We start from the raw sequence: 288,358 nt of genomic DNA, 5'->3' as shown, positions 1-288,358 counted from the left end.
TTTCCCTTTTGAATAGCCTGATACAGCATTCTTAGCTTTAGCCCAGGTGAATACAGCACATTCTTCCTAATGTCTTAACAGACAAAAATATTTCCTTTTCAGATTCTTGGAGAGCAAAGGTCTATGCTTCTGAAAACTCAGAGGATGAAATAGGTCAGTTTATGGGGAGATTTTCACTTTCAGGCAGAAAGTCAGGGGGGAGGGTGGGAGGGTTTGGGAGTGAATACACATGGAAGAATTTAAAAACTTTATAAGTGTAGAAAATTATTATCTGGTTGTGTGCTTGTACTTTGCCTAGCAGAGCAGAGTTCTGCCATGTGACTGGAGCCTTAAAATGAATTTAACTAAATATAATGAACATAGGGAGGACAGAGCCAGGAGTATCACAGATCCTGTAGTCTCCGGCTTGACAGATGAAGGTGGACCCTATGTAGGCATAGTGATGCAAAATCACAATATGCTTCATAGTTCACACTTAAAATTCTCCTGCTTTCTCCCTGCACAGAGTTACAGGCAGAGTAGTTGGGCAGAGCAGGATGATGGGGTTGGGAGGAAAAGATGAAGCTGTGCACGTGCAGGTAGGGGAAGCAGGAAGGGGAGATTGGTAGGATACAGAGCGGAGAGGGAGTGGGGGTAGTAGAATCCACTTTGGAAAAAAAGTTAGAGTCCTAGCTGCAAAACTGAACTGAGACCTGCACACACAAAGAGCTGAACTTGTTCATTATCATATTGAACCCTTAGCCACAGTTTCAGGTGGTTTCATGCTGCGCAAGGGTAGTCTGGTGTGTGAATATCCTCACCTACATGGTCTGGCTCAGCATCATCAGCCACTTCTGAACAGATGCAACTTTAAAAAAAGATGTATTTTAACTTCAGCAAATTTGTGTTACCACATCTGAAACAAACAGCTGCATTTATTAATTATTGGTGTATGTTCACTGTTTTGTTTTCAATTTTTGCAGATTTCACATATCTTATTATAGGAGTTACTCTGGGAGCCTTTCTAGCAATTGGTTTTATAGCAGTCATAATTTGCATGATCAAAAAACAAATGCTTGACAATGTCTTTGGAGGTAAGAGAAAATACTCCCAATTTCTTATCCAGAGATTTAGATCTCCTTGTGTTTCATGCTATTTACAGTAAATGCTTGTCTCTTAAAGGATAGTTTTGCAAACAGACTCCCCACGTACCCTGTGAGGATTCAAATGATGGCGTAATGCTACTTCCTGAAAGACAAACAGCTGATGCTTTCTTTATTGGCACCACATTCCCTAAGGGGAAATTGCTTCCTTGAAGCAAACTACCCTTGAAGTTGTTTCTCATTACACTCTGGATATGTACTACCAAAAAAAAAACAAACAAAAAAACAACAACAACAAAAACACCCAAAAACCACCACAAAATCTCAAAATAGCCAAAACATTAACAAAAATAGTTTTGAGAAAGTTGTTGTGAGATATTCCAGCTGGAAGAATAGAGAAGGGCATTAGGAAGGTTGCATGACACTACTAATATTAAAGATTTTTGCCTTGGAAAGGATGGCTGGACCTTTACCTCCTCCAGCAACTCTACCTATATTCTCCTGGCTGCGTTCTCATGGCATGTGAACAGGCCTCTAACCACTTTTTTCCTGGTTTCTTAACTAACTGCATTTTCCTGTTCTCTCTTTAGAGTCAGATGGCAAAATGGAGAGAAGGTAAGAATCATTGTTCCCAGGGCTTTCTGAAGGGCAGCATGATATGCAAACTTTAACGATTAATCCCTCTTTCTTTACACCTGATTCTTCCCTACAACTGTGATTTGAATGATAATGTAATGTACATTTAGGTCTCTAGAGGACCGTGACACCAAGTACATGTAATGGAGCTGCATGGAAAAGGAAATTCCACATAACAGGGGTCTGACATTTAGGAACTAGGAAAGAAATCCCAGCAGACTGAGATTCATTTTCAAAAGAAAAACTTCAAAAGATTTTGATTCTGCCCTTATATTTTGCACTATATTTAATAGCAAGCTCAAAAAAAAAAAAAAAAAAAAAAAAAAAAGCCTTAGATGAAAGCCAAAGGTCTCATTTCAGAGGTGCTGAAGCTGGATTCTCTTTGACATTGGTAGAATTTTTCCATGTTTTCTCTGCAACAGAGCTTTTACTATACTATATATTTTACTATACTGTATATTTTCACAAGCCCTTTAGATTTCCAGAAAAAAAAATAAAGAGATGAAAAAAAAAAGCCAGAAAGATATAAACCATGGCAAATGGCTTCATCAAAAGTTTCCCAGTCACTGTGACTGGGCCTCAGTTCCAAAAACTCCCTTCACCCAAAGGTCTTTCAAATCAAGGTCATGTGGTGACCATTCCCACTGGAAGGGATGTATTTTTACCCTTCACTTTCTTTCCAGCTACCCAGCACCAGTAAGGCCATTTTAGGTTTTGAGCACCTTATGGGCTCACAGGCACAAGAGATAGTGTCAGACTGCTTAGGGGATGGCTGCTCCTCATCTGAGGTCATTCAATAGGGTGGAGATGTAGAGTGGGGGTAGACAATGTTTTGTTTCTCCCTAAGACATTTTATGTGAGTAAAAAAAAAAAGGGGCATTACATGAATTAATCAGCATTCTCATGAACTGAAGGCAACAGCTGTTCTCAATGACCTAAAAAAAGCCTTTTGGCCTCTCTCAGAGAGGTGGATAGAAATGCTAATAGGCACGTCCTCATCAGTCATTCCTCACAGAGGCAACACAACATATGCAAACACTCAGTTTAACATCAAGGCAAGGACACTCTTGCAGAAAGCATTGTAATGTTTTGCCTAACAGAGAAAGGCCCCAGCACGAAGCATCTGTTTGCCCAAGGAGACGCCTCCATGGTCTAACACAGCTAACCGTCACAAAGCCCGTTTCCTTTCTCATCACACACCTTCAGTCTCTTCTCTTACACATGCTTATACACGCCTTCTGTGTATCAGCCTAAAATAAATTAGGACTGTTGTAGAACCAAAAGACAGAGCATAGAGCACCCAGTAAGTTGTTTCTGGTGTGTTAAGGACAGTATAGACACAGCAACAAATGGGGAGGGAGAAAGAAAACAGAAATGTCAGAGACCAGACTCAGGAGAATGAGAGGAAGGGGACAAAGACAAGGAGAGACACGAAAGGCAGTAGATTTACTGCCTGGATCAAATACAGATGGCACTATCTGTGAGGTTCCCAGTTGCATGTTAAACTTGGGGTCTTAAGGCTGGAAGTGTGACACAGTACACAGCCTTAGAAATACTGACACCAACTAGTGAGAAAAGCTGTTATTCCACAATATATGGGGGCAAAACTATGTATCCTAAAGATGACTTTTTCCCGTGCAGTGGAAAACAACTAGAAATCCACCATCTCTTCTTAGTCCATTGTACTTTTCAACGCTACTGTGGCATTGAGTAGTTTATTAACAAATCTTTGTTCTAGTTCACTTCAAGGCATCTATGTACTACTACCTCTTAGTGGATTTTTAAGCGATTCTATAACACAGATGCTAATCTGAGGAAACAATATAGTCTTTCACTGGTCTGAAGGAAACCATCGGTTTGTTGTATAAAATAGCTAATATATAATGTGATCCTCAGTAACTAACAAATGTATAATTCATTCTTGTTTACCTGCTATAAGGATGGAGTAGTATGATTGATACAACAATACAACAATGCTGCAATGCAAACACATAAATTAGACTCTAAAGAATTTAGAGAGATTATTTATATAATTTATTAATTATATAAATAATTATTTATATAATAATTTAGAGAGATTATTTATATAATCTCTGTAGAGAGATTATATATGAGAAAGTTAACAATATTACCTATAAAAATCAGATATCCTTATAATAGCATCAATTTTTAGAAAGGAAGTCTATATGATGGTTTGTTTTATAAACAAATATAAGCTATTCCACATCTCATACGATGCAATCCCAACCTATTTGTTCTTTGCACTATCATTTTTAAATCCAAGCAATCATTTTTAAATCCAAGCAATCTACTCACAGAAATCAAAGGGAAATACAGTATACAAGAGACAATGTCCTATTTCATCTTTCCTCCTTTCATCTTTAGAGGAAGGCCTTTCCATAGGACTCTCATCCATGTTGGCATTTCTTCTTTGTAGGACCAGACTTGAAACAGAGAACGGTGGGAAATGACATGTTTCAGTTTCCAACATTCATCATGTAAATGGTTGAGGTTGCTTGTATATCTCTGGAAGATGTATGGGAGGTAGAAGTTCTTAACAACAAAAACAAACAAGCAAGCAAAAGTAACCCTCCAACAAAAACATCACAATCCCTCCAACCTGAAATCATTGATTTCCTGAAAACAGCATTGAAACATTACCTTATAAGTACTCATCATGATTAAGTGCTACAGTGTTACAAATACTAAGGAGTTTCCTCAAGAATATCCAAGCTATATGTTCATTTTTATCTGATTTATTTTTCCCCATAGGTCAAAGGGATAGCTACCCATTTATTCAGGTCAGTGGAGAGATGTGATAATTAGATCTAACCTAATTTTCACTACTTGCTTCACTACCCTGGAGATTCTAATTCATGGCATTTTTAGGACAGTGGCTCATCCCGGAAAACCTTTTGATAAAGCAAAGTCCTCATTCAGAAATTACTTAGTCCTAGATTTATTCCAATCAATCATAAAACCATCCTGAATCCCTCAGCTATACAGGCAACCTGAATCCCTCAATGATAATCATGATATCGCCCCTTTAGGACTGGAAAGGAAAGCTGGCATATCATCCACAATCAATTTAATTTTCTACTTCACCACTGATGATTATTAGTGTTTGTTCAGGGAAAAACAAAACAAACTCCACCACCTTAATCCACCTGATAGAGCACTTGCTGAATTCATAATAAGCCAAAGTTTGTTTTAAATTTCACACTATTATTCCCACAAGTGTCTCAAGTCATTCAATTTCTCCCTCTAACTGGGATATACTCTGAGTGGGAGTTTCACAGCCACATACCAGTTGAAAGCCTCCATTTATGCTGAAGCCCCCATTAGCTGAAACCAAGCCTAACCAACACATTGCAAGATCATGTTTTCCACTGAAATAAACATTCTTATACGTCCCCCTTGATGCTTTCCCAAATCCTTAAAACAGAAGTGTTTCTAGACCCAAATGGTATTGTCAGCTCACTGTGAAATAATTAACGTTCACCACTTTATCCAGGTATATAACATTGTGATTTAAACAATCAGTTCATAATGGGATGCCCTTAAACTCAATGAGATATTTACTAACACTTGAGAAGACAGAGAGCCTTGAGGCAAGCTGCTGTCAGCTAACAAAATAGTAATTTAGATGTCAACTGACTATTATTTAATGTCCTTTTTTTTTTTTTTTTTTTTTTTTAATTAATAGCTCATGTCAGTTTCAAATGCCATCTTGGTGTAAGCTTGGTAAATTATAATGCCTAAAATTTCATGCAAGTTTAATGTATTAATAAAAATGTCTGGGCACATTTAATGCTGGCAATATTTTGAGTTAACTACAGTGTATGGCAGCCAGATTTATTTTGACAGAAGGAGACAAAGAAAGAGGCATACAGAGACAAGGAGAAGGATGGAGAGGCAGAGAATGTATACTAAAATGGAAAAGACATGCATTTTAAGCTTGCTGTAGTAGCAAAAACTAATCTGTTGCCTCAATACGTCCTGGGGAACAACACATACCAAAACTCCTCATGCGGTTCTCTGGGTTCTGCAGGCCTCCATGGAAGTCACTCTGCATAAGATCAGGTTTTAAGTGCAATGCACAAGCCATACTGATATGTGAGAGGACAGAAGGAGCTTGGGAGCTGCACAGGCCCAGTGCCAAGTATAGTGCTGATTTTCTTTTGCTATCTGAAGTGATATCTAGATGTTCTCTTGAGTTTTACCACTGGATTTCTTCCAAGTGACTGACTTTTCTTTCCTTTCCTGGACTTGTTTTGTGAAATACAAGGTAATCTTGTGAGTCAGAGCATTCTTTAAACAAATGGCAGAGGGCTTGGAACTAAACTAGGTAGATCTCTTAGGCTCTTTTTGAATGAAAACAACTCAGCTGAGTGTTATAGCCCTTGCATTATTCTCAGCTAGAGGAACTCTCCCAGTGGGTTGTAGCAGGCCATGCCTATTGACAGGGAAAGCCCTCTTCTCTCTTAATCCTGACTATAGAATATCTGCACTCAGGCATGAGCAATGCACCTTTCTCAACATGTCAGATTTTTTGTAACCAAGAGTCATGCAGTGAGCAAGTTTTGGATGGTAACATACTTAAAGACAATAATTAAAACCAGCTCCATGAAAGGAAATTCTCCTTTCTTCCCACATCTTCATGAAACAGGATGTTCCTTTTCCAACAACAAATTTAATAATGGCACATGACAGTATATTGCCCATGAGCATGAGGGTTAACCACAGTTCCCATGGAAATCCAGGATGCTGGTGTGCAGCGCTCAACCACTTGCATATCCAGCCCAAAGGTGTTTCTCTAGGAGACAATGTATAGAACATCACATTTAATTTTAGCCAGCTCAGTTTCAGTTCAGTGAGTGGAGCCTACAGTGACGGGCCTGCCATCCTTCACTGGACATTCCTGCTTAACAAGAGAAAGACAACTGAAGAGTGCAGTAAGTGTTTCAAACAAACTGTGTGTGACTCTCCAGGCTTCCAGCAATCTGCAAAGGGTCTTCAGCTGAGGTGACTCTTGAAACCCCTGTGAAATGATAACCTTTGAGGCTGATAAGTCATGGCTCATTGCTTCCATTTAAACTCCCCCTCTGAAACTAAGGAGAAACAGTCATCTCATCTTGAAAGCCTCTGGTCTCCACAGTGTCTATCTCTAAAAATATTGCTATGGATTAGCAGGAGATGAAACCATCCACTTGGAAAATATAAATATCAGAGATGGATGGCATGACAAAAACTAGGTTTGGACAATTAAGTGCAAGTGTGAATATTGAGGTGCAGTTTCTTACAGAAAATGTATAGGTTGCAGAACCATCACCACCTATACGTTTGAGTCAAGAACCTTTTTCCTATCATTTTGTCATGTTTGCACCTATACCCAGCTGCACAGACAGGCAGAAATGGTGAAAATAACAAGAGCTGATCTAACCATTTCAGAGCTTTCAAGCAGGCTGAGAGTCTGAACAAAAATCCTCCTGTTAGGAGCAGAGAGCAGTTCTTAGTTTTCTTTTGATCTAAATAGTCTAGATTGGCCTATAATGCTGTGAACTGTGGAATGCATCATCTGCCAGACAGGAAGCCAATCAAGTAGACATGAGTCATACCACAGATACTATTAGCTGCAAATCAAAGATTCGCTAATCACTGGAGTCTGAGCTCACAGTCTTAACTGGAGACCATGCTCTGATGTTAGGGTACAGAAAGCCTCTGTGAGAGAGCCACAAGGAGGAGACCTTTGGAAAATGGCATCAAAGATCACAAATCAAAATTGTTAGGTAAATACACATTTAAGAGAAGAGACCTTGCCCTTGTCCAAATGTGTCATTGAAAGAGCAGTGCTCAAGGAAAAAGGATTAAGACCTAGAACAGAGGCTACACAAGATGCCGGGTGCTGAAATGCATCGCAGTAACTCAGATACTGCATCAGCTATTCACATGTAACACTATACATTCGCTCCGCAGCCAAGGAGGGATACTGTCTCGGTCGCTCTACTATCCATTGAAATTGTATCTGCTTAAGATGCAAACACATACCACTGCTGTACTATAGGCAAGTTCACAGGAAAAAGTACATGAAATAGCAAGATGCTAAAAATATATCCGCAAAGCAACTCTCTTTTATACAGTTACTAATCAGAGTAACTACAACGTCTTCTCCAGAGAAGATTTTTATAAAAAGAGAAGATGAAACAGGGATGGGCATTGGTTGTTTTAAGCCACACTACAGCAACTTTAGTGAATTTTAATTACTTTTCAGTGAAGTAATTTTCTCCTGCGGAAATATGTCAGCTTGGAGGTAGACATTTTCTTTGCACTGCTCGGACATTGGGAGGACATTTCCCAGTAGTGAGGTATTTTATTTTCAGCTTAGAAATACCTGGTGCAAGGCCAGCTCATTCACAGCACTTCGTTCAAGCTGTGGCCTTCATGATAAGACTCCCATTAAGAAGTTATTACAGGATTTGTTCAGACATCTTTGTAGATGTTACCAGTCATTGCTGTGGTTCCTCTCTACAGGAGGTGAGACCACTTCAAAGTAGCTTTCTCATGTATGTTTGTAAACATCTTGTAACAGTAGTGAGGCATCAGAGGGAAAAGAATTAGTCATAACCTTCATCCACCCCTGTTCTCTCTGAATTGTCAGTAGTCCAGGCAGGCCTAAGTTCCCTAGAGTCCCTGAGGTGCCTGCATCTATCATTATTTTCCTAAAACAAGCCTCTCTTTTCCTCTGCCAGAAATATTCCTCTTAAACTCTGATACCTAGTGTGTTTTTCTGGAGAAAATCAGTCATTCAGTAGAATCTTTGACACCTCTGGGGTCACCAGTTCGAATATTTTCTCTCGGCATCCCTCAGCTATGTATACCCTGAAGTGTTGTTTCCCTTACCACTCATTTTTTCCTCCAGAAGCCTTTCATTTTCCCACCTAATACATTCTCCAAAGAACCCAATCATCAGGTCAATACATAGTTTTCATATATAATTAGAGGTTTACAAATAAGGAAAAACAAAGCCAGCAAAGACACAAAAAGCGATTTCAGCAAAAATGTCTGTCTCAACTTTCTTGTAAATATATATTTCCAGAAACAAACTGTAAATACCTGTTCTGTGTTAAGGCAATGGTCACCAATAAACAGGAAAATAAATTGGCTTTTCTACCTGATTCTGTCACTGTCTTGTCTAGCAGGACTTGTTCTTCTGAACAACCTTGGGTAAGTTACTTTGGCTCAGGTTACCCTTTCCATAAAATGAAATTAATCTTTATTATCGCACACTTCAAAAGCAAGGACACTGAGCTTTACACTGTGCTGAGAACACCAGGCTTTAAAAAGCAGTGCTAAGCCAATCTATAGGTACTCTTCAGGCCCTCAATTCCTTTCATCACCATTTTTGAATGGCAGGACTACTTCATATACAGACACATACACGGAGAGGCAGTGTTATATATACACATACATATAGCTGAGACTGTTCGGGTGAGATTAATTCATTAAGCCCCTTTCCAGGATACTGCACTGATGCCAGCTACGAGCCTGATGAGCAGAGCCACAGTTCTGGCTATTTTTTGCTCCTTCCTGGCCACTTTCCACATTCTCTGGGAGAGCATCTGCCCCACGACGCTTGTGCTCTCATCAGATCTGGGGGCTGCATTTGCAGTTGACCTTTTCACAGCTGCCAAATGGGGAGGAATCCTTATTCCTTTCTCCTCCTCTGCACAACTGTTTGAGGCTAGTCTTGAATAGCTCTAAGTCATTTGATTGTAAGAGTTGGTCCCAAACCTGCTGAGTCAGGAGAATGTTTTCCTGGTAATATTCAGACACCTGTCGGAGGCAATTCCTTCCACAGCCATCGTGGTCTCTGCTGTCAAACTCGCTGGTGCCACTGACTCCAGCAATAACTGAGTAACTCTGCCTTTCCCTGGAGCTGCTGCAAATCTGCATAAAAGTTCAGAAGTGTTTCTGGAAAACTAATCTCTTGGCTGCTGCCAAGACGCACCTGGGGTAACTCAGACCCCGGACACCACACGGCAAAGGGCTCCTGCTCCCAGGGAGAGCCCATCCACCACCCAGACGGAGCAGCTTTGTGCTGACTAGGGCCAGGCAGAGAGGTGCCAGCATGGGATTAGACAGCACTGAAAGCTGCTGTCATAGCTTAGACAGAGATTTAAAAACATACCGAAACAAGGCCTCCTGAAGCTGGAGGCTCAGCATGCCAGAGGTCTCAACCAGAAAGGAACAGCATGAATCAGAGCTCCTGCATATTCTGACTCACAGAAGGCACTGTATCCCATTGATTTTCTGGAAAAGTTCACACTGAACATCAAAAGAGGACTCTCTAATTTCAGATGGACTCCTACAAACCCTTTCTTAGTGACTTATGAGAAAATAATATTATTTAAAAGTCCTTTTTAAAGATCATGTATATAGTGTGTCAGGTCACTTTATTTCCCTGACCTCTTCATCTCCAAGAGTTCTGCCCTGAAGAACCAGTGCCAGGTATCACCAAAGCTAAGTCTGTCTTTCTTCTGATTGCTGCTTATAACCACCCACCTTCCTTCTCCATGTGCACTTTTGTACTGGGTCTGGCTCGGTACCAAAACTTTACAGCCTGGTGTCAGAGAGCTGAAGGAAGTGAGGAAGTATCACAAAATGTAATGCTGACCTCTGCCTTGCATGCTGAAAATGCCTGTGGATCCGTGGACTATTTCTGAGGGGTTCACAGAAGTTTAAGGGCCTAAAAAATTTTTATACGGGTTTAAATTGGGCTTAGGTACACTTCACAGAGGCCCACAGCTTCAACTGAAAATTTGTATGGGCTTGTAATTAGTAAGGACAGGAAACCACTAGCTGAAAAGTAACTAGGTCATTTTTGGTGCATTGAAAACAACATCTGACACACTCCCAAATTTGATTTACGACACAGGCATTGCAGTGCTTGTACTGACAAGAGAGGTGGAGGAGCAGGGTGGGAGCTGGGAACAGCTACACTTCAGGTGGCAATGCTGCTTTTCAAGTCTTTGTGAACTGGTTTCTTTAAGTGAGCTTCCACTGCTCCCTGGAGGAGGGGAAAGTATGAGCTGTTCCCAAAGGATGGTCCCACTTCCAAAGTCAGTCCTGCTCTGCTCCCCAGTCACTCCCAGCATGGCTACATGCTCTGGTCAGGCAGCCACATATTGCCTTTCAGGGAACAGGCCTGGCCAAAAACATGCATGACATAACAAAAAATATTTTCAGAGAGATCAGGCTGTTCAAGGACATCCAGCACAAGGGAAGTGATGGAATTGTATAGCCAAGGTGCTGGAGAAGGCTGGACTATCCTTCTGTGCAGCAGCTGGCATTGTCAATTGTGGGAAGGCAGCCTGAGAGCATCCCCAAGAAAGCCATTCTCTTTAAGTGACTTACCAGTTATACTGGGCTACATGGAGAGGAGCATCAGCCTCTCAAGCAGTCTATTCTCTGCTCCTTTTGTACGTGGAGAATTAGCTACTTAGGGTGAGGCAGGCAGTCTCTTAGGAATGGTGCTGAAAGACATGGCCTGTCCCAGCAGCTCCCTGCCGCTTTCTCTCCCAAACACAGGCAGGGGAGGGGATCAGGTGAGCATCCCCAAACCTAATTGATTGCTGATTCACTCCAGTTAGCTCAGATCACTTTGCACTGGCCTCATTCTACATTAATCTGTTATTGATCTGTTGTCATAGCCAGAACAAGAGGGGGAAATTGTTAGTTTTTTTTTTTAGTTTTTTTTTTTGTTGTTTTTTTGTTTTAAATTTGTTTAAAAGACAGTTCCAGACAGGCAGAAATTTGTGTCACTTAGTTCACATACTTAAACCTGTGAGTTTCTTTTTGTGTGTGTGAAGAAATGTTGACAAGTTCAAAAGTACTGCACACATTGGGTGTTTTGATTTTATTTTCAATTCCCTCTTCTCTCTGGAAAGAGCTGATACGAACTGTTAGGAGCAAGCTGAAAAAAAAAAAAAAAAAAAAAAAAAAAAAAAAAAACTGCTGCTGGACCCAAAAGAGCAGTGTCACTACATGTAATTACTTTGTCTGTGAAGTTCCAGCCTAGTGGAGGCAAAAGAGGGCTGAGACAGCCACCAGAAGCCTCTGATATGGCCGGTGGGCTCCTCTCCTTGTGCCCCAGCAGACCCCTTCTCCGGACACCCTGGAAGCTCCCCCAGGGCTGGCCGAAGTAGGGAGCAAGGAGGGACTTCAGCCACGGAAGCACCACAGGACAGTGTTGATGCACCCCACCCCAAACTGGAGAAATAAACAAGGAAAGAAAGAGCAAAGTGGGAAAACCACAGATTTTCCTCTGATTTTAGCCTATATATGCCCACCATATGCTCTCCAGTGGACTTTATGCCCAGTTCAAGCTAGAAAGATACAAATCAGCTCTTAACTATTTCTTATGGACATGAACTGTTAATGCAGTGAATTTTATGTTAGCAGAAAATTTCAACACAGCTTTCCAAAAAACACGTGCAAAAAAGTTTCTCTCAGAGAAGGAAGAGGACTGAGACAAATTACAAGAAACCTGTCCCTGGCTGACAAATCTCTTGTGAGGTCTTTCTTTAGCGAAGTCATCAGAAAATGCTTAAGTGGTATTGAAGGTGGGGGACCTGAATGCCATTTCCCAGTTGAGTCATGAGATCCAAGAATATAAATAGCTGAGGGCTGCAAGGCAAGATGACATCTAATTTCCAAGCACTGACGCTAGATGGAGTAAAGCTGAATAACAGATTAAGAGCAGTGAAGGAAAGAGAAAAGAGGAAAAGTTCCTGCGTTTCACCAGCTCTTAATGTGTTGATGCTTTGCATTATTATTTTGATTAATGCACTGAAAGTCACCATTAATATCTCTTTCTCTATACTTTGCAGGTCAAATATGGGATCCAGTCAGAACAGGTACATTGCTGGGTACACGTGGGCCTGGGGGATCCCCATCCACCTTGTTCCTATCCCCATCCACCTTGTTCCACCCTACATGGCCTATGGCAAGTCTTTTAGCTGCCCCATCTTCCTGTATCCCAGTTGTGACAGTGTGACTATGCTGCAATGCACTTGCCCTGCACAAGCAGCTCCTCCAAGCAGTAAGCTCTTAGAGCTGCAGCCACTATTGGGGTCCAAGAGCTGCTCCACATGTGAGAAGGGGGTCCCAGGAAGAAGCCCAAATAGTGATGACCCAGAGCTTGTAACACAGTGAGGAATTCTCTTAGCAGGACACTGCCCTACAGCGCATTGCTGCCTGCTAGGGGAATCCCAACGGGCAGCAAAGGGGACATCTGGAAGTTACCACCACAGCCCAAATCATACATTCATCCTGTTTGCTCACTGAGGAAAAATGGGTACCTCCAAAGAGACAAGCATCTAGGAAAGAAAAACTAAACAAGAGGAACTTCATGAATGTAACTACAGCCCCTCCAAAAATAATTTTATAGGAATCCTGTAATTTTTATCTGTGTAGCAGCCAGCTCAGCTTTTACAACAATACTATGGATCTATTTAGATAAAAGCAATGCCAAAAAAAATATTGTTAACCTGTGATTTTTTCTTTTATTTTCAGAGATGACATCAATGTACTAGGAAAACCAAGTACAAATAATCAATAATCCTTTTGCAGTTGACAGTTACATGGTCTGAGGCTCAATAGAAGTCTCTTGTGGATGAGCAGGAATCTCACCAGTATCAATTCCTTTCTTTGCTCTTTAATTGAAAGACTGATTGATTGATTGATTACAGGAAGAGCTTGTAATGCATGTTAACTTCCACCACCTGTACCAAAATGCCTGCAGTCCCTAACAGCATGCACGCATGAAGGAAACGCATGAGGAAAATAAAAAGATGAACTCTGCTTATAAATAGATCTTGTTCAGTTGGTGATAAATATATGATTGATTTCTAAAATCAATTAAATACAGAGTATTCAAAAAGCTAGCAATACATTTCAGCAGCAGAATTCATAGTCACACCCACATTTCAGGTTAGGTAAATAATGGTTGAAGTAACTTAAAAATTATTCATTTGAGTTTGAAGCCAACAAGGCTTCTCAAGTTTTTCAGGAAAAGTATGTTTTGTGTTAATGTGAAAACATTTCATTCACTAAAGGTAAATCTTTTTTAGCTTTAGGATCAATACCTTTTCTTTAACTTTAGGTGGTAATGTTAATTTCAGCCATTTTAAATGAATTGTGGTAGGTTATGAACTAATGTTTTCCACGTTTTATTTTTAGAACACTGAAATGAAAACAGTGTTGCATATCCAAAACAAAAAAGTTTCTGGACACCTGAAATGAAATATGCATTTCAGCTTTCTACAAACAAGCCATTTCCAAAATCCACTCAAGCCTGTTTTTTCAGTGTTAAAGAATGCACTAAGTTCAATCAGAGTCTGTGAATAATTTCAGTCTCCTATCCCTCCATTCTTGTTCTAGTCTTGAATATTCTGTTGCATTTGTAGTCATCAAAAATGCTTTGCCTAGTTCCAGTTACAAGCTTCTTACAGTGCAAGTGACAAGAAGAAAAATTAGAGCTTTGTCTAAGAATGTTTTTTAAAGAAATTAAATAATTATAAATGGTTTAAACCCAAATTATTTTGTAAAAACATCCCAAATTTTGCAAAATCTGTGAGTGTTGTCTCAGTTAAGAAAATAATGCTCTGGTTTCTATTCTGCTTGTTGTAAAACAAGAATGCTTTACTATAACAGATATTGTCTTTGCAAAGTGCAAAAAGCAGGCAGATATTTGTATTTCAAACCAGTCTTTACTTTCAGCTTGTAAAGGCAGGCAGCAGATGTCAGCTGTGGGGGCTCTGCAGACACTTGGCTGGCAGTGACTCTGCGCTGGGCATCCTCTCCTCTCAGGAAACCCAGCAGGAATCAAAGGCTTGGGAGACTCAGATAGATGGCACTCGTGACATTAAGTAATGTGCTGGGATTTCACTGGCATAGCTGTTACATCACAGCATTACAGGATGACTCCAAACAAGATGTTACTTGATTTTATTGCAGCTTACAAATAATTACTAACCAGACCACAAAATAAATAAAGTGGATCTTGCAAAACTTTTATCCAAGGCCTAAGTCTGTAGACATATGGATTTGTTAAACTCTCATCTAACATCCATTCCTGAAGCCAGTCTCTGATAGCTTTTAAGCCAGATAAACTTTTAAGCCAGTTTCTGCTCTCAGCCATGCCAGTCTCTGATCAGAATAAATGAAATTCTTTCCAGTTTGTCAGTGCTGTAATACAGCAGAAGCTATTCAACTTGAAAAAAAGAAAAAAAAAGAAGAAAAAAAAAAAAAAGAAAAAGAAAAAGGAAAAAGAAAGAAAAAGAAAAAAAGAAAAAGATAAAAAAGAAGAAGAAGAAGAAGAAGAAGAAAAAGTAAAAAATAAATAAAGGAAAAAATGAAGACAAAAAGAGAAAGAAAAAGAAAGGCAAATATTAGACTCAAATCCCGAGTCCAACCTGGAAAGTCTGTGTCTTATTAACAAATGTGACTTGAAAGATTCCTGGATACCAGTGTCCCCCTTCCATTAATCAACTTTCAGACTGAGAACAGCTACAATTAGCCCCACATTTTAAAGTTAGAGCTGATGCCCTGAGTCAGAGGCTGTCACACTGTCAGAGCAGAAATACCAGAATTATATTTTTATGAAGAATAAGCTACTGTGCTAAATTCTAACTGTAACTGAAAGGATTTGAATATAATTTTGTTCTGACCTTAGCAAAGCAGGTAATTTCCCAAATGTACAAAGGAAACCTAGTTATTTATTTGGATTGTAATTTTTCTGCACATTTTGAACAACAAAATGTAAGGCTTATTTCAGAGAAAAGTGATATATTGGAATAATTTCCCAGATTCCCTAGGTGTCTGTTACCCAGTTCTGTAACACTCCAGTTCATTAGTGGCATTTGCGAACAGATAAACTAAAGCAGTAACATGATACTTGCAACTAATTGTGTATATGTACATGTGTAAGTGAATAAACCATCTTGTAAGGTATCTGTTAATTGATTTGCTTCCTTTAGTACCATTTTAATTAAGACTTGGAACAGAAGAGAGCATGTGGTCAGGGAGGGAAGCTATTACCTTCCCTTATTTGTGTGGATAAATGTTTCTTTTGCATCATTTCAGTACACTACAGGAAATAAAGATGAAAATAAACAAAACAAAACAGCAACAAAAAAGAGTAAGTTGCAAGCAGTAGGGGAGAAAGGCCTGGAGAATTATGATTAATAATCTTGATCAGGCAAAGGCCCTGGATATTAAGAGTTCCTAAAACCTTTTGGGGTGTACTTGGCTCCCTGGGTACAGGAAAAGGATAGGCAGCACAGAGACAGAAAGCTGGAGCAAGGGGTCCCACTGTATTGTCCGCAGCCATCAGTGCCCCATAAAGCTCCAGCTGCCAGGTGGGCTCTGCACGGACAGATCATGCTGCCATGACCGTTTTGCCACCCCACTTTGCCACCCCTGTCTTTGGAAATAATCAGTGAAGGAAAACTAGAGAAAAGGAGAGCATTTTGGAGGCATCCAGTCAAAAGGCAAAAGACACTGTTAGCTCCGTTAATGCTTGATCAAGGGTACAGCCCAGGCATTGCACGACCAGCATCCATGGGATCTCTGCTCTTGCCTGTTTGTCCAGCATGGGCTCCTCCTGCCCCTGCTGAGCACCCTGAGCTCTCCCAGAGCTCACTGGCACCTCCTGAATGGGTGACAGCAGGAAGGTCTTCAGGGGCAGGGTTTGGACACACGTGCCAATTATGTCATGCTGGGCCTGTGGTCTCCTCAAGGCAGATGCACAGCAGCATAATGATGCTTTTGAATTAAGTTATTCAGAAGAAGAGATGGTCGCAGACACATGAAGTGAGCTAAGTACATACACAGCATGCATTTCTAGAGAGGCAGCCATGCAGCACTGGCTTTAGTTACAATGCATGTGCCACAGCAAGAGGGATCACCTAGGGCAAGTCCTGCTGTCAGCTGCATCAGTGCAAATGGGGACGAACTGCAGGAGTCACACAGTTTGGTGCAGCTCGCTCACATGGTAATAAATCAGGCCACACTCCACTAAGATCTGTGGAGCTGCATGAGTGGAAAAGACGTGCCTGTGGGAGGAGTCCTGACATAAATCTGCTCTGGGAAATGTAAGAGAAGAGCCTGATTCAGTCCTCCCAAACTGAAGGGAAGGCAAATTTCATAATAGTCAAAAGCTGCTTGATCTCTCTCATTCCTGTAAGTGAAAAATCAGATCATTTTAACTGAGTATTATTTTTCCTGTTTGTTTTAACTACTCCTAATCAAATACAAAAGAATAAGATAATTTTAAATGCCTTGACTAACCAAAAAATAAAAGGGGGGGGGGGGGGGGAGAAGCAAAGGAAAACACCTACCTAACAAACTTGATTAAAAAAAGAGTGTTTATATCCACATACAAAGAGAAATAGAAATGAAATGTGAATTAAAGAAAAGGCAAAGAAGAATAATACTCTACAATGGCATAGACCAGGTCTGAAATACCAAGTGTCTGTTAAAACAGAAGAAAAAAAAGGACTTATAGAGGCTCCAGAGATTTGAAAATCACACTTGATACACATAAGGAATATTAGGACAGCCAACCTAAAAGTTTGTCTTCTCCAACAGACTATTTGCCACGGTGGCTAGTAGCAAATGTCTGATGATGTATTTTCCTTCCATAGACAAAAGTAGTGGATTCTGTAGATACTGAATATTTATATACTAAAAAAAAACACAGTGCCCTCCCTGTCACTACATCAATAAATTTGCATGGTCCCTATTCCCAGAGTATGAAAGCAATTCCCATACTCCTAAGAAGAAATGATCACACTTCATAGACAGGGGAAATGAGACATGGAGGAGCCAAAGTGCTGTGCCAAAGGCCAATGCAGCCTCAGCAGAACAGAGCATACAGACAACTTTTTCCAAGTCCAACGTGGGTGACCTAATTATTATTACGAGACCATCATTCTTCTTTCCTGCTGCCTCCAACAAAAATGCTGCTTTTGGAATGGTAATGTGTTAAGTATTTCACCTTATTGAATATATATGGTCTGGATTCTCATATTTCAGGCTTTAGGCCCTGGAAGTTCCCTGTGCTTTCACTCACAACTCTATCAATTACTGACAGCAAAGTCAGTGACATTGCACTGGGATTGAACACTGTGTGGAACAAAAACAAGCCCAAATGCTTCACAGGAAAACTGAAGCAGTGCACAGGACCTGTCTTCTGCATTCGGTTAAAAAAATAGGAAAAATACGGTCCCTCCTATAAGCCTTGCAGTGCTCCTTGGAGGCCAGCGATGTTTCATTTGCATCCCTCACGCTGCTGCTAACGGCACTGTCCTCAGGCAGGGAATCCTTAAGGCGTTTCAATTTATAGATCAGATTCCACTCATTGCTAACAGAAATCTTTCTGAGTCAATAGGCAATTAAAATAATTACCTTTAATCATATTCTTCAATTACTCCACAGTACCAAGGGAAGACTCGCAGGACTGGGACCAGATGCAAAGATATTCTGTTGTGATTAAAACTGGCTGAGATGTGCCAATGGCTATAAAACACTGACTATTCACCCCTTTGGGGGACCCCCTCTGTATGTTTTAAGCTGCCTCGCATTTAAAGTCATTAGAGCAGCACATGGGAATGAAGAGAAACCTGGGGAGAGTGCACAAGGGCTCCTGCAGGGACCCCTCCAAAAGAGGCGCCACCTTGAAATGAATATAAAACACAAAACAGCTACTAAGAAGAAAAGGCTGCTGCATATTCACAGGACAAGCAGTTCTACCAGCAACGGGCAAAGCAATTGTGAAGGCCGGGCAGGCTGGCTGGTGAGTCCTTCCCCCATACACCAGCCATCTCCAGCAGCTTGCTGCCTCTGCGACCTCACTGTCCTCACCCAGGCGTCTTTGTGGGAGAGACTGCTGGTGTCTGTCCTGGGGCTAGGGGCAGGTCGGCACAACAATCAAGGGACTTGGCCAGGGGATGCCAGGAGAACTGGATTTTTTAATTTAATTAATTAATTAATTAATTTAATTTTTTGATAAGCAAACTGATGACAGAAAGGAGAAATAAATAGAAAAGAGACCAGACTGATGCTGGGAAGGGGGAAAAAGTGATTGCACAGGAACAGACAGGATATGTGAACTTACAATCACCTCAAGACAATGCTTTAACAGATTCAGGAACAACAGAGTACATTTTTTAACTCAAAGTTTTGCACTGGCTGATACTTGAGACACTAGGTCTTCAAAGCATGTGGCTGTGGCAACCCCCATTTTAACTTGAAATACACCTTGCTTTTGAGGCTGTAGAGAGTAGTTGGAAGCTCTGATCACTGCTGCATCATACGTGCTCAGAAACCAGGAGATCAATTGTAATAATAGTAATAATAAAAGAAAAACAACAAACAAAAGAAAACACTAAACTTCAAAAATGTCAAGATTATTTTGGGCCTGCTTATGAACTTTTGAATTCTCAGGGTTACAAACACAAGCTCCGTAAGCAGCAGGCCCATACCTGCTTGCTACCAGAGAGGCAGTCCCTTCCCAGTGACACACTCCAAGCCTAAGTAGTTGCTGTCTTACAAAGGGCAAAATCCTACCCCTGCTTCTCCTCTCAAAATTACCCCAAGATGTGGTGAAAGAAAAGCCCAGTACATATAGCTGGGAATTAGAAGTGTACAGTAGATGAAATGTATACATTTGCGTTTAAATATAAATGTTACCTGTATGTCCATTTACAAGGCAGTCCCAACAGTAACGGATTTGCCCAGCCCCATTCTCTTTCCCCCAACCCTGTTGAGATCTCTCTTAAACTTACCCAACAAGATCACTGCCTCAGTCCCACATCCACCACACAGAAATGATTCCCACAGTCAGTTTCTCTGAATACTATCATCCATATATGAAAGCAGCATATTAATAAATAATTTATATCTAACTTGTAATTTGTAACACTTTCCAAATAATGTTTATGAGTCAAAAATTGAACTCTAGTTCCTGGTAAATACCATGATCTACACATGCAAGAAGGTGAAAATGGAAGCCCACTTGATATAATGCTGACAAAACAAATAAACCCTTAATTCAGTTCTAGCACCTACCAGGCTTTTCAAGCAGGATGATAAAAGAAGGCAACATTGTACATAGACTTCAAACATTAAGATCAACATTTGACACCCTTGCCCTATGCTGTTCATGAATGGGACTGAAAGACTGTCAGATCACAGATGCTCATTAACTTTGGAGAAAGGCTTTAAATCCAGGTCTAGATGAGGAATATAACTTTTTGCACTAAATAAATAAATAAATAAATAAATAAATAAATGTTTATAGGATCATAAATAAACCTGTGTGTGCCTCCCCCTGCTGGGATGAGCAGCACTTTTTTCCTACTGAAAAAAATGCTTGTGAAGAAGTGACTTGATGACGTCAGTATCCAAAGGTCTGACCGGACAGGCCAACCCAGGCCAGGCTGAGAGCCTGCAGCTCAGTGCACCAGTGCACATCCCACCTTGGCTCCTCTCTGCTCAGTGTTGGAGCCTGAGACACAACAGCTCCATGGCCCAGCAACATGCACGAAAACTGAGCAGTCTCAGAGCAGTGGTGAAGCCTTCTGCCATAGGAGTAGATTCATACAGTGCAGCCACCAGCAGTCCCTTTTGTTGAAGGGTTCAGACATGCTTCACTTTCAGATCTTGTCACAGCTACAGCTGGTTTCAACTTTTCAACTCTCTGTTGAGAGCAAGATGACTGGACCTTCTGTGTGAGCCATAAATGACTTCCCACCATGACTATGGAAAAATAAAAACCTCATCTCATGGCCTTGATTATTCGTGAAGTAAAAAAAAAGGTCATTGGCCTGGAGGAATGTGGCTTTTCAGGCATCTTTCATGGGGAGGTGATGCTATGGATCTGGAAAAGGGAGGAACTGGCTGCTGCTGCTGCTGCTGCATGGTTTGTCCCCAGCGGGACCAAGGAAACCACCTATGGGTCAGGGTGAAGCCAGAACCGGTACCAGGCTCAGACCAAGCAACAGCTGCTAGTTCTCTGCTCCCAAGCCTTCCTACTGACTAATTTATTATCTCCTCCTGCGTAATTTGTCATAATCTCTGACTCGTCAGGCCAATTAATCATGCTTCAGAAAAAATGAGATTTCTCACAAGGAGATTATCTGTCTCTGACAAACAAGGGATAATTCAATTAGCTTCCTTTTCTAAACATTTATTAACTGGTTTTGGTAAATTAGTCCTTTTTGTAATTTAACTATAATTTAGGAAGATTTAATATGTCATTAGGCACACCAAATTCTGTGTTAATATAACATTATGGCTGAGATTTTAATTGCCCCAGAGTCAGGAACTGTATACATAAATGGCCTGATTCCCACATGGAAGCAGCTGATAGGAAGTACACAGGGCTCTACAGATATTCTCCTTAAAATCCCTTCTTCCGTGAGTTGAGCACATGCTTAAGGACTCTGGAGAACAGGATGTTTTCTCTGGCTAGAGAGAAAAGTGGGTAAAAACTCAGCCAGAAAGAGAAATATTTGCATATTTGTTTGCAAAGCTTCCACATACTACAGAATTTCACATTATACGTGGATTTACCTCCCCTCACAGTTCATATTTCCCCTAGTGCAGTTCCCTAGGAAAATCCTAGTATCTAGCCATGGTAGCTGATAGTGGCCTGTCAGCTGAGAATGTGTTTTCCATTTCAGTTTGGAGGAAAACCTAAAAAGGGGTTATGCTGGTGAGTCCTTTTGGACACTGCCAGTTGATATTAATGTCATGGCATTAAGGACGTTGATGCCACTTCATATTGAAGGTAAAAACCGGCCTCTTTCATAGAATCACAGAATATCCCAAGTTGGCAGGGACCCACAGGAATCATCGAGTCCAACTCCTGGCTCCACTCTTGCTGGGGGAAATCATTAGCAAATGAAAGCAATTGAGTTGCATGGATGTTAAGAAGCAGATCCAGTGTTAAAGCAATGATAATTACTTTATCGCAGTGGGGTCATACAGACTTATACATACTCATACAGCAGGGACATCCAAACTTAAAGTGAAGAGTCAGCTGAGGCTGATGCATCCCTACACATTGCTGGCTGCAGCCTGACTCTAGCATGGGTAGGGAGCATCATAACTGGGCACAGGAACAGCTGAACTCAGGGTATTTCCCCGTATGCCCACTGGTAATCTGGTCATGGCAGATCCTTCCAGACTTCATGTTTGAAAGCAAGGACCCACTATGAAATGCTGGGATTTGTAGAGTCTGTTCTTTCAGAGAATTATGGAGCTCCAGCCAAGGCAGCCTCCTCCCACCAACTTTTGACTAGATTGGCCAGGTCCTAGCAAAACATTCCTGTAACTTCCATGAAGTCAAGCAGGGAGAAAAAAGCTCTTCTTAGTCCTCTCTACAGAGTGGATCTTGTGTCTAAGATGACACAAAACCCTGTTTGAAGCTTTTTAAATGGCTGACGTGTTCTCTAGATCACTCTTTAGAGATTACACAACACCCAAGAATAGATATAGCTTTATTTAGCTAAAACATCAATGAAGCACATAAGCAAATATTTTGGGAACCAAAGCTACTGGTTCTGCTGCCATGCATACACTTGACATACCCATCTCCCAGCACACACAGTAGGAAAATGGCCACAATTTAAGACAAGGCAGTTCAGCCCGTCAGGCTGGCCTATCCAATGCATGCCAATTCTGTGGTAAACCACATATAAGAAGAGTTTTTTTATCGCAGGCAGCTGCCTTTTTGACTCCCCAGCTGGATGACTGGTACTCATTTACAACCGAGGTGACCAAGAAAAGCCTCGGAGCAGCATGATCTGATTCTCTACCTGTCTGGAAAACACTCATCGCTAGCATAAGGGAACGTACACCTCTGGCAAAGAGCCAGACGTTATAACCACTCTGCCATCACAGCCTCATTTAGGGAAAATAAAATCTTTCCTTAATTTTATTTTATGGTTAGGATACTCCAGGAGTTATTAGATGTCATGCTGTTCACTAGTTTAAAGCCATAAATTTGTATTTGAAATAAATTGTGTAAAACCGAGGCTTTTTCATGAGTTATTTCAAGTGGTAATAGGAGGCATGATTCTGCACTCAGCTATACCAACAAAAACTGGGAGCAACTTGATGGAATTTCTGCAGGAAAGAGTAGTGCAGACAGAAGGAGAGCACAGTCCATGTGTTTTTTAATTTAAAGAATTCCTATATTTAACTACAACCCCAAACTCAATAATTATTACCACTAAGGGATCTATTAGGCAAGGATTGCTCTGGAGAAAGCCCAGCTGACCTCAGTGGGAATTTTGCCTGAATAAACTTCCCATTGGAGTGTGCAATACTACTCATACGCTCACACTCACGAGCATTAGCAGAACCCAGACCTGTATCTGAAAAGGATTTCATTAACTCTCACAGGTGTCATTAGCAGCAGCAGTGAAGCTTTAAAACTCTTGAGACAGATTCCCTCTGTCCCTTTTTGGCCTGTGCAGTGTCCGTTAACACTCTGCAAGCAGCTGGAGGAATGCAGGGCCCTGGCCTGCAGGGTGCATTAAGCCCTCTTAATTTGTTTCCTCGTCAATGCCATTGTGGGGCACAGAGAAGAAGGGTGGAAAGGTAAATGCAATGGGAAAAGTGTTCACAGCACATGTGGAGCTGTGCTGGTGTGAGATGAGCAGAAGGAAATGTTCGGCTTTACAGAGGTTCATGCAGAGCAATGCTGACAAGTTTGGACATCACATTTACAATCTGTCAGACTGCCAGACTTGGCACTATCTCAGGACAAAGTACAGTATCTGGGAAGAATCAAACTAGAAAACTATTCTGCAGGAACACAGAAAGGAGTGAGTAAACTCTCTTACAGTGGGGAAAAACAAAAACAAAAACAAACAAACAAAAAAACACTTGGAGAAGACCTTCACAGTCTCTACGGCTACAAACAATGCATGCTATCGGAAGGATACTGGGCAGAACATCAATTTATTTCTGATAAAATTGGATCTCAACTTGAGGTTTTTAATAGTTTTCAGTCAAGATAGCCAAGATGCTCACAACAAAAATGGATTGCAGAAACTTACGGAGTACTGCAGTCCATGGAACATGGAACCAAGATTTTTTAATGCAGGGGAACAACATGGACAAAATGCAAAAAGTGTTTGCAACTGGTCTAAGAACTGAAAGTTGGACATTTTTTCTGGAGTGGGGAGGAAGGGAGTTGACCAACCAAGTCCCTGATAAGAGAGCAGTTCTCCATCAGCATGTAAGACACACAGACACATAGTCAGAGAGACTAACGAAAGACCCAGAAATAAACTCTGGCAAAACGTCTGGAATCTGCCAAGCAAAGGAAGTCACCCAGACTTGACTGAAGCTTACAGAGTGCAGACTGCTCTGATACAGCAACCATGACAGTACAGTAAAAACACCGTAAGTAAAGAAATCAACATGGCCCGTCCATGGAGCCCTGAGTCCAAAACATGAGTATGTGACTCAGCACACAAGCCATAACCATGCTCAAAGCTTAAAAAGATGCAAGAGCCATAACTGTTTTTGAGTTTGCAAGCAGTCTGGCAGTTCAGTAATGGCAACACCAACACCGCTACCTCTGCGGAAGTCTGGACAGCACGGCTACAAACTGCAATTTGGCTGCCAGCTGTGGGATTCTTACTAATTTTGACTCTGATGCACAAGTCAATATGCCAGAAATGGTTGTATTTGCACTACAATAACAATAAAATAAGTCAAAGGCGAGGCCCCAGTAAAGAACCATATGAATTAGATGTATGGACAGTTAACAAGCTGGAGAAACGATGAATTTCTGAGGCTTGGTGAAGAAGGAAGATCTTGTTGGTGATCTTAACGTGGCAAGTGTGATCAAGACAGAACATTCACTAGAAAAGAAGTAATCGAAACAACTAAGGAAGACTTTATCTGAGCAGAGCTGAAAGAAGATGATTGCTTCAAGGCACAGGCCCCCAGGAAAGCTACTTCCAGTTTCTCTGGGAACACAGGGCAGAAGGACCAGCCCAGTTGCTGAACATCTGTCTGGTTGCTACAAAGGGGAAAACACACACACACCTCCTGGAAAGCCAGAAAGCCCCTGACAACACATGCTGGTATAACAGAAATCACAGTATGGCTCAGGGTATTATCATTTTTATGTTTAAATTTTAAATGTGCTTTTGCATATTTTATTAATCCACAGAATGTGCAGCATTTAAAAATGGAAATATCATAGCTAGAAAGAACTACAGATGTTAGTAATTAGTGGCACATTACTCACATTTCATCGTAAAACATATGGGTATTATTTTAATTATAATGACTAATAGAACATATGCCTTTTATATATAATGTTTTCAGTGACTCAGTGCTTTAAGTATGGTTTTAATTTCATTTACTTTCCTAAGCTCAATGTTGGAGAAGGAAAAGTATAGTTGTTACATGCTAACTGATCAAAAAAAACAACAAACCAGAGAAAGTCTCTGTGTATTATTGGAAACCTGTGTTTTGATGGCACGCGTTTGCAACTGGTAAGTGGAATGTTATGATCTCCAGCTTCACTAAAATTATTTCTTCTTAATGATAATATTTCCTTACCCTGGGGCTATACCACATACAATTATGGATCAATTTGGAGCTTTCATTGTGTGCCATGACTTTTAAAATATAGTATCCCACTTCCCTTTTTTTCCCCCCACAATCTCTTTCTTTAGAGCAATGTTCAAATATACTCCTTTTTGAAAATTACTTGCACATGCCATGGCCCGTATTGTGGTTATTTAGTGGTGGTCATTTTACAGTCCGGCTAGCTTTTCTTTTCACTCAAATTGTTGGCTGCCTTTGCATGGACAGTCAGAGAGGAGTCTATATTAAAATAAAATAAAATAAAATAAAATAAAATAAAATAAAATAAAATAAAATAAAATAAAATATAAGACGTCAAGAGCAGAATTACTGGCAGACATCCAACAGCTACTAATAACCTACATGTGCCACAGAATTTAGGTACTTTCACCCACATTTCCTCTTTAATATTTGAGGTTCCCTAGGTTCAGATACAGACTTCCATAATAGATTGGCATGATATCTGTTGTGAAACCTGGCGAAGGAGCCAAGTCCTGCCTGTTTCCATTTGTGTCTGAATGACCATGCAGGCACACACACGCTTCTGAGCCCCTCCATTAGCTCCGTGAAGTCAACCCCAAGCGCAGGACGCCCAGCTTACCCCCTCCAGCAATAACCCTCCCAGCTGGAAGGCCTTTGCTCAATGTCTGTTGCAGAAAACAAACATTCCGATAAAATTGCTGCTCCAAGTAAAAGCATTGATTTTGAAATATAATCCCACAGACCCTTCAAATGCTACAGAGAGGTATTGACTGTGCTTACCAAGTAATCCTTCCTCTGACCAAGGAAATATTAATTTGGAGAGCCTGAAGTGCTTCACCTGAAGGTGATAAGTTGAACTTGACAGCACAAGTTTCACCCTCTGACACCCTCCCGCTTCCATTTTCTCCTGCCAGATCCCCAAAATAAAAAGTGGATGAAGTACTGTCAGGGGCCATCTTCTCAAGGATATAGCAAAGCACTGTGGTGGCAAATCAGTAGGTGGCACCCATCTGTCTCAGCTGCTGTCCCAAAACTCCCAAAGCATCAGGAGAAGCCCCCATCCTGCTGCAACCCCTAACAGGCAGCAGAGATGCGAAGCTGTGGATAACTGGCCTAACAGGGTAAGCTGGCTCGTGTCAGCTCTGCTGCTGCTCTCAGCACTGCTGTTGTAACCTTTCCTGGCAATTTCCCAAAGTTTTTCATTTCTGAACTTTTTGTGATTTCACATTTTAAGGTTCACAGCCTCATAGTGCCTCTGACACTGCACTCAGCCGTTGCTTATGGTACTTTCCATCAGCAATCTCCATCATAACCCTCAGGTCCTACTATTAATAACTTTTGACAGACTTTAACCATCAGAGCAAAAATGTTCTATGCATGGGCTCTCTACCAGGAGCTGTTTTCTTTTTTCCTTTTTTTTAGAAATGAACTGAGCAAATATTAGTCATCTGTTTGAAAAACGGGGAGCTTTGCCAACATCTGACTTTAAATCAGGACAATAAACTGCTAATCTTCATAGGTGGAAAAAAAATCATTTGTGAAATCATAGGTGGAAAAAGTCATTTCCAGGGAACAATCTTGAGTTCAGAGCTTTCTTAACCAAGTTGTAGAGAATCATTCATATAGGTTTTCTGTCATTTAGAAAGTGCAGAGGAAAGCCCCTTTTTGTACTTGCTCAGAGGAATTTCGCGGATGCTCACTTGTAATTCTGCCCACGTTCCTGCTGCCCTGCACAGACTATTGTTCCACGTAGCCATGGAGCCCGCAAACCAGGCAGGACACAGCCAAAAGGGAGCTGGCTGTTGCTTCACCTCATCAAAATCACTACATCAGCTGGGTCAGGATCTCCCCTCTTTCACCAAACAGAGCAGATAATTTGGTGCCTATCTAAGGCCCACTGCTTAGGCAGTTGTCCTCTCCCTGCTTCAGGGGGTATGTGAGAAACTTTTGCCTCCCGCTTTGTCATATATGGAGAAGAATGCAGAGAAAAAAAAAAAGAAAAGAAAAAAAGGATATTTTAAGACAGCAGATATACAAGCTAGTTTAGTGATACGGCAGCTCTGCATCTTATCCTTGTGGCCCCAACACTGCTAAGAAAAATGTCTATGTTTGGTTAAGCGATGTATCTAAGCATAAGGTATGCACGGTATGCAAGATGTGGCTTCTCTCATATTCTCTGCAAAGAATCATTTAACAAATAGCACCTGAACTTCTGTACTTTGAAAAAGAACATATAAAACAATTATTTTGCTGCTTATTTTTACCTTTAAGGGAAAGAGGGTGAAGAACACACAACATTCAGCAACTGACAACTATGTGAAGAAGATGCCTTTAACGTGCTACAGGATCAACTTTTGTTTCTCTTAAAGGCAGGGAGTATACATCCCTGTCTACAACATGCAAGAGATTATATCTTAAAATAGTCAATACTTGAAGGACTTGAAAGTCAATTATTTTGTTTATTCAAATCTGTGCCAAAAATTCATCAGAGAGATCATCCTAGAAACACAAGTGAGGTAACTATTTGAGCAGTTCATAGACCTGCTGGATATTTGGATGGATATTTGTTCATTATTTCTCTGCTCAGTGGGAAACATAACAACTTGTCTCATCCATAACACCTCCTGATGCTCAGAGGTCCATGTTCGACCACTACTCAACCCTGGATAGCATGCAAAATTTGACTGGAGCTTGTGGCTTGAACTATCTCTGGTAAAACTCTTTACTGGGAGATTTCTTTAAGAAACAGTAGGTTTTTACTTCTGTTTAAAAATGTAGAGAATCAGTTCTAAAGTTAGCGGCTGCCAAAGTGTAGCAACACCATTCCTGAAAACAGAGCAAAAGGAGAGCACATCTTCCAGGGACATTCCTGAGGTTAGGGAAAGATTCCCTGCTTTTCTGACAACAAGCTCTGTGCTGTGGGTACGCGTGTGGGTACTTTGTTTCCAGCCTGGAATGTTTTTAAAAATGCAAAACAGAAAGATGCAGGATTTATTATCCAAACTTAATAAAAGCAGAAACACAAGTAAGTCTTGGGGAACATGGTAGAGAATGAAGATAAGAGAGCAAGATGCTATCTGTGTATAGGACAAAGTAGGTCAGAAGCTTTGTTATTCCTTGGAATATGAAGAGCTTAAATAACTTTTCTATGGCGTGTTCAAGGATTTAGTATTTCTACTATGGGATAAAAAAATACAGAGAGCAGAAAACAATAACAAATAAAAAAAAGGCTAGGAGAGTTCCTCAGATCTCATTTAGTCCAACATCCTTCTGAAAAGCTGGTTGGCTATCCTTAAACAACTTATGACAGATATTTGTGCAATCTATACCTAAAATCTCCCATAAGGAGGGCCCCTAAGCTCCCTATTCCAGCCCTTGATTAACCTTGTGGTTAGAAAGCATTTTCTGTTATTTTGCTTTCTGCAATTTAGATCTGTAGTTTCTCATTCTACTGTCAGTGGACATGGCTAGTTGTTTATTCCCTCTTTTGCAAGAGCCCTAGAATACTTGAAGATTTATTACACCTCCTAATTCTCAGCTATCCCAGCTTTGCAGTGTTTCCTCACAGGCCATGTTTGCTAGAGCTGTGACCTTCCTTGACAAGCTCTCCAGTTGGTGCATATGTATTTTTCCAGTTTGTAGTTGTTTTCCAGCTGTGACCTTCAGGTCTTTCCAAGGTGAGTTAGCAATATCTGAAGTGCCAACAGTAGTTTGGTTCCAAAGTAGTAGGGGGAGTAATAACTAATGAATAGGGGAAAAAAAAAAAAAAAAAAAAAGAGAGAAAGAAGTAATATCAATTAGAAGCAATACCTGAGAAGTTTTGGTTCATATCACAACTATTCTTCACTTTAATTCCCCTTCTTCCAAATCCTGCATTCCACAACCATTCATTTCCCTGCTGGACACTACCTCCATCTTCCTCCTCAATGCATGGTAGGGTATGGCCAGACCAGAAACACCAGGCACAGGCAAGGGGAGCATTTCTTGTGATAGTTCTGGCCTGAGCAGAAGTAGGCAGGTGAAGAAATTCATGTGGAGGCCTTTGTTCTTAAGACCCACCCAGGATAAATTTACTAATTTGGGAAATATGTTGCACAGAAGTTTGAAAGTTTAAGACAGTAAATCCAAACATAACCAGACAAATGCTAGACACGTGCATTGAACCTTCTGTTATGAGCTTGCTGTTTTTGTCAGTGTGACTTTTCATACGAGGCCACGTAGCACCAGTTGACAGCAGCAGCTGTTTGAGAATCCCTGTGTGGGTTCAGTGACTCTTTCGTGATCTGTTTCACCTCAGGAAGCTTTCCCTCCGCAATGCTTTATTCCTGTCAGTGCCACCCTGAGCAGGGAGGAGGGGTACGCTGGCAAACTTTGTCTTGCTTGATGTTAGCACAACATCTTACCAAGAAAGCAAGTGCTGTAAATCATATGAAGCTGGAAAAGTCCCTTGGGAACACAGCATTATTTGCTTACCCTGCTCATACTACTCTTCTCTAAGCATTTGCTAACAACCACAGCCAGAAAGAGGGCACTGAGCTGGAAGGATCACTGCGCTGTCCCAGGAGAGCAATTCTGACACTCTTCCATATGACAAAGAGGTCACAGGATGTCTCTTAGAGTGACAATCCAGAGAAAAGTTATGAACACAAAGCTTGAAATACGCAGCCAGCACAGGCCATGCAGAAAGCACACCCCAGATCCCACGAGGCAGGAGACCTCACAGATAAGCCACGTCGCTGCAGGCTTCAGGGGGTTGTGCTGCCCCAGGCTCAGTCACAACACTTCCTGGGGAGGCAGATCAGCAGAAATGGGCCAGCACAGTGCAGTGACAGGGCAGCTCTGACTGGCCATGCAGTGCTGGAGTCTGTACCCTCTCAAAGCCAGGCAGGCTGGGATGAGCAGGCTCCCAGCAAGCAGCTCAGGGCAAAGCAGTCAGGAATGTTTTAGCTGGGACATGCGCCTAATGAGAATATGGAGCCAGAACATATTACTGTACTGAAAAGGCTTTGAAATCCATCTTAGCGTGACATTTGCTCACCTACTGCCAGAAATAAGGACAGCTAAAAGCTACATTTTAATATATTTGGAGAACAGAGCTGGAAATGTAATAGACTTTTTAACGAGCCTTAAATGACGCTCTTATCTACAGTTATATGAAGCAGAGGCTGTGCCTTTGTGCATGATGATGCACAGTAAGACACAATAAGACTTAATCAGATTTCAACATCTTGCACACATCTAAGGAAGCAGAAAATACAGAGGATGTCTCACACGACAGAGGCTCTTAATACTTGCGAAACATCCCAAAGTCTCATGTCTGGGGGGATTAGTAGTGCCCTGCAAATTGAAATGGCCAAACTTGAAGCAAGAGCTAAGAAAAACATAACAAATCCCCTTTCCTCTTGTGCAGTCCCAAACATAATCATAAAAGTAGTAACAAAAGGAAGTTCCCTGAAGACTAAACAATGTGCTCTCATTTGAAGAAAGAAAATGGAAAAAAAATGCTTAAAAAAGACACAGGAGCTCTTACAGTAGTACCTGTCCTGTTGATGAAGAGCTGGAGCCACAAAACTGTATTTCCCATACTCCAGTCCACAAAGTAGCTAGGGGAAAATACAGGAGTAGAATTTTTAATCCCAAAACATGTTATTCAGCAGCTCTGGACTGTTACAATTCAAAGCTAATTTTGCCCATTAAAGGGATGGGAAAGTCTGGATACAGATCCAAACTCCTTCCATGCTTGGCAACACCGAATCAGTCTGGATTTTATCCATCTCTAATCACTGAACATTCATTTCTAATTAAGATTCCATGGGCCATAGGAGCTACCTGCTGCTGGATCCTTAGCAGACCTTGCTGTAATTGTCTCTCTCCACTGTAAGGTTCAGGCAGGCAGGCAGCATCCTTGCAGAAGGCGTGGGAGGGTTAGAGGCTGCAGCTGCCCCAATCAGTCCAGGTACAGAGGAGAAGTCCAGAGAGACAGAGGTTATCACTAGCGAACTTCATCCATCACTCAACAGAAGCACAACTCCCCGTAACAATCGTGTATGGAAGCCAGCAGTCAGCCCACCCCAGTCCACCTGCACAGACATTTCTCCCAGTGCTACAGCACAGCTGAAACAACCCCGAGTCGTGGCAGATGTTACTACAACCCTGCATGTGCTGAGGTACACACACACAGCTGGTCTGGCCCCCTGAGGCGTGTGATTCCTCGAACACAGCCCCAGGGAGCAGGGGCTCCGGGCTCTGCAGGAAAAGGCAGCTGAGCTGTGTCAGCTGCACCGAAGTGCTGAGCAGGCACTTTCCAGCTCCGAGCAGACCCGTTCTGACAGGAAACCAGGACACGTAGGTACTGCCAAAGCTGAGGAAGCCATATCCTGCAGGGCAGAGGCTCAGCTCTCCTGTGTCAGCACACGTCCAGTGGAGCGAGGGGAGGTGCATGGGCTGACAGCCCTGTGGGTGAGAGAGAGAAAGGGAATTGTACTGCACGCTCATGGGCCTCTGGGATTTCTGGTGCGAGGACTAACTGTGACCCTACCAGGTGGGAGGCATGGACAAGCTGGAAGAAACATTCTAAAAAAGCAGGAGCATCTCAGCTGTTACAAATGGGCTGAAGGGGTGAAAGGTTTTAAGAGTGAAAGAATGCAAAACAAATAATTGCAACCTTTCATCCAGGTTGCCAAAGTATTTTCAGTCCCACCAGCAGCCCTCCCCAATGCAGGCCAAATGAGTTTACAGATCACCCAGCTGCAGCCCAGGAGTTGGGACCCATTTGCATAAAATCATCCAAGAAGATGAGGCCCAACAGTTTGTGTTTCTCCACTGCTCACTAGCCTGACTAGTGCTGTCTGGCCCATGAGTATATCCCAAAACACTGGTAAAGATAGGTTACATGCTGCATTGCCTAGCAAATGCGGCTGGAGATCCAGCTTAGTGGCAAGAGACAGGCCCAAGCACAGGACCTCATGGGTCCTGTTCCTAGCTGTGCAATGGAAAGCTCTCCCTTGGTAAAGAACACACAAGGTCAGCATCACCTGAGCTCATTTATATCATGACAAGTACAAAAGAATTTCAGCCCAAACCACTTCTAAAACTCCTTTCTGAAATTTAAAAGAAACATTCCTGTAAGAATAAAGAACACGTCTCACGCTCTTACGTTACCAAAGGTATTTCAGTGGGGGAGAAACCACCTAAATGATTCTATGCAAAACAGAAAACCCACAACACAGGGAAATGTCAGAAGTACAGAGATCATGAGCTACAGAACAGAAACAAAATGTGGCAGTAAGCTGGCAGGCACACAAGGCTAGAGAAGCCCAGGTGCGCCTCTGACATCTTCTATCTATTTTCTGTCATGGGCAAATACCTCTCAGGAAGCCTTCTCCCCAGCTGATTGATCCAGCTCTGCCCCAGAGCTCGTTAGGGTTCCTGATGCAATTGAAGGAACTGTTTGTGCCACCAGTAACCAGAGTGGTTGCAAAGACACAAATATTGATACCGATTCTCATAGTGCACAGTTAAGCTATCCAGGGCCCAGGCACTCACATGAGAGCTTACTAAGTCCTTACTGATGGCTTTACATTGGTATTTTGTATGCACCCTTAAAAGATTAGCAGACTGAAGGAATCTATGCGAGACATGGCATGCAGCAAATGATTTGGAAAAGAGTAGGCAAAATCAGTCATCCCTGCTTCACCTTTCAATCAGCAGCCCCAGGATTTCCTGAGCTAGAGCTTCAATCAGGACCATCAAATTAAATAATTGCTGGTGCACTTTTTTTAATGTGTGTGTGAATTTGTCTGCTTCTTTATGAATTAGCTTCTCTCTTTGATAGGATGTTCCTTGCCTGAGTTAAAGGAGTAGATTTGAATCTACAGATCTTAATTAGCTCCCCAGGCAGTACATCTTTTAACAACTCTATCTGTTTCCTCAGATCTGCTGATCTGTGCATAACGCAGACCTGGCATTCTCTTGTGAGGACTGTTTGCTGAACAGACACAAAAGTCTGTCCCTGAAGTAAAGGAATTGCCCAATGGTCCGAACAAGCCATGCAGCCATCAAGTCATGTTCCTGCACCTTCTGCTTCCTTCCATGTCTATTAAAGGCAGGGCTCAGCCTCAAAAGGATCAGATGAAGCACATGCTAATTTTTCTGTGATGCATAAAAGCATACATGTATTATCCTGCCTCAGGGATTACTAGGAGAGGGGTGGAGTAGCTATATAGGTACTAATTGCACTATCCATGAAAGCAGGAATGCCAATGTGTTTGTATCATCCACACTTCACACAACATGAATACTGAAATCAGGCATAATCCATCATACCTGCTGGTAGAAGGATTAAGTCCCTGTCTCTGGAGATTTGTGGGTTTTAAAATGATAAATATCATCAAAAGGAGCTAAGGGGAAGGGCAGGGGTAGACTGCTGAGTACCATGTTCCCCAAAAGGCCTTATGCCATGGAGATTGAATGCAGAAGCCATCACAAGATGAAAGTGCTGGATTAAGATAATTAATGAAATGGTCCATCTTATGAGTCTGAACTCTGCCTTTAATAGACATGGAAGGGATGCAGCACTGCAGTATCTCATCTTCTGCCTTCTCAAGGGGCAGATTCTGGACAGACCTTCACAACAAAACCAGTTCGGTTAACTCCCGCCCTCTGATACCAGACAAGGTGGTGACCAGTAACCTTCAGCAAACACTGTTCTCACTGCTTTTAGATTTTTACCAGCCTAAGGCATTCCCAAAGCCTCATCCACTGTGACTGCCATCCTCAGTGAAGTTCAGCCTGGGTTATCAGACTGCACGCAGAAGAGGCTGAGGCAGGGACACATCACTTTCCACCACCACTACTGCCACATTGCCTGGCACAGAGACACCAAGCAACTGGAGAGGATGATGGCAGTAGCAGTGTAAAAGAGCCCAGTGGTGTATTTGGTCAGTGCCCTTGGAGAAATTCACAAAGGGGTTAGGGCAAAGTAAGAAGGGTATCCTTGGAGTGACGCACCTTAAGCTGGTCTATCAGCTTATCAGCCTATTCAGGACTTTTTATGGCAGAGGGTGAATGTCCGTGGTTGGTAGTTGTACTGCTACAGCAGAGAGCAAAACCCTGCCCCCACCAGAGCGCTCTGCGATGTCCCAGCACAGGCACCCACGCAGCCTAAGGCATCTATTCCCGTGCCTGCCCAAGGACCACACCTGCCTGCCAGCCCTCCTCACCCCCAGGCTGCCACCAGCAGAGCCCACAGAAAGGGAGACGGCTGTTATCTGGAATTGCCTGGAAATGCTGCTCCTGCTCCAGCTGAAGAGTGGGCTGTGGGCAGTGGGTGTGAGGACCTGCAAAATGTCAAACACTTCCAGGAAAGCAGAGAGGATAGCACAGCCTGCCCAGCCCTGATACCCTGCCCAGCTGCTGGGCTCTCCTGCTGGAAAGGCTTTCTGTGCTTGGAAAGGGGAGATCGCTTTGCCTCTGCTCAGATCCCTGTCTTTTGGGCAGGGTGTGTGTGCGCAGGGCGGCTGCAGTGATGGCAGATGGAGCAGCCCCCAGCCCTGCCTAGCCCTAGTGCCTCTAGGAGAAAAGAAAGGGGAAGAAGGCGAGAAAAAGAGGAGGGGAGTCGAAGCGGGGGCAGGACGGTGGGAAGCGCAGAGAAATGGGGAGGGAAAGGAGAAAGCGGAAAAAAAGGAGGAGAAAGGGGAGGAGATGAAAGGCGAGGGGAGAAGGGAGGACGGGGCGGGGAGGAGGCAGTCGGCTCGGCACGGAGGGACGGGACCGGACCGGACGGGACGGGACGGGACGGCCCCGGCGCCCCGCGGGCCATGCGGCTGCTGGCCGCGGCTCTGGCCGCCCTGCTGGCCTCGGCCCCGGCCCCAGGTAAGAGGCAGCGGGGGCTCGGTGGTGGGGAGCCGGGAGAGGGGGGCTCGGCGGGCAGGAGCCTGGGCACGGGGATGTGTGCGGCGGGGGGGGGGGGACCGGCCGCCGGCAGCCCCAGCCCCGCCGCCCCCGTTCGGGGGTCCCCATCCCGCTGTGCCTCCCCCGGGGCCGTGGGTGCGGGAGGAAACCCCGCTGCCCACGCAGGAGCCGCTGGAAGTGTTCCCTCGGGAGTTTCAGTCCCAAAGGTGCCTGGATGTCCTAGGCAGCCGGTGGGCATGGGGCCCCCAGGTCGCTTGGTGCTAAGAGCAGCCCCTGCTCCTGCCTGCTTCTCTTCCAAAAAGAAGAGCGCGTCGGGCAGCGCTGGGCTGTGTCCCGCAGCTGCAGCAGAGGACGAGCCCGGCTCCGAACTTCGAGGCGCGGTGAGGGTTGGGAGTGTGGGGAAACCCGGCTGGTTAGAAGGTAACGGGAGTTGGATTTGCACCTCTGCCTCAGCAGGGCAGGAGGTGGCAGAGGTTTGGTGTAAGTTCATCTTCAGTCACTGCAGGAGCTTTCTAAGAGAAGGAGCCTCTGACTTGTGAAAGTTGCAGACGTCCGTTCAACCAAAAGCAGCTGGTTGCTTTTGGTGATCTTCCTAGCCAGATGGTAATTATTTTCATTTAAACAAAGAGCTTCGCTTCTTTCTGGCTCATCTGCTCTTCTTACTTCTTAATTGAAGAGAAATCAAAATAAAGCAGGCTTTGACAGTAACATGGTTTCACAAAACAAACTACAATGCAGATAGAAGCCACCCTGTCTGCTTCTGGTCCCACAAATCCAAGATGAGATGGCAGCTACTGAGATGGCAACCACTGAGATGGCAACTGCTCTTGGCATGCCTCTTCAGTCCCTTGGCTATCAGCAAGGGCTGGGGAAAAACTTCTCCCAGCCCTGAAAGGTGGCTTGTAGACGCTATCCCTCAGCCTCCATGGAAGCAGGGAGAGGGACCTGTAAATAATGCTAAACCCAGATGCTTGCAGCAGTTACAGGAGCAACCCTACTGGTGTGGGATCTCCACCACAGCAGCTGGGACTCTTCACAAGACCACAGCCCCGCTCGAACTGCCCCCCAGACAAAAGGACCCAGCAGTAACTGTTGGTCTTTTCCTGCGGCTCCAGCACAGAGAGTGGGGCCAGCCCTGGCATTGGCAGGTTTCTGGCTGCTGAAACTAGTTCCTTACTCCTGACAGTGCCATAAAAGTGTTTTGGTATGTAATATGGCAGACAAAAGGTCCAAACCTAGCTAATACTTGGGATTGAACTTGTGTGTGTAGGCACAAGTGGGATATTTTGGGGTTAGGATTTTTCAAATCGGGGTGTAGTTTTAGCACTACCCGACAGCCTGGTGAGACATGCAGGTGGAAGGGACCAAAGACACAAGGAGCTAAGACCGAGGATGGGGGCAACTAAATCAGCTGGTTGCAGATGGGAAAGAGAGCTGTGTTTGATGATTAAGCACACTCCAAAGGAATCCTCAAGCCTTTGACTCACTCTCCTCCCTTTTTCTATAAATAGTTTCCCTTTTCAAGCAGAAGCAAGACTAAACTCTTGTGGTGAGCTCCACCTGAGCAGCAACATCGTGCTATACTGGGAAGCCAGGAAAAGAAAACAAGTGATTCTTCACTTGGAGCAGCAATCTGAAGCCTAGAAACTCAGTGCTGTGCTGGCACATAAGCCAGATCTCAAGTTGTGGAGGAGTCTCCTGTCTTGGCACAGAGCCCACTACAAGGATAAACCTCATGTTGGGGCTGGTCCAGCGGCCGCTAGAGACAAGGGAAACATTTCCACTAGCGCCTGGAGGCCCTCACTGAGGCTCGTCCTTCCCACGTGGGAGATAGATGACCTCTCCTCCAGCCATCCACCACTGCTCCTGTTGCAGTGGCAGTGGGAGGATAAAGTTAAACGGACACCATTTTCCTGTTTCACATAAAGCATCACCTCAACCTGGCCAACATAAGAGGAGGTGAGGTCACAGTCACCAGAAAATGTCCAGAGCTCTTCCCTCTGATGCACCTGTAAAGCTGCCCCAGTGAGAGCTGCAGAAGATAAGACACATTTCCACTGCTCAGACAAACCTTCAGGCGACTGGCCCTCTGAAGTAAATGAGCTTTCCTACACAAAGGATGCAAAATTTGATATTTCCTTACAAAAAGGCACATCCCCCAAGGAAAAGCAGAAGCCCTAGGTATAAAATACCGATTTTTGTGTGAGCGTAAGCAGCTAGAAGGGAACCAGAGACTCCACATACAATGCCTCTTTATCTTCTCGCAGAGGCTTCCATCAGCACCATATCTGAATTCCTCAGTATTTTCTCTGGGGTCCTTTTTGGCAATGTGTTCTGCCTAGTTTCGAATTAAGCAATGATTCTTTTGCTTTTTATTTTGGGATAGTATTCCACAATTAATCCTAGCCAGCTTTTTCAAACAAGAAGTTCACATGTCAGGAAAATGACATAATTGTTTTTCTTTACAGCTTTTCATGATATGTTCATAATTTCAGTAGAGAAAGCTCATGCTTTTCATTTACCCAAAACACATTTTTATTATCAATTCCTTAAAAGTTTTATAGCATAAATAATTATGAAAACTCCCAAAAGTGCTGAAATTCCTAAATTTATTTCTTATTTTCTGAGCCTTCAAAATTTTAATCTCCATTTGACAGCAGAGGCAGCCACTTTGTCTTCACATCTGCCTGTAAAGCGCTGAGGCCCTGTAACTCCAGCATGTAGTAAATGAAGTTTCATGCCTGGAAATCTTTGATGGTATTCAGACTTAATTTTAAATTTAAACATCCTGTTCTACTTGTGTGCTATCTATGATCCAAAATAATCTCTTGCTTTGGCACTCACATGAAGTGCACACTCACACAAACATAATGCACACACAAACATAATGCACAGATAATTATATCAATAACCTAGACCATTCTTAACCTTGTTTTCATAAATAAATCTTTGCATCACACTCCTTTTTTTCCTTCACAAAGTGTCTACTTGTACAAAATGTCTACTTCATGGTGTCTACTTGGAAAAAAGCATACCAATCAGTAAAGCTTTCTATTAAAATAACACAAAATAATTATACTACTTATTTTCAGAGGGTTCTTCTCTCAAACAACTGCAATGTAACTTTTTCAATTCAGTGGGATTTACTTAAAGTAAGGTGATACATTTCATCACTCCATTTCACAGCTTCACTGAGACCACAGAAGCAGCATCCCTGCCTTCAGTACTCCTTCAGAAATAGATGGAAATACTTTACTTGCTTATTTTGAGATAAATATATGTTTGTGTTTCAGGAGCTGATGTCAGACAAGGGTCTGCCAAAATGCTCATCCCTTTTGTTAAAATGTTCCTAGCTGATGTGCTAGAAAAGTGTCCAGAAATGAAAAAAATCCTTCTCCCAGAGTTGTAGTTCTCATTAGTTTTCGAGTACAGTATAATCACATAACAGGAAGCTCAATATTCACGTTTTAGAGGACATTTCATGCTTTGCGCAGCGTTTTGCAGGGAGTGCTTTCTCACTGTTAAAATATGCTTCTCTCAGTGGATGCCATCAGACCAGTAGATTACACACCACAAGTAACTTAGGAAACACGTTGCCACAATATACCAAAAAATAGATCAGGTCAAAAATAGATCAGTCTGTGATATGACTACCAAGGACATAATATACGTTGGGAAGGAAATAAAATGGGTGTTGATTCCCATGCCTCAGAAAATCTGTTAAACATAAATCATCAAGGTCAGGAAAGAGAAATCTTGCACTAACGAACAGCTATGGACTTCTTTCAACCTTCACCAATACTGACTATTGTTAGAAATAAAGCAGAGAGACAACTAGTCTAAACTAGGTTCATGATGAAGGACAGGAAAAAAAAAAGAGTCAGAAATGAATGGAAAAATGAAATAACCATTTGCCCCAATATAACCGCATATCACACTTTGTCATGCAAGTAATGTCATGTTAAACTGAATTTGTAGTCAGAAGGAGTAATCTGACAGATTTAATCCAGATGATCATTTGATTATGTCAAGGAGAATACTACTTAAAACAGAGGACACAAGGAACTGTAAATTGAGGAGTTACTCATATCTGAGGAGTTACAGGCATGTAGGGAGGTTAGCAGTCCTTTAGTGACTCATCTAGGGAACAGCAGCATGTCAGGTTTGCAAAAATTATGTCCAAAAGAAAGAAACAGAAGCATACACATTGAAATTATGTGACTATCAAGTCAGCACAAGATTGTGGTAGCATGTGGAAAAACTGAGGACCAAGTAACAAAAGTGGAGCAGAACTTAGTAAAGCTAAGTCATGCACTTGGGGATTAGTAAGAATTTCTTTAATGAACTAGGAACTGAACCACAAATGGCAAAGGAGGGAAAACACTCAAGTGTATCTAAATATAAACTGATACATAATCCCATATGAAAGTATGATGAAAAAGGACAATGGAATTCTGGGTACACAAAGTATTTCTACTCAAACCTGAAATGTACATTGACTATTTCACAGGACATTGGAGAGCTGCTTTTCAGAGCCTGTCTATATAATTCCAGGCACCCATAATAATAATAACAGCAACATTACATTCAAAACCAAAATTTAAGGAGGAACCAATGCACAGAAGGGTTACTAAGGTGAATAGGGAAGTGGAAATACTACTTTACCAGAGGAGACTAACAAAGCTTGGATTCTTTAGCTCAGCAAAGTGCTGATTTGAGAGGCCAGATAATTGCTTTCTACATGGAGTCAGGGTAAAAAGGTACTTAAAGGGTAAAGTTGGCACAGGAGCAAATGGGCACAAACTGGTTATTGAAAAAAGTTAGCTTGGAAATTGTAAGAAGGATGCGAGTCACGGGAAGATGCAAGTCAGCTGGTCATGGAACAGCTTTCCAAAAGATATTCCGGGCTCTTACTCCAAGGCAGTTCTAGACAAGGCTTGTTCAGGGTGATGAAAGATTATGTGATGTTGGGCCTGTGACAACAAAGTGTCTACCTCAGCCCTATCTTATTTATTAGAGAACACAAGAATACTGGAGCAGATTGACTGAATGCCATCCTTAACTTTCACAGAGAGACGGAATATGTGAGGTTCTAGAAGCTCATTGAGTTGCTGCACATGGAACCCACGCTGGTGGTTTACCTGCTGTGGATTTGTACGCTGGGACAGATTATGGTGCTGTTGTGCTGGCAGGGAGGATTCTCACCATCTTTTCTTTCCTTTGCAGATATTTGTGAGGCTTTAAATGTGACAGTCTCTCCAGGTCCGACAGTGCGATACTCCGAGGGAGATAATGCTACACTTTACTGCCACATTTCGCAAAAGAGAAAGACAGACAATTTGCTGGCTGTACGGTGGGTCTTTGCTGTATCACCTACCCAGGAGTATCTGATGATCAAAATGACTAAGTTTGGATCTGTCCAGTATTATGGAAATTATACTCATCATTTCCACAAGCAAAGACTTCGTCTTCTTAAGGAGAAACATGGAACTCTGTACAAATTTCTTATCCTAAGCCTCCAGCAAACAGACCAAGGACACTATATATGCAAAGTGCAGGAAATTGGCAAACACAGGAATAAGTGGACAGCATGGTCAAATGGCACAGCAGCGACTGAAATTAGAGGTGAGAAATCACTGATTTCAGTTCTATCATTTTTCTTGTCCTATGATCTTTCTGTCAAGTTCATCCATAAGACATCTGAAGTTAGGTTATTTTTTTGTGTGTTATCTGTGGATATGAGAAGAAAATCTAATACCCTGCTCCTTTACTTACACATTACAATTTAAACATTATTCAGCCCATAATAAAATGTAAACAAGCGAGATTAGTGTATTTGTAGAAGATGGTCTATTTCCTTTGCCTTTCACCAGAATAGCAGCAATTAAGGTTCTGTTACAGTCAGCTATGGGTCTCTACAACTTTGCCCGTGGGAATAAAGAAATGTCATTATTATTTAAAGACAAAGAGACAGAAACAGAGAGAAATTAACTTATTTTCTAAAGAATATGCAGTGGGTCAGCCAGAAATAGAAGATATTTTAGATCTATGTTTTGCCTCCCTCTTGGTATTTTCATTGCTTTTAATTCTAGTCCAGAAGCAGTTTACAAGTCGCATTTCTAGTATCACTCCTGCACTTTTGTATTTGTAGCCAGAAAGCAGAGCTAGAAAAGCAGCGACCAACCTGGCTTCAGATAAACAAATGACCAGCAACAAGTGAGGGTTTTGAACTGTAGATCTCGACTGGAAAACAGGCCTTCTCTTTGGGTTGGCTCAGCTCAAACGCCACCACACCCACGTGTGGTGAAACTGGATTTAGAGAACAGACTCCTCTGAAGAGCTGGCTGAGCTCAGCAGTTGTGCTGTTAGGGCTAGCTGACAAACAAGCCCCCTGCATGTGGTTTTACATACAGAAAAGTTGATTTCCCACAGAGCCAGCTCTGAAGATAATGCCAAAAATCAAGGGGGACTGCCTGGTCCATAGGTCTGGAAATTCAAGAGGTTTGTCTAGCAATCACAGAAAACATTGTAAGAGGAAATTGTACTTCATGAAGTTTCTGCCATTGTTGTTGATGCTAAATTTACTGTTGTTTTTAGATTGCAAAGGTTATTCCCCTAGCTGAGAAATCCCAGTTCACATTTATCTAATTTTTGTTTTGGGGAAAATGCCCGTAGCTCTTTTCTAAAACCAATTTTGCACTAAGGGGACTCCACTGACTACAAGCTTTTTCAAGATAGATTCAAACACGTTTATGTAGACTTAATTCAAAGCACATTCCCTCAGTGCCAACTTCATTAGTATCATTCAGGTTTCTGTATCACTTTTGGATTATACACACACCAGGGGACAAATGTAACAGTAAAAAATAATCTTTGAGTGCATGATCTCCTCTGGAAAGCTCTCAGGTGTCACTACATGAGCAAAGGTGGAAAAACAATATAATGAGATAAACAGCAGTATCACTTTGACCAGCAATGTTTAAATCTGCCTTGAGAAATTATGGCATTAATATAATACAATTAGCTGATTATTACTAGCAATGATGAAAGATGTTAACAATCCAAAGCTGAAACTCTGGTTGTTTTGGTAGCAAAGGCCATGGGTCAATGTTAAACAACCATAAGAAAATCTTTGTTCTTACTGGTAGTGCAAAATCTGTCCCTCTCCGAAGGCAAGCTCTAAGCTCAAAGCTGGTAACTGTTGTTCTTGCTCTGTCCCATGCCGAGTGACCTTCCACATCTCAGTCAATGATGGGAGCCCCTCAACATGCCACAGGAGGAGGTGGCCAGCACTAAGGTTATTGTGGAAAGAGGACACATTAGGATAAAGGACACAAAATTCATTAGCGTCACAGTTCAAAGAACAGTTGTGTGTTTGGTTTTTGTTGTTGCTTTCACTCTGTTGTTTTTAAATGGGGAGGAGTAAAATTACCAGGGCCCAACATCCCCTGAACTCAGCCATCTTGCATCTCTGGAGATCATTAAATCTTACAAGCACTGACCCCATGTTGGGTGGCTGGAGCCAAGGCACAGTGGTTAGTCTCACAACCACACAGGGATCTGTGCTGAAATGAAACTTTATGGTATGCGTGATTTAGCCCTGCAGACTTCAGGCATTAGCTTGCTTCACGCTCAGCAGTTATTCTTCCCTGCTGTTCCTGCTCTTGGCTAGGAACTGGGACTCCTTCTCCTCTCCCTCTCTCTTCCTCCTTCACCCCTCCAGATTTGGCTAAAAGGAACTGGGAGGAAGGAGGCCTGATCACCCAAACTGCCTCAGCCACCTCTGGGAAGGGGCAAAGCTGGCAAATGATGCAGGGGACAGAAGCTAGGGCTTGAGTCTCAACCTACAAAAACATGGTGGTTCAAATGCTGTGCTGGAGGGGAAGAGGAGGAGAGGCTGAGTGTAACAATGAGGAGGCTTCCACTGGTGGTTGGAAGGGATGGGCAGGGCTGAAGCTTGCAGACCTACAGGTAGGGTGAGGAGGTCAGCACACAATCCCAGAGTCTTAGTCTGCACCTTCATCCCCATCCCAGGCTGTCCTTCACATCAGAGAGCTTAAAACACTGCTTCAAACCTGCTTCAAACACTGACATCCTCTCTTCATGTTTTCCAATGCTTTAGAGAAAAAATGATTAGGATTACTCGAAAGAGGAGAGCTAGAGAGAACCAGGTCTGGTGCAGAGAGACAGTGAAGGAGAAGAGTATTGTTTCAGCTGAGGGAACTATGCTGCCCCGTTGCCTAAGATCATCCGCAGCAGACCAGTAGCTATTTTCAAGAGTGGCACATTGAAGGATAACAACTAGTGCATTTCTTTCACAAAGAACTCGCAAAATAAACCAGAACATAAACGCAAGAAGTACAGAACAAGTACTTCAGGAAAATTAAGGGGAAAAAAAAGGAAGAAGAAAAAAGAGATGAAATCGCATGTAGGATCATTTTTAGGATTTTCCTGTGATAGTGTAATTTCATAAGTCAAGTCAGTAGTTTAAAGTGTTTTCACATTCAGTGAATGATAGAATTTCCTAAATGCCTGTCCTGAAACATATGGATTTATCTGGAGTGTTTGTTTGTTAGAGGAACAACATATTGCAGATAAATGGAAACAGAAGAAAAAGCAATATAAAATATTGATGGACCACCTGTCAAAACTCTTCTCACAAATGTCACTCTGCGTGTTGCATTATTGCACAGGCTATTGATAACTATAATACAGAAGTGTCTCCTTGCTCTTCCTAGCCAAAATCTGGGGTTCAGATTAATTTAGTTATTGCAAAGGAGAAAAATGGGAACTTATCAGTCTGTTCCTTAAGTGCTAAATTAGCTCTTATTTTTCTGATTTTTAGTATTATTTATAAATACATGATCAGGGTGAGGATTTGCAGCTCATGAATTCATCCTTCTCAAACTGTCTGGCCATCTGTATTGCTTTTCTCTGCTTCCAGTGTAACCCAAAGCAGAGCAGGAAACTTGAGATAAGGAAGGAGGGCAGGCCACCTGTAGAGTACACACACTGACAACACTCCATGGGGATCTCAGGCTGACACCCCCAGAAGGAATATCTATTCTAATTCCAAACCTAGGTTAAAAGATCGTGGAATCACAGAACCATGGAACGGCTTGTGTTGGAAGGGACCTTAAAGATCATCTGGTTCTAAACCCTCTGCCAAGGGCAGGGACTAAGATACAAAGAGACAATTGAAAAGTAACAGATCTTTAAATGTCATAGCCACTGTTTTACTGCTAAAAGCCCCTTTACTGGAAACTGACTGCCGTAGATAGCATCAGATAAAACACTGTGATTGGACCAGCCTTGCTACACATGGGAGGGTAGGCAAGGATTTTCAGAGTGGTGATTAAGTCCCCAGTTTCCCCAGTGGTAACACTTGGGCTTTTCAAGGAAGTTTTCTTTCAGACACATTTTGTATTTTATATTATGATCAGTTACACTTTTTATTGCAAAGGGATTTGGTTTTATTGCAGTTAGATCCTGGAAAAAAGAAAAGGAGCAATACAAATTGCCTGAAGTGCATGGATAAACCGTACTGTTTGTGCTTTATCAAATGAGGTAGCAGTGCTCAAACACATCACAGTTGCTGTCTTTTCTAACATTTTGTTCCAGTTAATGTGTCTGCAATTATGCAAATTCAAAACGATATCTTTATGCTAAAGCACCAGATAAATTTCTTACAAACTTGCACATCAGGTGGATGCAGAAATAGGAATTATTTTTGATAACACAGGAAGAGGAGGTCACTGCCTAAGACAGAAAATTGCAGGGGAAATTCAGAAGGAAGAGTCATTCTGCTCAGCAGCTGGAAGAGTCATTCTGCACCTTCAAAATCTAACTTGCACGGCAAGCAGAAAAAAAACAGAGGCAGTTCAATACATAGCCTTTGTCAGCCACAAAGCATAGTTCTATTTCAAGCAAAAGAACTTGATAGATTAAACCTGGGTCTGTAGTATCTAACACTATTAACTTTTGTTCATATTTTGTTATTTGCTAGCAAGTTTGCTAGTGGGAATTTGTGTAGTCCATAAAGAGATTGCAAATGCATTTTTTTGCAACACCATTTTTTACAGATAGACATATTGGAGTTGTGGAAAAACAACAACAACAACAACAGAGTTATAGGCTATAGTTCCTTAATGTTTAATAATGGCAGTTAAAAGATTAGCTATACATCTGGTTTCTCCTCTAGGGGCTGAATAAATTTTTCAGAAACACAGCCTCATCTGATGGGGTTGGAGGGTCCTGCAATTGTTAATTCACTTGTCAACTACAGAAACTTTGTAGTCTTTTAGAAAGCCCAGTTGAAATTTGAAATGCTGCAGTTTGCCCCTTTAGGTGTAATGAATACAAGACAGCAAACAGAATTCACAGGAAGGATATTGTTAAATCCATGTCCTCACATTGTCAAGAAGTGTCTCCCACTCCAGCCATGCAACATATTTACTCCAAGCTAAGGTGGATCTTTTTTTCCTTCCTGTGTTTTCTCATGAAAAGTATATGTTCTTTTCCTGTGTTTGTCTGGTCAGTATTAGCCTAAAACTAAACTAATCATCTTCATTATAGTACTGAATACACCAGAAAACAGTTTGAGGAAAAAAAAGACATCATAAAGATGGTTCTCCCACTGCCTTCCTATCAGAAAACTCAAAAAAGTGAGTAGTCTTCTACAAACAATATGCAGCACGTCCAAACCATCACTGAACAGCTGGGTAACCCCTCCATCCCAGGTACTGCACATGGCTTAGGAAGAGCAGTACATGTTCTAAATGGTTTATGATCCAAGAGAAGAGACTATATGTAGGAGGACAAATAGAGAAAATTAGACAGTCCAACTGAAATCCTAGTGGCATGGACAACAAGTAGAGGTGATCACAACAACGTCTCATTGAGAAGTTTGTGTATCAGAGTTTCCTACAGAAAAGATTCTGAGTTCCATTAAATATTAGTAGCCTGTGCTGTTTCTTAACAGTAAAAATGTTACAAGATAAGGGATTGCAAGATTTCCCCCCCCAGAAAAATAAAAAAAGCCCTTTTTCAGGGAATGTATTCTAAAATATTTGCCAAAAATCTACTCGTGTGATCCTTTCACCCAACAAATCAGTAGACCTGTGAAAAAAAAATGTTCAGGATAAGCTTCCCATCACAACTAAACAGCAGATTTCATTATTCCTGAAAGTATTTCCATATCCACTGAGTTAGCCCCACACATCACATTCCTACAGAACAGGTCTTATTTAATTTCCTTTCTAGTGAGATATTTTTCTGTAATGATTTACACACGAACCTCTCTTGGAGGCAACCTGGAGGACATCACCAGACTCCTTTTCCACTGTAATGATAGCTAGCGTAAGAAATCATGGATTAACATAAGTGAGATCATCTAATCTGATGTCATCAAAATATGTCAGCATGCTTAAACAATCTGGCTGGGAGAGCAGAGAGGGTTTTGAACAGTGGGTGATCCAGCAGTCAGAGCATTTGGATTCTAGTACCAGGTTGTACAGTTGTTATGACACAGCCAGATGAGATTTAATGGAAGACATTTTTAGTAATATTTTATAACTTTAGTAACATTTTATAACTGAAGTGTTTTGTTGAAAGATAACTGTCCTGTGAGATCAAGTAAGACCTTGATGCACCAATGTGTAAGGCAGAACTACATTTACTCCAAGTGATCCCAACACATTCTGCTGTGTATTTTCAATTCTTGTTATGTCCTCTTTGTGTTTTTTTTTTTTTTCAGTGATTTCATCAAAAATTTCTGATGATCCCACTTTCAAGAAAAAACATGAAGCTTGGAAGTTTTTTGAAGGTAAGACACATCTAACTGCTACTGGTTGCATACAAGATGTTAGTTTGGCCAAACTCTACAGTACAACTCAAGTGCCCCCCAACAAGCCCAGTTTTGCACATTCCTGTACAAACCCAGGCCTTGCATCCCACTGACTACAAGGGGTGCTGGCAAAAAGAGAACGGAAGGCTTCAGCTCCACTTTCTTATCTGTTATGGTCAATGGGAAAGTGGCCTATACTTGGCTGATCACGCAACGCAAATGTAAACCCTCATCCAGGAGGGTGCTGAGCATGTCCAAAGAGGTACCAAGCACTGTGCACTCCCACTGGCCTTAGGAACTGCTCACAAACCATGCTCTGCACTGTGAGAGCAGCTTAAAGCTCCCTGGAGTTTCAAGGCAAGCAGTACTTTCTGTGTGTATTAGGGCACATCTGTTCCAAGAGACTGAAATCCAGAAGCTGCACTCAGCTGGGATTCCCTCCTCCTCCTCCCACCCCAACCCAGGACACCAGGGGAGCACCAGCACGACATTTGCAGCCGCTGTGCTGCACTGCCTGACAGGCGACACTGCTCGCTCAATTCTGTGGTGAGCCTTGCTGCTCAAACAACAATTTACAAACTATATTGTTGTACTGTGTATGGGGAGATGTTGTAAATGAAGCACAGAACTGTAGGTCAGGGGTCTGGTTCCAGCAATGCTATTTTCTACAAGAACACTTGACCTCTGAGGCTCTGTTTCCTCTCTGTAAAGTGGGAAAGAAGCCAATATACATCCCTAAGGACATTTCAGTACATTAATGGGTAGAGCATCCTTCAAGTGCCCTTTTTAGAGTTCTAGTAAAAGCAGAAATAAGTCATCAAAGACTTCTCTTACTGAACAAAATACTCTGTCTTGATCTGCTGTGGTAGAAGTGCTGGCCCCTCCAGTGGGAACGTGTTATGGGACCTGACTGGAAGCCGTAAGGGGAGACTGAGGCTGTAGTTTGAAGCATAAAGAAAATGTATGGATAAAAATTTCAAGCCAATGCTGCCACCAAAAAAAACCAAACCAAACCAAACCAAAACAAACCAAAACAAACAAACAAACAAACAAAAACAAAAACAAAAAACAAAAACAAACAAACAAAAAAAACCACACCACTAAACAGCAATCACAGACTTCCTTCCTTCTTCCTCAGCCACTCAGCACTCCCCCATCTCTCCCTACTGCCACTTTTAAAAATTGTTTTCATTACTATATTTTTAAACCAGTACAGCTGTTTGAACTGGGAAATAATCCAACTGAAGTTCTTCTGGTTTTGTTAGCCACACCAAAAACACACACAAACAACCCCCCCCACCACCACCACTACAACAACAACCAAAGAAACCAAACCAGCCTTCTCCTCCCTCCCAGAAGCAAGCCCTCATAAATACACCTATTAGTGCTTACAGAGACTTCACCCAAATTTTAAACTGAGCAGGATGCTGTACGAAAATTTCAAGAATGTTAATTATTTCTGAACTGTTACCTAATTCTTTAGGGTCACGCTCTATTTAGGTCTTGTTGAAATAACATTTTTCTATCTTGTAAGCATGAAATGTGCAGCAGCAACATTGAGCATCACCTGTGCTTGCTTTTCAGATCTGTACGTGTACGCAGTGTTTGTGTGCTCAATAGGAATCATCAGTGTCCTCCTCTTTACACTTGTCATTCTCTGTCAGTCACTTCTGAACAAGAGGAGATCCACAGGTGAGTGAAATGTCATTCTTGCTGGCTGCAAGATCCTTACAAAAGGGGGGTGGGGGGGGAGGAAGGACAATGGAGAAAATGCAGGAAATAAAAATATTTCCTTGCTTTTATTTTAAATTAATTTAAAAAAGATAGGAAAGACTGCTTTATTTCCACCAGAAAAAAATTGATTTTTCTTCCACAGAGTAACTAGAACAAAGGCCTTTTGCTCCCCTTGAATAGCTATTTCACTTTAAATTTGCACTGTACTTTTTCATAACCCTTCAACTTTTCTTAAACATAAATTGGAGGTTGTCAGGACTCTCTCAGTGCAGGCTCTGCTTTCATTTCAGTTTTAAAATGGTATTTTTTGGATACCTCACACTGTGAGAATTAAAATACCAGCATGTTTACCATGCTAGAGGAGAGCGTAAGGACCATCTCTGAACAGAAGCTTTGAAAAAGAGTTTGCTTAGTGATTTGTCCTGCGAATGACAGGAGAGAATCGTGACTTGTTGCCACTTCAGCACTACACACATATCACAAAGGAATGCATGACTCAGATACACAGGGAAGAAGACACGTAAGCCAAAACATAGATGTGTTCAGAAGTCCTTGCCTGACCACAACAGTATTTCAAGCTGTGGCTCTGTTTTCCCGGTAGTGCCCTCAGTAGAGTAACTCCAGGTCTATCTGAACCCAAGAACTGCGCTTGCCAAGAGGAAGAAATAGGATCAATGTTATTCTTCCTACACTGGTAAGTGATGACAAATGCTTAGTGCCAAGGGAGTACCCACACTTAAGTGTGTTGGTCATGGTGAGTCACCCTGAAGCCACAAGCACTAGACACACTGATTTATCCTGTTCTTTTCTCTAGCAGACATTGGGCTAGATTTTGCTTCTGTTTGTATTTATTTACAGTAGCACAAGTGAATGACCGGCTTAGGGAAAAGCTCTTTCCACATCAAGCCAACACAAGTTAATTATAAAAATAATATAGAATAAGCATATACAACGGATAAAAAATAATTTCTTCTGAGCTAAACCCTTTCTTCACTACTCTAATATCTGAAAAATTGCAGTCTTAAACATTTTTTTATTTAGATACACTACCCAGTAAACACTGGCAGCATTAAACTTACGTTTTCAATTGAAATATAGCAGAATAAATCTTAATAGACAGGCACTCGGTATTCAACAGGTTATATCTATCTACAGGCTTTTCACCTAGGGCCACCTGGTCAGAGCATTCTCCCAAAGCAACATTAATCAGCTGAGCATTCAGTTTAGAGGCAGGGAATTAAAACAGCAGTGTTCTCACATTCAGACTGGCACTTCTCCTCCACAAGTGTTATCTTACCTTCTTTCCATCCGTGGTACTCTGTACCACCATCCTGGGCTGGAGTAGGCAGATCCTAGGGTTCAGATGAAAGGAGCCTTCAGCAAAATCCTGAAGCCTGTCATTGAGGAAGGGAGCAGGGCACAGCACAGCAATCTCCAAGAGCTTCACCCTGAGCCTTCAGGCCAGCTCCAGGCACAGCCTCCTTCCACCTTTGGTGTGGTGATTGCCACACCATGTTCCTCAGAGGCCCTCCAAGAGAAGCCTGACTCTGCTCTTCCACTCAGGGAACAGGGTTGTCAGGGGCCCAAGACAACCAAAAGCATCTCCATACCTTACCTGCTGGGTAAATCTCCATCAGGAAAATTGCCATTTGCAGTCACCCCACCCATCATGGGAACAAACCTGAAGCAAAGCATGGGGACACCAACAGCTCTGTCCACTCTCCCATCATCCCCTCTCCAGCTTCCTCCCGCTTCCTCAGCCTGAACACCTTAAGTATTTAAGTCCAAAACATAGCCCATGAGGAGCTGTTCAGCTTCCTTGGAATGGAAAATTTAGTTAAGATCAAATGTGAAAGGTTTCCTGCACAGAGGGGCATAATTTTGTAAGTACACCATTGTCTGGTTTTCAAAGCCTTTTAAATAATGGAGAAAATTAAGATGCAGGGGGTTACCTATGTTACATGACACTTCACACCATGACCCGGGGCTGCTCCCTCTTTTCTTTTAGAGAAATAAAGCAGCTGTAGGTTGACTAGAAGAGCCAAAGCCTCTCCTCCTGCCTGCATCTCTCCATGTGGGACAGCTTGGGCAGAGCCAAGCCACAGAAGTGCATCTTAATAACCCTAGCTCCTGAAAGGCTGCAGGAGGGAAGCTGCCCTTGCTCAGGTCTACTGGTTCAAAGCAGTACGAAGTGGGAGAATTTACACAACTCACACACGCACAGTTAGAGATGGCACTGGCCGGACTGGACCTCCATTCTGATCCCAGGAGGCAGCCCCTGAATGCCTGAGGCTTCCGGCTAGCCTACATTAGGAACAGCAGAGGCTCCTGTGGCTGCATGGTTTATTTCAGGCTTCTGGAAATAAACAGAGGCACCACAAGGGATATAAAAGTCCTCAAAGAAAGATTACTGGCCTGCTGTGCTTTTCCTTAGCAAGATGTCTCTTGTCTGGGTTGACCAGGGCTGACCACTGGAATGTGAGCTGCCCAGCACTTCCACAGCAGATTTTTGCTGTTTGATACATTTCCCTCTCCCTGTCTTTGAACCCGACTACGTCTTAGTTCACAAAATATGGTGATCATTAGTAGCTCTCCCAGTGTGACAACCTGGCTCCTCCACAATCCCAGGAGCTTAGGGTCTACCTGCAGTGTCCAATTGTAATCCATAAACTGTACCAGTGTGAAGCCACATTTTCTTTCTTTCTTTTCTTTAACAGTGAAGCATTACCTGGTGAAATGCCCCCAGAACAGGTAGGAGATCACAATTCTCTTTACTATAACCCAACTCGCCAGTTCTGTTTTGGTTTTGCTGTGTATGCTGAAGATGATAAGTAATGTTTTCCAAAGTGCCTGCATAAAGAGTCCCAAGTCCATGAATCATGGATGTGCTTGAAAGCCAACATCTGCCGTGGCTGACAGGGGAGATCCACCTGTGCTGTCTTGCTGTAGGTCCTGCTTCAGTGAAAAGCCTTTCCATGAGGCTCAGAATTGCTTTCTGGAGAATCCTGTTGGGTTTCCCAACACCTCACCAGATGGTAATGACATAAGCCATCCAGTTTCATAAAGCACACAATGTTACCCAGTAATTCCTGCATAAAGAACCGGGAGTGGGGCTCAGAACCATATTTTCTCGGCCCACAGTCTAATCCTAGCTGAAGACTCCGAGTGATGGGAAAAACTCTACTTCTGCTGCAGTCATTAATCACTGTCTCTTTAAATAACACTGACTATTAACAGTTTTTGATTGTGTGGTAGTATAAAACTGATTTCCAGTGTATGAGCTTCTTGAGATATAAACTGTGCTGGAATTCAGTAAAAGACAGATGACAAAAGTATTTTACAAACAAAGATTAAAGAGGGATGCCTCATAACGCAAAAGAACATCTGTTTCCCAGTTTTCCGTGACATAAAACATGTTTCTGGCCTTGTAGTTTAAATCCAGTATCGCTTGGTATCACAGATACTATTTCTCATAGTATCTTTTTAGCACCAATTCAGTGCCAAGTATAGCATGTCCTAGATCCTAAACTAGTGTAATTTTTGGTGCATTCTCAAGGGATAATCACTGTATTCATTCTAACCCACACTCGGATGTAAGTGAAGTCAAAATAAAGTAACAGAGAGTTCAGGCAAGGTCAGTACAAACTGAAACTTTCATGTTATCCTTGAAAGATCTTTGTTTTGTGACCCTGACCAACCATTGCACCACACCAAAAATTTAGAGACAGCTCAGCAGTTTTCATTTTTCCCTGAATGTTTTTTTCTTTTTCCTCCTTTATTAGCTACTAGGACAAACTTAGAACTAAGGGGAAAAAAAAAAAAAAAAAAAAAAAAAAAGTGGGGGAGGAAATCAAAGGAAATCAAGATTGTTAGAGAACACAAAGATAAGAGAAAAATGAGACTGATTGAAAAGATGACAGTCAAAACTGGTGAAAAAATGGAACATGGCAGTCAGATAAAAAGACTCATTATACTATACAGAATCTGCCTGTCTGGGCAAACCTGATATCGTAGTGATACCACTGAAAATGCTAAACCTGGAAGCTGAATAGCAGGGAGGAAACAAGCCAACATGATTTCTTCACTTTAAAATGGAATCTTAGGAAGTGAAAGAAGTGCATGACTCTATATGGATAAAAAATGTGGCTTAATGTATTTTAGTCCGACAAGGTATGCTAGTGAAAACCCTGATCCTACAAATACATGTCAGAAGTGCACTGACTTCAGGGCTTTAAAATAAGTACCTATAAATGTGTTACCAGTATTATGCTTTCTGCTATGTTTATCAATTAGTACCTTTTATTTTCTACCCTCTACTCAAAACATAAACCATTAATTCCTTTGAACTCGTTAGGACTATCTCTATACTTGCAGTTAAGCAGAATTGATATTAAACATGTTATGATCCACGTCTGATGCAAAACATTTGTTTCCATTCTTGTGCTTCAAGGCATCACAAAATCTGAATGGCAAGTAAACCTTGTATTCTGGCTTATCCAGATGTGCTACTGCTAATAGGTAAACCCACTGAAAGGAAGGAGATGCAGCTGCACAAGCTGGCACCGGGCACGGGTGACTTCTAGCTGAATGCCAGCAGTGCACCAGCAGTGCTATGGTCACACAATGACAGAATTTAGAAGCTTGGAGATGGTTTGAAGTGTTAGGGGATATGAGAAGTATGTGATGACTTCATCCACCTACACTGCAAAACCTGAGAAACCCCATCAGCGTTGCCAGATCAAACTAGAATCTAAAAAGCTTGACCAGATCTCGTTTGAGCACGTCACACAAGGGCTGCATTTCAAACTACCTTCCTTTACCTGCCCATTCCTTTAGAAGTATTTGTTAGCTCATCTTGGAACTTAATTCAAAATGTTCATGCCCCAAACCCAGTGTCTAAATGCCCATTAGGTCAATGTGATGAACAAATTTGCATGAGATTCTTGCCAGTCAAAATGGCTCAGCCTTGCTCAGCTCCAGCTCCCTCAGTGGTATTTCAAACTGAGAGCAGAATCAAGTTTCCAAATTACATTAATAGTCTGGTGTCTGGGAACCGCCAGCACTCCCACTGCAGTAATACCTAAGCATCTTAAAATATTTCATGTCTTGACATCATAATGATGTTTTTACTTAATTGGAAACTGAAGCACAGATTGCTAAGTGATTTGCCCCGGGTCTCACAAAACGGCCTTAGTAGAAAAGAAAATGCCTGAATAGAACAACGTGAAACAAACATTTGGGTTTTGGTTCACTGCTTGACCAACAACAAATAAAGGGGGAAATGAGTTAACCAAAACCCGTTTCTAAAAATAAATAACTAAATAAAAAGTACAGCCATTATGGGTTTTCCAAACCACTTAATTTTCTTTTCTGGGGTTTTCTTTCCTTTAAATATCTTCCTTTTTATTATCTGCCATATTATTAAATCGTTTTGTCAGTTTTCAGATCCAGAAACCCACAGGAGATGTAGCTTTGAAAACAGGACTTTTTTTTTTTTTTTTCCTTTTTTTTTTTTTTTTTTCTTCTTTTTCCTGTCATTTATTTGTTTGTTTTGGCTTGAACACTCCAGTCCTTCAGTGACTGTGCTTCTGGAGAAAAATAATTTGGGTGAAAAAAGAACTCACTTCGCAAAGCTGTCTGTCCCCATGCCTTGGTCCCACACCACCATTCTAACAGTGTAGGAACAAGTTCTGCCAGACCAAACCAGAACCAGGCATCCAGCCCACCCCAGGCACCTTCTTACACAGATCCCCGTTTGGAAAATACCAGCACAGCTCCCAAGCCACTCGCAGTTTTGACACCCCACCCCACAGACCCTTGACAAGAGGGAATAGCTGACCTAGACAACCACAGGAAGAGTCCCACATCATTGACTCTGGTAAGGATAGTAATGCCCACATTGTAGCACTTTGCCCACTCTTGGGACAGTATGCTCCTGAAAGAGCAGCCACTACCTCCAGGGAAAATTGCCCTGGTTGTCAGATGCCTTCCACAGGCTTCCTTTTCCCCAAACTCCTGTCTTTTTCTCGCTCTCTCAAAACTCATCAGATCCTTCAAGAAAGGCACAACGTGACACTGTTAGAACAGAAGCCAGGAGGCTGGAGGAGGAGCTGCAGATAAAAAAGTAACTTTCTTCCTCAACCCAGAACAAGACAGGCTCACAAAGAGACAGTGTTTCAGAGCCAAGGAGTCATTTCTGAGCCTCCTTGTTTGGTTTGAGGAGCTCAGTTGCAGAGACAGCAAGTACAGTTATTTTATCTCCCAGAATCAGTTAACCCTGTATAGGCCTGGCCCTTAAAAGAAAAGCATAAGCCACAAATACAATGTTCTGTAGCTTCACTTTTTCAGTGGCAAAGCAGGAGTAACTAATGCAATGAACTAACACTAAGCCTTTACACATATTGCACCTAAAATAACAATATCAGAACAACAGTATCTTTAAGCTACACGCGTCTTAATGACCAAGAATATAAAAAAAATAAAATAATAATAATAAAAAAAAATCACCTCCCTCCCTTATTCTCTGTCCTTTGCAGTTTGCTCTGTTTGAGTGATGGAGCTGGGCAGGACAGTTTCATTTCCTGCTGGTTTTAAACAATTTAACATTTTGATTTTAATATAGAAACAAATGGTTGTTGTGGGAGAGTTTCACAATCGTGCAGGCACACTTTAAAATCACTTTAATGCAACCCTCAGTTTACATAATTGATGTGATTTATTTATAAATCATGAAAATATTTTACCTCTTAAACACTTTTTTAGAAGTTTGGCAGCAAACCTATGTCTTCAGCTGAATACAAGGAACAAAATTTAGCATAATCAGCAAACCAGAGTTTTTTTTAATCTACTCAAGTGTAAATCCAGAGTGATTTCACCAATGCTAGTGGCATTCATTTGGATTTACAGCTGTGTAAAATGATAATGGCTCCTATTTTGTTACTCTTGTGCAGGCAATAGCTGAGACATCTTAACTTTCATTGAGACTTCAGCCCAATTTGAATATTTAATTCTATTAATAAAAAGAGAGTGTTTCTTTATACAAGAGAACCTAGAGAGGAACAGCATCTTGGGACAAATGATTTAAAATTCAGAGAATTCAATGCCACCAGTGTTACTATCACAGAGCCCCCAGCTGGGTCCCACTGCGTGGTGCAGCTCCTAGGCCAATCCCCACAGCCACCCTGTGCCCTTTCCAAGGCTAGCCCACATCAGGTGCACCCAACAACAACTACTACTTGCCACCCCCCACCCTCCATCATTTAACTGACCCCTATATGCTCTCCTCCCACCCCAGCTGTAAGGTAAGATTCCTTTTGCCACCAGCTAAGCCAATACATTTTAATTTCACGTTAGTTGCAAGCGAGGAGCACCTGCGCAGTCAGTTGACACACGGCAACAAGATCAAGTCTCTGCAGCCTGGCTGCATATCTGAGCCTCTAAACATTCAGAGCAGGTTATATTGCCTCAGACTTGGGACATGCTAAGGATAAAACAAGATGAAACAAAGCATAACAAAACAGCTGCTACAGGATGATGAGCTGTAATAGTCCAGACACAGAAGCCCTCTTTTAGGACCCTGTTTATAATACAACTGTTGTACTCTTCCCTCACATCTACCAGTACTTTCTCAGCACAGACGTACTGGAGCATGCAAATTGCCGAAGTTAAGAAACTGCAGCACATATTATACACACTGAACCTCTTGTAAAAAGCTGCCTTTTTCAGACATAGCTTTGTGAGCCATCTGAAGGACCAGCTACCTCAAGGCATGCTGCACACTCTCCTGTCCTGCTGACCACTCAGACAGGCATAGCCCCTAAGATTTTGCTTTGCCATGGGCTGCCTGTGTGATCTTATTCCAGCCCACCCATGGCCCTGGCCCTAGCCAACAAAAGGGTACAAGCACAGCCTGGGGACAGCAGCAGGATCATGCGTGTTTTTAAGGAATAGCTGCAATGAACTGAGTCTTGTGTAAACCGGGCTTTAAGGGCACCTTGCTTTTTCTATGCCAGGAGAGATCAGGCTCCTGAGTTTCTCAGCCAGGCTGTGTGGTTGAAGAAATGCAGGACCCAGAGCATTTTCAGCCCCCTGTAAGAGGTTTTTTAGCATAGCCCCAGGTCAAAATCCAAGTTGTTGGGCAGGGGCTTTCTCCAGTGGAAGGTAATATGTTTGCTTGCATGAACTCATTGGGACAAGGCATCTTTCCCTGCATTGCCTTCACCTGTCCCTCACACACGGGTCTCTGCGTTGCAGCTCTGGGGAGACCGTAACCAGCGTGACAAGCATGTCCCCTCTGCAGCCCAAGAAGATAAAGAAGAAGAAAGAGAAAGCGGAGCAGCCACCTGCCATCCCAGCAAAAGGTATGAAAAAAGAGAGGCAGAGGTATTTCAAACCCCAGGCACAGCCATGGAGGGAGAGCAGTGTGTGGGATGTCAGACCTCGGCACTCTGCACCCACCCTGCTTATGAGCAACCCGTCTGTGGGGAAAGACGTGGCCAGTGCCTGCTGCTGGGACCAGGCCCGCAACCCCACGGCCCTAAGTATGGAAGGGTCATCACCGAGTCTAAGCCAGGGGGCTCAGCTCCCTCTAACAGAGGGGAGAGCGGGACCTCCGCAGCAACATTCACACTCAAAATGAAGATCAGAGTTAGGCGAGATGAACTCTAACTTTGGTGAGGGAAGCCAGCACATTGCTCTCTTAAAAAGGGGGGGGCCCACTTGACAGATCAAGCAAGATGAGCAGATAAGGATCAACCTTTTGGCGATCTCATCTTCAAAGAGGGTTTGGGGTTGCCTCTGGGGTCAGTCACACAAAGTCTCGGGTGTGCTTTCTGAGCACTGCCACCAGTGCTGACCCACCGACAGAGGGGAAGGAAAGGAGACGAAAGTTTTCTGTGCATTAGATCACAAGTGACCAGTCCTCAAGAGGTGTCCTTGCTCTCTGGCTTCACCACACAAACAGCATGATTTATATATCAGATTCTTTAAGCTTATGATTTTTTCTGATTCATAAACCCTGTGCTTCATTGTAAAGCAAGTTATTTGAATACAGTTAATCTTTTATAAAAGTGTATCTACATGTATTTATTTACTCCTAATCTGCTATAAATCTGTAGTTTATAAATTGCTCATGCATATGCTAAAAATGACAGTGAATTATAATAACATGAAATGACCCCTTAATATTTATTTCCACAGCTCCAATAGCCAATAATTTTCCTAAGCCCAAGCTCTTGAAACCTCAAAGAAAATTGATCCTGGTAAGTAATTTTCTATGACATTTTCTCCATATTCTCCTCTCTCAATATAATTGCCATAATGTTGCCAGAACTCCAGGTTCAGAAGCTATAAATTGGCATAAAAATTACATGTGTTTTTTTTTGTTTGGTTGTTTTTTTTTTTGTTTGTTTTTGCTGTTGTTCTTTTTTATATACTTATATATATAAAGTAATACTTCTTAAAGTGATAAATTGTCTTGACCCTTTTCTTTTGGAGCATTAGGTTACAGTGGATTATGTTTTCCAGCTTTCTTGCAGTCATTGTGTCTACAAATTTAGCCTGCTCTTAAATAAAACCTGCTATTGATTCTCACATGCTGCTGGGAGCTGGTGCTTTGGAAATACATCCGTTACTGGCAAAATCACAACCACACCGCCACACTGCCTGTCAGACATTTCAAGTCAAAAACATGGCCCTGATTCTGCCCCACAGTGGTGTAAGTCAGCAATAGCTGAAGTTGCAGGAATGAATATATGCATAGAGCTTGTGTGAAAGAAAAGAAAAATTCAGATGCAGTTTCTGTTGGATATGAGTTTCTGTTAAAAAAAAAAAAAAAAAAAAAAAAAACACCAAACCTGCAGGTATTTGCCAGACAGATCAGATAGATGGGCAGATGTTTCTCTGCTTTAGTAACAAAGCAGTACCTGGCCAAGACATCTGGGGTAACAGAGACAGTTCTATACCAACTAACATCAGCTGCCCTATAACAAGGCTGGCTTGCAGGACTCCCTGTGCAGTCAATAGGCAGAGGTGAGTCAGAGCAGGAGCCTGATGAGATTCTCCGCATTGCCTTTTGGGGGGATCCTTTCTCCCTTTGCTGGCAGTGCAGAGCCCAGGGTGACTGACTCCCTAACCTGAGTGAAGGCAGCTGTCTAAAGTTAGGTGGTGTGAATAACACAAATGCCTCCGTGATGTCTTCACTTTCAGATGAGAACTGGAATTGGGAACCTTCCCACCAATTGTTGGCAAATGTTGTCTGCTGTTTTAACATGGTCAGGGTACAGCCCAGGGTACCTGGGCACAGCGCCAGGTCACTCCAGCTCAGCTTAAATCTCGTGTGATGCTGCTTCTTGGGCACACTGTTCAACCTCTCCTCCCTGGTAACACAGGGGTTGTGCCTTGGCCAGCCTCCATTTGTACCGGTAAAGTATCAGTAAAGGAAGAGGTAGAGCTTTAAAAGCCCATGAAAAACAAACAAACAAACAAACAAACAAAAAAAAAAAACACCTGTGTTAGCCACTGTGTCCCAGCACATGAATATGCCAGAGATCTGCTGACCTTCAGCCCTCCTAGGAAAAGCTCTCATTGCTTAAAGTACTCAGACTCTGCCTGCAGGTCAATAAAGCACATCAACACACTGAACTTGAGGTAAATCTGTTTCCAGATGCTTTTTCTTTCTGGAATAAATCCAAGGATGGGGGCCACAGATAGCTATTTACTCTTCCCTTCCCACCATGGGACCCCAGACAAGGTTCAAGCTCTTTGGAGGAGAGTAGCAATAAACCCTTCTCAAACCCTGAAATTTGCTTTGTTTTCCCTAGCATGACTGAACACCCGTGTGCTGCCAGCAGACTCAGTGTTAGTGCCTTGCTGTCAGAGTCAAGCCTGGCAGCTGCTTCCATATGTGACTCTTTTCCCTTTTACATGTTACCTCCGAGTGCACATGAAAAGACATCACAGCCTGCAGAAAACACACAATCTATGGATTAGAGTTAGCTTTAGCTGAAAAATAATCCAACAAATATTGTCCAAGGGATTTTCAAGACCCAAACTCACCTAGTGGTACTTAAAAGGCAGAAAACTAAACCCAAGGCAGTCCATAAGCCACATTCAGAAGCTGAGCAGGACACTCCCCAGACCTGTTTCCCATTTGTGTTCCTCTTGCCTCTCCCCACAATGCATTTGTTTAAACCCTCATGTTTTAGTATTCTCAGGAAAAAAAAAAATCTTTTCTCTTTTTATATTTTCTTTTAGTGAGAAACCTAAACTAACTGAAGTAAAAAAAAAGTTTCAACAAAGCTATGAAATGGTAACAATTACAGAATTCAAATTCATCAAAATGGAACATTTTGTTGATTTCAGCACACGTCTCCTCATTTTCTTAATTCACAAAAAATTCTCAGATTTAAAATTTTCAATCTGCTTTGGGGCAAGAAAAAATGTTATCGCCACCCTGCCATATTTCTGCAGGGTAAGCGATTTTTTCCTTTCAGCTGCAATTATTTCAGAGTTGCTGTCTGCACTAGGTCTTTTTCACAGATGGCACATAGTTGCTAGGTAATAGCCCTTGGAAAGCCAGACTCAAATTGCTGAGTATCTGGACTTCTTCTGCAGCTTCCCATTGCAATCCAAAGAAGACACCACACTAGGAGAATATTCTAGAAAACCTAAGAAAACAAGCTTGAGTATAAGGGAACATTACAAAATAATTCCAGTGTTTTGGGAAAATTTTTGTAATAACCTAAATACCAGCAAAATTATTTCCAGAGGACATGTGCTTCTGGTTTCTTGAAAGATGTTTATAATAAGCTAGAGAATTTCTTTTGTTGTTAACATGCTAGAGTGGATTGCAGTATAATTTTACAAGAATACAATAACCTGGGTAAAATATGGACATAATCTCAATGAAAATTAAAAAAAAGACAAAGCCTAATATCATGTTCAATTGCACAGCCTTGAGTAAAGTCTTTTAAAAACTCCGCTTCTGTCATATTGCTTTTGCTTTAGCCAGAACAAGAATTCTATGCTCCCCTTGTTGCAAAAATATTCCCCATCAGTGTCATTCTCTATTAGCATCAATGAGAAATGTGTACAGATCAAAGGAAATAGAGATGCTGAAATGCAAAAAGGGATGGTTTTTATAGCATGTAAGAAGCACAGAGAGTCATTAGGAAGACGAAAATTCTAGGGGCCCACAAATCTCTCTCTCTAAGGGCTGTTCCACTACAGCCTTAAGTACTTAGCCCTTTGAGTTGGTAGAGAGAAATCTTATACATCCTCAAACGAATTTTCTGGTAAGTCTGTCATCGCCTCATAGAGATTAGTTGTCATAGTCCAAGAGTTTCAGGTGCAGAACATCTAAATGAAAAGGTTTCAGTGTCTTCATGAAGGTTTGCATCACCAAACCTTTAGAATATCTTGTGTGGAGCTAACAGAAACAATCTGATTTCAAGTTAGACCAAATTCTGCAATCTTTATGTACGCAAAATTGTTGTTGACTTCATCATCGTCGTATTAAACTTTAAGGGAAAGACTACCTGCACAGATAAGGCAGGATACAGGGAATCTTCTTGATTCTGCCACTGAATTATGCAGCCTCTGCCAAGTCAGATAATCATCCCACTTCAAAATCAGATAAATGCATCCCATGTTATAGATGATCCCCTTGGGTCTAGTTCTTTGAATGTGTTGTAAACACAAAGCACACAGTACGTAGGATTTGCCTTCTGCAGCTCCTGCACTGATGAATCTCCTTACCAGAGCGTATCTGGCTTCTCCTGTTACCCAGCACAGAATACGTGTTGGTCCAGTGTGACTTCTGGAGCAGAGGTTTTCCAGAGACCATATTGGAGCTATTTCTGAGAAGCATCCCACAGCTCCTGCGGCACAGACAGCATTGTTTGTCTCAGCATGGATTGGGTCACTGGAGGCCTGGTGCTAAACGATTGCTGAGATTTTCTTTTGATGATGATTATTTAAAAGCTACTTCAGAAACAGGAAGGGCTTATGGTTACCTAAGATTGAGGGAAATTTCTGGAAGTCATTCTGGTGACAGCTTAGAGATCTGGATTCCCAGCTTTTACAGATGTATCAGAAATGGAACACTCCATTTTTTTCTTTTTTTTTTTCTCTCTCTCTTCCCTGCCCACCCCAGCTTTGAAAAATCCCATCCTTATTTATCATTATAGGCTAAGTGCTGACAACCTGCTGAGTGCCAGCCAGTGCATGTCAGGACAGTCCCTGCACTGGAAGCACTTACTCAGCAGAAAAGTGTGTGAAAGCCTGGAATCTGCAAGCATTCAACCAAAGCACAGCTGTCCTGCTTCTGCTGTGTCTGTGAGGCAGAAGGGTGTTGTTTTGAGCAGGAACTTGACAGGTGTTAGACACTTGTGGAACTGAGAAAGATATGATTTGGTCTCTTCTGCGTGTATTCAGCAAAATTAAGCTTATCTCGCATTTAGCTCATTGTTCTACAGCACTGTATTCTCCTGAATTAAGCAATAGTGAAGGGTGCTCCTAGAGCTGCCCAGAAGCTGAAGTTTCCTTCGTCTGAAAAATCATTTTGACTTTTAGATTTCAGGAGTACAAATAAGCAACCAGACCCACTGTGTATCAGAACCAGTGACTTTCTCATCTTACAGTTAAGTACTACATCATTCAAGCCAGTCTTATACCTAAGCTAGCTAAGGTAATAGCTTCACCAAGCTAGCTAAGAAAATGTTGGCTAGTCAGCTTTTTGTATGACTAGTAGAATTTCTAAATAGTCTTAACATGCAGGTACCACTGGCCCTTTCCTTAAGAAAAACGAAGAAAGTGAAATACTGTTCAGTAATCTCATATATTTCAGATCTGAGAACAATCAGGTCTCCTTTTCGCCTGCATGATTTTAAATTAAAAGCTATGCCACCCTCTGTTAGAAGAGTTGTTTTCTCCACAACATGTAACAATCTGTGATTTAAGTTCTCAATTTCTCAAGGCATTATTGATCTCCACAGACTTCAAGCAACATTTTACATATGATATACAAATAAGAATTTAACTTTTTTTTTCTTGACTCCCTGCAATTCTTGAATATTTTCATCCAGTCCACATAATTCTTTTCTCTGTCAGATAAATAATCCTTTTTTATCAGTCTTTCACTAGGATGTGAGAAGTCCGTAGGAACATTTCTTCATGAATATCATTTACACATGCACATTGAAACTCAGAATACAACATATTCAAACCATCTGAGTTATGCCTGCTTTCACATTCAGATCCTGCATTGCTATCTTCAGCCCCAAGAAGGAACAGTTTGTGTAAATATAGAAAAGCTCTTGCTTGAATTGTGCCAAGAATTGTGTGTTTACGAAGTCCCACAGCAGATGATTTTTGTGCAATAACACCTTTGGATTAAAAAATGTGTCTCACTAGAAAACTAAAGTCCTTGAACCTTTCTGAAGGATAAAGAGAAATAATCCTGATTTTCAGCAATGTTGGTTTGGTTCAGAATCTAGGAGTAATTCTGCAGCTGTAAAAGGAATAAAGCATTAGCAAAGGGACTATTCTGCAAAAGCTGTTAAAACAGGCTGGACAAACTTCTGCCAGGTACATTTAATTTTGTTAATGAAGAAAGATGGACTGACTAACTCCATATAAACACTACCAGGCCTATATTTATGGGATTCTGTTTCTTTAAAATAAAATGATTCAGTGGGATTTCGTGAATCACCTTTGTCTTTGTCCCCAGTGTTGTTACTGTAACTTCTGTGGAATTTAAAAGCAAAATTTAGATGCAGTGCTGAAAGAGGGCTCACAAATTGACACAGACATTGTTTCCAGTGATGAAGCCTCTCCTAGGGATTAAAAACTAGATATCTTAGTGGAAAGAAACTATCCTTCTTTTTAACTGATAGTGCCACCAAAAATCATACTTCCTACTCGACGATTTTCCAATGTCATATTTCTCAGCCTTGGCACAGAGAGCACAATGGCTCTCTTGATATTCCAGAGCTCTTACTAGCCAGCAGTTGCATTTCTGAGGAATAATTCATCTTGCAGATCTAGCTTCAGTTTTTCGCCAAAGTCTGCAGAAGTCATTTTGAAGTCCCTCTCTTCCAAAGCTAGCCCCTGTTCCTTAGGCAGCACACAGTTCTCTCCCATCAGGTTATTCACACAGAGAGTAGCAACAGTCTGCCCCCAGGTCCAAGCCCACCCTGTTGGCCTACAGAGTTCTGCCTGGGCATGGTCTGATTCTGTGTGCTCAGGTGCTCCTGAGCTGTGCCATCAGGACAGTATCAGTGCTTTTCCTGGGGAGCTCATACAGAGCATGAATACAAAGCACAATGTCTCTCAAATATGAAACAGAAAAGGACAAAACTCTGATTTTGGATTATGTAAAAGAAAGGGAGATGAAAAATGGTAGTTGCAGCAAGTTGTTGCTAAGAGAGACCTACATCGTGTCACTGCAGTGGGCTGTGGAGTAACCTGGAGAAATGCACAATTGCTGGAGACTGCATCAAACAAAGCTCTCCACCGCCTCTTGGCTCCATAACTTTCCAGTTTGCATTTCTTTCAGCGTGCGCCCAACAGCAGTGGCTAGCCCATAGGTGACAATTTCCCCTGTACTGGCACTCAGAGCAGCAAACATGCATAATTGGCAAGGTTTGACCTAATCCATTCACTCACAAGCACGGGACCTGGCAGTGAGGGTAGGGTTTCATTTTTAATGTTTGTGCAGAAATTCTGAGTTACCTAATTGTTAAACTCTTGACTGGAACTTTCTTGAAATATGCCTGTTAAACCCCCAAAACTTAAAGGTGACAAGTCAATTTGGTCTATAAGCATAATTTTCTTACTCTCATCCCTACTTAAAGTCATTCTGCATCATATCCCAAACAGCTCCATCACATGCAATCATATAGACACTGAATTCCAAGGCAAATGTCTGCAGCAGTAGTCAATTAAATGTTTAAGACTGAAGCGAACAGGCAAGCGAGCCCTTGTCTGCTTAATTTTGATGGTAAGCTAGAATCAGGGGATTATTATTTTTTTAAATTAGAAACTCACATTCATTTTGTCATTTTCACAATAACTGTTGAGGTCATGGAAGAGCAAGACTACAGCAATCCATGAGTGAAAGTTGGCAGCAGTTGTTTTTCCAGACAAGTTAAAATTATGAGGTTATTATTTGCTTGTTTTATCTATAGCTATTTACAAATTTGGATAAAAGTGGTTTTAGTTAAAACTTAAAAACTTTCAGTCTGACAGTTCTCACTGTAAACATCCTTGATGCTGCCAAGAAACAACCCAGCTAAGCCAAGGAAAAGCAAAATTGACACTCCTGGTAATTATTACATAAAAATCAGAGTAATTTTCATTAAAATCCCAACCCTTCCAGGTCTTTTCTAACACATTTATATACTGGACAAACCCAGTACAAACAAAACTGAGTATAAACACACTTGAGTTTCTTTTAGATAGACTTTGCAGATTGTTTTTTGAGAAAATGTTCCTATAACTGAATTATTTCACATAGTTGCCCAAGGGAAGCCCTGTGACTGGAATAAACTAAAATTAAACTGGAAGAGATCTGGAAGAGGAATCATTTTGCATTTGCCAGAAGATACACTGGAAAATGATGACTCTTCCTAATTTATATTTCTTCAAAGGGTATGATCCCAAGACAAGAAGAAAACAGATGCACAAGATAAAAGTCTACATCTAGAAATGTCACTTTGGAAAAGAACTCTATTTGAAGAAGTCATTTCAATATAATTTAAGAACAAGGATGTAATTTTTCAGGAAAGGACACAGTAGCCATAGAAATCCCAATGACCCCCTAGGTGAAGAACCAGGATGGAAAGAAAGAGGCGAACAGCCAGTCATTTGCTGTCTCTTCCTCTTCCGTCCTAGTATCAGTCCCCCCTCTAAGATCAGTTATTAAAGTCACCCTGTTGTTCTAAAAAGGAGGTGGTGGCAGGATTCCAGGCTGAGATTGCCAAAATGGTATCCAATCCAAATGAGAGATGAAATCATAGAATTAGTTTTCTTTCCCTGCCTGTTGAAAAAAAAAAATGTTTTGGACAAACAAACCATCAAAATTAAATTAAACATATGGTTGATAAATGAAGTACAGAAAAGCGCATGAAAAAACAACCCTGGCTACCATACGTACTTTATAGTAGTGTTGGCTTCCATGCACTGTTATTACACATCCTTCGCTGAAAACTGTATACCCTTCACAATTTTGAACCTCCTGTGTGTTTCCTCATATTTTCAATCAAATTATTACATACTAGAAATATGCATAAGGGAAATTATTCTACACATTTTATGGTGTGCTGTTGCTTGTAGCAGTAATTGAAGTACCTTTTCCACTTATGAAAGTACTAATTTTATTTGGTTTTATTGCTTTTCTAGATGCAATTATTTATTTAGTGTGTTTTGGTTTTATTAAATTATGTTTACTATAGGAACATCATAAAAATGTATGAAAACAACACATCAGCCACTACTGCCCAATGACCTGTTTTGGGGAATCTAGTGTTATTTTTCATATCCAAACATAAATAGAATAAAGTAAGAATAAAGAGATAATCTACACTGGAAAACAATGCAATTTTGAGTTAACACAATAAAACACCTGGCCAATATGATTTCATAAATCTTAGTTCTAAAATTTACATGAGCTGGGCATTGAGGTGGCTATTTTAGGACGTGACATTTTCTAAATGGAAACATAATATGAAATGCAATTAAACAGCAAAGAGGAAAGCCTATACAGATTTAGCATGCCCTGAACAACTGATTTCTACAGAACAATGAAAATAGTTCTACTTCAAAAGGTGTACTAGGTCAGTCCTAGGAAGTGTGGAGTTTTACTCTGGCAGTGATCAATAGCTTGTTTGGAAAGTTTTATCAAATATGTTTTTAAGATGATTTTTGTGTGTATCATATTGTGGTGTTCAGGGCCTGAGCTGACTTCCACTAAAGTCAGCAGTAAAACTCCTATTGCCTTCAAATAGAGGCTAGATCTGCTATCCCACACTGAGAATAAAATCTTCAGTATTTTCTGGTTTTATTGCAATGTCCAGCATCAACTTAGCTTCTACATTTAGCTAGCATACTTCCTACTGGAAAGATAGGCAGATACAGCTTTGAAGTCTTAAAAGGAATCTTTAACATATCAAAACAGGCAAAAACAAATGCCTAGACACATTCAGGCTATAAAGAAGAGAGATGTAAAAAAATAGTTAATCAGAGCAGCTGTCAGATTTTCTCTCTTTTTTTTTTTTTTCTTTTTTTAAACACAAAGCCAGGATAGTATGGATGTCTTTCTAAATGTGTTTTAGTTCACTCCCAATACGTGGACAAAGAAATGTGACTTTCTTTCTGTGTTATATGTGAGATCAGGTTGCAGTCTACAGGAAGTCCTTTTACATCATAACAGCAGAGAAATCCACAAAAACAGGAAGTTTTGTGTGGTTAACAGTGGAGCATTTAGTAGTGAATGAGGACCAGAAGCTGAGAGCAAATAGGACTACCCATGCAAGGTGGGGAAGACAATGTGAAGAATTCAATGCACATAGTCCTGCAAACACAGAGCCCTGCAGATGGTCTTTACTCACATGTACAATCAGCTGACTTCAGTGATACTCCTTGCAGCAGCAGCTGCACAAAGTATTTCAGGATCAGATCTACAGAGAAGAAATAAGATTAAATTCATGCTGGAAAACTGTAAGCTGATCCACCCAGAGGGAAACAATCTGAAATGTAGAGTGAGCAACCGTCAAGGCAAAATGAAAGGATTCCAGAAAAGTGCAAAAGACAGGAAGCAGGGGAGCATGGGGACGGATTTCAGAGGATATTAGATGTTTATCTTTTTAGCCAGAAGACAATACAATAATTATTCAAGCACATTTCAAGGAAACAGGAATCATTTATGTTAAACCAGGAAGGAATAAATAGTGGTAAATAAAACTTAAGGAAAGTTGCCATTGGAAAATACTTTTTTTTTTTTTTTTTCATTATAATGCTTAAATACTGTATGGAAACCTTGGTTTATGAACTTTGAGTCAGTTTTCAATTTACAATTGGCAAAACCTTTCTTGGTCTTAGAAATGCAAGCTTTTCTATAAGGTAGAATTTTGTGACTGCAACAAACTGCATGGCTGATTTTTTTTAATATATATATTTTTAAATAATCCGTTTTAGCCTTAAACCTGAGGACAACAGAGCCACAGCAGTTTACAAAAGTGGAGAAATCCCACTGGAATGACAGTAACAACTCAACCCATTTTTGCCACCTTATGCAGAACATTAACACACTTTTTAGTTCTGTTAAGAAATAATGAGAGGTGCTGTGATTGTCAGTGATTAAAGATGTAACTGGGAAGCAAATCTGGCACATATATTTTAAACTGTGGAATTTGTGAATAGCTAAAATTAAATTGGGAAATTTAGGATTGAAGAGGCCAAGCATTGCTAATACACATCTTTCAAATGTGCACTATTTGAACTGTCAAATTAAAGCAATCGATGTTCAAGAAACAAAGAGAAATTGGACGTGAAGCTAAAAATCCTATCTTATTTCCTTAAAAAAATGTTTTCTTTTTAAAAATTATATTTATTTCATCATATTTGAACTAACTTTGGTGCAGAGTAAGTTTATTATGAGCAGAGTAGAACTAGCATGTGTGAGAGAAGAAACACACCCCATTCTATAGAATATTTGAAGTGACTTTTACATTCAACGATAATGACATTATAACTGTAATTTGTTGTTTGTTTCCTAGCCAAAAATTGCAGAGGAGAATTTAACATACGCTGAACTTGAACTTATGAAGCCAATTCAGGAAGCCAAAGGCATTCCCAGTACGACAGTCTACGCACAGATACTGTTTGAGGAGAACAAGCTGTAACAGTTCATGCCTGTATAAATGTCCTTTGTCTGTGTTCTATTTAATTCTTGCTGTGCTGTTTATTTATAAAGATCATACAAATGTCCATATTTTTTTATTGCCGTTCACGTGCTTCTATAATTCTATGAGACTTTTATACAAAATGTAGTTGAAAGTAATCATAGAAAAAGCAGCTGGTCTACAAGTGACACCCAGAGACACCCCACCCCTGTAGTGTTTGCCCTTCCTCTCCCCCATTTAAAAGGGGACTAAGTTCCACCTGGGGCATTTTCAATGCTGATCATTATTCCTTCTTTGAAAATGCAACAAGTCCAGCTGCATGGACATCTGAGCAAGCCTCAGAAGTACTAGTGGCAGAATCCATGCACATTAGCCTGTTTCTCAAGATAAGGACCATTCACCAGAAAATTCATCAAATTGCTGCTGTTTCAAAAAATAATAATTCAGTAAAGCTGACATTTTTTATTTTATTTTATTTTATTTTGCAGTAAAAGGAAAGCCAGAATTACTTTTTCTGCCTTCCATCCCTGCAAAATAGTTATCAAAAGGTTAGGTTTCTATATTTTCTTTCTAAATGACATTGCATTTAACAACTTATATTACCTTCAGTAAAGGCTTTCTTCAGTGCTTAAAATCAAACACTTCAAAATAGTCCAAAGGAAACATTCCTAGTTAAACCATATCAATTTGGGGAAGAATATTTATAGCTTGGGAACATTTTCCAGGATTTGATTTTTTTTTTTTTTTTAGTTCTGGTTGGGGATAGGAAAAACTTGATAGCAAGAGACTTCCACAGAACCAGGACACTGTTTTTGGCCTTGCTCTAGACTGATGCTCCTGACCCTGCAAAAGATTCCTCCTGTAGACTACCTTAGTGAGATGCTGTGATGTGAAGTGACATGGAGGAAAAATCACAGAGCATCTCCTTCGGTATGGAGCAGACTCCGTAACGCCCTGCTCATTTATCTTGGATTTGTTTCTTTGGAAAGGCCTGGGCTCAGGGGATAGGGAACTGAGTCTACTGTGAGAGCACAAGATACTCTTCTTCCTCTCGCTTCCCCTCTTGTTAACTGAGAAGGGATTTTTCCTATGATACACATTCATGAAAATGGGATGTTCTCTGGCATCCCAGGCACGTCAGCCATGAAGGATAGCTGAACTGGTGTTTTCAAGCTCCTAAATTTGCAGTGCCCAATTTCCACTCAAGGTCAGGGATTGGACGCCCAATGCCTTTCAGCCCTTGGGAAGCTTTAGCCCTTGAGTAAACCAGAGTTAATGGGGACAGAAAAGCATGGGCTCTAGCTCACCATCAGGCCCTCAAGATCTGATGTTCAGTATGTGCCAAGCCCCTTGACAGGCCACAGATTCAGCAGCATAAGTGTAGATTTTGGAATAGCACTTGCAGCCCTTTCGTTTTGAAAATCTTAATCAAGGTGATCCAAGTAGCTTCCTCCTTCACAGGTCAAGATATTTAGTGATTCAGCAACTTCATGCCAGGGCTCTGAGCGCAGATAGGGACCCTTACAATAGCTCCCATGATGCTACTCCCAATTAGCACGTGAGAGCAGAGGGCAGCAGTAGCAATGCAGGAAGGGGGACACATGACAAAGGGACAGAGCACACCCCTGCCTTTTGGAGGGTTCCCCCAGAGTAAGCAAATCTCCATAAACTGCTTTTTAACTTTTCTTGAATGGAGGTGCAGATTACGTGGCATATATAAACAGTTACCTTGCAGTCAGGGTGGGTAGATATAAAATGTAGTCATTTGCTTCCATGCTAGTTAAAAACCTCTTTTATAAAAGAAGAATTTAAGAAAGGCTTGGCAGGCTGGCCATTATGAACAGTACTAATTCCATCCCTAGCTCCTCATTAAAGCAGTTCTTTCCAAACTAAAGCCAGCTATTATCAATAGGTTTGTTGCTAGTACTTACTTGCATTTTTAATATTTGGGTTTGTTTCACCTTCTCATTACCCCAGGAATTTAATCACCCAACAAAATGGCATAATATCTTTCTTTATTCTCTGATGAGCTCTCACTGGCAAGAGGAATCAACTCATGGACCAAAAAATCGGTGCTAAAAAGTCATCAAACATTCAGGGACCAGACAGAGTTTGACTGAATATTCAGAGAGAACAGCATCTGTTAGGTAGACAGCTGTAAGGAAGAACTTAGAAAGGTATAGAGCTTGTTAGGAATTCCTTTGGAATTAAAAATACAACCCTAACACCTGAATAATTTGATCACTTAGTTGTAAAAACTTTTTAAAGTTTGGTAATATGAACATTGCTTTTACATACAACTGGCCATTATGCCCATTGTTCAGAAAAGTCCTCTACTGTACGTTCATAGCCAGTACTTTCATGAATACAATTCTTTGTGTATTAATATTTTATATATTCTTGTTTATGCTTCATATCTAATTCCCCATAATAATAGTTAATTGAGCTAAATAAATTACCTTTTTTTCTGAGATAAGTTCTCTCAGTCTTTGTAGGATTTATTGCTTGCTAGAGAATGATACAAAGATAGGTTTTCATCTCATACTTGACACTTAGACAATCCAAGGAGATGGGAATTGACTTTTTCATTCTGCTGAAAATCCCAATATTTTTAAAAGGTTTCCATTTGTGACTCACTTCAGATGACAACAGAATCCTGAAAGGCAACAGACCATCCGAGTGAAAGGAGGGTCATATTGTTGGAGAAAGTAAAACATCATCTTCTCCCTTGAAATTAATTGTGCACCTTTAAGTTTAAAAGCAACTTACTTGAAAGAATATGGAGAAGAAAGTTTCACCAAGTGTAACGTGCTTTAATGTGAGAAATATAGAATGAGTTGGGTTTAACTCTTTTTAGCAGGAAACACAAGGCAGAATTCACTCTGGCCTACCTCCCTCTGGCTATAGCAGAACAGCAGCAGAGCTGAATGTGGTCCACCATTCTTTTATGACAGGAGCTGCCATGAAGACTCTTAATACCATATTTAGTAACAATTGGAGTCTGCTGAGTCACAATTTTGGTTATTCCTTCTGTTGTCATTGGTAAAACATGGCCCAGTGCTGAAATTTTAACAAATACAGCTCTATTAGCTTCGCACAGACTTAGTGTCAGATTGTTAAACGTTAATGTACTGCATCCTATAGCTTTAAACAGAATTAGAGATGTTTACAGCTTTGGTTAAATGCACCTTGTTCCTCCACATTAAATTTTATTGCCAGAATCCTCCATCAGCAAATAGGAGTAAATCATATTAGTGTCGCAAGCTGTGTAGGGGTTGATTCTGCAGCCCAGGGAAGGGGTGTTTTATCACTCTTTATTACAACTTTCTAATCGGCAGGTGTGGCTGGAATATTATTATAATTACAACCAAATTATTTGGTTTAGAATAACTGTAACTTAATTGTGGGGTTCTTTTCATTAAGAAGTTCAATAAACTTGTGTCCTTAGCTAGGGTTTGGCCAAGTTCTGCTGGCATAGAAGAACTCAGCGGGATTACATCTTATTTGTTATTTGATATGCAGATCAAATTCTGTTTTGTTGGTTGGTTGGTTGGTTTTTGTGTGTGTGTGTTTGGTTTTTAGGACTTCTCCAAAACACCTCTGGTGAGCAATACCAGGATGCAAAGATCTTTTGGGGCTTCAGTCTAACTTGCCAGGGTGAAAACATAAGATATCCTAAATTCTAGCAGATAGCAATTGTTCTTTGGAGTTTCTTGCACATCTGAAATATTCTTATTTGGTACACTTTGCTCAACACTTAGTATGTCTCCATTTTATTTACCTTGGCTGTGAGGTAAAGCAGATAGAAAAACTGCATGTCAGTTGAAGAACTGAAGACACCAAGTTTGTGTTATTTCTCTCAGAAAAAAATAAAATAAAAATAAATTAAAACAAACAAAACAAAACAAAACAAAACAGTGAAGCACTTGTTCTCAAGGTTGGACCAACTCAGCCTGACTTAACTTGACTCAGTGTGGTAGAGGCTGCTCTAACCTGTTATCTGAAACTTATAGTGATAGGGTTCCATATTCTCTTCATGAACTGTTTCCACAGCCCTAATCATTCAAAATGTTTCCTAGTATATAAGCTATATCTTCTTGCCTTTTCTCCAATAGACACACAGAATTTCTCCCTTTCCTTTTACAAGCCTTCTTCATATTTAAAGACTGCTAAGTCTAGTGTAAGGAAGGTTGAAAAAATAATTCTCTCAACCTCAATTCTGTCAGGCTTTCTTCATATAAAGAGCAAATGACTCCTGACATTACTTTTCTGGGAAAGAATAACCAAATTATTCCAGAGGAAATGCTTATTAACACACCATGCCTGGAAATGGGTAGGTCAGGTTCTGAGCTTGCTTCCAGATCCCATTCAGAGCACAGGCCACAAAGGAAAAAGGCTGCTGAAACACCCACACAAAACATGCCATAGCTTCTCTCTTTGGCATAACAACCCCTCTCTCCGGCTACCTCAGCCCCTTTCAGTAAATTTGGCAGCTATTGCATACTCCACTATCTCTGCTAAGAGGCTAAATTTTGAAGCCATGTGCTCTGACTGAATAACAATAGGTACGCCAAAAGCCTGCCGCCATTTTATGTTAACTATGGTGATCCTCACCAGCATTGCAGGGAAGTCTGCAAAATCCTCAGAGGCTTTTCAGTCTTTGACTGCCCCAGTCAGAAACGAAGCCCTTTAAAGCCTCCAGCTGGTATCTGCTTGGGTTTTCATTTCAGTGGCTTGCAGCTAGTCACTGCAGTCACATTTCTCCCTGCTGCGCAGAGCCTGGGGCTCTCCTGCACCTACCACCAGGGAAGTTGGAGGTCGTGTGCATGCTCAGCTGGGTTCCGGGCCTGGATAGAAAAAAACCCTGGGGAAAGGCACTTCTCACCTTCCTGCACGTTCGCTCTGTGTGGCCCTCTTGAACACAAGCTGTTGAGTTCAACTCAAACTTTCCTTCTTGGATTTTGTTTGACTTGTTAAGACAAGTAAAAATCCAGCAGTAATATTTCACAATAAGGAAGTGAATGAGAACATGACAGCACATCATGGCTCTGTACATTGAGAACCCCACATGAGAAGACAACCTTTGGGGGCTTTTGCTTTCCTCTGAATGGCATTTGGGCACAGTTGACAGCAGATACAGTACATAGCTCCAGCTTTTTCCTTGAGAAATTAAACATTGATACTTTTGGATTATCCTCAGGAAAAATAAGGCCCCCAGGAAAATCTCTGACTGCTAACAGTTTTCTCTTGACACTGGAGGGAAGCACAGCACAAGAACCAGGACACCACAGGGAAAAAAAAAAAAAAAAAAAAAAAAAGGCAGGAATGGGCAACACTTATCAATTTCAAACATAGTAACTGTGGCCATGTGTCTTCCCCCTACCATAAAAGCAGACAAGGAGCCAGGAGCTGGTGAATACTGCTCAGAGGTACTACACCACTTCCTCCACCACCAGTTCTGCTCTCTGTGTGTAGGAACTAGAAGGGAAATTGCACAGCACTGTCTGTGAAGAGGTTTTTCAGGCAGTCAGTTAAGCAGCTTTACAATCCTCATTCCACTGTACTAGTCCCATGGTAGAGATGCGAATGGAGAATCCTAGCCTAAGTACTCAGAGCAGAGAGGATCAACAAAGTTGCTAGCCACCTGTTATTATTCTATAAGGCACCTCTATGCCTTAAATAGTCCTGCCTTGCAATGGCACTCTGCTGTCTCTGGAACATGTGCCCTTCAAATCCCCCAGGGAAAAACATAGCTACACACGTTTCTACCTCTGCTTCCTCCTTGCTTGCTCTCAAAGAACAGAGAATAGAAGAGCTGTGTCGTGCCAGGAAACTAACTGAAAAGCCAAAATGAGTAAATCACTGTGCACATGACAACAGCAAATGGCAAAGGCCACTTCTATGTATCACTATAAAAAATAACATTAATTGGGATGCTTTGCAATTTCCTGTACAACCCATAATTAGGTTAGATAAGAAACTAGCAGTGTCTAAGTGCTATAAATGTCTAAATTAAGTTATTTTGAAAGTGCCCAGCACTTTGACATTTGAGAGTTCGGAGTAATTGGGGTATTGAAATAAAATTGCTTCTGTTATTTAAAAGGTCATTATCTTCTTCGAGTAGATATATGAGGACTATTTTCCACTCTACTGAGCCGTTCTATTTGGTACAATTAGACCTGCTTGAGCAGATTTCTAGTGGGCCTCCTCCCACTTATCATAGTCCCAGCATTGCCACAGGGAAGGGCCTGTAAATATACAGCCCAAACACATAGTACATATTCAGCTCATAATCAGACTCTGAAGAGTCAAAAACTGCCGAGCCTCTAACCCACCATGAAAACCACATGATGGTAAATCCCTTAAGGCAGCAATCGAGTCCTTATACAACCAAAGTCAACAAAAAATAGGTTACAGGCAGAGGACAGCTTGCTAGGTAGACAAAGCCTTTGGAGCGAATAAGGATTTCACCTTCCAACCAAATTAATTTTTAGGCCGGCAGCAGCTCTAGTTATTTCAACAACACTACTGGAATCCCTTGTTTAAAACGTGCATGGTCCCACTGTTGCAATAGATTGCACTTTTGCTTGCTTACCAGATCTGGTGCTCTGCAACTGTGATATCCAAAGATGACACCGTAAATGAGTACACTTTGTATTTTATTTTGGTTAGTCCCATAGTGCAAGTAAATTAAGTGTGTGTGTCTCTGTCTCAACACAGACACTGGCAGAGATTTAACCTATTACTATTTTTCCATTGGAGACCTCCACAGCCAGGAGACCACAGGGAATGGACTGAACACACAAGTGTCTACAAAGCACTCTGACTGTTCATTCCAGCAGTTTAATCCCTGTGCTCACCCCCATCCCACAAAAACTGGAATGGCTAGGGAAGCATAATTCCTCCATGTTCCACCTGCCCAGGGAACAGATGTAGGAGGAAGAAAAACAGTCCTTAAAGCCTCCTTTCTGAACTGAACAAGGAGACAATTTCTGACCTGAAACAGGGTTAACTTCCCACGTGCCTGTTGCATTCACCCAGAGATGGCTGTGTAAGTGCTCACAATTTGCTCAGTATTCATTGCAGCAAATACTACTGATGGTTGCCAAGATCCTGATATACTCCTGAAGCCTACTTGGTTCTGGATAACAGGTTCCCATAAGACATTAGCATATTGCTGCTAATGATTTTAGCTCGTAAGGCTCTCAGATACTTCCCTTGTGACAGCAATATGAGATCCTGAGTAAGATGATCTGCTTACCAATTCCCCCTTGTAACAAGCTTTGAGATCCATGCACGAAGAGGACCTGGAAGCACTAGCACATGGTGACAGTCATGGGGAAATTTCTGTTGTACTTACAGATTGGTTTGCATAGATTTTTCAAAAAAGGTTTGAGCAAATTCTTTTTATATGAGCATACAAAGGCCTTGAAGTGCACAGGCAGCTCTGCAAATATTGCTTCACTAGTATTTATTAGTCAATAGAAAGCAACAGAAATCAGACAGTATTTAATGCTCACTGTAGCATTTATAAGACTTCTGTTGCCAAACAAGGAAGCTGCACGGTCTGTGCAATAACCAAAGAAGTGTGATTAAGGCATTTTAGGGTTTATTGTCCCCAATTAAACTGTTTTTTAAAGTCACATAAAAGTTGTGCTGTTCCATATTTCTCTTCTTGGCTTCCCTATGGGGCAGAGTTAAAACTCTGCCTTAATTAATGCCTTAATTCTGCACTTCTTATCCTAATGGGATTGGATTTCTTTCAAGGGTAATTCTCACCCTGAACTACTTACCCCCTGCAAAAGCTGCTTCTGAGATAATTACAACACACTGGTGATGCTTGCAGTGTGCCACTTATGGTAGTGATGGAGTTATGCTGAAAGCATTTGCTGTGAAATTGCTCTACCTGCTAAATTTTCAAGCATATTCTAGATCTGCCACCCCTATATCCCATGCAGCCATTAGAATCAGTATCATATCATAAGACAGAAAGCTGGCCTTGTCCGTGTGTGAGTGAAAGCTATCTCCACATGCAGAGCTGAGAGACTTTCATGTACGTTCATCATTTACCAAATACACAGGAGCCCAGCATAAATATAAAAGAAGGTATTTGCAGAAGAATAGGTTTCAGACAATTTTTCAACAGTACATTAGAAATTTTGAAGTATTACTTCATGTCATATGCCTGCAGGAAAATGATCAGGTGGCATTGTACCACTGCCACATAGACACTGGTTACATCAAACCTAGGAAATGACTGTGGTATGTGTGCCTCAGCTCTGCCAAGCAGGGAGCGGTGCTTTTGGTACCCACAGCAGGCATTTCTTGCCATGACTTATGACTGGAAAAAGTCCTCTGGAGATAGAGGAAAACCAAAGAATTTATCAATACATTGGAAGACACCAACAGCCTCATGAGATGATGGCCGAGAGCCTATACTCCAAAATTCAGAGTTTTTTCATCAGACTAAATTTCTGAAGAGTGCAGCAGCAGAGCAGAACTTGCCCAGGTGCTACACAGACGTAAGTCTCAAAGATACTACTTTTTAAAGGACTTGTTGCTAAACAACCTTAACTCATATAGACTTTCATTCTTGACCTGCTGACTGACATTCACATGCACATTCTGGATTTGTTCTGCAATCCAAAACAACTAACACACCTCGTTCTTCTCTCGGAGGGACAAGAGAACTGATGTAAAGCACAACGAGATAAGCCTGTAAAATCCATGCACAGTTAACCCACGGTTTCAAGTGGTCTCTTCTCATACCTGACAAAGCCAGACTGGTGTCCAGAGCACCGGAACCATTAATGCTGCTATCCAGGCAGCAAAGCAGATGCCAATGCCAGCTCTAAAAAAGTGAATATCAACTATTGGCAAAGAGGCTGCATGAAACTGCTAAAGGAGCAGACAATTAGCCAGCTATCAAGATGCCTACTAGGTAAAATGAAAGCATGGTTAGTGAGCCTTTTCCATGGCTCTTAATCACCTTGATGATGGTTCAGCAAAGCTGTATTCATAGTTGACAGGAGTACATATCCTACTATGTAGCCAAATCACAGCTTATTTTAAGTAATGTGGAGAGAAGAAAGAGGAAAGAAGGAGTGTATTTAATTTTGTTGAATTCTATGGCAACTGACCTTACCCCAGTCCTCAGGAAAGACGGGCACAACCAACCTTTGCAACATAGGATTATTTTAATTGCAAAAACATTGGTGTGCTTTGGCCTAGTTTCAGGGTCTGTTTCGCCAAGCACAGAAAGGATGGTATTTGAATCATCAAGTCAGGTACTGGGAAGTTAGGAAAGATAACCAGCCAGGTCATCGGTGTAGACATAATGCAGCCTTCCTTGTATGCCTGCATCATGAGCTAACCTCTAATTACTACATTTTCCACAGGCAATTACCTCACTCTTGATGGAGGTTAGACAGAGCATAGGGGGTGGGGGGGCTGTCTCAGCACTCTGTGAGGAAAGCAGCTGTTTGCCATAGGAAGTCTTGCTCATTCAGCAACATAATTTGAAGACAAGATGTGAACAAAGCAGTACCCTACAGGAAGAAGAAAGTTGTTATAGTTAGAGGAGACTAGTAAAAAACTCATCTTTTTTTATTCCAGATTCCTCCTAATAATGCTGGCAAGTTTCTAAGCACCAAGATTCTGGCATACAGCAGCTCATCATATTCTTCAGACTCTGGCTGATCCTGCACAGCACACACAGGGGTTCAGTCCTGCATTGCCAAGCACTCCCAGTGCAATGGAAATCATGGAACTCATGTGGCTCTGGCTGTTCAGGGGTTGCATTTGGTGCTATGAACATAAGTGCCTTCATGCATTCAGTGTCCTCCATGTTCATCCAGGTTCTGCCTCACCTAGTCTGTGGTGTTCAAGAAGCCACTCTGCCTAAACACCTTCTCAGGAGTTCCCTTTGTAAAGTAAGGTGGGAGGAGAGGGGCAGTTATCACCAATATAGCTCCTTCAAATTCTCAAAAAATGAGAAGGACCTTGATTTTTCACACTTTCGTCATTTCAGCTAGGGATAAAAATGGCATTTACATGCATTAGATTTTGGACTCAACCTTCTTATACTACAAATACCCACTTCTATTATGCAGAGTCATTATGAAGGTAAATCCTGTTGTATGTTGCATATTCCAGATGGCATCATGACAGGAAAGAAGGCAGGAGCAGAAGTGAAAGAAATAATACATTGAACAGCTGTGTCAGATCACTGTGGGGAAAAAAAAACAGTAAGTCAGATTAGGAAACTAAAGACTATGCTTTAACATGTTTACAGCTGAGGTGGATGAAGGCACCACTGTCAACGTGGCATCTAGGAGTTCTTACCTTCACTTTGCAAAAAAACAGTTTTTCTAAAGGCATGCATACATTTTTTCAGGGAATGAGGAATAGCAGGAACAGAGATACTAACATACTTGTGTGTTGGTAAGAACAAAGATTCTGCTATGAACACAGTGAACATAAGTTTGAAGCCTCAGAGTGTTTAGACCTCATAGTATTAAAATTTGTGTATGTTCATTTTATTAAGCTACATTGCTCTTTCACAGAAATATAGACTATTTTATTTGATAGCAATTATTTGTGAAACACAAAGAATTATGCAAAATCCAGCATTTAAAATAACATTTAAAATACAGAAGTTTTCCTAGGACAAACAGTGTGAATTCTCATTGGCTATGTGTATGTCTGTCAATGTCTTTCCTACACCTTTGGAGACCAGTCGTTGATTTCAATCAGAGCTGACTGCATGGTCTTTCCAACAATTCCATTGAGATCCAGTCCCCAGTAATCATCTTCTGACTTCAACTCTTTCATGCTCTGATGGGCACTTTTCTCTCCATCCAAAAGGTTGAAAACATGAGTCCGGACTATTTCTTCCTACCCATCCACAGACCAACAGCAGATTCTTCCCCAGTCATCACCAACCAGGAGCTTGGAGGAATTTCTTGAGAAAGAGAGAAAAAATATGTAAGAACAAGAAGCAAATAGGATCAAGACTTTCTTCTGTACATGCAGTAATTAGGAGGATGCAACATTCAGGGGAGCAGATTAATCTCTAACGTTAGATTTGAAGAACAATGGTATAGACTATACAAAAGACTGAACTTAGAAACAGATCCAAAACTTCCTGTATTTCAAGGGGTTAGTTGCAGATCATCTTGCCAAATCTTGCCAAAGCTTTTGCCCTCCTCTGATCCTGGAAATCTGTGAATGTTAATTAAATTTGTTGGCCAGCTTCAGAATTCAGGCTTGTCAGCACATAATCTAATGGCTTCAGCCATTGAAATCTCTGCTGCACACAGTGTCATCAACACTGATGAAACTAACTGCCCCCCTCTCTCCACCCTCCCAAAAAACTTTTCCACTTTCCATGCATGTAAGTATCACAGAGTGCTCTAAATCTCAGCACAGACAGTATAGGAATCATTTTAGCAACTATCAAAATGCCAGCACTTCTAGAGAGAAAGACAGCAGCTGTTTTACAGTACATTGCAACATCATGGGGTAGAAGATAGCAACAAATATTACAGCTAGATGACACTGCAGGAGGGGGAATTGAGTAAACTAAAATACTGCTGGCTGTGCAAACTGAGTTGAGTTCAACAACAAAGCTGCCCCGTAGCCAAAAACTTCCAGTTTATATTTCATTAAGGACATAGCATCTCCAGAAACTCCTAGGACAGTCTTTTTTCTATGATGCAGAGACAGTGCAGCAACTATTGATCTGTACAACTATTCCACCTGAAAGTTGCTATTTCTTCTGACCACTGAGTATCCCAATACCCTTCACTTAATACCATCAGCCAGGCCAGCTCCCAGCACGACTGCATTTGACCGAGGTTAAAACAAACAAACACACACACGTGCGCACACAAAACACACAAACAAACAAAAAACAGTAGAAATACAAACTTTAAAATAACCCAAGGATTTAGGACAGATCAGTGGAGACACTGAGGCTCATGCGGTGCCCTCTGCCGGGCATATGCTACAATGCGAAGGACAGGACCGTACCTGGACATGGCAAGTGCTGTCACTGCTGGGCTGTTCTTGCTTGGTTTTCCAGTCAAGGCAAGGCTGGGATTCAGTTCCCGACAGAGAACAAGATGTTTTCCACACTTGTTACCTGTTGTGTGGTTTAAAAATAAATATTTAGAAAGTGTCTGGGGGGCAGCATGGAAGGGATTGTTATTATTTACGGTCAGCAAGTTGTTAAGTTGAAAACAAATATATTTAATCTCAGCCTGTGCTGTTGCAAAATAGGCCCATCCCAATTTAATTTGTGGCTATGATAGTTACATGTGCTGACGTGCGGCTGTATCAATTGTGTGCTAAATTGGATTTGTGTATTATTGCTTTCTAAATTGCATGCCTAGTTCAGCAAAATTGTTCATCAGTTTTCACTGGCTCTGTGCTTAATAAGATGCCCCACAATACCTTGCTGCCAGGATATAATACAGCCCATAATTGCCTAGTAAAAAGAAATTACATAAAGCCCTGGTATTATCAACTTATCTAAATCTGCTCATAACAGAACCAATAATTAAATGCTGAGAATATTTCACATACACACATACATACACACTCACACACCTAACAAAATAATTCAACCATAGTTACTTTGGTCTTCTTAATGACTTGTGTTTTGTATTAGTTTTATTTTCTTTAACATGTAGAATGACGTGGGAATATTTGGCCATTTAAAGTAACTATCTGAATACTTTGAGGGAGCATGTCACTGCTCTGATCATACTTCTCAACTCTTTACTAAAGAACATTGTTGCTGTATGCATCTGAGAACATGCTTCCTTACACTTGTATGAGAACAGGTGTGGCTGTACACATCAACAGATGTCAATGCTCGTCTTCTTTCATGATCCTCTCTTAAAAAGGCACAAACAGGAATATTCTGCTCTGTTCCCATGGACAGCTTTTAAGTCATTGTTTGGAATACTGTTTAAGAAGATCTGATTTTTTAAAAATAGCCAAGGTCTCAGTTTGCTTGAAGACAATTGCTATGCAATTGTACCTGAGTAAAACAGATGTGGAAGTATCTGCCACAGGAAGTTAAGGACTAAATTCTAGGAAATTCTTAAAATGAATTAGATGCTTCTAGATGTAAAAAGAATCTGCAAAGTGACTACTGAATGCTACAAATATTCTGGAAGGAATGTTAAGTCTCGTGTTTTGACTTGCAGCAATCTCTGGTTAGAGACCACAATGAAACCAAATACACAGCTACCAAGCCAGACTGCCTCACATCTGGCATCTCTGGTGTTCTTGCTCCTTCCCTAGGAGCATCTGGCTCTAGCTACTCTCAGAAACATGACAAAAGGTAGGATGGGCATCTGGTTTGGCATTTCCAATATGACTTTGTACATATAAATATTTTCACATAGCAATCTAAGTAATGTAGATGCCAAGTTGCCAAGTTCCATGAAGAGCACTACTGAAGATCTCAGTGGTAATGCCCAATTACTGTATAATATCTTTTTATGCAGATGTTACATCTACAACTCTATCTTTATGCAAATTGTGTGCCTAAAATTGAAGCAATAGAGAATGCCTAATGAGGATCACAGCAAATAAGTGGTGTAAATTATACATACTAACAACACAATTCCTTTCTTTTTTAAAGTGTGCTGTTAACAGAAGCAAGCTGCGCTATTAGAACATGCCTTTAAAGCTCCCTGGCAGGTTTCAGCTCCTGCATTTGTTAGAACAGAGTAGTGAGCTTGAGTTGTTTTTAATACCAGTCAGCACTGTAGCCCCATCGTCTTGTTAATCCTGGCTGCTCTGCAAGAACTCCAGGGCATTAGCTTCAGTTTGGCTTAGCCTTGAAAATATAGCACTGTGCAATAAGGCCTGCTGTTGGACTCCCACAAGTCTGGAGGATCTCTGACCTCGTTCAAGATAGCAAACGGAACAAACTTCCCTGTTTCATCCCAGGATAGAATGTGGCACTGCCCACTCTGACATCCCAGGACACTTTAGTACAGGCCATCAGTAGATGTGCTACGGGAATGGGCTTTCTGGAGTTCACTAGTTTCAAATGCAGAAGGGTGGTTATAGTATCACAGAATGGTTTGGATTGGAAGGGACCTTAAAAATCATCTAATTCCAACCCACCTGCCATGGGCAAGGACACCTTCAGACCAGATTGCTCAAAGCCCCTATCAAGCTGTCAAGCTTGACAGAACCTATAAGGAACCTTCCAGCTTCATCCAGACAGGATTTACCCAAAAGACTGGTGGCTGAGCACTGTTCTGTCTCCCTAAGACAGGACAGTGGCTACCCACTACTGCTGCTGGTTACAGTACCACCATACTGGTTCCCAAACCATCTCCCATTCACACCACGGTGCTCCCACATCCTTTTCCTCCTCACAACAGGACTATGTCTGCAACAGTCCCAGTCCAGTTCACAGTCCACCCTGGGGTCATACCTGTGCTGTTCGCCTCTTCCATGGTGCCTCTCTGTGAGCTCAGTCCATCGGCTTGGCCTGGGCTGTCAGTGTATTCAGTCTTCCACAGCTGTGCCAGTGAGGGAAAAAGGAGAATAACATGGATTATAACACAATGACATGAGATGTGGATGTCTGCTTCCCAGCAAGGGCTGAAAATTGGATTTCGATCATCAGAGGAGGGCTTGGCAGTGTTCACTCTCCCTCTGCCACTATGCTGCAGGGTGTCACACTGGAGAAGTGTATGCATGTAGCTGGCAAGGTTGCAGGTCTGATGTGCTAGCCAGGATCCCAATTACCCAGGGAGCTCTCCCACCAGACAGAAGGTAGAACCAGCAGCAAACTCTTGCTCTTGAGAAGGTATGATTTAATGAACTAAGCTGTGAACCAACTCTCAGAAGCTATGGATCCTGCAGAGTTCTGCGGTATTGATCTATGCAAAAGTGAACCTAAGTGATTCCCTCACCACCACCACCTCAGTGTCTCCATTTATAAAACAAAGGCAATGCACACCAAATTCTTTAAGCAATACACTGCCATCCACTAACAAGTGCAGCAGAAGACCCAGGTACTAGTTTTTCCCCCAAGGAACTGTTTCTCCCAGAAACTCCCATCAAACATATTTCTGATGGGCAATATATTTTTTCTTTTCAAAAACACATCAGAATGAAAAGTATATTTTCAAAAGTCCTCCTGAACGACAGATGTTCCTCATTCAGAAGGATATAAGCTAATAGGAAGCAAACCTTTTACTCCAGTCTTCAGCTTTTGCTCCACGCATGTGCTTTTAGCATCTCTGCCCCACCATTCAGGATGCAAAATTCTGCCTCTGGTCAACACTAAATTAGGATGTGTCTTTTCTCTCCCCTGTCCACCTACCCTCACCACTCCATCTGTGCTTCCTGTGATGATGACGCTGCGTGTGTCCCAGTCCATTATTTCAGCAAAGCAGCAACAAGTAATACGGCTTTCGGGGCTGCAGTTGGTGTTAATGCTTACAAGAGGCTGGCCATTGACTGTCCACAAGCATAGGTAGGATCCAGCACAAGAGGCAATATCACCCTGTAACAAAGCAAGAGGCAATGTTTCAAGATCCTATGCTCATCCTCCTCACAGGAGGGCAGAGATAATGCATGTAGAAGGAGCCAAATTAGCAGTAAACTTTTGGTTCAAACTGAGGAGGCATTCATGCACTCTGCAGAAAGCATTTACTAAATTGCACTAGAAAAACAGTGACCATAAAATAAAAGAAATTGATGATATTTTGAATGACACTTCCCATTGCAAAATAATACAGGGCTATAAAGATCTGCAGAACATCATGCCTTCATGTCCACCTGCCCCCTCCTGTAGTCTGGCTGGTTCTACATCATTTAATTACTTAACATATTTTGTTCTACAGGTCCCAGCACCTCTTCACACCTCCTTGTAAACAGGCAAGCCTCAACACTTGTTTTTCAGTTCTGTCCTAGTTGTGTTCTGCCAAAACTACTTTGATTCCAGCTGGTGAAAAAGAATTTGGAGACAGGTTAGATACAGTCAGCCTTCTGCTTTGTCAAAAAATGGGTAAAGAAACATCTTGATTCACATGAACCAGAAATGCAGTCTTGACATCCACTTCCTGTAACTGAGCAGGGGGAGACCAAGGAGGTTCTCAATATTGTTCTGCAGTCCTGGGCACCCACTACAGAGAGGCAGCTTGCAGACAGACCAGGTCACAACGTGTTAGGCTGCACCCTGAGGTAACAGTCTGTTAGCTTTGGGTTAGGCAGTCAAAAGAATCCTCCTTCTTGCCCACCAAACCTACCCATTTTTTAAGCATGGCAAAGGAATCAAAGAAACACAGAAAAAAAGGCAAACACTGAAAAGAGGACAGAAGGCTGACTGCTATGCTCTGCCCTTACCTTTTAGTCAGTGCATAGCCCAGCAGAGCAGACTGAACCTCAGCTACTGCCAGGGACAGGGACAGGGACTGTGCAGTCAGTGCCTGACACAAGTTCTGGGCCAGGACTAGTGCTTCTAAATGTTACTGATCTACAGATAAACATTCTCTTAAATACGGACATGGAGTTTACCTCCTTAACTGTGAAACCTTTGGTGATTTCACAATCCTCCTCTGCCCCTCACAGGGAGCTTAATGTCATCGCATTTTTAGACTGTTTTGCATTCGACCAATGACCAGCTCAGCATTCAATGAGCGGCACTTCCAATGCAGAAAACATCCTTTGCAACTGAATCTCTCCTACTTCTTCAGTGCAGGTGGATAGTCTTACCAGGGACTGCATATAAGGAGCAAATACACAGGTATCTTCGGGGCAAGGAACAAACAGAATCAAAAGCTGATGCTGCAGTCTTAAATAATCTTATCACAAGTGCCCTTTGATCAAGATACTAACTGAAATTTCACCCAAACTTTTCACCCTTGATGCATACTAAGAGCCAGTTAAACAGAACAGCATCAGCCAAGTCATCTGATTCTGGTGAAGGCCAGTGTGCCCTTAAATTAGCAGTGCGCATCTGTTTTAAATCAGCTAACACTGTATGTCACCCCTGATTTGGGGAAAGGGCTCTTCACATTGGAGGGCAGGATTCTGAAGATAAAACAGAAGATTTGGTTTGAAACGTTGAAACAGAGTTGCCAATAATTAAAGAGATTAAATGTCAGCTACCTCATCTGCATGTCTGTTTATTTGGTAATTATCTACAGCGTTTTTCAGGTCTAGACAAGAGATTTAAAACTGAAATCACAAGTTACAGCATGCTTTACAATCCTGCTTAGCTTTTAAACTCTTTGGGAAAGCCTTTTTTTTTTTTTTTTTGGTGCCTAAGTGATACAAACACCATGAAGTTTGGATCTATAATTGGAGATTCCAGATGCTAAAGCAAATATAAAACCAATCATGTCACAAACAGGTGTAAAGGACTCTTACTTCACAGAAAAGTGATTCAGAAATGTGTTTCCTTCAAATCTTTGCTTTAAAACATTCTGAATTTTCCAAGAAAAAAACTCATTACCAAAATGTCACTTTGTATCAAACAAAATATTTAATTTAGCACAATGGAAGCATTGTTTCTATCTTCATGTTATAATAAATATCAAATTATGAAATAAACATACTTTAAGGTTTCTTTCTTTTAAATGAACCTTTATGCAGACAATTGTCCAATCAGTTTAACTATTTTAATTTTTGGACAGTTTAGGAGAGGTGCTCCCAGCTGAAATGGCTACCTGTCCTGGTTTCAGTTAGGACAGTTATTTTCCCTCCTAGTAGCTGGTAGGGTGCTATGTTTTGGATTAGGATGAGAAGAGTGCTGATAACATGCTGATGTTTTAATTGCTGCAGAGCACTGCTTATACTAAGCCAAGGACTTTTCAGCTTCTCACTCTGTCCTGCCAGCGGGCAGGCTGGGGGTGCAGCAGGAGTTGGGAGGGGACAGACCCAGGACAGCTGACCCAAACTGGCCAAAGGGGTATTCCATACCATCTGACGTCATGCTGAACAATATATAGGGGTGACTAGCCGGGGTGGGGGGGCCGGCTGCTCGGGGTTGGGCTGGGCATCGGTCAGCGGGTGGTGAGCAATTGCATTGTGCATCACTTGTTTGTACATATTATTATTATTATCATTATTATTTTCTATCTTAATAAACTGTCTTTATCTCAACTCACAGGCTTCACTTTCCCGTTTCTCTCCCCCATCCCAGAGAGGGAGGGGGGAGGGTGAGCGAACGGCTGTGTGGTGTTTAGCTGCCAGCCGGGTTAAACCACAACACTACCATTAATGGTAGGTTGGTTAAGACGAAGAGGACTCTATGCTTTTTAGATATGAAGCCCATGTTATCCTACCCACTCATTTCAGAATGCTTGGCACTATTTCAACTGCCTTCTCAAGGGGCCACCAGGTTTTGTGAGGTGGCCAGCTGAAGCTACTGGCCACATATTACTACTAACCAGGAACCCTGGTGCTGGGTACCAAGCTGGCACTCAGACTACTTAATTCCTGCCCTCAATCACTAGTCATTAGACTGCATGGTTAGTGAAGCTCTAATATGAGAGGGCTATTTTGGCACAGACTAACTATAGAACACCTACTTGGTTTCTCACTGCTATGAATTCAGTTTTGCCTCTCTTGGTAAAAACTCCAGTACTGGCTGTACTCACAAATTGTCTGAGCAGCTGGAACCTTGCTGTGGTATATTAGCATAGAAAATACAAATATACAAGTAACATTCTTGGGAGGTAGAAGGTTGGAAAAAAATAATATCCAGAGCGCTTACAGTTAAATCCAATAGAAAATATTTTCCTATCAGCATGCATGCAATTGCAGCCAGGCCCAGACCACGACAGGATTATTTCCACTGCTGGTAAACGAAAACACAACCACTGTTATCAAGAGCACACCCCTCAGCTGACTGTAGGAGGGAAAGCAAAAACAAAACAAAAACAAACAAACACATAAAAACAAACACACAAACACTATCACTGCAAGGGTGTAAGAAAGTTGTCAGCTGAGATGGGAGACTGAGGTCCAGCACTCCTCAGCTGACACGGGTCTGCTGCATGAATGTCAGGAGAAATTAATGGGATAATGAAAGCAATAAGATTATGGGTTAGCCAGATCCAAGAGCTACTAAGGTAATACTTCATGTTCTGCAAACTAAAAGAGTTTTAATCCTGCTATCCACCTAAGATGCTTCTGTTTAGCTACTCAGTCTAAAACGTTGCTTTTAGTGCTCCCCTCTTATCATTAAGAACACTATTAGCAATCTCTATAGAAAGAAAAAAAATCAATGTATCAGACTCAGGATGTTTTTATGTTGTGAAGAGCACCCATTAAATTATCATGAAATGTTCATGGATGCATCAGAAGAAAGATGATAAATGAAGATCTTACTGTTGAATTGTTGATGGCAACAGAACAGAGACTTGCCCCATGGGCAGGAAGCTGGGTTATGTACGTCAGCTGGTTCAGGTCCCAAATGATGCAGGTTCTGTCATCAGATCCACTCACGATTATGCTGTAGGTCACAGACGCAGCAAGGCAGGTCACTGCCTGAGAGTGCCCATACAGAGCCTGGTGGGGAAAAAAGCGACAAAACACTACAGTGTGTGGCTGATTTACTAGGGACCTGCAGTTCTACGGACATTTACTTAGCAAGAGTAAGCAACCAAGTCACACTTTGGAGAGCCAAAAAACATATGAAGTAGAAATCCCAAAGATCCTTATAGAACCACCCTTTTCCTCAACTTGTAGTTGAGGAAAGTTGAGTATCCAAGAGATTACATGACTTGCCCCAAGTTGCATGGTAAGTCAGGTAAAACAACTCAACTCTAGCCCTTGGCATATGTTTCAGATTCTACCACACAGTGGTTTGTATGCAAAACATCAATAAATTCAGTCAAGGCAGTCTTAAGCAAGTAAAATTTGGACTTGAGATTATTTCCCCAAAAATTTAAATCATTTTGAAATAAAACTTAAGATATATTTCAGTGACCTTCCCAGACTTTTCTTTCAATTTTTCTGAACAAGTACTAACATTTTTCTATTTTTAAATAAGAATAAAAACAGCATTTGTTTTTATTTTTGCTTTAAAAAGCTATATATGAATTCTTCTCTCATTCATCATTATCCAACATCCTTCCTCTGTTTTCTAGGTTCCAGAGATATACAGAATATCCAGTTTAATTTAGTTTTAATCAGTTTCATTTAAAAAGACTATATTTTAGGCAATTTAACATCACAGAAGTCATGAACAGGAATATACTGATGACAACTGTGTAATGTAGCATTCTCAAGTGACAGCAGCATACATTTCTGCTGCATAACCACCAATGACATTAAAGCCTGTAGGGCAACAGAGAAAGAGTCCTTCACAGATTTCCTGAAAAGCCTTTCAGGGCTCAATTATTAACTGCCTTACTGTGAAAAATCTGATCCACCAGTTTAATGTTGGTTTTAACAGTAAATGCATATTCCCTGCTGGCTTCCTCTACATGACTTAATTAACACATTTTCAGGGTTTGTCTCAGTTCAGAGGCAGAGTCACAGAGCAGGATAGCCACATGTCCTGAATGATTTTTGTGAACGCATCTCATACTCTTTTCCAGTCTGTGAATATCATACTGAACTCTTTTAGCTAACATGTGCTGCCACTCGTCAAGGTTATTAGGACAACAGTATTCAAACATGAATCTACTGGAGAAGAAGCTGAGCTGCAGCTATGACCTACTGAAGGTGACCTGCAACTGCAAGGGATGAATTCCAGCTTGCAGTGTATTCCATTGAAGAGAATCATCAGCTAAAAATACTGGCACAAAATGGCATCTCCATCAGCAGTCCTCAGAGGTCGGAAGCACTCCCAGCTCAGCAGTAGCTTACAACTGGCTGTAGAAGTCTTTTTACAAAGGGCTGGATGTAACCTAATGCCTGTGCTCAAGAACTGCTCAAGACCTCTGCAGAACGGGCTGTAACAAGGCGGGTTCAAGAGCTCCAAATTCCTTCTCATTCCTCTGAAGAAGGAAAGGAAAGGAAATGTACCCACTGTGACAACATTCGTACTGCCGAGACAAGCTAAGCTCCTACATAAATTTTATTCAACTCCCTTTTACTTTTTTAACTCAGAAAGACTTGGTGGTAAGTACTTTAAATGCAAGCTGAGTGTGGAAGAGAAGGATAGATGAGAGCTCAGTTAAAATTTCAGCTTTGATCTACCAGTATTTCGATATGTATTAATGCAAAAACAGTCAGGTGCAAGTGCTGGTAGCTCTCTAGTGTCTTCTTGTTATTCCTCATGAAGTTTGTGAAGGTTTTCCCTTAATGGAGAAAAGAATTGTGAGGCCTGTCTCCACAGTAAATTCACAAATCAACAACAACAACAACAAAAAAAAAATCCAAAAAAAAAAAGCTAATCAGCTTCACTGCAGGAATGCTCAGTCCACAAAAATTGAACCAAGATCTGGCCATCCAATGCATCCACTGCAACTGGCTGACACAGGCACAGATACTTCACAGCTATGCTCAGTACCTCCCTGACAGGTTGGCCCCGCACACACAGCACAGCTTGCCCATGCTTCTCCCAGCCTGGTGTTTCATTCAGCCCAGAAATTCTGGGGGGCGAATTGCATGGGTTGCTGTGTTCATGAACACTGAGGGAACTGGTAAATTGCACAGATCAATACTGAGGCTATTATGCTCAGTCTTTAGTGTTTCACAAAACTGGGGAAGCAGTCCCTGCTTGAGATGGAAAAGTGACTTTTTATGCTGAAATATAGTTTCTGCACTTTACTACATTCCATACCAGAATGTGTCAGTCCCATGAGACAGCTGATAAGTGAATAGCATCCACTTTATAGCACATCAGCTTTACTTAAGCAAAGTTAATTCTCTCAGGAAAGATGATACAATTTTTGTTGTTGTTCAGAAAAAACAAAACAAAACAAAACAAAAAAAAACACCAACAACAAAACAGTCACCATGAAACAGTGAATTACATGAACGCAGCATGTAATTCACTGGAAGACATTTAGAACCATAGTTCAAATTTACATCTAATGCCAACTCATCAAAAAAACAAAGGTCTCTGCAAGCAAAGAGAAGGAAAAAAAATACAGCATTTGTCACTGTATGACCTAATGCCGCTTTATGGACCTTGGGTAATATCAGATTAATCACAGCGGAACACATCAGCAAAGCTGATTTTATATTGTTAAAGAGAAAGGTATGATACTGAAGATGAAAGAGCTTCTTCAATTAGCTGCCTGAAACTCGAACAGATCACCAGACTGGTATCATTTTAATGGTTATGAAGATTACTGCTTATATTTTCTCTGCTGTTATTTCTTCCATTTCTGTGTCCACCTCTTGGCTTGGAATACTAAGCAGAGGGATTAAAAGGTCATCACTCAAGATTTTATCTCCTAGTTTTGGCTTCTCAAGAAAAAAACATAGAACTCAGAAGAGAAGCTTCTCTAAACAGTTTTCCTCCTAATTTCAACACCCAAAAAGTTCAGATAAGTGAAGGTCTAGGAACTTCTCTGGCCTCCCAGCAGACACAGATGTTTTCACATTATTTAAATGACAAATAAAGTATTTTTTGCTTCAGGTATGGAAAGCACTGAAATATCTCCTGAATATCTCCAGAGCATATGAATAGAACAAGACTCTAGAAAAGAACTTGCAGACCTCCTTGCTGATCAATGAACCCATTATTAGTTTGCCTAAGAGTAGCAGAGAGTTTTCTGTCTCTTGAATTCTTAGGGAAGAGAAGTCAGATGCTGCCTTTCAGATATGATAGTACTCCATATTTTCTTATAAAGCTGGGAACTCACTCTTCACTTTTGCAAATGAAATAGCATTTATACAGCTGCTGGGTGACACCAGATGAACTCCAAATCAACAAACACTAAAGGACTGTGGACAAGAAGGTCACAAACTGTATCATTGTAGGGATCTTTCCCTACCTCGTGGAGTGATAGACAAACCTTTTAAATTCTCTATTCCATTTGAGGGAGAAGTATGAAGGGCTTTGCCTAGTCAAGCCTTCATCTCCATCAGCTAAGTTGACAGGGTGTTTTGGAGATCCTGCCCACTGCTCTAGCAGCCGAAAAAGAACTAGGACCATCTCCAGCTAATATTGGCTTTTGAAAATAATCCAAAGGTTGGCTACAAGGGAGGACATGCCTTATTGTCACTGTTTCTTCTATCATTGTAAACTTAGGAAATGCTACCAAGGAAAAAAATCAATCAAACAAACAAACCATAACACATAAGGTATGGGTATAAGGCATATAATCAGCTCCTGAACTGACAAGTTTTCACATTATACCTTTTTTTTTCCTTATCACCTTCTTCTGCCTTTTTGATTCACTGTAGCATGTTTTCTCTTCCAATTTTCTGACAGAAAGAAACTTGCCTTTTGCTTTTTATTAAATTTCTGTACCAAGAGTCACAGTACTCACCTGTCTCAAGTTCAGATGTTTCACTTTGTCCTTGACCAAAGAAAGTTCCCAGACACACACAACCGAGCTTGTTCCAGATGTGATTATGGTAGTTGCTGAAGGACACACAGCGCAGAGGCATTTACCCCAGTCTGCCATGCACTCAAACGTAGTCATGTTCTGTATGAGAAAGCAGCTTTCAGCCAAAAACTCATCTGGTGATACTATGCATTTATTAATACCAAATGGCAGATTTAATTTTCAGAACTGAGCCTCTTTTAACCCAGGAAAGAAAAGCTCATCTTATCCCAAGTCTCTATGTTGACAGCACAGTTTTATAATGTATATACGCTCACTGTGGCTGCATGCAGCTGTGCCAGACTCTGGAGACCAAACAGGAAGGCTGGATAAAGGTCATTGTCTTAGGACAACAGAGTTCCAGCCCCACTTGTGCTACAGACTTCCTACATAGCTTCAGGCAAGTTCATTCTGCCACCATATAGCAACAGTATGCAAGCATTCAATGTAGATTAATAACAAAGCTCAGGTTATGACTGCCACCACTAACAAAGTAGTGCCAGGCTCAGCTACACCTTCATCATACTTGGATTGAATAGCCAAAGCACTAAATTCCATTCTGGCCAACTGCTCTGCTAGCAGTACCAAGCTGGCCTAAACCAACTCTACACTGCTGCAATTATAGTACAAACATCCTCCCACTCACAGTCTGCCTTAGCTCTCTCACACCCAATGGGAATGACAGCACAGTGGTAATGATTCTGATGAACCTGGATGCCAGAGTTACAAAATCATACCATGGACAAAACAAACCTTTACTACTTCAATGAAGGCAACAATATATTTCAAGTGTATCTTCAATATATTTTCAACAGAGGCACTGTTGTCCCAAAAGAGATTCAAGCTGAACCCTTAACTACTTCTTAGAGCAACTGTATATTCACTGCAAGAGGCTCAGTGACACCCTGACTTTTGAGCAATGCCAGAATATTTTATGGTACCTTGATCTTTGGAGGAAAAAAATAAGAACAACCACCACCATTCTGTAACTTCCTTTCTTCTGAGTCAACCAGAAGAGATTAAGAAAAAAGTTTATACCTATGGCAGCACTATAAGTTACTGAGCACCAATTTTAATTTGCTATAATGAAAATCAATGGAAAAAAACTCAGTGATTTTACAGAAATCAGAAAGTAAAAATAAATCTCGTGTTTTTTGCATGTCCAGTGGCTGTGGATATGTCTGTAAAAACATAATGATATGGTTTATACTAGCTCTGATACCCAAGCTAGTATTTTGTTGAATGACTAATTCTGCTATTTTGATACCCAAGCTAAATTGGATGTCTTTGCACATCATAACGTTGTCCCAAACACATGCAATATCAGTGTGTTTGTGGTAGAGAAGAACTGAATCTGTCCAGTGCCCTAGCCAGCAGTGTGGTGGCACAGACCCTTGATTTTTAACAGCAAAGAAGTAAGAGTATCAGCTTTCTAGAATAGGAGACGTTATTATGTTGAATGAATGCACTGGGCTAAGCTTGGGAGCCAGAGGGGAATTGACAGATGGTCCTATCTTAATTCCAGCAGAAAGTTCTGCACAATGAAATTTCCAATTGTGAGCCAGAAGACCTTGTATTGTCCTTACAACCTATAAAATGGCATTTCTCCTTCATTGTGACAGACAACAAAGTCACCTGAAGGAAAACTCAAGATCATTTAGACGGAAAAAGTCATATTTTTCAGCAGTGAAATAATTTTGTACTCTAATGGAATATCTGATTTGAGAATCCTCAAAAAGCTTGACTGCAAAAAGTCATGCAGAGCACTCTCCAAAATCAGCTCCCCTACAGCCTCTCAACTGGGTCCCTGAACAAGACATACCACAACATAATATCCATTTCTGAAATGCTTAGACTTTTTCTATTTACCTTTTCAGACCCATAGTTGCCAAAGCAGCAAGTGAAGTCTTCAAATCCCCAGCAGAATGTTTTGTTCCAAAGAGGAGGAATCAAAACTTTGTTTTTTTCAACAGCCAGAATGCCCTTCTCAGTATGAACAATGTGTCCAATAGCTCCCTTGGGATAATCTGACAAGACAGAGAACACATTTAATTCTGTTGTTTTTAGAACACTAACGTTAACTTACAGCCTTACATGGCTTTGTGGTGGGGCTGGCATGCCCCACAACTGGGCTCAATGTGCTGGGACCAAGTCCACAGACAGAAATCCGCTCTGCCACTGAGATTCCAAGACAATGGTGGAAACTCCCTTCTCGAACAGACCAACATAGGTCCATGCAGAGGTGGAGATTGGCTCCAAAGAAAGGGACAGCAGTGTCATTAAGCTCCTTTTCACTGGCAGATGGCCTTATGCCATGAACTATACGATGCAGGTTATGTCACCCACAGCCTCTGTAGTACAGCTACAGGAGTCTGCTGGCCACACAAAAATGTGCAATGTAAATACCATTATCATGGGATGAGAAGAAGTACATACACTAAAATTTTCAAGGCTTGTTAGAGTTAAGAAAAATAGACTACAAAAAAGATGAAGAAAAATAAGTAGATTGGAAGACCAAGAGGTGCAGAAAGAAAGAATTTACTTGGCTAATGAAAATAAAAAGAGAATGAAAAGAGCAAGCTTTATGCTTTAACTTGATACATCCAGAATGTAGAAGACAGAAAAGATTTAGGTGTCGTAAATAAATCTGTTCTGAACTCTACAAAAGAAGTTTCAAGATTTCTCTTGAATGTCTGAGTATTTTCAATGCCCCCTCACAACACACGCATATGCAAATAACAATTGTCTGAAGGGATCTTGGTGGTACCAGCTCATGTCAACTCACACAAAGCTGTGTGACTATATTTATTCTCTTAAAAGTCCAGTTTCACCCCCATCCAAGAATCCTACACTTAGTAGCTCAGAAAATGGAGCACAGCCCCTGCTGCACCTTTTACTGTAACTGGTGAGAGCTTCAGGTTTTGCAGACTGCTGATGAACGGAGGAAGAATTCCACTTGACTGAAAAGACAGCATTGCTTCTCTTCCTGATGAACTTTTACCCTGGGCATTCCTGGATGGATGTGGCTTAGTGAAGAGCTAGAACAACAAAGGAATGGCATTGAAAAACACGTCTCTATCAGCCAGATCATGCAGGAGACACATTTAAAACATTAATCATAGACTCCAGAACCATCAAACACAAACCTCTTCATTAAAATGAGTCCATCTTATCATTACACTTTCCATCAGACTACATCCCTTACAGGGATTGGAAGCTACTCCCAGAGATTCAGGAGAAGAGAGAAAACCATAGGTGAGAATTTGAGCTGCCTTCATTTGCCTGTATGCAGCTCCAGACTAGTGGTTACTCATGAAGATACTGAAGGAGCAGAACCCAGATTTGATACCACAGCTGTATGGTATATGACTAGAACAGCATAATTAGAGAAGTGGAGTCACACCATCTGGAGAACTCTACGGCCCATCTTTTAACAGATTTAAATCAGAGACTGTCTGTGATTTAAGTTTCTTCTCTTGATTTCCCATTGAAATAATACAAGACCAAAATAATTTATGCTCTCTGTTTTTCCTTATACTCTCATAATCAAGTGATACCTGCTTTGGTATCTGTCCAAAGTTGCTGATAAAACCCAGGATGGTGCTCTTAATCAGAGGATCTTTGATGTTGTTGAGGTCCATCTTGTCTCCATAGAAGTAAGGGTGGTAGGTGTTAACTGCCTCCACAGCAGCTGAGCCATGCTGCTTGTGGCCAAAAATCAGGTCTATCCAGCGATGGAGGTGTGCGCTGACATAGTCACTTTCCAGTGCCTGAAACCAAAGAAAATTAATTCGGTAGAGTGCATCCATTGCAGATGTGTTACTACTCCCCGTTCCCTGCTGGAGACAAATTCTACACAGCACTCTCTGAAAGCAAATCCTCACACTTTCAGTTCTTCCAGTACAATCTTTCACAGCACGTCCTCACAACATGAGGCCAAAGAGATGTAGGGGAGATCCTCACAGGAAAAGGAAGGACAGGGTGAGGCATGCTTGACATAGCAGACACCAGTTACGCTATCTTCAGGGAAAACACAGGCAGGTTCTACTAAGCAAAGCACAAGCATTCCACAGGTTTTGGCACATCCTCCAGTTTCCAAGCGTACATTAAACGCCTGTGCTATGATTTCATCAATACTGTTACTGACATGAGATGGTTTAAATGAATATTTATTTTTAGCATTTAGTACCACCTTTTGGTTCTGTAGACAATCCACAGGTGATTTAAGGTACTACTCTCTTTGTAGAAACAGGCCTTAGTTATGAATTATACTGAGTAGCAGAGACTTTATTTGAGAAGATATGTGAGTATATATTGGAAAGGAAGATAACTAGCAAAGAAGCTTTAAGTTGTGTCTGAAGGTTATGGTAGGAGAGGGTACATGCCATGAACCATGGCATGCTCAGGAAATGCAGAGCTTGTAGTGAAATCGCAAGGGGTGCCACAAGGCAAGACAGGCAGAGCATGAAGGGCTTTGCAAGTAGCAGAGTTGGGGTGCAGCAGGACAGCTGTATGACAGAAGCTTCACGACAGACTGGGTTTCATCAACACACACATTTTACAACCCTCAAAATGTTTAAGCAGAAATAGATGCAGCACCAGACTCCCTCAACGTGGAAAAGCTCAAGGTCTGAACTTTTGAACTTTTCCCCCCCAAAGTAAAAAATGGCTCTCTCTGTCTGACTAGATCTGCCACCCACAGTCACAGGCATGTGGATTAACACAACCAGAAGAAATAGCTACTACTGGAGAAGATCAAAAGAGAAGCTACAAGGTAATACACATCCATCCTAATGTGGGCTCCCTAAAAGGCTCAATGTGATAGCAGAAAACTTGTGCTTGGAAGACCCAGACAACAAGTTCAAGGGCAGTGGACAGGAGTTTGAGTCAAACCTTTGCCCACCTCCAGATTAGTCAGCCTTATCTATGAAGCTTTGCTAAACACTATTGCCTCTGCCATCACCTGCATTACCAAATCTTTGTGCATTCCACAATTGCCTTGCTCAATGATTCAAGCATCAGTGTTAAGCATTATTAAAACTACTTTCCTATCTCCAAATCATTTGACTATGTAATACTCCCTGATGCTCAGTTAAAGGTCTCCCAAGTAGACCATCCTACCCAAAGCACAGCAGAAATAAACACGCTAATGGGATCCAGAACAATGGCTCATTTCACAGAGCAGACAGTGAGCCCAATACTGGTTTAAATGACCCTACCCACAGCTAAAATGATTGCAGGGCAGAGCAGAGAACAACCACAGTATACAATTTTTCCCCTGCAAACAACAAGAAACACTTCTCAGAATTCATTCTTATTAATAAAAGCCGTTAGTGCATGAATTACAAACTGTAAATTTTGTCTGGCATCATCATCAGAGCAAAACAAAGCCACCAACTGAGATGAGACTGTGCAACCACTCAGTATTTCACTGAGCACTGTGATGTGCCCAGCAAGGCAGGGAGAACTGAGGTCTAAGAAGAAAGTAAAGAAATTACTTTATGAAGACCAGATTCTTAGCTTATTATACATGAAATAGGAAGTGACTCACAGTTTTAGCTCAAGAACAATTCTTTGCTCTCATACTCCTTAAAGAAATAACCAGGTTTCACAACAGTGTTAACCCGTATCTGTTTAGTGTTTTAAACTCTGTGAAGCCTCCTGAAAAGCACTGTTGATACCAGTAGCAAATACGTTTAGCCTTGCAGGTGATTTCAGAAGTTAGAGAAGCCTACATTCTAGAGTTCAAGATCTCTACCTCTTCAGTATTAGATGAAACTTTCCCAGGCAGGCTAATCAACTGACTTTCCATGGCAAGGTTTCTTGCACCCTCCATATGTAATACCTGGTGCTACTAGTGGTTGGAGATAAAGTACTGGACTGACTATACTCGAGATCTGCTCAGGCCTAGCAAATCATTAAGAACATGACTCTATAAACATGGTTTTCTTTTTGCTCAGCTGCTCCTAATTGAGATTTCAATTCATTTGTACAAGTTGCATGGTTTCATCAGCTGTGCCAATGCTATCAAATAGTGCAGCTCAGTAGAAGCAGGTCTGCAGAACACAACAGCTGGTAGAGAGGGCCCAGTATCCACATTATATGCACTGTGGGGGCTTTACTTCAAACTAGATCTAGTCTGCTCCCCCAGGCTGAATGCCATCAGTGGCAGGAGCATAGCTTAGGTGCACAACTGCAGTGCAGCTTCTTGTTTCATTTCATTCAAAGTTAATCTAGCTAACAATCTGAGATCACTTTGCAGTGAGAACAAAACCATGCTACGCAGGGATGATTGATAGATCATTTCAAAACTAAACCCTTACGCCAAACGACAGGGCTAAAGCAGATGTTCCCATTGAATTTAAGTGCCCTCAGAGTGCCCAGCATTAACAAGCAGTAAGGAGCAAAGCCCAGTACTTTACATCCAAACAAGACAGAATGTAAGAGAAAGCATACCTCCCTATGCTTTTCTTTAAAGAACAACAGTATAAAATTGCAGCAGCTCTCAGGTGTCTATGTATTTCTGTCTGCAGCTCCTCTGTTAGAGAAGTGTTGTCATTCCCATGTTTAGCAAACTGGAGGACAGAGACTAAGCACCTTGGGAGGTTACAAGAGGGAGCATGAGTCAGAGTTTAGGAAGAAACCAGAAAGCCCCAAAGCCTACATGCCTTCTTTGGAGTCCCGGAAGAAAAACAGGGAACAGTTACATGTTTGACTGAGGTGGGCAAAACCTACTTGCAGCAGTTAACACCGAGTTGTTTCCCTGCAAGGAATGTGACTGGGCAGTCCCTAGGCTCAACTCTTCACTTTGGAAAGGACCGTACTTCAACCAGTGAGCCCACAATGCACACAACACTTAAAACAAGAATCTCCCTCCTCACAATCAATGTATTGTCATGTGCTGATGAGCAATGATCAAAATTCAGGTCTCTTGTCCCTTCCATTACCTTTCAGTGTACCTGCAGTTCTGAGCCTTTAAATCACTCTAGGCACCTTCAGTGATGCCTAACTCAGTAACCTGTTACTGTGTACATATAGGAGCTTAAGCAGTCTGAAAGTGTTTCAATCTCTCTTCATCTCAGTTATTTATTTTGGAAAAAAAAAAAAAAAAAAAAAAAGTCATCTCCCTTCTTCATCCATCTCGTGTTACAAAGTTGTAAACAGAGAGGGGACAGTCTGACTAAAAAATGGAAGCTGTTCAGATACTGGATAATGTTTTCTTTCCAAATCAGAACAAAAAGCCTATCAGATTTTCTCATGTATCAAAATCCCTCCCTCCCCAAATTCTAAATTTGGAAAAATAACATAATTTCATTTTACTAATAATGAAGCTTTATACCATACAATATTAGCTATAACAACTACCTCTTGAAAATAAAATATTTTTAGTTCAGCCTATAATCTAATATAACTATTGCAATGAAAAGATCATTACCGAAGCATTTTGAAAACAAAGACAGAAAATCAAAATGATTTATTGAGAGATTTCCTTGTTACTACCAACACACACTCATCTCAACCAGACTTGTTTTCTGGTGAAAAGCTGTTCCATACGTCTCTTTCCCAGACAGTTCTACTCACTGTGCACTTGTCAACCCAGAAACACTGGGCTGTGATGGGAGTTACACATTTAACTGCTACAGAAATACAAGGTAAAACAAAGAAGAAGATTAACATAGCTTCTGTAATGGTACTGATGAATATCTGAATACGCTGTAAATTCAAAATGCTGGTTTAGGTTACTAAAATGCGTGGCAAACACCATGGAGTCTAGCTACTAAGCATGCAGACACACTTGAGACTTACTAATAACAGCAAGTAGCTATTTTCCCCCACCACATAACTTGGAATATCATTAATTCACAAGTTTTTTTGTACCAAAGAAGATCTTCATGGAAAACAGCGATAAATGACTATTTTCTATCACATTTTTAAAATGATTGAAAAGGTTTTTTTTGTTTGTTTTTCTTTTTCTTTTTTTTTTTTTTTTTTTTTTTTAAGTATATACAGTAGATAACCATTTCAAAATAATTAAAAGTAGCAAGATAGAAATGTAACTTCTTCAAAAGTAGTTTTTAGCACTTATTGTTCTGACACTGACTTTAAGTGAATTGTTCAGGTCGTGATATCACACCAGAGACTAAAGGGAGCCTACTAAATTATTCAACTAAAAATGAAATACCTCATTAACAATCCTCAACAGTCCTAAAACAGAAACTATGGCAAGAATATTAAGAAAAAAAAAAAAGTAGGTAAGCACGGGCTTAGACTGTACTCATGCTCACTCGCAGGAGGAACCTGAGCACATGTGAACGAATCCACAAATTTCAACAGGCTCACCCTCATGTTCAGAGCTATTCACAAGTCAAAGCATTCACAGCATCAGGAATTAGGGAGATGGTGTGTGATACTACAAAGCATTAACTTATTTGGAATACACATATTTTTTTAGCAGCAATTCATTCTTTACAAGATATACAGATGATGCACATTATTAGGAGCCTGTTCTCTTCAACCTGGTTTCATACAAGAAAATTTACTTCAGGGTGGAGTAACAGCCTGTAAACCAACTCATAAAGGATTTTTTCTTTAAAGATTGGTAAAAATGGTATGGCTCAACATGGGACTACACCTAGATTACTGATAACACCCAGTCATAAACATTTTAGTTTGTGACTCTGGCCTTCAGGATTTCATTTTCAGTGGGACCCAGTTCAGCACTATGTCCAAAAACTTCATATTCACTAACCTGTCTGTGCAGGAGAATGAATTTATGGGGGTCCCCATCTGCCCAAGGCGGGAGCTGCACATCACCCAGCACTGTGCCATCCTGCATGCAGCCTGCAGGAATTAAAAGAAAAAATAAAAACAAGAATTACACACATTGCAAAAAGGAATAGCTTTTCCAAAACAGTGAAGTTGAGGGAAATTCAGGTGATTTTCACACATGCAATTTCAGATTCTACATTGAATATAGTGTCATAGAACACTGCAGAATGTATTTCTCCTTGCATTTCTGATGTTAATAAAGCAGTGGGATGTTCTACAAACTGTAATTAATGCAGTAAAATCATGCATGTGCTCAGCACAATCATTTTAGCCCTGAATGCAAATTCAGGCAACACAAACTTGTTGGCACAACTTTGTTTTCATACATAATCCCATTGGACTGTCTGATATTTCTGCTACAGCAGTCTCTGGGAAGGATTTCATTGTCAAGTCCTTTGCTATCTGATTCCTTTCAGAAGATAAACATATGTTTTCAAATCAGGGCACAGTGTTACATGACTGGTTGACCTAAGTTAAGACTCAGGTTTGGGACTACAAATTTCCTTACAGTGTAGCAGTGAACAGATTCAGGTTATTGGATTTACCTACTCTAAAATCTTTCTGTATATTTGCTCTTTATCAGTGAGATTCTGCTGCGTTTTTTAGATCCCTCCACTAGACTGCGCAGGTCAATTTCTGAGTTTTGATTTCAGCCAGGCTCTGCTTTTTCATCTCCTCTTGAAGATTAAACTACCCTAATTCTTCACTATCTTTTACCAACATTGACATCTTTTTCCTACACTGCCCTTTTCATAGCATGTCTCATTTCACTGAGATCTTGGGTACAATTTATGACTAGATTTCAAAATCACTAGTTAGGTGCCTTTGGTATTATCAATTTAGGATGAGCCTTAAGGAGTCTCCTCTGCCTTCCTCTATGGCAATCCTCTATGCCTATCCTCTGTGGATATAAAAAGATTATACTCTTGAAGATTTCTTTTAATAAAAAATTATCTCACTTGATTGGAGAGCCTCATCAGTCAGCATAGTCCAGTGACCAAATACTAACATGCAATCTAGAACTTCTCTCTTGGTGTGATGCTAGGGAGCAGGAGGGGAGCAGTGAAGTCCCTTCTGGCACTTACCAAGTTCAAAATGGTTGGCATTGGTGAGGAACTCTGGCAGGTAGAAAAATTCGGGGATGAGCTCCCTAACATCACTCATATTGTCCCTTGATGCTGATTCCCACGTGCTCTTGACGCTGTGAAACATCCTGTCTGCAACATCAAAACTCCCACCCTGTTAAATGGACAAAAAGATTGCATTGTGAATATTCTGTTAAATAAGAAGCAGATGCAGAATCTTAGCCAATTCTGCAATAAACATCACACATTTGATTAGGTGATATCTCAAAATGTCTCAGCTCTGTTTACTGTCTCAGTCCTGAACTGTAGATATGTAGGTTAAGAATATCATGCAGCTTGAGATTTTGTGTAGGTTGCAAAAACACAGAAGCAAACAGAAACAATCAAAGACAGCTTAAGAATATCAGCATACTCAACATTAAGGCTTCTCAATGTAACTCATTTGTTTAATATCCCAAAGTGACTTGTAAGCAGTAGACACAGCTTTGATGTTTACATCCGTGAACCAAATAGTTGTGCAAAATCTTATGTGCAAACCTCTGGAGAAAGGCCCCTGGGGAAAGGTGGTACCACTGAAATAACAGTAATCACATCTGGGCAAACAGGAAAGGCCCGCTGGCCAGGCATCAGCAGGGAAGGAGGCACAGCATAAAGATGGGAAGAAGGGAAGAATGTTTGAGCCCAGCACTGAGTTGGTGTATGAGAAAGGAGAAACAAAAAGCCTCATATCCTGAGAGCATTTGAATATGTTTAGTTTAATGACAATAAAGCACTAGAAAATAGCAGCCTTCTTAGCCCTAACTATCATTCTGAACCAAGGCCTTTAGATAAAAATAAATCACTCACTGAATGAAGGATACATGCCTTACACTGCAACTATATCACAGAATCACAAAATAGTCTAGGTTGGAAGAGACCTCCAAGATCACCAAGTCCAACCTCTGACCTAACGCTAACAAATCTTCCACTAAACCATATCCCTAAGCTCTACATCTAAACGTCTTTTAAAGACCTCCAGGGATGGTGACTTAACCACTTCCCTGGGCAGCTTATTCCAGTGAGTAACAACCCATTCAGTAAAGAAGTTCTTCCTAATATCCAACCTAATATTTCCTACACAATTTTTAAATGGGATTTTAGATACAGTATGGATTTGTGAAAATAGCAGGTGCACATTTATATAGGGTTCCCTGCACTGAGAAAAGGATTTATTTTAACATAGAAGTCCTACAGTAACAGAAATATCCCAACAGACAGTTTTTGGAGATCATCTGAATGAGCTGTTCAGAATGATCGAGTTGAATCAGAAGAAAGCTGACTTTTAAAATTATGTAAAATTACAAAACTCAAGTCTACAATCTCTGTTAAGTCTGGGAACTGCAGGTCAAGAAGTAATTTTTGCCTTTTGTTAAGAAGAAACTACCCTCACAGATAAGCAAACAAAACACAGAAATCAATAAACCATAAGTTCTGAAGCCACATCTCCTTGCTTGTCTTTTGAGATAGACTCCAACCAAAAGCTAGCACAGTCCAGATGTAAAGACCTTGTCTCTGTTTCCCCTGAGATGAACTCTGACAGGACCTTTGGTCCTGCTTCATCTCTAAATGACAGCATAATTCTGGTACACCTCCTTGCATTTTATGCCCTTCTTCCTTATCCCACTGACAACTGTGAAGCCTTCCCAAACCCACTCAAGGGACTGAGTGAAAAAGTGGCTAAAATCACATGAATAAGCCTAGCTGGAGTTAATTTGATGCACAAGGTCATCTTGCTCTTGATCATTATTAGAGAGGGACCCTTGGAGTCAAATTCAAATTGAAATTAAAACAGAGTAGAAGAAGCACTATAAATAAATCAACAGTTAACAAGTATCTCATTGAAGCATATTAAAGGGCTTTGTATATTTAATCTGCACACAGCGCACTGTGTCTGGTGGTGATTGATGCTTTTTCATCTTTTTTTGCAGCTTTTATGAGAGCTGATGGTAATCTCCTGAGAAACAATATGATTTGTAATAAAAAGATTACCTGTATTAAATAAAAATAATATATACATAGGAAATGCTGTTAGCGCAACAAATCTGGTTAAAGATATTACCACCACGAAAAAATGTGATTTTTTCCCTGGCTGTCTAATTCATTTTAGAGAAAAGTAATATCTTTAAAACTTAAGCCTGTATTATTTATAAAGGAAGCAATAACTGATTTTCCCATTTCCTATATTAATAAATTTATTTGCATATATTTATATCAGAATTAATGAGTTTTCTCTCTCTATGAATGCAAACACCACGCTGAAAGGAAAAAAAAAAACAGAATCAAGAATTGCTTTGTGCCTTTAGATTCCAATTCAACAAACTCTTACAGCTTTTGTATAGCTAGATACAGTAAGTCTGTTTTGTTCCTTTTAGTAGAGGCCTTCTACTATGGATCAGGAACACTGGTAAAAAACATGATTTTTAAAACTACGGTTCAGCAGGGTATATAAAAGGCAGCTGGTCAAAGTGGTTTCTAGAGGGGAGTTAGAACTCCCTATGTTTATAAAACTAATCAGCACTATCTTGGTTGTGTTTTAAACCCAAACACAAAGTGTTTCTAAAAGATGTTTTCAAAGATGCAAAGACTTACCATACCCTCAGAGATGCTGAGAAGCAATTGCCTATAGACAGTGCTTAAATGACAGCTCCAGACTCAATGACACAATGAAGAATAAGAACCCTGTTCTCGGCAAGTACCTCAGAGAGGCAAACACCAGGAAGGAAGAATAGCCTGCTAGCTGAAATGCAACAGTGGGATAAGAACAAAAAGGAATAAAATACAAGGTGAATCACAAGCAAGTGGTACAAATCATTAGGAGTATGAAGTCCTAGAATGCCTTTCCAGAGATACTAAGCACAGAAACCTATTCTTGAAAGGAATTCTATGAGGTACCTAAGGGTAGGTGAAGGAATCCAGTGAAATAGGACGTACAATCCAAATACCCATCTGATGAGACAATCTTTGATCCATTCCAGTACAATATGCAAAGCACATACACACCTTCCTCCAGAATCAGATCTCAATACATTTAAATAAAATGTGAAATAATAAGGCTTTGTAAATTCCTGCTGTATGGTCGCCTTAGTAAAGGTATTGCTTCCTCACTGCCGCCTTCTTTGGCCAGGTGCAAATCACATATCTGATGTGAGAAACAGGATGTTTTTTTTGTCATGTGCAATCAGACAGGAAGTTTAGGGTTACAGATATGACTGTTCCACTTTTTATGATGCTGAGAATCTTTCATGGTTCCCAAGTCAGCACCTTTCCACGGTCTTAACTTTAGGAGTTCTTCTCCAATATGTTCTTGACTGAATATCAGAGTTGCAGATCTGCTGTTTGCCTGACTGCATCTCACACTTTGCAACTCCTAAACCACAGCAGGACCAGTCAGGCAGGAGAAATGACAGCAACAAGCTCAGCCAAACATGCAGCAACAAAAGAGCAAAGGAATGAGACTGAAAGTTCAGCAGTTTAGTGGATCCACATCCAGACAAAATTTCAAGTTCTTCAGATCTCAGCAGTGTTTGAATATTTACATCCAAATGAAATACCAGTTACCTGCGAATCACACAGACATAAACACAAAGCAGGTCCTCAGTCTAGGAGCACATTATGCATAAAAGTGTGCCAGTGAGACACAGCAGCCATTATCATTTACTGGAAGAAATAGCTGCTCCACAGGCATTCGTGACTGCAGCTAACATATGGCTCACAGAATGCAATGGCAAATATTGCCTCAGGTAGTTCACTAACCCATCATCTACTGCTGGTAACAGCTGATATAATAGGGCTCATTACTTAATTAGCACAGTGCTTTATTTATACTAGCCCATTAAAAAAATAATAATAAATAAAGAGACCAGCACAACAGCATAGCATTGCTTGTGTGTCGCCAACTGCATGAAGAAGGCAGCCAGGAAATTTGGTCTTCCTCTATGATGACTGGCTAGGAAAGGTAAACACAAAGCTCAGTTTCTCTGAAATTCAATTCCATGGAGAGTCCTTTCAGCACCAAAAAAAATGACGCCAAGTTCAGAACAAGCAAAATCAAAATATTCTTTGTAGGGCACTGGACCTAGTCTCACCACACTTCTCCTGCAGAGAGCTAGTCCCATGCCTCCTGTCATGCCCCAGGCTCCCGACCCACCAGAACACCTGCGTGTCCCCATCCAGCCTAGGGATGTTCTTTGTGTTAACACAGTCTTCTGCAAGAGCTTGTTAACAGTCACCTTACTGCATGAGCTCTTGAGACTTCAATAGCAGATATTCTAAGCACGTCTGCCCCAAAGTCAGAAGCTAACGCTCAGAGTGGAAGAAGTGAAACATTATCTTGGTGTTTACATGCTCAGCTCTCACAAAATGCTTCACCACAGAACCAAAACTAAATCCCTCTCCATCAGAAGAAAAAAAAAAAAAAAAAAAAAAGGAAATCAACACAGCACAGAGCCTTCAGTTAGCCCAAAATCCAAGGGAGTATACAAAAAATATCAAGAGGATGAAACCCGCTTAATTGCACAGCCACTGCAGTGGGCTCCATAACAAGGTGTAGCAGGGAAGCTATCTTATCCCCTTACCTGCAGAGAACAGAAGGTCTGTGTAAATGGCTCCAGTCGGACCAGGTAAGATGCCACTATAATTGCTGATGAGTAGTGAGTACAGTAATGACACTGGGCTGACAGATCTCCTGGAAATTTGACACAAATCAGATTTCAGTGCAAAGTTCCACCATCTCAAGTTCGTAACATCTAGTTACTAGAGCACAATAAGTCTTTAAGGCACACCTGCAAAAGCACACCTTGCATATCTGCATTAAATGTGCAGTTACTACCACCTCTATATGTTCTTTTTTCTTCCCTTCTATGTTCATTTTCTGAAGAATAAGACCTTTATCTTGCCAGACCATCCTCTTCCCTATTAGTAATAAAAAGCTCTGATATCTAGAGGTCAATAGCCTCAATGCTGTTTCCTTTTCTTAATGTAGCTCCTACATTACATACAGTTTGACTAACAAAGACAGCTTAGCTGCAAGAACAGCCTTTTCTGAGGAACATTGCTTTTTGCTGTTGCATCTCTTCCTGCCCAAGAGGAGAGAACACAGCAGTAGAAGGCACATAAGAAGGAAATGCATGCAAGGGAGTAATTTCTCTTTTAATCCTCAACCACTTTGTAACCGTATGCAAGAGGATCTCCCTGGCATAGTGCTTCGCTTAGCTACAGCTGTGGAAAGATGCTGGGTGACTTTTCCAAGGGCTTCAACAGCATCCCCAAAGGCCTGAGGAGACTTAAAGCCTCTACTGCCTGTTAGGTTTCTAAATCCTTCACCTTCACTCTTCTCCACCTCGTTGTAGCGCTGGATGAACTTTTGTTTCCTCTCCATAGTCTGTGCTCCCATGGGCTTTGACAGGTCCCGAAACGTATGAGGATTACTAAGGTCCAGAGTCTGAAAAGCAAAAACAGCAAAGATGGGAATTTTTAGAATGCAGACTCAGGCATCATGACCAACTCAGAGTCATTGAACAGTGGTAAAGTTGTGTTCAGAGTTTCACATATAAAAGGCTGCCACAGATTCAGTACAGAAATATTCATCTTCAGAACTGGGAAGGGACTTGGAAACTGAATGGCAACATATGACTCTGAAAGGACAGCATGTACAAGGTGCTTCATAAATAAAGGACATGGTAGGTCCTGAATAAAGGACCTGGAAGGTCTCAAGGACTGCTTTCAATGACTGCAAGGATTGTTCTCAAGGACTTTACTGTCCAAACCTTCTTGCCAAGAGGTTACAGGCCTGCCCCTGCCTACCTGCTAAGTTAGTGCAGTCTTTCCTTATGTAGGCATGCATTTGACAGATGCTTATCCACCTTACCCAGGCAGAACCTCACCTCAGCATGCTGACTTGAAGAGAACACTCATCTATAAAGAATCAATACAGTTCAACAAAAGTTCAACTTAACTGTCTCAAATTTTGAACCCTTGGTTTAGGCCCTTCTGCTTCAGTGGTGTCACAAAACAAACCTTTACATGGTTGCTATCACAGAAAGTACAGAATGCTGTTAAGCGGCATGCACTGACCTGGGAGTGATAGTCAGCAAGGACCCATGGAAACACAGGATACTGCATGTAATCGTTGTAGCTGCGGCCAGCAAGTGTGTTCAGGTACATAAGATAATCAAAGTTGCTGATCTCCCTCTTCTGCCAGGGAAAGGAAACAGACATTAAAATCTCCTAATTCCAGCCATGAAAAATATGCCTCAAAAGCAGCCTCAGAGCTCTGGGGTTCCCTTGTCCACCAGGACAAAATTTATAAATAGTGTAATCAATCACCCACTGCCATGCAGATCAGCACAATAGCTCTTATACAACAGTCCATTCAACAGAATCTGAGTCTTCTTTCTGGCTCTTCTTCAGACAGGCCATTTGCATTCATCTATAATCACCCAGTGCTTTTATGCTGTATTTGCATAACAGAGAACTTTCCCCATTTGAAAGAGCCAAATGCATGCAATCTGTACATTGACAAATCCTGGACAACTGCCTTTACAGAAAGGCTGCACAAAGTGCTACATATAAACAAGAGGATATAGATTTCTTCAGTGTGTCTTGGGCCACCAAGATCAGGGGTAGAGGAAAGTGAATGCATCTCTCAGCTCAGTATAAATTCTATGAAATCAAGAGAGGTGCATCGATTTAGATGTACAGATCTGTGAATAATCATTTGACTAGCTGGTTCTCTTTGGTCTCTGCTTTAAAATGTGTGCAAGATCACACTTAATCTGCCGGTCACACCATATGTTTCACAGCAGGAAAAAAAAGCTCTGCAATAACCAGTTGTAAGTTCTCTGCTCCTCTTGCCAATAACCTCACCTCCAGCAGTGAGAGAGCAGCTTATGCCTGGAAGTGCACACGTGCATGCACACACACACACATATATAACTGTGGGTGGACACACAAGTGATGAAATTCTTTGCTTAACCACATGGAGCTAAGACTTAGTTTACCTGCCACTTTTGGAGCATTGTCTTTTCCCCTCCTGAGTGTTTCCTGTATGGAACAGACATTTGATTGAAATAATTGTTTCAGAACAACAAGAGAAAGTCAATACATTAATGCTTGTGCTCCCTGAGCCCCTGCTGTCATCCCACGGAAACAAGAGAACACCAACACTAAGGAATATTGAGGTTTCAGCATTGACCAAATCATTCCAAAATCAGAGAGTGTCAATAGGTTAGTGCTGCAGGATCAGTTTCATTACTGCTTTCAGTAGGTGGCAAGGTTCTGCCTGGCCAGAACATGGCTGGCCAGCTTCAGATGATTGATGAGATTGTCACTGGCAGTCACTCTCCTTACCTATACAAGGAGGGCTAAGCTACTTACCAGCCTGCTCCTGAATGAAGCACCACCTGAAGTATGATATTTAATAGAGAAAATGAGAGATTAGAGTGATGGTGTAGAAGATGAATTCTGTTTACCTTAAGATATCACTGCAAATGGTGGCAGTGATGCCACACAGTAAGCTGAAAAAATTTAAATGCTAACAGGGAGAGAGGGCAACCCTGCAGCAGAGGCACAGGGACAGTGGGGGATAGTAACCTTCTCAGCTGTTCTGAGACAAGCAATCCTGCTAAACACTCAGTGCTCTCATTTGTATCCCACTGCAGAGCTAGCATACTAGTGAGAGTTACCATTAAGGCTGTCTGTATTATGAAGCCTTATTCTCAAAAGCTCCTATTTTTCTTATGCTTTTTGAAAACAAAGGCTTGAAAACAAAGGTGTCTCAGTCTCCATATGAAAGATATTCTTTGTACATAAAGCACTTTTAAACAAATGTAGTTCTGATAAAGTAGGGTGGAGTAATTTGTTTTTAAATTTTTTAAAAAACAAAACCAAAACAAGAGTAAAGTTTTTTTTTGTTTGTTTGTTTTTTTGTTTTTTTTTTTTTTTGTTTTTTTTCTGTGCTTTCTTTGTTCTCAAAATACTGAGCAACTTTTACTGGAACTGTAAATAAAAACAAACCAGCCAAAGGCAGATACTAAACAGAGAAATTCACTTGAAAAGGTGAAAGAGTCAAAGCTCTGCGCAAACAGAAGTAACATTTCAACTACGCTGAACCAGATATGTCAGTATCTGAAGACCACAGATTTGCTCACATCTACTGCAAGAGACCAAACTGCATCAATTGACAGCTTCTGGATTAAAGAAACTTTTGACTTGCCAAAGTAAACAGGGTTAATTGACATGACACACCATAACTTATGGTAGAATATGCTTTTCCCTTTAAGGATGTAGTTCTACACTAACCCTAAGGTGTCAGTTCAGAGACGAAGTTACTAACTTCCTGAAGCTTAAAGGAATCAGTTTAGCCATAGATTATAAAACTGCTACAGGAATAACTAGCTGTTATTTTGCATTCTTGTGCTCTGTACTGGATCACACTAGAAGTTTACAAAGCTAGTCTTAAAGCAGCCTCAAAGATCTAAATAAAAAACCATTATGGTCTATGATCATTACAGTTTTATTGAATGTGTAGTAATAAGTGCTTGTAAACAACCCCTCCCAAACCTTTATTTTAGTTTTTCACATGCCCTAGCCCAATAATAAGGACTCTACAACAGCCAAAACAAAACTCTCTTGGTGGAAACCTCTATATAACAGGGAGGCTGATGTGTTCAACACCTCATGAAAACACGCAAGGCTAAGTGTAGTCATCCTCCCTGAAAGAGCCACCCTTCTGGGTCTCAGGGGTCCAGAGAGGATGCTCCCCCTCCAAGTCCCAAGACCTCCTTTGTTGACTCCCAGTGGTCCCATCCATTAATTGCATTAGGGGAAGCTCAGCAAAAGCTCGAAGTCGATCAACACCTATCCAACCACAACAGTTATCCAACCACGGTAAGTGCATTTAGAAATAAATAAATGAAAGTCTGGTTTGAAAAATAAATAGGAAAAGTGCTTCCTAAATGTAAATAACTGAACTTCAAGAGAAAGTGAAGTTATGTGAACTCAACAGAAGGATGCACATATCCACTCATATCTAAATCTATAAAGTATTTGTAGGGCACTAGCCATGGCACAATATAAGCACACGTACTAATGACGATCATTGGCTGCAGCATGCATAAGTGATTTATTAATCCCTTTTTTCCATTAACATCAGACTATGATCTCACTCTTGTGATAGCCAGCACCCTCCATTTGCTAGAGACGGGTGAACCTCAACCCATTTGGAGATCCACTGCAGATGAGACGATCTCAAAGGACAAAATAATCTCAAAGGATAAGATTTTGCCCCCACTGAAATTAAAACTAAAATCCCAACAAACGTCATTGCGTTCTTAGATTTCCCAATGCTACTTTCATTTTCTTTTTGCCTTCCATCCTCCAGACTTCTAAAGTCTACAAAACACTGCCAAGGCTCTTCTAAAACCCATCTTCCTTAAAGAATATCTTCAATTAGGAAAAATATGATGAGGAAGATCTCCTTCATGGTAAGCTACATTTTAGGTCCAAGCCTTATTATTAAACAAAGTAATCAGAGGATAATGGGGACTAGATATTAAGAAATATTTCTTTACTGTGAGGGTTGTCAAACACTGGAACAGGCAAGGTGGTTGATGCCCCATGCCTGTCAGTGTTTGAGAGGCATTTGGATAGTGCCATTAATAACATCATTAGCTTTTAGTTAGCCCTTTAGTGGTCTGGCAGTTGGATCTCTGTAGGTCCCTTCCAACTAAACTATTATATTCTAACACCGTCTTTCCCTGTGAAGCAATCCAGTCTCTCAAATCTCAGAAGTGTTGGGTTAGTTTACTTTTGATCAAAGGTGCAGGGTTCTCTTTATCTGATTGTACCAGTTTCCCTTCTGAGTATTCTTGCTCTGTGCTACAAGAACAGAGATATTACAGTAGGACTACACCATTTCTTCTCTACAATTGAGAACAATAGGCATTTCTGTAGGACACTGAATAAATAATTTCTGTGTACTTCTTGGCCATAGGTGGTACACAAGCCCATTTCTCTTCAATAATTCTTTTTCTACAGATATTTTGAAATTATTGCAACCAGTTCCTAAAAGCAAGAGCTTGGTAGCTGCAGCCACAGAGACAAAATCTAGTAAATTCACATGGCACAAGAGGAAATTGTTGCAACAGCTGCACTTTTGAAGGGTCACAGATAGATGAACATAAACTGCAGCTCATAGCTTCTCTGCTGCACTGCCGAACAAACCTCCTCCTAGTCTGTATCTATCCGGTCTGGCATGTCCTAAGGATGGTATCACAAACGTTGTGAGTTCAAACGTAAACATGCAGGCATTTCACACTGTGCTACAGCCAAGTAAAATGAAATAGCCAAATTACTAAAATGGACAGCTAAGGCAACAAAGGTGACAAACAGCCTCGAACCAGGTCCAGATGCTTTTTCTTTCTGCATAATTTGAAATCTAACATTTCCAGGCACTACATGCAGTTCAGCTCTTTTCCCTCCAGCTTGAACTTGCATGCTGGAACCAAACATTATGCTAATGATCTCCAAGGACCTGGCACTGCTGTTGCTTAGGAACAAAAGTTTCACAGGCTGTGGACAGAGAACTGAATAGAGGCACTGTAGCTGGGGAAGTCCTTTTTACCACTCTCTTCCCCTCAACACTCACATACACAACAGTTTCTTGAAGGGCTGCCATTTTCCTTCAAGGAAGTACGATTCAGTATTTACAGGCCTCTGAAAAGGAAATTGTCCTGTGCTCTCCTATTTTACAAGCTGAAAGACTAACTCATTACTCAAGGAAGAGCAGACCAGAGGACAACTGCACGGTAACAGACCATGAAGGCTCATCCCACACTACTGAAAAAAACTATCAGCTTGTGACACCTGTACCTTGGCTTTTAAAGTCCTCCTAGCTGCTAGCCGGTAAGACCTCGTGCAGGGGGGCAGCCTGACAAAATTGCTGAGATGATAATATTTTTGTTTATCCTTGGTGGGCATTGGTTTTATAAGCGACCTTGCACTGTGTGATAGCACAGTGGCTCTGAAGTCATCTAGAAAAGTAAGAAAATTGAAGGAAGAAATACCTCAGTATCTATTTGTTCATGGTAGGATTTAGTCTAAAACAGCCTGTTAGCAAGAGACTACATCTAAGATAGTCAGTGAATTAATCTCTCTTCCACAATAGGTCGTATCCAACAACAAAGAAATGGTAACAGGCTTGTAAGCAAGGAAATAAAATCCTCCCCTGGTTGGAATCGCTTGGCTTCATGCAAAATAATTCACTTTATGAATGTCGGTTTTAAGTTGTACATGAAAGTATCTCCATAGAGCTGGAACATGTCACCTTGCTGTCTTCCTGATCCCAGAGCGGTGCCACTGGACCAGGCAAGCCCACTTGGCAACATGCAGACTTCCAGAGTAGGGAGAGAGAGAGGAAGAGGGAGAAAACTTCCTTCACAGGCTAGTTTAAGAAGGGATCAGGATAGTTCTGTACAGCTTTGGGCACAGTGAAGTAGGAAGCAGCAACCTAGGGGAGGAAAAGAACAGGGAGAACCACAGAGGAGATCTTGAAATACCCAGTGTCATGGACAGAAGGCCTGTCTCTTCCTGCCAGCACTAGGCTGAGAAAGGAAAGGTTCAGGCAGAAGATGATGCACCAGGGTCCAAATCTGTATTCTTCCAGCACTGGATCTCCTTCTTAGGGCAGGCCTAAGCTACAATGAGTCATGGTAGGGCCCTGTGCAAGCCTTCCTTGCCTAGTCTTTGTCCTGACACTCAAGGTCTGTTCCCAGCAACACAAAGCACCACAGGCAGTGTGATACAATAGATGTGGATTTTCTCACAATTTCTCTATTAGGTCAACCTCAAAGCTCTGGACCTGCAAAACATTCCTAAAGCTCTAGGCTTTTAAAAGTCTAATCCAGACCAAAGACTTTCCCAGGTATGGATATACAAGGAAAGAGTTTCCCAGTCAAGGTCTTCTCTACCAAGACTTTATCAACCTAGAAATGAATGCAGCACCCTCATCCTTGGGCAAAGACCTGCCAGCAGCTCAGAGTGCCAAAGTCTAGAGAAAACTACAAGTAGAGTTTCCTCTTGGAACCACCATTTCTTAGGCAGTGGGGCACACGTACCTTTCCCTCTGCTAGCACCGGAGATGCGCTGTGAGCATAAGATCGAACAGGCATAATTAAAATTTACAGCAAGGAGGGCTCCTGTGATTCCTGAATTTTTAATACCAGTGGCTACAGAACTGGAGCCTTCTTATGCGGAGCTAAAGAAAATGAGACACGGCTAAGTAAGCTCCATTATCTGCAGCTACAGCCCTGCGAAACACTGATAATTAGTTTACAAGCATGCAGAGACAAGAGAGCTATTCATATCCTTCAAGCTGTCTGGTGCTGTGCGGTGTTCCTGCAGAACTCTAATGCTAATCCCTGTCTCCAGGAATGAAAATAACTTTTTTTTTTTTTTTTTTTTTAAATACATTTGAAACCTGAATACTACTTTTAACCCAAAGGAAATAGCCCTTGAAAAGTGTCAGCACACTGAAGGGACACATGTTTTCCTGATCAGTACATCTTAGAGGTCCAAGGTAGGATTTTTAAAAATCCAACTAAAAGAGACATGACCCAAGTAGTTAAATCATTTTAAAGTCTGGGGCATTACACCATGCATCATACTAAGTGATCTGTCTTCAGGAAAATTAATAATCTGTCTGGACTTCTAAAAGTCTGAAGGGCCTAGGTTCAAATTTTATACCAGGTCAGCAAAGGGTCATTGATAGAGAAGTACCCAAGAGGTTAAATTGTATTGCTGCTTACCAGCCTCTTACCTTCAGCATTCAACCTTCTGCACCAGGCTCCCTCTAGTGTTCACAGGTACGCACAGCACAGAGTAATACCAGGACTGGGAACCAGCATTAAGAGAGCTGCGCAAAACGCTGATTTTATTTATCTATTTAAATTAAACTGTTTGGGATCAAGGAGAGCAATCCTCCCATCCCCTTCCCCTGGATTTTCAATGAAAAGTTACAGAAAAAACAAGCACTAGAAACTGAACAAAATGCTTTCTGAGAGTTTTAAAGATGTTTTCAAAAGCATTTTAAAAGATTATCATTTTGAATTTAGAAAAAAATTATGTATTTCATGCCAAAGTGTAAGGCAGTTGACCTGAAGATCTTTTTCTATCAACTCCTTAAAATATGAGAACTGTGATTAAAACAACATACTGTTTTGGTCTCCAGAACTTCCTGCACAATCCTGGTCAAATTATTTAAGCTAACATCCACAAAGATGGAGAAGTGCATAATTTTCCATAGTAGAGTAATTCTGTGCTTCAGTTCCCAGTCTACACTACGGAAGGAATAGCATAGATACTGCCCTTGGAGCACTGTAAGATTAAACATTGCAGAAGGTGAGAGGCCTTGAGATAAAACAGTAATATAACCCCATAACTACTGGTGAGAGCCAGAAACGTGGGTGTGAAAGATTTAACTGCGTTTAAGTCTTTTTATAAATAAATAACAGAAAGATTCAATTTTGGAACATACCCTCAGGGCAAGACTGACTCCACTATGCTGCTTCTAGAAGCACTTGCCTCATTACAGATCTCCCAGGAGGACAGATAGTAACTGGCAGAGATATCCCTTGTTTTTGCATTATTTTTGGCTATGGCATGTGATTGAAAAGAGCTGAATGCCATAGTTGTAGCCTCAGCTTCCCCATCATGTATTTGCACATGATTAATGAGTAGCCAAAAAGCCTGAAGGGTTTGTAATGAAGTCTTTCTAATATGGAAATGTATTGTAGACAAATCCATATTTTGTTGCAATCGTTCATCAAAGCTGTGATTTGTCTCTTCACAACCAAATGTCAGAGCACCCAGACCATCCCTGTGATTAGCCAGTTTAACCCATGCTCCTCTCAGCTCTCTGGCTGATAGGGACATTGTAATCAATTTCTAGGGGATCTTTTGTCACTAGCTCTAACTATTGGCTGTATTTGATGACTTTCAATTATACAGACAGGTCACCAACCATAAGACTACAGTGGACTACTACTCTAGCAGGCCTCAATTCAAAGCACATAGCATGTGCTTAGCATCAGTAATAACCAGAATTCTAACCAAAAAAATGACATATTTTTGAGGGCAGGGCATCTTCACCACAGGAGTCCATCTATCCCACTTCATGTGTGGAAAGACAAGATTAGAATATCCAGTTTGTCCTTGAGAGCACAGAGACGCTGACTAAGGTCTAGTTTTACATATCATAAAGCAGCACAGACACTGACCCCTCCCTGTTCAGTTTGCCATGCAGAAAATGTGTGAACTGCAAGCAGCCCTAGGAAACCTGGGAGCCCACTAGGTTTCTGAGGTCCCAGTTGCAGAGAAAAAACAAAACAAAACCAAAAAACACTGCCTGCCTGAAAAGAAGGCAACCCATTGATCTGGCAGAATAAGTACAATTTTGGATGGCTTCTTTTAATGCAGTCCTCAAGGATTGAATTGAGACCCATACATTTCACCCAGGTCCTCAAACAGTGAATGGATAACAACACATCAGTTTCATTCCATGCTGGGCTCAAACCTGTACCTAAGGATGAAAGACAGCAAGTTTCTCCCACTTATAATATTTCTAATATCATCCTGTAAAACTTATATTGCTGTATAATGCAATGCAAATGTTATGATGCAATAATAACTAGAATTTTACCTACTCAAAATACTTCTTTCTGGAAAACCTTTCAGAGCTGCAGCTCCAGGGCTGAAAAGTCCTGACCCTTAAAAAAAAAAACAACAAACTTCTGAAGAGTCTTGTGGTCACATGTTAATTCATGACTAAGTCATTATTTTGTTTTTAATTAGGAAGTAACAGCCACTGCTTTCAAAGGCTTTTCTGGGATTCCTACACTTCATCCAGATTCTGGTGTGTTTCTCTCTCTGAAGAGATATGGCCAAGGGGAAAGCAAAAGGACCAAAAGGGAAAAAAATTACCTTGAAAATTGCCAAAAATTCCATCAGAATCTCTTATGATGGAGGGCTCCGTCTTGACTTAAGCAAGATGGGTATCACCACCTTTCCCAAGTGCATTCTGAAACTGGCTGATGTGGATGAACTTGATTTGAGCAGAAACATGCTAAAAAAGATCCCAAACAGCATTGAGAAGTTCCAGAAACTGCGCTGGCTGGACCTGCACAGTAATCAGCTCGAAGAGCTGCCCAAGACAATAGGTACACTGCAGAACCTTTTCTACCTGAATATTTGCAATAACAAGCTGACAACTCAAAGTCTGCCAGAGGAGTTGAACCTTCTCAAGAACCTGCGCTTTCTCAACCTTGGCTTGAATTGTCTTGAATGCATCCCCACCAGCCTTGGGGCCCTGCAGGAACTTAAGGAATTAGGTCTCTTTGACAACTTATTGACCACCATCCCAAACAGTGTGAAAAAGCTCCCCAAGCTCAAGAAACTGAATACAGAAAGAAACCCTTTCCCTGATTCAATAGAAAAAGAAGAGTGTGTTGATCCCATCAAACGCATAGAAACGCTTTACTTAGTACAAGAGAAAGACCTGTGCTGTTCCTGTCTGAAGACATGTCAGGATGAGAAGGACAAGATTAACGAGTTAAAGAACAAAATGCCCAGCCCCTCAAAGAAGCTCAGCTTCCCTTTACTCCTTACGCCCAATTCCACCGCGAAGAATAACCAAGAGCAATGGAGATTAAAAGATGAAGATCCCTGAAATCTATCAAGCACTCCACATGGCACATCTCATACAATCCAGCGAAAACTAATAAAAAAGCTGTCCTCCTCCCTTTTTCTGCAGTTCTCTTCATTTAAAGATACTCAGTTTTAGAAGCAGATCTGAATAGTCTCTCTAAGTAACTCAAGGTCAGCACAGAACATGCTCTGTCACCTCCCACTGGAAGAAAGCTTTCTTTTCCTGCAGTGGTAAAACAGAGGGACATCAAGTTGGAATCTCCACTGCACAATTACTATAACATGCCAAAACGTCCGCGTGTACATCAGTCACTGTCTGCTCTAAACATGCAATAAAGAGGCCATTATGTAGAAACATTATGAATTACCTCTCTAACCTCACCATACTGACTATCTTTCCCACAGTAACCATCTGCGTAGACTTTACCAATAAAGTCATATTAAGGAGGTAATAATTATTAAATATGCACAGTCAACCACTTAGCACATTCCTCTTGCCTTCATACTGTGGATGCTGTACACTGGAATGCTTTTCCGAATTCTGGGGACACATTTAAATCTTTTAAATTAGGGGGAACAAACAGGTAAGTTTCTAGATGCATTTTTTTAAGGTACGACTTATTCACACAGTTGCATTTATTATCTACTGTTATCCAATGTTCCCTGTATTTTACCTTATATTCAGGGAGTCTTCTGTTACCCCCTTTGACTTCAAAGCAGGTTGGAAAGAGCAAAATCTACAGAGATATGAAAGATAACATTACAATCATTTAAACAGTTATCTTTATACATTACATATGTATATAAAATTATATATGCATATAATCTATGAAATAACATCATATTCTAACAGCAACTTTCCTCCTGAAGGATGTCACAGTATTTCACCTACCCAGAACCAAGCTGTGAGACAATACACCAAAAGCATACATGTAACATTAAGAAAGTGCCTATAGGCTGGATAAAAAGTTTTTTTCCCAGATAAGGGCCTTGAATTGAAATACAGGGCTATACCTTATGATCAGGTGGCTTAAGATGGTATTAATTAAACCCAGAGAAAGAGAACCCTCTCAGACATTTACCAGCCTCTTGGCAAAAAAGGCAGAAAGGAATACCAACTCATGTGTCAGTCATTCCTCTTTACCATCACTGGGGGTTTATTATATCAGACATAAAACCCCTGAGATACATAGGTTTGGTACCTGCAGCCAAGGGGCAAGACAGTCAGCTGAGGATGAAAACATTATCCTCAACTGCCTCAGCAAGACAACCTCAAGAGATGCATCTCAGAGCTACAAGACAGCAAAGATAGGCACTGAACAAAGCAGTTGGCTCTGGAGCAGGATCTAGTAATTCTAAGTAGCCACACTATGCAGCCAATTTAGAAAGGAAAAGTGGATAAATCTGCATTGGCTTTTTAAGCAATACTCCATTAGAAAATGTTCAGTGATTTCAGGAGCACAAGGAAATTCTAGAAATCTTAGAAATTAACAGTAACAGTCCTCAGTCCAGGCTGCAGAATTTACCAAAGGAAATACTACATATTGAGGTATTTTTCCTGCATAAAGAACAGTGAAAGTGAATGTAATGTAATTGCCCAAACTGCAGTGAGGGGAAAAAAAAGCAAGAAGAAGTGTAAATCACTTTGTATTCTTACACACAAATTCCATCAATAAAAAAAAAAAAAAAAGGCATGTAAGGAAAAAAAAGTCTTTCCTATACAAAAAAATCTATTGTTAAAATTTAACACATCACTAACGATACAAAATCAGAGTCAGACTACAAAATACTGATACAAAATCAGTTTATTCCTAAAGCATCTAATGGTACTTTGTGTGTTGGAAGAAAAAAGGAAGAAGCCTTCTTTCCTACAGTACCGTAAAGTGAGGCAGAGGCAGCTTCCTGATCTCAGTGAGACTGCAATTCCCTGGGATGCAGAGATATACACCACAACACACCGTTGGGTGCTAGAAGAGCTTTACAAATGCATTAGTCCCCTTGATAAATCAATGGCTATATAATGCTCCAAAGAATTCACAGGTCAGCAAAAGGAAAATTTCATAGCTTTATGTCTAATCCATTAAAGAACAAGAGCTGAAACTGAAGAAAGAGCCCCTGGGGCAGCACAAAGACAGACATCTGAAGCTGGGATAAACAGGGGCAATAGACAAAAAGTGTAACCTGGGTGTTCATATGATATTATGAAGTAGCGATTACCTCTTAAATATCTTATTTCGGTCGTTGCCATGGAATACAAGAAATCTGGAGTAGCCATTTCTGAAGAATATTTCCAAGGCGATCTCCTGGAAAGGTAAATCATTTACAGTTTGAAGAATTGCAGAGCCTAGTCCTAGTGCTGCAAGGAGGCCACTCTGGCCTGCCCAATTCTTAAGGGCTTTTTTTTTTTTTTTTTTTCAAAAAATAGTTTTTTTTTTTGTTGTTTTTTTTTTTAAATAGGTTTAAAGGTTAATAGGTTAATAGGTTTTTAAAAACTAGGTTTAAAAAAATAGTTTTAATAGTTTTTTTTTTTTTAAAAAAAAAAAAAAGGCCTTGAGTTGGTATTAAGTGTGAATCATAGCAAAAGAGGCCTAATATTCCCAATTTCTCCAACTGTAGAAGTGGTCATACTGGGATGACTGAGAGTGCAAATGCTTCTGCGAAGCAAAACCAAGCTCCAGATATTGGTTTTATTACCCACCACCTCCTGCCACTTCTGAAGCATTTTTATCTTGAAACCTCAGTGTGATTAACAAGGCACTAGTAGCATTAACTTCTAAATAGTTGAGAAAGCCAATCACATGAAGGAGAGATGCTAAATAAGAGCCCCTTCCAAACTGCACATGTACTACTTCCTCAATGAATAGTGATCTCGATGGAAGTAACCAAACAATTTTAGTTTAGAAATGGAGGAGTAAGGGAAGTTTGACATTTCTTACTAAAGCTTTAAATAAGCAAAACTGTAACCTTCAGCTTCTTTTTCCACCATGTCCTCACACACATTATGTTGGGCATTTACATATCAACCTTTAATTTACTCAGTGATCAGTCCCTTTTCTGCCCCACCAAAGTTAGTCAAGTATAACTACAAATGATGTGTAGCGTGTGGGAACCCAGATGTAAGTTTCAGTCCAAATGTGGCAGGTGTAATACAAACCTGAGTAGATAACTAAATGGCAACAGCCCATACATGTTTCATAAATTAAGTAAAAAGCAGAAAGGCAATGTGAGAGCTGCTATGACAATAAACAGCTTGAAGCATTGGGTCTGAAGGTTGGTTTTGCAAACCAAGCCTGCTCAAAGTGTGGCTATTACAGAGCTGCTGCCAAAAACAACTGATCCACCTGTCCTCTAAGGAAAGCACAAAAAATTAGCTTTCTTTTTTCCATACTATTTTTTAGAGCAATTTTTTGCATTGGGTCCTGGTGCAAGAATTCAAGAGTGCTACAGATACCTGAATTTTCAGGTCATTAACAGAAACAAATAATAATAATAATAAAAACAAATAATAGTAAAACCACACACAAAACACAACTAAACAAACAAACAAAACAAAACAAAAAAAAACAGAACCACCTATATCCTCCCCCTGCCACCACCCCTTTTTTTTTGTCCAGGGCTCATTCAATGACTACTTTTACTCATCTCCATTTTTTCACTTTGAGTCGCACAAAATATTTCAATTCCATGTTTTAAAAAGCCCATGCATACAAATACATGAGAAGAAAGCAAGATCACACTGGCAACTTTGAATTTATTCACAAAATGGAGGAAGAGATGAAAGTTCTGTTACTCCAGTTGCTCATCAGTAATGTAAGAAAATAACCTTCATGCAGTTACTCAGAGCAAGACTTAACATTCCTGTACATGCTTGGAGAGTGACCTAACCACTGAGATATAGCATACCCTGAATCAGATATGATCTACTAAAATTGTCCATTTGCATGCATAATCAAATATAAAATAAAACAGGGATGAGTGCCATACTGCATGACTTAAGACATTCATCAGCACCATTCTCTCAGCTTTCAAATTTTCTGAATGATTTCTTAATTTTCTGTTGAATTACCTTCCAAAAATTAATTAAGCGAACAGGTAGCTGTTTATGGCTGTTTCAAAACACTGTATTTTTGTCAAACAAAACCTGTGAATTACTCTTTAGACTGTACCAAAATGTTCTAAAGCAAAATACAGGCTCTGGTGTTGCAAGGAGCTCTAGCTACACTTCTTCCATGATTCTCATCATAAGCTTACCTAAACCAGACAAAGCTAAAAGTTTACCAAGCCATTGGTAATGAGTAACTTCTGAGTAACACACCTAAAGGCTGCATTATGATTCAGATACTGACTCACATGCACAAGTTACTCCAAGAGGCTCAGGGTAAGCAAGTAACACATACTTGTAGCCCGTTTATGTCCACATCCACTGGCATATGGGAACTATTACTGAAAAATTAGACACTTAGTAGGATCTTCAATCAAAACAGGACTTCAAAGCTTATTTTCAAAATATTGAGATGAACTGTAAAGAACATTATCAGCCTAACTGATAATGGGCCAGCCACTTCAGTGAGGGTGTTTTTTTTTTGTTGTTTTTTTTTTTTTTTCCTGAAGGAAATCTCAGTAGAATTAGTGAAAATTATGTAAGTAGTTTTCATTCACATGCCATTACTGCTGCTGCAGCTTTCATTCAAATGACCAAGCATGTTAGTTCCTACCTGCAGAAGGAAGCGCATCAGACGAATCTCTTTTATATCATGATACAAGTAACGGGAACACACCTGGTCTCCCACAGCATGATCTTTATGACATAAGTTGAAAATGAATGGATCACTGATGCTGTGAAAAAAGAAAAAAAAAAAAAGAAGAATGAATTTCAAACAAAGAAGATCAGAAAAACCTTGGTGAACATGGCAAGTCCTGTTTCTAAAGAAGAATAAAAATACTAAGAGATAGCATGATCAACTGGGGTATAGATGAATCAAAGATAAAGGCAAATCCTGAAGGAAGATTCTGTACTAGTACTTAATAAAACAAAAAGAACTTGTGGAGGCTGAGGGTAGATTTGGAATTATTTTAATGTATGCAAATAGGCAGACAGCAATGTTTTGCACACACTGAAGTCTAAAAAGTAGCAATGGAAGGAGTTCGGTGGGTCAAAGGCAAGCATCATGTGGACATACTGCTGCTATAAACAGCTATTAATTGGAACTAATAATTAAGCATTTAATTAATTATTACTTTAGGTATGTACATGTACTGCAACTGATATCTACAATCTATCCCACAGCAAGTCCCATAAAAAAATCAGCCCAAGTCATTTTATCAGATTCAGTCCAATCAATATGTAAGTCACCTGATCAGATTGACTGGTATTGGACTTAGTAAGAATCGGATGCAGAGCAGACAGACAGTCATGGAATAAAAACACTGAGTTACTCACTGTCCCACTGGGCTTTGCACATGAACACACAGTATGAGCAAAGAGCTAAGTCTAACAGACTCATTTTCAATATTGATCAGTATCAATAAATCATGAGCCAAAGATGATAGCAGTGTGCCAAATATTAATTATGATTCCCTCTGTCTTGGAGAAACAAACAAAAACTTATTAGACAATGAAGTGAAAGGCTCTCGTAATGACTATTCCATATGAATAAAAGATGGGAGCCAGCCAGAACGGAACATTAACAACACTTTAAAAGATTTTTTTTTTTAAAAAGAAACGTGTTAGACTGCTCACCATCTCCATCTGTTGGAGTTGAAAGTCCTTAATGCACCTTCAAAGACTATGGACAAGCATCTACAGTGGATTTGGTTAAACAATTCTGCAAATATGGAAACAATGGCAAACTTGTTGCTGTGCTAATATTGTTTTTGAAATCCCCTAAAGTCTGTGAGAAATCTAGGGCTGCACGTATCAATTCTGTAGTTAACCAAGCAGATCTCTGGGAGGAAAGAATGACTCACCTGGACAAGCAGTGTCGTGTACAGTAGACCTCTTCTAGAGGGGATAATACAAAGCACTCGCAGATATAGAAGTGCTCTTTGCCAAAGAGCAGCACTCCTTCCAATGCTGTATGTCCCTGCACAACTGCCACAGAGCACTTGAAAGTAACCTAGTATGGAAGTAAGCATAACAAAGCCAGGAGTGGGTAACACAAGAGACAGGGACAGCAGGGAGTAAAACCCAATGATGTAGAAGGAGATGTATTTGTACCAAAACAGCTGCCCTCCTGATTGGCAAATCTATAGGGATGTAGCCACAAAATCACCATGTGACTGACAGCGCATAGCTCTGGCACTAGTAGTGGGAAAGTCTGATGTCGTTCTCCCCCCAAGTAACTCTGCCCCTTCCCCATCTATCTGGGGCTGTATTTAGCAACATCACTATAGAACATAAGGGGCTTACAAATGTTGCAGAAGCCAGCATTGCAAAGCCTTGTCAGCAACAGTGACTCTACAAAGGCAGGGAGTTGAAGCACTGGGGAAAGAGTGACTTACACAGCACCATGCATAAGAACAGTGTCGTATAACAAATATACGTATATTTACAATAGAGAGAAAAGGCAAATACTTTTGCAAATGAAATCTACACTTGAAAAAATCCTCCAAGGAGCAATAAGCAAGGAAAGGATCTAATACTCATGGTATTTCTCTCTCCAGATCTGAGTTACGCAAGTCCCTTCATATATTATACAGGATACCAGTCAAGGCCAACTCACTGCTATGCCAGGTTTGGACAAGAACTTTGAGCCGGCATCTTCTACATTCCCAAGAAGGGATGCAGAACCCAATCACCATCCTATTAGCCTACTCACAGATGAAATACCCTTGAAAATTCCTTCATAATACTACAAAACTGTAAAATTCCCCAAACTTTAAAATTATAATGCTACCTTACATACTAAAAAAGGATTAGATCTGAGAAGTATTTACATAACAAGAATTTTGCTGGTTCAGAAATCTATTGCAATGTTTTTGAGAGAATGGATTGACAAACATGAGAAGTAGCACAGTTTATTCTTACAATCTCAATAATCTTATATCTACCAAACTTCACCAGAACTGGGGTCCTGTATTAATTTTTTGCACATGCAAAAATGGCCCAGAAATAGCAGTGATTCTAGAAAGTCATCTGAAGTCTCAATATCACTATAATAAAAATATATAGAGCATGTCTGCTTCTCTAGAATCTGGACGTTTCAGCTTGGCTTTCTGCCTTTGTTCTACTGTTCTCTATATCTGGAAGCAAACCTACAGTCTTCCTTGCTTCCATCCCAGAACGGGCTAACTCAGGTGAGCTGAAACAGACCTGCACAACTATATAAGCTTTCAGTGTCGGATGCCAGCATAACTTGGTGAAACTATTAGTAGTTTTCTGTTTTAAAATTCAGTACAGAATGAAAACTGTATGAAGTGGAAAGATGCAAGAATTCAAAAGGGTGATTACTATTTTGATCAATATTTAAAATTGACATAAATAATAAATAAATTCATTAATAATTCAAATAAAATCTTGCTTCAACTTTTTTTTTTTTTTTTTTTTTTACTGAAAAGCAATTCTTTTCACCAACAAAATGGAGGGACATCATTTTAAAATCACTTGGATGGGAACAGAATGCTGGTTACATTCTGGAGTAAAAACAACAACTTTGGAAGATTACCGTAGGCAATTTTTAATGAAAATCCCTTCACTTTCTTCCTCTTTCCACTCCAAATTAATTTTAAGAGGAATCTAGCATTTCCAGTCACCTCTCCCACAGATCCCACAGGAATGCCTGTCTCCACAGGGATATGCCACCACAGAACTCTCTACCCACGTGTGCACAGGCCATTATGTGGTTAGAGGCATGTACGCTTGCACCGAGAGTGCTGGGGAATTCTGCTCACATTAGTGAACCACAGGGCTTCCTGAAGTAATTAAATAGCAGAAAGATTGCTTCTTCCCAAATGGAAGGTAACTGAATAATGAAACATCAGGCAGTTGAATAAAATAGCTAAATGGACACAAAGTTGAAATCCAGACTTCTAAGAAATCTGCCTCAGCAAATGCAGCACTCTGATCCTCATCAAAGAGCCATTTGACCAATTTCACTCTAACTCTGCTGCTTTTTAAATTTTATTTATTTTGTTCAGTTGCATATATGGCTATCATGGGACTCCCGTCAGACAGCAGAAGGCAGGGACAGATGGAAGTGTAGTATTAAGAAAGGAGATTCTCAAGTAGATCTAGGCAGGTAAGTGTGGGTAAAGGGGAATGAGCAGGGAGAAAAAGGCAGACCGAAAAGGGAGCAGGAAGGTGGTAAGAAAAAGAGCAAAAGGAAAACAAAGGCAAGTATGACTTGTGTCTTTAACCCTCTTAATTTGGAATATGAATGGGAAATAGCAAAGAGCTTACAGGAATAGGGATATGGGACAATTCAAACTAGAAATATGGAACTGAGAAGTGTGTAGGGTAAAGCTCAGGAAGCAGTTGCAGAAGTCCCAAAATTGTACAGCTTGGAGTAGGACTAACATGCCAATAAAGCTAAAAGCACTAATGTGAATCCAGCTCTCCTGTTTACAAATTATACCAGTCTGAATACAAGTGTAAGACATGAGGCACAGCAGGTTGACTCTTAGCCATATAGATAGAGCAGTCAGGTAAAGCGCTCCAGTGAGAGCCCTTGGCTGTATGCATGGCATAAAACCAAATGCTGGCCAGCACAGGGCAGGAGGCAAAGCTGCTGCTGGAAAACAGCAGAGACAAGTCAAGAACGGTTAGCAGGGAAGACCCAGGCAGAGCCATGAGATAGGTTGAAAACCTTAGAAAACCTGCAGCTGACAGCCTAAATAAGTTGCAGCAGGTGACAGTGGTCAAACTCTACACATAATTCCTGGAACTTTATCCTGGATAAAGACTGCACAATGTGCAAGGAGGAAAGTCTGTAGGTCAGCCTCAGAAAGTGTCTCCAAAGCAGCAGGAGCACCACAAAACCACAGTCTCAGAGCTGTATTGACAACATTGCCTGAGTGAAAAATTGAAACTAGAGATAGAGATCACGTGCGTGTGTTTGGGAGACACATAGACTGCAAAGGCGACCTGCACACAATCACTAACATGGTCTGGCACAAATAACCACTATGGTACTCCACCTAAGGCAGGACTGGGACACATTAGCAGGCCTTGAGAGGGCAAGAGCATATACTTCTCCTTTAAGCTCCTTTATGGCCTATTAAACTCTAAGCCCAAGTACATTCCTGCCTTCTGCACTGTCAAACCACTAACAGTCACTGGTGCCAAATCCATTTCTTCATTTTGTGTTAACACCCCCAACAGAATTAAATATATTTGCACTGTTAGAAATAGTAGAGCCCTTGGGCTGAGTCAGTTCTTCTCATTTGGACAGCAGGGTTCATTTTTCTTCCAGGTGAATAATAAAGATCTGACAAAGAGGTGTACTAGAGAACCCCGACCAGGACAGTCTTGTACCTATAAGTCTTGCATTGAAATACCAGGCAGCTTGAAATTACCACAGATTAAATAAAAACTTTCATTTTCTGTCAAAACAGAACAGAATCCAGTTCACCAGCTACTAGAATCATTAATCAATGATGCAAAGGTGACATAAAATAATTGAATAATTACCTTCTAAGATATTGCCTGAAGCTCTGCATCTCTTGATTGCTCTGTTTATTCGTATGTACAAAGGAATTAAAGCTAAAGGCATGTTGTTTTGTGTGTGTGCGCACGTGTCTTCTCTCCCTTTCTCTTGTTTTTCAGAAGAGCTGTTTGTAAAGGCATCCAGTTGCATTTAAACAAACAGCAATAAAACCACACCTGCTCTGGAGTTCAGGAGCCAGATTTCCAAAGGAATTACATTCCTGAAGATGCAAGGAGTCTTTACTAGGTTTACGAAAACACTAGAGGAGGTTAGATCTATTCCTAGAGACCCTGGCAGTGTCAGTATTGCCCTTCCAGGGAAAAATACAATGCAAGGAAATTGAAGTCACAAAAACATGTCCATGGAACATGCTTACCCATGTCACACACCCTACTGAGCACACTTTTACAGCATGAAGACAAACAAACAGCTACTCTTGAGTCAGTTCCGAGATCACTCTGAATAACTATCCTGATTATTAATAGCAGAAGCTTAAGGAAAGAGTATAAGAAACATGCTAGGTGTGGCATCTTTCTTGATCTTTATGTATCTTCTCAGCAACCAGTGGCTTAGGACATTCTGAAGCCCCATCTTCCTTTTTATTGCCACATCTTGTATTCCCCTATAAATACTTACAGCCATCTCTAATTATTTGCTCAGAGATGAAACCTGTGGTTTTATACTATTTCTGTCCTTTCTGTTGTGTATCAGGGTGTATTAGCTACAACGGATCTGTCAGTAAAGTAGGGTCAGTGCCACAGAGTTTAAAATGACTAGGAATATATGAAACAGAATACGTTGATTTCACAATTTTTGTTAGGAAAACAGATGCATGCTTTCATGGTGACAGGCATATAGGTCCATCTTTTAATGCCACTCACAAGACCTTTCCTGCAATGTTTGTTAGTTTGCTTGTTGTTGAAGACTCATCTTACTTCGAAACTGTCACACACGCACCTCATTAATCACAATTTAAGAATAAGTGACAGGTTGCTTCATTCTCCCCAGCTGCTCAATGACCAAAGGAAACTAAATCCACTTGACCTAGTCTTCCGTGGTACGGGCTCCGGGCTCAAGTTTGATCCCATCTGAACTGTTAAAAACATTGGCTCAAATTCCTTCTGCTTGGGTTTGAGTGAAACTACTCTAATGCCAGAAAGATAGCAACAAGCCTTGTGGTGAAAATTTGGCTCTGGAAGACCCACAACATATACACTTTTTTGCAGGTAGCCCCTATCCACCCTTCCTCTCTCTCTCCCATAATCTGCTGGAGTAAAAACCCTCTGCACAGGAGATTTTCCTTCAGTGTGCACTTATCAGGTTTTATCAACTTCCCAAATGCTGCAGGAAAAGAATATCAGATATTCAGGAGAAAAGGGGTGGAAGAAGGTTTCTGTCTGTACATGGTCATGGGCACTGGGGTTTCTCTTTGTCCTTGCTTTCTGTGCTGAAAGCTACCATCTGTCCCAGCCCATCGCCAGCCTGAGAGGCTGGCATCCCTTAGCTGATGATAGCATCTGGAAGCCAGCTCTAATAGGATTGTGCTCATACCTCTTGCACACTCAGATGTCTCTGTCTCACCCCAGGCTCCACTCAAACAGAAAATGCTGCCAAAAACTAATATGAGCCCTTTAATTTTCCCTTAGGTCAGTTCACTCAAGTTCATGCCCTTCCCCATGACTCTCAGGAATAACCACAGCAGAGCTTGCCTACACCATACCCTGCTACACCACTCTACAGAAAGCGACTGTTAAGGGATCATCAGCTGTGCTAACCTGACGTGGCAGTCAGGGCCCTGGTGTCTGTCAGGAGCTCTGCAGGGATCCAGGGAGCAGCTACAGCCTCACAACCGAAAGACATTTTTCAAAGAAAACACCAAAAAAAAACACAGAAGCCAATATGAAGGACGCAAGTACATACCCAAGGAGTACAAAATGTCATGGTAAAGGAACACATCCAGAAAAGCAAAGAACTGGCTGAAGATGCTTTGTTTTTTTTGTGACACAGCATGAGTCAGACCCTACCCTTTGCACCTAGTAGCACAGTTGTTGACTGAGCTGGGTGGGGATGCAGGAGCATGGGCTGCGAAGGGGCTTCCAGCAGTAGAAACCCAGACAGGACAAGACAGAAGAGTAATCACCTGTAAAGCCTTGTCCTTCTTCAGGCAGTCCTGTCTGAACACAGGAAGAGTTTCACATTGAAAACCTTTATTAATGCTCGGAACTGGTTCCTGCAGTGGGGCAGCCATTACAGCCTCTGTTCATGCAGCAGGGAGGAAAGAGGACAAACTGAGGCATAGAAAGGGCAAATGACTTGTACCAAGACCTGGCTTCCCATTTTCCTGCTCCAATCCCAACAGCTAGTGCCTGTTTATGCTGCAAAGCAGCACATGTGAAGTTCTCTACTGCTGCATCCTTAACGTAGGATGAACTGTAACAAACTGTCTTGGTGCCTTACATAGCTGTGAAGCTTGTGCAATGCCCCTAAAACCACTGGCTCCACTAAGTGGATGCAGCACTGCTGCATGCTTCTGCCTGTCCCAGATGCTGAACCTCACAGCTGCTCCCTCCTTCAACTGAACTTGTTCTTTAAGCAGTTCCTTTCTCCCAGCCAATGGATCCCTCTCCTTCTTTAACTGATTTATGCTAGCCACTTCTATTATTGTCCTTGGCATCTCCTGTGCTCTCTCCCAGCCCCTCTTTTAAGGAAAGGCATTGTGCCCAGATTTCTGCTAGGCCATGTCCTCTTGTTAACTTCAGATTCATTACCCCAGCTGCTTAGATTTCTTACTGTCTCAAATGACTTGCTGGCAAACAGAGCTTTATTTTTCTCCAAAATTCAGAGTTTCTATGCGAAATTCATTTCCCAAGCCTTCTACACTTTCTTCATCTATTACATGTTAACTGCACATTAACAACCTGGCAGGACTGCTTCAGGCTTGTAAAGATCAGGGAGGCAATCTCACAGTTGTGGGCTCAGGTTGCAGATACACGAATCCAATCTTCTTGTCTCTGCTGGTAAACCAGAGTTATTTAAAGGGCTGGCCCTGGCTTTTGGTAGGCAAGCTGATAGATTAGATCAGAACAGGTTCCTATTCACATTTGTCTTGCACAGTTTTGCAGTTTTTCTCTTGCATGCACAGCTGCAGAATTGTGCATAACGTCACCCACAATGCACATCACCTCTCTGTCCATGCCTACAGCATACACGGTCTCAAAATACTGAAGCCAAGCAAAATACAGTCTTAGGCTGTATACGCACTGCTTTGCTACAGTTCGCCTGAGCCCACCAAGAGCAGTCCTTTTGCCTGTTTCCACAAGTGGTCCAGGCTGGGGCTATCTGTAAAGCAGGAGGCAAAGCAACAAAATGACTGAGCTACCCACCCACCATTCTCCTATAGCCTGCCAAAAATCTGCCCTCAAACTCCATTCCTTGTGCCCAGACTCATCAAGGGGGCAAGCTGTGGGCACGTACAATTCCTTTTACCAGCCACTTCCTTCTTTTTGTACCACCACAAACACAACACCCTCTGCATCTTGCTTTTCACCAGTGCCACATATAAGGCTTTTGCCTTTTGGATCTAGATCACTGAAACTTGATGAGGTCTAGGGGAAAACGGTGCAGAGTACATAAAGAAATGGGAAAGGAACAGCACACAGCCAGCTTCATACATCTGGCAATTCTAATGATAAGTTACCACTGTGTAAGGAAGATGACTGGGGCCTATAGCATCTCTACTAGCTGCAGAATGATGAAGTCAAGTATTACAAGAACCCTGGATGGAGGAGAAAAAACATGATCAGTATAACTAAATGCTGCTCTGAAGGTATGGATTTGTACATACATACCTTCCCATCCTATGCACTGGTAGCGCAGAAGAGATGAAACTAGCAAATGATTATGTCATTAAAGGCTACAGTTGCACAAATCAAGTATTAATTTCTTGATCTCTGTAAGTTCCTAAATTCAGAATGTTTGACTTTGAAATCTGGGAAATATGTTCCTCTATGGTTAGTTTAATGCATTAGAAAAAAAAAAAAAAAAAAAGGAAAAAAAAAAGAGAGAACATCTCTAAAGGCTGAACTTGTCATGGTTTGGGTTCTGTTCAAACACAGAGCATGATTGCTCCCACTTGTGATTTGTTTCCACTCAGTGACGAACCTTCACAATGCTCGGAAACTTCCTTCCTTAGCCTACCACACTTAAAATGCATACTTAGATGATTTCACAGGAATGCCTAGAAATGTTTTTAGTCTATTTTACAAACAAGATAAACCAAAAGACTAGATTATATTACCATGACAATACCCCACCCGCGCCAATATTATCCTGATTTAACTTGCTGAAAACAGACTCTGAGCCAACAATGTCAACAGCATTTGATCTGCTACATCTGCAAAAAGCCGTTGCACATCTGAATATGTACAAAGGTGCCTGTTTAATGGCAATACAAGAAAAAAATAGCAGAGGGTGACAATATGAAACAAGGACCACTTTCCAGACTAGAGCTATCCCCGTGTTCCAGAAATCAATCTAGTAGCTGCCAAGGCATCGCAATGACTTCTCTGTGCAGTGCAGTAGGTAAGATAGTTCCAGTTGCCTGGTTAAAGTGCAAACAGCTCACAAGGCAGCCATTTACAAGGCAGGACTGCAGCGCGCTAAGTGAGCACAGGACAGCTAATGTCACCCCCTATTGCTTTTTTTAATACTTCTGTCAGCTCGGCAGCACAGTGACTGCTGCTGGAAAAAGCATGCCTGGCGTTTCTGACGGCTTCCTATGGAGTTACATGGAGAAGAGACAGACAGCCTAAGGCTGAAAATGAGATCAGCACACAGAAAACATGCCTCACATATTCATGCCTGACTCTTCTGCTGTGGAGAGGTATGTGGGGGCAGGGAAGAGGAGGAGGAGTGGGGGAATGAAGTATGTTGTATAGACAATGTACCAACAGCTTTAATAGCTTAAGGAAGCCATCACGTTGGAGAACACAAATGTGACCCTTGGCAAAATGCCAGGGAAATAAATTCAGCTAAGATATTGAGACAAAAATAAAATAACTATTTCTATACCTAAGTACAACCATCACACAAGCACTGTAACAGCAGAGTCTAAATGCTTGAGTCTAACCCTTGAGTTCCTCTATAGGATGCTAACTCCTGGGCCAACAGGGGGAACAATGCAACTTCAAATAAAATGCAGTGTAGAAGATCAGAGAATGAGGCCAGGTCTACTCTTCGTGACAAAAATCTCACAATCCTGGGGGAAATGGATGCATGCAAAGCATATTCAACATGAAGGATTTGACCCAAAGACACCATTGCAGGGAGTATGTAGAAAGTGAAGGGCAGGTTGCCAGCTTTTGAACAAAGGGATTAAATTGAGAACACCAGAGTGAAGTTACTGTCCTGCTAACAGACAGACCTCTGTTACTGTCCTCACAGCATTCCTGACCCTGCCTCTTTCTTAGACACAGAAAACACTGGGAAGAAATATGGGAGAAGGGTAACCAGTCCAGCACAACATCCAAGAAGCAACAGCACAGTTTTGACTAGATAAGACAACAGAAGCATCAGACAAATAGGAAGCAGCGAAGGTCTCTATGGCCTCAGGGGGAAGAATCTGCCCAGCATTCAAGGGGAGGTGGAGAAAAAAAAAGGGCATGTGAAGGGACAAAAAAATATTTACTGGTATTCATCAGGAAGAGATTTTAATCACTGAACTAGCATATTTACAAATCTAGCACAACACTGATCTGGGCATGGGTAAAGGTAGGGAAGTTCAAAACTCAGGTTTGTATAATTTGCCACGTCTCACGCAAATTGAGACAATATCATCTCACATGTACCAGAATACCTTGGTCACATGCCCAAATTTTTTGCTGTTACTTCAAAGAGTTAGTGTTAAATGCTCTTCAAAAGTAAGCCTATACAGGAGTTTGCACAGAAGCTGGAGAACTGCGAGTGCTCTTAAGAAACACATATTGGTATCTACTGTAGACTGAATCCACCTGAACCAAAAGCTGAGAGGAACAGGTAGGCCTCCACGTCCAGTTCACTCTCTAAAAGCCATCTCCCCTGAGAAAATTTTCTAGCTCATCTTTGCTACCTTTTCACTCTCTGCAAACTCCTGCAGTATAATTTGTCTCTCCACACATAGCTCCAAGAAGTCTTCTGAATGGAAACTTTCATGTAGAGCAGGGAAGAACGTTAGCTGGTTACAATCTGATCCTTTCTCATCCATCTCCCTCTCTGCTCCATTTAACGTCAGCTCTCCTATATGAGTATGAAAGAGATGGCAGTTTTAGTGGCAGCCAGATGACAGCAAAAGAAGCTGCAATTTATACTTTCACCCAATCTGTTCTACTTTGGGAAATAGCATTATCAGTATGTGCAGATCAGCAAAAAATAGGCAACAGAAGTAAAATCTGTGACTGATAAAGAAGGATGCTTAGTTCAACTAAAACCAGGTCCCCACATTCAGTCATAATTCAAATCAAATCCCTATTATCACTGAAGATTCAAACATACTGAACAAACATATTTATTCACATTTTTGCACTGTGTTGGGCTGATCATACGATAACCAAATAATTTAAAAAGATTAAATTAGGAAGAATTGAAAATGGCAATCTCCCATGAACATGCAATGAGCAGGATCATAAAAGAACGCAAGGAGAGAGAACCCACTCATATCTTGCCCAAGCTCTTATGTTGCCCCAGGTTTGGGGAATTTGTACTGTACACACAGTTAGGGAAGGAGTGATCAGCCTTCTCTTACTCCTTCTTATCGAAGTAGACTGTAATCACTACCACAAAGAAAGTACATAGTACTTCAGTCTTGTTCCGAGCCTAAACAATAGGCTCCATTCTCCCTCGATTCCTGGGCCCTAGCACACTAAGAAGTATACAACAATATACTGCCTATATCCAACAATGTACACTAAAAGCTGAACTTGGAGCAGCCATACAAATGGCTGAAATCCACAGCCTTAGACTTGGCTGACATTTCTGAACTCAAACTTCTTATTTTTTTCCTCCCTCTGAAAACCTATCAGCCTCTGTACCATATTTCACCAGTTGGTTGTTTTCATTCTTTTAACGTCTCATGTAACAGAAAACCTGGCCTTGGAAAATGAAAAATATTTACAATTACCATATTTTGAAAAACCTGGTTCCATTTTGAACACTGAAAAGCAAATTTGACATGTTAATTTTCTTGGCGATTTTCTCACATTCTCCATTATTCTGTCCACATTCTTGGAAACTCACATTTCATATAACCACTTCCCCGAGCCATTTATCACCAGGTATTTATACCACCTATAATAATTGTGCTAATCTTTTAACAGATGTTCAAATTTATTTTAATTTTTTTTTTTTTTTTTTTTTTTTTAGCCCAGAACACTTACACTAAGTTTTTTACCTAGACCAAATTATGACCTGGAGCTTTGTCTACTATCTCCAGCTCTGTTTGGCTCTTTGTATCTACCCACTACCACAATGTAATTTAGCCCTAAATCGTTACCTGAATCCACTTCAGCAGTGGGTGTTGTTTCATTTCTGTTTGGTAGGAGAACCTGAAAAGAGACCTTGTATGATTACAGAGGAATATGCTGTCAACTTAAAACCCTGCTGCAGAGCAAAGCACAGATTTGGAAGTATGTTGCAGATAAGTGCTTTGGAAAATCAAACAAATGCATTTGAAAGGACCCAAAAAAAGAACTAGATGTGTGAATAATAAGTGTCAACAATTAAGCAAAAGGTCTATTGCCTTTTCAAAGATGAAACTGTATGAGGCCTGTTACAGGATAAAATCATGTAACACAGACTGCAGAAAATTGTCAGAATTCAAACTTTGGATAAAAGCTGAAAATGTCCTAACAATGGAAACCTCTTGACATATTAATTGCTTCAGCTTCTGACTGATGGGATTTGGCACTTAGAATCTATGGAGACAGACAGTACTAAATTCCCCATATGCACAGGTCAATGCTTAGTTCAAACCACTCTTATTCTCCTTCTTGATCATTCACTAGTTCTAGCAGCCCTAATATGCGTCAGACTAACAGGATGGTGCAGCTTTCTAACCAGACTCTGCTGGATACACTGCAAAATATTATTCTCGTGAGATATACAAGCAGAAAAATATGTCTGGGTTATACTCTCAATTATTTTAGATTTTGTATCAGAAGACATGGAAAATCATTCTGTGGCTGCCAAATTCATTGCAGTTGCTGTTAATCTCTCTCAAACAAAGACCCATTCAGAGGATTCCATATGCATGGCAGAGCATATGGGTTATTCAGGTGATGAGGAATCGGTAGAAAGAGAGGATTATAAAGACACCAGCAACTGTAACAGAATTCATACACCTCCTGTAATTTTTTTCTACCTCACTCTTCATTCGTATCGTTGTTGCTCGGGTGCTCCCATGCTGAATCCTCCTCCTCATACGTGAAGGACCTTCAAAACAGTCAAGAATCCATCGCTGCTCTAAGGACTGTGAGGCAATTCCCCATGGACCCCTTCTGTAGAACAGCTGCTCTTCAAGTACCATCCAGTCCTTTGCTGCTTTGTTGTAACCACACTGCAGCATCTGTGGAACAGAACCACTTTGTGTTACTCCTCCACGCTTCCCTCCTGCCCCCCAGTGATGGCACCACCCCAGCGATTCAGAGATAATCAACCTGCCACGTGGGACCACACCAGAGCAAGTGCTGCAGACCCAGCACAGGTCTGACTGATTACCAAAAGAGTGCTCTGGAAGATGCTACTAATCAGAAAATAGCGACAAATGTAAGAATGCAGCACACTTCAACCTCCTTGAGAACAGCTGCTTTCATTTAGATATTTAGCTCAAAAGCAGTGAGCCAAGAGAACAGCATCACAGAGGATTTATTCAACTCTAGTTTTTCTGGCCAAAACTCATGTTTAATGGCCACAATCATGCTCAATGAAAACAGAGTCTGAAGGTTTCAGAAATATATTATACTCCCTCCAAACATGGCATAAATTTAAATATTTCTACTTGGGGAGGAAGTGAGAAGGGATGCACTAAAACAATCTAAAGGAGAGGTGAATTTCAAATTTCAAGGAATTAAAAGCTTGTTGGTCCCTGATGGTCAATCCTGAAAAAGAAACATAACTATGAGATTTTACTGACTATGAGTTTGAATGCTCTTGAAAAGTTTTACTGGCTGCCTAGAAAAAAGGTCAAAGCCCTCACTTTCATTTCTGCCACTGCATGAATGGAATAATTCATTTAAACAAAAAAACAACAACAACAAAAGGCTCCTGAAGATAAAGTGAGGATCTGCAAACTATTTGGTGAGTGATGCTGAATCATACGTTAGTGATGAGGTCAGCAATGGAGTTCACTGCCCATTACAGGCACACTACTTAACTCACCTCTGAAATGCCTGATTCTCAGGGTAGTCCAAGAGGAACCTTTCAAAATCAGAAAGGTGTCACACAACATTCCTGTTCTTTACCTGTACATGATCCTTGTACAAAGAGGCATACAGCTCCTGCCCAGTTCTTCGGTACTGTTCCATACACGACACAAATCCCTAGAACAAACATCAGAACACATTACACCCATACAAGGTGCTGCAAGTGTAAGCCCCGAGGGTCAAAAGCAAGCAGTAGTTTCTCTGTCTTCTGAAAAATAATTAGGGAATATGGCCTGTGTCTGTGAGCTTGACAGCTCTCCAGACAGCAAAGTGATGAGGCAATCATCTGAGAGCAAGCTGCACACTCACACAAGGGAGATGAACATACCTGTGATCTTAACAAGGGTCATTAGTGGAATTACTCAAGAAGGAGAAAGAAAACAATAAATAAAATTGCAAGGCTTCTCCTTTTGGACCTGAGATATTTAGAGAGAGAGAACAAGTCTTACGAGGAGCGGCTGAGGGAGCTGGGACTGTTTAGCCTGGAGAAGAGGAGGCTCAGGGGCGACCTTATTGCACTCTACAGGTACCTGAAGGGAGGCTGTAGCGAGGTGGCGGTTGGTCTATTCTCCCACGTGCCTGGTGACAGGACGAGGGGGAATGGGCTAAAGTTGCACCAGGGGAGGTTTAGGTTGGATATTAGGAAGAACTTATTTACTGAACGGGTTGTTAGTCACTGGAATAGGCTGCCCAGGGAAGTGGTTGAGTCACCATCCCTGGAGGTCTTTAAAAGATGTTTAGATGTAGAGCTTAGGGATATGGTTTAGTGGAAGATTTGTTAGTGTTAGGTCAGAGGTTGGACTCGGTGATCTTGGAGGTCTCTTCCAACCTAGACTATTCTGTGATTCTGTGATTCTGTGATTAGTATTACAAGTAGGAAAAAAAATAAAAATAAAAAAAATAAAAATAAAAAAAATTGCTCTTGTCAAGACTCCAACTGAGGTAAGGATCCAGGATTTCTAACTATACACCTGCTCCTTGCTGTATAAGCAGAAAGCACAGACAAAGGACTGGTCCATGTCCCCATTCTGCACACAGGAAAACAACTGCTCCTAAAAATAATTTTGACATTTAGGAGCCTGATTCTAGTGGCAACAAGTGACTTTCAGTATAAATATGCTATTTCATGGGAATATGATGCAGAGATCTCCAAGCTAGTTCTAGAACTGGAAGACTGTAGAGCTGTGCTAGTGCAAGACAACACCCACAGTAACTGCCTCTGCTTCACTACACAGCGTGGATGCACCTTAAACCCAGCACTACTCAGGTGCTTCTGGAAATACGTGTCCCCCAAAGCAGTCGGACACAACTTCCCAGCCACCTTCCCTTCCAGGATGCACTAGAACAGTGAACCTGCATCAATAGTCACTGCATTTGTTATTGTATTTGAATGAACTTCTCAAGCTAAGGGAAGGGTCTCTGTGCAACCACAAGACTGATAAACTGTTGTCAGGAGATCACTTGCTGCGTTCCCCACTTTTCAAATGGATTGCTATGGGACTCACAATGATGTTCCTAAACACTGCTGAATTACACAGAAACCCACAAGCCACAACACCATCTAAACCATAAATATCTACTCCATGTGCCAGCCAAATGTGTAAAAGGTACACCAAAGCCATAAGATGAACAGGAAAGTAACCAGGATGGCTGATTAATTGCATTACAGAGAGTAGCAGAAGTTTCTGTTCCTTTAATAGGGTCCTGAGGAGTAGTGGTGGCAGAGAAGGCAGAAGCTGTTCAGAGATTGTATAAACAAGTTAGAGTGCCCTCAGTGCCATGCAAAAGCTCTCATGCCCACCAGTCTCCCTGAAGGGTTTCTAACAAAGGTCAGAAAGTCAGATTGCTCTGAGCCACAGCCCCAGTGTAAACTGGCTGTGAAAGTCCCAGACTCTCGCTACCTACAGCCATGGATCAGATGGGTAACTTTTAAATGCATGGACTCTGTGCCACGCTGGCAGTGATTCCTCACAGCAAACTGTCTAGCTGCTGCTTGCACTGTGCTCTAATTAAGTTAACACACAAGGTCTATGTGGTGTGTCGATTACTGCTGGCTGCCAGCCAGGTCTGTACCCCTGCCGTGAAGTCACATTTATTGTTGTTTCCCTGCAGGAAGCTCCTGTTTTACACTGATGAAAGTCATTACATTTTTGTTTGTTTAAAGCATCATTAAACCTGTAATCACAGTTGCGGCCTCACAAAACTATTCCATAATTCATGCAAAACTCCCATAAAGGCTGACCTAGAAAGCAACAGAATCTCCATGCTATTGAGCCAGGCCCAGTACAGGAGGAGAGCTGAGATCCCAGCTTTTTGTGGACATAGGGTAAAAGCCATTCAGAGTAGACAACTATTCCCTCCATGTATTAGCAACCATTTCAGATACCCGCAGGCTGTTCAAGCAGAGCCAGTGTCCTACTGGCAGCTGTTTCAGTTCCGCATTCTGTGTTTCAGACATGGTCACTGATCAGACCCCTGAGCTCAAAGCCCACGTTGCAAAGATTCTCGCTGCCTTCCCTGACACAGCTCCGAGCCTTCCAAACACACGGAGGGTTCTCTGAAGGAAAAATTCTGCTAGCCACATCTGGTGAAGACCAACCACTTTGGCTTCCAAATGAGCTCTAACTAGTCAGCTTTAACCAGATGAGTATGTCCCCAGTGACCACCCCCACAAGAAATCCATCTGGCTGTAAAAACAAAATGAACAGTTAACAAAACTGGAGATCACTGTGACTGAATATATATATATATATACACACACACACACTGAAAGGAGTATAGACCAGGCTATCATCTATCCAGTGTTTGGTCTGAACAATTAAGACTATACAGTAAAGCTTAATGGACAACTAGTGTGACATTTGCTGTGACCTACTAATAAATAAGCAGATTCCATTAGAAAGACACATCCTGAAATCATATACTATAGGGGGTTATTCTTTAAAATGGCAACTCCATGCAGTAGGTTGAACACAACAGTGTTACAGTTAAATATTTATCTTGAACAAAAAGGATATATTGGCTTTGATAATTGTTAGAATTGTGTGACCTTATGTTAGGTTTGTGTTTCAATATACAGAAAAGCAACTCTGAATGCAGAAAGTGTAACGTCTATTCTAAGGAAGACTAAAAGGCCATATTGATCCATCCTGGCCTAAAACTGAGCACAGTAACACACTTTAAGTCTTCCTTATACAGACTTCTCCACCTTGCAGGCTTAGGCACTTGCATTGGAAATAGACTCAGGTCATTTTGCTGCCCCACATTCCCCAGACAATATTTAGAGCTTCAAAAGGTGATGGAATTTACAAGCTATTTCTCTGCTGGGAGCAGGGGGATGGCAGGGGGGAAGGGGGTACAACACACAGAATCCAAACCCATTTTTCCTCTTGCTGCATGGAGACCTCATGCAAATAAAAGTGAAAATTATTAGCACTGAGGAATAGTAAAACCAGCAAAGAGAAAAATGCTGGCAAGCAGAGAATAATAGCACGCCAGAAAACCCAGAGAGTGGATTTTCTATAATTTCTTTCAACAAAAGCAATGGAAGGACTGTTTGTAATAAAAAATGGTTAGGAAAAATAAAAAATAAAAAAAATAAATTGAGGTGTAACTTTTAAGTTAACAATTCTCTACTGAGCTCTGGAATGTTTTTATGTCTATTTTTTTATATGTATATGTTATATGTGCGTGTGTGTATATATATCACTTAACACTCCTGCAGTCCTTAAATACCCAGGCTTGCCATAATAAACTCATGTTGCCTGATACAGACTTCACAAATGCCACAGATCTTTCCTAAAGAAACATTATGTCATTGGAGCTCTGTGCTTTGGGGCTTTCTTTGGGGAATTACAGGCTGCGTGTTGTATTACACACGTGCGCCAAAGCTCTTAATAAATAAAAATAAGCTTCAAGATGAAGAGCCAAAAGGACAGGCCATATATCCAGATCTCTCACAATGGCAAGTGTACAGGTCCAATCCAACAAAGTCAGTAGTCACACAGATGACAGTGGGAATAACCAAATACTTAATTTGAAGCATGTGTTTTTAGCATCTGTTGGTGAGGACTAGAACTAGTGATATTAGTCTACTTCTTTTGCTTTCTAAGCTAAATAAGTATTATAAACAAATATATATACACACACAGAACATTTGTATAGAACTGCGGCTATGTTAGATGTATTAAATGAAAACATCTGCTCTTGCACAGTGATTTTCATCAGTACCACCTAATGGTTTATGTTGGAAGTGACCTCTGGAAGTCACCTGGTCCAACCCCTCTGCTCAAGCAGGGCCATGTCCAGATTGCTTTTGAAGATCTCCAAGGGGGAAGACTCCACAACCTGTCTGGACAACCTGTTCCAGCGTTCCATCACCCAGACAGAAAAGAAGGATTTCCTGGTGTTTAGATGGAACCTCTTGTGTTTTAGTTTCTGCTCATTGCCTCTTGTCTTGGCACTGAGCAGCACAGAAAAGGGTGTGGTTCTGTCTTCATTGCATCCTCCCTTCATGCATTTGTACACATCAATAAGATCTTCCCTGAGCCTCCTGTTCTTCAAGCTGAACAGTCTCAGCTCTCTCAACCTCTCCTCATGGGTACGCTCTCTTACAGGAGAGTACCTATCAGAGGTCTTTATGAAGGAGGTAAGTGCCTTTATTTCTACCTTACAGTTGGAAAAACTAATACAAGTGAGTTTCTGGAACACCCTGCCACTATCACTGGGAGTTGGCGATGGGACAAAACCAACCTGAATTACTTTGAAACAGCCTGATAAACCCACAGGGAGGATATATGTGGTGATAACATGCAGTAGCAGGGGAACAACTTCAACCAATTTGGAAATCCCTTCTGCTGCTCTTAGGTTGTTCCTAGTGCCACCACATTTTCTAATATAGCTGATTTGCCAGATAGTAGATCTTATATTACAGAAAGAGTCCACATCCCTAATTCCTCTAAAATGCCTTTCACAATTCTATTTGGAAGGTGGTGGGGTGTTTGTTTGTTTGTGTTTTTTTGTTTGTTTGTTTTTGTTTTTGTTTTCACTGTTTCAGCAGGTGTTAAGGCATACACTTATATTTAAACAATGCAACACTTCTTACTGATTGCTGATATGTTCACAAGGAATAATACTAAACCTACTTCCAGTTTATAAAAAACACAAAGACGTCAAATCACAGTTATTCGTAACTAGGCTTGACTAATGAGGCCATTTAACAACCACATTTATGAACAAACAAGACAACGGAGGTGAAGCTACCCCAAACTTATCACTTGTGGGTGAAATAGCTAAAGTAATAGAGGTCTGCAGGTAAAAAATCTCTTCAGTGATACTGCAAGATCTGCAGAACAGACCAAGTATTAACAGATTTACTATCTCTTCAGTATCAATTACCTTTTTTTTCACAACTTTTACACATGGGTTTTCTGCTACTAAGGTGGGGTGCAGATTTGACTTTAATCCAAGCATTAAGATATAAGCATACATTTAATAAATACACAGCACTTGGACATCACAAAAGAGACAGTTAAACATAATTAAAACCTCCATGGGTGACAACTGAAAAAGCAGTAAACAGAAAATGAGCATCATTGGATTGACAAACACATGCTATTAATGTAAGATTTATATTTCAACCACTTTTCATCTTGAGTCAAACAGAATTTGCATTTTTAATGACACAGAACTATAAGAACATGACATTTTACAAAGGGAAAATTTTTCAGTTTTACTCAGGTGTGTTTTTCAGTAGTTCAATATTAAATGACATCTGCTGTGGTGCAGCATTGCTCCTCTCTCTTCAGCCCCACATCCCAGCTCTGTTCCCTGGACCATGTGCCCTAACCAGTGTGGATCTCCTGTCACTGATGGTGTGATTTAGTTGGGCAGGAGGCATTTTCTACAAAATGTATCAGTTTTTGCAGTCACCATCTAAAGCCAAACATTGTTTTAATGGAAAATTCCTGAAACAATTATTGACATAGCTACAGAGCTAGATTGGCAACGGTTAAGTTTGGAGGCTAAACTCTTCCAAAGCACAAACTCTATCTTGTAGTATTTACTTCAGTTCTCATAATCATTCTGTTTTCACAAATCTAACCAGAATTTCTCCCCCCTCCCCACAAATACACAATTGAAGCCCAGTACTTCTGGTCTGTTCCTGCTAGAACATGGAGAATAAATCAGCCTCACAAGCAGAAGATAGGATTACAGCTAGCACTGCTCTTTTACGTAGAGGAATCTGAGTGTCACAGTAAATTGCTAAAGCTTGCTGAAGTCTCCAATTCACCAGTCCTGTTTTACTCAGCTACAGAAGGAAAAGGGGCTACCATTTCCAATGACAGTCAAGTCTACCTCTACTCCTAAATCTAACATGGTGAATCAGAGGCCAGGTATGCTACTACCCTGTGCAAACAAACAATAAGACACCTATCTCATAACCAGACTACTTTTCAAGTAATTGACTATGAACTGGGAAGCAAGTAGGTTCATTTCATAAGAGAAAAAAAAAGTTTCACTAGTCACCAGGTAATAAACATTAAGCTATGGCAGATAGTGTTTTTCTAACATCAAAGAGTGGTCTGTCCTAGTCCTTAGCATATACTCTCCACATTGAGAGCTGTTTTCAGGCTCTTTTGAATAACAAAATTGTTATTGCCATGTGGATTTTATTGTTACTTTGCCAAAATTCATTTAGTTTTTCAACAGACTGCAGTTCCAGCAGTTAAGTGTTGCATGTAAGCTTCGTGCCTCAACCCGCTAGGAGGCTAATGCACACTGCCAACTGCTCCTAAGGATCATGGATGGATTCCTGGCATCTCCAGTTGGTTGGGGAATAGCAAGCTTAATGAGAAAAACCTCCATATTTCAATGCACCATAAATGTACCCAAACACAAGAGTGAGTTTCAAGAGGATAAACCCAAAGTACAGTGTACACGTGATGAGGTTTCAACGCAGTATTATCAGCTAAAGTTGAGCAGCACGGAAACTGCCCTACTTCTACAGCAACTATATATTTATAAATTGTGTATATATGCATACACACACACCTTTTCAACAGCTGATACTACTGAAGAGATAATTCCTGTGAGAACAGGAAAGTTACCTCCTAATAGCTAAAAAGTTCAATGCAAGTTGAGATCTGTCTGTTCTTTACTCCTGTCTCTGAGAATGACTTCTGTGACTTAGAGATAATTCACTCAACCTCCTGAGCACTCAGTTTCTCTCCAGTTACAGAAGAAGTGTTACCTCTTCTAGTGAGTGCTGAAGGTCAGACTTTAGCGATATTGGGGATAGCAATAAGGTCTCTCTTTCCTTCATTTGTTCTTTCTCACCCTTATTTCTGTTGAAAATGGTGATTTTTCTAACAAGTGCTACAGTTGTGTGTAACTTAGGGCTTTATTACTACATATTATCACAACACATTTATCTGAAAGCTCCACACACTTGAATTTTCTGATTATATTAGAATTATGGCTTTTGTTTAAGAAAAATGTGCATATCTAATCCTTTAGCTGAAGAAAGAAATCTGTAAATATTAGCATATGCTTAGAGCTCAGAGTCCAGAATACAAAGAAACATCTATCTGTAGCCCACAAAATTAACAGTTTTCTTAAAATGACATGCATTTAAAGGTGACATGATTATTCCATAGCAACAGAAAGTATGAATGGGACACAGTCAAACACAACCAAGCTTTAATCTGGCTAGCAAGGACAATAACAACAGTGAATGAGGGTACAGGCAGGTAACCTATGTCCTGGTTTAAGAGAAACCTTTAAGTTCATCCTGCAGAGATTTCTAGAACTTCCCCTGATTTCCTGTTATTTAGTTGTATGCACCGTTATCAAATTATACTCTGCTATTTTAAATCCCTGTTCTGTGGTGGAAATGCATACTTAATTTTCTGGGCACCTGAACTCCTATGTACGTTTTATACTGCTCCTTGAATGAGATGATATACCATATATAATTTCATAACTTGTTGATAAGTAAAGTTGGTCATAATTCTTCTCCTTATAAAGATTTCTACTAAAAAATAGCATAAGTCATGAAGTAATTGACTTCAAATAATTCTCCTGAAATTACTATAACTGAAATGTTGCATCAAAACTCCTGAAGCAAATGGACATCTCTAAAACAAGAAGTATGAAAAGTGATTTTTCTTTCTATATATTCAGCAGAGAAAAAGTAATTCTGTTTCACTGGCTGCCACTTGTTTCTAAGGTTTCTCTGCATCCAAATAAAGCTCTGCTTCCATCCACATTAATACTATTCAATTTATTTGGCATGATCTCTGTTATGAGAAAATAAAACTCTCCAACCAGCAGCTGAAAGTTGAGACTACAATGCTAACACCTTTAAGCCTTAAACTCTACTGGCTGAAATCCTATATCCAAGCTTAAACTTGAATTAGACAGTCCCTAACTTGAAATAAAAACAAAACAAAACAACACCACATTTAAAAAAAAAAAAATAATGCAGGAAATGAAAAATTTTTCTCACACAGTATGTAATTAAATAAAGGAACTTCACTGGCGCAGGATAACAGTAAAAAAAAATAATAAAAAAAATAAATAAAAGGCCATTTGAATAGTTACCTATAAAAAGTTTTGGAAGGGGTTTTGGATCTTGTGTCACAGGCTTTTGATGAATTATAGCTGATACAAATCAAGAAAAGAACAACTTTGGTAGGATAGATTCTCTACCGTGCATTGTGCTGTAACACTCCATCTCCTTTAGCAACTGGTATTGACTTTTTAGGGAAGGACAATGGGGTGAATAGCTATTGGATCTGAGTTAGCCTAATAATTTGTATTCATCATCATGCAACCTTAATATTCCATTTTCACTTTTAAGCAGTTATCTTCAATGAATGTGGAAATTATCCAAAATATTTCAAAAAATTCAGTAATTTGTATTATATAAAATTAGGTAGCTCTGCATTGTATGTTGTTATGCAGTTCTTATCTAACCTATTGACCTACTGGATTATTTCATTATGATCTTCTAAGCAATCTGAAAATGAAAAATGAACAGTGCATCAGATAACTGCTTAAGAGGACAAAAAAAGTTCTTTGTTCAAAGTTAAAGAAACTTTTTCCAGCTTGCTGCAACATACTGTAATTTAGCTTTGAGCCAGTTATTAAACAAGACAATAATATTATAATGGAAATTGTTTAATATACATCATTAATAGCAAAGTGCCTGCTTTCATTGAAGTAAAAATGTGTGCTATGAGCAGTTTTGAAATGAATATTTGATTCCAATCTTCCCTTGTGCATTTAATGACATGCTAATTTACATTTTAATTACTTCCTAAGAAATCAAAGCATTTGTTGACAGTAGAACATAATGTCAACTTCACAGTGCACTGTTGGTAGATGGTTAATGAACTTAATTAGATAATTAGTGATGTTAATTATCCTTCTATTATGAAGATAAAGATGTTACACAAATAATGCACTTTTCAAATAAATACCATTTTATGTTTGCTTATTTTAACTTAGTTAACCCAAAAAGCAGGTAGAAGACCAACAGAGTAATTAGTAAGAAAAATATTTGTTTAAATAAGAACTGTGATTATGTTTCAAATATATACATATATTAAACTTCATTTCACCTACCATGGACTGTTAAGATGAGCTTGTCCATCCTGCATCCTTACTGTTATATCTAAAATAACAAGTTCATTTCATCCAACACCTCTTTGGTATTGGATGAAACCCAATATACTTCCACATCTTAAACATTCTCTGATCTAATTGCCCTAATATTTGAAAATGCAGGCTGGTCAGCATTTTCTAGATTTTACAGTTGGTTATTGAAAGATGCTGTAACAATACAGGAAAAAAGCAATTAGTGTTTGAAAGTGCTCATCTAATATTAGCAGTTGTACCAAATGCTAAGTTCTACCACGAACCATCTTGTGTGATCATGGTGAAGTCTCTAAATTCATGTCCATCAAGTTGACATAAAGCTTCTTTCTTACCAAACTCAAAAACCCACTGACAGCATTTTGAGCTAATGCTGATTTTATGTGGTGGGACCAAGTATTCTACACCCCAACAAGGGTCTGTAGGTGCACCATCAGTCTTCAGTTCAACATGAAACACTTCTGCTTGAAAAGTCTTGTTTAAAACTACCCTCTAAAATAAAGACTTTTGCACACAAATATCTGACCCAATAGTTTGTGAGTATGATCTAAGAATATTAGTTTCAAACAGGTAATTTCTCAGTGTTCCCTCACACTTAATGCAAAATACCAGTATATATGACTGCAAAAAAATGGGAAGCAAGATTGACAGCCAGGAGTGAATGAAGTCCCAGAACTCTTTCACCCTTTGGCAAAGGAATGTAATTAATGAACCCAAATGAGAGAGGACAGGCATGATCAGGCCTGCTGTACCACTCAGAAGGCTGTGCATTTCCTGGAAAGCATAACAACTGTATCTACAGCCCTGAGGCAGCATGTCTTACAGTTGTTAGAATATTCTGCTTGTAACCTTGCTCAGGCATTCATCCTCAGGAAGAACCTTAAGACACTCAGTATGGTAGAAGCTGACGACGATTTACAATTTACCGAAATCGTAAATGGTTGGCTACAACAAGAGCTTGCTGCTCTTGCAGCTTGTTGAAGACAACAAAAACAACTGGTCATTGCTAACCTAAAAACTAATTACACAGCATAAGATTCCAACAGCAAAATGAGGGGAGAAGAGTAGGGAACAGGGAAGGCAGGAGAGCAAGAGATCAGAAGACTTGCTCTGAAACAGGAAAGTTAATGATTTTGAAACCTGTAGTACTGTATTCAAGAGCTTTATAGACCCTCCTGCTGGTGAGCTTATCCAACTCTATCACCTCTAAGTGCTAAAGGAGAACCTGACTTTGTATAGTTCTCCTCTTGCCCCTGCCTGGCTATTCAGACTTCCAAGAAAGCACACTTGCACTCCTAGAAATGCGATCAGGCTCTTCTTTCTGAATGCTTTTGTGTTCCAGACAGAGACCTGAGCAGACCATGAGACAGCAAAACATTTTCAGGAATATGGAGAAATATGGTCGCTCGTTCTGACATTTGCCATCAAAAAGCAGGGAACCACCTTCACTTATATACTGCCCTAGCATCAAGAAACACTTTGTTACTGTGAAGGTGACTGAGCACTGAGGTTGCCCAGAGAACTCATGGAATCTAAGTCCTTGGAAACACTCAGAAGCCATCTGGACACAGACCCTGGCAACTTGCTCTTAGTGACCCTGCTTGAGCAACAGGTTTGAACAACATGACCTCCAGGAACTCCTTCAACCTCAACCATTCTGCAATTCTGTCATCTTTTCCTTCAACATATGCATTTAAGATGAGAGGCCAAAATATAATACTGAATCAAATTCCAAGCATTATTTGACATTATCTGTGTGCTTTCCATTACAGACATTTTGACACTATTAATAAGTAACTATTTTCATTTGCCAAACCCTAGTTGTAATCTATAGTTAGGTTATTTCTATATTGGTACAGCAACAATCACACCAAAAGCCTAATCCTATTCAGTGTAGAGACATTCTTAAATGCCCCAAAAACACACCTCAGCTAAAATAAGACTATATGAAATTTGCAGAAGCTTTATGTTTCATTGGACAGGAATACCATTTACTTTCAATTTTTGTGCTCACAGCTTCCTTTGATACTGAGAATCCCACCTTTTATCTTTGTTGTGAAGTGTATGAAGAAAGTGAAGAAAGGATGGTAGAAGTGCAAAGGAATTCATTTTCTTCCCCCTCAATTTTTATCTCTGAAAAGTACAGCAAGTCCTTTGAAATGTAGGCTGGAGGGGAAAGTAGGGAGAAGGAAAGTGGAGAAGAATATTTAGAACTGTAGCTTTTGCATCTCATTGAAAGGAACAATTTATCAGAGCTACAGAGCTGTCAGTCTTTGACATGATAAGGAATAACACCAAATGAGTAATGTTTCTTTCAAACCCAGCTCCTTTAATTACAAGCCCCTTCCTTGCAGAAGAGAGACAGAAGATGCAGAAACACCAATTTCATGCACTTGTGCCTGAATAATGTCTCCGTGCTGCCTTTTCCAGATGGCAACCTTTTCACTGGAGGAACTAATGATGTGGGCATATTTAGGGAAAAACCAATAACAGAGTCTTTAACCTTCAACAGCAAAAAGCATGTTGTACAAAATGTTCCTTGGGATACATTTACAAATATCAATTACATTGCTCACTGAGGTGTAATCAGCTGTAATAATCAAAATTAATTTTAAAAAATAATTAAACAGACCCCAGGGCAAATAGTAGATGCTCTAGCAGTATGACATCACAGTCTACATATGTACCTGGGAAGAACTTGCTCACTCTAAGCAGCAACGTGATTTTAAGGAATGAAAGGGATGCTGTGGCATAGTGAGAGAAAAACTGCTGCTCAGTAAGGCGCTATCAGACACATTACTTAGGTATCATAGCTTTACCAGTCAACACACCTAGAACTGAATCAATTCATTGGGGATAAAGTTTCAACCTGCTGCAGCTTAAACTAGAGAGTTAAAACTCCCTAAAATGATGCTGTAACAGACTGTGTCTTCAACAGGAAGAAAAAAAGACCTTGATACATTCAGCATTGCAATAAGATGAGAATGCCCAATTCTGAAGTGCCCCACTGAAGCAGTTCAAAGCTCTCAATATTCTGTCAATTGAGTGCTGCTCTATCCTGTAGCTACTCTAGCCCCAACATACACAACTAACTGATGTGTTGTTTGTATTCTAGACAAATGACAAGCAAAACCATAGAAATTGTTAAGGCTGTCAACCTAAGTTCTTTATATCAATGACTATTTCTTTATTCTGCATGTCTACTGTGACCATGGCCATGGCTTACTATAGCATTACAAATAAAAATATAGTCTTGACACTAAGACTTCTGAGCTATCACACTCAGTAAAACAAGTATTCTTACAGTACTCCATTTTATAGCTAGCAGTGTAGGATTCACCAAGACTCATAAATCTACCCAATGTCATACAAAAGAGTACTGCAAATAAATTAAAGAAAATGTGTCTCAAGACAGGCACTACCATTTTGTCATTAGAGCCACAGCCTGGAAACATTGTGTTTCCACACAGATGAGAAGGGCAAACTTATATGGCTTAACCATTCTCACGAATATTGCCCACACAAGTAGCTCATGGAAGGAGATCTCAGTGGCTTCCAAATCTTCAGTTTGCTCTCTGGCTATTCTGTTCCCCACTCTGCCACCACAAAGATATATCACCCCGTTTCTCTTTTGTAACTTACTTTTTAAACTTGATTTTAAACATGTAGAAAGCTGACGGAGGTTTTGAACATCAAAGTGAGTCAGATTTAAAGTTATGGATATTATCATGCACCTTGCTGTGTTGGGGCCTCAGTTGCTTAAAAGTACACTGCTAACAGACAATGTTGACAAGCAGGATTTAAGTCACTAAATTTGAGGTACAATAGGAATATGAACATTATACAGATGACCTGACAGACTATTAATAAATCCAGTGAGTAAAACTGAAGGCACAACTTTTCAGCTTGCATTTCTACACAGACCTGGATTCCTAAAAACATGAGATGAATGCAGTTTGTTCAGCAGAAATACCTATTATCACGCACAGAAGGACAAATTGCTTCTAGAAAAAATGTTTTCCCACTCCATGTGAGCTACACAATCACTCCATACATGGGCAGACCATCTGTTGGTCTAAAGCTATTTCACACCATGTCACCTTCAGCAGTGATATTCTGAAACTGACCTAATAAACCCTAGCTGACCGGTCAGGGTCATGTAGGTACCTCTGTCCCGTGCTCATGAGTGCTCCCCAGTACTGAAGCAAAAAAACTTGACCTGCCCTTGAAGAGTCCAGCACAGCTTATTAAGTAAAGGTCTCGCCTCACTCACTGAAATCTCTACTTTTAGGCAAGCACCAAGTAAAGTTTTCTGGCCCCTTCCATCCAGGAGATCAGATAAAATTATTCATAATAATTCAGACTCTTACTCATAATTATTCAGACTCTTAAAGTCTGGGAAAGGAACCTCAACAGCCGCAGGTGTCTGATTTCCAAAGGAACACACCAACAGACATACACAGAAGCCTCACAAGTCCAGACAAGCTCTCCAGAACCATATCAGAGGCAGAGAAGGTGACAGAGACAGAAAAGACAACAAGGAGATGGTACCTCAGATTTGTATGTAATTTCCTTTGTATTCCGGCCAGGCATCAGCTTAATAGCTGAAGAAAGACTTTCACTCCAGGAACTGTGCTTGCTCTGAGATGAGCCGGGCCCTCCTTTATTCTGGAGAATTCTCTTTTCGGATGCTGTGAGCCAAAAATGGGAAAAAAAAAAAAAAAAAAAAAAAAAAAAAAAAGAGAGAGCTTGTAAGACTTGGAGTGGAGCTTGTAAGGAGGTCTTGTGTAACGTGTATCCGTCTTATGCGAGATATGATGTGTTAGCACCTCACTTCAGCTAGCTTGTCCTTTTCTTTACAAGAGAGGTCAATGAACATGTACTTTTCAAAAGCCTGTATTTAAAAGCCTCATTGCAGTCAACCATATACAAGTGTCACTGGGATGCCCTTTTTAACCCAAATATCCTTCCTCTTATTAAACTCTCCTGTGGGATACATTTGTCTAAGTACACCTCTCTTTCTTACCGTACAACACCAGCCCAAACCCATCACCAGATGATTACAGAAGGGCTGGGGCATGACACAGAAAAGAGTCACAGTACTGGATTACAGAAAGTGAGAACCTGTTTCATCTAGCAGGTGACACGTAGAGGAGGAGTACAACCAAGGAATTAGCAGCTCTCCATTAAATGTTGTATTTACTGCAATATCTTTGGTTACTACGAGTGTTAAATAAAAGAGCAAAGACCTAGGAAGTTTTGCCAAGCTTTTGTCATCATTTCTTCCCATAAAGGAGTGATCTCAGTTATCTTCATGTCCCTCTCTCTGTCACTTCCTTTTACAGAGAGATCCATCTTGTAAATGTCCTCCAGAGCCTGCCGCCTCTGAGAGATGAGCTGCTTCCAGATGATTTCAACTGTTTTCAGAATTTCTTGATGGACTAAGAAGCAAAAGAAACTACAAATGAGTATTTTTTGTGTAACATGTTAAGCAGCAGGTAAATCAAAAGCATCTAATTTTGAACAGCACTGGTCCAGTGTAACTGCTGGAATGCATAGAGTTGCTCCATTCTGTCCAGTGTCTACAGACATTCTAAGCCAGACTATTTAGTCTAATACAGAAAAGAATAGGACATTTCTTATTATATTTCAAATCCCTGAATGAAATGAGTAGGAGTGACAGATGACTCTATCTGGTTCCTGCCTTGGAAAATCATCTCATCAAAAGTTTGATGAGCTTATTATCACACAGAGTTCTGAAGCACATAAAGGCCATTCCTTTATATTGTCAAACGTCATCAGAAACAGTGTGAGGAAGGTAACCAAGTCATGAAAAAATCTGACATGGCAACAGAGGCTGTACAAGGAAGTGCTGAGCTGTTTTGCTGTCTTTCCCTGCAAATCAGACTGATCTGACTGCTTCATATCCAAATGTACATTAAAAAAAAAAACACATCTCTGCAGTAAGGTTCAGCTGATAGCCCACACTGAATCCAACCCAAGTGTTTTCATTGTTTTCTCTATAAAGAGCCACATGTTTTTTTCTGCGTACAACAGCCACCAAGCTACATAGGCCTTGAAAAGAGAAACAGAACTACAAATAGCAGGTAGTTGGGCACTGGTACTGACCACAACTTGGGGAAAATATCTCCAAACATATCCATTACTCCTGAGAATGCGGGGTATGAATTCAGGATAAAAAACATGTTGTGACACAAGCTATTTTGAGCACAATCTTCCTCTATGTGCTGTGCCTGCAGTGCCTAAACACTCTGAAGAAGGAATTCAGCAGCACTTGCACAAGCTGCTTGGATAGCTGTTTAGACCAGGCACTTTCGTACCCTGTAAGATGAAGCCAATGTGCAATAAATTACCATCATCTGGAGTAGGCAGGCTGCCTTTCTCCTCTTCACTGGGTGCAAGGAAAATCTGGTGATGAGAAGCCAGTCTTGGTTTTGCATCCACCCCAAAACCTTCTGGATAGCTGTGACAAAAGAAAAGGAGAGCAGATGTAGAACAAACCAAGGACAATGTAAAAGCTAGTTATTTCTACTCATCTACTCCTACTTTATTAATGTAGCAGGCCACGTTCCCACACTCAAAGGCCTACATCAATCACATGACACTGCAGAATTTACAGGAAATGGGAATTAAATCCCCATTCAAAGCATTCAAGATCCTATGAATCGCTGTGTTCTACATGCCTTATCCCTGCAATCCTTGGTGCATTTTACCTACCATTTACCTCAGTTAGCTGGAGCATAGGGTTGTACTGAGGTATCCAGATTGCATACAGGACGCTCAGGGGAGGTACAAGAAAGCTTTGTGTAGTCTCTGCTCTGAATTTCTTCACTAGAGTTATCTCCCATTGTGTGGGAAACACTGTATTGTCATATCCTACAGATGATCTATTCAGTTAGTATCATACAGTTTATAGAGCACTCAGCATAACAAGGCCACATACTTTAGCATCTCGTGTTTGCCTTATTTTCAGTCTTCCCTTAGCACCAGTATTAGCCAATGTAGGAGCCAGAGCCACCCAGCTCTTTGTTCTGACCCACTATAGCCACTCATAACACACTCCATTATTTCAAGTGTAAATAGGAACCACTATAAGGGAGAGTGAAGTCTCTTGGGTATGCAAAGCTGCCTATTTTATTTCTGGTTTTCTTTAAAATGCAACAATTCTGATTCACAGGACTTTCTATGTTTGGCTTTTGGATAATATCCAACTTCTGTAATTTTTATTGTTGTTAATATTTACAATATATACTCTTTCTTATATACAAGCAATCCTTACTCCATCTCCACAGTTTTTGTCTAGAAATTATTACCTGACTGGAATAAGAACAATCATGGAGCTATAGAAAACCTCAGGAATTGTGCCTCATTTCTGTTATGATACTGTATCACTGCATTCAGTTCAGTACACCTAAGCAGCACAGAAGGTTTCGATTGAAACAGCAAACATCAAAGTGAATAAAGCCCTGGCCATTATTTGCTTATTTTAAAGAAACAGAAGTATCCAAAACTAACCGAACGAAAAACAACAAAAGCCAACCTTCCCCAGTTTACATTAAAAAAAAAAAAAAAATACCTTTGACACAAAACCTATAAGAACAGCAAACAGAATACCTATGAATGTTCTAGTCCTATGTAGTCAATGGCAAAACTCCCAACAATTTCAGCAGAACCAGGACTTTGTAAATCATATCCAAATAACAATAACAAAACAGTAAGATTCGGAAGATCTGTGCATTACTTTCTGTATGTTTTAAGTGTACACACATAAGAATGACTCCTGAATCAGAACAACCATCTCCCTAAATTATCTCAGTGCAGATAGCTCAGAAAATGGCCACCTGCATGCTTGTGGAATGATTTTACATCCCAAAATTTCCAGATTCTCATTTTTCTGGTGTGCTCATAGGCTAGCTCCAGTAAAATCAGTTGAGACTTGTTAACTGCAGTTTACTCCAAAGTAAAAGCTAGAAAGGCTGAATGAGTAAAACAGATACACAAATATCTTACTTAATACAAAGCAGCAATTAAACCTCTGTGCAAATTCAAGGGTTCTTCTTAGACAAACCTGCAAGCTTGCCTGAGTGCCTCTGAAATGAAACAACCTTTTCAAAATAAAAGAAATTGAATTGAGTGTTATTACCATCTACTGTGCCTTGCTTATTACATCCACAAATATGCATACTAATCTGCCTCTAAACCAGAGAGGTGGTACAAAATTTTCTACTCACTACTGTTTCAGGGAGAAAACAGTTTTCTGATTGAAGAACTGTACCTTTTCCACTTTCTTGCTAAAATACAATCATTTGTCCCCAGAACAGTGAGCACATGAATAAACTTTCCCTTGAAATTAAATGATAAAATATTACTTTTTTTTTTTTTTTTTTTTTTTGGTAAAATGTACAAGGGAAAACAACGATCTTTCTCCAGGGAACTTTACTCTGTAAATTCAACAGACACCAACTCAGACAAGAAGCTCTGCCCAAGGCAGGCAGCTGCAAAATGGTGCTTTAAATCCCCAGGGCACAGAGAACCAATAGGCCAAAGTCTTGCTAGGATACAGTACATCCAAAATCCTTAGTGTAGGTTTATTCACCTCAATCTCAGCGTCTAGGGACTCTCCAAATTGGAGATTACTTAAATCTTGTGGAAAAAAAAAAAAAAAAAAAGTAAATAAACATTTCTGTACCCACTGCCATAGATTACGGTACACAGAGTTAAGCAGACGTCATAACACAAACATTTGTACCTGCACGAATTCAGCTGGCAAAGGCAGTGCATTAAGCAGACAACAAAATTATTACTTGAGTTGTAAGTTGCAAAAATAATGTCCCACTGTTCCTGCAGAACATTGAGAGTGTTCAGGATATTAAACTTCTCAGGCACTGACTGTTGTGGTCTGGACAGGCAGTAGAGGATGGCTCTGTTTAGACAGCTGTACAGGGTACTGAGGAAAACTTCCTTTTGAGGAACTGTGCTGTCTAAGACCTGTGAAAATACAAAACAGCAGTGTACTTGGCTTGCTCAAAGAACTGTCTTTCCCACAGATTTACTCCTCTCACTTCATTTAAGCTGTTGTAAACTCATTTCAGCAATATTCCCCCTAACTATCTGTTAGGTACAAATTCAATTTTCCTGTAGTTCTGCTGAAGTCCTTTGAGTTGTAGAAAAGTTTAATTTATTCTCATTCAGCGATACATATATAGGCAGCAGACAGTGGTACATGGGAAAGAGCTAACTCTCCCTTCTTTATTCAGCAAAATCTAGCTCTGATTGTCATTTACAGCCATTATCAGCTCATGCAAGAGAACAGAAATAATCAGAATCATTAGATTGCAGACAACTTTTTGAGATTTGTCGAATCACCATCTCAGTGTGAAACAGATAAAATGTTGATAAGAGTTTGAAAAAATCTTTCATGTGACTCACCCCCATAATCTGTTTCGCAGTGAAGAGCAGGATTTGCTTGGGGTCAGCAGCAAACATTCTGCTGCTCAGCTTCTCAATCAGCTTCTGAGCAAAATAAGCAACATTCATCACAGATACAGAGGCAGTTGATTCTGAAGTGCCACGAGGATCACTGCTCCCTGGAGATAATACAAGAGAGTTGATTATCCTGCAACAACTTGAAATGCAGTAAAATAAAATGTAAGATCTGAGAATGCCAGAGTTGAGAAAGAACAAAATCATGTCAATGTATCAGAGGTGGGACATGTCTAAGAAAACTCTAGGTCTAGCAGAAATGTGCTAATTAGATTGGGTATGACTGCTCCATCCTGAGAACAGAACCAATCCCACTAAAATACTATTATAAAGGATTAGTCCAACCAATGACTCAGAAAATAAAGCAACAACAACAAAGTTACCAGGGCTGTTTCGAGAAGCACTTAAAGATAAGCCTAGGTTTCTTTCTTGTTAAGTACTCCCTTTTAATGTTCAGGCTCCGTTTTCAAAAAAAGCTCTAGAAACATTATAAAACTGCAGTAATTTATGTATGTGAATTTATGACAGGAGTAAATGGAAAGGCCAGCCTCATGAACTGAGTGCTACCTATTGTTTCCAGGCTTGTCTAACAATGACAGCTGAATGCTAAATATCAGCTAGCTAATGATCTGAATCTCACCACTCACCTCTTGGTCTTGTTTTCACCTCGCCTTGGGTGATAACATGGAAGACATCCATAGCAGAGAGCAAGACTTTTGTCTGAAAATCTCTCTTCTGCTCACTGGTGGCATCCTCTGGAGAAGCCTGTATAGTCAACATATAAACATTACTAAAGCAAGAAAACAGCCAGAAAATCAAACTCTGAAAATCACACTCAGCCTCTATTTAAAGGTTTTTGATTTCACTGGATCTTTGGTAGTTTATACCTATCGAAGATGGAGATTTGGTAAAAGTTTTGCTCAAGGTAACAAATAGAGATTCCAAAAGAAATTCACTACAACCTGAAATAGTTCAAAATGCCTAACATTTCCTTTAACCCCCTACACATTGCTTTAGGAAAAGAAGGAGAAAAACAGCACAAGAAGAAAGGACAAGAACTCCATCTCACTTCCACACTTCAGCCTTTGTTATGGGCATATGAAAAGCTGATGCAAGGTTAACAGTTATCTTCAGCAGCTAATCCACAGTAACACACGTGCAGACAACTGGTGTACTCCTCTGTGCAAAGGCAACTCAGTAACTCTCATAGAAAGGATGCAGGTAGTCATAGGAGCCACTCTACTTTCAATTGTATCATGATTAAGCCTTGGGAAGTTATTATGTAAGCCTTTAGGAAACTGCTGCTCCACAATGCAATTTAACTCTTAAGATGGCAATTGCAATAAAGATTCTTGTGTTTGTTACTGTTTGTCTTACTAAGTCTGAGCAACTCTTTGCTCAATCAGATAACGACAGGAGAAGGAGGAATGGTTTTAAACTAAGTGGGGAGATTTAAATTGGAGGTTAGGAAGAAATTCTTTATTGGAGGGTGGTAAGGCACTGGAACAGGTTGCCCAGAGAGCTTGTGGATGCCCCATCCCTGGAGGTGTTCAAGATCAGGTTAGACAAGACCCTGACCAACCTGATCTAGTGGGTGGCATTCCTGCCCATGGCAGGACCTTTAAGGGACCTTTAAGGTCCCTTCCAACCCAAGCCATTCTATGATTATATCTGGAACAGCTGAACTATTGACAATTTGTTGATTGACTCTTACTAGTGCTTTGAGTGGTTGGAATTCATAACCTAGGTTCAGTAGTTACAGATTTTATTAATCCATCCTAAAAAGGAGGAAAGAGACAGTTGATTTTGGTTTATTTGGTTACTGAAAATAAATTCTTATCTCAAAAAACAGTACACAGGAATTTTCTATGTGAAATATTCTGTTCTGTCTAGAATTCAAGGGCTGTTCTAATGACATGCAGGCATTACTAGGAAAAGGGAAATTTTTCATGCCTTACTTTAATGTTAAATGTTGCCTGAAAAATGCTTTTGTTGAAGTCTAGGTGTAGCATGAATGCAGAGCAGGCAAAAAAAGAAGTCTCTTCCTTGCAAGAAAAGGTAGGAGGAATTCCATTCTATTAAGTATGTTGTCCAGATTTGCCAGGAAATAATGCATGCTAAGAGCTGTGATCCAGCCTTATCCCGGACTGCTGGAAATGCCTACTGAATACAATTCTTCATCACTGTTAGCCCTTTGCTAGGCTACTAACAGGATATCTCCTGTCCTTCCACCCCCAGAGCAAAGCAGAGCAGCAAAGCCTGAGGACTACAACAGAAACCTCAAGAAGCAGCTCAAGTGGATGTCCTTGTTTGTTTGCTGGGATGTTGAGAAGACTGTCCATCAGGAGGATGCCTATGAAATCCCACACTTGTTTCTTGGCAGGGTGTGGCAGGAGTGGGAGAGAGGAAGAATCAGCACAGCCTTTTCCTTCAGCAATGGCTGGACCTTCAGGGGACAAAAGGCCTTCGGAACCTCCCTGTAGACACAGACAGCCAAGCAAGGAATTTTAATTTATAACCTCCTTTAAGCTGATTTTTCCTCCTGGCAACATATCTGAAGGGCTTGTTCTGACTCTCACAGACATACCTTGGGTGCTCCAGAATGGAAGGCAACCATTGCCAAAGTTTTCAAGAAGTCAGGACAGTGCCACACTGGATCTTGAGTGTAACTGTGATAGATCAAGCACAGAAACTGGATAACATTCCCTGGATAGTTAATCTCCCAGGAGGCTTCTGCATCTGCAATGGGCTGAACACAGACAAATGTGCATCTAGTCAAGGCTGCATTCCACATTCAGATAAGGTCCTATCCAGATGTTCCCTAAGCAGCTAAGCAAACACTGCATGGCCGCAGAGAAGTCAGTAAAGGCATAAGTAGCTAACTCCCAGCTTGCAGACCAGGTTACAGAAAGGTTACATATCCTTATTGCCAAGAATGAGCAGAACAGGTGATGCTGTGGGTAAGACCCATCTCTGTGTTCAGAGTTCTTAAACATGAGCCTATCACACCATCTGCTACGTAACAACCAGGCCAAGAGCTATGCTGGTGCTTTGAAATCCCTGCTCACTTTTAGACTCATTACTGCGTGTGAGGGCAGATGAAAGCTAGAGCTTACAGATGAAGATCACCATGTACATCAGGTAGTACCACTCATGTTGCACTGTCCTTGCTATAAAATGCTTACCTTGTCCACAGTGACTCTAACCATTTCTAACAGTAAAGCAGCTGCCTCTGCACACAATCCAGTTTTAAGGACATTCTCTGTAATGTGGTGTTGCAAGATCCACTGCAACATAGAGTCAAGATCTCCCTACAACAGGAAGAGATACATTTCAAGAAGAGATTGTAATTGTTTATGCTACATCAAGAACAATGCTTGCCCTCCCATGTCAGGAAAAAAAAAAAAAAAAAAAAAAAACAGAACACCACAACATCTTCACCTCCACCTGCTCCTCCCTCTCCTATTAAATGTGTTTCTCCAGAATAACATTAATGGATTGTCCTCTTTGGAAAGATATCTTTGTTACTCCTAGGGGAAAAAAAGCCTTACAGCTTCTCATGGCACCAGGGAAAAATACAAAAATCCACTAATTCTGAGATTTTAATGAGTCCTGACAACATAAAAACAGACAGGAAAACTAATTGGAATTACCTTCTAACATGCATTAGTTAAATGGTACTAAAGACCTACATGAACAAGTTTGCTCAGAACACCAATTTCCTTAAATCAAACTTAATTTACTTCATCTTTTAAGAGTGGATGGCTAATTTTATCTATCCCAAAAAAGTAGGGTTAGATTGCCTGGGAATCCTCTTATAGAAAAGGCCAGAAAATGACAAAGGAATAAAGTAATTGCAGCTTCATGCTTGTCCACTATGTTTTTCTTACCTTGGCTGTTTCAGGTGGTTCACAATGTGGAGTTGCCAGAAAGAGCCTTGCCACCAGCAAGTAGATCTCAGGGATGTGAACATGATCGGTCAGACATTTTTGCAACACAGAAAATCCAAAAATCAAGAAGGGGCCATTGTCAGTTACTGGAGGATGAGTTTTTAAATTATCTGTAAAGGAAAAGAAAATGAAAACATTCTGAGAAAGTCTCTAAAAATGAACAACATATTGGAAGAAGGACCACTGACTCAATTTCATCCTCCTTTGTCTGTGATTCCAGGTCACTCAAGTATTCTTCTAGATTGCAATATCAACACTTCACAAAACTTCAAACAGGAGATTCTCCCAGAATTTTACTCCCTTCTCTTCCCTCTCTCATAACCACAGGTCTAGTTATCAAAATGCAAACTGAACAAATCCTAAAGAAAAAGAAGGGTTCACTGAACAAGCTCACATCTGAACTTCTCACATGCTTACGAGCTAGCTTGATTTTAAGTAAGACAGGAAGACCCATCTCCCTGCAACTTCTAACCAGAGATGCCAACTGTAGCGCAATGAAGCAGCAGTGCTTTCTACCTTTCAGCACAGAAGACCTGAAGTACCAAGACAAGCTTGCCCTAGAAAATAATATTAATTCTTGGTCTACTGAGATTAGTAGGAATTCATCCACTGAGCTTGATTAAGGGATTGTTTCAGGAGCATTAAACCAACACATACCCATTAGAATATTCAACCCTTTAGAGCTGTTTTCAAGCCAGTGCCCAGCCACAATCCCTTCCTTGAATTTGTTTAGCAGTGACCGATTGTGGAGGAAGCCTAGAAGTAGCTTCATCCCTAGCACAACCGTGCTAGAGTGCAGGTAGCTCTGGGTGAACAGCAGAAACCAGTCTGACCCCAGTGCCAAAAATGTCTCTTGTTGTGCCCTGGAAAAGAGAGGGAAATAAAAGAATATGAAAGGAAACATAGGAAAAGACAGTGAGGAGATTTTATTTAAAATTATCTCTAGGTGATTCAGAAGCTCAAGCTTCTCTGGAAAAATTCTGATTAAGGTTTTACCACGACACAGAATCATGAAGATTTAATGACATACACAGCTCAAGCTACTTCATTCTCACTAAATCCAACCTTATATTACAAAAAAAAAAAAAAAAAAAAAAAAAAGCTCATTAATATGGGGTTCCCTCTGAGAGTGTGTATCAATAACTGATAAAAAATACATCATAGACTAGGTCTTTCAACCTAGAACATTCAGAATTCAAGTTTAAATTTTGAAGTCAAAGATACTTTAACAGATGAAAGTGCAGTTACAGCATCCTGCAACATGAACTCTGCCTTTTAGTTACACAAGGTAGAACTATAACTGTGTGCTTATGATTGTGATACAGGGACACGAGTAATCCCAATTTATATTCAATTGATTTTCACTAACAGCTGTGCTTTTTTTCAACCCTTGCAGCTGAAGAAGAAACAGTATCTCCAAGTTCCTTCTTTAAGATCATTTTCTGAAAACACTCAACATTTTTCAAAATGGAGATCACTGTGAATCCCAGATAAATCACTGCCAAGACATAATTCTGAATCTAGTCTGTTCTTACTTACCATTTTATTGACACTCAGATATTATTGTTGTGTTTAGTCATTATCAAACACCATGAAAGAGAAACCCTAGAAGAAAGAGTCACTTACTCCTGCCTTCCTAAATTGTTTCTACTTACTCAGAGGACAGATGAGTTTTGTCTGAGCAGATTACATCTAACAGCATCTTCAGTAACTGGTTTCGAAGCCAGATTGTCTTCCCAGATGTTTGGCTTAAGGCTACAAATATCAGAAAGTAATAAAGAGCAATGAAGAGACAAAACACATGTTCCACTGGTTTGATGAACAACCTTGTTTGCAACAGATTAGCCCAATGGAAGTACTTATAGCAGTGTTATGCAGAGTAAAAGGATGCAAACATCAGCTTTTAGTGTTAAGAATTCCTGCAAAATCAGAAACAACCAGAAATTAAATTGTAAAAGTCCTGTCTTTAGAGCTTCTCAAAACTCATCCAGAATTCATGTTGAATAATAATCCACATCAAGCAATCTCAGTTTAACTAGAGAGGGAAATGCAAACCGGCAATGACATGCATTTCCAAGCTGTGATGTCTGTAGGTACAAACCACAGTTATTAGTGTCTCTTTAATATATTGTTTGGAGGTGCAATAACCAATATAGTCTAAACTGAAAGATCGCAGAAAATGAAAGAGCCAGCTGACTGGAAGCTCCCCCCCACAAAACAGACATAAGCGGATGGATTTTTTTTAGAAGGTGCAGAGCTCCACATAATTATTTACTACAACTACAAGTGCAGCAAAACATTCTTAGAAAATACAGGACGCCAAATGAAAATGTATTACTCTTAACATCATGGTATACTGGTTTTGGAGGCAGTTTTAATGTAATTGGCCTTCATCTCAGTGTGTATTTGTGAAATCCAATGTTGTGCGTAGGTTCTAGACAAAGTAGTTAAAGCACTGCTGGCTAAGCAGAGAGGACAAAAGCGGAACTCCCTTAGAAGGAGGAGGATCATGCTACAGATCAGGCCTTCCTGAATATACATAGCAACTACCACTTCAGTATTCTTCACATCAGGACTTTGTAGCAATGTAAGTTTTCCATACAGTTTCAGGTCACCTCAATGCAGCCTGTCCCTTGCCAGTCATTTGAATTATGTCTCTTCCCACCACTAGAGGCAGAAGCACTACATTTCATTTAGGTTTCATTGTGCCCTGCGGAAGAGGGGATGCACTTAGCCATCCATGAGAACACACACACCAAAGGCAGTTCCTCACCTTCACTGGATGTCTCAGCCACACTTTCCAGGCAGAGCTGATTTTCATCCACAGAAGAGGGTTTCAAAGTGTAAACAAGGAACAAAGCAACCCTTCCAGAGAGAAGGAACCAGTTTTGATCAACAGAATGAAAGACATTCACTTAATTAATTTGAGGTTACATAAATATCTCAACAGTAATTAACAATGACTGTTAACAATGACTGCTTGAAATTCTAGTGGCTGCAGAAATAGGCTTGAAATAGAAATGAAAAAGTTCATAAACTAGGAAGCAAATAAAGAGGATATCAAAAAAAAAAAAAAGAAAGAAAGAAAGAAAGAAAGAAAGAAAGAAAGAAAGAAAGAAAAGAAAAAGATATCTATAAACGTAAGTAACACCTATTCTACTATGGAAGAGTTCTTCTGTTTATCTGTCTTCTAATTTTAAATGTCTTTCACCCTGTAGACAGCAAAACTGAGTTAGGTGCTATTTATACAATGCCAGGGGTGGGAACAGATTCTGAATTTGTAGCATTTAGATATCACTGTCATTATCACTTGGTTTCCAAGCACACAGTGGAAAGCAGAGAAACCTCAGCAGCTACTCAGGGAGGAGGACTGGCAAATGCTTTTCATCTCTAGTTTGCTTTAACACATCACCTGGTCCTACAGATAAATGTGAGATACACACTTAGCACAAGTACATACTTAGCCTCCTGGCCACAAGAAGGGCATTTCTTAAGGAACAGAATACCACTTGTTCTGCAGAACTGGTCCACACAGCAATCTCCAATAGATGTGTCAAAAATCCTGGACCAGTAGAAGCCCCAGCATCTTTCAGTGCTGGTGAGAGCCCGCTATAGTTTATCATGGTTTAGTGGGTGACATTGGTAGTAGGGTGGTGGTTGGACCAGATGGTCTTGAAGGCCTTTTCCAGCGTTAATGTTTCTATTATTCTGTGTTCTCTGGGAGCTGGGAGGATGGTGACACATCTCTATCCACTTACTCAGCACCATTGGGCCTGACAACCAACCAAAATTACCAAGGAATAACCATTCATGGGATTTTAAGAAAAACACTTGTGTACACTCCTCACCGCAAGACCAGTTTGATATACTAAATCCATTACTCATACCTCTGAAAAAAGAAAAGGTTAACCCTTACAGTTGAGGGTAGGAATATGCATACAGACAATTTCACAAAGATGCTGGCTAGCAGTAAGTTCGTGTTACTTTACTCCACAGTAACTACTGGAGATGCTTGTCTCTACATTTCATTTGGTCAAAGACAGAGCTATAAAACAGCTGTCATCTGTGCAGTGCATTTCCCTTGAGCTGAGTGGCTGTGGATAACACTGTGTGGACCTTCCTCAGTACATGGGATATGGGCTGATGCAGCTGGATGGGGGATATAAACTGGAGCATTGTTTGTATTCTGTGTATTGAAACACTCCATGAAATCCTGACTATTGCATGTTTAACTGATACGAATTCAAAAACAAAAAGTATAGTTACTGGGATATAGGCCGAGCCAATGGGATTAGGTACATAGCCATCTAGGACCATGCTGCAGTACTTCAGGGACAGGCTTCAGTGAGAACAAATATTAAATACAGATTGTGCAGTCCCAGTCATAGCATTGGGACTATTTGTGCCATCACTGTGAGGGTTGTCACCCAACCTGTGAGGATCCTCACACACACATATAAGCTTGGACTGAACTCTATTTTGAAGGCATGAAAGTCATTAATTGCCGGGGACTTTGGAGTTGATAGAGATTTGGGGCTCCTAGCAAAGATAAGGTGAGAGAAGCTTGGGAGAACAGGTCATTTGCAAACTGAGAAAAAGCTAGACTTGAATGTTACCTGAGAACATCCCTTGTGTTAAAGTATCCTTGCAACTGGTGGGAGAGAATAGTGCAGGCCACAGTGATCCTGGAGTCGCTGATTTCAGGATCATTGAAGAGGAAAATGAGCTTGGGCACCATTTGCACCTGGTAGGCAACTTCAGCATTCCGACACCCATCTCTGCATAAAAGAACAGGGAATTTTAAAAGCTTTTACTGGAAAGAACAAAACTTGCTGGGTTTCAGCTAAAAGGTTTCTCAAGTTGCACTGATGCATTGCACCTTTGGCTTCTGATGTTGCCTTGGCAACTGATCAAATGCTGTCACACAAATTGAATATGTGTCAGCGATGGAGATCTGAAGAGTTCTTTGTGTGTTTTCCATCCTTTGCATCTGTCCTCTCCCCCGGAACCTGCTGCATTTCAGTGAGTTCAAAGAAAACAACATTATTGACTTTTCAAGGAGTGAGTTGGTAGTAATAAACACTATTCTTGTAAAACGCAGCAAGGGACATCAGACAGCTCTGCAGAGATCTTTCTGGTGCCAAAATGAAGGAATCTAGCAACCTGCTCTATTCAGCCCCTCTGCCTTGCTATATCTCTTCAGATGCATTTAACTCCAGTAGAACAAGAATGTTATTGTAAAACAAACAAACAAACAAACAAAAAAAAAAAAACTTACTTGGTTTTATTCTGGCTTTAAACAAACAAACAGAGAAACTTAATTCCATGCTCTATTCAAACACTCAGATTTCTCTCCCCAACATACATTTTAACTTTCTTCGTACATCAGAGGTTCCATGTGAACCAGGTCACCAAATAGCTTTTCCTAATCTGGTCCCATAGTCATTTCAGAGGCTGATCAAATCACTAACTCCAGCCTTGAAATTTAAGAATAGTACAGAAGAATCATTCACTCCTGGGGTCCACTGATTACAACTAGGATTGTGCCCTCCACATACACCTCACAGTCACAGCCACATGCTTCTGATTTAGATGCTAGCTGCATACCTGGAGGACTGCAAGATCTCTGCAAGATGTGAAAAAAGAACAAGGTCAAGGTTCTCTGGTGCTTTCATCCAAAGCTGAAAGACAAAGGAAAGCAGAAATTTTACTGCTCTGGTGAGCTGAGGGGACAGTAACTTGTGGCAGAGAATGAGTAGCAAATAGTTCAGATGGAATAACATCATAAACTGTCATAGTCACATCTGAATGACAATCTACAGAATTATAGGTTTTATGTAAATGCAAGAGAAATTATACTGCAGAAGTGCACTGTAAAGAAAACTTCAAATAATATTCCCAATCTTGTATTGATGGTTTCTGCAGTTTTGGAAAGGGGAACACAACAGAACAGCAAGTATATTTTTGGAGGCAAAGAAAGAAGGAAAGGATGCCTAAGTATATCCACTTGCCGGGCTCACAATTCATTTATAGGAGAGCAGGAACATCACCGCGCTCCTCTGGGTATAGAGATAAAACCAGGCCACATTTGAAGAAAGTTCTCACATATCCCCAGGTAAGGGAGATTTTATTCCAGACCCAATAAATCCCAGCCACTTTGTGCCATATAGATATTGCTTGGAGGGAGAAACAAGAAAGGTGGAGGGGAACAGTGTCTGATCCCACTGCAGGGATACGACAGATAAGGAGAAGCTCAGAGCCACAGACTACTTCTCACCAAGGCAAGCTATCTCCAGTCAGCCACTGGGAAATCCCTGCCTGTGTGAAGAATTTCTGCTCCTGAGGTAACCCTGTGAGGAGCAGGCCCTCAGGCTCTGTAGAAACACTTCAGAACCTGGACCAGGGCACACAGAGCCACAGTGCCAGAGCAGCAGCCATTCCAGGAGCCTGCACCTCACCATGTGAGCGAGTTATGCAGCAGAATATCACACTCCACTCCATCCCAAATATTGGAATCAGGAGGTGTTAAGAACAAGCCTCATACTATAAAGGCATCTTTAATACAGTCAAACGCACAGTTTTACCTCAAAGTTGCAGAAAATATACTGGAATGCACTGTAATTCTTGATGACTGAAGACTCAAAACCAAGTTCAGCTGTGCCCACTAGGGAGAACATTAACTGTAAAATTCTGTTGTTTAACAGCTGTGTTTTCCTCTTCAATAGGTATGCTAGCAACTGGAAAAAAAAAAAAAAAAAAAAAAAAAAAGACAAGTATTTTCTGAGTATAAATCTGTACTGTTTTTAAATGTGTCCAGAGAAGGGCTACAAAGCTGGTGAAGGGCCTGGAACACAAGTCTTATGAAGAGCAGCTGAGGGAACTAGGATTGTTTAGTCTGGAGAAGAGGAGGCTCAGTAAGTATTTGGGCAAGTAGTACTTAAGATAAATATATTCATAGGAATCAGGATCAATCTATGAACTATTATGAGCAATTCACAAATTGGAAAATGGAAACTTTATAATTAATCATTAATGAAGCTCTAATGTTAACAGTCTCTGTTCCATATGACTCTGCTTAGCCTACACAGCATAAATAAAGTAAATGATAATGAACTGAAACTTCACACTTCAGCCTTAACCCAGCCAGTATTATACATATAGTGCTTTAACTTGCCCTGGTTCTATCGAAGCCCTGAGACAACCAAAGTCTTTAGTCTGCACAGCTTTCAGGTTTGAAAGATGAATTTAGGACAGACCTAATCAATCTCGTTTGAAATGCAGACAGCACTTATTTATCTCAGCACAATTCCTAATACACAGTGAAGACGGAGCCATAGGAATTCACTGTCAGACTTACACTATGCAGTCTGTAAAGACTGTAAAATCTTAGGCTGGATGAGCCAAAGGGAAGAAGCAGACCTGCCTGAGAAATGGTCTCTTGTGGGAGGGATAAAGTGTGGTGGCAAAAGGTGAACTCACAGATCTGCTGCACTGACTTTACCAACAATAGTCTTCTTAGCATTAGGAGCATGACACCTTCCATTATTAGATCACATCTGACAAAGATACATCTGTCCTCACCTTCTCATCAGCAGACGCATTGTTATAGAGATTTCCAGAAATTGTAAGCATAGGATTTAGAACACTATTCCATATTCCCCTTTCAACGATCCCATAACTTACACAGTTCCAATCATATGGGCTGATAGCCAGGATATTCTTGGTTCGTTGCCATTAACAGGTTTTAGGATAAGGTCCCCCTAAAGGAAAGACGATACCCAGAATGAAAAAAAAGGGTACCTACCTGGTATCCACCCATATGCCTCATCAATTTTTCACTCATTGGGCTACTGTTCAGGATGGAGTTCAGGACTTTGACAGCTGCATACATTGTGTGATCATCACGGGCCATGGCAATGAGACCCAGGAGAATGGAAGGGCCTCCAATGAAGTTCAGGCTAGTAGCTGCTGGAGAGGACTTGAACACTCTTACCCCTAGGAAATTGCAATATTATTCTGTCAAGAAGTTATACAGACTACATCTGTTATAATACAGAGATAGGTCCAACTCTTTAAATAAAAGAATACACAAAGCATTAAAGCATCGTGCATTTACCATATTGGCCCACAGCAACTGATCCAATAGTCCGCGAGGAGCCTGAGAGGTGTCCAGCAATATTTTTAGCCAGGAATATTGGAGTTGAACTGTCCCGAGAATTAATCCCAATCTAAAACAGATCAAAGATATTCTAAGAAAAACTGTGGAAATAATGGGAAGACAAAAAGCAACAAGCAGAGGCTCTAATTCTTTTTTACTTTTAGAATATGAAAAAAAGTGCTCTGCATATGAAAATCAATATTTTTCTTCCAAGTTGATTGTTCAGATGAACATCAACCACCTAAAATATCCCACAATTAATCACTTTGTCATGTCAAAAGTAGTCCTGGCACAGGCAAGAAAGCAATGATAGCACCTGAAAGGTCATTGTGAAGGCTTTAAGGAAATCAGTTATCCTTAGACTTCAAAACTATGGCATCTGTTGCTGTTTCAAAAAAGGCTTTCAGCATTGTGTTCACACTATCCAATCTATTTCTCTCTACAGATGAAAACTAAAACCAGGAATAGAGTTAAGGAATGGGAAGAGAAGCTCAAAAAAAATCACTGAAGGCATGAAAATAAGAAAGTCACAGACTGTGCTGAGGGAAACCAATGAGAAACAAGAGAAATTATGTTAAAGACAAATGAGGAGAATGTGTGACCTCTTTGGCAACCAGCCGGCCATCCACTTCATTGTAGGAGCTCTTTATATCTTGAATTGTAGTGAAAGATGAGCACATAGCATTGATTCCAAAACAAATCTTCTCTTCTGCCACCAGCAGTGTAGGATTATGCTCACTGTACTGGTCCTCACCTAAAATGAGAGACTATAAACCTCTGAAGGAACTTCGCAAACTCAGCATGTAAGATTGAAGAGAAGCAGCTGAAAAATAACTGGAGGAATTAACTAGTATCAGAAAAATCCCTGACTCTGCAACCCAGCCCATGGCAGCTTGCCAGCACAAGCACCAGAAGATGTGTTTGGCTTGTCTCTTTTCATGTCTGCTTTGTGTAGATCCTACATGCTCTCCCAGTATCTCTTGAAGCTCAGAAGTCCAGAACAAAACTTTCTCTGTCCACACAATGCAAACAATCTGGACAGAGAAAACATTTCAGAGGCCTTCCATGTTACTGTGAACTTTCTCAGGGGTACTAGGATCTAGGATTCATGTCAAAGAAAAAAGGAGAGAAGAAAAAGTTCAAAGCTGCTAACTGATAACATGTGGGAAGTTTCTAAAAAGTACCAAGTTCAGCAGCTTAACAATTGTATGAAATTGTCACATGCTTTTCTTTAAAAAAATTTATTCCTGCCTGCACTTCAAAAAATAACGCGTGCCTTGTACACAAATACAAATCTTGTATTTGGTAATTTCATAAAATTGAAAAGCAGTTGATCTATGAAACCATTTACTAGTGCTTGAGACAGCCCTTAAAGGCAAACAATTATCATGGTATTTTTTTTTTTTTTTTTATTTTGCCAAAACTCTTTTAATTCGGAATTTCCATTTGAAAAGTTTCTTCAGGTGTTTTGATGGAATACGGAGACACTAGCTACTGCCTCATTTCTCCCTCTCTCCCTCACAGGGGGGGCAGAGAGAAGGATCATTTCACAAAGATCCGATTATATAGTGACTTGTGACTTCCCTGCACCAGGGCATTGCTAGAATGAGATGGCCACAATCCATGTTTAGTACTGCAGTAATCCAGGAAGACCAGCATGCAGAGAACAAGTACCACACACTTCATGAATACTCAGCACTTCAAAAATCAAACCCATCTGACTTCTATCAGGATTTAAATTATTTTAGGGATATATTTTTGATATATTTTTTCTTTCAACCCCACCCCCCCAGATACCTGACTTAGAATTTTTTAATTTTTTTTCTGTACAGATGTCATCCTGAAGAAGGACTTTCGCAGTCTTTTCACTTTGTTTTAGGCTAGAGCTTCACCAGGTGAGATTATTCCATTCTTGTCAAACAGATAATTCCGTTTCACCCCTGATTTCTAGTCCAGAGTTGAATACACTACTTGTTGAACAAACAGTAATCAATAAGTGGAATGTTTTGTCTGCCTGTTTAATAATTGAAGCTAACAATTTGCTTTAGTTAAAAAGCCTCTTCATTAAACAGAATGTAACTTATTCCTCTCTCTCTCCCCTCCTTGACTCTGCAGGCATTTGCAAGGAAAGCAGATGCTTCTTTTTCTGCCCTCTCTCAGAATGTCTCAGTTACAAAGCTGCCTTTTTAATAATGGTCCAACAGAAATTGCAATTTTGCATCTCAAGATGTTATCCCTTTTTATTCTCCAGCTTTAGAAATCACGGTTAAACTTCTTGACTCTTTCCCATTTACCGTGTGTTACAAGACCCTTATGGTATCTTCCTACAATCTTGTACAACACCTATTAACACAGAGTTCCAGACTTCTAGGGAGAGCTTCAGGCATAGCTGTAATTCTAACATCAGATTATAAAAAAATCAAAAGAACATTGCCCTGAAAAACAAATAATGCCAGAAAAGAATTATTGCATACCTTGAAGTTGTACTGATTGGAAATTGCTGCAATATCGTGGGCCAAGCTTATTAATAACCTCCATGGTTTCCACGGAAATGGCTTCTTCAAACAAGTATGTGGGGCCGAGGCGCCACGTCAAGGAGGACTTCTGTTTCCAAATTCGAGGAGTAGCTATGTACCCATACACATCAATAAAGGAGGAGGGTTCCATGGAAATATAACTACCTGGTAAGGGCTGGAGATAACGCATCTGCAGCAGAGGAAGAATTCACTGACAGAATTCAATACACTCAAGGTTCCTTAAGGTCTTTTTCCCTAGAAGGTACTGCCTGCCTCCTCTTCCCTCCAAGAAGCCTGTAGTTAGCTGTAACATGATTATTACCATCTACTGTTTAGAATTTGGACTTTCAGAAGTATAACAAACATAAGCATTCTGGAAAGGTCAAAGCTACTTCTTTTGTTTAAAGATCAGAGTCAAAATCATTTCCAGTGTTGACAACAAAAAACCTTAACTTGACCCTGGACTTATTTTTCCTGTTCTTAACTAAGTAACTCAGACTGACTTTCAACACAGGAAGCCAAGTTACAAATTGCACCTTGTATTAGCCACTCAGAGAATAAATGATTTTTGAAGAGCATAGAGTGTCCAAGTGTTTCAATTTGCTTCAGTGAAAGCTAAGTAGTCTAGGAAATAGGACCATTTATTGTTTGTATCAAAATAAGGATTCAGTCTCCTCAACTGAGCCTATTATTTTGTTTAATGCAAACAGCCCTTGTAGGAAGTAAAACTACATAGAAGCTCAGTGCTTAGCCCAGTCTTTAACAACTTGCTGTTAGGATGAGAGGCTCCTAGCATTTGCCATTCTCTCATAACTGAGATGTAGGAGACAGGGCTGGTCAGTATTAGGAGGCAGGACTTGATACTGGAGTGAACAAATATTAGCTCTGCTACAACATAGTACACTCACCCACCCACTAGCCTTGTCAACTCAGAAGTAGCTTTTCATATTTTTAACAACCTTTGTGTAATTCTGATTTCCTACACGATCTTTTCTTCGCTGTAGATGTTAAGAAGGCATGAATCATGTCAGAGACCCCAGCACAGGGACCATCTTTTATTTACTAAATGCATTTTTTATTTATTTATTATGAGCTGTTTCTCTTTATGTTAAACACATTTGCTGTGAATTCTTTAATCAATCGCAATGCTTAGGCCTAGTTTTATTGATGACTTTCAGTCTCATTTGAAGGAAGGCAAATTAAATTAAATTTTCATTCTTGAAATGGATATAGGTCCCAAAAGGCATTAAGAAGACAGATCATTTTTCTCAAGTATGGGAAAGAGAATATTTGGAATTAAACAGGTTGCTTTTACAAGGCAAGTATAAAACACACAAGTGAGCTTTGCATATGTCGAGACAGGCCTGAAATATGGGAACTGGAAGGAAGAGACCAAGGTTACAAGCTGCAATTAATAAAAGGTATCTATTTAAAAACAAAACAAAAGAGCAACCCACACCAACTAGAGCTGCAAAAAAAACAGGCTACATTTTTAATGCTGCCAGGCTCCAGCATTCAAAATCCGTAAATCAAATCTCGGTAATTATTTGAGATTAGCTTCAAAACCAGAAGCATGATGACAACATAAACTAAGGGTTCTTCTCATTTGTCCTTTAGATTCTAAACCCTTCAGGTGCATTTTGTATTTTTTTTCTCATTATGTCTTGTGCAACCACAGAAATCTTTAATTCACCATTTTTCTATGTGATAACTGTGATTCTACTTCTATGTAGAAAGAAGATAGCAACTGCATTTCATGAACATAACCCTTAGTCACCTGTAAACTAGATAAACACCACTCTCAAACAGAGTATAACTGGGCAATTTTGAGTGGTTATCTCCTTATTGGTGGGTGAGAGAGAACAAAGAAAAAATAATAATTCAAACCATCAGTATACACTGATATACTTCTGAATACAAATATTTCCTCATTTGTCTGTATTTCTGCTTCCACTCAAGCACAGTGCAGAGTGATACTTCTTTAGTAAGCAAATCACCATGCTTTGAGTCTATTGTGATTACACTGAGAAGACACGGTATGTGTACAGTGATTCCAAAGTGAAAAGCAATGATAGGCAAACACTCAGCTGTCAGACACATATTCTGTGTCGAGAGTCCTTACCTTTGTAGAGCCAAGCATCTGACCATTTATATATGCTGACACAATGCAGCTCTTCTTTGCTTCCTTAGCAACTGTTACTGTGAGGTGATGCCACTGGCCAGTGACCAGCAGCTTGCCACAGCCAAGCTGGACTTGCCCTGGAAATAGGGAGGGATTTAGGACCTCACCCTCAGGTTCCATGATATCTGTAACAACAGAAACAGGGGACAGTCAACAGTACTTATTGCCACACAGAACAGGCAGGAACTAGCTGTTTCCTCAAGTCCAATCCCCATGGCTTTGCACAACCATATACTTGATGTTCAAAAGTTTTCCTAGAATGTCTAGGAGTTTTATCATATATTGCAGACTACAAGATAGTTCTCAATGCCTACAGCAAACTTAACACTGAAATACGATCACAAAAAACAAATGCAAAAGGCATTCAAAAGAAAACCAAAGAGACAGAAAGTGTCATTAATGTTCTAGGTATCTATAAAAAGAGAAAACTTAATGAAAAAATCCAGATAATCACAGGACGCAAAACTGCAGCTTGATTGAGAAAAGCCTCACCAAGTGGCTGGAATTCCACTTCCTCTGTGGAAATGACCAGGGAATGGTCCTGAGGGGAGAAGCTTATTGAAAAACAAACAAATTCTTGCTCTGTTCTTGCCATGTGCCTTACAACAGTGAGGAAACGGACTGGGTGACTGTTGTGCATTACACCAAACTTGCTAACCAGAAACCAGCAGGAGAGAGTCAGACCACTGGAAGGAGGGAACATTCTGGTGCCTGTAGATGGGAAACAAAAGGCAATTAGGAAAGTGGTTTCTCTATGCAGATATTAGCAAACTGCTTGCTGCTTTATTTGTAGCCCAAATCATGTAAGAACCAACATTAGAATCGGAGGTTTAATTTCTCATTGTTTTTATAGATTTTACTGCCATCTTCAATGTTATAGAGACTGCATATGCAAGTGTGCGTGCACATATAAGTGACCTAAAACTGACTGATGAGAAATGATTGCTAGATCTCTGTTTCACAGAGCTCATCACTTGTGTAGCACTGAGCTAGAAACAAGTTTTATGGAATCCACAAAATTGAGGAAGCAAGAGGTACAGTATGAATAACCATTTTCCAGTACACCAAATAGAGGATTTTCATCTGTAGGAGAATCCCATTTAACATTAAGTGACACAGTTTCTATTCCTTCCATGGGAGACTACCCTAAAATCTGGTGGTTCTTACTTGTTAAGACTGTTTTCTTAGCGCTTTGCGTTTCTAATGTTAATGTATCACACTATTAAGTGGCACCTGATGCTGCATTTTAGTAAAACTATTTGTACAGCTCAGAGCTGGACTGGGACACAGACAGAAGCGTATTGAAGTACACACAGTTTAGTTGCTGCCATTTCATACAAACAAACACCTTTAACTGGCCTGAAAAAAACAAACAAACACACACACACAAAATAAAATACAACAAAATAAACAAACAAAAAAAACAGTACATTCAGAAAGCTGTAGGTTAGTCAGAAAGTTCTTACCCATGCCAATTCCACCTGAGATAGATTGCTCTGCTCCTGGGCCCATGACAGTGGCCAAAGTAGGTAGGTACAAACACCTACAAAAGCAAGGAAGTACCCATTCATCAGAAACTTAAATCCATCCCTGAATGTCACCAGTGACTTAATACTGAAGAGTCAAGGTAGCAAGGAAAAGTCTATGCTATCAGCAATAAGGCAATGTCTCTAGGCCAGAAAAGCTGGCAACATTGCTTCAAGGAAGGCAGCTATAGGGCACAAGGAAGAACTAAGATGAGAGATATAACTAGCTATGTCCAGAATAAGAGCTTGAGAAGACTGCAGAGCAACTAATGAAGAAAGCAACAGTAGTAATACCCATATCCTTCCATGGACATGTCAAATTCCACAAATGATGGAGCCAAAGAAGTGCTGCAGAGCTGGAAGTTTCGTGGTGATGTCATGGAGATGAGACTCATTGCAGTCTGGAGTGCCAATGCAGACCCCTTAGACAGCCAAGGGGAGGTATTGAGAGGCTCAACTGTCTGAAGAGCAGTTTTATTGTCCACTGTGATCCCCTTTGAACCTATAAGATCAACACAGTGCAAACACAGATCAGTGTCTGCACTACTTTTTTAAAAAAAAATCACAGGCTTTGTCTGTATTCAATTCATTACTGCTAAGATCTAGTGTTGCGTGAGGCATTGGCTCTTCAACTAATACATCCTCAGTAACCTGCAGAAATCCTCAGCAATACACGAAAATATTGCACTGAAAGAATCTCAGAATAGTAGGCTAGCAAGAGAGATTAGTTTACAGAAGAGATAGCCATATTTTCTCTCCTCTTCAGGCAGCTCCAAACTTCACTTCTAGTAAAAGATGTTCTTAAGTCCCTGGTTCTGTTTTTCTCATACAAAGACTATTCAATAGTGCCATAAAGTAATAGTTACTACCAACACATGTGAAGAGATCTGAAGAATGACTGCAAAGAATTTAAGGCCCAAATCTGCACCATGCTGTATTAGGTGTCTCAAGCATGAGAATGGTGTAGGTGCAAAATACTACTACAGAAGCCTTTCAACTGCAAAATGTGTTAGAACAGAGAACAGACTGGGATGGAAAACGGCCCATAGCAAGCAGACTGCTAGGATATCCTAGGGATTGCAAAAAGCAATTGTCTTTTTCACATTTTTAACTATTTCCAGCTATGACTGGCTTGGAGCAACTCTCTTCAACCAGCAATTTCCTGCCATTACAAACATCTATAATCTAACTACAGTATCAGTAACAGGCTGTTCATTGAGTGCTTACCTTCATTCAAAGCTGCTTCAGAGGAATCACTCTCCTGACACAAAAGTACTTCAGTCCTGTTTGTGCTGGGCCTGGAAGGTATTGATGAAGGCCCTCCCAACCAAAGAAATTGCCTGGAAAACAAAACAATAAAAAAGAAAATATAATAAATACAGAAACTGGGGAGTCACAGCAACTATGCAAATACAATTCAGACCCTGGGAGATCAACTTTATTATTGGAAACCAAATTTTAAAGACATCTGAAATAAAAGAGAATGAATGCTTTCCATTGCATCATCACAAATAGATGTCTTGCTTTAATACTTTCCTCTTTCAAGACTTCTTATCAAAAAAATTTAAAAAGTCACAAGTTTCATTTTTTTCACCAATACTTCTGTATTACTACCACTTTTTAAGGGAAAAAAAAAAACAACAACAACTATGGATTCTTCAAAAAATAGATTTGTTCCATTTTATATTAAAATGGATCCACTGCATATACAATGTTCATCTGCACTTTTATCTTTACTAGGTACACTTTGTGCCTAGCATCTGTGAGCATTAAAGGAGAAAGCATATCTTCAAAGTAGAAACAAGACTATACTTTATTTCTGTATCTGTCATTATTGATCTGAGCTAAAAGACAGTCACTTAAACTCTTCAGGAAACAGGTTCTCCATATGAATATATGGATATATGAATATATATTTCTCCAGGGGAGAATAATCCTGAATCACCCTAGTGTTTTTCAGTTACTTAGTTACTATTCATAAATGGCTTTACAACCCTTGCAGAGATGATTCAGGAGACTACAGACTTATACCATTTTCAGTAATTCATTTAAGCATATAACCTGTGACTAACAAGTCAGAAATATTAAATGAGTCTTGAAACTAAAAGTCTTGCTGAATAAGGGCACTACATGAAGTGTCCAACTAAAATACAGACATTAAAAAAATTTGCACCACTAAGGGAAATTTGTTCCATTAAATATAACCTGATACCTTAACACATCTGGCTCAATAGATTGTGAGGCAAGCTTCTCAAAAACTCTCGTGAGGGGCAGATGCAGTGGATGGCTCTCATCGCGGAAGGCATCCTGACAGGAAGTTATGATAGTGCTCAGCAAGCCAGAACCACACATCACCTGGCGGCTCTTCTCTGACTTCACCAGGGACTGGATATGATCAACCACAGCACACTGGATTTCCTGAGAAAGCTGAAAGACACAGAACTGAGGTCAGTGACCTGGAACTAAAACTGTACATGGTGACTGCATTTGTTTTTGCAGTTGCTGAGTCTCTGGGTACAAAAATTTGGCCCAAAAAGATGCCTCTAAGGCCCTGAGGCTCAAGTGCAACTGCATGGCTGTTCTATAAAACCATGCACCTGAGCAGTCTGGATATATCCACAGCTGAGTAACTGTTCAGCTACCCACAGCTGAGCTTTCTGGAAACACCACTATGGTAGTGAGGGATGTCAACAATCACCCTTCATGCAAAAGAGGGAAATGCCATCAAAGGCAGGTTATTAGGCATAATTGCCAAGACCAACACAGTTACTCAGAATATATTTAACATGGGGAGTCACACTGACATGATCTGCTCTTCATTCTAAAAGCACTGTTGTTCAAATAAAACTGCATTTAGCAAACTCCTGAAACACAAACACTTGTCTACATATTTTGCTGAATTGATGCTTTACTTCACTACTGGTTTTGATACCTGAGGAGAGAGTTCTTCAGATAATCTTTTCTCCTGTCTCAGACCATTCATTTCCAGTGACATAAGATTCAATGTGCATCTAATTACACACGGTAATCTTCCACCAGACTAAACCAATATCATACTTCTTCTAATGGGAGGAACTTATTTCTACTGTGTATCAAAGCATCAGTAACTTTTTGGAACTTTAAATTATTTACACCATTTTTGACTGGATGAAGGAAAGTGTCTGCATCCAGCCATGAGAAAATAGAAAAAAAATATATAAAAAAATAGTACAAGTCTTTATTAAGCGAAACTACTGGTTTACTCCAAAATAAATCCAATAAAACCATAATGGCATACAAAACATTGATTGTTTTCGTTAGCTTAGCAGCTTTGTCAATACCACTATTGCCTTGTTTTGAATAAAATGTGCTGTTTTCATGGATCTTAGTTCCAGTAAAATGAGATACCAGTGGAAATACTAATGGTGGCCAGGAAACCAGGCTGTGTGTTTCTATGTGCATGGATTGATTTTCCTAACACACACCACTTGCACCATGTGAATCAGGATATTGAAGGTGCAATCACAATGCAGTTGGGCTCACAGCTCTGCCTCAAATTTGAGTCTAAAGGGCAAAATGTCACCTAGCAATTTGCCTAGTCTGCTTAAGTAGTTCCCAGATTCCTGCTCCTAAGAGCCCATAGTTGCAAAACTTGGTAGTTGAATTCAATTCATTGTTACTCTTCTTCAAAATGATTATGTGATGTGAAAGATGACTAAGAACTTTGAACCTTCATTGGTGGGGGTTAGCTTCAAAAAGATTTTCAATTTTCTTAGGATTAATAATAATACATCAATAACTGAGTGCACAATTGGAAAAAGAAAACACTTTTCAACCTTGGAGCACCTCTCAATTGAAAAGCTATCAGCCCTTCAAAGAAATTAAGAATTAAGTTCTAACAGCACAGTTTTAATTTTACTAGGCAAGAAGATTTTTCAGTAAGTTTGAAATGTCTCAGGGCTATACATTATGCCTTCAACAGAAAAAGGTAGATACCCATGCGTTTAAAATCCATTGGTGATAAAGAGATTGGGTCTACTTCTGCAAATCACTTGTACATTTTATCCTTTAAAATATTATCAAAAATAAATCATTCCAAAATTTGCCACAACTAAAACTTCTTATGCACAGTTCCCAGCAGCAAGCACATTCCCATTCTATCACAACATTTTGCTGATTAGCTCTCACCCACTGGCCTTAGCAAACTAAACTTACTTCGTTAACAGTCTGCATAACCTGATTTTACAAACTCACACTATAACTCGTGCCCATAGGCTCCTTGCAAGCATACAGGGGGGGACACACGACAAGACACTGTGAAGCCTTCCTTATATGAATACCAGGGATGTTGTTGCCTTCTAGACAAAATATACTAGCAGATTATTGACCATTTAAAATTAGCCAGTGAAACCTTTTTGTAATGTTAAGAATCCCTTTGTTAATTCTGGTGGCCTGACAGACATCTTGGTCACCACGTTACATTTATTTTCAGTACGTTTTTATACCAACGGAATCAGCTGAATGCAGTGTCTTTAATTTTTCTAAGCTACTGTGTAATGTTAAAATGTGTTTGTCAGCTGCTCAAAAGGAATGTGAAGCTGTCTCTCTCGTCGCTCCATAAATTATAGGATTGCATGAAAAACAAGACAAAGTAGAAAATGATCTTCAGTACAGTGAGTCAGGAATTCTGGACTGAGTCCCTACATCTTCAGACAAAGGTATGCTACCAAGATTTTAGGATAACTTCAGAGACATTGACTGCTTTTTAAGGAGAAAGTGCATGGCAAGAGAAATGGTACAAATAAAATGACAGGCTGTAGGACTGGAAACACAGTAGGAAAATTGCTCAGTTACCAAGCTTCAGAAGCTGCTCTATCAATGAACAAGCAAACTTCTTACTAAAAGCCCGAAAATAACCTTGAAAAACAACATGTAGACAGGCTATACATTCAAAATAAATAAATAAATAAATAAATAAATAAATAAATAAATAAAATGAAAGCTGTGCTGTAATCAGAATAGCTTCATCAAAGAAAAATCCTCCAGGGGACAAGGCTGAAGCAAAGCTTGCAGAAAAATGCTCAGGAGAAAGAGCTGACCTTCAGCTGCCAACCCTGGCTGGAGAACCTGCTGCCAGGGTGTTTGTGGTCCCCTTCTCCTACCAGGGCTCTGCTCTGTTCTCCCTTTCTCCCAAAGCCTTGGTAGTGAAATCCAAAAGGAAATGAAGCTCTGGCCAAAGAGCTGAGGAATTTCCCTGCACAGCTAACTCACTGCAGTAGTTCAGGAATTCGGTGTGGTATTAACATTTACATTAGCAGTACTATCATTAATAGGGGTCTAAAGGCTGACAAATCTCAAGTGTCACACAGCCTTCTGCAGGCCATATCTAACAGTGTCAGAGACCTGTTAGGGTCAGAATGAATTACATTTTTAGGAAGCGTAAATATTTGGAAAGTGTTATGTTCTTAACATCTGCAATAAGAACAACTTGCTTTGGTTAACTTTGAGACATGGAGAAAGGGATAAAAGACTTCTTTCTAATAAAGTTGCTAAGTCCTTATTGAACTGTTTTAGTTTTACAACAGTGAATATGACAACAGTTCATCGTAGAAGAGACATGGATAAATAGGACAAATCTAGCTGTGGCAGAAAGAATATTATTTAGCAAGAGTGTAGAGTATAAATAATTTACATAATGAATGATGTGATAGTTTTGTTGTGATTCTTTTTGTTTGTTTGTTGTTTCTGTTTGGTTGGTTGGTTTTTGGTCTGCATTCACAAGAAAACCCAAGAAACAAGCCAGGAAGATGAAGCAGAACTGAATCATGCTTTGATTCTCTTTTACAAAGTTCTTTCCTTTCTCCTCCTGGCCTTGTGAGATCTAGGAGCTTTCCTTATCTGACATTGCAAGCAGAAAATATCTGGCATAACACTTGGAAATCTAAAAGTCGTGTTTCCAAAATGCCAGGCAGGGAGGAGATACGTCCAAGGGGAACTTTTAAAGTAGAATAAACTATGAGTGTCCTGAGCCACAGAGTTAAAGTAGAAGTTAACCTGTCTGACTTGTACTTAGTCTTCGAAACATGCGGTAATGCCATCATTTACCAGTGAACAGGGAACATAAAAGGTAAATTCTGCCTTGTATATTGTTAAACTGTACGTAGTTTGATGGGAACTGGCTTAGATGTACTCACCCTATGTATGAACATGAGCAATAACCTCTAAACACTGACTACTGACTCAAAGACTGTCTCTTGGGGCTTTTAAGGCTTTTAAGAAAGTGTTCATACCCATATGACATTCAAATCATTTTTGATCATGTCTAGGAATGTCAGCAATACACAACCACAAATCTGTTCTCAGCTTTTACTTGTCATTTTGGACAGTCAGAAAAAATGGTTGAACTGCAAGACCATCTGTTTTGCTGTCTCCTACTGCTTTTTCTATACCTACATGCTCAGCGTTGCTTCAGCCCATTACTGCTTAGGTCTGACAAAGGTCACCAAGCAGCAGAAACTTTGGCAGGAAATGGATATTATTTCTGAGGGTCAGAGTCAAAGTACATTAATTTTATTGAGTTCCATTAACGTTTCTGTAAGGGCTGTACTTTCTCATTGCCATTTCTGTGAAAGCAAAAGATTTGCACATGATTTGCACATTCTGAAGATTTTTTCCAGATTAATTCCAAATATATTTGCCTAAAAGATCAATTATAGCTCTAAAACAAGTTGAAAGAGATGAGCTACTAACTGTTCTTCACCATTGCTCCTAAAAAAAATATGCTATTTGACTCAGTCCTAACCTCAGAGCAATAAAATCCTTTGGATTTTTAATTTAAAATTGAATGAAAATCATCAGCAAGAAAGCTCTATCCATAAAGAAATTACTTAATCTCTCTTAACTGTCAAACATTGCAGCACTAAAAGAAAGAACAGCGCTGTTTGGTAGAGGGAAATTCAAAGGGTAATTCCTTCTTCCTTCACTAAGTCACTTAGTTCCACCTGTTGCATCAGTTCTTGCCTGACGTGCATTTTCCAAGGAATTCATTTCATAAGGGTTTGTGCAGTGACATGCATTACAAGGAAAGGTATTTAAGTCCAGCTGTTTCACTACCTGGTAGCATGAATGAGCTGCCCAAACTATGAGACACAAAGTTCCAATCATTCTCTCACCTGCCTTTAAACAGAACTACCAAGAAAATCTTATTTCCTCTATCCTTTTTGTGGCTCATTTGATGAAAAAATCTTCAGGACATGTTAATTCCTACTCCAAGTCTAAGGACCCGATGTAACAGTAGTCTCAATTTACCCAATGCAATCCTATTCACAACAGCAATACTAAACAAGCAGTATCAACAATAATTTCTTGTTGGCTAAGAAAAAATGAGCAAGAAATTAAGGAAAAAGATGAAAGCAATTAAATACATGACTGAAGTATCTCAAATTTGTGCTCCAGTCCTTCAAATTTTTAAGAACACTGCCATCTACTGAGGATCTGACAGATTATCGCACAACTCAGCCATGAGCCAACTCAGATTCACTCACATTCTTGAGGGCATTCTCTCATCCAATTAACCATTCTACTTGTTTATCAGGAATTAATTACTGTAATTATCAACATTTCAATAGCTGCTGCCTTGGTTCTGCTACACAGAGTTAGGACGTGCTGGCAGTTATTTGCACTCCCATCTTCCATAGTTCTGGATGAACAATCTGGTTTTATTTCAATCCCTCTGTACATACTTTAGCCATATTTGAGTATTTAAGACAAGATAGCAGATGCAATGTAGGCAATATACTTGTTCAGAGTGGGTGTGTGTATCGGAGGCCAGATGAAGCAAAACAGAGTCTAAATTAATTGTAAGCTTTTGGACTGTTAGACCTAAAGAGCCAGATTGTTCTGGTTGCTAGATCAATTAGCAATATTTTAACAATTTTCAGTGAACTGGTTCTGTTCATTCTTTGTCAATGTTTATCTGAATTTATAACAGAAATCAAAGCCCAACTCATCCAAGATTGCAAACAAAAGCCACACACACAAGACACAAAGACACAGGTAGAAAACACTGATTGTTTTGAACCAAATTCACAAAGACCCACTCTCAGACTCACCTGAGAATGTCCCTCTTTGTACAGCTTTGGTAGCAGCCTCACCATAACACAGACAGCACCTGGATGTGCAATGACACAGTCTCTCATTTCCCACCTGTAGGAAAAAGATGCATAGGACTTATAATTATCATTAAAAGCAGCAAGGAGGTTATAACCAATGTTCCAGCAGAGTACAGTAGTAAACCTGCCTAGCAGCAACCAGGCTTGGCATTTGAAAATGGAGAAAATTTGAAAATGTCTCAGCAAAAAATGCAGATGACCTGGAGCAGATGGGAGCCTCCCAGGAGTAACAAGGATGGGACATAACCTGCTCATGATCTCACGTGTCAGGAACCTGCAAGTTAAAAGACGTGCAGCAGCTTCTTTAAATAAACTTTACCTTTGAAGGTACCTGAAGTACAGAGAACAGACAACCAGAGGTCTCCGTGTGGCATCAGCCCAGAGGTACCATATATTTTTTATTTCCAAGCAGTTTGTAACTTTGGTCAGATAGTAACTTCAGGGCTTTCAAACCAAAACAGCAAGATGAAAAGATGAAACAGCCCTGATGAAATCAGCACGCCACCCTTCCCTTCTAACACCAGAATCTACTTAAACAAGTAAAAGAAAATTATGTATCTGCGCTTCCCCACCAGTTTTCATTTTGACCATGCATCACTTTTGCACACTCAGGCACAGGAAAGAACTGAGGCATCAAAGTTACCACAGAGAAAACTTGCTTATGCCATGATGCAGGCTAGAGGTCAGATGTACCTCTAAGAGGCTTCATAGCAGTAACTCTACTCCAGGCACTGCATGTTCATCAGTATGTTCACAGAATCATCAGCATTTCTGGGTGCACCTCTGAACTGGAGCTGTGATGTGCACTGTTGGAAACATCTGTCCCAAAAATAATTCATGAAGAAAGCCCAGGCAACATCTAACATCCATCCTTGGATGGAAAAAATAAGGCAAAATATGCTTTACAGTCTATATAAATCAAAGGGTGTAAGTAAAAGAGGGAGCATAACAAAATAAAAAAAAAAAAAAAAAAATTGTACAAGGGACCTGAAAGAGGATAAAATGCTGTAATTAACACCTGTTAGCCATGTCCAAAAAAGGCTTATCTGATACATCACAGCAGCAAGTAATGTGTAGCACACTGCCACACAGTGACAAATAATTCTTACTGCACCCTCAAGGAAAATTCCAAACAACACTTTCAAAGCAGGTGCTTATTTGCTGCATTTTCTGTGTAATCAATCAAAATCAGATCTGGTATAAATACCTAAGAAAACAGTGACTCCAGTGTCCCTGACCAGCATCACACTGCTCCCCTGTCAGCTCCGGACACTCACTCCCTTCAGGAATACCAGATAAACATATCCTATCAGTCTTATCTCCATCCCTCTCTCTGGTTTTCCAAGAGGCCTTGGTTCTCTGGCTTGTTTTTAGCAGAAAATCTGCCTCCACACACTGCATCCTCACCCTTGCAAATATCCCAGCTTCAGGGCTACCCAGTCAGCCCCAGGATACCACCCCCTTTACCCCATCACTATCACTATGTGGATCCCAAATGCACTCTGCACTGACTGTTACTTAACAGCAAGACAAGAAAGAGGGCCTGGGGACAAAATGAGATGCCACAAAGAACCTGAAGAGCCATTAACATAATCTGTGCCATGGCAGCTGCAGCAGCCATTCTGCTGGGGTGGGCACAAAGGGAGGCTTTCCTCCCAAAGAGAGAGCACCCTCACTAACACAGCTTGCAGCAAGCCATCTCAAATCCCCAGCAGCAAAAAAAAAAAAAAAAAAAAAAAAAAAAAAAAAAAAAAAAAAAAAAACACAGGAGGTGGTTCAAACAGTAACACAAGAGCGGGAACACAGAGGGCCATTTTTCAGACAGGAATTGAAGGGTGAATTCCCCAGTTACCCAGCAGCTTAGCAGCATCATTCACCACAGGACAGCATAAGAGGCTAGAATATTAACTAGTTAAAATGTTGATATTCCCGTGTCTGAGTCACAGGCTCCTAGAACTACCAGATCACCTCCTTTCCCCCTCTCCGGGGGATGCTAAATCCATGTCACAGGACAGGGCATCACAGGCCACCTACACCGGCTGCACTCAAGTTCCTCCTTTCAAACTGCATAGCTCCATGCTGAAGCCTTTTTCAGGAGGAAGTGAGAGTGTGGATTACAGCTAGGAGGAAGCTGCATAAGGGGAACCACAGGCTTGCGGGAATGGTGGGAACTTGGTTTCTTAGTTTTATTTTCAGAAAATTTACTGCTGGAAAAGGATACAGGCTGTATGTCATGAAAATTCACAGCTTGCTAGAATATGTTCTGCTGTTTGCATACACTGATGACTGAGGACTAGTCTAAAACAAGAGCTGAAGAAATCTCCCAGTTATAAGCACTGCACTCAAACTTTTTAGCTGTAACTCCAGCCAGAAACATTTTTGAGAAAAAGACTGGGAGATCCAAGATAAAGCTGCAGACATAGGAAGGGGCAGATCTAACAAATTATGAAATGCAAATAATTTAGAACTGATTCACAGCTGACAGCTACATCGATCTCTGGTGTAGTCTTTCCTTCTTGACATGCTCCTCTATATCTGGCATGCAGCATGACTATTCCTTCCCCAGCTTTCTCTATTTAAGCTGTACAGCTAGATGAGCCAGCGTGTGCATGTGTGGGCACACACCTGGGCACTCATACGTCTGGGAGCATTTAAAATAATTTAAAAGCTTTCATTTTTAATGTATCAGGTGACTGGAAACAGCTTCTCACATCATAAAAAAATAGTCAGAATTGATTGAGGAATGTTCAAGCAGAGACTAATTATGAGTTGCAAGTCCCAACAATCCTCCTTAGAATCCAGTCCTGGTCACACATTGCACGTGCCAGAACCTTCAGCTCTAACTGTGCAACTCTCAAGCTTCTGTGATCCACTGCTCTACTAAAAACGTATGCCCACCATACACCAAACGTTTACCACCATACACCTTTCAAAAAGACATGATTTCTGCTGTCTTAAGGCCTGGGACTTGGGACTGTATGACTGAGTTGTTTGGTCTAGGGAAATTTTGCCACACCCTGCCTCAGTTTACTACCATATAAAATGCAGATACCAGTCTTACTATTATATTTCCTGTAGTAAAATCAGGACTTACTTCTCTTCAGGGTTTTCCCATAACCTGTATGCTGAGGCAGGTAATTTGTTGGCTAATCTTTTGAAAGCAACAGGATGTTCGTCTTGAGCTTCAGGTCCCTCCTGATCATCTATTGATGGCTCACCCATCTCTGGCTTTATCTCTTTGAAGTAGCTCTCCAGATGGAGAGTTCCTTTGACCATATGATCAAGAAAATTCAAAATCCATATGCAGTTCTTCAGCCATGCTGGGAAAGGTTCTGAGGAGCAGAAAGCTGCATCCAAGAATTCTGCAAATGTCCTTTTCTTCTCAAGGCTCAGAGGGATTTGCCATTCTCTTTGTGTCCAGAAACAACCAAGTGACCCAAGATCCTCTGCCATCTTTTCAAAGAGGCTGTTCCTCTGAAAGAAGTCACTGTTTACAGGGTCCAGGTGCAGGGCTGCTGTTATCCCCTGAAGTGTGTAGAAAACAAGCTCCATTATGCGATTCTGTCCAACTGCTGCCCACAGCCCAGACGGAGGGTCCTGCAAGGCACCTTCCATGTCTGAGAGAAGAGACAGGAGTCCATTGAATCCACTGCAAGTTCTGAAAGCTGAATGACTTTTGGGACTCTCCAATATTCTCAGGAGTGACTATAAACAGTGGGAAGAAAGGAAACAAAAGAAGTACTTAAAAGAAAGGGCAAAAATAAGAATATTTTAAAATTCCTGAAAGAATTTCTGCATTACTTAGCTTAGCCAGTTTGGCCAGAGATATTGTTTCAGACCTTTGGCTAATCTCTGATGAATCTTCTCAGACACTTTCAAGAAATCTTGAGATGAAAAAAAAAAAAAAAGTGACAAAGCATAGCCCAAAGAATACAGCAAGCAGTAGGCTCTCCTCATTAAGAAAAGCAACAACAATTCCCATTCTCAGTAGAGTTATTTTTAAAGTTTGCACAACATTTTAGAAGAAAAACAACCATGAAGAGTCAAATCCAAAGACAATGAAGTTCTTAGGTTTTCTCTAACTTCTGCGGGCTTAAAGCAGGATATAAGTGAATGTCACTTGACAATATTACACAGGTATAAAACCCAACCTATTCTACTTGTAAATCTGAAATGGTATGGGCTTGCCATTGCAAAACAAATCTAGCAAAGATGTTAAGAGTTACAGCAGTGGAAGTAAAGTCAGTGGGAAAAAAAAAAAAAAGAGGTTGTGAGAAAGCAGTCTGGTGTATTTGAATGCAATCCACCCCAGGTTTGGGAGATGGTCAACAATTTGTTTTGTAAAGATGATGCTCTTTCAGGCACTGGGGACCTTTGAAATTTGAGTCGGTATCTTTTCACATTGGAAAGAAGTTCACTTTACAACCTGCTGAAGAGGAACAGTTCTAACAAGTGTTTCTTCCAGTAACAGGATCTAGGACTGTAAGAAAAGGTTGCCAGAACTAGAGGGGGAAGGGAAACACCGTTACTGCCAATCAATTTTGTATGATAATGCATCAAACCAGGCAGAGACTTCTGAACAGGGAGTAAATTTAATAACTCAAGAGTTGAAGTTATCAGGATGGCTTTAACACATTTCAGAGAAGGTCAACAGTAACAACATTTCCTCCAGCTCTAATTCAGTTAGAATTTAATCGCCTATGAGTTAGTATTCCTCTGTCTTGAATCTATGAAACTGATGTCTGCTGGAAACCCCCTAACTCAGTTAACGTTAACAGAATTCATTTCACATTCCATTATTTGTTATTCCTCATAATTGTCCACGTGCCACTCTGGAATACGGCGGTGCTAATTACATTTGGGCTCAGGCTTTAACAGCTAAATATATATTAGCAAATCAATCTGAATTTGTGTATAACACAATCACAGTCCCAATGGAAGCAGATAATAAATTCATTTGCTTACATTATGTTTTAATACAGTTATCATTTGTCAGGATTAGACATCGAAGCTGCATTTATTTTCATATTAGTTTGGACACTGCACTCAACTTCTCCACAAACATTGTTAAACTTTACTGTTTCAAATCAAAGCTATAAAAAGTGACAAAATTTAAAGTAACATGGTTCTTTTATCACAAAAACAGCTGCTATATTGTGCTAAAAGGTGAATTCTGTTCACACCTGGTAGAGAAGGCAGAACGAAACTTTAAATCAATTCTTACAGTACTGCTGCTTTTCAGTTTCATGTTTATGACCTAAACCAGAAGCACACTGATTCTTTCCCCTGCTTCAGTTGCTTATGGATCTGATCCTCCATAAACATCCATAATAATCCTCCTTACAATGAACTCACCTCTGTTTTTCCCCTAACACTAGTGTATACAAGAGATTACCAAATTAAGGACAGCAAAGCTACAAACCTTCGAAATGTATCAGAATCAAGCTGTTCCACCTCATGCCTACCCTGCCCCCTCCAATCTTACTCTTTTACCTCTTCCCACATCCTCCTTCCACATCTCCATTTTCATTCATATTTGTTTGCCCTTTCTCTGTCATATTACATATAACTGCACATACAATGGTGTCCTAATATTTGCCACCTCCATTTCTCTGTCCTTTGTTATTATGTAAGTTCATGGTATTTCAGTCTGATACTGAAGGAAGGTGCTGACCCCACAGACGGCCCCCACTAAAAGTCAAAGTGCCTAATCTACCAGAATCAAAAACTGGTCCGTAGCTCCTTCCTCTTCAGCACTTACCTTCCTGGAAGAACACAGTACGGAGGAAAGATTACGAGCAATTTGCCACAAGCCAAGCAGTTTCCAAGAAAACAACAACCAACTCGGAATCCATGTTAATTACCTTCAGCAGATCTAGTTTCAGATTTAGTTCACCTTGTGTAGAAGAACAGAGGGCTCCAATAACAATGCTCATATATTCTTCATAGTTGATGACTGATAGCTGCTCCAAGATGCTAAGAGTAGCACTCCTGTAGCACTCATCATCCAAAAATATCTTGATGTATGGCACCATTCCATAGTCCTTTAAGACAACTGGGGAAAAATACAGTATAATTTGTTACTTAAAGTATCCTTTGTCTGTAGTTTTTAGAAGCAGATTTTCAGTGTTGGTGTGCAGTGCCACATTTCTACAAATACAGCGCGAGAGGGAAGAAAGAAAAGATTGTTAAGCTAATGGACACAAACTGAAGAGGACAAGAGGGGATAAAATCACAGGATGATCACAGTCTCTAACCATCAGAGATGACAGATTCCTAACTCAGTAATGCAAGAAAAGGTGCCTAATTAGTTTTCAGCTTAAACGTTCCTTTAGTTTATGAAGGAGACTTGTTTGTGAGGCAGTTTGTGATGATACATTTGCATTGTGTAAGATGCTGCAAATGACGAGTCTAGAATTCAAGAGTGAATTAAATGAGTGGATTCCAGTATTCAGAAGATTGTTTTTACTCCTGTATTACTACATTTTACTATGTTCCACAAGACTCCCCACACAAATCTCTCTTAATTGTGCCAATACTGAACGTACGAGTGTGACCCATCATGTGTCTGATCAAGATTTCACATAATAGACACTATAGAAGAAAACAAGGATGAACAAACAATACATAAAACTTTCACACACAATTTTGTTTTCCATGAGTAAAGTTTAATCTTGTGTGTAAATGTTTTAGGGTCATCCACATGGATGAGGGAAGTAGCGCAACTACCAGGGTAAGTCTCTTTGTGGAGAATGTGGATATCTTTACCGTATTTCTGGTGTAACACTGTCATCCCTACACTTCTCACTGAAGCACAAAAGCCAGAAAGTTCATTGGTGCTCCTATGAAGAGGCATCATGGCCATTTATCACCAAGTCTCACAAAGGCAATGCAGTCATGTCATTTCTTACCAGTATTCCTTACAGACCCCAGAGTAAGTGCAGCCACCATCTTCAGCATGACAGCATTTAATTCCTTCTCGGTGCTTTCTTCTGGAGCAGGCAGATGGGTTCCAGCTGTCAGTGTATTAGAAGTAGTAATAAAATTTTACAAGGTGTGGTTAACTGTAGCTAAACTATCTTAAACCAAAAAAATAAAACCAATTCTCCAAATTCTAGTTCAATCAAATATTATTTGCAGACTACTTGAACTCTAAAGTGAGCAGCAAAGTCTAGCAATCAGGGTTTAGTCTGGAATTGGGAAACACAGGTATGACTCTAGGCTCTGCATCCCAAACCCTTGCATAACTATAGACAATAATAGTAATAGCTATGATTCTACTTCCCACTTATATAGCTGATGTAAAGTGACCTGTTTAGTAATACCTAGCAGGAACACACACAAATAAAAGAACTTTATAGCTTCTGAGCTGCAATGTGAAAAAATATAGCAACAGATAGTAGTACATAAATAGCTAAACTAAAAGTGCAAAACAGAAAATGTCTGCATGTTTAAAGGCAAACATTTCCAGAATCAGACAGTGTAAGATAGGGCTTTTGTTTTGTTTTGTTTTAAGCTCTAAAGGTCCTGAAGTTTGCAGACAATTTCTAGAAACCAAGAGGGAATCAGTGACCCCTTCACACAGTGTGTTCCCACTTGCCCCTCTTCATTTTTTCATCTGAAGTTACAAATTACGTAGCTATTCAGTCATTCATTCTGTATAATTTACATCACTAGGTGATCTAAGGCAGTAAAATACACCGGCCAGCTGATAAACAGAAGATACACACAACTGTTCTTGGCAACTTATCTTGACACTCTAAATACTGTCATACAAAATTCTAACTCTCTGATACCAAGAACTCAAAGCTGAGTTTCCTTGCAGGTAATGGGCATTCACACGCTGGAACTTCTGTTGTAATTCATATTCTGTTTGTTGCTTAGAATAAACATATATAAATTATACAATTGTGTTTGCTACTCCAGAAGTTATACCTAGTACTTTGGGTACCTCCTCTGTTAAATGACTATTATAATAAAATTTAAAGGCATTTCCTGATGCATGCAGCAGAGGCATTTTTAACATGATTTAAAATAGTTTTTAAAAAAGCTTTTAAATACGTGAGCCTTTACCATAAGTCAGCTGTACCCTACAGCTACCACACATGGACCATTACCTTCCTGTCAAATAACTATATAGGAGATACCTGTATCAGATACCTGTGTCACTAGAATAGATAGTAGTAATTGTGAGTACTGTACGTACAAAATTCAAGAAACTGCCTTCCATCATCAGTCCTCAGGACTAAGTGCTGTTTTCAGAGGAACTAAGTTCTGTGGGAAGCTTTCATCCTCTACTATCAAGCTGGCATCTCAGAAAATCCCAAATCAAGACCAGTTTAGAAACGCAGAATGAATGGTACCCTTCCAGAGTAACTGACTTTACACTGGTAAAGAACAGTACATGAACTGTTTAGGATAGTTATATTTCATTTTGTTCACTAAGAATTCAGAGAGGACGTGGCTTAGTATGACAGAAACATCTCAAATTTAAAGTTAGGCCAGCTGGCTTCCAGACAGAAATCTAGCTACTCAGTATATTTTTAATTTCACTGTAGAAAGAGATGTATTCTTTCCTATTGATATGCTTTCCTCAACAGTCATCACCAATGACAGAAGTTGTACCTGACTTCCTCAGGATCTTGGCTTCTTTCCTCAAAAGTGCCAGCAGTAGGCCTAATAACCCTGAGTCCCGGAATATGTCGCTGAACAGTGGATCCTTCTTGGTCATGCTGAGAAGACACCGGAGAGCTGTTAAAGTGCAGATTGGCACTACATTTTCCTTTATCAAATACTGAACCTTCTTCAAAATTTCATGAGGGATGTAGGACAGGTCTAGCACTATTGACTCCACCAGTCTGAAAAATTGGACCTGGACTGGGTGTGGTTTGAAATGGATTATGTCAGTAAACTTGTTGATAGGTTGTAGTGTCCATTCCAGAAGAAAGAAATTCACCATGTTCCAGGCCCATATGGTACCAATTGCTCCTAATATTCTTCCACAAAGGTGCTGGTCATTACTTTTCTGAAAAATGGACTGCAACACCTGAAAAGCCTGGAGATTTTTCACTGTCATTCCTGCAAGAAAAACAGGTAAGATCCCCCTTTGTTTTTTTCTCCTTTTTAATAATAAATAGAATTGATGTTTTTATCTGCAAACACTTTCACTATTAATGTTCAATCACATCTGAGACCAGAAACAGGAATCCCATATACAAAGAGGGAGGCACATCCTCAACCTACAACCAGACCATCTGACTGGTATGGTCAGTTCACTTTAATGTAGGTAACATTCACGCTTGTACAACTTTAAGCATTTCCTCCCTCTTAAGAGGCATACTGAATAGATTTGGGGGCCCCCCCCCCCTTTTTTTTATGATCCACCTACATATCAACATGTATATACTGTACCAGAAGACCGTGTCCGTTCAAAATCAAAGTGTGGTAATTGCGGGTGTACAATATTGCCAGAAACTTTCAGTTCAGTTTTTCCACAGGTTGTAAGGCAAGTCAGCATGTCCAGAATCTCATTTAGATAGGGGTCTCCTTCATTTTGCTGTAACCCCTCACATCTAGCAACAAAAATTGGGACGGTCATGTGTTCATGCCTTAGTAATACAAACTTTTTGGACATAGCAGCACATACTGAATCAAATATGAGCATACCATGTCTCTCCTAGGTAATGAAATAGTTTGAGCTGTCACCCCAGATGTGTAATAGTTTAGACCTAAGACAGCAACTGTCAAAGGGCAGAGACATCTGCTTGTCATGCCATTCTATTCTGTACCACATAGAGAGGATTAATTCTTAATGAAAACTGCAGTATCTGGGCATGGGTTAGTGGCAGAGCAATAGATACTAGAAGTTAGGAAAATTTCTCAGAAAGAAAACAATTTTTTATAAGCAAAGAGAAGAATGGTGAGGGAAAATGCTAGCATTCAGTTTTAGCAGGGAAGAATGTGACCTGGTGGGGAAGAATATCCTGTAAACAGGATTTTCTTTATCTGAAGAACAAATTCCAAGCATCAGAAAGGAAGAAAAAGTTCAGTGAAATCTCTCTGCCTACCCTTTGCTGCCAGTATATGCTGGGAAGAGATAAAAAACTGAAGTCCTGAGCATCTGTATACTATTTCTGTCTCCCCAGCCTAGTTTTATCAGTTAAAAAGGGGTGAGACAGTCATAGCCCTTGCTGATCAAGATTATATGTTTCTTCCTTTATGTGGATAGATTTTCTTCAGAAATAACCATCTTTCAACACAACTTATTTAGAAGAGAAAGCTAGACACTCCATGGTAAATAAAGAAAATACTGCCTGAAAAGGAGACAAAGCTTCTTCCAATAGTAGGTCGGTAATTTTGTGTCCTGCAAAAAAATCATCAGAAATAATACCCACCTAGTTTGGATCCATGAATCCTCTAGATTCAAATTACAAATGTCTCCTAAGCCCGACATACTGGTCAGGGACCAAAGTTCTTTTGAGTGTTGGAGAAAAGGTACAGTTTAGGCAAAGCCATAATGGAAGAAACAATGTATTAAGAAGATCTGGAAATGCTCTCTTCATACAGTATTAAAGAAAAAAAAAAAAAAAAAAGAAAAGAAAAAAAAGCTAAGCGCTTCTGGGAAAATGGTATAACATTCTGTTCTGACCTAGCAAACTCACAGCTTGTTTAGGCAATGAGAATAACAAGGAGACTAAAAGATTCTGCTTTGTACTTTTGATTAGAATGACTAGTTTGAATTTAATCTGATATTTTCAAATTCATCTCAGTTCAGAATAACTTAATCTTTTTAGATATAAATTGGTGTGGATTTTTGTTTGTCTTCTGCACTGCAAGGAGATCTGTTTTCACTCCCTAGTTGAGTGTATTTCTGAATTAAGAGTTCGCCTTAACTAAAGCAAGGTTGGACTAGATGATTTTAGAGGTCTTTTCCAACCTGAATGGTTCTAAGATTCTAAGCATCTCAGATCCCTTCTAATCCTAATAATTGATGAAAAAACTTTGCCTTCTGTTTGGTAAGTCCCTACCCCACCGGTAAACTAACTTCTCCTACAGCTAATTTCTGTTATGGTTTCAGTAGGAGAAGTTATGAACTGCTTCCCCTCCTAAAATAGCAGTGAAAGACCTAACATCAGAGACTATTACTGGCTTTGCATCCACACAGGATTACTTATAAAACTAACATTTTAAAGCAGACCAACATGCCTTCTGAAAATGAAGTTTTACCATCCTCTAGAAATCAACAAAAAAGTTCAACACTTACCTGAGTAGAACTTTTAGCAGGAGTTGGTAGCCATCGTTATTTTCAAACTCTGTTAATAAAACTGATGATATGGGATAGGAATCTTTCACAAAGCACAAGATGATACTAACAGCTTCACACACATCACAAGCAGGTAGGGTATCAGCCAGTTTAAAGAGATTCTGAATAGCTATTTTAATGCAGTCCACAGCTATAGGAAAAAAAAAAAAAGGGCAGGAAAAAGCAGGCATTTAAGAACTGACAGTCAAACAAGTTTGAAGTTACTGACAAAAACAGAACAAGTTTTTAGCATTATTTCACAGTAAAATAGGAGCCAGTTAAGTCTTTCTAGAAAAAGAAAAAAGTTTTTAATGTCACAATCATCTCAGAGATGCTACATGCAGAACATTCCTGTTTTGAAAGCCAGTGTAGATTTCTTTGTTTAACTCACAGAAGCTGATTCACTCTCAGGAACATAAACATCCAGCCCACCCATCCAAATTCATACACAGTGAAGCCAGCTGCCTTAGAACAAGGTAAGTGGAGGCTGTCATATTTAATTGTCTTGTATGACGTCAGTCACACATTCTGTGCAGAACTGACGGATTAATTCTTTGGTTAATGAATCATATATACTGACGTATATGCATCTTGCTCTGAGCAAGGAAGCCTAGTCTTTCTTCTCTAATCTGATGGCTAGTCCTTTCAAGATACCTTCCAAATTCATAAACCATTCTGTACTCTTAGATCTATTACCCCTTTACTCCTCCGTCTCTCAATCTCATGCAGGAAATCAACTTTTTATTTATAAAAAATTGTAATAAAACCTATATGCAATGACAAGGAATACTGACAGTAAAGTGTGGAGTACAATTTATTAGAAGAAAAAAAGTTTTAAGATAAATAGTCTAGAAAGAAATGAGGATATAACTCACAACCAATCATGATATCATCCCCCCAGAAATACTGCTCCTCTGGCAGTGCCATCAACCTTGTATTTCAAATGTTGACGAGCCTCATATTACTGAAAAAAAGTTTTGTGCTTGTCTACAAGAGTGTGATCAGGTGGGATGGACCCTTGCCAGTAATTTTCTTTTTTGTGTGTGTGTAAAAATCCTCAGTTTGTAGATGTCTATCATCACTAAATAAAGCTCCTGTCTGGACAGTAAATAGCCCATGGTTTTCAGTTGACTGAATATCAGTTACTGTACAGATGAAAATCTATCCCAGGGTAAATTTTCTTGAGAATTCATTCAAGGACAACCATGAGGAAAAGAGAAGCCAAATTACTAAACCAAACCTTGTAGGTATAGGATGCTGTTTCTGGTCTGAGCCTTTGAAATTGTTCGCAGCACACGGCCTGTGGGTACTTTCCATGAATGATTACACTGGTTCCAGAGGGAAGCAGTTGCTATAATTAATGACTGAAGCTTATCAGCTGCCAGAAGTTCCTCTACACCTTGTTCCTCTCTGTACATGTTAAGCATTATCTGAAAAGAAAACCAAAATCAGTCACAGCAAACACCTCAACAAATACCTGGGAGACAGAGGCCAGCAGTAACCCAGCATGACTACAGCTGTACACATCCACTGAAAACCAAAGCAGCAAAAAACTCTGGGTGGGGTCACTGCAGAGCTTATAGGGGGACCACTGTACTATAGTATCGAAGCCCTCCTAAACATCTAAACACAGGAACTAAGAAATGAAAACTGGGTACAGGGAGCCAGTCTAACTGGAAGAAAAACAACAACAACAACAACAACAAACTCTGAATCAGTGGTTGTTCTATCCATCACCAATTTTTGAGCAGTTACATGAGGGAGAAAAAAAAAAAAATCAGTTTAGCTACTGATGCCAGAAGATAACATGCAGTGAAATTAACAATTGTAACTTCCACCAGGATATTTTTTGAATTTTTGATTTTTGAATAGAAGTCTTGTTGTTTTACTTAATAACAAAATAAGAGAAAACTGCATCATCTAGATTGTTTTATAATGCATCTGATACATGTTCAATGATTTTTCAGTCCTAATCTATTCTTTTCTTTGGACATTTGAATCACCACCGGTTCCATTCTGAAGTCTGAAAGAATGTGAGCACTTAGGGTAAAGAAACCAAGGGCAACTCACCTGAACAAGCATCTCCTGAGTTTGAGTCTCATTCTCACTTGTCTCTCCATCATCACTGGTTTTCTTCAGAGGAAAAGTAAAGAAAAGGTACAGGCACTGAATCAGAGCAGCCGGAAGGCCAGATCCAATGATGTTCCACAAAGTTCTCTAAGTAAGAAAAAACAAAATCAGCCCCTCCAGAAGCTGACTGCACTTTCCATATGTTTCTACGCACCAAGCGTAGTCTTCACAGGTGAACCAGATACCTAAATATTTTATTCTTAGGAGTGCTCAAGGCACTCCTCAAGGCACTCAAGGCTATCATGGCAATCAGATCATGGTTCTAGAGACCCACTTGGGAGAAGCAAACACACTGACCATGCATTGTCACAGCTGTTCCCAGGAATTCCCACCCCAGATCAAATACAGCTTTGACAGATGCTTACCATGTCCTGCATAAGCAGACCTACAGCTGATAACACCTGCAAACTAACTAGCAGCTAAAACAGCAGTAAACCCAGGGGCAGACAGTGCCTCCTTTATCATTAATTCACAGGACACCACAGAAGCCTGGTATGTTAAAAGCATAAATTTTCCATTCTATCCTTGACCCCAGCATAGCAGCAACTTAGCTATAATTCCTTTTCTTTTGCAACTCATTCAGTAAGTGCACAAACACTTCTAATTATAGCTTTTATAAATAGACACACTGCTTCTTCACAATGTTTCTCAGCACTTAGTTTCCTTCTGTCTCTACTAATGACTTTGTACAACTTAAAGAAGTGCATCCCAGGGTGCCCATTTGGCATGCAATAACCAAGGCCAAAATCAGGAAACTAAAAAGAAGAGTGGGGTTGCAAAATGAAGTGTTTTTGTGAGTCTGTACTAGAAAAAATAGCAGCATTTCTGAAAAGCACAAACCTCATCAAGAAACTTCACACTGTGACTAACTATATATAATTTTATACACCTCCTTCCTGTGACACAGAACATGCCTACCAGCAGCCAACAGTAAGATTTTGTTTTCATTTATCTAAATAAGGAGACAAACTGCTCAGCTCAATGCCAGGGATAAATGCACCCTCACACACTACCATCAGGCTGTATGGCTGGTGCCAGTCTGCACTGAGGACGGGCATACAGATAGACTCTGAAATGCTTTGAAGTGCTGCAAAATGAGAACGCAACCACTGCAGTATCAGACAGATAGATCCTTACCAGTCAGCTCCTTGATACGTAAGCTGGAGTCACAAAGAAAGGCTGAAGAGCAGCAATAGACAATGGAAAAAAATTGGACAAATAGTAGAAAAAACAGCTGTCTGATTATCAAAACAAAAGGGTATCTGAAAGCACAGAGCACTTACTTCCCTATTTTAGAAAAGCCTGGACTATAAACCTGCCAGAATGTTCTCTCTCTGATTATACCCTGGACATGCTGATGCATGAAGCACTGGGGACAACACAAACATTTTAAGTCCTAGATGTTCCACTGCTGGGGTGGTTACCCAGTCTCTCAGAACTAAAAAATATTAATAAAAAAAAAATCACAAAACAAAACAAACCCTTTGTAAGTATTTCTCTTACCACATCAGTCTGTGAGAGTAGATACACTGATTTCAGGAGCAAACAGCCATCTTCTACTTCCCCTTTCTGTTGCAGCAATTGCTCCAAAGCCAGACGAGCTTCCTCTGTTACCACAAAACATTAAACTTCAATTCCTTAATGAAAGGTGAAAACACTGCATTGATCCTTTCTTAACAGATCTGACAAATTTTACAAAATTATACTAGAAAAAATCCAGAGATGAATGGAAAAACATGAAGGATTTTGATCCAACAGGCTCAGGCCAGTTCTTGTAAACTACTTTTCATAAACTGACAAGCTTCACTGGGAATATCGTCTCAGTTCATGAAGTTTGCCAACTGACCAGTGCAAAGACTGTACAAAAGGCCCCAGGAAAGCCATATGGGACTGGCCTACTTTTCCCATTAAAGAAAGCTCTTCAGAATATCAAGTGTAGCCTACTCTTACTGCATAGCTGCAGTGCTATGCATTTCTACCTACAAGCTCCAAAATAAAGTCTGGTGTGGCATACAAGCCCAGATCTACAGCAAAGTCACACCTAATAGTTGTGGGCTAGAACTGGTAGGAGATCTGGCATGCTATGCATTTTTTATTCTCTTTATTTCCCTCATACTAAGTGTGTAACACAGCATAGAGGACAGCTGAATAACAGCAAACCCCCAGTAGAAATGCTATGTGATCATTACCTGCAGGCTTGCCATTGAGGTTCTTCTTAATCTCCTTCGTAAGAAGCTTGGAAACTTCACTGGCTAACAGCTGAATGTTGGGGAATATGATTACTCCATCAGACTGTTCCCAGGCCTGAAATCCAAGTGTGAAAAACTGTTTAAAAGTTTCTGATACCGCATGTGTTGGGTGGATTGAGAAGTACTAATAAATATACATAAAGCTGAAGTTAACATTTCCCTTCAAAATTCCCTCCCCACACAATGTTGTCTGGCAAATGCTGTTTAATGGACTAGCAGAAGTCCGACCCTTCAGATACAGAAGTCAGCCTGGAACAGGCAACATTTGACTCACATAATGCACCTGGCCAGACAGCATTTACATTATTTTCTCCAGTGGATAGAATCAAAACAGCTTAGATGTCTGTCACAGCCTCTGTGCCAATACTTATTTGTAACAAAAAGCATGCTAGCACATTTTAAAATAATACAACAGTCTGTACCTTAAAGAGATTACTGTTGTCCAAAAAATCAACTAAAAGGATATCTTTCTCCAAAAATTGTTTTCCCAAAACTGGTCTTAATCAAAAAATAAACATTTTTTCAGAAATAAAAACATAAAAATTGCATTTTCTCTGTTCAGCAAGTCATTGCATGGTCTCAGCTACTTAGAAACTGAAATGGGGTTGGAACTGCAGTTCTCGTGGAGCACTGCAACAGATCTGTCACACAGAAACCATGATAATAAGCAACTACTGCATGCAGGCAGCAGTATACTGGCAAGATTCACCTGAAACTGAACTGTTTCTTTAAAGTTAAAAAATTCAGAAAAATCACAAAACAACAACAACAACAAAAAGCAAAATCCATCGCTTCTTTTATGTTTTGCTTTTTTAGTGCATGTATAAAGTTTCTGCCTTACAATTCTATGGCTATGAGCTTGCAACTTTACAAGCCAGCTACATCGTGAGTACAATTCAGTTCTATTATAGGAAAAGATGCTCTACTGAAATGTTGAAGATTTTGACAGTTAACATTTACCAGCCCAGGAATTCTGAATAATTCCTACCCTACACCATAATAAAGCTCTCCTAAGCAGGCAGGTATTGCCCTAAATGTTTAGCTAGCCAAGAAAAGCAAATTCATAAACTAGTATATGAATTACTTGTTCAAGTACAGAAGAACAATTCAATGCAAAACTGACAACAGTAGCAAGACTTGATGGTTCCCTGCTCCACTTCTGACATCCTTTCCTTTTCTCAAATATATCCTATTCATTCTAAAACATATTCATTTTCAATCAACCAACAATATTAATTAATCAAAGGGTCAGCACAGTGCTACTGCCATTGTGCAAAAGCTCAGTAAGGCTGTGTCATTACAGAGAAGGCCACTCATGTTCCAATTTAATTTCCTGGGTGATCATCCTGTAGGGGTCAGACACTAACCTCTAGAAAATGCTCTCCTCTAAAAACAGGCCCAATCAGTTCCATGTTGGTCTTTGAGTTATAAAGATCTGTATCTGGAAGAAGCCCAACCTGACTCCATTCCAGAATGCCTGCCTTCTGGGGAAACTCAAATAATGCGGTGTCAACCTAATCTGTTCTTCCTCTTAAGCCTGGCTGTTTCTAGATGTTAAAGATATTGCCATAAGTTCCTTGTCTGCTGTTACCATCTGTCCTTCCTAGTCAGGGGTAGCGGGAACAGGCAGCAACACACTGAAACTCCCAACTGTTTTACACAGAGCTCTACGTTAGAATTGCCTATGCCGAGTAACAGACTGCTTCAGTGTTAAGGGGGATGACATTTCCCTCTGAGGTTTGAGCAATGCTTCATGGAGAGATGCTAACTCAAAAGCCATCTATCGAATAGAACATTCTGATGCTTTCCAAGGCACATAGAGGCACCAGACGTCGCATTAAAATCACTCCCAGCCTATGCCTAGATCACAAACAGTTAGCTAACATTTTCCTCCTACACCTTTTCCTTCTGCATCAAGGAGTGTCAGGGAGCAATGAGCCCCCGCATCTCAGCTGTCTCCTGGTTAGGGCCCTTTCTCCAGCTGGCCCAGCAAGAGCCAAAGCTCTCAGGTGGAGACAGAGATGCATTGGCACCTGCATGACCCAACAACGAAAGGAAGACAAATGAAAATCCTCAAGGGAGAAAGAGGATTTATGCACAATCCCCTATTAAATACAAGAAAGCAGGGTGGTTAATGCAACTAAGAACTTGAACAAAGATGTGTTTGCCCGGGCCAGACCAGGGGCTTCACACAAAGCAGGAAGCTCTTACATGAAAGGTAGTAAAGTTGTATGGGGAAAGACATGATAACTCAAAGCTAATGGGCCAGCCTTTCAACAATGTACTCCTAAATCAATGATGCAAGGACAAAATACTCTACCCATGCATCTGAACTTAAAAGACTACAAAACAGCACAAAGCTCTGCTGTTAAAAAACTTGAGAAAAGGGAAAGCAAAAATCCCTCTCATAGAGCACAAAAGCAAGCATTAAGCTAATGGGAAATTTGCACATCTGTTTTGAATATATTTTGTAGCCATGATATTCTTTAGGAATTTGAAATCATTACTGCATTTCAGGAAATCATTTCTTACAACCCTAAAACATGTGAAGTTCAGCCCTGCAGAAGGGAAGCACAGATGGGTTTTTCTGTGCACAAAATTGCCAGTGCCTTGGCAACACTTAGCCTGCCTCCTGAGGAATTGCTGTCCTCTGACTCACAGGTACTGACGTTTATTTCTCAAGTGTCACAAGTGTATTGTGCCTTGGACCAGGGCAAGCTTGCACTCAAATATAGCAAAGTCTTTGCCATAGGTCTTGCCAGACCCAACCTGCAACTTGAACTGCACTTGATTTGTCTGCATCACACTGACACCAAAGGGTTACCTGCTTCAGTACTGTTAAGTGGCACGAGCATCTACAGCAGTTTTGAAACCCTGTGTTCTGTGGGGAAAGTTCTGTGTAAGCTTCACAAGTTCATGCTTCATCCAGCTGAGTGAAATGCTTTTGACTATCTGGAAGTTATTTCTTTATATTATGGACACCAAAGATTTCACAGAACTAAGCACAGTGATTTCCTTGCTCACACATTTAAATACATTCCTTGTACTACAGGGTCCCTTTTTGTGTCCCATAATGCTTCCACATATGTCTAACACACCATGTCTAACAATATTTTTTCTCCGCCACTTACTACCTGTTTAGAAAACTGGTTCAGACAGGTAGGGAATTGATGGGTCTGAGTTTGGTCACCCACGAACAAAAACAAGTACAGACAGATAAAATATGCCATCATTAAGATATGGTTTTACAAAACAAACAAACTTATTTGCTTTCTGAAAGATTTACATGATGGGAGTGTGTAAAAACCAGATTCTATACCCATAAATACCCTAGGTAATTCAGGAGAAAGACAATCCTACTGAACCACGTGATCAGAAAACATTTAAGTATAGGCCAGGTTTTCTGTATCTCTCAGGATTATGCTCTGCCATTCTGCCACTGTATGATCCACTCAAACAATTTCCTATATTTTTCATGCACTCAAACAAAATTAACCCTCAAGACTCCCATTCATCACAGGACTCTTCCAGGTTTACCTTTCAATATGGCCATCTCAGAAATCATTGTCTGATAGGAGCTGTAGGGAATGCAGCAGGGCAGCCTGTTAACTAGTGTTCTACTCCTGAGCTATCTCACCCACATTATGACCTTCCTCTCCTCACGTGCTGCAGTTTCCCCACCTGTAACAACTCCTTTCTCAAGGACTGGAATTAGACATCTGCACTGTCATTAACCCCAAAAATTAATCTTCCACACCATACTCCTGCATTTCCCCTAGCTAGCAGCATGTCACAACCTCATTTTCCCCAAACTGAAACTGCACCCAGTCTTCACTAAATAAATAAAATAGTGTAGGGTGATATGAAGTAACCTCTTCACAGGGTACTCACTTTGAAACATGCTTGTATCATCAGCATATTCCTTGACACAACGGGTAGAATTTAGCCATTCACATAAATAAAGCAGTGTTCCCCTATATACTTTTCTTGTGCTAAGATTGCAGGTTAGAGGAGAGATGGACAAGCAACTGTTTCCCTAGGCTCCGAGTAGAATAAAAGTGCCCACCTCCTAGCCAAAGAGATCATGTACTAATCAACTCCACTGGCAGTTAGGGTGGCCACACAACACAGAGCAACAGAAAAATCAAATGCATGGCCTTGGCATCTGCACCAAAGGCAATACAGAGAACAAACCTTTAGGAAGAGAGGAAGAAAGTCCAGCAGCCTTCTCTGTTGCTCCTCTGGGATGAGAAATGGAGCCACCTGCTCATATTCTACAAACTGTCTGCCTAGAGCCTCCCACTGGAGACCATGACTCTGGGGCAGCTCGTCCTTGCTGTGTGCAGGTTGTCCCAGTGCTTCTGCTTTGTCTACATCACCAGGGCTTTGCTCTCGCTGTCCTGCTTTGCCAGGTGAATCCTCCAGCTGCCCCATGTGCTCAGTTGATTTGTCCATGCTGAAATCAGAAATTAAGTTAAAGATACTGTGGTTACTTACAGCTATCATCAACCCATACCACCCCATGGTCCTGTCAACCCAAACATTCACAGTCTTAGCTATTGGAGTTTGGGAAGCTTATAGGTTTGCTGCCACTGATTCTTCTCCACTTCTAATGGCTAAGCACTCTGCTCCTGGACAACAGCATTATTACCGTGCAATCATATGCATGCATGTTTCATAAGAGAGAGCTCATTCATTTTCTACACAACTCATCTGGGCTTTGGAAGATAAAATGATAAACCAGGCAGGAAATCTGGATTCTAGCCCCACCTTTAACAGAGTCAGATTTTCTCTCTTCTTCCATTGCCTCAACTATAAAAGAAAAATCATAACTATTACCATCATCAGATTTACAACAAAAGAGCACTTCTCAAGATCCAGGTTATACATTTCATTAAGTGTGAATGCTAAACTAAGCTGTGTGTCTGATGCATTCCCCACCTAGAACAGGGATGAAGCACCAGCTGGAAACACTGGTTGTTCATTAAATTTGACCTACAATTGGTCCATCTTGTGCTGTAGGTAAAGGAATCCCTCTGATGACCTTATCTCAACCCCAAGTCCTCTCATCTGTCTTCCAGTTCTGTTTTCATCCATGGTCTTTTGGGAGGTCCCTGATTCAGCCTTGAACCCACAGCAACTCTACACCTTTGTCAGAGCTTTCTGTGAGCTCACCCCTCTACCCAGAGCTGTCCTAATATTTTATGTTTGCATGAGTGGAAGTTAGGCTTCTCCAGTTTCAATCATAATCAGCCATATACGGTGTGGTGTCTAGGACACTGACTGCTCAGAATTGAGGGATATGACACAAACTATTATAGTGTGAGCAGGCAGCTAGGCAGCTGTCAGGAAGAGAAACATGGTCCATCGTTTTACTTGACAAATTGATCATTTTTTTAAAAACCTAGAAGAATCTTTAACCCATCATTAACACTCTCTCAAAGAAAAACAGCATACACCTATTTCTAGGAGATAGGTTCTCTATGCACAGTGGCTCTTTACTTACTGTTGTGGATTGTCAAAAAAAAAAATGACAAAAAGCAATGTAATTCAAAAACTGAGTCAGTTCTCCTGCATTACCCATTTATAGACCCCCTGAAATAAAAATAGATTCTTATTAGCCTTGTTTAGAAATGATGAGCCAACAGTGATACTATATTTGGGATTCTCTTCCATCGCCATCAATCAGCTACGCAGCTTGCTTGCTGCTTGCACCCTGCCCACTCCAAGCCAGATGAACCAGTTTCACTTCCACATGCATGCAGCACCTCTGAGCTGCAGAGATGAAGAAGGTGACGCTATCTTGTCACTGGGCACCACACCACCTGCAGCAGGCTGATGGCCCCAGAAGACACCTAGGCTTGGATGCAAAGGCTGATCCTTCACAGTACAGAGAAGGGTAACTCTACCATAGGCCATACACCGTCCTTCACTAGGAGATGGATAGGAGATGGAGGGGCTACGAGATTTTAATCAGTCTCCAAGGGTATCAGTCTGGAGCTTCCTACCTCAACAACAGTTTGTTTCACTGCTGTTGTTTTCCTTAATTGTCTGTGTCAATACAACACAGTTCTGTGAGCAGAAAAAGTATGATGACTCTGTTGGCACTGAGGAAACAGGAAGACACTGTTCCTCATGACTGTGTGGGAGAGACATTTGTCATAGGTTATCCTTTGCCCTTGTATAGGATATCAGCCCACTTCAGTCATCGCAAAGCTGTACCATGTACTGAAAAAGCCTGGGTACTGTTCTAGGAGTCAGTGATAGCATAGTTCAGTCACTTTTTCAAGGAGGCTGCTCTCACATCCCAAATGGCACCATCCTCTTTCCTAAGTGAAGCATCTTGCTGTGGAAACTACCATGCTAAACCTGAAACAATGCTAAGTAACAAGTAACCCACACTCCTACTGTCTAGATTTACCTTGATCATTCGTATAAGAAGCTTGAAATCCATGGCAGAGGCAGTCATTTTACAAATCGTGAAACTGAAGCACGGAGGTGAAATGCAGTGCTTATAGTGACCTCAGAAGGCCAGCAACTGAGCAATCAGTGGCACTGCTTGAAGAGAGGCAAGAGTATTTAGCAATTTTCTCTTTCTATTCATAATTTACTTTGCAGGGTTTCTTGCTGATTGCACAGCAGAGACAAGCAGGGCTGGTCACTCAAAACATTTTCAGAATACAAAGCTATGTAATGGCAAAATGAGGATCACAATTTGCCTCCTAATTTACTCCAACTATTCAGACTACAAGAGGCACATTAAACTAAACATCAGACCCCTAGTATTAGTCCGTTTTCTCCACTTGCACTTTCTACTTTACATGTTCTGCCTCCTAATAGCCTTTGCTTGGATCTACAATTTCATTTGGGCTTCTAAATCTTTTGTGTTTTCTGTTCCGCTTAGAGGAAAGTTATTCTTCTGGACCAATCAACATATCACAGGATCCAGGATTCAAGTATCTTTGATACTAAGGATAACTTAGATATTTTGAAAAGGTCTAATCTGTTGATTCTCTGTTACATCCCACCATTTGAACTGATCCTCATTGTAAACTAATGGCTTATTTCAGTTTTGGTTATGTTATAAATACCACAATAATAGAAAAAGTAAAGTTTAAATACTAATGAGTAACAAAAAAAAAAAAAAAAAAAAAAAAGGAGATCCGAAAATGAAAATATATCAAAGAAACCTAATGCTATCATTCAGAAAGTGGTGTCAGGTAACAGAGAGGAAGTTGAACTTATTCATGTATTTTCCCTTTTGTTCTAAATGAAGATTATATGAAATCACACTACAGTGTGGTTGAGCCTTTTCAGACTGATAGGATAAAAGGGAGGAAAGGCTTGACCAAGGCTGGTAGAAAAATAACGTTGATATTAAAAGCTTAATGACTGAACATGTATGATTTTTGTAAAGACTCATTTTTAATTCAGCATTACTTATATTTACCTTGGGTTTTGACCCCCCCCAAAATCTAAAGAATAATCCCATAATGCTACAAAAATCCCAAATTGCACCAAATCAAGAGTTTCTTTAACCATTAAAAAACATTTGTTATCTGAGAAGGGTCTCACACTAGGATAGTTAAGCAAAACACAGTGAAGACTGATACCAGATTTCAGAATTTGGTCCACTTTTTATAGCAAGTGTCTGCAAAAAAATAAAATAAAAAATAATGGTAATTTAAAACCCAAGACTCTGGTGACTGTCAGAAATGCACAGCTCACAGTGCCCCCAAAATCGACTGGTAATGACTCTCAGTATTCCCTTCCCCTTCTTTGCCACCAAGATAAGCCTGATCATTAAATAGTCATCCCAGTAAATTGCCAGTCAATTTTTTGAAAAGCTTAAAAACAGGATTCCTTTACCTCCCAGGTAAAGTAACATCAGAAGGCTCTCTGATGTTACATGATCCAAGCAGTGGAAGGCATCTACTTTCTTCTGTGAACTGGTTTATCCCACAAATTCTAGTTGACCCTGAATTCAGCCACAACCTCCTTTTTTTGTGGCTCACACTATTCTGTCCTTACAGGCACCAACAACAGTTCCTCAGAAAAAAAACACCGTGCCAGACTGTCGAATATTTTACCTTTTGTTCCTCAATCTATCATTTTCCTAACCATCATTGCAAGGTCTTTTTAATTGTAAATTATTTTGGGAAGGAATTCACTCTTCATAAATTTTGGCACAGCACTTCATACAATGGGGGCCTAATGTGGTTGACGACTTGATCCAAGCACTGACTAAAAGTAATATACAAGAGAGTTTTAAAATACTTATCAGCTTAGAGAAAGTTGAAAGCTGTTCAAAGAACAAGTTGCATTTCAGTAGGATACAGTCTTTATTTTTTCAGCAATAAGTATAATTTCAGCTTGTTTCAGGAAGGTATTACACTATGACTGCCAAAGGAATTTCCTTAATTTATGCTAGAATGTAATTTGCCCAACCTTATTTTTAGTTTTGAGTATATTAAGTTGTACAAGGCCTTTCTGTGCAGTACAACCTCTCAAAATCATTATTTTGGTCTCAAACATGTAACAGCATTTATCTTTACTTTTGTTTGAAGAGCATTTCCATGCAGTTCAAAAGTGGATACAAAACTGACTTAAGCCCTCTCTCATGTACCCACTATTTATTTTTTCTGTTTTAAAAAAGTAGCTTCTAAATATCTAAGTGGAAGCAGTTTCTTCTCTGACTTGTATATGCCACTGATGAAGTCTAGAGAAAAGAAGCCCAGATATCAAAATAGATTGCTTTTGAGGTACTGTCTTCCTGGTAGGGACGCAAATGGTGCCCAGCCCAAGAGTAAGCAGAACATTTCTGGTTAGTCACAGACAAAATAGTTGTACAAACTCAAAAGAATAAGACCAGGGTAATTATCTCAAAACAGCAGCTCACAGATAAGGACCAAATCTAACGAGTTTGTAATAGCAGCAGCAATAGATATACCCTATTATTATTCCTAGAATAAAGGACACAAGCAAACAGCTCTGCTCCTTTTTTCTCCTTGTGCTGCAGTTCAGGGCAAGCTTTAAATGAAGCTTTTGTTGTTTAAAAACAATCCTACCATAACAAACCAATTGTAGATCATGCTGCAGTTTCCTTCAACAGCTAAATCTGTTTCTTCCGCTTTCACAGAAAAATCTCTTGACATACCTGGGCTCCTGGATTCAGCAGCTCTTCTTGCAGTCAACAACCACATCCAGAGAAGTGAGCTTTGTTGCTTCTGTCCTATTATGCATCTTGGTGCATGCAGCAGCTCCCACTCTGCTCTTTAAAATTTCCACTGTGAATCACTTGATTAGCTAGCTGCTGCACTTATTTCCTGAAGAAAGCAGAAGTAGAAAAGAGCAAATGAACCACGTGTTCAGGACCCACCAAGCTCCCAAAGCAACTTAATTCAGTTGATGCACAAACCTGGCAGGCATCGCATTCCTCTGTCTGGATAGAGTAACCAGTTATTCCTCCCCCCCCCCCCCCCCCCCCCCCCCAGTGCCATATTCAAGATGAAGAGTGTGTCTGCACAGGGGTGGTAATTTTGTTTCTAAGTTTAAGGTTTTTACCAAACTACTACAGGAATACAGCACCACAAAGCTCAAACTCTGTGCAACTTACGCAGAAAGCATTGGCAACAACTGGAGTCCTTCCTCAAATGCAGTACCCTTAAATAAATATTCAAGGTAAATATTCAAGTCCTTGACCTCTCTACTAAAATGGCCAAGGCAGCTATTCAAAGAGGCAAATGAGCACTGTAAACTGCACTGACAACAAGACTTCATTAGACATGGGGTGGGGGAAGACTACTTCTCAGTTGTCTGATTGCTTTTTTGTGCTTCCCAATGACATACCTGAAAGGCTTTATAATTGTTTTTTAAGGGGAGGGGTTGTAGACATTTTTTTACAGAGGAAAAAGAAAAACGTTCCTAAACTATTTCTCGAAGAAGATTTTGCTGTGACCTTGCGAATTAGTGGGATTGTGGCATTACAGTGACTGAAACCTAAGGGGATTTTCCTCTATGTAGTTAAAGCCACCAGTTTTCTGTTAACATCTACTTCTCTCAAATGTCTGAAAAATTATTCAGGAGGAAGAACTACTTTCTCTTCCAGCTAAACTAGAGCAGCACCCAGACTGGAGACTCCTGATGGTTCCGATGGTAGAAGCACGTCCTGAAAGGTCTGATTTCAGTGTTGGACAGTGTTAGGTCATGAGAACAGGAAAGTGATTGCCTATATAACATGGGGACCTCCATTAATGCAGTGAGGTTTCTAGCACACAACAGTCCCAGTAGATTGTTCTCAATCTCCTTGTGCAACACAAGGCTGCACTTGGAGCCTCTCGCACACAGGGGTGGCTCCAGTGAACATGACATTGGGCCACTAGCAAGCTCAGCTGAGAGCCGCACGTGCAGGCTTCCAGGCAACTCTGAGCACATGCAGAGCACATGCCCATGCAGCCTGCATTGGCTGTGCCAACGTATGCACTGTTTTCCTGCCTTAGGCTGTTCACATATTAGCCAATACTTTCCCAGTTGTAGCCAATACTTTCCCAGTTGCAATCTAGCCGAAACCAGTGGTGAGATGAATGACAAGCACAGAGACACTGAAGAGAACATTAATACCACCCAAGAGCAAACATTGTTTTCCCCCTCCTAGCTCAGAAGGAGCCTAAATGTTACCACTGCTGCTCCATTTCCCCTTTTATTGTCAGTTTACAATCACGAAATGAGGTAATTTACAGCAGCCCCTCCATGCTGTTCAATCACAGAGCTTTATTTCCCAGGAGCCTTCTCCTGTCTAGTGGTGCGCCCCTCCATGGATGCTCTCAGGACACAAGCAGCCACACAGTCATTAGTAGATTTCTAATTCATGCAGCATAGGAATCATCATTTCTTTATCATTCTGCACTATCTGCCGATGGGGCTGAAAGTGGAGAGTTTCAACACGCCCTCCTGTTCCATCTCTGCTTCACTGGAGCAGAACAGCTGCAACCAAATTATCTGTAGTAAAAATAACTCAAGAAATAAAGACAAGCTAGTAACTCATGCAGTATTACCACAACTCCACTTGTCAGTTTGGACCGTTTACATTAACACCCCCTTGCACCATGCCTTCACCCACAAGAGGAGGAACAACCCTTCCTTTCTTAGGCCTTCCCACTGTCCACTTGATCTGATCCAGAATTAGTACTTTGGGAGACAGATAGGTAGATATAGGGGCATTCCTTTTCAAGAAGTTCTGCACTTCACACCCAGAACTGTCAAGAAAGTCACCTAGATACAGCTTCCCCACACACATACAAGCACCAAAGTCTGTATAATTCAGGACGGCCTCACAAAACCAAATTCTCTCCAAACATTTCTTGAGCCTGTTCAGCATGCAGGAAAGCAGGCCTCTCGGTTCTACAGAAATGAAAAGTTAGCTGTATTAAAACAGACCAAAAATCAAGAAAAAGGGTGGGTTTGACACATGCCTTTCAACATTGCAGCGTCCAAAAGTTGGGCCAGCTGCAGGTTTTTTCACCCTTTGCCTTTCCTGCTAAGACATTGCTCCATTTCATTTTCCTCTCCTTTCTTCAGTGGCAGAAGATGGCAGTCAGACTGCAGAGAAAGGCAACACAGAAAAAAAGCAAACCCAGAGGCAACTGAAAGCCTGTGAGGCCTTGGGTAACAGCAGCCATGCGGCAGGGAGGTGGCCTGGACCATGGGGAAGGAGGTTGCCCCTCAGGCTTACCCACTGCAGTGCATGGTTGGGCCTGTGGCTGCGGGCAGCACTACCAGTCCTGGGGAAATGAACAGGGCCGTGCTACGCAGACAGTAGTTTGCATATTTGTGTGCCTGCACAGGTAGCTGAAGTTCAGGGTTAAGGTAAATGGAGTTCATGCTGATGAAGCCATGAAGGCAGTAGCAATGTGCTGCTGCCAGGCAGCCGTCCTCTGCATGTGGCTGCCCTGCGCCCCTCCAAGCCAAGCACACTTGCTCTGAGTTAGGAGGTGCTGCTACACCACTAACTACGCTGACACCATGATGATCAGAAACAGCAACTTGCTGAAGTCAAGCTCCGGACTCCTGTCACAAAAGGTGTCCATTTTCTTCCCTAGACATCTAGGGGACTCCATGAGCCACCCCCTGAGCCTCCCAGTGCACAGGCTGGATCTTGGCAGCAATAAGATTTGGAGTGGCAGTGTTGTGACATGGATAATATCCACAACATGGATATGAAATATATGAAATTTTCGTTTCAAAGGGTTTCATTGGAAATTGGTACAAAATTCACTCCATCAACAAAAGTCCATAAATCAAAGTGTGATTTTTGTATGTTTCTGTTTCAACAAGAAAGAACCAAAGTAAATCCAATAGGCTGGGTCTGATAAGTCAGATTAGAGTAGTGGTTTTCAGTCTTTTCCAAGTTGTGAAATTCTGAAGTAGCTTCCTATGAACCCTTACAGAACACGTTCAAGGCTGCTGCTTTTAAATCCCCTATTTTCTTAGTTATTTTTGTGGCTCCTTTATAAGTAGTCAGAAATGGTCAGGAAGGGAATATCACTGGACTATAAGCACAGAAATACAAATTTAAACTCTAATATTTTGATTCCGTCCTTAACTATATTCCACCAAAATTACTCCAGTTATTCCAGTCAGTAAAGCAATAGCAAATTCAAAAAAAAAAAAAAAAAAAAAAAAAAAATTAAAAAGGCTACATTTAGAAAATATTTTGTAACAAAAAGTTAAAACTTTTGTTTGTTTGTTTTCTTCAGAAGAAAAAAGGATCTAAGTTGCTATTTACACTAAATGCCACCTACTGACCAGAAATACATTGTGCATGAAAATTTTTAAGGTGGCCTGGCTAAACACATGATGTTCACACTGGAAGGCATGCATATGCATCTAATGAGATTGAGGAAGTTGAAAGCCTAATGGAACGTATAATGGCATACCATTTCCCCCCTTCCTGTACCTCAGATTAACTTTATACTATATGATACAAAGGAATTCATTGTTTTCAGGAGTATTTGAATTAAAGGATCATGATGCAGACATTCTGCAGCAAAGCATCTACAGAATATAAAGGTAAATTTGAACACACAGCACTCATCAGAAAACAACACTCTCAGACTCAGACAAAAGCACAAGATATAATTACATAAACATATTGACCAAGAGCTGTTTTCCAGGAAGATTTACTTATCTCAGTGTGGAGAATCAGCACCAAAACCTCTAGTGAACACCACTTTCTTAAAGTCTTAGAAATCTTTTCTTCCTTTTTAATACCCCCATTTGCTCTCAGCAAGGATTTTTAGCTTGCACAGCCTGCAGTAACTCTTTACTGTCAGAAGAAACAGGGAGCCTGAAGTTCAGGCTAAACAAATTAAACAAATTCCTTGCAAAACATGTGTGAAAGCAGACATTTTACATCTCTGATGTATCCCCTACTAACAACCTTTTTTTCTTTTTAGCTCCCAGTTCTATTTATAAACTCCCGCTCCTGACCTTGCTCTCCTATAAGCTGCACTCCCAGAGGGACTCTGCATATATCCAGGAAGGCAGCTATCCCATAGTGATAACTATTCAGGTACCTTCAAATAGCTACTAAGCATGCTTAACAAGCCCTCAGACCCTATTCATGGGCAAACCTGGCTTTTCTACATTCTTCTAGCTCTCTGAACTAGACTCATGTACCTTCTCCACTTTTACTATTTATGGAACGCTGTAATTGCACTTGATTGCTAGATTTCACTGTCATAAAAAATTTGGGGCAGAAGCAATGAGGACAAACTGATGTAAGCAGTAGGTTTGCTATCTGATATTCTTTTGTTTAAAAACAGTCCTTGAAACTGAGTAGGTCCCTGGGAATTGTTTTCATCTTTCCCTAGGAAAAGACTGCTTTTAGGGTGTTCAGATGACTGTTCTAGGCTAGTAAATAATAGGGAAAAAAATATGAACAAGCTCTTCTTAATTTATAGTCAGATAGTACATTAATAGTTTCTTTTCTGCTAGGAGCTTAACCTACAAGAATACATAAAATTGCTGCTGTTACTCAGAAAAAAAAAAAATAGAACTGAAATTAAACTCTTGTTCTGAACATATCAAAATACTTTGTTAAAGAGAAAAGTTGAACAATAAAAAACTCATTAGCTGCATGATCATTTGTTAGCTTAGTATATTCAGACCTTGAAAGTACAGCTTACAAATTTGCAGTAGAGGCTGCTACTACATGGAGTAGAGGAGGAACTGGTAAAATAAGTTACCTTGCAGAAAGGCTCACCACAAAAAGGAAGTGCATCAGGCTCCTCAGCAGATGCTTGTTAGATAGGAATCCCTTTTTCTGCACTTCCATCCCAGGGCTGGAGAGCAGTGGCTCAGAGCTGACAACCCAGAAAATTCTTTCTGGATGTCTGTGTGTTAGAATGCCACTCCAGACACCGGGTCTTGGGCTGCCTCTGCTTGAAGTTATTGCCTCTTTGTGAGCAGAAGAATGTGAATGGCAGGGCTCACATGTAGGTCTAAGAAGACTTATTCAGTATTTAGGGTTTTTAAGCTGCACAAAAAGAGACCAGTCTTGAGGTGAAACTTAAACCATTGTTTTGTAGCTCAGTGCATCAGTCACTCACTACAACAAGCTTAGAGGAAGTGTAGTTGCCTCTTCAAGGAAAAGGGCCGTCCCATGGCTTGTGTTTCATTCTCCACAGTTAGAGATGTAGCTCAAAGGTGGGACTCATCTGAAGAGCCTTCTTGAATGCACAGATGACAAGCACACAATTAAATATTTAACATATTTAACATGGTCAGGCCAGGCTCTAGTGGTAATTTTTATTTCTATTTGAAATCATTTCCATTGAACATTTATATTTCTTTTATTTCTTAATTGTTGCTTATGTGAGAAAAGAATAAAGATGAAAAATTAAGCCTGTCTTTCCCCCATACAAGCATGCCTCCAAGAGATATTCAGAGCTCTTCCTTTCCCACGCAGCTATTCTGTCCACGCAGACCACAAATATGAAACTATACCTTATAGCCTTTTAGCCCCCACTCCAGCTCCAGACATTACCTGTCTGTTGGGTCTCAGAGGTAGCATCAGCAGCCTGGATTCAGAGCATTTCATGTGTTGGCACCTTCGCCTCCAAGTGTCACCAGGTGGCAGCACAGCAGAAGGGCTCTCAAGGTATGATGCCACATAAAGCCTAGAAATCATGCAAAGCTCCAAGTAGGCAGTTCATTCTCATGTTATAATTGCAGCTCCCATTACTTTTCCTCAGTCTGTCTTAAAGAGAGATAGGAGAGTACATCATAAAACAAAATATTATGACTTTCGTTCCTGTACATACTTTCAGCAATTTGAGCTTTTATAGAATTACATTTCCAGCTTCTGGAATGGACACCTTTTGGTTGGGCACCCAGCAGAGAAGCCACTTGGAACACAGTGGTCTATTTTGACCCTCCCATTCTAGGGGCACAGGAGCTATCAGCATGTAGCAAAGCAGATAAAAGATTATGAACAAAGAATGGAGCTTGGTGTGGTAGAAAATTGCTTGTCATCTTTGTCAAATAATTTCAGAAGAAAAAAATCAGGGACATGTAAAGGAAGATTTTTTAAAAATTATTATTATTATTATTTCCCAATACTTATGAAGCAAATCTAGTCAACATTGTTTTGAAAAGGTAACTTGAATTTAAATATTGAACAAAAATGTAAGTAAGGTGATTAAATGCAAGATGCTGATTAAAGCATCACCAAAAATAAATAAATAAAAATAAAATTAAAAAAAAGAGAATATCCTGAGACAAATGTCATTTGGGGAGTGTTAAATCATAGTCACATTTTTGGGAGGTTATTTTGTTGTTCTTAAAGAAAAAAATCCAATTCGCACAGTACTGTTTCTATAAATCCAATATTTTTTTTTCAGTGTTATTACTTTCCAAGCTGTAAATTCCCTGCAGTAACACTAGCTTAGGAACTGTCTTCCTAAGGATTTAGAACCATTTTTTATTTTTTTTTTGGTGCTGCAATATTTCAGACTCATAACACTGCAGCTGCTGAGAGTCTGTAAACATGGACAACCTGCACATGAGATCATATTTGAGAAGATATTCATGTAAATACACAGCTGGGTAGTTCAAATAAGCATGTTCCACATATTGATATTGGGGAAGGGAAAGGAAGGATGTAAATGTCATATTCTAGGAAACAGGAATCATTGAAAAGTGGTGTTGATTACCAAAATTAAGAGCACTTTTATTAGGATTGTATCTGCTTTAAACTGAATGCTGATTTTATAAGAACAGGACCGCTAAGTGATTGTTCCCCAATGGAAATGGTGGTATTGTTATTTAAAAAACAAAAATGTGTTTCACATTTTTCAGTTACATTTTGATTCAAAATAATTTACAGGAACAAATTTTCAGGTTACAGTTTTGCTTAGTAATTAAAAGTATTTGTTTTAAATCCATTTTATAGCGCATTTTATTTGCATACATCTCTAAAAAATTATCATCTGAGTTGTCAGTATTATAATCTCTATTTTACAGGCTGGAAAACACAGACATTAAAAACTGAAGTGACATAACCTGGACCAGGTTGCCACCCAGTGACAGAGCCAAAAGATACTATCTAGTCTCAAAGACCCAAGTCCAGAAGTCATTAATATTTACAATTCAATTTTAATTTAGTTATTTTCTCCCCTGCTGCTTAAATTTTTTTGAAATAGAAAAAAATGTCAGTGTTAAAATAACATCACTTCTGAAATTTTTAGCTCCCATCATTTTTCACCTAGCCTCCAGTTTTTACCCTAGTTTCATTTTGAATCAGATCAGAATAAGTGACTATGGTTTTGCCTGAGACAGCAGGAAGAGACATATTCCTGAGGATGCCAGCCTCAGTCCCCAGCATCTAAAATATGCATGCACTGTTCTTTGGCTCCTGCCACTAAAAGAAAAAGAAATAATCCATTCTGCAACAATAGCATTTAACATTTAAATAATGCATTTCTGTACTTCCTCTCTGAATCAAGGACCTCATTTCTTTTAGGCCCACAAATATAAGTGACTGCCCATGTTTCTGCTTTTTAATGCAGCTGATTCGTGAGGTTCTGCAGCTCCTGACTAAAGAGTATATTCCTGTCACTGATCTCAAATGTGCAGGGAGAATCTGGACACATAGAGGAACAGGTGAGTGAGAAAAAAATACAGTAACCTCTCCAGACATGTTCTGGGACTGTCAGAGTAATTCCAACAAATTTTCTTAGATTTGAGTGAGAGCAGTGATGTCAAGATACAACTGGAGGACCGGCTGTATAGATAATACAATTAGAATCAGAGACCTGGGCGAGACAGCAGAGCTACCTAGGACAGACACAGCTTCCTTTCACTATGAAGTTTGAGGCTCTATGCTTTGTTTACATAATACAAAATCCAAACAATATGATTTACTCCAATAATTTCTGATCTAGCAGGTCAGTTAAGCATGTATTTTGATGTAAGACAAGTGAGTAGTCTCTTATGGTTTCAGTTACACTAATCCTATGCTTCATACTAAACAATTAATTTCCTTATTTCAGTATAGCAAAACACTTAAGTTCAGGGAAATTCAGAATTAATTTCATAGAGAAATTCCAAGAAAAGACTCATCTATTTGAAAGAGGTAATGATGTGGGGAAGAACCTCAGCTGCTATTTACCTGATCTGACAGGTGTGATCGCAGTAGCAGGTGTGTTAGACCTGTGATGATATGAGGGTGTCAGTGAAGCAAGGGTTAGAGAGAGAAGTAGCATTTTGCTAGACCAACAGGTACAGCAGCAGAAAACAGTCTTTCAGACAGATTCACAAAAATGGGGGAGAAAAGGAAGCTCTGGAGGTTATCTAGGCCAGCCTTCTGCTTGGAACAGGCCTACTACCAAAACTAGCCTAGCTTAGCCATCTTGAAAGCTTGTGAATACCTGCTCTCTTTGTATCCATCCCAGTATTTCACCATTGTCCTGGTGAAAAAGTTTTCTTAGTCTCCAAACTGAATTCCTAAGCTTAAACCAGGCAGGCATTGCTTTTTGTTTTATTATCTGCCACTACCAAGAAGCTTTGAGTTACATGGTCTTTGAAAAAATTGTTTAACTCGTTGTGGACTGATACTAGGTCCCCCATTAGTCTCTTTGCCAGATTAAGCAAGCCTCAGCATTTTCAATCCTTGTGGGTAGTGTACCCTAGCTCTCCAACAATCTGAGTAGCACTTGTTCAGAAGCTTTTATTGTTTGTATTTATTGTATTGTATTTGTATAGTTTATATTATTGTTGTTTGTATTATTTATATTATTGTATTGATTTATATATTGTTTTACATTAATAATCTGTGTCTTATCTGCCTCCAACATATGAAGGAACATCACAAAACAAAGCTGGAATTTTTTTCAGATAATTCAGAATTGTCTAGACTTTCTTTTGTTGTTTCTTTGATTGCATAATAACTTATTGGAAGTCAGAAATTTCTGTTAAAGATTTTTCTTCTCCTTAGTATAGTACTCCCCTCAATATGGTCAGAGTCCATTATGCTTATAGCAAGACCAGAAAAGGGCACATCAACATCTTTGATGTTTGTCAGCAGTAAATAACAAAGAGGGAAAGAAAATACAAATTCATGTTTTCTTTATCTACCATGAAGAATAACACAATTCTCTAAATGTGTTTGCAGGTCACTTAAGCAAAATACCTAATACTCCTACCTGAGGGGCACACTTTCAAATTAAGTTAACTGGTTTTCAGGTATTTGCTACAGTAGCAGAAGAGGTCTTGTAGGGATATAAGCATTCAGCATGTTCATCACTGCAGAAAAGGGAAAAATTGAAGCCATCTTTGGCCATCAGCATTATGGCCACTTGTTTAGTTTGTTCCCCTACTCAGGTTTATGACAGCTGTATTACAGTCTTCTCTCAGGCTGTAGCTGCTGCTCTCTAGAGAAGCTCATACAGCCTGAAATGAAAGATGAATGTTCTTGACCTACTTTTGGAATGAGACTAAATAGAAAGGAACACTGACTGCAAAAGATTGTTAAAGATACCCAAATTGCCTAGTTTCACTCTGCAAAACATTCAAAGTTATTCTTGTTTATAGTCTCCACTTTATCCCATGTTCCTGATTGTATTTCTGTAAGATCATAGTTCTGCCCTCTCTTAGTAGCCTAGAAGTGTTTGGCACATTCACCGCCTCATTTGAAAAATATGACCTCTGGAAGACCCAAGATGCCATTAGGCTTATTAAAATAAAAATAAAAAATAAAAATAAAAATAACCCAAAGCTAAAGAAATTGCTCCATTTATGTTTTAGTCACAGATAATCTCTGAAGTTTTTCCTGAACTGTTGACTTTTTTTTTTCCCCACCACAAAAATACCATCAAGCTTTCGGTTATTTCCAGAGCAGATCTGGAGCATCAACACATCCTCCATCATACATTATCAGCTTAGCTAGTACTAGAGGCCATTTTTAAAGGTCCACATATTTCTTGCTGTGTCTCCTAAGAGTGCCAATGAAAGTGCTGATTACTGACAGCTGAAAGACTGGTAATGCTTTTCGCCTGGAAAACCAGATGGCAGCATCCTCAAGAGGTTTTGAACTGGCAATCGCTTAGCCTGGAAGCAAAGGTCATATCAAATTGAAATGTCTTCTGGTCATTAGATACTTAAAATGATATCTATTTACTGCTCAGTCTTTTTTAGCAAGAGAATTTCCACAGTTCCTATACAAATATTTATTCCAACTTGCCTTGCAAAGGCAATGTTGCTGCAATTATTGATCTGAAAATGCATATCAGAGTCCTTTCTTCTTTGGACTCTTTTCCATCAACTTCATTTTATACAGTAAGAGAACAAATTCTAACCAAATGAAGTTGCAATCTAAACAAAATGGATCTGGTTTTCAATGGTGCCAAAGTCCAGGGTGATTAGATCTTGGGCTTTGATCCAGACCCATCTTGCTGATGAGTAAAGAGAATATATCAATCAGCTAGTTACAACAAGTCCCTGGCCTGCATATGGTAGCAGAAGATGAGGAGGAGGAAAGAAGGATATGCTATGTAGTAATTGGTGGGTGACAGCATGCTGCACATGCAGCCTGGGGAAATAGAGATCCATTCAATGCCCCCCACACAGATTCAGTTACTTCACTGGCCCACGCACTCTTCCGTCGCAAGTACCTGACATGTTTCATAGCCTCTAGCCATCAGCCCTGGCGCCAGCAGATGAATCATATCTTCTATGAGTGTCCCCACTGCAATAACTTACTAACATTATCATCCACTGGATTTAGATAGTGTTTGCCAATCCCAGGTCTCAAAACACTGCATGGAGGTGGATAGGGCCTGGGGCTCAGTGTCTTGCGTGTGACCAAGGGAAATGAGTCAGTGTTTAAGTCTGGAGGCTTCACCTCCACACTCTATTCAAGTTTTCTAACCCCTAGGCCATATCATTTGCTATCATTATGTGCTTAACAATCAATGGTAAACACTTGTGACATACAGAATGTTTTTTCCACATTCCAAAGAGGTGACAGATAATTAAGGAACACATTTATTTTTAGATTCACATAAGAAGCAGATAATAACAGTTCTCTAGTCCTTGGTTAGTCAGCCGATTCCAATTTTCTCACCCTGTAGATGGTTACTGCTCTTTGACACACAGCCATTCTGTATTTAGACCAGTGATTTCCAGTAACAGGTACACACATAAATGTTTTTATCTCAAGCCATCTGGAAGGCCCTTCTTGCCACAGATCAGTCATAGTTGTCTTAATTGCCTACAACCACACAGCTTCTCTGGTCTTTTTAAGAAGCCTTGGGAACTAGTTTATCTTTGGCCTAGTTCTAGAACAGAATAAGCCTCAGATTGCTAGGGATCAGCAAGGATCCCTAAAGAGCAGAGAAGAAAACCAAAACACTGTGTTTCCCCCATCAACCTAGGCCTAGCCCCACAGTTCCTGAGTAGGCAAGAGCAAGGCCTAAAAATGATGGTCAGGTTCAGCTAAGAGCCTAGATCATCAGACAAGTTCACAATGATAAGGCAGGTCTAGAGTCAAGCCAGGAAGGCTACACACAGATCACAGATTTAGATTATGATTATCAACATCAAACGAAATACAAAGATCACAAGGCAGAGATGTACTCAAACTGAGAAACTCCTTGGTAGATTAGAGTCAATACCTCACATACTCCAGCATAGTTAAGCTAGAAATCAATGTTCTTACAACCCAACCTAGACTAAAAGTGATACCCTAGGCCTGAATGGAACTCCTGGGCCTACGGGTGGACGGTGTGAGTGGAGGCCCCAGGTAAGACTGGTCAGGGCAAATAAGGCTATTAATGCAATTCAAGGGCCTGGTATAGGCATTTGTGATGATTTTTTGTGGAATAAGCTTGTGTGCTGTAACAACCATATAGGTCTCTGGAACTCTTAGAACTATTCCTATACACGTATGCAAGGGTTTGGTTTTTTTTTTGGCTTTCATAGTAAGGGCACAGATCGTTTGCTTTCTGAAACAATAGGTGTATGTTGTTTAGAATCGCTAGTATGAAGATTTATACTGAGGTGCAGCACGTGACTTCGGGTACTCTTAAGCTGGGGAGACCACACAGGTGCATTTTCTGGTGTCTTTGTTCAAATTCTCTGATCGAGATATTCTTAAACTCTACTCAAAGATACCCACACCAAATAGGAGCACAGAGCTTTTGTCATAAAGTTGTATTTCCATTTTTCTCCATTTCCATTTAGCAATGAAACAGCTTGATACAGAGAGAATAAGCCAAATCAGTTGTTACTCTTTTTCGTTTGTTTGTTTATTTGTTTGTTTGTTTCTCCTGCTGCATGGCCTTTTATAGAGTTGCTTTTTATATAGGAGGGTGGATGTATATTTGTTAAGGAGCCATATTGCCAGGTACATGTGTGGAAGGAATATCTGGCTGTAGCATGGGGCAGGCACAGGAGAAGAGGTGACCTGGGCTGCAGATGAAGCAGCGCTCGAGGCAAAGCCAGGGCATCCCCAGCCATACTTCAAGGGCAGGGGCCATTTGAGGTGTTGTTCAGTAGTGGTGGTGCAGTTCAGGGACACACATCCCAAGAAACTGCCTGTAGGATGGAAAGAGGCTCTGAAACTTGTGAGCGACTTAAGGTACAAACCATTGAGATCTGTTGCCCCAGCTATTCTGCTCAGTGTAAGTAGCTTGGTATACAGTCTTCAGTAGTTAAACATTCCCATAGGCTCTGGTTCACCCCTGACACTTACTAGGTTACCTTTCTGTTGAACCTATTCTCAGTTTTTCTTTCAGGAAGTATTTTAAATTGTCAGAGCAAAGACCTGCAGCCTTCAGTGTTGGAGATGATTTTATTTATTTATTTATTTATTTATTTTTTTCCCTGACAGTTTATTTTCCCATAAAAGTACATCTGGGAGACTCAGATATGAATTTCTTATGCTTAATCTGTGGAAAAAATAGGAATTTTTTGACTTCTAAAAAATAGTTTAAATTGATTTGAAATTGCTTTAAGAAGGGCTGATAATCTTTATGTCAAAGCAAAACATTTCAAACAGGATCAAATGGAATGCTTCTGTTTACACTAAGTAGTTTGTTTTCAATTAACCAAAAAGACTTCAAAGCTAGTATCTGGGGTTGAACATGGCTGTTGTTTATTTGAGTGTTTTCATTCCACCCAAGAACATGATAATCAATTATTTCTATATAATATCCTTCCCCAGAGATGAAATCAAGCTCTCACGGTAAGTGACTTAGCAGGAAGAAGTGTGACAAGTTTCCCGTGAGGTTACAAGTTCAGTTAACTTTATTTCTTGTTATGTGTTACTGTACACTCCTTTGGATTTCCTGCTCAAAGTGCAAAATGATGCAATTTAAACAGCATCAAATCAGACAAGAAAAGCTGAAAATATTGAGAGAAAGAGGTCTCCTGAATTGTTAGGAAGAATGACTTTTTAATCCAGGCAGTGAGATTAGGTAGGAAGTCAGAAGCATAACTTCCCTCAGCTTGTGCTATTGCTGATTACCCCCATTGGTGCCAGGGTATGGGCTAAGCATGTTGGCCAAGGGATCACCAGTTAGCTGCTCTTCACCATGCTGAAGCCCAGCTAATACAGATAATTAGTGGGGAGATAACTGCAGGAGCCTGTATATTCAAAACAGATCCCACTTCCAGCCTCATTTACAGGTGTGTAAATCTGAGGCAGCCATTGTGAGCTCAACAGATTTATGATCACTTCCAAGCAGCTGGTTCCATCGGCAGCTAAAGCAGGTAAAGGTCCAAAGCATCTTTGCCATTGCTGCAGCCTTGTACACTAAGTATGACCTCTGTGGAGGGCCAGAGAGCCTCTTCCACTGCTGAAGACACAACTTCACGGCCAGTGTTCAGGATCCAAGATATGATGGATCTCCTTGGCAGAGAAAGAAGCTGCCAATCTCAGGTGCTTTTTGTCAATGCAACTCAGCAATACAAACCTGCAGGGTGATGCTGCAGAGCATGCACTTTGCCAGGGAGATGTTTACCCACTTTTCTGTGTTGCAAAAGGACCTGCTAGGCAAGAGATGGGGATGGTGAGGAAGGGGCTCATGCTATCAACAGCCCAGGGGCAGAACGTGTCAATTGGATTTGATTTTCATCCTACTATTTCTAGTTTATAGATACTGTTTACTAGTACCTAACTATTTTGTCAACTGTCCTTTCCTCTCCCCACTGCTGACTGTGGATGTGCTCCTTCCCAGACTGGGGTGAAGGAGTGCAAGGAGTGCAAATAGAAATGACGGGTGCTAGGATGGAGTGCTGGCATTCCCCCGTGCCCATCCCACCCGACTGTCAGTGCAGGGAAGAGCTGTTGTTCTGCGCTGCAGTAACCGTTGTCATTTCTCCTGGCTCCCCGGTTCTCACTGGATTCCCTCCCCAGAAGGGCTGCAGCCCCTGGGTGCTCCCTGCACACCGCTGCCCTTTGGCCCAGCACACTTTGTGTTTCCTTCAGTGCACAACCTCAGCAGATGCACAAGCTCCTCGGCATGTGCTTTGTGCCCTTTTTCCTCCCCAGCTCGAGCTGGGAGAGATTCAACTCTCTGTCCTTGGCGAGTTGAAGCGTCTGTTGAGCACGACAGGAGGAAGATGCGGAAGGGGGATGCGGGATCCACGCTGCTCCCTGGAAGAGGCATATTAATAACACCGATGCACGGCCAATTAGCAGAAGGAGCCAGGTCCAGCCCTCGTGTCTGCATCCTAGTGATTTATCGGCAGTAATTACCGAGGCACTCAGCGCTGAGTTTGGATGGGAATTAATTCGAGGCCGGATAAATAATGCATGACGGTTTATTTAGCCCCACGTGAAGCGTCGCCCCCGAGCCAGAGCTGGGAGCCGAGCGAGGTGGCGGAGGGCGGCGGCCGGGCCCGGGGCCGCCCGCTGAGGCGAGGCGAGGTGAGGCTGCCGGCAGGGAGGGAGCATGCTGAGCCCCCGGATCCGGCAGGCCCGGCGAGGTGAGTCCTCGGGGGGCGCCGGGCCCAAACCGGGAAACTTCCCGGGAGGGCGAGGGGAGGGAGCGGCGGCGGCAGAGGCTCCGGGCAAGGAGGGGTGGGAGGGAGGGGGCTGGCCCCGCCGTGATCTGCGGTGCCGGGGGGAATTGAAGCGCTGGATTCCGTCCTGGGACTCGCTGGAGTCACTGCACCCCTGTGGGGGTTGCTAATGCTGCGCTTGTAATGCCGAAATTCCGGCTGGTGGCAGGTGTGGCAGGCTCACCTGCGGCACCTCGCAGCAGCAGCAGGCTGCTGGAGCGCGCTGCCCCGCCGGGCCGGGATGTAGACGCTGGGGAAAGTCACTTGGTGGTAGCTGCTGGCGAGGACAAAGGAAGGAAGGAAGGAAGGAAAACCTGCCCTGGGTTTGCAACAGCTGCTTAGAGCAGTCCTGCAGACCTGCTCGTAAAGCGATCGGCAAGGGCTGGGCACGGCTCGCCTGGCGGGGATGCTGTGGCAGTGGCTGTGTTGGGTGATCTCCTGCTGCTGCTCCAGCTCCTCTCTTGACATGGCATTTGTTGAGCATCATTGCCATTCACAGCCTAATGGCAGTCTCAGGAGGATATCTTCCCGCCCATCAGAAACAGAAACAGATTAATGTCATTTAGGAGCAAAAGCAGACACAGAAGAGTATGTAAAGATTATGTTTTTCCTCTGCCATGCCAGTGTTATAAAATAGGAAAGCGTCACTGGTTCTAACTGCTGTGATTCTGAGACAGATACTTCCAGCTAAATCTCACTTTTGGTCATACATATCTATGTAAAAGCAGTATTTTGCTCTGAACAGTCCTTAAAATACCAACAGTCCATTAAATAGCAGTATCTTAGAAAGAAAGAAGCTTTCTGCTATCTGGGCTGTATATGTGCAATCTCATCCACATTAATTCATAGGTACTAATATTTTACTTGCACAATTTTGCAGAAGTTCAGCAAATCTTTTGTAGGTGCTGCCTCTTTGCCATTCCCCTTATAGGAGGTGCCTGATCTTATTCCAGTATTTTAATACATTTATTATCCAGCATTCCTGTTCATTATTGTAGCTCTGATGAGACACAAGCTAACTGATGTGACTAAAGTGGTACAGGAAATCTGTGGCAGAGCAAGGAAACAGGCTTTCACAACTATATGCTGTACTACCACTTTCTTCAATTCATCTAGAAGAGAATATAAATATATATTGAAGTCTAGTTATGAGACATATCCTAGATCCCTGTGGGTTACTGATGCTCAGAGGACAAGCTGTAGTGTACTTCTGTGATTCAGTTTCAATTTATAGCAATATATGTCATTCTCTCAGGGTTTGTTCTGAGTTTGGTTTATTAACTGTGCAGTGGTAGGTTTATTTCTGAGTGAATTTAGAGCTCATGGAAAGAACTGTCTTGATGCCTTTTGAAATGTAAGGAATTTTCCTACTTTTTTAATGCCTTGGCAAAGTATTAATTACCAGGCAGGGCCTAATCCTGCAAGGCTCTTCTATAGCTCTCATTCACAGAATCACAGAATCACAGAATTTCTAGGTTGGAAGAGACCTCAAGATCATCAAGTCCAACCTCTGACCTAACACTAACAGTCCCCACTAAACCATATCCCTAAGCTCTACAATATTCATATTTCATTCATATGAGCTGCAAAGAGGCAGTGCTGAAGATGGCTGAATGCTTCTTTGAAGGTAAGCGTCCTGCATTACAAGCCTGAAGTGAATATAAAATTGTAGGTCATGCTCCCTGACCTCTTTGCTGGGGTTGTTAATGAAGATTCAGATAGTAAAATGTGAGCAAGCAAAGGGCTGCACAAATCTTTTGCTGATGGTGAACATCAACAATGTCTGGAGATACAGAAGCTGCTGCATGAGCTTTACTGACTTCAGGGTAGAGGCAGGCTGTTAGCTTTGCCAGTGAGGACTTAATTGTGTAAGGGAGGCAGCATGACTTCTCTGAGCAGATGAGAAGGGATTGAAAAGAATGGTCTGGCTACAAACTCTAGATTCACTGGAGTGTGATGGGAGGCAGCAGTAAAGTTGAACCTAAGGATGTTCTTGTATTTACAATAGATTTATTGTGGCTGAATTACTCAAGCTACCTTGTCTGTACATGCTGCTCTTTATTTCAGGCTCCCCGCATCTGTTCACGTAGGTCCTGGGTTTAAAGACATTCAGGCTTTTCAGAGTGAGTCTGACATCTGGGGTTTAGCTCTCAATATCCATGATAGGTATGGTAGAGCACAAAGGCAATTGGCTTTACTAGAGGTAACTGTCAGTGTAATGCAGTCCTTGCCATCAGCAAGCTCACATCTGTAACTCAGACACATGCATTTAAGAGGTACATTGTTTTCATAAGGCCTAGTAAAGTGTAAAATCTCACAGACTGGAAATCTTAATGTGCCTAAATGGGCCTTCTGGAAAATCATTCATCCTGGTTAGGCCTGAATGGATTTTACATTATTTTTTTCACCTACAGTGTTTTATGTACAGCAGTTGGTGGAGTCCAGGATTCTGAAATAAGTGACTGCAATGGAAAAAAAAAAAAAGCTCCTATTCTCACATTCTTTCCTGTCACTTACTGTGATGGGGCATAAAAATGCTGTCTTCCAAAGTGGAGACGAGAACTTTTAAGTATGGAAAGCAGGGAAAGCAGTTTTCAGACTCCATCCTTCAGTCTCAAGGAATGCATTTTTGTTTCAGTTCTCTTTCCATACTCTTGAGGTATGAAAAAATGAAGAAAAACATTTGCTGCTTTTCTCAAAAATTCTTAAACAGACTATACCTGACCAGTTGCATTTAAATGTGCTTGGCAATAGAAGCTGGACTGGCTACAAGTTTGCACATTTGTTTTTTAATAAGTGTTATGATGGTATTGCTCTCTATAGCAAAAGAACTGCTGACATGATAGATTCTTTACCGTATTCCTGTCTTCAGCACAGTCTGTCTCAGTTACATAGGCACGAAGAACTAACCTTCTCTTCTTACTAGGACTTTGTACTAGTGGGTGTCTGACATTATGGAATTGTCTGCACTTCTCTGATCTATTATTTCTGTTTGGCTGCACATTCATGCATATGTTACAGTATGTTGAAAATTTTATTCACAGTCATAAGAATTACTTTTTTTTCCCCTGTTTAATTAAAAGTTAGAGATTGGAAAAGATGATGGGAAACATTTTAGCAAGCTAGCCTGCTGCAGGCAGGCTGTTTTTTCCTCAGGTATCCTTCAACATGCCTGTAGTAAAATTGCATTATTCCCCTCTTTTTTTTTTTTTCTTTCTTTTTTTTTTTTTTTTTCTTTTCTGAAACTCATCGTAATTCAATTTTAATGAAAAGTGGGCTTTAGCATACTTAAAACATTTCTAAGAATGATGTATAGTAATCTTGCCAGGAGGGGCTTTAGAGGGTAAAGTATTATTGTACCCCTCTGGGAGTGTGCACATGTAGAATGTAAGCTTCATGTGCTTGCAGTGAGGACAGCTATTTTTTAATATTCAGTGCTTTTGCAATGGTGTCATTTTATTTCTAATGAAAGTGCTGTTTCTTTGATTACCAGAGCACAGATACCCTATACTTAAACTGCTTTCTTATGGCACTAAGGATACATGATTGTTCAGTCTCCATCCTAACAATTTGTGAGCTGGTTGGCTAAATCCAGACAGACTTGAAAGGAAAAAAGATGTGTCAAAATATAGTTGACTCCTATAAGCTCAAAGAAAATTGGAGGCAGGATAGAGGAAAGATAACCATATCTGTGTACCCAGGGAAAACTCTCATATAATACTCAGCAGAAATATATGTTCTGAAAGAAAATGCCCAAATGACCATTCAAAAGACACATTGGTGATCTTGTAGATGCACAAAACTGTTCAAGTTAGACAAAAAGTTAAGGGATGTAAGAACGTATTGTGTTGTTGGGGATGATCCTGTATAGGATCAAAATAGTACTGGTACAAAACAGAGCCTCCGAAAAATCATAAGTAGTAAGGATATTAGTTATCTGTCATTAACTGTCTAACAAATTCACTCCTAAGGATCTGTACTATTTGCTAATGTAGACATCTCCAAAGTTGTCAGTCACAACACGCCTATTCAGAACTTGTAATTTTATTCCAATCCATTACTTGTGGCCAACACTTCACTACCATGTCACAGAACTGCACAATTCATAATGGATTTACCTTTGCATATGCTACATTTCACAGTTAACATTTACATTCTGTGGCTTAGGGAAAACTCCAAGGCAAAGCTAGGACTTGAAACAAGTCTCCTGAAGTTTAGTGTACTGTGAAAGAATACTGAATTATTCTTCCTTCTTATTCAGCAGCTTTTAACTGGCCATTCTCTGTCATTAGAACACATCTGACTGTATAAGAACTCACCAGCTAAGGGCTTAGATATCTGAATGTAACCCTGCAACCTTAGTTCTTGAGCAGATGGAGGACATCAGGATAGTAGGATGAATGTACTGGTATGAAGTTGTGGGATTTGCCACTAGCAACTTATTTTTGTACCAGAAATATGGAGTGACTGGGGTCATCCCTTTAGAGATATCCTGTCTAAATGTTATTAATCACTTCTTCAAGAAGGCTTAATGACAGCAGAAAGTTATCAACCAGTCATGGCTTTCAGAAGGTCTCATCTAGCCTGAGTTTGCCAGGCTTAGGAATGAACTTTGTGCAACATCTCTGGAAAATGAATAGGGCATTTTTACACCAGTGAAGGAGACCTCTGACTCTGTCAGAAGATGCTGCTTATTCAGAGTCATATTTGGCTAAGCCAGTTAATCATTCTTCAGTATCATTGACACTGTTCAGGTCCCAGGGGTTGGACCTCATCTAAGAATCAACCACACGGGCCCAGTAGCAGGTGCCAATAGCAAGACAGTCTGCAACAAGAAAAGCTGAGATGAGGCCCAACAAGGGAAAAAAAAATAGTGATTAAATGAGATTTCAACACGAAGGAGAAGAGAAAGTGTGAAAATTAGTTTATGGGGAAGAAAAAAAAAAAAAAAAAAAAAAAAGGAGATAGCAGAGAGAAGACATTAGGAACAGTGAAATAAATATAGTTCATAATGTCCCAGAGGCAGCCAAACAGTCTCAAGTGCAATCTGGTTTCTCTGGTTACTGAGGGATCAACCTTCTGGCTTCTTTCTAAGTCCTCTACAGAAGGCATTCCTGCTGCCCTGTGCAGAGCAGTTCAGTGTCACATTCCTATTTTGCCCTGTATGCCTGAGGAAACTGGGGGCATCTTTGCCCTCAATTCCTGCCATATCAGTGACTTCTCTTAGCAGGGGCTAGCACCACATTGCTGGGGCAAGCCCTAGACCTCAAGGACTGCCCAGTTTAGGTTCCTCAGGCTGTACCCCCTTCAAAATCATGCTGTGTGAAAAGCTTGTTTCTCTGGCTAGTGAGAGGCAGAAAAGGGGAACTCTCACAGGCACCTGGTCCCCTTCACAAACCACAGCTTTGCACCTGCAGCCTCTTAGCTCTGCGGAGAGGAACTTGGAGGGCTCTGCAGCCCCGATGCTGCCACTCTGGTTTGAGGGGCTGATGTTGCACACAGCTATTCCAAAGCATGTGTGTGGCCTGCACCTTGGCACCTCCATCTTACCAGGCAAACAGTAACACCCAGCCTTATACTCCTGCAACCAAAGTCAATAGCCCTGGAGCTGTGAACTCCTCCAGAAACTTCCTTGAGCCCCTGAGAGCCCACCAACAGGTGGGAGCATACCAGCCCTCATGGCATGTAGCAATCAGAGTCACTAGCTGCAGCTGGCATGGCAGGGCCAACATTACACCTGTGGAGCCCAGCTGCAAGGAGGAGGCTCACTAAATCCCTTCCTTGAAAGAGTGTTTCTTTGAGGCAGAAGAGGCAATTTCATGAGCTGCGTTCTAGAAAGGTATGTGGGTAAAAGGCTAGAGTGAAATGCTGGCAAATCCAATTTGATTTATGACCTGTGGTATGTGAACTTGTGCGAGAAGGAACCTTTGAGGCACTGTGGGGCTTGTGGTGTGGGTCTGGGCCTCACCTCCTTGCTTTGGAGAAATGTGAGGTAAAGCTGCTGAATTGAGCTTAAAATCCTAAGAAAATGATGTGGGCTGCAGAGGGAGGCATTGGGGCTGGAGCCTGGTGTGCTGCTGGGCTAGCTGCTTCAGGTGTCCTGAAGGCAGGAGGAAAGAATAGCCTGAACTTGGAGGGGGAAGCTTGGGGTGGACACATCAGGTGTGGTTGTCCCTGCATGCTGTGTCTGGCCCTAGGGAGGTGAAAGAAGTAGGGGATTATCCCTGCCTTGTTAATAGTGGTCAGTCTCATAGCACTTTGCTATTTTGGTAAGGAGTGTGCAGCGCAGTGAGCTGCATTATCAGCGGCATGCTCTGTCTCTGTCTGTTTCAGTGGTCGTGTGTGTATGGAAAGGTAACTGATAATTGTGGCGTAACTCTAGAGGGAGAGTTTCAGCTTCCCACTGTTACTCAGTGGTATGATCCATGAAAGAAGGACCTGGGCTGTTCAGAGGGGTAAGCCTCTCTATCCATATGGAGATGCCTATTTCTTTCCACCTGGGCTTTGTGGTGTGTGCTGAACTAGGTGAAGCTTTTGGCAATAGCAGTGTTCTGTCCTGGCCTGCAGGCTCAGGAGATCACCTTCTGTAGAACAAGCCCTGAAACTTTGCAGGCAAGCAGCAGTTTACTGGGCTCACGCCATTTGAATTTGAAATAACGAACCACGGCCTCGCCTCCTGGGGAAGGGTTGAGGCCTTAAGAAGAAGCAGTAACACTGCTCGAAGGGTGGCTGGACTGCTAGGGAGATAAACTGGGTGTGGGGGGGAATTAAATATTTAAAAATGAAAAAGCCATGGGCTTTCTAATTTAGCCGTAAAACACCTGCTGAGTGAGTGCAGGCTGGCAAAGAGCACAGTGGTAGCACTACAAATGCTGGCACCCCGCTCCTGGGAGGTCAGTCACCTGCTCCTTCTAGAGCCTGTATAAATGTATTCCTTTTCATTGCAAGGCTACTACCAGAATTACGTTATTTTTCCTTGCTGCTTTCCCTTTACATTGGCGGTAGTTAATAGGCAAGCACAGCAGTATAAACAGCTTGATTTGTTTTCTCCAGCTCCTTGCATAATAGGCAGAGGTAGTTTGAGGCAACGATGAAGGCCCTCCCACACCATGATGGCAGGAGGGAACCCCTCGATGAGGGTGCAGTATGAGCCATCTGGTGAGCTGGAAGAGGAAAGGAAAGGATCCATGCCCAGGCCTGCGTGTGTTTAAGGTATTTAAAACAAGCATGGGGGAGGGAGGCTGCTGCTGACAGTCCTTCTAATGTGTTTGCCTTCAACAGAGCTTCTCTGTGTGTCTCATGCCCAAAAGAGAGTAAATTTGTCTTTATGACTAGCTTAACAGAGGAGATACTAGGTGTTCTCTGGAACTGAAAAAAGTTGCTCGGAGTGTCTTTCCTTTTAATGCATGTAATTAAAAGCAACTTATGCTTCAGTAGGATAGTTGTTTTGTTTTGTTTTTTACTTCAATGAGTTCACAAAACAAACAAAAAAAAAGCACCCAAAACTATGGTGTGTGGTGTTAAATGATGAGGAAGCTGTATACACTTCTTCTAAGATGAAGTGGTTACATTGCAGGGGAAAGGATTGGATCAATCATGATCTCCAGAACTGTAGGCAGGGAGTTTCACAATCTAATGCGTAACCTTGTGCAGACCTCCAAGCTAGGAGAACCCCCTCCCTGTGATGTTAACTAGTGACATCTTGTTACAAACAGTCATAATTTAAGTTGGGTACTTGTGTTCAGAGTATGAGACGTGTAGGAGTAAGATTTCATGGATTTCTTCTAGTTTTGTCCCCCAGATAAATAACCCTGTCACTAAGGCAAGTCACTGAGGGACCTGTTTTACAGAGAAGGGGACAGGTGCTGTTTGTACACTGAAAACAGACATAACAAATGTTGAAATGTACATTGAGCTGTTGGTGTAGTGCCCGAAGAGTAGTGTAGGAATAAGTACCTGTGTGATCTTTGTATAAGAGAAATATAAGGTTATTGCTGAGTCTGGGGAGGTTTTAATCCTGAAAGAGGCTGGGTGACATTATCACTTCAGTGTTACTGACAAAAGGCCTTGATGAAATTTTCTCTACTCCTAGTTACTATTTTCAGTTCAGAATAATTTGGGGAAGTGATTTTCTATGCAGTGTGGCAGACAAATGTCTTTGGTCAGTATAAGGTACAAGTGATGCCGGCAGCCACTGCAGCATCTGAAGAATATGAACAAAGTGCTTGGCATGTCACTGGTATTAACATTTGTTATAAAAGTATGGGTGAATGCAGGGTATATGACTAACTTGAGTTATTATACTGCAGCAGACCTATGTGCTGTATCTGTAGGGCTGAAGAGCTACAGCCTTGACCAGGATCCCACCATTTGGTGCTGTACAAATTTAGGTACAGTCCCTGTTCCAACATGAATGTGATTGTGGCCAGCATTTTTTGTTTGTCCCTCAGTCCACCATGGCTAGGAAAACTATTTAAAATGAAGTCTTAAATCCATATCCACTGGGAAGATTACAAGAGGTTTTCACTGGTTGTGGAGGGGGCACAAGCTATTTATTCAGTCTTCTTTCTGTGACCTGATTTGACTCACTAAAATAGCAGGGGAAAAGAAGTCTGAGATGACTTTCTGGCATTCCAGAGAGTAACTATTCTTATAAAAAGGTCTGAGCTTGTCAGTGAAGTGTGGGAACATAAGGCTGGGTGGATCAGAAGGAAAGAGCGGTGTGGGTGTAGGGAGAAGGGAGTAAGACTTCCCTCTTCTGGCAGCGGTGAGCTGTAGCTCAGTGTTGGTTGCCCAAGGAACTACAGAGCTTTGCTAGCAGCAGGGTATGAGTTTAGCAGTGCTTGTCAGGTAGGCAGTTCTAACTAATCAGATGGAGGCGATGGACAGCTTTCAAGAGATGCTGCCAGGGTTCAGTGGGAGCGGACAGTGGTGCTTGGCTTTGCAACAGTTCTGTAGCCCATTGTGTGCACTTTGGTGGTAAGGGCATGCTTCAAACTGACTCAGCAGATGGATATGAACTAAGTGCTGCTTTGTCCTCTGAACAGTCTGCTGCAGTGGTTCCAATTGGGAACTGTCAGTGCATGGTGTAGACCTGAAAAAGCAGACTTCTGCAGGCAATAGGTTTCTGTACATGGGCTGCCCAATGGTATGGTCTGTAACTGAGATTTTTACAATAACAAAGGACAAAACATGTTGAATTTGGGACTCTGACCTACTGGTTATGGCATTTACTTATCTTTGCCTCTTCTTCTCGCTAATCATATCTTTGTCTCTTCTATTTTTTTTTTCTGTAAACAAACAACAATTGTTGAATCTCTCTTGATAACGAAACTAACCTGAACTTGTTGTCTACTGGGATAGAATAGCATTAAGTTATAATGGACAGCTTCTTTGTGTCCCTTTCAGTGCTTAACAAATAAATAAAGCATATGAGTATTACTCAAGTGACTAGTGTTCAGTTAATGCCAGGAGCTTGTACCTCTCTAACCCTCCCTGAAGAGTAGAGTATTACCTAGCCTTCTCCAAGCCAAGGAACATACACACAAAAGGCAATGCTGAATGGCTCGCTTAAAATATGATGTGCAGCAAGCTATGCAAAACTACTTCATCCTCTTTCTAATTGGGAAAGGAGGCCAGTGTTAGTGAAGAAAAGGTTGTAAGAGTGATGAAAGGCAAAATTGAATGGTTGGGCTGGAATGTGTTTTGTGAATTCTGTTACAGAGAAGCTAATGCATGCTGCTGCTGCATGATGAGCAGCAAACTGGCTGGTATTGAAAATAGAACATAACCATCAGAGCCTCCACCTTGTATCTTGTGTTGAGGGTTAAAAGGCCAGTAGCTAGGGTGCTACGTGAATGATGTTTTTATTCCTTGTCCTTTCACAGGATTTTCTTTGCAAGGGCTTCACTTACCTGTTTGATACACATTTAACTTGCCTTGAACAGACAGGGCTGTGTTGTTACTTCAGATACACTGGGAGCAGTAAAATTAAGATGAGAATGGATAAGTGCAACAGCTAAGGCTTAAACTAAGTCCTCAGAGAAGAGCCATTATATTAATAGTCTGTTACTATAATGTCCAAAAGTTTCACTGTCTACTGTCTGTTCTACTGCATGTGTCTCTGTACTTAGTCTGAGCTACTAGGTCAGTAGGCAGATCCTGTCTGTTGTCTTAATTTGGAGTAGTTATGGATGTCTACATAAATAGCTATTTTGGTTTGGATTAACAGCATGCTTTTGAAGCAGATCTGATTATTTCTCCCTAATGTAGGATCATAGAATCATTTTGGTTGGACTTAATGATTTTGAAGGCTTTTTCCAACGTTAAACAAACTGTTGAGCTTTGGTTGGTGTTTTATCATAGTTATGGATTGCTTCTGCTAAATAAATGTGCTCCATGTTCAGTATGCTTCCATGGTCATCTTGTGGAATGTGACTGCTGAGACAAAAAATCTCTGAAATAAGTGTTGTGTAGGTCATGGGGGACACCAGCCGTTCCACCATGTTTGTCTGCTCCCAGCATGCTGTACTTTCTACTTCAGATCTAGCCAAAACAATGTTAGCATATTTCACTGAAGCCATGACCATTTGGGTCACTCTAAAAGACAGCAAAGATTCAAACTGATTGCTACCTTTGCTCAGCCTGAGCACCCCAATGCCTTGTTTAGGTGTACCAGCTGCCTACTTGTGCAAAGTAACTGATGAGTATAAGCAGTTCTTCTGGTCATATTGCACAGGTCACTGGAGTATAAAATAACTTTTCTGATTTAGGGCATGCCTTATACAGACCTGACTATACCATTTGTAAGGTGGTGAAAAGCCATGGCTGTTGTCTTGAAATATACAGAAGCCCAAGAGTAATTCCTTCATGCCTCCTGGAAAGCAGCAGCCCTCAAACCAGTGTCTTGCCTTCTTGGTTTCTGACAGTGTTATGTAAATGCTATAGTATAGGGAGAAGAGTTGTTCCACGTGTTCTAAAAATGAAATGCTTCATGCTTATTGAAGATGGATGCAAAGATCTGAGCCTGCTCTGACTCTAGGAGGGCTATAGGCAGCTTTGAGTGCTGCTTTGTCTGAATTAGTAAACCTTGGAAGAAGCCTGAGCTCAGGGCATGGCAGTGTTGAATAGTTTTCAGTCCCTGATGGAGTATGTGTAGAACAGCAGTGTTGCGTGGGTGTACTAACCTGCTAGCTAGCAGGAAATCTGGCCTCCTGTTCTGCCAGGTACTGTCAGCATGCTTACCCTTAAAACATGCTGGTATGTAGAATGTATGCAATCTAATGCTTCAGAACTTCTTGGCATGTGCACATGTAGTTGCATTCCCTTTCCCTGTTATCCGTGAAGGAGCTAGGCTGCTCAGCAGCGAGTTTCTTTATTGTATCTTTATAGCTGGCATAGCTTAAAAAACAAACCAAGTCTGGGCTATGAAATATTCCACAGTACAGCTGTGAAAGCAGCATCTCCAGGCTTTTCTATTTTATCTGAGTTTTTCAGTTGTAAAACCATGCACCGGTCCTGCCCAGGCATGTTTGGAGAGGTGATGCAGTCCCAAGTAGTTGCAATATAATTCTGAATTCTCCAGCTCAATGGTGCTGGCTTATATTCAGTCATCCTTTGGGCTGCCTCTTGTTCTGGTTGATCTCTGAGCCCTTCTGGCTGGGTCTGCTCACCAGGCCCCTGTTGGACTGTCTGCAGCCTTTCTGTTTTGCAGCTGGCACCCTCGGGCAGGATTTGCTTTGTTCAGGGACTTGCTGGTTTGCCAGGCACCCTGGTACAACTTTATTACATCCTTCCTGGAGTCCTTGATGGCATAAGCTTGCATTAGTGCTTCACAAGGAACCAAGGACAGGTAGTAGAATGCAGCACGTTGTCTTGGTCTGTATAATCCTGGAATATTCTATATAGTGTTCTGAATAGACAGGTGTAACTGCATTGACTACAACTAATGGAGCACAACCTGCTGTTAGGGCAGTACTCCTAAATGTAGTACCTGTCTTCCAGGTCACAAAATGTGAGCAAGCACTTGGCTGTGTAGCAACCTCTTGATTCAGTGCAGACTGCTACTCTGTTTGGCTTCGGAGAACAAAAAGCCATTGCCAGTTTCTTTAAACTGATACTTTTCTAGTTGTCTAAATACCTGAAATATCACTGATCATTTCAAACATTGTTACTTTAATGTCTTTGCTGTATTTCAAGATGATAAATTCTCAGGTTGTTGAGGAAGTGTCTTGGTTTCGTTTGTGCTCACTGGCTGTGGTATCTCAGCAATCAAATGCAAACACAAATACAGATGTGTACTAGAGACAACAAATCTGAAGCAAATATTTTTTTCCTACAACTTGGTGAAAGGAAATGCAGTATCTCTTGTGTTGTCAGAGCTTTTTTTTGACACTGTTTTAATTAAGTAAAAACAGAATATTGTTTATAGTACGTAAAATCTCTTCCTTTTGTGACTAGTATTTTAAATAAAGACTATCAGAAATAATAGCTGGTGTCACTATGTCATTAGTTGAAGGAACATTAGAACAAAATGCCTTCACTGAAGGACAGTTTGTCAGCCAGAATCTGTTTAATGACTGTATTGATTTAGTCTAATTGCCTATGAAATTTCAAAAGACCACAACTTTAATTGATATTGAAATCAATCAAGTCAATGCAATTCAATGTCCCTGATCTAGTTAGGTTCTCAAGGACTGTTCAAATCTGTAGCGGTCTGAGCAAGGGAAGGAAAGAAGAAACTGTCAAGTGTTTTCAGGCAGGACTGTGCTCAGAAAAGGGGAATGGTGTGGATAGAGAAGGGAAGAAGTGTAGCAGAGGAACTTATCTGCAGTGATGTGCATGCTTAAGGTAGACAATCAAGGTGATGAGAAAGTGGTAAGGTGTATAGCTCAGAGGCAGGTCTGAGTGGCAGAGGACCCTTGTAGATGTCCTGGTATCGTAGATGTTCGGGTGATGGGGCAAAGAGGAGAACCTATGAATAGTTTTAGACAGGGCCAAGCTGGGATGTAGATAGGGATTCCTGTCTCTGTAAGGAATGGCAGCATGGCTCCATGTGAGTTGGTCTGTCTACTCCTTGGGGTAATATTTGAGTTTCCTATTAAAGTCATGGCAATCAAGCGTGGGGTTTCTGAAGAGCTTTTCTGGTGTATCCCAGGTGTTAGTACAGCAGGCATTGTTGGTCACCTCACCGTCTTTGCTCGCAGTACCTACTCCCACCTTCATCTAGCCATGAGAACATCCATATGGAGCATCACTTCCAGCCACAGGAGTATTTTCAAGGTCTGCAGTTCTGGTTCTTGCCATTTAATGATTCCTGCCATCTAATGGTTCCTAAAACAGGCTTGGCTCACTGTTGTTGGCAGCAAGGATGTGGGTCTATATGGTCTGTAGTAAACTTGCTGGGTTGTAATTGTCATTTTTTCCTGCTTCTAAGTGGATATGTCCGGTAGCTGGCATTTCAGTACTGTTGCTCTGTGCAAGTGAATCCTAAACCTTTTTTCCAGGGGGAACTTGAATCCTTTCTACATTGATTTTTTTTTTTTTTTTTTTTTAGTGCTTTTCTGTGTGGTTGAGTCAATAATCAATTCATGAAAATGTGGAGAGCAAAACCAAACTGTTTGGAGTTATTGAAAAGGCATTACTGGATTAGAACTCTAGAGCATGTAAGGTATTTGCTGAGTTGTTGTATGCTTGATTTATTGATTTGTTTTCTTCCTTATGCTTTGCTGATTCCATAATTCTGTTAAACAGACAAGCACTAAGAATATATATATATCTACCATTAAGAACAAGGGGCTTGATGTACTGGATCGGATTATCAAAGTAGGTATTTTGATCCAAATACTGTGAGGTACCAGCTCCTTTAAAGGCAGGCTGTACTCATCTGAAAACTTTCTCCTGACCTCTCTATGCAATTATTGTATTCCATGAAGCAGGCAATATAAACGTCAATGCTGTTAATAGCCATAAATAATTCCTCCTTCTAAAAATTTCTTTCTGGTCTGTGTTGTTGACTTACAGATGAGGTTGCTAAGTATCTCCATAATGAAATTAACTATTACAGTCATGACTAGAAGCTCTAAGAAAATGAAAAGCTAAGACAGCATGAAGAATTAACAGCCATAGCAATTGACTAACGTGTGGTGCTGCTTAAAATAAAAGTATGAGGATATACATCCTCTAGTGTCTGATCGCAGAAGCCTCAACTCTTCGCTATGATAAATTGTTACTAGGCAGGGCTGTGCAAGTAACCCCAAAGGGTGTGTGAAGGAAGGCTTACTGTGGGTTATGCCAAAGCTAGGTGATGTCTTTTGTGAGGTCTTTGTCAATATAGATGCTATAATAAAGGTAGTTTGTTTCCAGTTAAATCTAATCAATCTAATTTCTGTTGGGTAGGAGTGGGGGGAGTAGGAGAGGGTTTATATAACTGTATGCAGACAGGGAATCTGGAAACTCCTGGGAACCACACGCTTGGTCTGGAAGGTGCTGAGGTGCTTTATTATGGAGGTGACTGAGGTGCTTCCTGAAGTATAGATTTTGGTGGTGTTAGACTAATTTGGTTAATAATCAATATATTGTCCACAAAACATAGTTCCATTTGGAAGAGCAAATTCTTGGGATATTTGTGATAAGGTGTGTTGTAACACGAATGTGGAAAGGAACCTGGGACTGTCACAGACAACAGCTTGGTACTTGCTATAAAACATGGCCTGGGATGAGGAAAAGGCTGTTCCTTCAACTAATTCCTTATGTACCTCTGCAGAAGAGATTTAAATGTGAAGTCTGATTTCTTACTGCATACGCACGAGGATCCTCTTTTTCTTGAGAGTGATGGGGGGTAGCAGGCGAAGTTGTATGTGGTACTTTTCTAATCATCTGCTAGAGGGCACTGTGTTGCCAGAAAGGGATGTATGAAGGCATGAAGACTTAAGTTAGCTTTGTGGAGGGTGGGCGATTCTTTACATACTTTGCTAGAATTTGAAGTCCTGTCAGAGCTCAGACTATAGTGAGTAAACTTAAAGAATAAGCCCAGGTACGTCAGAGCTTGACTTTAAGTGAATTCTGTGTTAAGCTTTTTTTTTTTTTGGATATGTAAAAATAAGTGTTTGAGGAGTACTGGGTTACTCGAGCAAATACAAAGTTTGCTGGTAGATTTCATTAATGTGGAACCAATGCTTTTATGTGAGTTCAGCTTGAATTCAGAAAATTATTTTAGACAAAGATAAAGATAACTTTGAAAAAGCTGTAACTATCAGCATGTATTACATCATTTCAACATTTTAATTAAATTTTAAAGAGTACAACTGAAAACAGACTTATGCTAAGAAATAGTTACAGGTTGAACCCTATTTTTTCTTGATTGAGGTATGAGACAAACTCTGTAGTGGAACTCACCCTAGGAACTTAGAGAAATGGGATAAAAATCTGCATGTTAGACAAGGTTTCCCACCAAGTTTTACACTTAAAAAAAACTAATAAAGTGATGCCCTCTTCCTATAAAAACTGGAAAGCTGTCAGAGGACAGGCTGACCTCCTGTGGGGTGGTTACATGAGAGGTGAGCAGACTTGCTCTAATGAAGGAAAATAACCTCAGATAGTAAATAACTTTTTTATAAGATACTTCATAAATTCAAAGGAAGTAGGAATGGAAAAGACCTTACTTTTTACTTGCAGGCTTATTTTTACTTGCAGTATATAATGATTGTCTGCTACTCAGGACTAGTAGATTTGTCCTTTTTAAAATTTTCCATTGTGTTTTTTTCTGCTTCAAAGTCAGAAAGCTCAGAAGGCTCAGATGACTTGAATCATACTGGATAGCTATGTTATCTCTATGTGCCTATTCCCTTTTTGAGTCTGACTCTGTCGGTGTGTGTTTTTTTTCCTCCCATGGCAGCTGGTGTCACAGACCAGCCACCTCAGTGGCGGTGAGGGTAAGAATACTTCATTTTAGTATCTCCTGTTCTCTTTTCTGTACCTCCCTCACAACACCTGCACATCCTCATTAGGCACATCTTCTTCTTTTGGATAGAGCAATATTATTGTTCCTGTGTACAGCTGGAGGCAAGTAATGACTTTTCAAGAAGGAAGAGGGAGCAGGAGCAGTGGAAGTACTGTGCTGCCTAGAAGATTGTTGCAGCGAGCAGTACCAAAAGGTTGATGTTTGTCTTGTTTTGCTGTCATTAACTTGAATGTACACACTGAAAAGCAAATTCCTACTGAAAGAAGGAGAGTGCAAATAGTGGTCTGTTCTCTTTGTTTGTTCTCATCCTTATTTCGTTATTTTACTTTCTGTGTAACTGCTCTTTCAGCCCGATCAAAGAGTTTGGTGATGGGTGAACAGATTGGGCCTCCCTCTAGACCTTCCTCTCCTAACCCTCAAGAACGCGTGCTGAAGTGTGGCTGGCTGAAGAAACAGAGGAGCATTATGAAGAACTGGCAGCAGCGGTGGTTTGTGCTACGTGGGGACCAGCTCTTTTATTATAAGGATGAGGAAGAAACTAAACCTCAGGTAAGACTATTTTTAGAACTGTACAGCGTATTGGCTGTGACTTTATGTGGGTCACAGTCAGTACTTTGCTTGAGATCTCAATTCAGTTGTTCTTAGCACTGAGAATGCTCAAAGCAGATGTTGCAAGGAGATTTTGTTACTACATGGACGAGTTGCCGAGTTTGGGAGAACATCACAAGTTATTTACCTACTGCGGCATGCTGAGAAATTCTAAAACAAAACGAATTACCTCTGCCTGTTGTTAACTATTTACCATGTAACCAGTTAAAACTTTGATTACTATATACATCTCCCCAGATGCAAGACAAGGTGTTAGGTATAAGGCATCATTTACACAGTACACTGTTAGCATTTCAGGGAGGCTAGTTTAGTAAGAACGTAGTTATGTGAGAGAAAGGTAGGAATTGTAAGCTGTAAATATGAAAAAGGAAATGCTGTCACTGTCAGGTGTAATTGGAAAGGTGTAAAGTGGATGGAACCCAGAAGTGAAGGAATAACCTTTTTCTAGGTTTTGGTATTGAGAAGGGGGTTGAAGACAAGAGTGGGGAGTGTGTAAGTAGGATGAAAGACAGTATTACCATAACTCTTTGTGTAGTGGAATAATGCTGTAAATGGCTTGAAGTAGCCAAGTTTTGGAACTTGTAACTCTTTCCTTTCAGCATGAGCAATTGCTGGAAGCTGCGAACATCTATTCTTGCTGAAGTTTTTTTCTGTCTTCTTGAGTTTTTTTTCCTGATCCATTGCAATCCTGCAGTTCTTGTCTGCTATTGGAGAAAGATCTGAACAAAGCTCAGTAGTGAGCTAAATACTATTTTACCATATGTAATAGTTATTTTTGCAATATGAGGTCTATCTAAGCTTGTGTGTTCCATGTAAGTGAGGACAGCATCTCGCAGTTAAAGTTGTGGCAGCTTTGCAGTAGCACGTATGGAATGGTTTGTCATATTAACTCTTGTTATCTTCTGGATAGCATTGAACCCCATAACACTATTTTCTTAAGGCCATATCCAGTACTTCATCTGTAATCATTCAAGAAATTTGTTATCTGTATGTATAATGCCTCTCCAAATCTTTGTTTTTAGACTCAGCCGCTTTCTGCAGTGATATATTCCATTGTTTGTCTGTCCACCATCGGTTAAGAGTTTTCCTGTCTTTTCTCCACTCCCCCCAAAACTGGTCAAAATATAATCTAGAAGCCAATACTACTTTGATTCAATTGTCACCAGACTTACAACTTTTGAAGCACAACATGAACTCCTGACCAGTAGCAAGAGTAGAAGGGTGGAGTGAGGCAGTCCAGACAATTTTTCTCTAGGTAGCTGGGCTGTATTTCTGTTTCATAAGGCAGTGGCATTCTTGGTTTTGCATGTGATGTTAATGACTTGCTAATCTTCTCTTGACAGAGCAGCAATATTTCCTACTAAATCCCTAAATGCTATCAAGTTTGATGTTCCCTGGATTAGTTATGTTTCCTGTCAGTGCTGTAGCTTTCCTCATAAAGAAATCTAGTTACAGAAAACTCATTGCTTACAATCACAGTAATGTCAGTACCATTTATGTACTATTTCTACTGCAGTTAACAACTCAAAATATCCCATAATAAATAGTAGCGCCATTTACTTAAAGTAAGGACTTCTAGTAAAAGCTGTGATTTTCAGAAGGTTCTGTTAAGCATGTGGAAGTAAAGTCTTTTAAGCAGATGCTGATTGTTCATGAAAAGCAAAAGTTAAGTATTTTTCACCAACTGAAAGTTGTCTGCTTTTCAGGTTATTTTATTTAGGTTTTGTCTCTTTCTGCTAATGCAACTTGTACTTACAGTATTTGAGTACATTTCACAGCAAAACAGAATATTGATGAATATTCTTTCTAGCTGTAATTCTAAGCTGTTATCTTCTGTTTTCAGAAGCTGCAAGCCAGAAACCAGGCTTGCACTTCTCTAGGAAGTGGCTGACATTGATGTAAATGGATGACACTAAAAAAAAATAAATACAAATCATAGCAGCATTAATGTTTTATTGTCACAGCAAGCCTTGTCTTGAGCTAAGGTCAAACTGTTAGTTTGAATTTGCTCATGGAAAACTGCGATGCAGAGTCTAAGTGATTTGGCTGTATACTCTTGAGAAATCCTGAGTAGGAAAATGAATCTGCATCTCTCAAGTTTAGCACTTCAACAACTTTAGTCTTGCTTGGTCTGGAAGCTTTCCTTCTATGCTCAGTTAAGGTTAGATTTGGGAGCTGCAAGGTGCACTATGAAGACCATTTAAAACAGTTTTTGCACTTGTCCATGCTAGTGGTCCAAACAAAGGTCTCAGTGAAAGCAATTTTATGACTGATGACCATTCTCTTTTCAGGCAAAATGCACTAGCCCAAGAACAAGGCTTTTGGAGGATAGGCTTTTACCAAGACCTGACTATTATTTTGTCTGATAATGCTTTGGGAGTCTTTTCAAACTTTGAAAATCTATGGGAATTGTAAATGAGAAGGAAATGTTGGGTACAACGAGAGATTGTATTGAAGGGGGAAACGTTCCTTTCCAGGAGGCTTTGCACAGTCCTCTGAGTTGGAACGTACAGTCTGCTTTTCCTAAAGGTGCTGCCTTGCCTCTCAGGTTGCTGTAAACATGCAGGGGAAAGATGAGCTAGAGTCAGCTGCTTTGCAGCCTTACTCAGAAAATTGCAAAGTAGGCCAGTTTAATGGCACAGTGTTCACTAATCTATAATATTTGCATTGTCTCAGTCCTCTCAACATAAGAAATGTTTCAAATTCAATTTTTTAGGGTTGTATCTTCTGGCAAGCCCATGAATGCAAATGGTGCACCACAACAATCTGTGAGGGGGGGGAAAAAGTGTACTTTGTGAGCAGACATTAAACCTGTTCGGTCTTCTCTGCTTTCAGTTCACCTAAACCAGTTCTCTGTTGAAAAAGCACTGATGTGAAAACAGTTTTTCATTGTCCTAGACAGACCTCCAAATCTTCATATGTTTATCTGTGAGGCTGGAGTTTGACATCAAGAGTTATAGTTTTCCAGGTTGCTGAGGCAAGAGTGAAGAGCCTTGCTTAGTCAGCTGGGCCTCATTATCTCCCAAGTAATCCATTGTTAAGCAGAGAGAGGTGAGCCAGCTGCTTAGGGCTAGCCTGTGTGGGTAGAGTGTGTGGGTTTTGTATGCCAGCATGCAGGACTTGAGAGTGGGCTGTAATGTGTTTTAGCGTGTTTTATATACACCTGGCAGTTATTGCTGTTCTATGCAAATTTTGAGGGGAAGGAATTTAGGCAAGGATTTGTGCTGTCTGTGTCTGAGAGGAGGAGTGTGTATCTGTCAGCAAAAAATAATTTAGCAAGCTGGGGAACAATTTTACCTTCTTCTAGTGGGAGGGAGGCCATGGGAGGCAGGCTTCTGTTTCTCCAGTTTTGCTGGCTCAGAAGTACCGCAATCCAGCGACCTTGTGACATAATGACATACTGTCTGCAGAACTCAAGGACTGAAGATATGTAGAGGCTCATGTTGGTCCTCCCTTTTTGGTTCCTCCACCAGATCATGACACAGCTTGTACCGTTTCTGTTGTGGGCCAACTGGGTATCTCAGTGGTATGTCTGGCAGCCACGTGCTTTTCGTATTCTTCCTTCTCTCTCCTGATTTTGCTCACTCTTACACCATTTTCCTTTTTGTCTGTATAGCCTTGTGAGCTGCTCCTGGATTTTTAGCCTTGTTGGTTGATGATTTGACAGGCAAGGGTATGCAAGCATAAGGTAGCTCTTGCAGAATAGGATTTGTATCTCCTTAGATATTTGGGAATGGATCAGAGCTCCTAAGCCCATCCTCCCCATCTTGCTAAAACTGTTCATTAGTGCTGTATGGTTTTTATACTTCATTTCTAGAAATGGTGGATGTCTTCTATAGTTTCTTCTATGTCATGCTGACTGGGAGACTTTTGCAGAGATCTTTATCTTCTTACAGATGTCAGACAGTCTGGTGTATCTCTGAACTCCAATGAAGCTCTTGACAGCAGTCTCTAGTCTTTAACAGTTCTGTGTATGTGAAAGCCTTAGTCTTGACAGATGACTATTGTACCCTAAAATGACTTATCTCTATCTGTATGTTGTACAAGCAGCTGCTAACGAATCACTCATGTTTAAAGTTTTTTTTCTACATAATGCTGTTTCTACTAAAACGCAGGACTGATTTTCTCCAGCACAGGAGTGTGGGTGTGTTTGTATGTACATATGTGTTTACATAAGTCTGATATTTCTGAAGGTCCTAAATAACACCTGAGATAAGCCCCTCTCAGGTTAAGATCACAGCTGCATGTAAAGTGGTTTGGGCTCTCCCTGGTTCTGTTCACAGCAGTTTAAAACACACTATTTATCTCGCAAATCTCTGCAGGTAATGCAGGAGAAGGTTAACTGTCACCTGCAAGGTGACACGTGCACGGCAGTGTGACAATGATTGATGCTTGCTTGACTCTTCTTGTATCAAATAAACATCCTGAAGATACCTTAAGAGGAATAGGTTAGTTGATCACTAGTAAAATGTCCTAGAAATTATTCTGTGCTCCTTTGGAAGATAACATGCAGTGAATTGACGGGGAAACTTGAAGGAGTCTTCTTCTTTAAAGTCAGTCATTTTGCAGAATGGCTCTTATCTATAGTTACGGTTATTGGTTCTGTATCTAGGTCTACCCAAGCATCAATTTGAGACCAGACGTACCAAACTACCTTCTCTGTTATACATGAAGGGAAAACGAATAATTGCTGAGAAGGACCTAAGAAGACCTGTCATTTTGTTCTTGCACCATGGTAGAATGCAGAAAGCTATGAATTCTGTGCTACTGGGTACTCTGCAGACATAAGAAATGACAGTCATTTTCCCTAAATGTTGGTGCAGCATGTTGCTATTGCTGTTCTGATATACTAGTAGTGCAACTACTAGAATGTGAAGTGTATTTTTTAGAGGTGGGTTGCATTTACTTTTCTCTGGAGCTTGGAGAATCAGAAGAAACTGACAAATGATGTAGAACAGATGAGTGTTGCCCCTGTGAAGAATTTTCCAGAGTAAAGATGCCCAGGATATAGAAGCAGAGGTAGTGTATTACTTTTATTGATCTACAGTAAGATTTGTATAGACTTTAGCAGTCTTCAATAATATTCACTAAGGAATTTAACACTTGAAGCTACTATAAAGATCTCTGCAAGAAATATTTGTGCTCAGTACTCCCATTGATTAAGTGCAGGGGAAAGGACTTCACTAACATGTTAAGATACTATTTGCTGAAATCACTGTTTTTTTTTTCTTCTTATAAAGCAGACATTAGAGTGGCTGCATGCCTAAATTTCTCTTTTTTTGAGCTGATAGGAAGGGAAGGATTTTTTTTTTTTTTGCTGGTCTTGGTCTAAATCCTTCTTTGTTTTTTGGTTGCTTATGCAGTATCTGTTACACAGGAACTATGGCTGAGGCTTTCAGCTGTTGCACCAATGTAAAAGCCTTGCTGGTCTCTGCTCAGGGTGCCTTGATTTGAAGTACTGGCTGGTGCAACCAGTTTCATTTTCCTGAATGAATATTGTGTTTTTCAGAAAGATTTTTGAGTTGTCCCAGGGATTTCCCATCTCTGGCTGAGTTACTGTCTCAGAGCTCAAAGAAAGAAATGATCTCAGGCAAGAAAGAAAGCCTTCTTTGACCATGGAATAAAAAAAAAGCTTTCAGGACCTCACTGTATCTCCACTGGAGACTAAATTTCTTCATGGTATCTGGTGGAAGCTGGTATATAGTGGGTATAAGACTGATAAATATTAGTGTAAGAGTATAAAAGAAGTTCTTAAAAATAAAACATGCATTTAAAACAGTTGCTTTTACAGTATTAAGTTGGATGGTAGGAGTAGGGGCGTGCTAAAAATGAGTGTCCTAATGATATGACCTACAGAGACTGGATGTGTCTGAACTAGCCCGCATGATCTAGAGTAAGGAGGTATACAGTCCAATGCTTCAGGAGTGGGGAGGGAGAACTGGCATTGTGTTCCTGCTGCTCTTCTGTGATGTGTTCAACGACCATAAGATGATAATACTGGGCTTTAATCTTCTATAAAATTTACAGTATATCTGGAAGTTACAAGAATTTTCTAGTTCTCTGATAGTGCTTGACAAATTTATTATTTGTTGCACGTAAGTGGAACACATAACCCATAAATGGGGGTGGTGGTGGGGAATGTCCTTGTGGAAACCATTTGTTAAGTTCTACAATACATTATGTATTGGACAGTGTGGTAGAGATGTCCCAAAATAGACTTCAGAAAGAAAAAAGAAAGCAGTAGGGTAGCTAGAAGAAGGGAGTATGATTTTTAAGAGCTTGCAAAGAGAAGAGATCACCTAGCTGTTAGGTGAATTAATAACAACCACTAAATGATAATTGAATAAGTCAAACCATAGCAGGACTATTTAAAACGTTTAGGTCAGCTATATCAGTTTGCCCATAGGACAGCAGATATGTGCAAGAAAATGTGTTTATTCTTGCAAAACATGACTTAAATTCTAATTAACTCTGTGCTGAGTAGCAGTAGGGTACCTCGATGATACAGGGTAGTAGTCACCATGCAATATTTGCATGTGTACACAGCATGTTTAGCTTGCAACTTATTGATTGGGAATACTCCTACCATGCACTGAGCATTGCCTGAGCGTGTCTATCTTCAGGAATTCCATTAATTAATACTTCACTAATTTATTGCTGCTTCACATGCATTTTTTTGTGTGTTGCTAGTCTAGCATCCATCTCTCTTGTTTTAGAGAACCACATTTAATGGTAATAGTAAGGGAATGGTCCTAGTTAAATGCAGTGTTGAAGATGCTTAACTGTCAATCTGGAAGCTCTACTAAACTCAGGATGATTTTCAGCTTCTTACCCATCTATATTTACAGAGCTGGTGGGTACATGCTTTGCACTACAGGCAGGGATAAAGCTTCCAACTGAGATGAATTTCTTATTCAAGTTCTTCAGTATGTCTGTAAAAGATCCTTGCAGCATTTGAGCTAAGTGCTTTCCTAGTTGAAGTAGTATATTAGGCAGCATATCTCACGTAGTCATTGTTTTGACTGCCAGGCCTCTTACAAGAGTCATTGAACAGAGGGAATTTAATTGAATAAGCCAGACAATGTCCCTGTACTGCTGCCTCCTGATGAGTCAGTACAGGCATTACAGAGTGACAGACAGCCTGTGTAGTATCATTGTCATCCACATACTCATTATAGACTATTATTAAACCGCTTGCTACAGCTGCATGCTAAACTGTTACACATAAATTTCATTGTATGCTGAGCACTGAAACGTTTTTTCCCCTGTGAGCCTGAAACATCCATGGCAGATAAGTGCAAGATGCTGCCAACATCCTCATCTTTGCATCTACCTGCTCAGTAATTTGATCCATCATTATGGATTGGCTGGATATGGTAAAGGCTAGAGAGACTTGAATTTAATGTAATTTGCTGTTGCTCAGGACCCTGTAAGTACTGGTAATCTTTCTAGACTGCAGGTCAGGTACTTACCTGCAATGGAGGTTTCTGCATTCCTCACTTCTTGCCTTCAAGATAATTTGATTTTAATCACTAAAATTTAACACCCCTGGTAAAACTGTGGCCCTTAGTCTGTTTAAGGGTTGCTCCCCACACACGGGGCCTCCTTTTCACACTGTCCCTCACTTACTTAAATGTAGAAATTATCTGCAGCTCTTCATGGGGCAATTGCAGTGGGCCAGTTTCTGCTTTGTTCTACTGCTCGAAACTGTAAACTTCAGGGTTTTACAGGCAGCCAATGCCCTCATAATTGAATCTGGCATCTGCCACTTTTCTCTGTGGTCCTTGGAGTTTGTATGGATAACAGATGGGATTTGGGAACCAGAGCCAGGTATGTTGCAGACAGAAAAAGAGCACTGCTCTGACTTGTCCAAGTAGGTTTTGCATTGCTGGTACTGAGAAGAAGCAAGTGCGTGATTCTCCTGCTGAAGTAGATCCTGCCTGGATGACAGAACTCGAACTTCTCGAGGGGACAAAGCTGAAGAACCCATGACTCATTGAAACCTTAATTTGTTACTGTCATTGTCCCAGGAGTGGAAATTGTGTCAAGGTTATGATGCTTTGGGAGGAGGGAAAAGAGCTAGCTACACTCAACAAGGGTGCTAAAAAGCCATTACCCCTTGGTGACAGGAACTTCTGTAAGCTTCCCTTGAGGAGTAACCCTTTGAAAGGAGAAGCTTGGGGCAATGTAATGCTGAATTCCCACCTGCTATTTTTGATAATGGGATGCTAAACTCTTTGCTGAAGCCCAAGAACTTAATGCTTCTGTGGTGAAATATCCTGTAGAAACCTTAAGTTCCCTGGTCCAGGCTTTCACTTGTTATTGAGTAGCAGACCACCTCAGTTTCCTTTTTGATAGGCTGCTAGCAGAATATGATATCGCTGTGCTGCTACCTGTAATAGTTTGCTTTGCTAGTTAATCTCTGTCCTGGAGAATCTGTTCTGTTTCTATGTAACATTGAGCAAGTTGTCTACTAAAACCTATTTTATTATTTAATAGGTATGGTATCATTAGCTCTTTTTTGATCCTCTGAAAATCCTGCAGAAACAGTGCTTTGGGTATCTGTAACTTGTGATCTGTAACACCAAGCTGTTCATATCAGTGGTTGCACGGATGTGAATTCCATTTATCTGGGGATAAGAACTCTTTTCTTCATCCAGTGTAAATGTCACCATACATTTATTATTGGGGAATGCAATTTTGAATAGCATGTTACAGGACTATGTCCTTAACAATTCTTGTAATAGCTGTAAAATTAGGATTTGCATCTGTCCTGCTTCTAGGGAATGAAAGGACAGTGGTGCAGGCACGCCCACATGACTTAGGAAGACATTGTGTCCCTGAGAAAACTTTGTTATAGACCATGTGGAGGTTTTAATTGATTAATATTAATCAGGCCTGTGAGCTTGTGTGCAAAAGCTAAAACTATCTTAACTAAAATTCCCATTGATTTTCTGCCTGCTTGATTATTTATATATGCTCTGGAAGAGGGTGACATTGCTTATCTGACAAGGTGAAATGAGATTTATGCTATAACACTTAAAGACAAACTTTAAACAATGTCATCTTGTTTATGGATGTATTATTGCCTATTTTTATGAAAACCTGTGCCTCCATGTCCTTAGGGGAAGTTATAGGTACTCTGCTGTTGAAAACAATGCTAAAAAGATGGAGCTGTGATTTGATGTCAGGAGAATGCCATGGACTTCCTGAAGTGAAGAGGAATTACATAGCAATTTTAGTGCATCATGTACTGTTGAAAGTGTGTGCACTTGTGTGTTGTAAAACATCATTGCAGCTGCATAATCCATTCCTTTCAGCACAGAAGTCAGTCTGATGTTAGTGTGAACTTGCAGCTATTGCTACTCTAGAATATTTTCTTAGGTGCTCCCATGAGTAAAGGGGAAAGGAAGGACTGACCTGCAAAGAGCTTTTGATGTTCCTAATAACTCTGCTAATATGTGTGGTCTGTGAAATAGCCTTAGGTTTGCTTTTACTCCCAGGGCGGGAGGTGGCATGTGCCCATCCCCGGTTTCCAAGAGGTGGAAAAAAAGCTACTCTGCATCTAATTCATTGATCTTTTTCCAGTATTGACTTGGTATGATAAAATGTTTTTGTGCATCTGAAGTGGGCCTGAATTGTGCATGCCAAAAAGCAGCAGAATTTTCTGCAGAATGTTCTGGCTGCTGGGCTCCAAAAATAAAGATCATTTCCTGCCCCAATTTGGAATAATTTGTGATGCACCAGCATTCTACTCATGTTGCCTTTTCAGTGTTTTCATGTTCATTTTGGAGTGTCTTCATTGTCTTCTAATTCAAGTGAACCTCAAAATAAAAATGTAGGACAACAGGATTGGGCAGGAAGTTGCTGAAAGCTTATTCTGTTATGTTGACTTGTTGCTTTCTCTTCATTTTATCTCACAGCTATTCTAGATAAACTACTCAGTACGAACTTGGGTACCTTCCAACACTGTGCCCTTCTACAATCTAACCCTTACAGTATGTAGGGGACAGGAACTAAGCCCTGACACTCCATTCTGCAGCAGTATCTACAGGCCCTGCCAGAACATTAGAGCCACACATAGTCACTGAACAGAAGTGGCAACCATATGATCTGTCTGCAAAAGATTTGATAATGGGACACCCAAAAGGGGATGTGGGAATAGTAGGGCAGCTGCACGTTTGATGCATAGAGGGATTATAGCAAAAACTTAGTGATTATTTTTATTCATTGCATTAAATGAATGGAGAATGCCACTGAGGTTGGTAACAGGAATTAACTAGCTGTTAGGCAACACCAACACCTGCTGGTAGCTAGGAATTTTGATGCTTCCTCACCTTCAAGGTGCCTGCGTGTTCCTGTACATCTGTCCTCTGAAATTAACCACAAGTCCTCTGAGCATTTCTTGTCAATAAAAGCCACCTAGTTGCTGCCTATTTTCTCTTTCCAATTTAGGGTGAACTTTGCAATACAAAGGAGCAAAGCTGTAGTTGTATGTGTAATGGTACAGTTAAGGCTAGACACCCTACTAATCTCTTTGGCCCTTGAAATCTATGAAACACTATGAACGTTGCACCGTTCCAGAAAATTGCTGTTTTATTTATAGTGTTCTTGGATATTCATGAAACGCACTGCTTACAATTATGCTTACAATTACCTTGGAAGGCCAGCAACTGAGAAATCAGTGGCACTGCTTGAACAGAGGCAAAAGTAGTTAACCAATTTTATCTCTTTCTATTCATAATTTATTTTGCAGGCCTTTCTTGCTGACTGCACAGCAAAGACAAGCAGGGCTAGACACTCAAAACATTTTCAGACTATGGAGCAATGTAATGAAAGAACAGACAGTACTCACATTTCTTCCTGTCTCCACAGGAGCTATTAAAACCAGAGATGCACATACAACTTCAGTAACGATGACCTAAATAGTAAGAAATTAGAATATCCCAAGTTGGAAGGGACCTATAAGGATCACAGAGTCCAGCTCCTGGCTCCCCACAGGAACACCCAAAACTCAGACCATGTGTCTGAGTGTTGTCCAAATATTTCTTGAACTCTGGAAGGCTTGGTGCTGTGACTGCTGCCCTGGAGAGCATGACCCAGTGCCCAACCACACTCTGGGTGCAGAACCTTTCCCTAACCCCCAGCCTGACCCTCCCCTGTCCCAGCTCCATGCCGTTCCCTCAGGTCATGTCGCTGTCCCCAGGGAGCAGAGCTCAGTACCTGCCCCTCCGCTCCCCTCGTGAGGGAGCTGCAGGCTGCTGTGACGCCTCCCCTCAGCCTGCTCTGCTCTGGGCTGAACAAACCAAGGGCCCTCAGCTGCTCCTCATATGTCTTCCCCTCTGGATCCTAGAGCCATGCTTGATGAAGCTCAAGCATGCTAGTTCCTTAAACTTTTTTTCCTATGGAAAAGAGCATAAGGTAATGCTATTATCAAAAATTGGATCTGAACTTCCAGTTTACTGGAAGCAACAAGACCTTCTGCCCATCACTTGAGCTATCCAGTCATCTCAGGGATGGCTAACAAAGCCTCAGGGAGGGAGGAATAACTTAGTCATGAACTGAGGTTTACTTCTGGGGCATGCTTTGGCATATATCAAGTTAGACCTTGGGGAATTAAACTGATTTAATCCACCATTAGCGATCTTGCTTGGGAAGTAAATTAATGCTGTCTGAGGACTACTGAGCAAGGACATATCTATGTATTTAAATTTAGTAATGTTTTTCTACTAGGGACAGCAGCTGTCAGAACAGATACACCCTTCCTGCGACTATGAATTGTTTCTTGTTTTCTACATTCTTTTTTTTTGAGTGCTTTATAGTGTCAGACAGATTGGACAACTGTAAGCTGTTTCTCTGCCCTTTAGAGAAACTTGTCCCCTAAAAAAATGGTTACAGTATAAGCAATAATTCACTGAAATGTGCAGAGAAAAATGTACAAAAATGTACGAACTGGAAGTACTTTCCAGAGATGGGCCTAGAGTGCAGGTTTTGCTCACATCCAAACTCCTCGAGGTTTCAAAAAATTCCAGTGAGTCAAATGAGTTTTCTTGTATGTGAGAGGCAGGGACACAAACTAAAGACTGAAATTTACCTCAGTTTATGGCTTTTTTTAGTTAACTCATGGAAGCTGAGATGAAAGTCAAACTTACGTGAGCATCCTGTTACGCAAGACACCTGATGATAGAGCTTGCAGGCTGCACTGTGTTAATTAAAACTCAATTAAATGAGAAATTAAAAGGTGAAGGAAGAATAGATGTGATATGAGAAAATTTTCGTAAGGGAATTAATTAAGGAAATCAAGGAGAATTCACCTGTGCATGCTCAAAGTAGTAATACTACTACAGAGGAAAGATCATTTGACCACAAGTATCCAGTGTGAGGCAAGTGTGTGACCAGCTCAAGTATTTTTCTTGCTCAGAAGGGACGGGGTTGGAAAAAAGAAGGATGTAGTGGGGGGGGGGGGGTTAAGTTTGCAACGTGTTTATTTTTTCTTTATCCTCTTCATGCATCTTCCCATTTCACTGGTGTTTGTGTCCCTTACAGGGTCTCATTCTACTGCAAGGCAATCAAGTGAACGAGCTGCCACCTAATCCTGATGAACCAGGAAAGCATCTTTTTGAAATTGCCCCAGGTAGGCCAGCATTTCCTTCCATTTTTTGTACTTAACATCAACGAGCTGCATGGCTCATTTGAATTCTAAGCATTCTGACACAGTAATGAAATTGTCTAGACCAATTTGTGAAATAGGACTTGACATACTTCTTCAATGTGGTACTCTTTGTTTTGGATGCAACTGCTGCTGTGATACCTCACGAAAATAGTAGTTGAGATGTATTGTGCCCCTTGATTTTTAAGGGGCACACCTTGCCCAGAGTTCTGTGTGGTCTCAGTTTGCTGTGTTTTTCCAATTGTTATATTTTGGGGTAGGAGATAATGCACAGCACAGAACTTATGGAAAAGAGGTATGCAGTGTTTGGATGTAATTTCTTTTTTATGTATTGTACTTCTCTTTCACCTATTGGTAATAGGAGCATTGAGAGAGAGACCTTTTTTTTTTGGACAAAAAGTATACTAAGCTTTTCAAATTATTTTATGTCCTGTGTAAACATTTCATAGCTCCAGGGTATGTTCTGAGTTCCTTGTTGCAGCCTAGGAGCAATTGTACTCACTTTATTGAGGTCCAATTGTGTCTGGGTGAGGATTGTGCCTGTACATAGACTTGAAGGCAACAAATTTTGGGGGGTAGGCTTCAGGTGATAAGATCTGCAGAGAAGAAAGCTGCTGCACTGCTAGTAGTGTTAGACAAGAGGAGCGGCAAAGACAAGCCAGGCAAGTCTCTCCACAGTTGTCTACCAATATCTGAAGATTGAGTTGTTGAAAGCAAGGTGGGAGATGGAGTTGACTGGGATAAAAACTGAGTGCACTGATTCACTCATGCTTTTACTTCATGGCCATTCTCTCTTGCATGGACTAGCTTCCATGCTTCTTAATGTTGTCTGTGTTCCCATGGTATTGGTGCTGTTGATGGAGCAGATTTAAAAAAAACAATCACAGTTTAATGTCATTACTTTAAAATGGAACAGGTGATGCAGGGGACACTTGTCCTCATATTTGAATGCTGCTGTTGAGGAGGCAGGGGTACATTTACTTGCACATTAGGGTCTCTCTTCTTGTCACCTAATCAGGCTAGACTTAAAATGCCCATGATGTACACTCTTTTTAACACAGTAGCAGTCAATGGAAGAAGAATGGGTGGTATTGAAAGGCACCAGCAGGCAGGGTTTTGCAATAACTGTCAGAGCATTCTGTTTGACACACAAGAAACTGCTTGGGGAGAAGAGATTTTTTTTTTTTTTTTTCTCTTCCTCATCGCTGCACGTTATCTGTTAATGCTCCCTTTTTCGTATACTGTTCCATGCCTTCATAGCCTGGGCTGCACAAACAGTGTGCATTGGGCTCAGGGTTAATTACGTGGAAGGTCTCTTAGACGGTGGTATTCACTGCTCAGAAGTGATAGATCGTATGCGCCATTTCACAAAGATTGTGCGGTGTGCTATCGTAGCAGTACTGTGGACCTGGGCTGTGAAAGCACTTGGGTTTCTGTGGTTGTGAATGATCCCATGTGTTATGGCAGTAAAGAGGAACAGTTAACTGACTCACTGGCTGTCTCACTTGAGTTTCCCGCAGATTTGCGTTTTGCCCTTTGGTTCTAGTTAGATAAATTGGCATTCTTCACTTCTTGCCCAGCGCATCAGGTTTTATTTCTGTAGACTACAAAAGAATTGTCCTGAACCACAAGTGGCTGTTGCTTCAGTGGAGTTGATAAAAACAATGCCATGTGGCTTCTTGAAAGAGGGTATCCAAAGGGGTAGAAAAAGCAATGCTTCACAGCTTGGTTGTGAGTCCCAGGACATCTGTGTTCAGCTGGCCTTTTTGACGTTGCCCTTCTCTGTATTCCTAAGAAAAACTACTTGCTCTTAGTGAACCACTGTCCTGCCTGCAAAATTCACGTTTTCCCTACCTTGTGGAGCTAAATCTATTCATATCTGTAGGGAGCTTATTTGCTACAAGTATAGGAAGTACTGAAAAATGCTATAAATAACTAGTCAATACTCAGTGTGACTCGGCACAGATGTCACTGCAGAATGTGGCCTGAAGAGTTTCCTATTCTCTTCACAGTACATTTATTCTTGGCTGGTTTTGGCATAAATGCCTTTTCCTTTTTGCACGTCTTCTGAAATGACTGTGCTCTGTGTGGTTGCCAGCCTGCAGAACACCCACGTAGTGCACAGCTCGTAGTTGGATGCCAGATAGAAAGGGGAGCACAAATGATCTTGCAGGACCAATAACATTTTCCATCAGTTCCCATCTTCCTTTGCGTTGTATGTATAGGCACGACCATATTGCTGCCTAACTGTGCCTCAGTTCTCCCAGTGTAAACTAGGACTACATAGTTTCTGTAAGGATGACAGGATCTTTTAGTCTTTTTTAACTAAGTTGTGGAACTTGTGAATGCAAGTACATTCCATAGCTGTAAATACAAGTATGACACTACTGAGCTGCTGAACTTTAACAAAATTCAGAACAGTGCTGTGTTCCTAACAATGTTTCTGTAGTGTCCTGTTATCAACTTAGCTGGCAAGGAGAGGCTGAGATCTGTCTTATATCTCCTGGCAAGGAAGTGTCCCAAGCTTTGGACTATAGTACCAATTATCTCCAAAAACCTGTTTAGTTGTTTGATAGCTGGGGCTTTCAGCATCCTCATTGCGAGAACTGTTGCTTGGATCTTACCACCTTTTCTCTGCTACAGGCTGTGTAAAGGCTGCCATTGGAGCTGCTTCCTCAGAGTGCAGGGACTAGATTAACAGCATGTACTGCACTGTAAGAGAGCCTGTATTGATTTTCTGCTGAGTAACAAGAACTAATGATGGGCATTGTGTATTATTCATGTTTCATTGAGTTCATTTCTAAGCTGTATAGTGCAGCAGGGAGAAGGGTTAAGTGGGGACATGAGAGACTGCAAAACAGTTCTACAGTCAAACCAGTGTTATATCTAGTGGCAGGACTTCTTGAAATACCTCCTTTGGCAGGGATGCTTTCTATTGTCTTTTCTGGAGAAACAGTGCATTTTGAGATCCTTCTAAAGCTGTTCATACTTCCTTCCCTCACAACTTGTAGAATTCATAGTAGAATGGTAGGGTAGGCTGTGGACACTTCACCAGTTGCTCTCATGTTCCAGGGCACATTTGCAGGTTGGGGGAGGGATGTTTCTATAAAATTATCAGGGTGGTCTGAGGTCAGGTGCAAAGTTTTAATCAGTTGGGGGGTGATCATCACACATAACAGCTGATATTTCAAGAAGAAAATAACCATTGTATGTTGCCTGGGTGAGGAGTCCAGATCTGGTAACAGAAACAGCAGCTGACTCTGAAATGCACAGTAACCCCAGGTGAATTCATGGTTGCTTTGCAGCCCTTAGTAATCAGAGTGATGAAATGCAGTGTGTAAAACACATGGGGATTGATCTTTGAGAATGTCTTAGGGAAGTATTGGTGGTTTAAATGCTCCTGAAGTTAGGAAGTTGATGCTTTTACGGTTCTGTGGCAAATAGTCTGCCTAGTTTTAATTCTCTGGTCTCTGCAGCATTATGAGAGGAGATGCTCAAGTTCCTCTGCAGAATAAGATATTTTCTGATATAATAACGTTTTCGGAGTCAAGGGAGTGGTTTAAAAAAAAAAAGGTTCAGAAGATAGGAGGTGAAAAGTGCTGTTTTCCAATAGGGTAGGGCAGGGGTTATTACCAACTGAATGGAGAACAGCTTTTCTTTGTAGAAAACTTGATGACCTAAGAAGATACTACTGTTCTGCTCTAGAAGGGGTTCAGTCAATCTTTTCATGAAGAGTGAGAAAGGAAATATAGAAACATGAACAAGAAACTTACCAGGGATGAGACGGATGAGGGTTAGTTTTGCTTCGTTTTTGACTTAAATCCTTCTAGAGCACTTCCTTTTTTTTTTTCTTTTTTCTTTTTTTTTTTTTTCAAACTGGTATGTTGTGATTGAAAGCAATCTTGCTGAAAAATTCCAGACCAAAAACCATGGTGCACATTGCCATGTCTCCCGGTCACTGACAGCAGCTACTTATGCTTCTTGCCACAGTGCTGTCTGCTGAGGTTAATAATGACAGCTTTTAGCCAGGTCTGTATGTGAAAATAAGAGTATTGTGCAGTGTTGTGGTAAGTGTAATTTGATTTCACTGGAAACTGCTCAAGGGCTAGATCTTGCTTTTCCCCTTTCCTCTTGGCTTCTTCTCCATATCCTACCATATCCCTCACTTCAGCTGTTATGACTGAAAAAACAGTTCTCAAACCAATCAGATTTCTGTTCGATCAAACCAAGCTTGATGAAAAATGCACTTTGGGGTTGCTTTTTGTGCTCCCTTTGAGTAATGCTGCCAGCCCTCTCATTAATGAGGCAATTCAGTTTTCAGACCTGTTGTCTCAGGCTTTTTACGGACTTAGCCAGAGCAAAGATGACTGCCTATGTTTGATTCACATTTAGAAGGTTATTTTCAAAGCTTTAGAAATCAGAGTTGTGGCATGATTTTTCAATTAATTTTAAAGACTGAGCTCAATAAAGGCAGAGTTGGAAGATGTGAATCTTACAGGGATAGTTATCGTTGCCTACATGTTGTGCAGTGAGTCCACCAGGGTCGTTGGCAGTGTCTTACCGAGCAGTTGGAGTGGCAGCTTCTTTGTCTTGCCCCAGTAGGGTGAGCTCTGCAGTACACTTCTGTCCCCCAGGTGATCAACACCAATTAAGTTTTTCTGTGGCCTTTTTATCTCAGTTCCTTTTGTCATGGTGTGTAATGAAAATACCTGGATGGGTAATTAGAAATTCAGACATTAAAGATCATTCTATATTATTCAGTGCAAATTGCAATTCTAACTACCAGCAGGAAACTGAGCTTGCTGCTGGTAATTTTTTTTTTTTCTACTGAAGCCTACAGCTGACAACTGACAGCCTACCTGGATATGTGATGTTGATATTAACAGGTTTTATTTAGGCTTCTGGGCTTCAGCACTCAGCATATTGACTAGGGATATGGCAAAGAAAGTAGTTCTGGGACCTACTGAAGAGAATGAGACTATTATTTCAATGGAGTGCTGTGGAAACACTTAGCAAATGAGAGCTTACGGACATCAGGGAGCATCTATAGCACTGTATTGACCTGTAGAAGAAGGTAGGTTGGTGTTGGTTTTGCAGGGAGCTACCATTGCCACTGTTTGACTTTTGTTTATTAAGGATGGAGAAACCTAAGATGTCTTCTCTGAACTGTCTTTATAAAGGCATGCCTAGCACAATAAAACTGCATGTCTTTTTTGCTGTTGTACAATCTGGAAACTGTTCTTTACTACTTTCCTTGTGGCTTGGGTTGAAGTCCTTCATGGGCTTCATGGTAGTCTTACCACTAAGATAAGGCCAGATGCATCTGCTTGGCTTTTGCTTGCTGCAGGGACTCTTTTTACATGCCAGATGAGTGCAGCCTGGGTCTCACTGGAAGTGTGCAACCTGGACTTCCATAATAAAAAATGCAGAAACTTTTGACACTTTGGCATATGTTCTACTTGCTCCTTCTGCTCCTGAACACTAGATGGTGCTGGTACTTTCTGCCTTGTGTTTGGAAACGGTTATGGCATTATGTCCTGAATCTTTTGAATGTGAGTTCATCCTGTATGAGGAAATCAGCCACTCCTAATTGTTCCTTGGTGTATCCTCAAAAGCAAAGCAACAAGCGAGAGTTCCCAAACAATGCTATTACCTGTGAGGCTAATGCTGTGCCCTGTAGATAGAATACAAAACAACATACATTTCTGCATGTTTGTCCCACCACAAGCAACTTAGTCTGCTTGGATCCGCAAGATACCACTGCAAGCTTAGAGGTGCAATCAGAGGTGATAAAATCAACAGTCTTTGAAAACACTCAAGTTCATGTTTTTTGCCTGTTGCACGTTAGGTAGATTTCCTGTGTATAGCAGAGCAAAGCACATTCTGTACAGGAATGGCTGTATGGAGAAGCCACTTGAACCTAGGCTCTTTTAGGCTAACATCCTGACCTGGGACGTACTGGCTATATTGTTGTGTCTGTCTTGGATTTTTTGCCCCTTCCTCCATTCTGAGCATGATAAACATATTTTTCAAAATACGTATCTTCAGATTTTTACAGTTCATCGTTTTGCCTCCTGTGCCTGACTGTGGGCATGAAGGAGTTTAATCAAACTTCCCACTGCATTGCATCTAAGGGATTTGTCTGAAAGATACTGATTGTATCTTTCAGTTCAGGGCAGCTTCTTTCCTATTCTACTATAATTATTTTGGCTGCCTGAAAGGAAAAAAAAAAAAAAAGTTTTCATGACCTGTTCAGACACTGACAATTTAACATCAATAGAAGCACCAAGGGGCTGCCAGTATTTTTAGGTTTGCTTTACAAATTGATTTGAGTTCAGCAACTATTATTTGGGAAAGTTAATGGTGACCCTGGCCTCACTCATGCAGACATTAGACACTAGCAACTCAAATTTTCTACAGGCAATGCGTCTCTTCTTACTGATAGCTGGATCCATACGTTCCCTGAAAGCTTGACTCACCATGTTACCAGTGCATATTTCTGAAAAGAGACTGAAAAAAGTGAAGTTTTGTCTTCTGAATTCATATAACCTCACTGATCTCAGAAATGTTGTATTAGGTCCAGTGGTTTATCTGTGTAACTAGACCAATACACTATTGCCTACTTAAGGCAATGACTCATTGCTAGTTAAGGTCTTCAGACTGCATCCAGGCTTTTGTACAGAGATTATGAGGCTCCTCTTCCACCTCAGGGCTATGATGCTCTCTGATAGTTACGAATGTTTTGACTTACCTTATTTTATCAACTTAAAACATCTTGAAGGGCACTGGGAGGCACCTGCAGCCTGCAAATTGCTTTTTTTTTTTTTTTTTTTTCTGCACCATATGTAATGCCCAAGGCCTATGTTTGCATTTGGCAAGCACAGACCTTGCTTTATGAAATAAACAAGATTCTTTCTTTGTTTCCTTAGAAGTGTTTGATCTACTCTGTTATACTGTCTATGTCCATCAGTGCTCTGGGACCTTGGGCAGTTGAAAGTGGTCCTGGAAATAGGCTGTGACAGCACGTGTTCTGCTGTCCTGGAATCTGCATCTCCAGGAGAAACTCTGTGTCTGGCCTCTGATCAAGTAGCATCTAGCTATCTTGAATGCATGTGCTGGCTTTCAGCAAGGATGCTGGTTTTTACAACTTCAATTGCAACAGCATATGGCCTACTGGGGAAGGAGAATGAGGCTTAAGGAGTTTCATGAATAACTTTTACTGCTAGTGAAGATAATTAAGACACAATCTCACTGTTCTTGAGCAGTTTTCCTTAACCCATTGTATTAATGAAAGTCAAATATGTCTGCACAGCATTTTGTGTGGGCTGCCATTTGGGTGTAGAAATGTGGCTCACTGAGATGATGGCATGTTGTTGCTGGAATGTACAAGTCATCACTTAATCTCATCAGGGTGGCCTTTTTAGTGCAAATTAGGTAAGATTTTGAATTCTTCCGAGATGTTCCAGTGTAAGCTCTGAATATTCTGCCTTAAGGATAATATATTAAGCCCTAAGGCATGTGTGGTTAGCAGAGGTTCTTGCATTTCTGTGCAGGAACAGCTTTGTTCCATGAAGATATGATTATCAATCTGTCAACGGGATCAATTATATAGTGCCTTCCCTATATTTCTTGCTAATTTGTCAGAAATCAAGTCTTCAATGCTGTCTAGAAATTTGTGTGCTTTGATGCTGCTGTTGGGAGGTTAAGCTGTGTTCTGTGCCAGAAGCAGCTGTGTTCCCATTTGTAAGAAGGATGGGTGAATTCTCCACGCATTTTATGCAATATTTGGGATGCCTCAGATAAAGATACTCTAGTATGCTAGCATAATGAAGTAAAAAAAGGCATAATATATGGCAATGTAGTTCCTAGAACCCATTAATGTGTAGGCTTTTGTTGGTTGTATTAGCTAGAGATGCAGTTAGGTTTGTTCACCCTTTTCTGTAGGTTATTCCAGTGGCTGCATTCCTCTTGACTTTCTGCACTTGAGCTTTTTTTCTTTTTGTCTGCTGAGTGTGTTTTCTTTAGCTCTGAGACTAGAAGTAAATAGCTGATTTCTGGGGTGATGGATGATGATTCTTTGAGGTTTTTCTTTTTTTAAAATGTTCTATGGATCCTGAAGCTGGCAGCCGATGCATGTATATCTATTTGTGGAATTCATGCTGCTTTTGTGTTTGGTATGATAGTAGGAATAAAGAAAGCATCTCTCCTTAAATGTAAAATTTTGTGGACAAAGAACGAACTGAATTTCTTGTGTACCTGCTTCACTCCTGCTGTTGTCATCAGAGAACTGCTGTAACATCTGTAGCATTTAATGACCTGTGGGCTTAGTCTGGTTTCCTACCTGATTTGAGGTGCTGTAGATCTGATTTTCTGTGGTATGCAGCAGGTTCAGGATACACAGAATATACAAACTTCCTCCCCCCACACTGTGGAACTGCATCAGTCACATTACATTCCTTGAAAATAGGGCAAGAAGCAGGAGTGGTCTTTAAAGCAACTCTGGACAGCATGTAAGTAAGAAACCGAAGTATTTGTTCCCCAGAAGGGAATTCTGACATGCACACCAACCCTCATCTAAAGAATAGAGAGTGAAAACACACTGTGTACTGACAGACCTGTTAGGCAGCACTGATGATGTGACTAAGGTACCTGTTAGTGCTGGTAGCTTAACTGCTCAGGATAATATGCTGACTTGAAAATACCAGCTGGAAGTCATTCGGGGTGTAAAGGTAAGAAAAAGAAAACACATTTCCTTTTCACATGGCCCACACAAAAGTGTGGGGGAAGGAACAGAAAGCTGATAGTGTGCTGCTCCAGCATCCAAAAGAAATTCTAATTGGTAAACTGCTATCTGGTATGTTTATGAAACTGTTTCTTAGTGAATGATACACTAATACCAGTTTGAAGTGGCAGCTGGCCTGCTGTCAAACAGCTGTGAGGATTCACATGCAAAACGTGAGGTGTTGTTTGTCTGAAATGCTTTAGGGATAACCAGTGTGCTATCAGTGAGAACCAGTTTGCACCAGGCTATCTAAACTTCATAGAGAGGAGGAGGAAATACGGCAAAGATGTATTACTTAGGGCATAACATTGAAGATTTATGCTTTGTTAAATAAGTTGCCATGCTATAAAGTAAGGGTAACTTAATGTTATGTTCTAAAAGCTTTCTTTAGCCTTTGAATGCTACTTTAGTTATTCCCAAGTAGAGATTAGGTATGATGAGTGGGGGAAGATTTGGGTGTCAAAGTGACTTATGTGCTTCTTATTAATGATTTTCAGATACTTATCCTACACTCATGCCTGTACTTAGCCTTACACTTGGGCAGGATCCTATTAACATGGCTGCCCACAAAATATATTCCACACTGGATCTTGTTCTTGAGATTCTCTCGTGTTATGCAGGAAATCAGAGCGTGTCATGACAAAGGTCCATCTTGGGCTTAATGCTTTTTCATAAACTTAAAAAGATACAAATTACTGCAGGGAAACAAGTTCATCTGACACCTGAAATGGTGGCAATGCAGGTTGTGTACTTCCTGAAAGAGTAGTGCAACACAAAAAAATGATAAAAATGTGAAATAAGCAAAACAATTTAGTTTCTCTGGGACAGAGAAATGCTGACATTAATCAGTATAAAAGCAAAGTGTGTGTGATTTTATTACTGCAAGGTGTCCCTGGAAAATAGGGTTGGAAAACTAAAGAAACTTGTGTATTTTCAAATCAATAAATTATTAGAACCAATCTCTTTCTGTCAATTCCTGTTTTTCAAAGAAACTTATTCCGCAAGGGATGGATGTGGAATCTCTGGCATGCCCAGAATGTGTGGGTGTTGGTTTTGCTTTTGTTTTTTTGTTGTGTGTTTATGCAAGCTCTCCCAGCAGATAGAATCCTGTAAATTCTTGGGTTTAGGTGTTATTGCAGGACACTGGGTGTATTTTTTTCCTTTCTGACAGCTTTATGCTCTATAGTGCAAGTTAATTCCACTGAATTAGAGAGACTTGAACAGAGACTGTTGATCTAATTAAACATCTTTGGCCTGAAGGAGAGGTATTATAATTTTTATGGAGAGCTAGTTACTAACCAGCATGGCTGTATTTCAGCTGTCTATTGATTTGTTCTGGGAACAGTTTTAACTCCTCCTGCTAGTTGCCAGGTACAGCTTCCCTGTAAGTCATGCATGAGCTTGTCATTTCTAAGGTAAGCCTAGATGTGGGCTCTATTATTTAGAGGACATCATGCCAAGTTGTATAGCACTGCGTTAACAGAGCTGAGTTATGCCAGTACAGAACTCTTCAGCTCTGTGTTTATATTATCAGCACTAGGAATGACTTTGGCTTTATGACTTTAGCAGTATGTTTCTAAACAGGTGTAAAATTGCAGATTTTGAAGAAAAGTACTCCTTGTGACCACAAGCACCTTGTGACCAAAGCTATATTTTGAACCAACCTTTTACCTCTTATTCAATAAAACTTTAAAAGGAGCACAACATGGTGGGCACTGAGAACACTTAATGATGTGTGGTTAATTTGTGTTGAATTTAGTGGAGTTTTTTCTGAAGCCTCACAGCATCTCTACTGTACCTATGGCAGTGGGTTCTGCTCAAGATACTGTTCTGTAAAACAAAAGCAGTGAGGCAGCTGGGATCAGGACTATATTCTGTTTAGTGTAGCATGTTCCGATAAGCATAATTTTCCTAATATTCTTCAGGCACTGTAATTGAAGTCAATGTGACTTCTTCCATTAGGAAGACAAAGTTCAGGTCACTTATTATAGAAGTCTTCCTTTTAGCAGGCTGTTTACTTTCTCAAAGTTTGTCTCCCGTCTCTGTTCTGGCAGGTGCACTGCCCAGTGCATACACATTCTTTCAAAGTCTGGCTTTGTATCTCAGCCAATGGAGGCAGATGTATTTGTAACTGCAGGATTAGGCAATGTATTCTGCATCTATAAACCATTGCCCATCTCACTGAAGTCCACTTAAGATGTTGATATCCATGTCCCCACCTGGTACCAAAGATGCTGTATATCATGCTGAGCTCATGAAATAATGTTGTTAGTGCTGGGGGTTGGTTTTAATCATGAGGTGTCTGACTTGTGAAAACTTTGGGAAAGGTATGTGTGAGATAATAAAGAGCTATGAAATCAAAAGAATACCCTGTTAAAAGGGGGAGCCTGTATGAGGCCATGAGGAAAGGCTGTGTTATAACCAACTGTATATTAATTGTATTGAAGGCTAATTGTACAAGCTGTGCTGCTTCCTTGGATTTGGTGCTCTGGATTTAATATTTATTTCTAGCTACATTGCTGTGAGAATTCTCCAGCTCCAGAGGCCCCAAAGGCTCTGCTTTGAGACAATGTGGTTTAAATATGAGTGGGAGACATAACTTTGCTTTCAGCTGTAATGTTAATGGCATCACAGATTTTGCCTTGGTCTCCATAAGACCAGACCGTGTGCTTAACTGTTCTTCCCCTACGTGTGGTCAGTGGGGGTGAGTTGTGCAAGAGCAGCTCTGGATGCAGGCCTCTGGTGAGAAATGGTTGTGATGCAAGGTGAGAGATGCTGAAGTCAGGCAGTGTGCTTACCTGCCACTGAAAGAAATGAAAGCACAGCAGTAAGTGCTGTCCTAGCATACTCCTTTAATCAGTGCACCCGTTCTCTCTACTATCAAAAACAGAACAGTAAGGGCATCAGCTTTGCCAGGAGCAGGTGTGAAAGACTCGTTAAAAAGGAGACTTTGTCCATGGACAAGGCTGACTGTTTTTTTTTTTTTTTTTTTTTTTTTTTTTTTTTTTTTTTTTTTGTGCTTCACCAGCACTTTAATGCCAGAACCCTAAGAGCTTGCTGATGACCCTGGGGCAAAGACCCTAAAGAGAGAAAGGGTTAGAGTTACACTGTAGCATGTAGCACTGTAGCATATTTACTCGGTAGCATGATGTGGCTAAAGGTATATAGGAATTTACAATGAAGCTTTCTTTGCTTCTTGTTGCTTTCACCTAAAATTTCTCTGTTTTGAATTTCCTTAGGAGACTGTGAGCTCTTCACGTACACCAGATGTTCCATTAGAATTTGCAGTCTCTATTCATTTATTTTTCATAGGATTCCTTTTAATTTCAACAAGTGTTTTGGGTTGGAGAGCGATTTTACTTGAATGGAAGGAATAAAGGGGGTGGACACCAGGGAATCTCTCTTAAAAAATGGTCAATGCTATAGAAAAAATTGCCAGAATGTCTGTGCAAATTATTCAGCTGTAGCTCTCTGCTCGTATGACTTCAGATGCTGAAGTTTACTTGGAAGTACTGTAATTGGAGGGAAGAGGAAGGGAATAGACATGCTCAACTAAGAATAATTTTCCTAAGTTCAGTATCTTGTGACTTTCTGGACTAGAAACCATTTAATAGGACCAGGTTATATGTTCTGAAATGCTGTTTGTGTCTCACCAGTTAGGTGACTTTTGATCTTGTGTTTTAAAATACTTCTTTCTTAAAGCCCATAATGCCTTTCTTAACAGAAGTGTGCTGTATTATAGAGCCTAGCTTGTCTAAAGGGAATGTGTTGTATCATTTGGGAAAAGGAATGAGTGAACACAAAATTATGACGTAGCTAGCATGCAGTAATACCTCGTACGGTCTAGTGATATATGTTTGGTGCTAACTCATGTTCTTTTGTGGAAGAGCAAACTAACTGGAAATTCCTTTAAGCCATGAAAATCTGATTCTTCTGTCAGCAAGCTATTTTTCAGACTGTTACCAAGCTGGAGAACTGGAATTTGCAAAAACATTTCTTTCACAGTTTATGTTAAAGGCTTCAGAAGTGTGTATTTAGAGGGTTGGGCTTTTAGGGGTGGGGGATGATGGGGTCTGGAAGGGGAAGATGGTTTAGACTTCTACCATCTCAAGGGGAGGTGTTGGGGGAGGTGGCATCTCACCTTATTACTAAATAATCTCTCTAGCCTTAGGCACTTATAAGAGATGAAGTATGTCTTTAAGTGAGTTTTAATATTTGGATTTTTATAAGCGAAGGTTGACTTTAACGTACTCACATACTCTTCTACGTGTGCTATTACATTACCAAAATACTCTTCCTGAGCCAGTAGGTAGTAGGAATTCTGTACTAGCTTGATATATTTTTAAATTATTGGGTGGAGCAGTAAGCTTCTGGGATGGCTTTTAAATTAACCTATTTGAAGGCATCTTGAAATGCCTACGAACTGTTAAGTTAGCCAACTGAGTAGTGCTCTGCTACAATGTTAGCACGGTAGGGCACTGGTTTGGTGTAAAAAGCTTACTCAAATGGAAAAGAAGAAAGGCCAGTAGGGAACAAGAAATGCTGTCCTGAGTTTCTTGAAATGCCATCTTGATGTTTCCAAAGGAAAACTGGGAATTTGGCAGTTGCCTAACGAAAACAGCCATAGATCAGAAGTTGGAGGGACCGAGTTTTGTGAGATTTGCCAAAGCTGTTCTGTGTGTTGGGGCACCAGAGTGAGTGCGTGCTAAAACGTGCAGTGATGCCAGTTCTTTTCCTGACTTTCTGTAGTTGTGACAGGCTCTGGAGAAAATGCTGGTGTTCTCTCTCAGAAGGGATGTCTGAAGCAAAAGGGGGCTTGGCTTTACTCGTTTTTTCGTCTTTTCCAAAGCAACTAATGTCTTTTGCTGCCACAGTAAGAGCCCGCTGCTCATGAGGCAAAACCTGTCTGTAGGTTGGAGATGGGTTTATAATGCCTGCAAAGACATCCACATGGCAAAGCTGCGTTGTTGCTTTCATCAAATAGACATTGATGCTCTAATTGGATAAGTGTTGAGAAATGTTTTTCTCCATTACCCTGAGCAGATCCAGCCAGAGCTCTCCTGAATCACTGAAGGCAGCAGCATGGGCTGTCTGCCTAATACTCAGGGTGGATTTTCTGCTTTTGATTTTTACCTTTCAGTGCTGCAGAGGTTTACTTCATTGCAAAACATCTAACTTGACTCCCTTTTACTCATTTTAAGGAAAAGGCTTTCCAAAGCATGCTCTTTCTAGATGTTGCTGTTGAAATTCTGTCTTGTACAGCTCTTTTCTGACTCCTCTAGCCTGCGTATCCAATAAAGGAGAGCAATGAGATTCTGTTACTGGCAAGCTGGTTCTGCTTGAGTTTCACCATGTGTATTGGTAATCAAGTAAGGGAATAAACTAATTTGAATTTGTCTTCTCACAAAAAAAATAAAAAAATAAATAAATAAACCTCCCCATGTAAGAGAGCTTGAAGAGGAAGTCTATAGCTTATCAAATCCTTGACCTGGAGATCTTTGAGAGGGAGAAATTCATAGTATGAGTAACTTTGCAGTTCAAATGATAGAAGCTTTTATTGGCAAAACTTGAATAATTTTAACCCCGTTCTCCTGGATTTTGAATATAGATATTAGTATAAATGGTCAGCTTTTCACTGGTGCATCTGCTTTGTGCTGGCTGGCTGAGATCTGTTCTATATCAAGTGTAGATTGCCTGGTTTGTTATTAGTGATTCCAAGTGTTGCCAATATTTCTGTTCTTCAGACCAGTTTGTGCCTTCAGGGTTTTGAGAGAAAATTTTGTAATCCTTGTCTTGAGTCTAAATGTTTGAAAAACAGATTTTGCTCAGTTCTAGAGATGCAACTCTGACTTTTGTGATTTAGGAAAAAAAAAAAAAAAAAAGACAAAAGCCATTTGTCTTCTAGTAAGAGAATGAAAAATAAATGCCTTTGGCCATCAGTGTGCTATCACATCTGGAATGAATCATTGACATAGAATAGCATATTACCCTACTCTCTTCCCCCAACCCCCCACCCCCTTTAAGTGGTTGGCTTAAATCTTTACTTCTGGTTTCCAGATCTTCAGCTTGGTCCTTAAATAGGAAAGTTCATTAGATACACAGCACTGCTTAGCAGCCAGCTTTCCTTTTGAGTGTAGAAGCCAATGCGCTATCATATTTCTGAAAAAATGGGAGGGGGTGTAAACCTTAAATCAAGAATTTCAGATGGCAAAACTGGAGAGCTGTAGCTGGAATGAAGTGCAAAGTAAATGGATTTTTTTTTTTTTTTTTTTAAGAAAAATTTAGGTCACTTGGTCTGTACCACTTCATTTCACAGGGACTTGTTAAGTACTTGGTGGTTTTGAAAGATCAGCCAAATTGCTTAGTACTTGGTTTCAAGATAGACATGGAGCTCTGGGCTCCTGCTTTTGTAAATCTTCACCTAAAGTTGGTATGTGCAGTTAAAGGCAAAGACATGCACCATTAACCATGCATCTAAAAGGTCAAATTACTGAGAATTACTGAAATCCCACTTTGAACAGCTGCTGCGCAGAATGTTATGTACATTAACAGAAATGAGTCTCGGCATTTTACCACAGATTAAGTGGGTTTTGTTGCTGGAGAGGTGTGAACATACCCACCCTACTTTCTATAGCAATAGGGCAATAGTTTGGACTTCTCAGTGTGTAAATATAAATAGATTTTACATAATCATAATCCTGATTTGTGTGATCTGGACAAGTTTGTCCATCTCTGTGTTAGTCCTTTGTTGAGCATTCAAGTCCTCCATGGGAGGAGTTTGTCAATGCCTTAGGGTCTAGGATGAGTTTTTAGGGTTACACTTAAGTAAAAATGTGTCTGGAAATTCTGCACTGTAGACACAGCTGTGGCCTCGCCAGTGCTGAGCAGAGGGGAAGGGATCACCTCCCTTGATCCGTGGGCAATAATTTGCCTAGTGCAGCTCAGGATACCAGTAGCTTGCTTTCAGCAAGAGCACGTTGCTGGGTCATGTTTGTGGCTCATCTCAGCTGTTTTCATCTGGGACCAGTTAATTCCCTCTTGTAACACAGCAGAATCAGAAGAGTAGACAAACTTGTCAGTTTTTCAATTTTCTTGAAAATAAAGGGAGTTTAGAATGCAATGCTTCATTTTATAAATATAAAAATTTGTAACATGCTTTAGCAAAGCTGCCAGTTTGTTTAAAAGAATGTGTTTAACGCCACAGCAGCCTCTAGTCATCAATGAGCGGTGATGTGATATGCAGCAGTCCCAAAACTTCTGAAATGCTCTTATTTCAGCAAGGTTTAAGTCGTCGGGGGGGTTGCTCTGAGGCATGGCACCCAGAAACAGTCCCCCAGGGGCCTGCCTTGGCTGCCAGGCTGGAACAGCTGGGGAGCTGAGAGCTCTCTCTGCACCTTTTATCTACCACTGATCCAACAGCATCATTAGTAACTGCTTTGTGCGAGTTTTCAAGAGCTCGGAAATCTTACCCCTGCCAAGGGGCTCTCTGGAGCTCACTTTGTATGCGGTGCAGGAGCGTTGCCAGGAGATCACCCAGCCGCTCAGGCAGGTGGTGTGTGTACCTCGTCTCTGAGAGCAGAAGTGTCTGCTGCTTTGCAAGGGGAAGTTAACACTTTGCACAAGAGATGGATTTCAGCTATTGACATGGATAAGTTTAGAGGCCCAACAGGAGCAAGCTGGTACCAGCAAAGCCAGAATACCAGATTCATTCGTTTCTGCTGCAAGAATATACTGAGCTTCCTCTAACATGTTTGGTGGTGATGGCAAAGCTTTTCTGCCCTATTTCATTCTGCATGTTTTTTTTTTTGTTGTTGTTGTTGTTTGTTTGTTTGTTTGTTTGTTAATTTTGTTTTTCTGCTAGGTGACGAAATGCTCATAATATGGGCTGGCGGTAAATGCACAGTAAGAGATGAATATTCTGCAGGGGGCTCTGCAAGCACGGTATAGGCTTGTTTTTAAGGATGATGGGAGAGCCAGTAAACGTTGATCCTTCATTCAGTTTCTAGCGTAGGAGAATTGGTTTGATCTCGAGACTGGGTGGAACATGTACAGGAGTAGGAGCTCCAGAGTCTCATCAGTTCTCAGGTTCAGGCTGTTTCTTGTATTTGAACTATCCTTGAAGCTAGTTCCTTGTTACTCCCTCCTTCAACTTCTCTTTCAGTGCATCTCTTCTCTCCCACCATACTGTAATTTGGGTGCTCTGCCACAGAGTGCTCTCAGAGCATTCTCCTCTATAGTGCCTGCCCTGGAAGGGACTTTGTCATTTTGGCTCTTGCTTGTGACTTCAAACCTTACTGTGTGACCCAAACTCTGTGTGCTGCTTGCCTGTGAGCTGGGCCCCACACCTGTGCCACACCACTGTGGGACTTTGTTGCCTTCGGGGCTGTGGCTCTGTGGTCACAGGGTCCCTGCTGCTCTCAGGGAAGTGCTGCAGGGCCTTGAGAGCAAACATGGGGTCGGCGGAAACCTGGGAAACATCTGTTCTAGCGATACGGTTCTTTCCTTATCCCAAAGCAAAGCTCTTATCTTGTCTTTGAGGCTAGTGCTTTGGTTGGGTTGATGCAATTAGGAGTGTTTAAACAAGCCTTCGGCATATGGCTGGAGCAGTGCTGACCTCGGTGAGAGCGCGAGGCCCCCGTAGCGCGGTGCAGAGGCTGCCGGCGATGTGTGCTGTGTTTGCTCAGGGGGGAGCTTATGATAGGACCCCTTCCTGTGCTGACATAATTTTGCAAGAGGTGAAATGGCCCTTCCCGCAGCTTCTCGTGCACACCCACAACTTGCGTTTGGCATCCGCTGCCCTCTGGCCCCCCCGGGGAGCTCACAGTTGCTGCCTGCCTCAGGCACAGGAGGGGAGCCCTGGGGCACCAGGGGACAGGGACCTGGACCTGGCCAAACACCACCCGGGGCCTGGAGAGGGGCTGCTGCAGGCCATGGGGCTGTGCTGCTGCCGAGGTAAGGAGCAGGCCTGGCTGGGGCTGCAGCGGGTGCAGAACCGGCAGCTGCTTGAGCAGGCGCAGTGCGGTGGGGTGTGGGAGCCCTGTTCTCTCTGCTTAGGGCTCAGACAGCGTCTGTCCCTTTGAAGGGTGCCCAGCCGTCTCCTATGGCTCACTTAATAAAATAAAATAGGCTTGTTACCATTTCCAGGTGTGATCTTGCACTTAAAACTGTTCATTTTTTCTTCTTTTCCCCTATTAAAAGGGGAAATGGATCTCTCTTTTTCTTTATAAAAAGATTGCTCACGTTGCTATAAGGTTCTTAGCCAACAGACTTTTCCCTCCTCTGTTCTCTTTTATGTCCAAAAGGACTTTGATACCTTGTTGAGGGGTCAGGCTCCAAGGAGGCTGGCATGGGAGGTAATCAGGGCAGAGGCAGTGTCCCTGACGCTGGATAAAAGGAAGGATACTGTAATCCTGAAATGATTTTTTTCCCTTTCAGGAGAGTGATCAGAAGTAGGGAAGGTCAGATAAAAGTGTATCTAGTAGTTTAGTTTTTTATTGAGAATCTAGGGATAGTCAATTCAAAGTGGGATCTGGTCAAGATACCTTGTTCTTCCTTTCAGAGACAGGCTCAGAACAGTCCTTGAGCAAAATTCCCTTGAATTTTGAAAATACTGAGTTTTTGGTTTGCTTCTCGTTTTAACCCATTGTGGAAGGGAGGTTTAGATGGGGAATTAGTCTAATTGCTGCATAAATCCAGTCACCTCATTCACTTGAGTGAAATTGTATTTGGAGTGGTGTGAGATCAGATTCTACCTGCTGATAACAAGAAGGGGTTCTGAGTGTACTTTCTCACACATGGCCCCAAACCTTGTTTCTATAACCAGTGGGTATTTCAGCTGGTGTGCTGTGGTCAGGCTCAAAAGAATGAAGTATGCTTGTGTCAGCTTTGTACTGCTGGGTAGACCTGCTGATGCTGGTGAAGCAGCTCCATTTTCTGCAAACGTACAGGTATTTAAGTTGTACGTTTCTGCAGACCAACTGGCCTTAAATGTCCCAAAGCCTGAATGTGTAATACTAAAACATTTGAGGTCTTCTTACAAGTCTAGCCCATTAAAAGTGCCTGCTATGTTTTTATCTTATTTGGAATTTATATTTTTAAGCAACTCCTTTGAAATGGTGTAGATCTTTCCTCTGTTTTATACTTCTGACCCATGCAGAAGGTTCTCATTTGTTTCATGAAGTTCCTGGGCCTCCAGCTACGTGGAACTTAGTAAATCTCAAGGTCAGTGTGACTTTGCTAGTATGATCAGCGAGGTAAAAATGTTGCCCGTGCTGGTCGGCCCTCTGGGGGAAGGCCTGAAGTGCAAAGCTGTGGTTTTTTGTTCCTAACTGGGACCAAGTAGATTTTTGTAGGATTTTGCTGAAACTCATATGTTCCATTGTATTTGCCAGTAAGTTTATTTTCCATGTGCTTTTGAAATAGTCTTTTATTTAAAACATACAGAAGCTGCTGACTGGGGTCTCTCATGCTGCTCTCACAATGCTTTATTTCCATGGCTTCATTTTCACCCCCTCGCTTCTGTGGCATCATTACGCAGGAAGCACTTGTCCATGACTTTAGAGGATGATTTGGGCTTCTGTTGCAATGACCTTCTGGCCGTGAGCTTCAACTAGTTCTGCTCTGCTGTGGGAATCCTTTTTGTAGATGCGGGGGAGAGGTGGTACTGGAGGCCAGGGTACTGATAACAGTATGTTTCGGGTTATTGCATTTGCCCTATCAGCTCTTTGTCTCAATAGGTTTTTAGCACATCAGGCACAGATAGGGCTAACGGTCAGAGTAGATGGAGCAGATTCTGATCCTTAGAAGAACTGGCAAGTTGAAGTGTCGGTCTCCCTGAATGCAGCTGGCTGTCTGCAGCTCTCAGAGCCAAGCTTACTAATGGGGTAAGAGCAAGGGGCTATTTGCTTTGTTTAAGCTCAGAATGAAGTTGGAGTCTCCCCCCACCTCACTCTTCATTGAGGTCAGAGGGGAAACCAAAGACCTTGAAGAAGTTACCTTAATTGTGTTACTGGAGTAGAAATGTCAAAACAGCAGAGAGGTGGGAACAATTGACAGCAGAGGTGCAGGAATGGTTTCACTTCTGTCTCCATAGCAAAATTGTCCTGTTGGCTAGGAAGTGTCAGACTCCTGGGCAGGAGAACTGAATAGCTCCTTCACATTATCCTTTAGATTCAGTGACTTACTGCATGCTAGGTGATGATGATTGCTGGCAGGGGTTGGAATGGAACTAGCAATAAAGTCCTCCTGCCTCAGCCACTGCTACTGTCAACTCTTAAGAGCCTGGGCCACCTGAAGCTGGTGGGGGAGTGTTTGCCACATCCTATTGTTGAATTGCTCTATACTTACCTGTTTCCTGAGCTTGCTTATGACACTGGGATTGTACTTTTCTTGGCGTTTCTTACAATGATAGTCTGGCAGTTGTTTCCATTAGATGACTACCCTGGCCACCCAACAAACAAACAAACAAACCCCACCCTTGCAGTGACGCATTGCAAAGATTTCTGGTAAGTGGCTTTCTGGTGATGCAGTGTAATTACAGTTGTAAGTGAATATTTCCTTTACTTTCTTTAACCTGGCCATCGGTTTGGGCTGCTCAGTTTATTTCTCGCGGAGACCTGCATTAAAATGTGACTAAAAGACCAGCAGATTCCAAAGTGGGGCAGACGTGAAGGAAGAAGGAGAAACAGGTTTTTGGCCAAGTAGTATTTGCCTTTTTGATCTTATCAGATGCCAGCTGCCGAGGACTGCTTTCTGTTAAGATTTTGTGCTTAGGAAGGTGCAAAGTCTGTAGGGCTTGCAAGAAAGGGAACACGGGGAAAATGGGGCTTATCTGAGATACAAAAGCTAGCTTTTTTTTGTGTGTGTGTGTGTGTATTATTTTTTAGCCTCCATAGCAACTAAAAATGGTACCTTCTAACAAAAGACCAGCATGTATTGACTATTGAGTAGGTTCAGACTATAAGATTATGCACTTGGCTCTCCCATGAACAGTTTGTTTGGCTGCACAGTCACGTGAAGCACACAATAGCACAGTTGCAGTATTTTTGAGCTGTGCAGACCTCAGATGAAAACGTGAGTAAATAAGCTTGTGTACTTAGTACTTTGCACACTCTCCTCCCTACAAGAAACAGTTCTTTCTTTTGTGTGGTGGGACCCAACAGCCATGAGAACAGCGTATGTTAGAGCAAGAACACACATCAATTTAGTATATGGACTTGTTCCTTATTTCAGCAAGGTGATCAATGTGCACAGTAACCATAGTAAGAAAAAGGAGTAACTTGGGAGTCTTACGAGCATTCATTTTGCATCTTATTTGAAAACCCAAGATTGAACAAAGGAAAGAGGATTGGGATCTGTGGATGGAGCACAGCAGAGAATGTCACTGGCATGGGTCTGCAGCTGGTGTTCCCTTCTGTGACTGACCAAAATGTGCTTGCCTCTCCTATTTCAGTGTACCTGTAGCTAATAAGAGTGACATTTGGAGCATATGTCTTGAGAGGGCAGGGGTGGGACACAACTTCTCTTTGGTTGTTTTGACTGAAATTCAAAAACTAGGTGGTAATTTGAAGTCTGAGGGACTCGTTTTAAAAAGAAATATTATCTTGAAGTTATCTAGTCAGTTATCGCACTTGTCTGTGTTTTTTTTTTTTTTTTTTTTTTTTTCTGTGACTGTTTCTGTCAATGAAAGCCGATGTTAACCTTTGACCTAACACAGCAGAGCTGGTGCTGTGTTAGGAGATGGAAAAGTGCTGTTAAGTAGTAGCGACCGTACAGGTTATGCTCCAAAGAGGGGAGAAATCAACTGATAGCGTTTCAGAGGATTAATCATGTATTTGGTCTTCTGTCTGATTTGCAGTCTGGGTTTTGGACTGATCATGGAAGATATTGGCTGGTTGCTAGGCAAATCTGTTGCAGTTCTTTTGTTGGAACATTTCCGTAAAATACTTAAATCAGAAGTTGTATTCCTACAGCTTGTGGTTGCTGCAATTAGGAAGCACAAATTTCAGTCAAAAAAACGGTTTCTTTCTTCCCCTAAAATTAATACTTTGCACCCTGGACGAGTGCTGAGTACCTCCAGTTGTCATTGTAACCTAAGAAAGTAAATGTCACTTTGTGCTATGTTGCACCATGTCCTCCAAAAATGTGCACAAGATGTATTAATTGGAGTGGGACACAGCAGGAACAAGCAGGGAACGTGGGGCCAAAACCAGAAACAGAGCTGCTGAGATTCAACAAAGGAATGGATCGCTGTCTGTATATAAAATCAGGGAATTGTGGAATATGGCTATGTGGAGGGTAGCTGTGCAGAGGCTTTTAACTTGTAACAGCTTACATTAGTTGAGATGCTTAAGCATCTTTCCCTTGTGAACAGCCTGGGTGCCCCTTCTATGAACTACCTCGTATAGATTAAATTGCCTGCTGTGCTTAATCTGTATACAACTGAAGCTAACACCTGAAGGCTTGATATTGATAGCATCTGCTGTATTCACAACCTCTGGCTCCTATTTACTGTCAACAGTCGTCTTACTTGTTGATCTAATTTCAGGCTCTCATAGTGGGAAAGCTCATAAAGGCAGCATGGACCCCTGCAGTGACATCACTTCTGCTCTCTGTTGCCACATCACTCACTTGTAACAGGGAAAACTTCCTAAACTGCATGACATGGGATGCTCTCTCCTCCAGCTTGTTTAGTATATAATATGTTGTTCAGAGTATATAAAACTTTTAATTTATTTATTATCTAAATACAGAGTTCCTACATCTATAAGGGCTTTCAGCATGTCAACCTTCCCCAGGTAGAACTTGCATTCATTATTCTCAGGACTTGATAAAGTGTGCAAACCAGCTGACATTTAATTAAATATGCCGTGGGAAAGGCTTCTTGATGCTGGCTTTGCTAATTCTGTTCCAAGGGGTTAATTTTATTTGGGGAAAAAAAAAAAAAAAAAGATTTCAAAAATAAAAAGACATTACTGAGATCTGGACCTTGAGGGCATCTCTGTTCCTGACCAAGCATTATATGAGTCTTTCTGACCTCAACTGGCAGGTCCAAAGGTACATAATCTCACTTTTATTAGACTATCTAGCTTTTACCTAGAATATCTGATACAGGGGTCTCCATGTGCAGCTTTGCAAAACAATTTTTTTTTAAAGACCGGGCAAACTGAGGTATAGAGGAATAAGGTAATTTGTTCAAGAACCTAACTGATGACTTGGTACATGCAGATTTCAGGCTGCCAGACAATTATAGTTTCCTGCAGGCCATCCTGTTCATGGTTATTGCAGAAATACCAACTGCTCAGATGCTCTTTAGATCCTGTTTTGTTATTTAATGCCTGTTAGCATGCTGGGGTTAGAGGTTCTCTGGCTGATGCAACTTTATTTGCTGTTTTGCTCAACCTTCTCCATGAAGCTTTGGCCTGGAGGTGCTACTCAGCGTATGAAGCATTGGTAGAAAGTGTTTGTGTTCTTTAAATCCCCTTCTGGCTAATCAGGTCCACTGCTTAGTTTCCATGTGTAGAAGCAGTCTTGTAGGCTATTTGGGGTTTTGTTTGACAATCTGAGACATACAGTTTCAAGACCTTATGCTTACAGCATCATAGCTATGGCAGGAACTGATTGATGTTTTATGTAGCACTTCCTTCTCTTCCAAACCATTGACTTTACCTAAACATCACAAAACTTCAGGAGTATTTAAATACATGCAAGCAGTTGTCACCTGTGTTGTGCAGGTGAAGTTTGCCATAAAGAGCGTTTTTATATTGAATTTAGGATGTTAAACTGTTGTATTTAGAGAGACACACAACATGCTGAATTTAAAAATACTTGACTGGACTTGCTGGCTGAAACGTTTGAAATAAATTTCTAGAGCACTGGCTCTAGAAGTTAGCTGCATTTTGTGTGGTGTCATGCTCGTTTTTAATTTGTATTTCTGTAGTATCAACAAGCAACGGGAGAGGCCAGAGGCCAAGTGGAATTTAGCGATTGATGTAAGCATTCAAAATAAATAAAGGGCAAATGCTGGTAGGAAAATATGGAGCTGTAGGAATTGCTTCAAGAGGCCCTGTTCTCAGCCCGAATTATATGCACGTAGGCTGTCTCAGATAAAATGCAGCTGGGTCTTAAACTGCTGATGAAAAGTCTCCCGATGCAAGTAAGATTTCAGCTTCTTCGGGCAGCGCTGTTAGCAGACATTTTCTCCTAATGCTTCCATGAATCTTTTGTCAAAGTTCATTTGTCAGTGACAACTGTTATCATACTAGGAGATTAGCAGAAATCCCCACCTCTACCTCTTTGGTTGAAGCAGCCCCACTGTTTTCTGTCTTTTCTGCAAGTTGCAGTCTAAATCTGTCGTTCTTACCATTCTCCGCTGATCCTCAGTGATCTGTCTGTCCACACCTCTGCCTGGCTTGCCAGCCTGGCTTGCCATGCTACGGGAAACCTGTTCAGGACAGAGGACTGCAGAAAATCTCCTGGCACTGTTCATAAATTTCAGAATAAGTGGCATTTCTGCAGTAGTTCCATTATTGGTTTGTATTTGGTTTGTGGTTTAATCTACTGAAAAGCTAAGCAAGGCAAGCTTTTTTTTTTTTTTTTTTTTTTTTTTTTTTTTCCTCATTATCTTAATTTTATGGTACAGGGAAGGAAAGAGACTTAGCAAATGCTACCTAGCAAATACTCAGGAGAATGAGAAAATGAATTCTTGTTTCCTGGTGAAAGTCTTGTTGCATAATTTGTTGTTTATTCTGTTATATTCCCTTCTTCTACAAAAGCTCGTTTGGGTCAGCATGACATGACAGTGTGGTAAAACTTCCAGTGATTCAAAAAGTACAAGTTTTTATTGGGGATGGAATCAATTGTTTAATCTGCATGGAAAAACTTTACTTCAGATTAGAGACATTTAAAATTTTTATTTTTAAAAGAAAACCAATTGTAAACTTTTTAAAAACTTATTTAATTTTCCATCATGAATTCAGTTCTCGGCTGTCCTGTAGTAATCTAAACTAACACAAAACACCTAAATATTACCTTTCAGCAATTTTTCAATATTTTTCAATTAGTTCTGTCACTTGCAATTTTGTCCTAGATCTGAAGAAGCTGGTGGAACGGTAGAGTTAAGAAAATCTTTGTCATGCTGTATCTGCAACTTTTTTTTTTCCTAGAAGAAAGATCCACCAGGCAGTGCTCTTGAGGCCTAAAGGGAGATTTTTAAAAATCAGGTGCAGGCACATGCTATGGGGCTAACTGTGGTTGTATGGGCTTCTCCACTGCAGAGGTGCTCAGCACCCTGCAGACACTCCTATAAATAACTGAGCAATTGGGAATCATAGCAGGTTGGATATTTCATGTCCAATCGCTTCTCTAGACCACATATCCAGTTGGCCTGGAGCATTTATGTTGCTATATAGATAAATAGTGGTATTTTTGAAAGCAAGTTACAGGTAAATAATCAGCTTTTGTTGAGTGGGATGCTGCAGAACTTGTTGCGTGTATATAAATGAAGTGAAGATGTCTATGAAGCAGAGAACCCTCTACAGCAGCACGCAAGAGCTTAGCAAAGAGGGGGTGTTTAGAGAAATGTGGTGGTTAGAAGCTGGCATGGCAGCCTTTTTTTAAAAAAATAAGATAAAAAGCACAAGCAACTCATAATTTGTGTGCCAGGTGCTATTGTCAGACAGAGCCAGAAAGTACGGGAACCTGTGCTTCTAACTTCCTAACCAGGAAGAACGAAAGGTTTGATCCTTCTTTTCCAAACAAGCCATGGGTGACTCTGGAAGCAGAGTGAATCTTACCTGTGCAAGTCAAAATGTTGCTGAGGATATGTTGGTGTTTTCTTTTGCTGCTTTTCTCAAGACATCCGGGGAAACAGCCTGCAGGTTTGCTGCAGTTTGCTACCTCCTGCAGGTATCGGTCAACAGAAGGGATTGTAAAAAGCAGCCTTGTTTGTGTTGCAGTCTCAGTGAACGACTGTCTTGTTGTAACTTGGACTTGGTTGCTGACTGTAGCAGTTAACACATCAGTTTCATACACTAAGAACAGCTGTGCTTGTTGTTATCAAGTGGTTCTATTGTAATTAATATTTCATACTTTGTTCAAAAGTTGACACTGAACGCCTTGCATCTGTTGTAGACAATCACATTGCTGTGAGCAGCTGAAGGCTCTTTCAGATGAGTTACTGCCAGTGTTTAGGGATGTAACTAATTTAACGACAAAAACAAACCCTCTCTTTGTTGAGTATTTATTGTTGGGATAATAACACTATTTTGCTGACTTTTATTTATTCTAAGTAAGAGTAATGTTAGCATTGGTAGCAAATATAAATCTAGCAACAACAAAAATGGGTAACAACATTTTTAGGAAATTATGATATTTAAGGATTTGAACATCTTGTTTAGACTTTCACAATGTTGTCCTGTGGTGTAATGTAGGTGATTATATCACAATTAATTCCATATGAAAAAGAATGTTGCTTTAAAGTGGGGAATCCCCCTCACACCTCCCCCAAAATCCATTTCCATAAAGCAGGCTTTTCCAGCATCTGAACAGAGCAAGACTTAAAGCAGTGCTTTTTCTATTATAATTTGGGTGAGAAAATGGACTGGAGTTTGCTGAAGTTTGACTCCATATAGAAGACAAGACTGTCATCTTTCTTTTATGGGAGTTTCTTGGCTTAAGAAGTTGGTGGTAGAAAGAGTGCACAGCATGCTTGCTCTGGCAGAGGCTTTGACAATAGCTGTGGTTGAGTTAGCCTGGCCCTATAAGATCAAAGCTGATGAATTTCACTACTGCTGTGGGGGCAGATGAGGTTGCAGTAGAGGCTCTCTGCCCTCCTTGGCTTTGCGACAAAAATGTTCTCTAAGCTTTTAGTGTGTGTGCTGACATCTCGGTAAAAATGAATATTTGGTCATGCTGTACCATCAGGTTTAATGAACTGAGCAAGTGAATCTGGTGGGGAGTTTAGGAATGAATGAGATGAGCTGTTTCAAAATCGCCCTGTAAATTAACTAGTAAATCTATAAAAAGGCTATTACAATTCAGCTGGGAAGTGTGATATATGCACCCGTTCATTGATAGCTTGTGACACTGAGCTGGCGGTGGAGGCCAGGCAGTCCCTGGCAGTACACGGTATGGCCAGCGCTTCCCAGTAATTCCAGGTGTGCCTCATCTTGGCCACATGTCCCTGCAGCAGGACCAACTGTGACAGAAGTGGATCGGGCCCTGTACTGATAATATGAGGATGTGAGAGAAAAACACCTGCTTCAAGGTTTTTGCAGGGATGTACAGTGACTCCTTAGCAAACCGCTGCTGTCTAAATGAGAAATGAAAGACCGTGTGTCACCATGCCTTTTTCACTGATGTTCTTGCCATTGAGGTGCTGTGGACAAAGACTGGAATTAGAGAGTGGGAAAGGAAGTTCAGTGGTTAGAGCACTGGTTTGAGAGACCCACATTTAGTACCCTATAGGTTTAGTACCTAAATTACAACTACATAAAAACCTGAGTTATGGAAAAATAATGTAATGCTTACAAAATAAAATAATGTAGTTTTCCCCCACTGTTTTGAGTGTTCTGCCAAAATCCAAGGCTTCAGAAGGTGGTTTTGACTGTGAATTGGATGTGTTCTTTAAGTGATATTGATTTTTTTTCTGCTTTAAAAAAGTACTACTGAAGTCATTTCCTTAAACATAGTAAAAATGGACAACATCAGGGCACTTTGCTGCTCTGATCTGATGCTCCGGGGTGTTAATTGCTCAAGAATCTCTCTCTGTTCCTGCTCATAGTTCCAGTTCCCTTTGCTGATTCTCTGAATCTATTGTATGCAGCCTACAGCCAGTGGCCAGCCCCCTGCCTATGTAATTGGCAAAACCCCTTAAGCCATACTGCTAAATTCAGCTCTGGTTATTTAATGTGATGATATGTCCCCACACTTCCTAGCTGTCTTTTTTTTTTTTTTTTTTTTTTTTTTTTTTTTTTTTTTTAATAGGGGGTGTTATGTACCTTTTACTGTTAGACTCTGTAGTGCTTATCTCGTGACTTTATTAGAGCAATGGTCGTTTTGAATCCCTGTCAGCACTAACTGCGCTTGCTTTTGGGATGGAGCCCTTCTCTTCTTGTCCTGTGGCAGCTGCTGTCCTGTGCACCCCAGGCTGCCCCCCATGATGCTCAGCCCGGACTCTGGGGCTCTAATAGGAAAGCAAGTTTGCAGCAGGGGTATTCCCAGTTTGCTCCCTGCCACACTCTGCTGCCTAGGGTACTTTCACCTAGATCTGATCAGGGCACAGCATGAAGTGTAAGGATGAGAAACAAAGAGCAGTCAGTCCCTGGAGGAAAGCCCTTGCTGAATCTTCCCACTTCGCCATTGCCTCCTCTTGCTCCGTCAGGGCTGCTTTTATTCCAGCACACAGGGCCTCTTCCTGAGGTTCAACCACTTAAGCACCTCCTGAAAGAGGTGGAATCAGCAGCTTCACTCGCATTGACCAGAGCATGTGGGTCTTTTGTGTCTAGCTCTTGAAGTAAAGCTTTGAAAAAATCAGTGTTTTGGCCTTCTGTGTGGGAAAATCAGTGTGTGCCAACGTGTGTGCTGTGCTGATTAGCCCACTGGGTTGGACACCCCTCAGCAGCACCGAGTCGGACTGAAGGATGGTGGGAGGGAGGGCTTTGGCTCCATCAATCCCTTTCTGTCTGTAGCTCTCAGGAATGCTGAGAAATCATATGCAGCATTGTTCCCCTTGGCATATTCTCTTGTGTTTTGTCCAGCCTGGCTGTAAGCAATTCAAGTGACAGGCATCCAGTGCTCTCTTGGGAGGCAAAAAATAGTTAACCATCACTGTAGGGAAGAGAACGAGATTCCAAGGAAATGAGGGGAATCTGCTTGAAAGCAGCACTGATGTGAGGGGGCCCTTAGATGTTACTCTCACGGGTTTAGGGGTCTGAGCCAGGGATGTGCTTGGGCTGTTTTTTGCCTGCTAGCAGTGGCATTGACTTAGAGCCTTGCTATACGTTTCTGTTTTACGTTGTATTTTGCTTCCATTTTGATTCTGGACATCCAGAACTGGCATACATGTGGTGAGAGACTTCAGGAGAGAGGCACAGAGTGGGGGTGGGTCTTGAATTCTCCCCTTGAAGCAAGACAGCTCAGCTAGTTGAGAGGCTTCTTGGCAGGGGCTGGAAGGGTTCCTGAGCACCGTACTGGAGAGATGCTTTGTGGATTACTGCTTTTCAGCATCCTGGTTCCACGCTTACTACTACTAGATGTGTGTTAGCTGGCAGTATAAATGTCATCCTGGTTCACAGGACCAATTCAGCGGTGTTTATATCTGATGAGGGAGAGCAAGCACATAGCAGGGTTTTAGTCAAGCACTTTATGCCTTGTATTGTCTGTGGGAGCAGACAGTGCCTGTTTTGATGTTGTTGTCTTTGAGAAGTTTGCCCTTTCATAATATTGTAATATATCTGAACACGGCAGGCAGAATTGGCACCCTGGTTTTGCACTATACATCTACAGAGTTTTCTGATACAATAGAATATGCCCTAAGACCTGCTTTGCTGTCTCACAGGACAGTAGTCTTACAAGTCTCTTGGCATTTCCCAGTCCACAACTCCATATCCTCCTGACTATGCGTGCTATCAAGCCACTCATGTGAATTCATAGTCTAATTGCAACGTTTTTCCATGCACAGCATCCCAATAATTTACGATACTGAGCTGTTCAACCCCTTGGAAACCTGGGCTGCTGTTAATGTCAGGCTTGGCTAGCTCAGGGAGAGCTTGAGAATCATTGTCTTTCATTTCTGTAATGCTGTAGGTGAGTGAGGGGTTAGATTGTAGGATGGAACAATGAACGTGTGAATGTGGGAATACAGGTAAACCTTTGGCAGTTCTTGGTTTCTGCTGAACAAAAGTAAAGTGTGCTGTGATTTCTGGGTATGATTTTGAAGTTGTTTTATCCCCCCCTTCCCCCCTTGCATCTTGTGCGCTCAGCACTACTTTCTGAATTATGTGAAACAGAAGGAAAATCATACTTGAAAAAAAATCTCTGCAGGAGTAGCCTTTCTCTGACAATGGGTAAAACAAAGCATGATCAAGGCTTGTTTTCCCTGACAGTTCAGTTTCCCTGGACAGAACCCTTGCTGAGCTGTTAATTATCAAATTATCTAAGTCTGTTGTTTTCTTTTTCCTGAGAATGTAGCAGTTGCTAGACTGGATCTGACCCAAGGTCTGGTATTCTGTCTCTGACAGTGGCTAGCACCAGATGTCTTTGAAGTGAATGGCTCTGCAGCAGTAGGTGGGAGCTAATCTACCCCTACACTAGGTTTTATCATGTTTTTTTTAAATAGCTAGAGATAACTTAAGCTCTCGAAAAGATGGTTTAATATTTCTGCCAAACGTCTGTTGTTATAGTGAAATCATCCTGGGTAGTCTTGCTAGTACTAGGAATTTACAGTCCTTTTGAATTATATTTTTTGGTGCTTTCTTCATCATTTTTTCTTAGCTTGCCTCAAAAGTCCTTTTTTCTCATGGTGGCACAAGGGGGAACATGTGCTCCTGTTTACTGAACTGTGTCCCTTCCTCCACTGGCCCTTCCTAGCTCCTCAGGGAATTCATAAGCTTCTTTTTAGATTTTATTTATTTTTTTTTTTTTGAAAGAGCAGTTTTTGTCCTTGAAGCCACTGCAGCTGCAGTGATAGTGAAAGCATTGCTTGCTATCCACTGTTCTTGGAGAGGTGGCTCTGCTGAACAGTGTTAACTTGGTGTTGCCTAAATGCAGCCTGGGCCATTTGTGGAAGTACAGGAGACTTCGACTCCTCTTGCTTGTCAGCTGGACTTCAGTAAAAATAGCTCAATTTCTGCAAATGCAACGTCTGTATTTTACAGAATGGAAAACTGAGGCAGAGACCAAGTATGTAATTTGGTCACTGGTCATGACTGTAGAAGGAGAGAGTTCAGCTGGGATTTGAGCCAGGGAGTATGGTTTTTCAGATTCACTAGTGGGCAATGCTTCTTCAAAGAGAAGTCTGGCTGTGAGTCCTTGATGTGGCAGTGCAGCTAAATACCGAGCAGTGAATGATGTGCGAACCACCAAGTCTGAGACTTGTCTAGGTAGCTTCACTAACACTGAGCACCACCCAAATGTCATCACCTGGTGTAGTTCAGATTCAGTTTCCAGCAGGACCTATTTTGCAGCAAACTTTAGCTCAAGTGGTTGCCCTGCAGTTACTGGTGAATTTCTTGGCATGGGCAGCTCAAACAATGACTTAAATTTTCAGAGCTGCTTTGCTTGAAGAAACCTCCTCCAGCAGCTGTAAATCTGCAGTCGTCAAGTGCTCCATTGTTTCAGAGCAAAGTAAAGGTAGAAAATAAATGATGCTGCACACGTTTACAGTCTTTTGCCCATGGTCAGAAATAATTCAGATGGAGTGCAGGTCTTGTCTATTCCTGTTTTACAGACGAGGTTGCTGAGAAATTAAGGGACTGACTTTCAGAAATGTGGAGTTCAGAATACCCTCTGAAGTCAGTGGGAGGTATCGAGGGCATGGCAACTCTGAAAAATCAAGACCTAAGTGATAGACTGAAAGTTGGGTGACATGCCCTTAGCAAAGTGTGGGAGAAAACTTGGGACTCCTGTCATCCAGAATAAATCAACATTACACAGTCTGTCCAGTAAAATGTGCTTAAATGCAGTGCTGATAGATGTCTTAACCTTGTGCTTTGCTGGATCACAGTGCAGGTTTGTTTCTGTCTGCTCAGTTGCAGAAGGAATGCAGAACCCCCAAAGGAAAGAGAAGTCAATGAAAACTTCTGTAGACTAATCTAAACAAGTCTCTTTGCTGTCTTTGAGAATCAAAATGTGCACAGACTGTTCATTCACAGGGTGAATATGTGGGATAAGTTTTGATTAAATTAAATATACTGAAACATTTCTTCTTAAATAGCAATAATGCTCCAGGGGTCTTGGTGTTCTTTTGTCCTGGAATGCTGAGAGTTTTGCACTGAAGTGAAAACCTCCTGAAATAATTTGCTTTTGTTCGGGTTTTAATTTCCTTCATACTGTGCATAAAAAAAAATCCTTTCTGGGTTAAGGTGTAACATTGCTCTGAGCAATAATTTAATACCATCAGGGTAGGTGGCAATCCATGAAGGCAATGCCACTGGGTGAGCTGGATAAGGCATAGAATATAGTTGAAAACAGATCCAGAGGCTTATAGCACAGTGTTTTTTGCTTCCCCTATTTCCTTTTCACTACTTGCAATCTAATTGCATCGCTGCGGTGTTAGAACTGAGCAGTACTGCTGTGCGGGGCACAGAATGATCTGTGCATGCAGCTTCTTGACAAAACCTCTGCTCTTCTTAGCCTTCTGTGTGAGCCACGGAGCTTTGGGATGTTATATTCATCGTCCCAGGGGGCAGAGCTTTCTGGTCCAAACCTGTATCATTAGGTAGCACAGTAGATGGATTTATCTTTGGTCAGTCTTAGGCAAAAACCATTGTTAAGGCAGCAGTTGCCAGTTATTACTGCTTGGCTCCCAGTGAGACAGCATGGCTTGATGACAGGTTGGGAGGATGCGGCTGTCTCAGCAGCAAGTGCGTTAGTCACACTGGGGGGTTGATATCTAATGATTTCCTAAAAGGCGTGTGCTTTTAGCTGTGGCTAGTGTTCAATACTGATTCAATAGCGAATATTCTTGATGTGAATAAATGTCATCATCAAAGCCGGGGTTCTGAGGCCTGGTAATCTGGTTTACAAATAATCATAGAAAAGAGCATCTCCCTCAATGTGTAATAGGGCAGGGATGATTTTCTTGTATAGGTTTCTCCTGAGGGGGAGGTCGGTCAGTTCTTACATCTGTGCCCAGTGTCAGGGTGTTGCGCTCTGCCCTGTCAGCTCTCTGAGGAATAGTCCCAGTAGTTTCTATTCTGACAGCCCTGTTGTCCTGTTCCAAACCCTGGTTGCTAATTGCAATCTGTAAGAACTAGGTAATAGCTTTCAACTGAGGTGTCCGTCAGGGGCTTCTCCTCAGGGAGTTTCATAATTACTACCACTTAATGTTTTGCGAGGTGTGTGCTGAGCTAGTCCTGGTTGCCATACAGAATTCAGCTGCCATGAAAGCTTTCAGAAATGGCTTTAAAAATTGCCTTTTTCTTTCTGCATCACTAGGTGAGGATGAATGTCAGAAGGAAGGGCATGGGAAGCCAAACATTGGTTAATTTTTTGCAGCATGTCAAGAATGGCATAGAACCAGCTTATACCCCAAATGAGCTGTGGTAGTAGCTTTTTCTGTCACTGGTACTGGCATTTCTATACCTTCTATAGATGTGTGGCAGCATCAAAGCAGCCATTCTTTTTCTACAAATTTATGTGAATGCTTAGAATTTGAGCGCACCTCTATTTTTATCCATTGTTTTGTCCAAAACAAAGGGAGAAGCTTCCTTGTAGAGCCTCTGCAAGCACAAACAGAATTTATAAAAGCATGTGAAGTCTCTAATGTTCCTCCGAATGTGTTGGAAGATTTTCTCTACAGAATGGTGTGGTAAAGAAAGATGGTGGTTTTGGTGGGTAGAGTAGAATCCAACTCTTGCCCACAGAGTTGGTCCTTGTTCTTGGCAGAAAGCTGGATCTGGTTGTCTTCAGAGCAAAGAAAGCTTTGTTGCCTTCCATGGGTTGGGAATAAGGGTTAGAATTGGTGTCAGAAAGACGCAGCTGGGCAAGGGATTTGATGTTATGAGCTCCCTTAAAAATAAGACCGAAGTGAGGTGACTGATTATAATCCCTCCTCAGTGCTCTTCTGTTGTTGTTATCACCAGATCCATTCTCTTTTCAAGTGCTTCTTGTTCAGCTGTTAGTATTAGGGTAGAGCTCTGTGATCTCTGGCTATCAACTTGGTGCATCTTGAACTACTGAGGTATGATAGCTTATGGATGTGCCTCTCTCTGGTGGACATACAAAGTAAAATGTGTAAGCTGAAGGCCATGTAATAGTATGTTAATGTGTCTCCCTTAACTGTGCAGACTTCTAGAGCAAGGCTGGGAACTGCAGAAACGTGCTGACCTGATGGTAGGACCAGCCAGAGCCAGCTCTGTTGCCTGTTTCTTTGAGGCCAAGACTTCTTATAGCAGCTGCTCAGTGATATGAGGGCAGAGAGACATAGCCCCAATGTGGAGGAGGTAGTCATGTACATCTGTCTGGACTCATCTAAACACGCAGGAGGCATTCCAAAAAAGTAGATGTTGATTTTGAATGGGCTCACTATCTGTACTGTTGGTCTTTATTACTATGGCTTGTTTTAAAGTCACTTTAACTAGAGAGCCTATTTGGATTTCTTTGGCTAGGGATAGTCTGGTTTTTATCCTTTTAGTGGCTTGTTTCCAGGAAAGTCAAGGTTAATAACCATGATGCTCCCCCAGAGCTGCTGCTTGCTGAAATGAGGCACCATTTAAGGACGGTACATAAATTCTGCTAATCTAAGTGTCCTAGGTTGGGGATAGTTGAAATAGCTTCGGTGAAGCTTCGGAGTTTTTTTTTCTACATGAAGCATTTTCAGTCCTTGGTGGTACTGACAGTATTGTAAAGAGTTCTGCTAGCAAAGTCAGCCTGGTGCTGCAAGGTGGTGCTTGGTGGTGTGGGCCTGCTCACTGTCTGCTAATGGAGGTGGATTTTATACCTTCCCATTTAGGGAAGAGGTGTGTTCCCTTCTGCTGATGCTAAAACTCATTCCCTTCGCTTTCACAGTTGGATTTGTGGAAAAGAAAAGCCAACATGTTTTCAGTGCTAAGTATTGGGCTACTTAAAATGTATTGCCTCCTCTTACGTTATGTAATTTCTTAATCAGTTACTGCATCTGGGTAATTCAAGGTGCCATGTGAGTGCTAGCTGTCATTATATTGATGTTATCCTAATGGACTGGCTGGTTTGCCTGTTGTGAGTAGCTGCTGCTGTGGGGAACTGAACAGACCCAGCAGTGCTTCATGATCAAAAGGCTGAGGGGCTGATTTCTGGCAAAATGGTGAAAATGGAAGAATGTTTCTGCAGGCCCTACAACACTTTATACTCTCTGCCCTAGAAGTTAAGACTTTTACCCCAAGTTAGGCCAAAAAGAAATGTTGAAGACAAGACACCTGGAAGGGATAAGTGTGCTGTACGTGTCAGTTTTGGATGCTGAAGTCACTGCTTGCACTCTCTAGATCAAACTGGTTCAGCTAATGAGAGGATACAAAGATTATGCTAAAGGTTAGTTCGAAGTGACAAATTAGGTAGTCTTTACATGACAGTGAAAGAAGGGTGCTGCCTTCAGGTACTGTTCCTGTGGTGTTAAATTTGTGTTTGCACTGAGGTCCTCTCTTGCAACTGGCTTAAAATCTTGTTAGGCTTCAACAATGGTTTCTAAGAGACTGGTCACTTCATAGTCACATGGCTGTTAGACGAGACAGGTTCTCTGGTGTCCCTTGCTCCATGCCGGGAGCCAAAAGCTGCAGCAGTATAGCTCTTCTGAGCACTGTGCTGGGCTGGCTGCTGTTGTCCTTAAGGACAATCCTTTTCTGTAGGACAAAGATCTTCCTAAGTATCTCTGATGCCAATCTAAGGTTAGAAGTTGCAAGTCCAGACAGTCATGAAAGTGTTTATTGTTCATGTGGTTCTCATACTGTTTGCTTGTAGTGAAGCTTTCCTACACAGTGTGTGTGTGTGTTTGGAGAATATAAGGTCATCTCCTGTAATGCCATTCCAGTCTTACAGGAGACCTTTAGATCAACAATTTGAATACTTAGCACATATGCGTTATATAAAGGAAGGAAAGCATGAAGCAGTTATGCCTGCGGTATGTTGTTCTTGTCTGCTTTGTTTAATTCTTTCAGTGAATTTCCACGGTTAAGTCAAAATTCTTTATCTGGCCAATGGCCTCATTGCTTTATTTACACTGGATTCCTTTCTTTCTTCATGGTACTCATTTCAAAAGCATTTTAAGGAAAATTGATGTTATAATTTATATTTTTAGAAGAAAAAAATCTCACCTAGCATGAAACCTATAAACTGCAAGCTGTGGAAAATAGATGAAAATTATTATTAAAAGTAACATGTTAATTTGTTCTTGAGCATAAAAATATTATCTTTTAGAGACTAAACTGCATCTAGGACCCAAAGGATGAACTTTATTTTCAGTCGTTGGCTTGATTCAGCCATATGTAGGCTGTTGGCAGTTGCAGTCATTTAAAGATGCATCTGTCCCTGCTGTGATACCCTTGTTTCTGAATTCCAGTTTTCAAGGGCATGTTGGATTAGCTTGACTAATGAATGTGCCTAATCGAGGGGACTTGATGTTGGATGTAGCTAATACAAAATAGGGGAAACAGAGCATCCGTAATGTAACCTTTGTGAGTACACTCATTCTTCTTTTGAAACGCATGTCATGAAAGACCATTCCTGTTACAGGT

General features: G+C 40.8%; 4 protein-coding genes and 1 long non-coding RNA gene across 19 annotated transcripts in view; 3 read left to right on the top strand and 2 right to left on the bottom strand.

The window, feature by feature from the left end:
* The first annotated feature begins 35,091 nt into the window (after positions 1-35,091).
* On the top strand, positions 35,092-68,860 carry VSTM4 (V-set and transmembrane domain containing 4). Its single transcript, XM_035330175.1, has 8 exons — positions 35,092-35,255; positions 40,521-40,919; positions 47,050-47,118; positions 48,724-48,831; positions 51,591-51,624; positions 57,127-57,233; positions 58,072-58,133; positions 68,649-68,860. The coding sequence occupies exons 1-8, from the start codon at positions 35,201-35,203 to the stop codon at positions 68,772-68,774; spliced, it is 960 nt and encodes a 319-aa protein (XP_035186066.1). The 5' UTR covers positions 35,092-35,200; the 3' UTR covers positions 68,775-68,860.
* A 10,469-nt stretch (positions 68,861-79,329) lies between these two features.
* WDFY4 (WDFY family member 4) lies at positions 79,330-213,525 on the bottom strand. 4 transcript variants are annotated; one of them, XM_035330291.1, is made up of 64 exons: positions 213,394-213,525; positions 212,611-212,883; positions 207,505-207,673; positions 202,542-202,803; positions 198,288-198,402; positions 197,602-197,705; positions 196,039-196,185; positions 195,209-195,398; positions 193,930-194,119; positions 192,078-192,238; positions 191,292-191,744; positions 189,578-189,682; positions 188,531-188,721; positions 185,761-186,371; positions 182,607-182,700; positions 176,729-176,943; positions 175,744-175,856; positions 174,811-175,018; positions 174,457-174,533; positions 173,483-173,701; positions 172,931-173,115; positions 170,767-170,998; positions 168,895-169,046; positions 168,251-168,362; positions 167,939-168,129; positions 166,719-166,871; positions 165,742-165,815; positions 164,751-164,912; positions 162,908-162,999; positions 161,790-161,889; positions 160,792-160,997; positions 160,075-160,244; positions 159,370-159,495; positions 158,772-158,933; positions 158,464-158,661; positions 156,832-156,949; positions 156,131-156,288; positions 155,451-155,689; positions 153,055-153,164; positions 151,930-152,121; positions 151,232-151,371; positions 137,060-137,137; positions 135,961-136,164; positions 135,094-135,145; positions 133,675-133,841; positions 123,892-124,040; positions 122,640-122,760; positions 120,142-120,227; positions 118,599-118,661; positions 109,224-109,266; positions 108,298-108,417; positions 107,548-107,665; positions 106,800-106,909; positions 102,187-102,340; positions 101,022-101,113; positions 95,830-96,042; positions 95,163-95,310; positions 94,142-94,299; positions 92,216-92,374; positions 88,152-88,331; positions 84,136-84,318; positions 83,239-83,326; positions 80,808-80,919; positions 79,330-79,737 (listed from the first exon to the last, which is right to left on the bottom strand). In XM_035330291.1, the coding sequence occupies exons 4-64, from the start codon at positions 202,800-202,802 to the stop codon at positions 79,671-79,673; spliced, it is 9,591 nt and encodes a 3,196-aa protein (XP_035186182.1). In that variant the 5' UTR covers position 202,803; positions 207,505-207,673; positions 212,611-212,883; positions 213,394-213,525; the 3' UTR covers positions 79,330-79,670. The 4 variants fall into 4 exon arrangements, with proteins under 4 accessions (XP_035186182.1, XP_035186183.1, XP_035186184.1 ...); XM_035330292.1 differs by lacking the exon at positions 212,611-212,883; XM_035330293.1 differs by lacking the exons at positions 79,330-79,737; positions 80,808-80,919; positions 83,239-83,326; ... (12 more) ...; positions 118,599-118,661; positions 120,142-120,227 and adding an exon at positions 123,665-123,710 and having other exon boundaries at positions 122,688-122,760.
* Positions 86,086-87,882, bottom strand: LOC118169216. The gene is made up of 3 exons (XR_004751964.1): positions 87,350-87,882; positions 87,034-87,315; positions 86,086-86,485 (listed from the first exon to the last, which is right to left on the bottom strand). It is a non-coding gene; the product is annotated as an uncharacterized LOC118169216 (long non-coding RNA).
* LRRC18 (leucine rich repeat containing 18) lies at positions 112,631-118,514 on the top strand. Of its 2 annotated transcripts, none has more exons than XM_035330295.1 (2): positions 112,631-113,127; positions 117,073-118,514. In XM_035330295.1, exon 2 carries the CDS (start codon positions 117,158-117,160, stop codon positions 117,944-117,946), a length of 789 nt encoding a protein of 262 aa, XP_035186186.1. In that variant the 5' UTR covers positions 112,631-113,127; positions 117,073-117,157; the 3' UTR covers positions 117,947-118,514. The 2 variants fall into 2 exon arrangements, with proteins under 2 accessions (XP_035186186.1, XP_035186187.1); XM_035330296.1 differs by lacking the exon at positions 112,631-113,127 and adding an exon at positions 114,777-114,799.
* Positions 213,526-222,108: 8,583 nt separating the features above from the next.
* Positions 222,109-288,358, top strand: part of ARHGAP22 (Rho GTPase activating protein 22) — a 147,695-nt gene continuing 81,445 nt past the window's right edge. For 5 of the 11 annotated variants that reach the window (XR_004751959.1, XM_035330269.1, XM_035330263.1 and 2 more), the window contains exons 1-3: positions 236,141-236,192; positions 239,222-239,421; positions 252,028-252,115. Coding sequence is in view for 10 of the 11 variants with exons in the window: in XM_035330269.1 (XP_035186160.1) it covers positions 236,156-236,192; positions 239,222-239,421; positions 252,028-252,115 (325 nt within the window). In the remaining variant the exon portion in view is untranslated. Of the gene's footprint in view, positions 222,837-224,497; positions 224,539-228,652; positions 228,751-228,884; positions 228,904-229,314; positions 229,367-229,965; positions 230,124-236,140; positions 236,193-239,221; positions 239,422-252,027; positions 252,116-288,358 lie in introns of those variants that run through there. The other 6 variants (XM_035330260.1, XM_035330262.1, XM_035330266.1 and 3 more) reach the window with 6 other exon arrangements.

The sequence above is a fragment of the Oxyura jamaicensis genome, chromosome 6, assembly GCF_011077185.1.
Source record: "Oxyura jamaicensis isolate SHBP4307 breed ruddy duck chromosome 6, BPBGC_Ojam_1.0, whole genome shotgun sequence".
Taxonomy (NCBI): domain Eukaryota; kingdom Metazoa; phylum Chordata; class Aves; order Anseriformes; family Anatidae; genus Oxyura; species Oxyura jamaicensis.
Note: the sequence above shows the minus strand (reverse complement) of the source record. Positions and strands in the feature narration are given on the sequence as shown.

Coding starts and splice junctions, on each gene's coding strand:
- VSTM4 (XM_035330175.1), top strand. CDS start 35,201: ATGCGGCTGCTGGCCGCGGCTCTGGCCGCCCTGCTGGCCTCGGCCCCG. Junction 40,920..47,049: donor AGCAGCGACTGAAATTAGAG/GTGAGAAATCAC, acceptor TTTTTTTTTCAG/TGATTTCATCAAAAATTTCT. Junction 51,625..57,126: donor GTGAAATGCCCCCAGAACAG/GTAGGAGATCAC, acceptor TCTGCGTTGCAG/CTCTGGGGAGACCGTAACCA.
- LRRC18 (XM_035330295.1), top strand. CDS start 117,158: ATGGCCAAGGGGAAAGCAAAAGGACCAAAAGGGAAAAAAATTACCTTG.
- WDFY4 (XM_035330291.1), bottom strand. CDS start 202,802: ATGGACAAATCAACTGAGCACATGGGGCAGCTGGAGGATTCACCTGGC. Junction 163,000..164,750: donor AACACAAGGGATGTTCTCAG/GTAACATTCAAG, acceptor TCTCTCTGGAAG/GGTTGCTTTGTTCCTTGTTT. Junction 96,043..101,021: donor TCATTCTCCTGCACAGACAG/GTTAGTGAATAT, acceptor CTTTGGTTTCAG/GCACTGGAAAGTGACTATGT.